General features: G+C 38.8%; 16 protein-coding genes, 1 long non-coding RNA gene and 1 pseudogene across 26 annotated transcripts; 7 read left to right on the forward strand and 11 right to left on the reverse strand.

Moving 5' to 3' along the window:
* Positions 1 to 11,515: 11,515 nt before the first annotated feature.
* Positions 11,516 to 16,613, reverse strand: bpgm (2,3-bisphosphoglycerate mutase). 2 transcript variants are annotated; one of them, XM_041796553.1, is made up of 3 exons: positions 16,517 to 16,613; positions 15,400 to 16,013; positions 11,516 to 14,984 (listed from the first exon to the last, which is right to left on the reverse strand). In XM_041796553.1, exons 2-3 carry the CDS (start codon positions 15,998 to 16,000, stop codon positions 14,809 to 14,811), a joined length of 777 nt encoding a protein of 258 aa, XP_041652487.1. In that variant the 5' UTR covers positions 16,001 to 16,013; positions 16,517 to 16,613; the 3' UTR covers positions 11,516 to 14,808. The 2 variants fall into 2 exon arrangements, with proteins under 2 accessions (XP_041652487.1, XP_041652488.1); XM_041796554.1 differs by lacking the exon at positions 16,517 to 16,613 and adding an exon at positions 16,120 to 16,135.
* Positions 16,614 to 18,477: 1,864 nt separating this feature from the next.
* LOC121514460 (troponin I, slow skeletal muscle-like) lies at positions 18,478 to 22,523 on the reverse strand. The gene is made up of 6 exons (XM_041794571.1): positions 22,513 to 22,523; positions 22,081 to 22,174; positions 21,842 to 21,973; positions 20,556 to 20,645; positions 20,238 to 20,411; positions 18,478 to 18,564 (listed from the first exon to the last, which is right to left on the reverse strand). Exons 1-6 carry the CDS (start codon positions 22,521 to 22,523, stop codon positions 18,478 to 18,480), a joined length of 588 nt encoding a protein of 195 aa, XP_041650505.1.
* Positions 22,524 to 24,093: 1,570 nt separating this feature from the next.
* On the reverse strand, positions 24,094 to 26,895 carry LOC121514461 (troponin I, slow skeletal muscle-like). Its single transcript, XM_041794572.1, has 7 exons — positions 26,885 to 26,895; positions 26,744 to 26,747; positions 26,570 to 26,611; positions 25,951 to 26,082; positions 25,733 to 25,822; positions 24,272 to 24,445; positions 24,094 to 24,183 (listed from the first exon to the last, which is right to left on the reverse strand). Exons 1-7 carry the CDS (start codon positions 26,893 to 26,895, stop codon positions 24,094 to 24,096), a joined length of 543 nt encoding a protein of 180 aa, XP_041650506.1.
* Positions 26,896 to 31,082: 4,187 nt separating this feature from the next.
* LOC121515664 (troponin I, cardiac muscle-like) lies at positions 31,083 to 32,855 on the reverse strand. The gene is given in 6 exon segments (XM_041796556.1): positions 31,083 to 31,267; positions 31,474 to 31,647; positions 31,861 to 31,950; positions 32,354 to 32,485; positions 32,579 to 32,620; positions 32,841 to 32,855. Coding segments are annotated over 6 exon segments (540 nt in total). The 3' UTR covers positions 31,083 to 31,180.
* A 3,434-nt stretch (positions 32,856 to 36,289) lies between these two features.
* LOC121515665 lies at positions 36,290 to 37,365 on the reverse strand (annotated as a pseudogene).
* A 6,436-nt stretch (positions 37,366 to 43,801) lies between these two features.
* Positions 43,802 to 50,532, forward strand: LOC121515661 (interleukin-17 receptor A). 2 transcript variants are annotated; one of them, XM_041796551.1, is made up of 11 exons: positions 43,802 to 43,915; positions 44,005 to 44,026; positions 44,529 to 44,672; positions 44,772 to 44,890; positions 44,972 to 45,092; positions 45,365 to 45,412; positions 47,470 to 47,627; positions 47,722 to 47,796; positions 47,906 to 47,975; positions 49,464 to 49,559; positions 49,640 to 50,532. In XM_041796551.1, exons 1-11 carry the CDS (start codon positions 43,817 to 43,819, stop codon positions 50,527 to 50,529), a joined length of 1,842 nt encoding a protein of 613 aa, XP_041652485.1. In that variant the 5' UTR covers positions 43,802 to 43,816; the 3' UTR covers positions 50,530 to 50,532. The 2 variants fall into 2 exon arrangements, with proteins under 2 accessions (XP_041652485.1, XP_041652486.1); XM_041796552.1 differs by lacking the exons at positions 43,802 to 43,915; positions 44,005 to 44,026 and having other exon boundaries at positions 44,597 to 44,665.
* A 2,435-nt stretch (positions 50,533 to 52,967) lies between these two features.
* On the forward strand, positions 52,968 to 65,596 carry zgc:136858 (uncharacterized protein LOC678543 homolog). 2 transcript variants are annotated; one of them, XM_041796209.1, is made up of 18 exons: positions 52,968 to 53,439; positions 53,534 to 53,648; positions 53,725 to 53,899; positions 55,223 to 55,334; positions 55,629 to 55,735; positions 56,310 to 56,436; positions 56,696 to 56,816; positions 56,912 to 56,997; positions 57,711 to 57,847; positions 57,928 to 57,987; positions 58,077 to 58,140; positions 58,219 to 58,313; positions 58,418 to 58,546; positions 64,253 to 64,367; positions 64,458 to 64,595; positions 64,708 to 64,874; positions 64,962 to 65,044; positions 65,244 to 65,596. In XM_041796209.1, exons 1-18 carry the CDS (start codon positions 53,361 to 53,363, stop codon positions 65,437 to 65,439), a joined length of 2,106 nt encoding a protein of 701 aa, XP_041652143.1. In that variant the 5' UTR covers positions 52,968 to 53,360; the 3' UTR covers positions 65,440 to 65,596. The 2 variants fall into 2 exon arrangements, with proteins under 2 accessions (XP_041652143.1, XP_041652144.1); XM_041796210.1 differs by lacking the exon at positions 57,928 to 57,987.
* A 1,597-nt stretch (positions 65,597 to 67,193) lies between these two features.
* Positions 67,194 to 82,914, forward strand: cnot4a (CCR4-NOT transcription complex, subunit 4a). 3 transcript variants are annotated; one of them, XM_041795681.1, is made up of 13 exons: positions 67,194 to 67,421; positions 70,799 to 71,021; positions 71,273 to 71,470; positions 71,743 to 71,829; positions 72,106 to 72,207; positions 72,421 to 72,546; positions 74,686 to 74,810; positions 75,499 to 75,705; positions 75,785 to 75,842; positions 75,949 to 76,204; positions 76,830 to 77,330; positions 77,580 to 77,813; positions 80,937 to 82,914. In XM_041795681.1, the coding sequence occupies exons 2-13, from the start codon at positions 70,848 to 70,850 to the stop codon at positions 81,263 to 81,265; spliced, it is 2,397 nt and encodes a 798-aa protein (XP_041651615.1). In that variant the 5' UTR covers positions 67,194 to 67,421; positions 70,799 to 70,847; the 3' UTR covers positions 81,266 to 82,914. The 3 variants fall into 3 exon arrangements, with proteins under 3 accessions (XP_041651615.1, XP_041651616.1, XP_041651617.1); XM_041795682.1 differs by having other exon boundaries at positions 70,847 to 71,021; XM_041795683.1 differs by lacking the exon at positions 67,194 to 67,421 and adding an exon at positions 67,435 to 67,562.
* A 19,685-nt stretch (positions 82,915 to 102,599) lies between these two features.
* On the reverse strand, positions 102,600 to 110,359 carry kcna1a (potassium voltage-gated channel, shaker-related subfamily, member 1a). Its single transcript, XM_041794692.1, has 2 exons — positions 109,818 to 110,359; positions 102,600 to 109,160 (listed from the first exon to the last, which is right to left on the reverse strand). Exon 2 carries the CDS (start codon positions 108,901 to 108,903, stop codon positions 107,428 to 107,430), a length of 1,476 nt encoding a protein of 491 aa, XP_041650626.1. The 5' UTR covers positions 108,904 to 109,160; positions 109,818 to 110,359; the 3' UTR covers positions 102,600 to 107,427.
* A 988-nt stretch (positions 110,360 to 111,347) lies between these two features.
* LOC121515592 lies at positions 111,348 to 125,527 on the reverse strand. Of its 2 annotated transcripts, none has more exons than XR_005992382.1 (4): positions 125,312 to 125,527; positions 120,551 to 120,620; positions 119,364 to 119,505; positions 111,348 to 112,025 (listed from the first exon to the last, which is right to left on the reverse strand). It is a non-coding gene; the product is annotated as an uncharacterized LOC121515592 (long non-coding RNA). The 2 variants fall into 2 exon arrangements; XR_005992380.1 differs by having other exon boundaries at positions 119,398 to 119,505; positions 125,312 to 125,523.
* On the reverse strand, positions 112,983 to 117,771 carry kcna6a (potassium voltage-gated channel, shaker-related, subfamily, member 6 a). The gene has a single exon (XM_041796420.1). The coding sequence runs from the start codon at positions 114,667 to 114,669 to the stop codon at positions 113,212 to 113,214; it is 1,458 nt and encodes a 485-aa protein (XP_041652354.1). The 5' UTR covers positions 114,670 to 117,771; the 3' UTR covers positions 112,983 to 113,211.
* A 19-nt stretch (positions 125,528 to 125,546) lies between the features above and the next one.
* Positions 125,547 to 184,575, forward strand: ldhbb (lactate dehydrogenase Bb). Of its 3 annotated transcripts, XM_041796422.1 has the most exons (11): positions 125,547 to 125,633; positions 125,993 to 126,099; positions 134,640 to 134,777; positions 160,753 to 160,933; positions 178,593 to 178,729; positions 181,270 to 181,387; positions 181,587 to 181,760; positions 181,834 to 182,007; positions 182,132 to 182,249; positions 183,425 to 183,548; positions 183,879 to 184,575. In XM_041796422.1, exons 5-11 carry the CDS (start codon positions 178,601 to 178,603, stop codon positions 184,044 to 184,046), a joined length of 1,005 nt encoding a protein of 334 aa, XP_041652356.1. In that variant the 5' UTR covers positions 125,547 to 125,633; positions 125,993 to 126,099; positions 134,640 to 134,777; positions 160,753 to 160,933; positions 178,593 to 178,600; the 3' UTR covers positions 184,047 to 184,575. The 3 variants fall into 3 exon arrangements, with proteins under 3 accessions (XP_041652356.1, XP_041652357.1, XP_041652358.1); XM_041796423.1 differs by lacking the exons at positions 134,640 to 134,777; positions 160,753 to 160,933; XM_041796424.1 differs by lacking the exons at positions 125,547 to 125,633; positions 125,993 to 126,099; positions 134,640 to 134,777; positions 160,753 to 160,933 and adding an exon at positions 176,655 to 176,722.
* On the reverse strand, positions 129,847 to 130,770 carry LOC121514464 (galanin receptor 2a). Its single transcript, XM_041794576.1, has one exon. It carries the CDS (start codon positions 130,768 to 130,770, stop codon positions 129,847 to 129,849), a length of 924 nt encoding a protein of 307 aa, XP_041650510.1.
* On the reverse strand, positions 133,633 to 136,024 carry pthlhb (parathyroid hormone-like hormone b). Its single transcript, XM_041796425.1, has 3 exons — positions 135,620 to 136,024; positions 135,329 to 135,447; positions 133,633 to 134,764 (listed from the first exon to the last, which is right to left on the reverse strand). The coding sequence occupies exons 2-3, from the start codon at positions 135,430 to 135,432 to the stop codon at positions 134,371 to 134,373; spliced, it is 498 nt and encodes a 165-aa protein (XP_041652359.1). The 5' UTR covers positions 135,433 to 135,447; positions 135,620 to 136,024; the 3' UTR covers positions 133,633 to 134,370.
* Positions 168,460 to 172,725, forward strand: tmpob (thymopoietin b). Its single transcript, XM_041796421.1, has 6 exons — positions 168,460 to 169,086; positions 169,210 to 169,327; positions 169,638 to 169,793; positions 169,981 to 170,090; positions 170,175 to 170,272; positions 170,706 to 172,725. Exons 1-6 carry the CDS (start codon positions 168,853 to 168,855, stop codon positions 171,088 to 171,090), a joined length of 1,101 nt encoding a protein of 366 aa, XP_041652355.1. The 5' UTR covers positions 168,460 to 168,852; the 3' UTR covers positions 171,091 to 172,725.
* A 5,119-nt stretch (positions 184,576 to 189,694) lies between the features above and the next one.
* golt1bb (golgi transport 1Bb) lies at positions 189,695 to 194,261 on the reverse strand. Its single transcript, XM_041795949.1, has 5 exons — positions 194,092 to 194,261; positions 193,288 to 193,379; positions 193,006 to 193,184; positions 192,827 to 192,908; positions 189,695 to 190,221 (listed from the first exon to the last, which is right to left on the reverse strand). Exons 1-5 carry the CDS (start codon positions 194,114 to 194,116, stop codon positions 190,183 to 190,185), a joined length of 417 nt encoding a protein of 138 aa, XP_041651883.1. The 5' UTR covers positions 194,117 to 194,261; the 3' UTR covers positions 189,695 to 190,182.
* A 1,376-nt stretch (positions 194,262 to 195,637) lies between these two features.
* Positions 195,638 to 206,957, forward strand: slc35b4 (solute carrier family 35 member B4). Its single transcript, XM_041794544.1, has 10 exons — positions 195,638 to 196,025; positions 197,465 to 197,578; positions 197,677 to 197,779; positions 197,880 to 197,929; positions 199,014 to 199,095; positions 199,328 to 199,388; positions 202,436 to 202,545; positions 202,667 to 202,742; positions 202,823 to 202,898; positions 205,168 to 206,957. The coding sequence occupies exons 1-10, from the start codon at positions 195,949 to 195,951 to the stop codon at positions 205,415 to 205,417; spliced, it is 999 nt and encodes a 332-aa protein (XP_041650478.1). The 5' UTR covers positions 195,638 to 195,948; the 3' UTR covers positions 205,418 to 206,957.
* A 2,035-nt stretch (positions 206,958 to 208,992) lies between these two features.
* chchd3b (coiled-coil-helix-coiled-coil-helix domain containing 3b) lies at positions 208,993 to 219,833 on the forward strand. Of its 2 annotated transcripts, XM_041795935.1 has the most exons (9): positions 208,993 to 209,199; positions 210,928 to 213,286; positions 213,365 to 213,479; positions 215,373 to 215,553; positions 215,671 to 215,685; positions 215,926 to 216,009; positions 216,489 to 216,559; positions 219,092 to 219,227; positions 219,313 to 219,833. In XM_041795935.1, the coding sequence occupies exons 1-9, from the start codon at positions 209,122 to 209,124 to the stop codon at positions 219,334 to 219,336; spliced, it is 3,063 nt and encodes a 1,020-aa protein (XP_041651869.1). In that variant the 5' UTR covers positions 208,993 to 209,121; the 3' UTR covers positions 219,337 to 219,833. The 2 variants fall into 2 exon arrangements, with proteins under 2 accessions (XP_041651869.1, XP_041651871.1); XM_041795937.1 differs by lacking the exon at positions 215,671 to 215,685.
* The last annotated feature ends 7,166 nt before the right edge of the window (positions 219,834 to 226,999 follow it).

Genomic DNA, 226,999 nt, shown 5'->3' on the forward strand with positions numbered 1-226,999 from the left:
TGACCCATTTTTGCTACTATTAACCCCTTTTAACCACTTTTTACACCAAATTTTCCCATTTTAACCCCATTTTACCATTTGATATGCCCATTTTTGCTAGTTTAACCAATTTCTGCCAGTATCTGCCTATATTTTCTTTCTCAGTTAACCAATTTTTTCCAAATTAATGCAATTTTAGCCACATTCAAACTTCTTTTTTTACCACTATTTATGCCCATTTTTGCCACTTTAACTCATTTTTGCCTTTTTTTGGGTCCCCGGTCTCTGGCACCTTTATTTTGGGGGTCGCAGGCTGAAAAGGTGGAGAACCCCTGCTTTAGATAAACATGAACCTGACAACTGATAACGTACACAAACAATACATTCTGTTCTTCTTGGACTTTCCAGTCTAATCCTTTTATCCAAATTTTTATAAAGGGGGGAGCTGGACTTGATTGAGGTTCTTGAACACGCTTCTTCAGTTCTAGGGAACTGAAGAAGTCTTTTGGAGGAGAGGTGAAAGGTCTTCAAGAGCCTCAATAAGTCCAGCTGCCCCCTTAATGAAGATTTGAATATCCCAGACCTGATTGAATTCATATTCATCTGGGAAAACCTCTCTTGCAAAATGTATGGGAAGTGCAGGACATTATCAAAAAAATCTCTGAAGCTGATTGGATGAATGTCCTGTCTGTCACATTCATTACAGCCATTCAGAGCAAGGAGATAAGATGAGGTAGAAAAGCAGCAGTCTACCAAAAACACAATGTTTAGCAAGAATCTGTGAGAAAAAACTGGCTCAGGGTGACATACAGCTACTGTTTTTCCCTGAATTATTTTTGCATACAATTCAGATTGATGAAGCTTGTTCAGTTTTAACTGGATAACGTCCTAAAAATCTTTGCTCAAACCAAACAGAATCTGTTCAACGTTTTTCATGTACAGCATTTAATAAAAACATGTCTTAGCAAGGTTAAAAAATGACTTTAGCTGGTTGTCATTATTTAAGTGTTCACTTATGCATCATGACCGCCATCACTGTCAACTGTACACGTCCTCACATGTAGTGCATTTATGTCCTGCCTGAGCAGTCTCAAGCAGTCAAACTAGAAGCATCACCCTTGATCATATGAGGTCATAGAGGGTCACTGCATTTCCATGCCTTTATTATAAGATCAACAACTTCACATCCTAAGAGGAGCCCACCAACAGTGAGAGTCTGACCAGAGAGAGATAAAACAGTTTACTTTTTACAATAGCGGACACCATATACAAAGTTAGAGCCATTCAGACTGGATCAGAAGAGGTTCTTTCCAAAACACCAACTGCTTGGTTAAAGACCATTAAAGGAGCTTTCCTGAAAAAGCTTAACAATACGGTACAAATTATTTCTCTGGAAGACAGAAAAGTGATTCTACAAAACCATTTGTGTTAGTTTTCGGTAAAAGGTTTGGAGAAGATTTGATTGCCAATGTTAAACCTCCTGGGACCCGAGTTGTTGCTTGGAATGCATTTGAAAATTCTTAAACATTTTAAAAGTATCCCATCAAAAGCACCCCAAAATTTCCAAAAATATTCTGCAAATGTTTCAGGGAAACTCTCTTGTAAAGACTTAACATTCTAATGAATTTTGCCCCCAAAATTCAATTTCAATTCCTGAACGTTTTAAAGCAAATTCCCCCCAAAATCCCCCAGAAATTACAAATGAATTCCCCATAACTGCATGGAAAATGAAGGACAAACAAATTCCACGAAATTTCTATGAGGATCTTTGAAATCTTCAAAGAACCCCCTACCCTCAAATCACTATGAAATTCCCCAAAAATTACAGATAATCGTCTAAATTTCCTTAAAAATTCCAAGGCAAGAAAATTTACCCCTAAAAAATCAAATCAAAATCCAATACATTTTCCAAATTTCTGTCAAAGTGCCTGAAAATTTCAAAGCAGATTCCCCCAAACATCTGACCAAGTTTTTCAAATTCCCATGCAAACAAAAAAGAAAAAAAATTAAAGGCAAATTTCCCCCAAAACGTTCAATGAATTTCTCTAAAGCATACAAACATATCCCCAACAATTCCATGAAAACTGGAAAATTACCAAGCAAATTTTAAGCAAATGACTTCAACTTCAAAGGACATTCAGGATAAAAATCTTAAAATGTCTAATAGTGAAAATTATTTATATGTTTTAGGAAAGCCACAGTGTAATGTTCCCATGAGTACATGCAGGGTCTCAGGAGGGTTTAAAGCACAATGATCAGATTGTCAGTTGATCAGCTCCTGGATCTGGATCAGACTAATGTTTCTCTGCAACTGTTGGATCGATTATCATGAAGTTGGGTACAGATTTTTACATTGTTTAGAGTGAATTAATCCTTACTATATTGAAAACAGCCCTGGCTTTTTATCTGTCAAAAATTGCACTGTTCCTGTTAAATATGTCAACATTTACAATGAGTGGTTCTCAGTTTGTCTAGCCTCAGTGAAATCAGGACCCACACGTGTCAGCCACTCAAATTTGTTTCATTTAAATTTGGACTTTAGATGGAACAAAACATCAATTAACAAAGACATAGGACCAAACAAAAATGTAAAAAAAAAACATTACAGAAGACCCGGGAGAGCATGCAAACATTTTATTTCACTCCATTTACTGCGACAAAATGTCAATTCAGGATGTTTTCTAGAGACCCAAATAAGTTTATCATCAGAAGGAACAGCTTTGTTTTCCCAAGATAAATGAGACAAGATCTAAAGAAAACAACCAGAATTTGCTCTAATGATGGCCAAATGGAGTAAAATAAAGCATATGGCTTTACTAAATGTCCGCTTCAGGGTCCCATATAATTTTTGCCACATTTGTTTGTCTGGAACTAATTTTACCCCCTGAAAACAGCCCTGACCCACTTTTGCATCCCAATCCACCAGTTGGGAACCACTGTACTACACTTAGTCAAATATTGCACAGTGTTATTCTCAAAGTGTTTCACAAGAGTAGATGATAAGATGGTAAATGGACTTGATCTTGAAAGGTGCTTTTGTAGTATTCTGACTATCCAGGGTGCTTTTTACACAAATACCCATTCACACCCATGTTATTGATGGCAAAGGCTGCTATGTCATGTGACTGTCAGTGTTCCTATTCCATCCATTCATAATCTCAGATTGCAGAAGTGAGAACAAAATAGGGTTTAGTGGACACATTGAGATGAGACTCAATCTACAAATCAGTTGCTGCCAGCAGAAAAACATGTACATACGTTATATTTATATTAATTCATACAATTTTGACTTTTATTTGTATTTCTTGTTCTTCTCTTATAAAAAGCATCCTCTAGGCCCTTGAGAGTCTCTATAAATCAAAGCAATTTTTATTCAGTGTTGATCTTTTCAAATTTATTTAACCATAAAAACATCTCATCAAGAGTGTCCTTGCCAAGACAAGAAAATTAAAGCCCAAGAAGCTGCAGAAAAAAAACCTTGTTCCAAAGAGCCCAACAACTTGATACAACTTTCAACGTATACACCGCTTTCCACATTATTAAGCAAATGACACTTTTGTCTTATTTTCCAAAATATTAATGCAAATGACAGTCAGAGAATTTTTCAAGTCATCAGCCATTAGAGCATAATTCAAATGTTTTTGAACAAACTTCATAATGATAACTGTTATTATTTAAAAAAAAAAAAACAAAAAAACAAAATGCACTTTTCCACATTATTAAGCGCGACAGAGTTTTAAAACATTTTTTTCGGTTGTAAAGAAAATGGTCATTTGTTGAATTTACAGCATTACGAGGTCATATTTACTGAAATCAAAAGCTATTTCAATCAAAAACATCTTAACAAGCAAAGTTACGTTAACATAAAGACCGCTTCTTTGATATCACCTTCACTATTCTTGCATCCATTGAACTTGTGAGTTTTTGGAGAGTTTCTGCATTAGTTTCTTTGCAGGATGCCAGAATAGCCTCTGTGAACAGCAGTTTTGATGTGAACCGCCTCCCACCCTCATAGATCTTTAGCTTGAGGATGCTCCAAAGGTTCTCAGTAGGGTTGAGGTCAGTGGAGGATGGGGGCCACACCATGAGTTTCTCTCCTTTTATGCCCATAGCAGCCAATGACACAGAGGGATTCTTTGCAGCATGAGATGGAGCATTGTCATGCTTGAAGATAATTTTGCTACAGAAGGCATTGCTCTTCTTTTTTTTTACCATGGCAGAAAGTGGTCAGTCAGAAACTCTATATACTATGCCGAGGTCATTTTCACACCTTCAGGGACCCTAAAGGGGCCTATCAGCTCTCTCCTCATGAATCTGGCCCAAAACATGACTCCGCCACCTCCTTGCTGACGTCACAGCCTTATTGGGACATGGTGGCCATCCACCAACCATCCACTACTCCTCCATCTGGACCACCCAGGGTTGCATGGCACGCATCAGTAAACAATACTGTTTGAAAATGAGCCTTCATGTATTTCTGGGCCCACTGCAACCGTTTCTGCTCGTGAGCATTGGATAGGGGTGGCTGAATAGTAGGTTTATGCACAACTGCAAGCCTCTGGAGAATCCTACACCTTGAGGTTGGTAGACTCCAGAGGCACCAACAGCTTCAAATACCTGTTTGCTAATTTATAATGGCATTTTAGCATCTGCTCTCTTAATCTGATGAATTTGTCTTTCAGAAACCTTCCTCATTATGCCTTTATCTGCCCAAATCCGTCTGTGCTCTGAATCAGCCACAAATTTCTTCACGGTTAATTTTTCGTGAAATATCTAATGTTTTCATTCTTGTCCAAGGCGTTACACTATTTGACACTTTTCGGCAACAGAGAGATCCTTTTTCTTTTCCCATATTGTTTGTGGCCTGCTAAATAATGTGGAAAGTGCATTTTGAGGTTTTTATTTTTTTTTAAATAACAGTTATCATTATGAAGTTTGTTCAAAAACATTTGAATTATGCTCTAATGGCTGATGACTTGAAAAATACTCTGACTGTCATTTGCATAAATGTTTTGAAAAAATAAGAGAAAAATGTCATTTGCTTTATAATGTGGAAAGCGGTGTAGTGTTAATCTTCTGGTAAATGTTCATACTGACGAAGGGTAAAAAGCTTAAGTTTACAAAAATGTATCACATTTGTTCCTCCCTAATTTGCTAGCATTAATTCACAAATTTAAAAGGTTGCTTTCAATCTTTGTCAGATGTAATGCTGTCACATCTGTTGAACATGATATGAACTGTTTTCCGTCTCTCCCTCACTGTGAGCTTCTCTTATATGAGTCCAATGAAGTCTTTAGATGCCAAAGTGTGGTCTGTTTCTGAGTCAGGAGCTGCAGCATTGTGGACTCTGTGGAGCTGCACACAGAGACCCACTGACCCACAGCTCACAGACGTGTCAGAGTCAGGATCCAGGCCTGTTTGAATTGGCCCGGATACAGCAGGGACATGTACTTCTGGATTTCACCTAACAGGTGATTTGTATGGATTATAAGACTGCTGCTGGTGTTGAATTATTCCCACTCATACACTGAAATAATTCAAACATAAAACAGTCCTTCTCAGATGGAATAATGTTTTTCTGGCATTTAAGAATATACTGAAATGTCTGACTGACATGAAAACCAGTCCTGAAAAGCTGCAAACCCTTATAATGCAAACGTTTCAGCATATTGTCCCCAAGCTCTCCCTTGTCAGCATCAGCAGGCCTCTTTAAATCTACATCTAATTGTCAACCTAAACAGCTTACCCATGTTTGACTGCTCCTAACACCATGCCAGACAGTGCTCGTAAATATTCATGATCAAGGTGTTTTTAACAAATTAGCTGTCACAAGAGAAGAAAGGCTGTAACAAGAAAACAATTCTGGCTTTCTTCTGACTGCATTTCATGAATTTGAAGTGTGAAGTAGAAAAACATCTCTGTGCATGTTACGTCAAATGTCAAGGTCCAACATTTAGATTTAACAGCTGTCTTCTATGCCTCAATAAGTTCATTTACACGCTGACACAGCTTTACAAGGCTTAGAAAACTGTAGTTGTAGTTTGTATGCAGTACAAAAGTTAAACCCTTCAACTAAAAGCCATGTAATTACTTCAGCTGTATTGTCATCTTTTGTATTTGTTCATGCTGGCATCATATGTGCATCTTCTGATTCTTTAATTAGTGTCTCAGTGATGGGGACAAAGAAACCCATATGAAGATTGTTTCTATGGCATATTTTCAAGCTCAGTTCAACCACAGGCCTCACCTTTTAATATGGAAATGTGCCCTGGTAAATTTCTTTCTTTTCTGATTTCAATCCATTATAATCTGTAGGTGTGACAAAATAGAAAACAGAAAAAAATGTTTACAGCTCCTGACAGAGTAACTATCTAGTCAGAATGATAATCAAGCAAACACTAAGGCTACATTCACACAGCAGTTAAAAGTGACCTAAATCTGATTTTTTTTGCTCACATGTGACTGTTATCTGATTTTTTTCTGAAATTGTGAACAGAGCAAGTCACATTGAATCTGACTTTTTCAAATCAGACTCAGGCCACTTTTGTATGTGGTTCTAAATCAGAATTGATCTTTTGGAAGTTGACTGCTGTGTGAACAGGCAAACAAAAAAATCAGATCTCAGAAAAGATCAGAATTTAGCATCAAGGCCTGCAGTGTGAACGCAGCCTAACTTTCATCTTCTTAAATAAACCACAATATCTATGGGTTGTTTGCAGTGGTGCAACCCTGATGATTTACAAATGTCAAATGAAGGCAGGTATTTGGGGGGCAGTTGTTGAGAATAAATGGGAGCAGAAGAAAGTTAGTACTTTAAAGCTCTAGATAGACCTGTATGCTGCAATTATCATCAGAAAACATCAACACACATTAATTACCATCCCTACACTTAACAAAAAAAGGGATTTTTTTTTTTTTTTTTTTTTGCATGCTTTAACGATATACCTGACATGAAGGTGATGAACATCACAAATTACTCCTGCAGACTACCTACTGTATGTCTAGCAAGATGACATGAGAGAAGAGTCTGGAGGAGTCTTTTACTGAGCTAAGAGGCTAGCTGTGTCCATTTAACATCAACAAACATCTTCGTTTCATCATAAACACGCAGCTGATGTTGAGACCGTTTTTGTGCTCAGGACTCTGAGCGTGAAAACACTGGACTGCACTTGTTTCATATAAAAATGAATGAAATCAATGAAAATAAGCGCTGCCAGCACCATAACTGGTGGTTGTGTACTCAGACCCTTTCTTGAACACATTTAGCTCGATTAAGGTTACATGAAAGGCTACTTATTTACTATACATCATTGATATTTGGCATTATTATCCTGATAAGTGAAGTTGATAAGGTAAGGTTGCTGTCATTGTTTTGCACTGAAAGCATCATTATTTAATAACCATAAAGGGAATATAAATGTAATGATAGACATTTACTCTGCATCTTAAAACCAGTCTCTCTCCCTCATCAAAAGATAAAGTTCTTACACACCCTGACAGAATAAACAGTTTCCTGTGAGGCATTCGCAATCAATCAAGAAGCAACTGCTGCTTACTCCACATGACCAAACATGGTCACATATGAAAAAGTCTCTGACCAGGATACAAATTCCTCACAGTGAACAAACCACAACAAAGTGTAGTGGTGCTCTTTTCTGCAGCTCATTAAAATGTTTGTGTGCGGTATGTTTGAGGAGGGATGTTATTTGTTTAGCAGCTGATAACCATAGTCTGGAGAAATGTTGGTTTGAAAGCATCTCATCCTCTCTATGCAGACTTAACAACAGCCTCAGGACACTCACACAGGCTCTTTAGCTCTTCAGCCCACATTTGTTTTGAGAAGCAATAGAAGTTATCCACCATTGACTGAGAGGTGTACCTTAAAAAGAGTAAACTGTTTCTTGCTTTCTGTATTTTGTCAATGAGAGTCAACAAGAGTCTAATTTAATTCATATTTAAAACTGTGATGCAGTTCCTCCTCGTCTGGACGGGGGGAACAGATGCAGCTACATGCACTCCCTGTTCTGCATCCCATCAGCTGAGATGGTAAACTCGGCCTCCTTTTAAGGAAGTACACAAGCTGTGTTAGTCGTAGTGTCCCAGCTTGGCAAAGTTAGGGCTGTGGACAGGGAGCATGGTTTACTCTAGGAAATACCTGCTGCTGTACAAAATGACAAACCAAGAATATCCTTCCCACTGTGATTCTGATTCACTACTTTTAGGAGAATGAATGGCTGATGGTTGTTGCTACTGTTATCCAAGCTGATTTTATGTTCGATATTTTCAGAGCCAAATATGAGCACTTTGACACTGAACCAATATAAATCATTAGCATTAATGTAGGAAAAGTTATTTTTCCTTTTATCTAAGTTGGCTTGGTAGCCGACATTACTTAGGACTCCATTAATATCAGACTCACTGATCCTGCAACATCTCAAGGGTCCAACCTGTACAAGTAGAGTAGAGGGCAGAGCAATTTTGAAACTATAAATGTGCCATGTTGGAGTGAATTAAACAAAAGCAGTTGAGTCTTTTATGTAACTGTTTCTAATTTGGCAAATATGATTTACAAAGTATTTTATGGTGACTTTTGAACTGGTATCTGTGCTTTTTGAGAAAGCTTACTTGATCTGGCTGCCTTTAGGGGGACATCCATGTTAAAAACAGATCATTTAGGTCTTTTTTTCTGATGGAAAAGTATCCTGTGTATTCAGAGATTACTAAGACATGAGGATGCTCTCTATATATAAACACACTTCTTGTCTCCAGAGAGAAAAGCGCTGGTGGTCATAAACTCACACTCCAGCGCCGTGTGGCCATAGCTTTTATCTTCAATACCATCTAAGGAATAGGAGTCTGGCTATGAATGTTCATCATGACAAGCAACTTTTTCCACAGCAAGACGCCTGCTCATTGTTTTAACGCCAGACATTAATGTCAGAGTTTAAAAATCACTGAGAGCAACAGTGCAGATTCAAGGAATGCACGTCTAAGGGAAATGTTATGCAGCAGCACACAAAGATTTGTGAGAAAAAACAAGTGAATAAGAAATGACAAGTTATTTTGGATTTTCCGTAAGAGCAATCAAGGCTCTTGATAGTATTTCATCCATGCAACTATTGAAAAGGACCCTGATTTCTGATCCCAAATGCAGGTTCAGGTTCCTTTACTTCTAGATGCGTTTGTTTTGCAGACAGCAAGATGATGAAATCCATTATGGCACATGCATTACAAAACACACGAAACAAAACAATAGGAAGACGTAAAACTTACAAAAATACTACATTATGAACTTAAAAAATAAAATCCCCCTTAATGGTGACAAAGGTGTTCAAAGTTATACCAATCAGGGCATATAGGAGAGGAAGTATCAACCAATAAAATCAATACAGAATCCAACATCAATACATACTTGAAAAAGGCCTGGGTGAAAACAGCTTTTGGACTTTAATACATAAATAATGTACTTACATAAGTGGAAAATGAGCTACTTTCATTTGGGGAATATACTTAACTAGATGATTTTTAAAAATTTACCTTTAAATTTAATTTCATGAGGTTTTTAAAGATGACTTACACCTACAAGAACTGACATTTATTGCAAGTTCATCAACACTGTATTCGCTATCTACCTAGTATATACAACACAGTTGTGCAAACAACTTTGGCCTTCAGTATGGGCATATACTCAATACATAATGTCTAAATATTTAGTATTAAACTGTTGCTTTGTCCAATGAAGTCCACTTTTGGAGCTTACCTGCTTTATAGAAAAGGGAGAGACATTTCTCCATCCACTCCAATCCTTTTTACATCCATAAGTTTTATTTATTGTATGCTCCAGCTTTAATCTGCTTTAGCTTTTTCCTTAATGTTTGTTTGATATTATGATTTGACAGTTGAAAGCATACAGTATATAACTGATGATTTTGTTTTTAGTTGCCTTGTGACTTTTTGGTTTTACTTGATAAAATCCAGTATAAAATGCATCCATGGAGGAGAAGAGGCAAGTCATGACTATATGACATATTCATCCATAAAAAAAGACAAATATTGCCATTTGATATTAGAGCATCTGTTCCCAATCTTAACCAGCTGGTTTAGTCTTGTTAGTGATCCTGGATCTTCACACGGCATGCCATAATGTCTGTAGGCCAGCACAACAAAGCAATTATGTCTTTCTTAAACTCATCTTCTAAAAATCTACAACAAATCATCCATAAAATAAAACTATTGATATACATCGCTGTTAACAGTTTTCTCTGCATGGAGTTATAAAATAGTATCAGGCATGATCAGGATCAAACTTACCAGGCTGATAGACCACAGTGACTTCTTACTGGAAATCATCAGAGGGAGACCAGCCAGAGGTTTATAAGCAGACTGTGCAGCCCCGCCTGCTCCAGCTGATGTTTTCACAGGAATGATCTCCATCTAAATTAAAAGGCAATTTAAATCCTGCAGTTTCAATGCAGTTTTGGCAATAATCAGTCTTTGGTAATACTTTGCTGTGTGATTTAATATTAGTTTGTAAAGAGGAAACTTAACTTGTCTGTGTTTTTGCTTTACTCTATTAATTGACACCTATTATTGGCTGTATGACACAGGCATGTTTTTTCTGAATCATGAACAAGAATTTCTCTCCTAATAGACCTTTTAAAGCTTTTTTTTCTAGCAAAAGCTTAAATGTACTCACTGTTATGAAGACAGGTTATTGTAACATAATTCGGTGCTGACACTGTACAGTGACACATATGCAAAAAGTATGTTAGGATCTTCTATAACCTCCCTGTCCTACATGTAGACCTATAATATATGTTGGTCATCAATGATATTTAGATTCTCATATATACTCAAAATGTTTGTATTACACTCATTTACTTTTTGTAGTCCTGTCCAAAGGAAACCTTTTGTTCAGCTTTCTTGTGTTTATTTTTGAGCTATATAACAGAATATTACTCCTTGAATGTGGGAAAATTACCCAGCATTAAAAATACCAAATGTTTGGCATGGTGTTAGCACATGTGGTCCATACATTGTACTTTACACCAAGATACACAGTACCTCCATGTATCTGGGAGTAAGACTCTGATCATTGTGTCCTTTTAAGAGCTTTTCCATCCAATCACAGGGTTTCTCCCTGGCTCAGCCTCATTGGTTTGGCAAAGTGACAGAAATGGTTGAGAAAAGAAGAACCACTCCTCTGGATCCGTCTGTGTCAGCCAAACACACTCAGTAGTTTATTGTTTCCAGTGGGCTAAAGGCGACCAGAATCTAAATTGCAGGCATGTCTTTACTTTCAAAACAGTTTTGTTGTTTGCTTTTGTAATTTATCCTCGTTGCTTCATAACAATATTTATATCTGTTTCATAGCAGGGTAACATCTCACATGCCTCCCTCTTACAAAACATTGCAATCTTAGTTTTAGAAAAAAAAAAAAGCTCAAACATCAAAAACAGTCATTTCTAAAAATTTTAATTCCTCTTTATTTCATCATGCACACTCAAAGGCTGTGAAGTGTAAACAGCAGGGAAGACATTAAATGAAGCAGTTTTTTACTATTGACTATATACAAATGTTTGTTTCTGCCTTCTCCCTGTTGACCTACAGACCAGTATACAAAATGACAGAGGCAGACAAGCAACAAAACAGTGAAAACAGGACACAATAATTAGACATATTATACCAAATACAGTCCAATAACTTATCTTACACAAAACTCAAGACAGTGCTTGTAGGAGGCATAATTTGCACAGAGTAGCTTGTAACATTTTCCTGCTTGTTACTGAAAATACAGAAGGATTAAAACTGCATGTTTGATAAAAATATAAATTTTACAATGCAAACCAATATAGGGCTTGTTTTTTAAAACTGAACTTAAAAATGTATCCAAAAATAACGTCATTGACCTTTCACAATTGGCGCATTCAATTTAAATAAAACCATACACTCAAAATATTCTCAAAAATGTGCAAAACAATTAGTTTTCATATTAGGTGGGCATATTTGCTTGCCACAGTGTAATAAATGCCACATTATTTTTTTTAAATGTGTTGTATATAACTGTGAAAAGACAATAGCTTTTCAATTTAAGTAAACTGAACAGGCCACTTTAAAGTGTAAATAAAAATAACGCTTACTAAAGTAGAGGGCTTTGCTGGTTTTGCATAATTACATCATTTTTGTGGCTCACATTTACTCGTTCTTGGAATGAACTTCCTTGCTATTAGTCTCTATGAGGTAAGATTTGTTAACTAAGTGTTTTATCTCTTAAATAATCCCATTAAAAAGATGCTTGAAGCTCTAATTAAAATAAAAAACTAAAAAGTAGATAAGCATGATGTTCATACTGAAGGCACAAGCACAAGGGAATACTCCAAAAGCTTATCAATGTAACAGAAAAGGTTTTTCAGCATTAGCACATTATTACGTTTCAGTAAAGGAGGAAATTTAATAAATAGCACATAAGGGTGACAGTACAGGCATAAAGTGGGAACAGTTAGCTTAAAGACCAGACACAAGCCAAACTCCTCCTCAGTGCTTACACATAAAACAGCTCACCACAGTGCTTAACATTTACAGTACATCTCTGAACTTTCTCCTACCCTGTCACACCAGTCTGACCAGTGGCATACACGTCATGGACTGTACATTAAGATGGACAGAGCAAAATCTGCCTGAGAGTGAAGCCAAAATAATTTGAAGGCCCCAAGAAAACAAAACAGTCACTGAGATTTTCCATAAATGTGAATGTCTGCTCAGAAATGACCCAAAAATCTTCCAGCTCTCTCAAAATTACATCACCAGATATGTGATTAGGGATGTGCACAATTAGCCATATGAACAGTTAAAGGAGGATCCCTCGGTCCCCACCAGTCAGTTAAACTATTAGTAATGGGTGATTTTGATAGGTTACGGCCCACAGTCCCAGTATGAATGTGCCGTCTAACAATGTGTCCTAACTACACGTAATGTGAGCGAGCATCAGCGACAAAACCAGCTTGATTACACTGATTCTTGTTGTAGTATCCTGGCAGCATGCAAGCAACACAGCACATTTCCACCCTGTCAGCCTGTTCTTACTTTCCACCTTGTCGCTTGCACTGATTTGGGCAAGGAAAAAGGAGTGTCAGGCAGGAACATTTCCTTGATATTCTTTCACTTTCCTCATTCTGCATAGCGTGTTCACTTTTTTACAAAGTAGACATAGCTGTGTATTACACATGTTTGAAATGTATTGTTCTTATTTAACTCAACGCTGAGGGAAAACTATTTGACTCAAAGCTGTCAACTGCTCATCAATAAAGAGTGCCTCATATCTGTTTCTCTGCTTTCAACAAAGAAGTGCTAGATGTCATATTTTTTACAAGCGAACCTGAAATTCATAGGAGAGGAAATTAAATATTTGATGGATCCAGTGTGGACAGGGAACATGCGACACAATGTCTTACCCTTGCATGCTGTTAGGACCTGGTGTTAAGTCTACCAGCAGTCTGCCACTATTTTGGTCAAGAATATGGTGATAAAGTTGGATCGCGTGGGCTGTGTCAGGTTATACTCACATTTAACTGAAGAATTGACACCTTGACAATATTCAGCAATATAACTTAATGCCACTGCGATGCCATCTTAACTACATTGTGTGCCATTTTGACTGTTTTCTGGGTGTTTTCTTGACTCTACGCCCTTAATTAATAAGATTAAATTGGCAAAGCATTTATGTGTTTGTGTGGGGCATTACTGAGTGCAGTTAGCCAGCTAAATGGCTTAAATTTGATAACAAATAAGCCAGCACAAGATTTATGTGTCGATTAAATTCCTTATGAGCCTTTTTAGAAAAACACAGGCCTGGAGATCCTGGTTAAATGTTTTTTTAACTGTGATGAAGCCTCCCACCACTAATAGTCACTGTAGCTTCAGTTAATGCTGCATCCTTCCTGCAAGAGCTGTCTTCTGGCACTTCACCAGAAGTAGACATGAGGACATGTTGAAGGAACAGTGCAGTATGACAGTGTTTTGAACTAGAAAATAGAAATGACGTTGTATGTAGGATGTTGAGTTGTATAACAACTCAACTGAAGTGATGAGTAATCACATTACCACACCGTACTCATCACAGCAGACTCAAGTCATATGCTGTCTGTCATAATGACCCTATGATGAATTTGACTATTTTCTGAGCATTTTCTAACTTTAGACGAGTCGCTAAAATGCAACTTAAATGTGCATTTAGCTGACTAGGGAAGCATCCTTACTTGCAACCTTTTCAATCACCTCACAACTGTCATGCTTCATATTGCGCAAAAGCACGTCCACATGTTAAACAAGATTGCTTACACCTGACCACATACCAGTGAATTATATTCATCACATATAGCTGAGCAAAATAATATCTCAATAATTAGATGCTAATGGATTAAAACTACGGCCAACAAATAAGTAGTAATATTCATTCATTTTAAATACCAACAAAAAGTAAGCCAAGCCGCCTACAGTCCTCTTCAGTATCCATCAAAACAATTGTAAGCTGTCAATATTTTAGAGACCCACCAAAATTTCACAAATTACCAACTGTGGGGTATTTTGGCTTCACCTTTGGACTAGCAATTGTTGCCCATATTTATATACAGCCAGTGCATTATACATACAGCAACTCCACTGTAAGACTTACAGTACACCTATCCTTTAAACCTTAGTAACAACAGTGTGTAGTTTTGATCTGTCAACAGTTAATTAGTTATTTGAGACTGTCAAGAGTTGTTACTGTACCTAATAAAATGTGGGAATCTGAGTAGAGCTCTTTTAAGTCTTATAGGCAGTTTAGTGCATTCAAGTTGATGGTTTGGCTTTTCCCTGGTCCTCCACCTTTTTAATTGCCGCCTGAATCTTTGCCTGGTCTCCCAAGAGCTGACGAGGTTTCACAGGCTTCAGGTTTTCATCCAATTCAAGCAGAACAGGTATACCAGTAGGTAAAGTCACGCTGGCAATATCTTCATCAGATATACCTATGAAAAATGACAACATTAATGTAAACACAACACAAGATATGCTAGCCACAAACGAGATCCATTACAGCCTTTCATTTTGCCTTTGTAAACATAAAAAAAACTTAGTCAGTTAAATTTATATGCCTTGAACTACATCATATTATGTAACAGTCAAGCGGCTGAGTGTCCTGTGGCACATTAAGCTTCCAAAGCTTATGAGTGAAGAAAGGTCAGCCAAATGTAACATTAACTGTCTGGCCTTTTTGCACAAGTTCGACCTGCCATTTCTGTAGCTGAAATATGTCCTTCCAATTCAGTGACTCTGATGACTGGAAACAGCTGAATTCACATGCATGCATTCATCACACAATGAATAACACTGTGTGTGAGAGAGGCTATTGTTTATGATAGCTCAGGTCAGATCAGTTCATACCTTCCAGGTGTTTCAGCAGAGCTCTACAGCTGTTTCCATGAGCAGAAATGAGCACAGTCTTGCCTTTCCTTATCTCTGGCACCACAGTGCTGTCCCAGTAAGGCAGCAGCCTGTCCAACACCTCCTTCAGGCTCTCTGCTCGGGGAAGGTTCTCTTTTGCTACATCACAAGTGTCGTATCTGCGGTCATTGTAGATTTCCAGGAAGTAAGGGTGGGATGCATCAATTGGAGGTGGAGTTATGTCATAACTCCGTCTCCACAACTTCACCTTTTCCTCTCCATGTTGTTGAGCCATCTCTGCCCGGTTCAAGCCAATCAGAGAACCATAATGGCGCTCGTTCAGTCTCCAGGATTTGACCACAGGGACCCACTCCTGACCCATAGCCTCCAGCACTAGCCATGCTGTTTGAATGGAGCGACTGAGTATGGAGGTGAATACTAAGTCGAACTTGAAGCCCTGCTCCTTCAGGAGTCTTCCACAGTCCTGGGCCTCCTTTACCCCAGCCTCACTCAGCTTTTGGTCGACCCAACTGCAGAAACGATTTTCCTTGTTCCAGTTTCCCTCCCCATGCCTCAGCAGAAAGAGTTTGTACTTGGACATCAGAAGGAGGAGCCTGCACACAAATATCAGAAAGTAGCAAAGATAAAAGAGTAATCAAGTTAGTGATAATGTAACTCAGAATAATGCATCAATTCCTTTAGAATACCTCCAATAGCTACCTAGCTTAAAATGTACAGCCACAAGTCTGAATATCTGATCTTAGCTCAGAAGCAAGCACTTGTTGGAGGCAGGGCCAGTAAAAGGTTAGAGGTTGTCTTAAAAGGTTGACACTGACAGGCTAAAGGCAGTTTGCTCCAGCAGTTATCCCTATTACCGACCAACATTGAAAGGCAGGTCACAAAACGTTAATAGCGGAGACATATCTATAAATTATTGATGGGATGCTACTGTTTAGCATTTTGGCAAGCCTAGAGGAATGAATGGACATGTTGCTAGATGACCATTACAAATTATAATGGGAGCGCTTATACGCTTTATCGGCGTATAAAGAATAACCCCAGGCATATGGAAACCTTGTCCAATGATGACAGTAACAATGTAAAAATGTCGTCTTACCCTTTGTCGGTTTAAAATCCGCTTTAAATGTAGCTAGTACAGCTGTAATTGTTGACAGTATTTGGCAGGCCATGTAGAGAACACTGTTCCCGTTCACGCTGAAGATTGACGTTCGTTGCTCCAATCAGAATGTCAGATATCACAAGTGGGCGGCACTTCTTGGGCGAACCTTATGCCCATATTAGGAGTGGTAGTAACAGCCGGGCACGTTCGCACTGGAGGGAAGAAGGAGGGGGAGTAACTGCCGTCTCTCATGCTGTCATGTATTGAGGTACAGTAGGCCAGCTAACAGTTTGTTGAATGGGGTCTGTTTAGGAAAATGTATGGTGTTTTATGAAAGAAGGACAGCAGTTTAAGCTAACTTTGTGTACAGGCAAAGGAAAAGGAGGGTTTGTCAAAGCTTTAATCCGCCCTAGTGTATGGCAACACAGTGAGGAGAATGTTAATATGGCTAGGTGAATGTTGCTTAATGTTCCTCGTCGTATCATAACTAAGTATTTCCTGCAGTTACTTTTTAGTTTTACTGGTTTAAAATGTTTAATTGAAATCGTGTTTTGTCCTTAAAACATTACTTTAACACATTTATTGGAACATCATTCACTTACACTCACATGTCTTTTAAAGGGTTATTTATGTGCGTAAATTCCCTTTAGATTAAGCTAATTTACTCTCTGGGTTAAAATCTTGATATTTTAGCTCAAAGTATTTCAATTCTTTGAGTGCTAATCTCATCCTTTAAAACCTATTTAACATTTTACCGTTGCCTTGAAAGATGTCATTCGTTAAAACCTGTTAATTATTCCACACTGCTCTCCCTTATGATATAACCTATTGTTGATAAACGCTATATTCACAATCACAGTAAGTGTACATTTAAAGCAATATTTTTTACACATATTATCTCAGTCTATGATTTTTGAGGGAAAAGTAATCAAGAAAAGAAAGAACTAGAAGGCTGTTTCTACTCTGCTTTCAGTAAAGTATAGATACCTAAAAAAATAATGTCCTATTAGCGATGCATAATCAAAGTTTAGCTAACATACTCAAAATATGTGATTATCTTCCCACGTTAATGTGATACATACATTTTTGAGCTGATGAAATTTCCTGTCTTTGTAATTCATAGAAGGTGTCAGTAGTAATTTAAGTCTTTTTAATAACCATATAAAGAAATGATTAGTCAGTTCTAGTAATTATGAACCATGATGCATGCATGTAGTGTATGCACCAGTGCTGTAAGGAAAGCTCCTATAATGCACTTAAAAACAGAGGACTTCTATACTCTGAGCATGCCACTTAGACTTTTTTTAATTGAGACACCACACAAAACTCTGGGTGTTATCATCATATAGTCCAACTTTATTTAAACATGTAGTATTTATTTAGGATGCTTAAATGTGACTCCATGAACAGTTAATCTGCAACATTAGCTGCCCCTGGAATGTGTTTACAATATTCAGTCTTCTCATCTGAGATGCAGTGTGTTTGAAATGAAATAAATACATGCTAATACATGGTTGGAAATAATGCTCTTGAAGACAGTCATTTCACAGTACAAACTGAATAGAGATTCATAATTCCCAACAATTATGCCAATCTTCATGCTCTTCCCTGTTTATTGTTGTGCATAGACAGTTATATTACATGTTATCTGGACAGCCAGTGCTTGTGTTGTGTTCATGAGCTCATATTCATACTTAAAATTACAAAAGCATTGCAGACCTTTAATTCCTTAAATACATTATACATCATACATTAAGTATAAAATATATGTATTATGTGAATTAACATTAAGTTGAACATGTTTGCTATTGACACTAACACGGAAGTGAAACATGAACTGTGCAGGACATCATCTTAACCTATGTTCATGTTCACTGTTGTAATAAAGTGAAGTTATTATTCCCTGGTTTCACCTGTTTTAGAGCACCAAGCAAATTCTTCAAAGATATTCTGTAATTTTACTGCCCGGCATCAAACAGCTTCTTCCTGCCCTCCATACCAGACATGGATTCCACGTTCTTACGCCAGTCAGTCACTTCCTCTTTCTGTTGGGTGGCAAAAAAAAGATTTTGAATCAGCTCAATCTGATTAAAACAGTTGTCAGCTGTGATAAACACTCAGATACTGTATAATGTTACTGATATTTTCTCTTCATTTCCGAAACATCCTCAGGTTGTATCCTTCACTTTGTAGTTCCTTAGAAAGCATTAAAGTTTACAGGTTTTAGATGACATTTTATTATCATTAATGAAGGGTCTACCTTTGTGTCTATCCAGTGCATTTGTTCTTGTAGCTTTCGCATTTGTGTTAACATCTGGGTTTTGCTCTTTTGTTAGGACTTAATTGGTAGATATCTGATACCATCCAGAAGGCAGTTGGGGGTCAAAATAAAGGTAAAGGAAAACCATTCATCTCTATTGTTCTTCATTTTTCTCTCTTCTCTTCCTTCATGAAAACAAGGGACTAGGGAGAGGTAGAGCCACAGTCTAATCTGGCAGTGATAGCCTCAACCAGACTTTTCTTTGTGTTTTTCCTCTTGTGTTGTCTTTGCTGTTTTTGGCCTTTACAGACCATGGGCTAAGGAAAGTAGTCTCAGCATTGTCACTACCTGAGGATTGCATGTACAGAACCTAGACCTGTTGAAGTTAGGCTGTGATCACCATGTGTTAGAATAGGTAAGATAAAGAGTGTCTGCATATTGATATGGTGGGCAGTGACAGCATGGAGGGGTTGGCGCTTGGATGTGGGAGCTCACTGTCCAGCCTTCCTGAGATGTTGTGGGACTAACTGGACATAACACTGGCGCTGGGAAGTTCTCAACTGATAGCCATGCTGATGTGCTGGCTTTTTGCTGCCTGCCAGTCTACAGGGTTGAGTTATAGGGGCCAGTAGTAAGGGCCAAAGTGTCAGAATGTTATCAACATGATATCACCATCAGCAGATATTAGCTTGAAAGGTGAATTATTGGTATCAACAGGTGTGAAAATTTCTGCTGATACTTTGGCTCCAAAAATCTGCCTATAACAGCTGTAAATATTGGCCAGACAAACACATAAATAAGTGGAGACCAACAGATGTACCTTAGCTGAAGTCTTTTTCTTTGTTCTTAATCATTCCTTTCACTTTATGGTGTGTTTTAAGGACTGGAATTTGTTAACTTGTTCATCCTCAAACTTTAAATTGTGTGTTTTAAGGACTGAATTATCAGGTCTGAGCTACATTTAAATATCGGTATCGACAACGATATTGTTACCTCCGCCAAGGAGGTTATGTGATAAGGTGGATTTGTCAGTTTGTTAGTTTGTTTGTTTGTTAGCAACATAACTCAAAAAGTTATGGATGGATTTTGATTAAATTTTCAGGAAATGTTGGAAATGGCATAAGGAAGAACTTATTAGATCTCCAAGTGCATTTCTAGTTATCAACTGAAATTTAGATTCTGTGGTACCCTTCTTTTACAGAGAACAGTCATTTTAATAAAAAATGTAGTTTATTAGAGGGATATTCCTGGAAATATAGCAATCTTTGAAAAATTGGCAGGTTTTTTGATAGTTTGTGACATGTTTAACTGCTGTTTTGGCTTATTATTGCATCTTGATTTAGATATTTAATTACCTTGATACTTTGTGGTCTTTCCTCAGAGATAGGAAAAAAAATACTGTCTCAATTTAAAATGAGACCACATGGATCAAAATTATTTCAAAGTCAGGAATCATACCTTCTCTTCCTCTTTCTTCACAGTCTTGAGGTTGGCCTTGAAGTCCACAGACTCCTTGACCTTAGCACCCAGCAGAGCCCCAAGCATGGCGTCAGCAGACACCCTCACCCTCCTCAGGTTTGGTCTCTTCATCTTACCCTTTAGCTCATAGATCTTCTGAGACAGGTCCTGTATCTGTTTGCAACACAAAAAATTGCCCTCATTGTATTTTCAAAACCCCAATTAGCTAAGACTGCATGAAGCGTGCTTCTTGTGCTTAAAATAAAATATATTCAACATGCTTTACCACACAAATAGTTGATTACAAAGATGACTTACCTCCTTGTCATTAATCACCACTTTAGCATTAATGTCATACCGCTCTTCATCAACCACGTCTATTTTCTGATGAAGCTCTTTGCAAAGATTCTGTGGACAAAAACCTAAGTGTATTAGATTTGTGTGATTACTTAAGCTGGTGGAACACATTTAACAAAGCAGGGTTATAAAGTCCTTCCAAAAGTATTAAAATGATAATGATAAGGAGAACAAGACGAGAAGAACAACAACATATGCAGCAGACGTTATAATATACAACCTTGAGCTGCTTTTCAACTTAAATGTCGAAATGTAAAACTGTAACTAGTCAGGACAACTAGATGGACATGCAAGAGACATAGCGATAGTATGACATGTGTGGGCTATAAATTTATTTATAAAACTCCCTGTTATTTAGATACATTCAAACAAGTCAATCTGTGTTGTTGTTAGTCCAAGCCATTTGTTTAAAGTGTAACTGTTTGCTCGTGGGGTCGGAGAGGGCAGGGCATCAGTCTCAAACATTGCTATTGGTGTGAAACATTGCTGTTGAGCTCTCAACGTTTTTTTGCACCAAATGCTGAATGACATTCCCCTTTTTGTATCTGAGCGGCAGAGCTTTAGCTGAAAGTTGCATAAAATCTGCTATTTTTCCAAGTAGCTCCAAGTGAATACTTGGTGTGTGGAATCACTAGTGGCCCCAGGATACAATATTATCTTGATACTTGGGTCACGATTCAATATTGTTGCGATTTTAAACATTTTGCAATAAAGTGAGTATTGCAATGACATATATTGCGATCTATAACATTTTTTCAACTGTTTAGCTGATTTAGCATCAGTTTTAACCTCATGTTTGTCGTATTTCCTGCAGTATTTAATTTTCATTTAGCGCTTCTTGCAAACCTCATGTGTCATGTCCATCTAATTTGTGTCCTGCTTGCATTCCTAATGTACTTCCCCTGGTGCTGCCATGTTTGTTGTACTAACTTTCTCCTGCTCTATGACTGTCACCTCTGCCGACCTCACTGGACAAACAATTTTCCAATCAATTGATTTTAATTTTCCATTGTCATATAATAATTAATAATAATTTTTAAAAATCAATACTTGATGGACGACACGATACGATGTATCACCAGACAAAATATCGCAATACTATGCTGTATCGATTTTTTCTCCTACCCCTAATCAATACTGTTTGAGTTTTATGGTAATGTCCTCTAGGCTAAGAGATAATTTAAGATGGCTATTATTAAACCTTTCCTTGATTGAACAAAAAATGAATAGTCCTTCAGTAAATATACCTGAAGATCCTGAAGAGATAGGCCTGACAGTTGAAGTGCAGGGACTCTCTCAGCAAGGATCCTCTCTCGCTCATCTTTTTTTATTTGCTTGTCCTTCTCCAGCATTGTCATGGCCTTCTTTAGCAGTTTGGTCTGATTTTATATACACAATAAAAGTCAATCAAAGAATGAATTGCACAAAGAGCTTAAAAAATGCATTTTTAAAGACAGGCTCACTCAGAGTTGTGCATATATAGTACCTTTAAGAACAGTCTGCGAGACGCAGATATTTTAGGCTTTGCTTTCTGGAAATAGAGACATACGTCATCGTAAACATAGTATGTACACAGCACTCTTTTTCATATGTCTGTATGAGCAGAGTTGTACATGTTCTTATTAAATCAACAGACACGCATGACAACATATACTGACTGAAACCTGATTTGAATTAATATCTAAACAAGTTACTTAGCTGGTCTTAACAAATGCATTACTCTCTGTAGATAGGGGAAAATGTATTGAAGACATTTTACTTATGACTTTAAAACCAACTTACCGGTGCTCTATCCAGTGGGAAGGTGATGTCCATCATTTAAGGAGAAAAAAGGAAAAGGTTGAATTTGTTCAGTTTCAGAAACTTAACATGAAGGTAATTTATGCTGTGATGACAGTAATGAGATTTTTGTACTCACCCTTCAGACATGTTTGCTGTTTTTTGTGTTCCCTGTTAAGATCTATGTCATCAAAAAAGATGAGTATGTTATTTTCACAGGAGAAGAGGTGATAGATGAGCTTGTTTGCTGAGTATAGAAAAAACTGAAAAGTAAACATTAGTTTAATCACTTGTGACACACCAAGATGTTCCAGTTCCATAGCAAAGCACACGAACATTGTATGACATTGTCTTAAGGTCAAACCGAATACTCTATAATAACCATCTAATCGTTTATCTCTGAATCGCAACCAAAATACTCAATATAGCTTGAAAAACACTAACCCAAACTGAAAAAATATAGATGGGTTTTCTTTTAAGTTTCATTTAACTATATTTTTAAGGTTTTAATTGTTATGATTAGAAAAAACGTTTTCATTCCAATCCATGACACTGAAATCAAGACACAGCAAAATGAGAAGTACTGAATATTGGTAGCAAAAAAGAAAGCATTTTTCAAGACATACTTAGAATTCCAACATCTATTTGCAATAAAGTGAGACAGTTTATCTCACCACGGGACACAAGAAATACATAAAAAGACTCATACATAAAGAGATTATTTTTAAAATCAACAGATTTTATGACCTGAAAAAGTCAAAAGTAAAAAAATACAACCATGCTTTTTTGTGTAGGTGTATTTTTACAACTTTTAGAAATAGCATTGCAAAATATTAAATCCCTATTAAATCTTTAGCTGTTTGTTTTTTTCATTTTCTTTTTTTGTAATATTTAAAAAAAAACTCCTTACCTTTTACAGTAGGTGACAAATACCCACAGGAGTCTTTTTGTGAGACGACAAGGGAAGAAAGAGGGTAGATATATAGATTCCAGCGCTCATGTGAGTGGCTTACTAAAATAGCCACTCTGTCCTCGCTGTGTCTCTCACATCCCATATGTATGAGGTGTGAAAGTTCTTACCAGGACTGTCCACCTTTGATGCTTTCTTAGTATCTCCATATCCATGTGAAGCAGAGGAGGGCTTAGTTTGAAGAAGCACTAAGTCCAGTGTTACAGCCTTAAATTAAAGTTTATCCCACTCAGAACAAAGGCAAACAGGAAAACACAGCCAAGGTTGTTTGTTTTTTTATTGGGAAAATGTCACAGGGTTCATGTTTGTATCATATAGGCTTTCTTTGATACCTTTAATAGCCAATACAGTTTTAATATCTGACCATTCAGACAGCTTATCACAGCAGAGAAACACTAGCAATAATCACACTTCACTCAGTAGTCCAACGTCTGATTATTCTGAGATGGTTTGATGAGTGATGCTGCCATCAAGAGGCTGCAGAGGAAAACTACCAAAACAGTCATTACATCTCCAAAACAGAGCAGTAAATAAGAGTAAACTGATCCTCAGCAAAGTAATTTTCACTCTTGAAAACAATTAATTGAGAACTTTCTAAATAAGGACCAAAGATACAGCATTATCCTTATTGTAATTGGTGTGTTGACTCATAAGAGATTTCACATGTTAACAAATCACTTCTGGAAAAGAGGGAAAGCTCTGTTAAATTTTCTTTAAGTGTATAGTTTTAGAATAAAAGTGAATGTTTCTTTAGTTGCCAGAGGCATCAAACAGCTTCTTCCGGCCCTCCATACCAGACATGGCTTCCACATTTTTACGCCAGTCAGTCACCTCCTCTTTCTGTGGAAAACATAAAAAGCATGTATGAATGAAAGAGTTCACAATCACAATCTTGTCTATAATTTCAGAGACCCTGAACCTAACTCACCTTCTCCTCTTCCTTCTTGACTGTCTTAAGGTTGGCCTTGAAGTCAATGGACTCCTTGTGTTTGGAGCCCAGCAGGACGCTCAGCATGGCTTCAGCTGAGATCTTCACTCTCTTCAAGGTTGGTTTCTTGAACTTACTCTGAATCTCAATGATCTTCAGATTCATGTTTTCAATCTGCTCAAAGAATCAGGTGTTAAGAGGGATTGTGTCTGGGCAGAATTAAACTCAGTACTCATGCAGAGGAAAGCTAAAATGATCCTCTTCTTTTTGCCCTCTAGTTACTTCACTTGTTGACATTCATTAATGAACAGAAGTATGTATATATGTATTACATCTACATTTAAATAATGCAAAACTAAATAAAGGAAGTTAATTCATTTTAACTCTTATTTAAAACTCTTAAAGGAATAGCATGTACATTTAAATGCAGAGGCTTCTTGGCAGAAAATGTTTTTCTTAACTACACAACACTTTGATTACCATACAGCTATCAGATCAACACAGATACAACATGAAAAATGTTTTGTATATCAAGCTTAACTTCAGTGAATAGTGGGACATTGTTTTGTACCTTATTTGCTTCTATTTTGTCTGTCTGCTAATGCTATGTTTCCCAATCATTTTTACTTGGAGCCCCCCAGGACCCAAGAGAGAAGAAAAAGTGACACATTGCTGTCAAAAATCAACAGATTTTAATTGTTTCACTGTTATAACCCTAAAAAAGGCCTATGCATGTTTTTCTTATCAAAAGACCTTTGTATAAAATACTTAATGACTGCTTTATCATGGTTTTAGTCAATATTTGCAATCTAATTTTGGCAGCCTCAGAGCAGACAAAGCCCCCACTTTGGCCCTACAGGTGGTTTATGATAAGTCATATGTTAAATTCCCAAAGAAAACACTTTGAGTGTTTTAAAATGATTAACTCTGTGGTAGATAATTGTTGGTTTTGTTTGCATTACACCACAAGATGGAGCCATACTTCATATCCCAGTAATTGTGCACCTTTATATATTCATTAGTAATCCAGCCATTACTTATATTATAAATGCAACAATAATCTCCTGACACTTGAAGATAGCAGTCATATCATATACTATCATGTTGAATATTGGTTAAGGCAAATTGAACCATGTTACTCATGACTTTATAAAATACTTACAGCAGGGTACTACAGGCCATAAGAGAGCATGTTGCGAGCACAAATTCTCCTATTTCTGACTGTTTTACTTTTAACAATGTAAAATAAATGGGTGATTGTTTGATAACACGGTTTGGTGCTATAACTAACGTCTATGTGATTCTCATATGTGTTGTTATTCTCACTTCTACCACTAGGAGGCAGCTTTTGATCTTTTATAGCTTTTCTGTCTCCTTGACTAGTTTTTTTTTATAAACACTGGAAACAACACTTGTCTAGACATGTTTTGTCTGAATTCTAGAGATTCTTGAGCAGCTTACCTCTGAGTCATTTTTGGACACTTTCAGACCAATGTCATAGCGCTCCTCATCGACTACATCGATCTTGTGGTGTAAGTCTTTGCAAAGATCCTGTAAAGCAGAGAAAGACACCCTCTTGTGGTATTCTGCACACTATGACTTCAATTAGGCGGAGTACTTATGACTATGACAAAAAATGTATAAACGTGTTTTTAAGAGATGATGAAAAATTAAGATACCATCAGGTCCTGCATTGACAGACCGGACATATTAAGAGGAGGAACTCTGTCGGCCAGAGCAACTTCTCTCTCCTTCTCCTTTTGCTCCTTCTCCTCCTGCAGCATCTGAGCAGCCACTGCCAACAGTCGAATCTGAAGAGACACTCAGAATAAGGAGGTGTATGATGTATTTTCCCATCTAAATTCTCAAAACCAGAGACAAAATCATGTAATCAAATATATTATTTATTCTTAAATATTCTAGCCTGGGCTATTTTTTACTTCAGTGGCCAGTCTATGAAAATTTCACTGAACAGGCATCAATATGAGATGGGCCTTCAATTATCTTTAAACAAAACCTGTGCACATTAAATGTAGGAATGCCTGTTTTCCACAGTGTTTTGTGGGTTGCTGCTTTACCTCTTTGGCTTTGAACCTTTTTCGGTACTGATTGCATAGGGGCCTTTAATTGAAACCTGCCTTTATTGGTCAAAATGTGCAGCACTAACAGGCTAGTAAAAACCCTGGTTTAAGCTGTGTGCTTAAAGTTCAAGCTAATCTTTTAAGTTATTGATATTTATTCTAGTTGTACTGCATATCAAAATCATTTGAAAAAAGTCTTAGATAACAAAAAACATACCTTCAACCCCAGTTTTCGAGAGGATGAGATCTTTGATTTCCTCTAAACACAACAAGAAAAAATAACTTTTTAGAGTCTGTATGACTTAAAATGTACATACATGATGTAATGGTGCTAAAGAGCATCTGAGGGATTTAACAAAGACTGATGTAAAGATGTAAGATAGATACTTACAGGTCTGTTGGAGCATAAACAGGAGGGAGAGAACACATCAATATTTTAACACAGAGATAAAGAACGCTTTTAAAACCAGTAAATATTTCACAGCAAGCTTTGAAACTGAGGTTAAAATAAACCAAAAGTGATAATACTCACGGCTCAGCCATTGCTCTGTTAAAATCTCGTACTAGAAAGATAATGGCAAAAGAATATGAAAAGTCTCTCAACAGGAATTAATCTTCTGTAATTTGAACCAACATATGATTGACTAAAAATTGACCTGAAACACCTGAAACACCTCTTTAAATGAGCTGCACACAGAAGTTTAATTATCTCTTTAACCCCTTTGGACAAATATTTCACCCGCTCAAAACATTCATTGGTCCGTGAATGCCAGGTGAACAAAGTTATTTACTGCTCACTGGTGCACTTTAAAGCACAGATGAGTACCTTTAAGTACCAGAGAAACATTCTGTTGTAAACAATATTGCAGTTTATTAGATTTGAATGTGTTTAATTGATTGGCATCATGGGTAACAAAAAATGTATGCATGAATATGGGTCATTTTATTATGAGGGGTGAATATGTCATTCATTTGAAACTTAGAGGAAAATTGACTAGAAATCAACAATTCTTATTCATGTTAAAGAAAAAAAGGCAGTAAACAAATTCACTTTGATGCATCCGTGTCACATGTAAAGAACTGCGTCTGTGTAAGTGTTAACATAACTGACAAGAGTCTCGGCATAGGTGACAGAAAAGGTGAATGGCGAGATAATCCACAGGCATGTAGGATGACAATACTCAAGTTGCTTTTCAAGTTAATCACAACAAAACTGAAATCAAACAACAAAGAAAGGCAAAGCACAGCTCTAAATAGCAGATCTTATAAACTCTAAATGTTATGAAAATGTTCAAGACTTCAAGCATGCCAAAAAGTCACTTCTTATTAACATAAGAGCATAAGTACCACACCATTTAATCACAACCAATGTACACAGATCTGTACCTTTTTGAAGCTGAACCACTCCCTGAGCTTCAACTCAAAACTGAAGAAAAGAGTGTGTGAGGGAGGCAGCAATCACCTTTCTGAGAGACTATGGAGAATAATCAGATTTATAGTATGTGTGCCAAATGTGAATGGCTCACTGAAATAGACTCCTACAGCTACTCTGCGCCTGCCAGCAGTGACATTTACTGTTGCGCATAGCATCGCACACAATATTCAGACAGGAAAGAGGGTAATAAAACCTTCATTTGTGGGTTCAAACATTCAGGTAACTTGTGTGGTTTCCTTAACACCTGTTGAGGGAAGTGACAGCGAGCATTTAAAGAGGTGGCCATATTAATGTTGGGTCAGTGCCACACATTCGCATTTGACAAGGGCCAGCTCATTGGAGCGCAGATAAAGTTGTCAAGGAGGCAAACAGTAGGAAGAAATCTGTACAGAGTGTCCGTATTAACTTGTTCTGCACCTTTATTTATAGAACAAACAGCACAGTCCACGTGTAAGTCTTTACCATCATAAGATGCCCATCAATAGGCATCTTTTAATCTCCCTAAGTGAGACTGAGAAGTCTTCAGCATGTGTTCTTTGTGCCAAAATAATCCCACAGATAATCTCACTGTGGTTTCAAAGTGAATCCTTAATCAGACTTTTCTGGCCTGTTGTTGCAGCTTTTAAAAAAGGATTTGCTGTGTCTATTGGCATCAGTGTTTCCAATTCATCACACCTAAGTGTTAGCAGTAGTGTGACTCTTAGAGCCCATTTTCCCATTACACTTGTATAGTAAAAGACTTTTGCAGCCTGATAACATGTCACATGACCACATTGGAGGTCAGAACAGAGCTCGGAGTAACTGTGGTTTTATTTAGGCGAGTAAAGGAAAAAGGACAGGTGCTTTTCAGTGCACGCTGGTTTGTAAACTGAGCCCTCAAGAGTTCAGTCTGCGTCATTGTTGTAACCGGGAGTCAAATGTTCGGTCCCTCAAAGGGCTGCGACTCATGCCCTCACGTAAAGAGAGGTAGGCGGCGGATGATTAAACGAGAATGGTAGCATGAAAACCTGGGGTCGGGTTATTTTTAAATCACTTCTTGTAGTTGTTTTGAAGCAGTTTCAAGGTATTTAGTGTTGTATCTTAACAAGCATCCATACTATATTTGCATTCATATGGTGCAATCATGCAAAACATAGCAGCATAATTAAATGCCGAATATTTAACAGATCTCTTTTTTTTTCTCATAATTTAATTTTGTAATAATAACAAATTGTAATCACTACATAGAAGGACCTAGATCATTCTTAAAGGCCATTTATTAGTATAATCCCTGATAAAAAACACTTGGGCTGCAAATGGATAACATACTGTCTGAACACCACTTTTGTTTTTGCACTTATAAGAAACACCAAGGTGAAAGCTTATGCTATCAGTGAACACAGAAAGATTGCATAACCTCAACATCACCACCACTATGCTTCCAGCTTGTCAAAGTGTGGCGTGACAACTTTTAATGTCCCTGCAAACCTCTGTAGTCTCATCCAGCCAACTGTTAGCAACTGCCATTTATAGGACACATAAGCTTCAGAATGTATGTAAGGCTATTAATGGAAGATTTTCTTTCCACTCTTTATGAATATATCAGCTTTTATAAAGTTTATGTTTGCCACAAAAATTCATGCATCCACTCAAAAGGCTGTTCAACAAAACAGCCACTGACTTTCAGGTTAAGAGAACCAAAAGAGTAAACTGATCACCATGTTTAGAGTGTGTGCACTTCACTTGTACTGTTTATTTGATTTATTTTAGTTATAACCAGTCTTTTGGACAACATCTTTTGTAACACAAATATGGGTATTCTAACTAAAATACAGAAATTACTGTACTCAAAAATTCCCCAAATATCTGACTCAGAATAAAAACTCAGAGATTGCCAAACAACACATTCTGAACACATTTCTATCTGGTTATATTCACAGATCTCTCAGACTTTATAATCCAGATTTGTCACACAAAAAACAAAGTTTGAAATTTTTTATACCTAAACTAACCTATGGCAGAACATCAGGAGGAGGTTTTGTGTATTTGTTCAAATAAACACAACAGTAATGCTTAGAAAAGTCAGCTAACTTCAACCTGTAAATCAGTTTAGCTGTAGCTGTAATATACAGATGACAGAATTATTATTTTTGATAAAGATATAACTAGTTTGGGAAAAACTTAAAGGACATTAAGGGGCTTAGAGGTCCGACATTATAAAAGGCCAATGGACAAACTAGCATGACAAGTAGAAACATTTTGTGATAACAATTGATTTACTCATTATATTCAGGTTCAAATTATTCATCCATTGGGTAGGCAAGTATTGGGCTAAAATGAAATATACCTAAATTCCACGGCCTTAGATGCCTTCAAATTGCCATATTTTGGCTGAGCAAACTTGTTTAAGATATTTGATTTTAAAAGAAAGTTAAAAAGCAGCAGACCCTACTGCAGCAATTTGGGTTTTTTTTTTCCTTAAAATCTTACACAATTTGCAGATAATCTGACTCATTTTTGCTGCAGAATTATTTCTTTTTTTTTTTTTTAATTAAGATTTGTTTTTGGGCCTTTTCATGCCTTTATTAGATAGAGGAAGAACAGTGGATAGACTCGGAAACAGGGAAAAGGAGAGAGAGTGGGGAGAGACATGCGGTAAAGGGCCACAGGCCGGACTCGAACCCTGGTCGCCTGCGTACATGGGTAGCGCCTTAAATCACTCAACCATCTGTGCACCCCAGAACTTTTTTTTTTTTGAAAAGTTAATTGACTTATTGTTCCATTGCAAATGATTGCTAGTGTTGCTAGTGTTGCTAATTAGCACTGCATGCTCTGGCTCTGTCTTGATGCTTTATTGGGCGTTTTATTGCAGCCTTGAACCTGCCACGTCTCTTATATTTGGATGTTTACTGTTCTTAATGGTACGCCTGCCTGATTTACAAAGATGATTTAACTACTTTGTGCTCAGCTGTTGCTGTTGACTGCCAAGTTCTGAACTGTCACCTCCCCTCTGGCTTAAAGTTGTGTCTATTATCCAGCTGGATAGTGAAGTGAATATACAAGAAAATTGCAGCATCAGTTTTGTTTGTTGATCAGAAGCATTTATTGTCATGACATAGAACAGTTTTTTTTCCAAATGTTTCAAGATTAAGACAGAAAATTGAGCTGTTTGGTTATGTTACGAATGTGTCATCAAGTTTAAAAATTAAGTTTTAAGTTATTTCACATTAAGGTATTCTGAGTGTCATCCCCATAAAAATGACACCAAGCTTTAACCAGTTTACACATGAAACACACATCTTCCTTACTTTTCAATCGACATAAGTTTAGGTCTGTTTAAAAGACAACACACTCACAAAAGCACTGCCGACTACCTATCCTGAGCAGGGATAATATCTATTTTTCCTACTAAGTCTACTGTCCAGCATCAAACAGCTTCTTCCTGCCCTCCATACCAGACATGGCCTCCACGTTTTTACGCCAGTCAGTCACCTCCTCTTTCTGTTCATAAGAAGAAGAAAACCATATTGGTACTGTACGTTAAACAAATAAATCCTAAAATATCACACAACAACCTCGTGTTCTTACCATAAATCAAACCTACCATATGTTTCAAACCAAGAACTCAAGCCAGCCTGACTTAACCTTGAAAACTATGAAGGTTTATATACTGCAGTTTCCTTTCTTGTCACATTAACAAGGCTTACCTTCTCCTCCTCTTTCTTCACAGTCTTGAGGTTGGCCTTGAAGTCCACAGACTCTTTGACCTTAGCACCCAACAGAGCTCCCAGCATGGCATCAGCAGAAATCTTCACCCTTTTAAGAGCGGGTCGCTTCATCTTACCCTTCAGCTCAAAGATCTTCTGGGACAGGTTTTCAATCTGCACAACACAAGTCAAGATATAAAACAAAGGTATAGTGCTGTGCACAGCCAGTGTAAAACAAAGCTAAAAAAAAAGAATAAATTCATTTAAAAAAACCCTTTACTAAGCCTTTATGTTCAATAAGTGTCACTGAGTATAAGATCTTCAGTGCTTCTTATTTCAGAGCATTCAGAAAGATTAATGAAGGGATAGAAAATAATTCCTATTTACCTCCACGTTATTTTTGTTCACTTTAGCATCAATGTCGTAGCGTTCTTCATCTACAACATCAATCTTATGGTGCAGTTCTTTGCAGAGAGCCTACAGACAGAGAATCATGTACTTTTTACTAAAAATGGTATCAGAGCCCTACTGTACAACTTCTGGCAGGTTAGGTTACAGTTTAATGTATTTTGATGCTGCTCTCATTATTAGTTGAACACCCATGAGCTTATACTCTTATCTCTACTGAGGTTATTGCTACCCATTATTTTGTATTGATTGTGCAAAATAATGGAACTTTTTCCTTGAATAAAAATAGCTAAAAGTACACAGAATAAAATGCTGACAACATAGCACCTCTCCATTAACACACCTTCTGCACATAAACATACAGTAAGAATGGCGTCTGTTGTATGCAGAACATAGAAGGGCTTACATATGAAGAATGTCAGTGATGATGTTTCATTGTAGTATGATGACTGATGAAGTGACCGGCACATACCTGAAGGTCCTGCAGTGATAAACCAGACAGCTGAAGTGGAGGGAGTCTCTCGTTCAAAGTAGTTTCTCGCTCCTTCTTCTTCTCCTCCTTCTCTTTTTCTAACATCATGCCTGCCATTTTCAGCAGCTTGGTCTGAGATCAATTAAAAAAAAATGGGAGGATTCATGTTGTGGCAAAGATTCACTTTTACATTGTGAGCTTCATTAAAAAAAAATAAGAGAATACCTTGAGAGCAAGTCTGCGAGATGCAGAGATCTTTGACTTTTTCTGCAAAAAAGGCAATAGACATAAAGATGTATTACCCATTGTCATACAAAAAACATAGAGAAAATGTTTTTTAATGTTTTTATCTGTTAAAGACTCACCCCTCTGTTGTGGACATTTGATAGGGGGAACGGGAAAAATGCAAATCAGTATGATTCAGACTGTAGCAGTAACTCTTGTTTTTATTGTTAAATAATATTACATATGAAAAGAAAATCAGAACTTACCCCTCAGACATGGTTGTTTTTGTCTGTAAATGAAACAATTTATTATGGAGTCAGACAAAATTAGCTGAATTAGTTGCAGAGCATCCATGTGGGAGACTATCTTAGCTTTTTTCCGGCAATGTTATTTTGAGTTGATTTCAATATTTATGTAACAAACCAAAAAATATCTTAGTATTCTGAAATAAACGCACTAGGTCATTTTGGAAGGCAGAAAACAAAGTTTATTGACCTCTTAGTGATTGGTCTAAGTCCCAGGAATCTGCACAGTGGCAGTTACATACCAGCATTGAGCCTTTAAATTAGCAACACTGCAACCCTGAGCACTATAAATAGTCTCAGTGATTTTCCCTTTTAATGCCAAAAAGGGTCAAACAAAATAAAAATGCAAATAAGCTTTTGTTAGAAAAAAAGGCAGAAAAAATACATTGAAGGTAAATATAAGTGACACATCCTTAAGATGAAAACAAGCTCCTATCAGTTTTTAATTGAGTTTTTAAAAGCATTTCTAGCCTTTTTAATGGAAAATGGCAAATCTAAACAATAGCCATCTTCACTGCTGTATAAGTGCATTTAAAATTCAAATTGATAAACTTTATAAATGTGCCTTTAATTTAAATAAAGTGGTTTCAAAACTGTATGAGGAGATGTAAATGTTTTGATTTAGCCTTTCCATATTTTTGCTGCATTGCACATTAACAGTAAAATTGCATAAATATGCTTTTATATCAGCCTAATAAGCCCCCCTGCTTATATTATTCAAGATAAAGGCTGCAAATTAGGTGTTGTGTCATCATGAGAAAAATCCACATACCTTTTTTATGTACCAGAAGAAAAACCTGTAGAGGTGAGCAGCGTCTGTCTTTAAATGACAGGTAGAAAACTCAAGTCAAATTTAACGTCTCCTCTTGTCTTCTGTGAGTGGACAACTAAAATAGCCCCCCTCTGCCCTGAGCCAGCAGACTGTGTATTGCTACACTTCTGCAAGGCTGCACAATGCCAGAGCTACCAGTATGGGTCTGTTACTTTACACTGGGAATAAAGGAGGTTGTGTAGCTTCACTTTTTGTGTGAATGTTTATTTTGACCGAATACTGAAAACATTGTTGTATATGAACAGATTTAAATAGAAGATTAAATCTTGAGATCTGAACAAACTAGAGAACTCAAACAGAAACATTGTCTTGGTTGTTTAATAATCAGCATCATGTGTAGTACAGGTAGTGTTACAGCGCCATCAACTGTATAATGCAATCACTGCACTTTTAAGCATGGACTCAAGGAGGCAAAAAGCATTCTCAACACAGTACTAATATGTAAAGGTGCTAGATAATCTATAATTTCTTTGAAGACATCCAAGTTGACAGTGGTAATTTTTTAAACAAGTTGAAATCAAATTGATAAAAGGATGTTTATTCATAATAATTTAAAAAGTGCATTCTTTGATCTTTTAGAAAGTGCCTGCTGTTGACGTCATTCTTTACAAAATCAGTTTTTCATCCATCCAAGAGTGAAAATCCTCTTGACTTCTGAAAGTAAGAATGACAAAGGGAATGAAACTGAAAGCTAAACCTCTATTTAGAAAATTTCAAATGCAAGACAGGTTTTAAACCTAATTATTTTGGTTAGTACTCAGGCTATTCAGAACAGGGTTACCAGGATCCTTAAAAAGTCTTGAAATCTCTTAAATTTGACTTTTGAAATTTAAGGCCATGAAAAGTCTAAAAATGTCTTAATTTGACCTGGGAGAGGTCTTAAAGGTTAGAAGGCACATTGTCTTCCTGCCATTCCTTTTCCAGCTATTATTTTCGATTTAAATCATTCTTTTTTGCACGTTTGTCCACATTACAGTTAACGTCATTTACAGCAGTGCTGCGTGTAAGTAGACTGTTTGTGTGTCAGACCCACCCCTCAGTGTGAGCGGGGGTCAGAGAGGAGCCTTCAGTGTCAGAGATATTAGCAAAATAATTTAAGAAAAGAATAGATATCTTCAAGCACACAGACAAGACTCAGTGTTATCAAAGGCTGCCCGAGAGAATAGCTGAGAATCATTGCTGTAGTGTGACAGCTGTACATTTTTTCCCTGCAAAAAGTGGCATTAACTTTTCTCAGTACAGGTCTTAAAAAGTCTTAAATTTGATGCTTAAAAATGTGTATCAGCACTGCAGGAAAGTCGTCGCTCACACTGGAGGAATTTCGACAGTTTTTCTCTCTAGTGAGTTTTTGTAGTGCCTAGCAGACTCATTTACTTTATAACAACAGAGGTCGTGGTTTTCTTTTTAGCAACAGAAATAACCTCATTAAATCTTAATGATCTTACTTTGGTAGGATTTTTTTTTCCCTTAAACCTGTGTACTGTAACCCAAGTTTCACAATGTCTTTTAGCCAAACTTGATAAGCTTGTGTCAGCCAGTGACGAATTTCCATGTGTGGTACTGAACCATTTAAACCGAATCCCCTTCAGCTTTAGTATTACTTTTCAAAACAGCTAGCCATTCAAGAATAAACCTTGTGCTGTTTTTCTCTATTTCCTTAAGAAGTGAAAGTGCAAACTCCACATTTACATCCACAGTCATTTTAGAATAATCCCATATCCCATTAAGATTGTTGTAAGTTGTTGCAGGTCAGTACCACTGTCTTCCATGGAATAAGAAGGAGTACACTATTAGGTGATTATATGTTTTTTGTATCTCAATGAAAACAATCTGAAAGCTGGTTAAGGAATATCTCAGTCAGAGCTACATCAACTACCTGCTTTACAAACCAAATAAATTTGTATTTTTAACTACTAAAATTTCTTGTCGCCCTTAAACGAGGCTGTGGAGTTGGCTACCACTTAGACAAGGCAGAGCTATTTTCAATGTTGAAAGGGCTACAAAAGTCAATGCCGTCACCAGAATGGATTTTCCCGTGTTCATCCAAGTTACAAGTTAATGATTTAGGATGACGATGGATCAAAACTACCAGAACAACAAGTTCCTTGTCAGTATTTTTAAATTCTGTTTTCTTCTCTGAGTGCTAATGTGAACAGTCAATGTGAAGAGAAACTAATTAACTAAAATGCAACTGTCTTTATACACATTTTTCATATGTTTTATGGATGAATGACTATAAAGCCACCCTAAAGGATCCAGTTACTGTGGTTTTTGATACTGTAATGCTTTTTCAAGCACATATACATATTTAGATTGTTAATTGGTAGTTTAGAACAAGCCCTCTTACTTTGATTTTATCCATATTCTTGCTTACATTTTTCCAGTTTTGCAATTTTGCTTACAGTATTTCTATATTCCAATTGTCAAGCATTAAAACCTAATCTTGGTCTGTTTTATGATAAGTATTGTATTGCTATCACAAATCCACATTTGGTTTAGTTGAAATGAACAAAACCAGGTATAAAGGCACTAAAGGGAAGATGATGCATTGCCTTGTTTCAAACAAGCACCTTCTTATTGTCCAGCATTAAACAGCTTCTTCCTGCCCTCCATACCAGACATGGCCTCTACGTTCTTACGCCAGTCAGTCACTTCTTCCCTCTGCAAAACAGAAACACAATTTCAGTCTTTTTTTTTTTAAGCATTTTCCAAAGTTGAGGCAATCGTTCTTGCCAAAAGTTTACCTTTTCGTCCTCCTTTTTCACTGTCTTTAGGTTGGCCTTGAAATCGGCCTTCATGAGTTTGGACGTGTCTGTGCAGGCGCCCAGCATGTCCTCTGTAGTTTTCTTCACCCTCCTCAGGCTTGGCCTCTTCACCCCCTTCAGCTCAATGATCTTCTGATTCAGCATCAGGATCTGTGACACAAATATTACAGCAGCTGTAACACTGATCAGTGAGTCCATTATGTAAACTACATTTTCGAAACTCCTGGCCAAGTTTTACAATACCTCTTTTTCATTTCTCTCTACTTTAACCTCCATATCATAACGCGCTTCATCCACAACATCAATCTTATGATGTAGGTCTTTGCAAAGATCCTGTAAAGAAACCAAAACTTGAAGATAACCTGAAGTAATACCAAAGGACTGAGTCAGCATGATGTGGTGTTTCAGTACCTGGAGCTCCTGGACTGAGAGGCCTGACAGCTTCAGCGGAGGGTAAGACTCATTCACGACTCTTTCTTTCTCCTGTTTCTTCTCCTCACTTTCAGCCACAAGCAGAGATGCTGCCTTCTTCAGCAGCTTGGACTGAAAGATTTTAAGGCGCTAATGAGCATAGCTATCAAGCAGATTTCTCTTAAATGCTAATTATAGACCCACCTTCAAATGCAGCCGGCGTGTTGCTGAATATTTTTGCTTCCTCTGTTAGAAAGATAAAATACTTTAAAGATAGTCCTTATCACAGTCTATTTAAGGCTCACTTTGAATAGTTGTTTCATGGCCAAAAAAGACTTATTTTGACTCACCGGTCTTCATCAACACACAAGGGGAGAAAAGCAAACAAGAGGGAAATATATATTAACTATTCAATATGTAAGTAGCATGTGAAAATGGTCTCTCCATAGAGGCAGATACTCACCCCTCAGACATGTCTGCAGCTTATGGTACCTATGGAGCAGAAAAAAAGAGCTTTTTGGCTTTTTGAGTTGCATTTTATGGGTTTTTATAATGTACTCGGTTGTTTTAAACACAATGCATTCAACAACTTTTCAGTCTTATTAGTGTTTTTAACTTTAAAAATACTTAAGCGATCCATTTGAGTTAATGATTTAGTAATTAATGTGGTACAATTGTCCTCAAGGGGCTTTTAGATACATTTTATTATCCTTCGAGGACCAGAGTGTTACAAAAGGCTGATCAAGAGCCTGTTTCATAGCTATATTTAGTCACATTGCCTTCATGCTCTGCTCTGTCCCAGCAGCTGCTGCAGGCTTGATGATGCCAGAGAAAGCCAAACCGCAGATTTGACAGCCAAGAAAGGGAACATTACCAAACCTGTAGAGACTGTTATAGTGATTTTTTGTAACTGTTCCAAACTCCACAACTCTGTTTATTTCTATCGTTTAAAGAGGCAGATTAATCTATCTAATCCTCATGGCTTAAGTTCCACATTTCAGCAAAAGTGAAAAAACTAAGCAATCACTTCTATCTGTTCCATTTGACTTTTTTCTTCTTTGATTTGCTTCACAGCTATCTATTTCTCATATTTTATCATTTTAGCCATAGACAAATTAGTGAAGAAATAGTGGTAGTGGTATTTAAACATGCCAGTGCTCCTGACACAACAGTATAACATATCCCATTTAAATGAAGACAGCCTGACAGGGTGCGAAGTCAAGGTAAACAAGCAAAGTAGCAGACAATTTTAGGTAGCCTGCAGCCTTGCCCCTTCTTCTGAGGGGGTTGCCAGTTCATACGAGGGAGCAATCATCACTTATCACAGCAGCTTTTCGGCCGCAGCGACAGGTCGAGCGTGCTGTTACCCAGCACCGATACTCTGGCAGGCTTTTTAATCCTCAGGTTACATTTCTTCACTTAGAGGATCAAGAGATCATGAAGAAGTCAACCCCGGAGAGCCACGTTCGACGAGCTAGTTGAAGACCTTGACAAAAGTAACGGCATAGCAAAGATTCCCTCATATAAATACCAGCCGTGTCAGGGGCATGCTGATATGCAGTCTTCAGTACTTCCTACAATAAAACCGGACTTAACTTTATCCAGACAAACTGTAGAGATGGGCATTCAGACACCTGGGCTGCTTTCCCAATTATCTGCCTTATTGAGTTGAAGACCCAGCTCCAATGCCTAAAATAAATTTGATTGACTTTTATTTGGCTTTGATTAATAGCATATGTTGATTATTTAATATGAATCTTACCTTGCAGGTGAGAGGAAGTCAATGAGGGCAGAAACAGTGGGGAGTCAGGAAAAGAAAAAGCACTATATGGTTATTAGTGAAAGATTTATGTATTCAAAGTCTCATGTGAATGGCTAACTAAAATAGACCTCTTGTCCACCTGACAATTCCTGCATCACAATGCTACCCGTTTTGATTTGCCCTCAACCCATGACCCATTTGTTTCATGTGATAGCATTGCACAAGGGTGCACTTCACTCATACCTCACCTAAGTGACAGCTGATTGTTCCTCTCTGCAGATATCAGCTGCACTGAGCTGCTTTGCTTTCTAACTTTGTGAGCTGGCAGCAGAGTTTTAAATCAGATTTTTAGCTATCTGAATTTATTCTAAAGTCTAAATTCTGCACACTAACATGCTCATGGTGAGGAAAACAATTGGGGAAATTCACTTTTTGTGTAAGTGTTAAAAAGTACAGATATGGCTGTTGTGATTCTTGTGTTCTCAGACATGAACAGGATAAGGGCGATAGATAAATGAAACACTGAAGTCTATAGGATTTATCCTCTGAGGGACAAGAATGTCTTGTTATGTCATAGGATTTTCATGTGGTAGTTGTTGAGATGTTTCACCCTGTAGACACAGACTGGCATTTATCCCACTTTCCAAGCCCAGGGTAGTCTCACTAGATGGCTGTTCAACATGAGTGGTTCTGCTTGAGGTTTCTGCCTGCTAAAAGGATGTTTTTACTTGCCACTGTTGCATTGTGAAATTTTGTCAAGTGCTTTCCTAAATAGTAAATGTTAAATGGACTTCAGCTTTTGTTATACTTTCTTTTCGTATGACTTCTCAAAATGTTTTTACACTGCAGGCCACACTCACCCATTCACACTGGTTCACACACTGAGGGCAGAGGCTGCTGGGTAAAGGGCTATCAGTATGAGCTTATCCTTTTCATACATATTGGCAGACCAACAACACAGCCGTGTGAGCAATTTGGAGTTTGTCTTGCCAAAGAGCATTTAAAGATGTGACGGCAGGAGCTCTACATATACAGGTACATCTCAAAAAATTAGAATATCATGAAAAAGTTCAATATTTTTTGTCACTCTTTTCTGAAAGTGAAACCCATATATTATATAGACTTGTTACACATAGAGTGAAATATTTCAAGCTTTTATTTGTTGAAATGTTGATGATTATGGCTTACAGATAAGAAAACCCAAAATTCAGTGTTTCAAAAAATTAAAATATTACATACAATCAATAAAAAAAGGATATTTTAAACAGAAATGTCAGTTTTCTGGAAAGTCTGTTCATTTCTATGCCTTCAGTACTCGGTTGGGCCTCCTTTTGCATGAATTACTGCATCAGTGCAGTGGCATGGAGGCGATCAGCCTGTGGCACTGCTCAGGTGTAATGGAAGCCCAGGTTGCTTTGATAGCAGCCTTCAGGTCATCTGCATTGTTGGGTCTGGTGTCTCTCATCTTCCTCTTGACAGTAACCCATAGATTCTCTATGGGGTTCAGGTCAGGCCAGTTTGCTGGCCAATCAAGCACAGTAACACCATGGTCATTGAACCAGCTTTTGGTACCTTTGGCAGTGTGGGCAGGTGCCAAGTCCTGGTGGAAAATGAAATCAGCATCTCCATAAAGCTTGTCAGCAGAAGGAAGCATAAAGTGCTCTAAAATGTCCTGGTAGATGGCTGCATTGACTGTGGACTTCAGGAAACACAGTGGACCAACACCAGCAGATGCCATGGCAGCCCAAATCATCACTGACTGTGGAAACTTCACACTGGACTTAAAGCAATGAAGATTCTGTGCCTCCACTCTTCCTCCAGACTCTGGAACCTTGAAGAGAGGAGGCACAGACAAAAACATTAACCATTATTTAATAAGTGAATAACAATTATAATAATCTTAATAACAAAAATTAGTGCAGCCAATAAAAATAGTAACTCGAAAAAATGGTAACTCGTAGCTAAGCTCACTACATTTCACAAGTGGCTTTCCCAACACTTTGCATTGCATAGAATTGCATTATGCCATACCATTCCAGGTTCAGTTGTACTGAATCACATAAGAGCAGATTTTATCACGTTGTGTAATGTTGTTTTGGAAAGAAAGACTTAATTTTACCTTAACTTGTTAATCAAGGACAAAACATATAAACTAAATGTTAAGAATGTTTTCTTCAAGGGTTCCTGGACAGGTTAATTTTAGGCATTAAAAACAAAAAGAGAACATGCAAACAAGTGAAAATAAAAGCATGCAGCACCATTTAAAGAAAATATGAAAAAAAAAATGTAAGGACAGCACATGCAAAAATGTTACAAGCGTTCAACTTTCTGTTATCAGCTAGACAGCATGGGACAGCTTTTAAATAGATTGTTTTTATACACAAAATAAGCAATATTATGTGTTTTAATTTCTCATAAATCATCTATAATTAGAGCTTAATCTCCCTGCTTTTTAAATGTAACAGAATAATAATATTTGTAATTCTGGAGGCGCTGCCATGGCTTCTGACTCCTGATATGTGGAGGCACAGCTCTCATACAAAGGAGAGATCAAACGCAACCTCTACAGTCTATTCTGGTCAGATTTCTGTGGCACATGACTGTCTGACTGTCTGTGTGCGTCTCTTGGTGTTATGTAAAGTGACACCATAGAGCTCGATGTCCAGTAGAAGACACAGTAAAGCTGAGACAAAGCGACAGGAATTAACACATAACAGCAGTCACATTTTTGTCCTATAGTGTATAATCTCTAGTAAACAAATAGGTTTTATACTCATAATCCTGGGCTAAGGGCTGGCATTATGTTTTAATCTGCTGATAAAATGTGTGTATATCTGTGTGTATCTAGTTGCCTCGGTGATTTGTGTGGTCAGGCTTGGTGTTAACCTCTGGACTTGTGAGGCACTTATTTTAAAATGATAACGTCCACCTCACAGCAGGTCTAACTTTGTATTTTTTTCTGTGTAATGAAGCCAAAAAATCCCTAGAATTTTAATAAAAGAGTCTAATAAAGTGATCAATTATTAGATACTGATACATAACAGGTCATGACACATTAATAATGTAGATAATATCGTAACATGCTCCTTCTAAACAACCCATTAAAGCCACGACAATTCTTTGGACAACAGTAGGTGTGGAACAGGTGAGTAGTCTACTACAGATGAGGAATTTCTAAAAAAGAATTGCCTCTGTGAGAGACTAAATAGATCTAAAAAACTGATGCAGTGGTATACCCAGGCAATAATGAGAAAATAGATTCTCAACCATATACACTATATGGATAGAAGTATTTGGCCAGACCTGTTAATTGTTGAATTCAAGCTGTTTCAATCAGACCTATTGTCTCAGGTGTATAAAATCTCACCTAGCCATACAGTCTCCATTTGCAAATATTTGTGATACAAAATGGGTCAGACAAGCTCAGTGATTTCATATGTGATACTGTGATGGATGCCACCTTTGCTATAAGGCGGTTCATGAAATTTCATCCCTGCTGGATATTCCATAATCAACTGTAAGAGATATTATTGGAGAGTGGAAGTGTTTACAACAGCAACTCAGCCACAAAGTAGAAGACCATGTAAAATCACAGAGTAGGGTCAACGACTGCTTATGCACGTGCAAAAAAGTTGCCAACGCTCTGGTTATTACATAGCTGAAGTTCTGAACTTCCACTGGCATTAATATAAGCAAAAAAGCTTCATGAATTTCTGTGGCTGAGCAGCTTCATGCAAGCCCCACATCACCACACTTGTCTGTTTGACAGTCTGATGGATGAGTCTGGGTTTGGTGGATGCTGGGACAATGTTAACCTGCTTGACTGCATTGGGCCAACTGTGAAGTTTGGGGAAGGAGGAATAATGGTGTGGGGTTGTTTTTCAGGGTTTGGGCTAGACCTCTTATCTCCAGTGAAGGGCAATCTTAATGCTTCATCATACCAAGGCATTTTGGGCAATGTAATGCTTCCGAAATAGTGGCAACAGTTTGGGGAATGCCCTTCTCTATTCCAACATGACTGTGCATCAGTGCACAAAGACATGGTTTGTTGAGTTCAACGTGGGAGAACCACACAGATCCCTGACATCAGCTCCATTGAGCACCTTTGTTATCTGGAACAGAAACTGTGAGCCAGGCCTTCACATCCAACATCAGTGCCTGAGCTCATAAATGCTCTACAGAATGAATAGGCAAAAAATCCTCACAGAAAAACTCCTAAATGTTGTGTAAAGCCTTCCAATTAAAGTGAGGGCTGTTAAAAAGGGGCAGCTCCACACTAAAGTGCGTAAATGTATTTGAGTCCAATGTCATTGTAGTTCCTGTTTGTGTAATGGTCAGGTGGCTGAAAACTTTTGTCCATATAGTGTATTTAAATTGTTCTAGATCTGCATAAATCCCTCATTTATTATATTGTAGATGTTTATAGTGTGTATATGCTTTATTTGAAGTCACTGTTATCACCATATCCACTTTTTAGGTGTATTTAATATCTAATGTTTATTTGTTCTTTGTCCAGCTTTCATATTTACAGTACATATGTAGTAGCAGTGGTCATACTTTTCTCATATTGACTTCCAGGATAACAAATCTCTCATCATGTTTACTTGTGGCTTATCGATTCATTTTTTTGTGAAATTTAGCTCAAGCATGATTTGTTTTGTGAGTACAAGAAAGTGAAAAATTAACTGAAAAACCTTTCTCCAGCCTTTAACTTGCAACTGAAAAAATTAATAAGGAAATTTACTTCTTGGAAACTTGGCCACTGCTGCCCTCTAGTGGCTATTAAGTGTCCTGATACATCATTTTGTGTTTGGTTTTTAAAATAAAGTGGACCTTTGTCCTTTGAAATTAAAAAGACTGAATTTTAATTTCTGTAAAAATCTGCAGGTTCAGTGAGCAGTACCTTTCAGCCTGTGCAAAGAAAATGGAAAGTACCTACCACATCAGACATGAAACAAAGCGTCCTTCCTTTGTTCTCAGATGACTGAGCCTGATAAACATGAAGCACGTCAGTGGTGTAAATAATGTCACACAGAGCCTTCTCTGTGTGTTTTAGCAAACTGTTCTACGACATTTTTCTACACAGAGTTGATTATTTTTCTGCTTTTTAATCACCTTTTTCATTTTAAAGCTTTTTCATTTGTGTTTAAGAGTCACACCAGAATGATCTGTGTTTCCTTTTTGATCTTGTGTTTAGCAAGAGGACTCGCAGGGTTGTCTTCTCTCAGGACTTTGAACAAGCGTCTGGACTGCAATCAACTGGTGAGGCTTTATTTGTGAAAAATTGATAAGGAAGTAATCTTTCAATGTTAAAAAAGTAAATATAAAATAGCTTGCTTGCTCCTTTTCAGGGTCTTGATAACTGTAAAATTGGTAAGTACATTCTTTTTTTATGCCAGTAGAACAATTTGTGTACAGGTAACATATATGACAGCACAACACATGAACAAAACACACAATCAACATAAAACATCCATAGGGCAATTACATGTGGTAAGTCATAAAGCTGTAATCAAAACCGCAATACAGATGATAAATGTGACTAGATAATATAATTAAAGAATAAATATTTAAGTCCCAGGATCAAGAGCATAATGAATACACTGTAAGCAATGATTAGAAAAATGTTTAAAAGACGTTATAAAAAGTAAATCAGCCATATTTGAGTCTGATAGATGAGATCACAAAGGTCAGCATGGCTCTATCAGTGATCTATATAATCTTCGCTGCTGACTTTTAATATCAAACATTACTGTAAGCATGCTGCTGGAATTTTTTTCAGGGAAGGGCCATTTTCATCTGAGATTTAACTGAGTTATTTCAGACACATATTATAATATATATACACAATGTCATGTTGTTCCCTAAATGTCAGAAAGCTGCTCAGAGAAGCCCATAACCGCACCCAGAGAAGAAGCTCCTGTCGGCCCAGTCTGGGATTCTGTTCATGTGGGAGTCTGGATGGATGATCATGAGCCTGTTTCTGTTGTGAATGTGACCTGGAAACTAAAGGTAGACGGTAAGGTCTGCTGCTCTGTAAGCCCACAAAGAAGAGCACATTGTTAAAATAATTAGATAAAAATGTCATATAAAATTATGCACTGTCTTATAATCACAGGGGGTTTGTACAAACTTCAAGGATCAGTGATAAGTATAAGAGATGAAACTACAAATCAAAGTCTGTGTGTGCAGTTTTCCTTTATGATCAACCAGGTACAGAATCCAAACTACAAGAGGGTGAGACTGTATTTATTGTTTACCTTTTTTATTATAAATGTTAATCATTTTAGACAGCTGACACTTTGTTCTCTTTATTAGTGGAAATTTTCATTGGATGGAGTTGTCGTTGAGCCAGGGCACACATATACGGTGTCAATTTTAAATTTGCCTGAACCTGAAAATGGAGACTACAGAATTAAAGAGCAGTTTACCATCCCAGGTACTGTATTTAAATGTAGCTACAGTTATACCTTATCACATCAAATGTTTCATTATTTCATATATCATTAAAACAAATGGCATAAGCAGTATTAGAACATTTTTGCTATGTCTCTCAAACTTTCAGATGTGTGAACTAAATACCTTTTGCATCCCAGAGTTTCTTTCTCTTGGTATTTAGTCAGTCACGTGTCACTTATCATAAGCTTCTTCTGCAGACAATACTAATCAATATCTTACTTCTTCACTTACCAATATCTCTGTTATGAGCAGGATGTGGTGACAGGAGGATCATGAAATCTCTGCTGTGTCTGCAAAATGGTAATTCACTCTGTTTTAGTCATTTGAAAATCAATGCAGGTCCTTACATTTAAAAATTGTTCTTTGTCTTCACACTGATGAAGCTGTGAGGAAGAGCTTTCAGAGTTAGGTTACAGGAAAGCCACATGAAAAACTAACAGGACTGTGTGTAGCTGAAGAGACACAATTTATATACTCAGCTGCATGATGTGTTACTTACTGCTCTCTTTATAGACAAGCAGATAGTTCAATGAATTCTTTTATTTGCAACATATCTCTGTTCTAAATGATTTCATATGATTCAAGCCTGTATCTACTATGCTGTGAGATAATATTTGCCTGCTTCCTGATTTCTTTTTCTTTCTTTTTATGCATTTTTGTCACACTTAAATGCTTCAAATCATCAGACTAATTTTAATATTTGACAAGGATAACCAGAGTAAATATAAAATTGCAGTTTTTAAGATGAGGATTTCATTGATTAAGTGACAAAAGTCATCCAAACCTACCTGGCCCTATGAAGAAAGGTAATGCCCCCTCAAACTAATAACTGGTTGTGCCACTCTTGATAGCAACAACTGCAAGCAAGCGTTTGTGATAACTGCTAATGGGTCTTATCCATCACTGTGGAAGAATTCTCTTCTTCTGCAGAATTGCTTCATTTCAGGCACGCTGGAGGGTTTTTATGCATTAGCCTTTTGAAGGTCAAGCCACATCAGATTTAAGTCCAGACTTTGACTGAGCCACTCAAAAACCTTCATTTTTTTGGCCATCCAGAGGTAGACTTGCTGGTGTTTTTCAGATCACTGTCCTGCTGCATTACCCAAGGGGGCTTGAGCTTGAGGTTGCGAACTGATGGTTGGATATTCTTCTTTCCTGGCAGAGACCAGAATTCACGGTTCCATCAATAACAGCAAATCATCCAGGTTCTTAAGCAGCAAAGCAGCCCCCCTCATCACACTGCTACCACCATGTTTGACTAATAGTATGATGTGCTTTTTATGAAACCTTGTGTTATTCTTATGTCATATTTAAAGGGACAGAAGAAGTTCAAATTTAGTCTTGTCAGTCCACAGAATATTTCCCAAAAAGTCTAGGGCATCATCAAGATGTTTTTTTGGCAAATGTGAGACAAGCCTTTGTGTTCTTTTTGTTCAGCAGTGGTTTTGGCCTTGGAACTCTCCCATGGATGCCATTTTTTTCTGATTGCTGAATCATAAACATTGACCTTAACTGAGTCAAGTGAGGCCTGCAGGTCTTTAGATGTTGTTCTGGGTTCTTCTGTGACCTCCTGGATGAGTCGTTGAAGTGCTCTTGGTAGGTTGGCCTATCCTAGGAAGGTTCACCACTGTTCCAAGTTTTCCCCACTTAAGGATAATGGCTCTCACCGTGGTTCACTGGAGTCCGAAAGCCTTAGAAATTGCTCTGTAACCCTTTGTACACGTGAATGACCTTGTCTCTCATCTGTTCTTGAATTTCTTTAAATCGTGGCATGATGTGTTGCTTTTTGAGATATTTTAGGCGACTTCACTTCAGACAGGTTCTATTTAAGCAATTTCTTGATTCAACAGGTCTGGCAGTAAACAGGCCAAGGTGTGGCTAGTGAAATTTAACTCAGCTTTCCAAAGAATGTGGTTAATCACAGTTAATTCAGGATTTAACAAGCAGGCTAATGACTTTTTCACATAAATAAATGAAATAATCATTAAAAAACTGCATTTTGTATTTACTCAGGCTATATTTGTCTTAAATTAAAAGTGTTTATCATCTGAAAAATTAAAGTATGACAAAGTTGCACAATAAAAGAAATCAGGGAGAGGGCAAATTTTTTCACTGCATATATATGAAAGTAGTGGTATGTGTTTTTATTTGTAGCTAAATATCAAGATACAACATAATTGTTAATAATTTGTATATTATTTTGTTTGTATTATTTTGCTTTGGGGACAACAGTTACTATCATGTAGGCCTATAAAGCATCTTGAACCTTGAGCTTCATTCTGTTAACCTCACAAGTTTTATTCTAAGACTTCATGTTACACCTACAGAATAAAATCTGCATTTTTTTATTACTCCAGGTAGTCTCTGGGATCCCCACATGGAAACTGATGTGACTTTTGACAAGAAAAATAAAAAGTTATATATCGCTGTTAGCTTTGTGGTGGCACAATATTCAGAGAATTACCAAGTCTCCATCCAGAGTCAAGGTTTCTTTTACTCCAAGAATATCTCAAAGGTAAATGTTTCAAATCTATCTATCTCTGTCTCTCAATAAGTTCCCTTTTCACCACAGAATGTAATTTCTCTCTGTCATTTCTTCTGTTTAATAGGAAAACAGATCATTGATAAGTGAGAAATTTGTATTTAGTTTATGGGAGCTCTCACAATGTGAAATGTGGCTGACAGTGAGTTCAGTTTTATTCTACTTTAGTGTCCCATCTCTTATAGTCTATATAGTTATTGCTCTTTTAGAGATATAATACCACAGTGTCACCTTTTTCTGCTTGTCTGTAGATTCAGCCATTTTTCATTCAATGCAAAAGCGACTGTCTGCGAGTGGAGAATACACTGAATTACTGCCTGTGTAAGTATCATTAATACAGTTTGGTAGATTTTAACTTGATGTAGAGAATTACAATGTTAAGGCTTGTTATCAGTGGACACAGACCAAATTAACTCTGGATAACACAACCAAGCAGAGAGGCAGTGAAAAGTTTGATGTTAGTAGTATGCTGTAAGGCTAAGTAGCTAATTCCAGTATTAATCTTAAAATAGTTTGTAGGCTAAGCTAACACAGAGACAACTGACATAACCAGCAAAAGCTAATCTTTTCTATCCAATAAGATCTACCATGCCCTTAGTTTTTCTGGTTTTTGCAAAGGTGCTTGAACCTGCTGCTCAATTAAATGATGCAATATTTTAGCCCTTGACCTAGCAGATGTCCCATATTCCCTAATGAAAACATGCTTTTGAGCAAATTAGTAGTGCTTATATTGAGGCCTCTTTTGCCGTGTTTTTACTTTTGTCAGGGGTATTTGAAGTCTCTGAGTTTTTAGTGATAAACTTGCCTCAGCGTCAGCTTGAAAAAAGTGAGTGACCATATTGTGGTAAACATACCCTGATTCATAAAAAAAGATGATGATACATTTAAAAAATATATATTATTTCACAGATTGTTCTATATAGTATTTGGCCGCTTCCTGATTATTACTTGGTGAGTATTTGTCATACTTAAATGTTTCAGATCATTAAACAAATTTTAGAATTTGACAAGGAAAACTTCAATCCATTAAATCATAAATCAGCTCTGACTAACCACATTCTTTGGAAAGCTGAGTTCAGTTTCATTAGCCACACCCAAACTTGATTACTGACAGACCTGTTGAATCAAAAAATCACTTAAATAGAACTTCTTCGACAAAGCTAAGAAGGCTGAAAGATCTCAAAAAGCAACATGTCATTCGGCCATCAAATCAAGAACAGATGAGAGACAAAGTCATTGATGTCTGTCAGTCTTGAAAGGGTCACAAAGCCATTTCTAAGACTTTGGCACTCCAGCGAACCATGGTGAGAGCCATTATCCACAAATAGAGAAAATTTGTAACTGTGCTGAACCTTCCCAGGAGAACCCAGAACAACATCTAGGTTTTGGAATGGCCTCATCAAAGTCTGGACTTAAATCCCATTTAGATGTTTTGGAATGACCTTAAACAGACTGATCATGCCCAAAATCCTTCCAGTGTGGCTGAATTAAATAATTATGCAAAGAAGAGTGCAAAGTTAATAATAAATCATCATTTAAAACTACATTTTGTATTTAATCACGTTATCTATGTCTAATTTTAAAACTTGTTTGATGCCTGAAACATTTATGTGCGAACAGTATGCAGAAATGTAAGAAATCTGAAAGTGGAGTAATACTTTTTCACAGCGATGTAAATTACATCACAGTCATCTAATAAGGGATGGGTCTTAACCACCAGGTTATGATTCACTTTTTTAAGGGTATATGTTTTTCACTTTGCTGTATTCAAGTGTTCAGTTAATTGGTTTTTGTTCTTGTTGATTATAGATTATTCACAACGGGACTCATTTGTAAAAGTTGCTGTTGGGCTGTTTCTCGTTGGGGTATTTCTTGCATCTTTTGCGTTCAGAACATCTCCTAAAGGTTTGAGCTCCCTATAGTCTCTCTTAATAGAACAGAAATTCCAGTTGAAATGATTGTAATCAATACACATCTTCTACCAGAGCCTGCGAACACATCTTTGTCTGCTGATGAAGAACAACAACAGGATTCAAAATTACAGGAGAGAAAAAGAGTCCTCATAATCTACTCTCCAGACCATCCCTTATACAAAAACATTGTTCTCAAACTTTGTGCCTTCCTGATGAGCAAATGTGGCACTGAAGTGTTCCTGGATCTACTGGACTATACCAGACTGGGAGTGTTGGGAAGCATCCAGTGGCTGGAATGGCACAGACAACAAATAGAAAAATCTTCAGATAAGATACTCATCCTGTGCTCGAAGGGAGTTCAGGCCAAATGGAAAGCCATGTGTGGAGACAAAAAGGTGTTTCTGAGAGAGGACGCACGCTCACCTGTAGGTGACATGCTCAGTCCAGCCCTCAGCCTCTTGATCCCACATTTCATCCGATCTGCATCGTATGAAAAATACATTGTGGCTTACTTTGAAGACATTTCTTCTGAGGAGGATGTTCCTTCACCTTTCCGCATCATGATACGCTACAAGCTAATGAAACAGTTTGAGGAGGTTTTGTTCAGGATCCTAGATGCTGAGAAGCACAAACCAGGCAGAGTGAATTACATTGAAGGAATCTCAGAGGGCGAGCACCACAACTGTCCCTCAGGCAGGGACCTGCAGGATGCCGTAGATGCTTTTCAGGCCTACCAGCTGCAGCATCCACACTGGTTTGAAGATGAGTTACTGGAAAGTTCAGAGCTGGAGGTGGAGGAGAGTTCAGCTGAGATCTGTGAGGATGCACAAACAACCACAGCACTCATTACAAGTTATGATTCTGACTCAACCAAAGTCTTCAGTCTGTTGAACTCACAGGAAAGACCAGAACTCAGTAAAAATGAAGAGTGCCAGCTGAGGTCAGACCTGAGAGCAGTTTGATTTGATAGCACCTATGTGTTGAGACATTCAACTCTTTTATACTTGTGAACCAAAGGCTTTCCTTTTTTTTGCTTCTTTCTTGTTTTTATCCATACTTTTGAAATGTTTTTCTTTTCCTTTAAATCTGATTACTACTTTATGCTTATCATTTAATAATAGTGCACATGTCCAGCCCAAAGAGCCCTTCATTCTGGAGATAAAACCAAAATGTTTAGATCCTCCCCTATTGATCTTAGAATTGAAATACACTCTTAACTCGGATTCTTCCAACCTAGATTCTTCTGTGATGAATGGTTATTATCATGTTATTTTGTCTTTTCTGAGAATTACAGCTTTGAATATTTTTGATAAGAAAAACAGTGGATGAAATATCAAGCTTGACAGCCCTTACAAGTGCAATTACTGGTAGTGTTATTACCTGTGTAAGCAGAGAGGAGAAACGGTGGTAACAGAGATAATGCTACAAAAAACTAAAGCCTGGCACTGAAAGGTTTTTTCAATTTTAACTGCTTTTGAAAATGTGAAAGACCCCAAGACAAATTAAGAGAGACAACTAACTCTTAAAACTTGAAATCTTGTGCGATTGAACACGATTTACAAGTAAAGAAGCTAAAAATGGCTAACTTTAAGCTACCTGGTACAACCACTGTGGCAGCAATTTTGGTCCAGCTCCTTGCTTTGTCACTTTGATTGTGCTATGTCTTATATCACACATAAACCCATGTTGTGGCCGCATATCAGCAAGTTGGTTCCCCTATTCCTGATGCCCATCTGACTTTATGTTTCGTGTTTACTGTTGTTACAATGGCTGTGTTTGTTGTGCTTCCTCCTTTGGTCAATTTGTTGTCTAACTGTCTTCCTCTCATCAGTGTTTCCCCCCTAACAACAGGTTTTCTGATCATAGATATTGACGAATGTTTACGGTCTCAATTTGAAGTGGCTCTGGTCATCTTCCTAGTTGATCAGAGAGGGGAAAGTCACTCTTAGCACATCTCATACCTCAGAAAAATCTATTAAACTAATTGTTAGAACCATTCAAAATCACACCTTTGCTGACTTTGGTTGGAATAAGTTCCAAAAAGCTGAATGGTTGTCTCATAGTGTGCCTTGCTTAACACAAAAGTCACTAGACTTTTCATAAACACAAATTCCTGCAGGATCTTTGACATTTTATCACAAAGTTAAATATTTGCTTCCATCAGCAGAAGGGCTGTTGTGTCAGCTCCTTGCTTCCCTTAGCCACCTCTCTTCTATGTATGCTTTGGCTCCAAATTGCATCACCAGCTTAGTGCCCACTGGGGGTTATTTTGGCTTCATTTTTGTACAGCAAAAAATTGGAGAGATGCTCTTCATACTGATAACTGGTCAGGAGTAAAAGTCTGTAGAACATGTTGAACTTGACTGAGTTGGATTTGCTCCTGCAAAGATCTCCACTGTTTGACAACATTGTTTAAAGTAGTCCTAGTAGTCATAAATTTATTTAAAAAATCATAGAAAAGGGAGGAACAGGAGGATGAATGGATATGGAACCCATACTAGAGCATGATGTGGTTGTGGCAAACACACCAGTGTCACTTCTTCACAAAAACTGCAGAAATGTATTGTAAAAGGATACAATTTAATTTCTGGTGTGGCATTTTTTCATTCGTGTTTACATCCTTACTTTCACTGAGAAGATTACTCCATGGTTTAGGTCACTGAGGTCTGTGGTTGATGCTTTTGGGCTGTGTAAACAGAGCTGGTGTCAAAGTTCAGCCCCCTGAGCAAAGTTTCAAGCATTTTTGTTGCCGAGGAGAAGGTAAGCACCAAACCCTGTTTGTGGTAAACTGATTTTATTCATATTTACTTAAATTAAAGCATGTTATAAGTACTTCTTAGGATAGATATGAACATTAATGGTCAGTATTCTTTAACAGGGTAGAGCAGTGTTTTGCAGAAGTTGGTTAATGTTGATAACTCATCTAAAATGATGCAGTCTTTACAGGAGTTTAGTAGTAATTCAGGGGTTTACTGGAGTGTCTCTGATCCACTCACAGTAATTGATAAGGTAAAATACAGATCTTGAATGACTTAAAAGGCTGCTGTTTGCAATTGATTTAAACCATTTTGTTTTTAGATTTTGTCTCAGGTAAGTCACTCACTTAAGCCAGCAAACTTGAGGGCATGAATTCAGTGAAGTAGGGAAAAAGACAACAATCAGCTGAGGAATGTGGCTGTCAGATTCTGAGAGTGGCCCCAATAAAGGGGGAGGGTGGTGGGAACAAACTGGAGAACTGGAGCAAAGACCATCCTCACAATGACCATGCTGGACGCATGCCCTGCAGTGACTGAAACACACTGCAGGGTGTAATGCAACTAGAGAGCTGTTTTGGTTTAATTTAAAGAAGAGAAGGTAATGTGCATCATTGTTTAATTAATGTGGCTTCATTTGCTTTAACAATGCTTACAGAAAGAGGATTTATATGGGAGGAGGGTTAAATTCAGTGTATAGGGCTGTAGTTTTTAAATACACGATGAGAAGGTGTTTATTTTGATAAGAAATTAACCAAATTTGATGTAGATTTGAATTTCATTCATTGCCCATGCCCACTTTGCTATCAAAACCTGAAAAACTGTTATTTAAACATCCATAACAATAAAAATTCCCATCTGAGATCAGTGCCAGTTGTTTGCCTGAGGAGAAGGAAGAGAAGCAGTGGAGGAGAGTAAATAGCTCCTGGTAAATCAGCCTGCAAACAGGGCAACAGTCTGCATTTGGTGCATCAGAAAACACCGTTTTCACTCTGAATTTTGATTTTCTCTCCTAGGATTTCCTTCAAAATCTGAAGAGAATGAGACTGCTGAGGAGAGCTTCAGCACTTCTCCTGAGAAGAGGAATTGCCCTTTATCAGACCAGATTGTGCCAGAATGGTAGATATCCTTTTATCTTCAGCATTTAAACACATGAAATGCACACAACTCATGACAAATTTAAAGTTGAAACAAAGCTGTCTTCCCCTTGCAGACAGTCTCTTTAGAGTTCATCCGTCTGTATCGCAGGCTCTGGCAGAAAACAAACCTGTAGTCGCACTGGAGAGCACCATCATCACACATGGGATGCCTTATCCACACAACCTGAGGTACTTCTTCAAGTTTTCATTGAACTGTAAATGTGCTGCTCAGAGCTTCTAAATCATTAATGCTTTATTAATATAGCACAGCAAGGGAGGTGGAGGCCATTGTGAGAGCTGAGGGAGCCACTCCAGCTACAGTTGGAGTGATCAATGGAGAGGTTTATGTTGGCCTGTCACCGGAGGAGCTCAACCACCTCGCCCACTGTGAGAGCCCCCTGAAAGTGTCCCGGCGTGATCTGCCCTATGTCATCAGCAAGGTGAGACCACAATATAGTCCACTCCAAATGTGGAGGAAATTTTCAAGTCCTGTTGTAAAAGTACAAACCCAATTTCAAAAAGGTTGGGACGCTGTGTAAAATTAAATAATAAGATTGCAATCTTTGAAACCCATATTATACACAATAGAACACAAACAACATATCAAATGTTTTTTTTTTTTTTTTTTTTTTTTACAATTTTATGAAGAATATTAGCTCACTTTGAACTGATGTCAGCAATGTGTCTCAAAAAAGTAAGGACAGGGCCATGTTTACCATTGTGTAGCATTCCCTCATCTCAACAATCTGCAAACATCTGGGAAGTGAGGAGAAAAGTTGTTAGAGTTTTGGGAGAGGAATGTTATCTCATTCTTGTCTGATGTAGGATTCTAGCTGCTGGGTCTTCTTTACCTGATATTTCCTTATTATGATACACCAATACACACATCTGGATTGCAGGCGTGCAAGTTCTGCAACTCTTCTACTGTGAAGCCATGCTGTTATGATGGATGCAAGATGAGGTTTAGCACTGTCTTGCTGAAATATGCAAGGCCTTCCCTGAAACAGAAGCTGTCTGGATGGGGAAAAAGTTTTTCTAAAATCTCTGTATACTTTTCAGCATATATTTAACTACTTTGTGCAGTGCTGCAAACAATTGTTGCTCCAAACAACAAAACTGATGACAAATATGGGAATACTGGATATAGAAATATGTAAGAGGAAAAGCAAATCTTTCCACTGGCTGCCAGTTCAAATGTCTGAATAATTTTTCAACTTATAATTTGAACAATGTAAACTGTGCATACATTGATACTTCCATTTATAACAAGCACAGTATTTTTAAGTATTACGTTTGCTTTTGATGAAAAAAAAAGACCTTGGTAAAGTTACTACAAATATGACTTGACTTGCCAAGGACATCATTTCTTGTAGAAGAGACTAAGTTAGAATTTAATGAAAAGGAAAGAAACAGATCGGCCCTGCGATTGACTGGCGACCAGTCCAGGGCGTACCCCGCCTCTCACCCAATGACAGCTGGGATAGGCTCCAGCCCCCTTGTGACCTTCAACTGGATAAGGGGTTTAAAAAATGGATGGATGGAAAAAGAAAACAGAGAAGTGACAGAATAGTTTTATATGTACCTATTGAAAGTCTATGATTTGCACCACTGACCCCCTCAAACCAACTATAATTATGATCTTATAATGATTTTTGATTGAAAACCATGATAGAATCTAATCCTCTTAGAAATCTGTAACTGAGGTTAAAGCTGGCATTTTGTATTTTGTTCTGTTTTTCTTATTTTTTAAACATTTTTCTCAGGGTCTCTCTGGGGGAACGACAGTGTCAGCCACCATGATCGCAGCACATCGAGCTGGGATCCCTGTGTTTGTGACAGGGGGCATCGGAGGAGTTCACAGAGACGGCGAGAACAGTAAGAAGACCAGACATGAAATGCTTTTTATACATACCAAAACTGGTAGCAGTTTATATCTTTATATTTTTATATCTTCAATTTATATATTTGAGCTTTGTTGTGACTCCCGTACACAATAATAGTGAATTAAACGGTCTCTCCCTCAAAGGTGGAAAGGGCACCAAAACTGTCAGAGAAGTCAGTTTTTATCTTTATTTTGTTGGAAATTGTAATTTAAGATATGCTATTTGCAAACTGTAACAGAGAGTTCAATATGTGAAGACTAAAACTGATTGTTGTTTATTCCTGCAGGTCTAGACATCAGTGCAGATCTTACAGAGCTCGGCCGGACTCCCATTGCAGTCGTCTCTGCTGGAGTCAAATCTATCCTGGACATTGGTCGCACCCTGGAGTTCCTTGTAAGAATATTTGCACATTTTTAAAGAAGTACTGTCACTGAACAATGTTACATCTGGCACGATGGCACTTAGGGAAGGATAGGGCTGGAGCAATGGTATCAATGTTAGTAGTTTTAAAAGCTTGTTAAGTATGTTTTTTATAATTGTTTTTGGCAACAAATAAATGAATTAAAAAGTCAAATATAGTGTTATTTTTTAGAAGTAGATGTTTCAGGACACACATAAAGTAAGGAAGGCTTTACATCAAAAAAGGAAAGAACAGAACTGTGAAGTAAGATGGGCCTAATTTCTACACTTTATTTTGTCTGTGTATTAGACTGATGTGATTTCCCTTTATATAAAACCATGTGACTACAAGTAAAAATAAACATTTGTTATATAGATGAAGGTAGATTACTAAAAGAAGGTTAATAAAAGAAAGTAGATTACTAGGCTGAGTCAGTATGACTACAATCTGTTAAAGAAGCAGATGTTTAAATCGGTTGAGTGTTGGTTTAGTTCCTGTATTAAATATGTGATATACTGTATATGTTGTATTGTTATCAACAAAATCTTTTTTGTCATCATTTCCTAGGAGACACAGGGGGTTTGTGTGGCCACCTACGGAGCATCTAAGAATTTCCCCGCCTTCTTCTCTCCACAAAGTGGGTTCATTTCACCGTACCAGGTCTGCAACCCCAAGGAAGCTGCCAAACTTATCGGTACATCAGCATTTTTACATCCTTAACAATGACATTTGTCTTGACCTTAAAGACATGCAGGTTGCAAAATTGAGCTTAATTTTAAAGAACTATGCATAGTAGCACTTTACAACAACAACACCATTTATCCAAAGTGCTTTACAGTGCAGAAATAGGAAAAATGAAGCAGAAGAAGGTAACATACTGAAGAGATTCAAATAAAATACTGTCTCTATTATGATTTATGACAGCAACTAATGGCTGTGTTTTTTCTTTACAGAGAGCACTCTGTCTCTGGGTCTGCAGAGCAGTGTCCTGATCGCGGTGCCAGTCCCAGAGGAGCATGCAGCAGTAGGCAAGGAGATAGAGGAAGCCATACAGACTGCAGTGACAGAAGCTGGGTACTGAAAGTTTCTGTGGGCTGTAATCTTGGTGAATTGATTAGACTGCTGATCTCAGCTGAAAAAAATCTTTTCTTGCTCTGTTTTTGGTTCAGAGCTAAAGGTATAACAGGAAGAGATGTGACGCCATTCATTCTTCAGAAGGTCAATGAGATGACTAAAGGAAAGTCCCTGCAGGCCAGTATCCTTCAGAAAACCTGAATTAGACAGTTTACATGCGTAGTTCAGGCAAGCTATGGTTAAAGATGGATTGAACCATTTAACTGGAATATTGTTCTTGTCCCAGTATACATGCACAGTGGATAAATTGATTTGTTGACAGGAGTATGGAACAAGTTAGCAATCAGCAAACTGGTTGTATGTTGAACAGCAAAAGCACTATACATTTTATACATAATCTTTGTTTTACTTTTCATACATAATGTGACGCTTGATATCCATTTGCATATGGTAGTATTCGGCAGACACTTTGCACTTACACTGTTAGATTTCCAGGTCATAATCAGAGACAGATGGTGGAGTATGTTCAAAATTCTTTGACCAGTCTTGCCTGACTAGTGAGGAGATGTGCAAGAGAAATCCTCTCCAGCAGCATTTCTTGGTGTGTTTGTCTAAATTTGAAATTTCAATTTAAAATGATTGCAGTTAAATGAACATGCTTACATACATTTTTAAGGCCCATTTCAGTTTGACTAACACAGTTAATTGACTTTTATACTTCTGCATGTAAACATACTGAGTCCAACTGAAACCATAGATTTGATTGTAATGAATGGTTGGATAACAAAGATGGCACGAAGAAGATTGTTGTTCAGCATAAGCAGATGCATGTTTCAGTGCAGCAGCTTCTGACAGTTCATTAAAACTGAATTTTCCTTGACCTGCTGTGCTCAGACATCGCTCTCATTCATAACAATGCCAAAGTTGGAAGTCAGATTGCCTGTGCGCTGTCAAAACACTCAAATGAGAGACGGACAAGAGGTGACACTCATCATCATGAGAAGCACTCCTCTGACTCAGAATCAGATATTGTGAGTATAAACACATCTGAAGGACTCATCTATTAATGTTTTTTTGATGACAAAAGTCTAAAATACTGTTTTTTTCACAGGTTGTGATTGGAGGCATAAATGTGGATTTTATTGCAAAAGGAAAAAACAAAAAACTTGTTGTATGTTTAATTAAAACACATTTTTCCTCAGTACTCATCATAATGTTAGACCGTATTACACAAGATACAAACTAGTCTGTCTTTTTCAGTTTGGACAGACAAACCCAGGAAGTGTGTGTCAGTCATTCGGTGGTGTAGGAAGGAACATTGCAGGTTGGCTTATATCTGATTATGTTCATGCACATCAAATCTGATTGTCTCACACTCACAGTTTTGTTTGTTTTTTTCAAGACTCCATGAGTCGACTCGGCTGCAGACCGTTGCTTATCTCAGCTACTGGAGCAGATTCACACAGTGATGCTGTGTTTAACCACTGTAAACATATGGTATGAAAACATGAGCGATGTAGTCACTAAGTACATTTATATTCCCTTCTTATAAACAGAAAAAATGTTCAGTTCTTAACTGTTTTTCTTTTTTTCTCTGTAAGAACACAAGTGGTGTGGCGAGGCTAAAGGAGCAAAGCACAGCCACGTACTGTGTAGTCATTTCTGAGAGTGGAGAACTGAGTCTTGGACTGGGAGACATGGATATTCATGAGACAATCACAGAGGAGTTTGTAAGTTATACTGACCAATGTATTCATTAGTTTTTATGCAGGGCTAAACACTAGCCCAGGATTTGTGTTCAAGTCCCATATGAATTATGTAAAAGTAAAAACTGAATATTAAATCATATGAGGCTCATATTGAGATTCATAGACTATACTTACTTTTTTGTACTTTATATAAAGTAGACACAGTACTCCAGTTCAGTGATTTTCAAACATTTTTTCCCGAAGGCACACATAAGGTTAAGCTAAAATCTAAGGCACACCATCTTTATAGCCATGCGAAATCACCTCTCTAATTTTTCTTACAGTATGTTTAGTTGATGTAGAGTTGTAATAATAATGCGTGGCAGTTCAAATTCACAACAATACACCATTTGGGAACAAGTGAGTCTCAGAAATACATGGTAAAATTAAAATTTTTACAGCGAACATTTCAGCCATATCAGCCCTATTACCAGTTGTTGATTTAAGCCATCTGCTGTAGCAAATTCAAAATTTTTTGTACCTTTAATTGGTCATTTTTACACCAAATCATCCAAAAAGGGGCATTTGAAACAAAGGTACCGTAAGAAAATTCCTGAAATACTACTGAAAATTTAAGTTTTCTAAGAGGTTGCCCAATTTCTTCGATAGCCATTTAGTCATAATAATCCCACATGGTTGTGCATGGTGGTATTCCCATGGCACACCTGGACTTGCCTCAAGACACACCAGTGTGCCTCACCACACTATTTAAGAACCACTGCTCTAGTTCAGTGGTTTCAAGAGTGGGTGTCAGGACCCCCCAAGGGGTGAGACAGTGAAGGAAGGGTCCAAGATGCTTTCCAAAAACGTATCAATTTTAAGTAATATTTTGACAAACGAAGGAAAACAACCCGAGGGCCCACTGAGAGGTGAGGTGGAAGAAGGGCCAAAACAGATGGATTTCTTGGTAATGATTGGAACGGAAACGGAAAAAGATTCGAAGATCATAAGACGATGCAGGCGTGGGTGGGAGAAGATGACCACGTTAAGAGGGTTACGGATCCACCAGGGAAAGAAGAGGTGCAAAGCAGGTGGCCAGCAGCAACATTGGAACGCAACGGCAGGTCAGACAAGAGGAACCCAAAGCCAGGTCACTAACCACAGTGCTGAGGGATCCAGCGTTGCTGAGGGAAGGGAGGCGGAGGACACAAGAGGGCCCCCGGTGGAAACCAATGCCTCTGAGAGTGGGACAGATGAACACACACCCAGAACACAGACTAACATCACCAACCATGAGCCAGGCCAGAGAACAGAGAGGAAAGAACCTGGGCGAAGGAAGCCGATCAAATGGCCCAAAGCTAAGGAGGTGGAAGTTTGGCAGCAGCTAGACAGAGACCTCAGTCTCATTCTGCAGCATTCACTGTGGGGCCTGGTAGAGACCAAGCTCAACTGCATTGGAGACATCCTGTACGAGGAGTGCAGAAGCAAGTTTGGAGTGATGGCTGAAAAGCGGAGACCTGGCCCAAATTAGAAGTGGAGGAGGGAGAGAGAAAAAGAGCAGCTGGTGAAGAGGTGCCGCCAGCTCCGTAAGCAGTGGAGGAAGGCAAGCAAAGAGGAGAGACAGGGCCTGAAGCTACTGTGGAGGGAGGTGAAGACCAGCCTTGCCAGCCTGTGGAGGGCAGAGCGCATTTGCAAACGCAGGAGGCGGAAGGAGAAAGAGAGGAGCGACTTCTTCAGAAATCCCTTCAAGCATGCGAAGCAGCTGCTGGAAGAAAAGAGAAGTGGGATAGCAAAATCAGAGCTAGAAAACTACATCAGGGATCAATACAGTGACCCAGCAAAGTCTACTCCACTGGGATCACCAGGTTATGTTCCTCGCCCAGCTCCCCCAGCCTCCCAGTTCAACGCTGCTCTTCTCCAACTCAGTGAAGTTGCAGATATCATCCGGAAAGCAAGAGCATCCTCTGCCCCAGGCCCCAATGGGATCCCATACAAGCTCTACAAGAACTGCCCAGGGGTGCTGAAACACCTTTGGAACATCCTGAGAGCAGCTTGGAAGAACTTAGTCATCCCCTCAGAGTGGCAAAGGGCTGTCACAGTCCTCATCCCAAAGGAGCCGAATTCCAGTATTATCAGCCAGTTTAGAGTATTGCTCTCCTGAATGTTGAGGGGAAGAGTTTCCTCTCCGTCCTGGCCAAGAGGCTGACCACCTACCTGTTAAGCAATGGATACATTGACACCAGCTGCCAAAAAGCAGGCATGCCAGGCTTCCCAGGGTGTGTGGAACACTCAGCAGTAATATGGGAGCAGATCCAGAGGGCGAAAAGAGAAAGAGGCGATCTGCATGTCGTGTGGCTGGACCTAGCCAACGCATATAGGTCTGTCCCCCACCAGCTCATCGAGTTTGCATTGGACTTTTTCTACATCTCTGTTTGCATCAGAGCCCTGGTAGCCAGTTACTTTAAAGACCTCCAGATGTGCTGCACCCACCAGGACTTCATAACTGGCTGGCAACAGCTGGACATAGGCATTGCCATGAGATGCTCGATCTCTCCCATCCTGTTTGTTGCAGCCTTTGAGATCATCCTCATAGGGGCAAGGAAGATGGTCAGAGGAGTGAGGTTACCATCTGGCCAAAGGCTGCCGCCAGTGAGAGGCTACATGGACAACATCACCACCATTCTCCAGACAGCAGCATGCACAACAAGAGTGTTGAAGAGGATTGACGAGCTCATGGGATGGGCGAAGATGAAGATCAAACCCTCCAAATCGCGCAGTCTGTCCATCAGGAAAGGGGTCAGAAGCGACCAGACCATCTTTGTCGCAGGAGGTGAAGAGATCCCATTACTTGCAAGTCAACCTGTCTGCAGCCTTGGCTAAACCTACACAGCTGAGCTCTCTGACAGACAGATGGGGGACACATTGAGGAAGCAGCTTGCAGATGGCCTAGCCAGGATCAACAAAAGCCAGCTCCCCGGCAAGTACAAAGTATGGTGTTACCAGGCTGTACTGTACCAACGGGTGATGTAGCCTCTGAAAATGATCGAGATCCCCTCCTCAGTGGTGAGAAAGATGGACAGGCTAGCAAACTTGTTCATCAGGAAGTGGCTGGGGCTACCGAGATGCCTCTCAGAAGTAGGTCTCTTCGGCAGAAACAAACTACAGCTACCACTGCAATCCACCAGCTTGGGCTTCAAGCAGGAGAAGGCCCAGAGGGTGCTGGAGTTGAGGGAATCCACTGACCAGCTGGTGAGAGCAGCTGACACCCAAACAAGATTGGGAAGGAAGTGGAATGCCCAGGAAGAGGCCGACATGGCAATCAGTAGGCTGAAGCACCGCAAGGTAATCAGCAGAGTCCAGGAGGGGGGCAAGCAGGTCTTGGGAGGGGCGCGACACCCCTGTTCTGGTCAAAGGCCTCCAAGAGAGAGCAGAAAGCCATGGTGGTGGCTGAAGTGGCAAGAAGCAAACAGGAATGCCTCAACATCAAGGCGGTATCTCACAGCCAGCAAGTAGGTTGGACAACGTTGGAAGGAGTCACGGACAGGCCCCTGTCATGGTCTGATCTGTGGAGGATCCTCCAAGCCAAGCTCAGCTTCCTGCTCAGGTTAACATATGACACCCTACCTTGTTCTCGAAACCTCCACCAATGGTTTGGTGTTGAAGAAACCTGCCCCCTTTGCAATACCACCAATGCAAGCCTTCAGTACATCCTGTCAGGCTGCAAGACAGCTCTGTTCCAAGGCCGCTACAGGTGGCGACACGATCTCATACTGAAAAAACTGGCAGAGGTGGCCGAGTCCTGCAGACAGGAGGCCAACTGCAGACCTCCTGCCCCAGCGAGACAGCCCATGCAGTTTACGAGGGCTGGAGACAACATCAAACCCCCCCGCCAGAGAGTCGCAGTGAGAATCCTCTCATCCGGCAGCCAGTGGACCATGAGGGTCGACCTCGGAAAACAACTCCATTTTCCGAGGGAGATCACAGAAACATTGCTCTGGCCAGACCTGGTACTGTGGTCCGAAACTCACAAAACTGTCCTGCTTGTGGAGCTCGCTGTCCCATGGGAGGAGGGGCTGGAGGCTGCCCATTAGCGAAAGCTCTCCAAGTACGCGGACCTGGTGGCAGAGTGCAGGGAGGCTGGCTGGAGAACCATCATATGCCCCGTCGAAGTGGGGTGTAGGGGCTTTGTAGGTTCCTCAACTGTTCAACTCCTCCGCGACTTGGGATGCAGTGGAGTGGAGCTTTGCAAAGCCATCAAAGAACTGACAGAAGAGGTGGAAAGAGGCAGTTTCTGGCTGTGGCTAAGAAGGAAGCATAGGAGTTGGGAGCCAAATAACACCTAGGGCATCAGCAGGGGGTGACAGGGAAATACCCCTGCCATTGCTCCACCTCCGTGAGATGTACTGGGGTTAAAGGAGCAAAACATCAATGACCAGAGGTCCCCAGCTGATGACCCTTTTCGGCCCATAGATGTTTACACCTGCACAAGGCACTGGTGGAGGTGCATCAGGCAGCAATGCCGAGCAGGCAGATCATCAGCCTGTTTCACTTAAAATTAATTAATGACCATTATCTTAAAAATATATGCATAAAATGTGTCCAGTTTAAACCAAAACCACAATTATTAAGGAAGATTAATGCTGGTGTAAAAGTAACATGTAAAAATATTCTTAAAATGTAAATTTGCACTTGATTTTTTTTTTGTAATATTGTATATGGAAACCAACTCCAGGGACAGGGACCCTAAACCAAACAGTTTAGGGCTGCATGGTGGTAAATTGGTTAGCACTGTTGCCTCACAGCAAGAAGGTCCCCAGTTCGCTTTCCAGTCAGGGCTTTTCTGCGCAGGTTTGCATGTTCTCCTCGTGTATGTGTGGGCTCTCTTCGGGTACTCCGGCTTCCTCCCACCATCAAAAACATGCTCATTTGGTTAATTGGTGACTCTAAAATTGGCCGTTGGTGTGACTGTGCCTGGTTGTCTGTATGTCAGCTGACCAGTCCAGGGTGTACCCTGCCTCTGGCCCAATGACAGCTGGAATAGGCTCCAGCCGGTATTAAAAATGGATGGATGCTCTAGTTTGCATACTGAAGCAATGGGGGGAACTTTTAAACCTGCATTCCTTCAAATGACCACCAGGGGCAAATTTATTGGTTGTGATTGTTTAGAACAAGGTTCTCAACTGATGGACCAGGACCCAAACCTGGGTAGGGAGGATGTTTCCAGTGGGTCACAAATGTGTGTCAGGGAAGACATATGGAAAAAAGTGCAAGTACAGAAGACGTATGTGGCTATACAATCAATTGTATTTTATACGTTGTCCTGTGATTAAGTAGATTTGTGTGAAAATTCTGCCTATACATTCTGTTTTTTTAAACAAGGCTGTTTTTCGAAGATAACAAGGAAAATTCAATAAATATCCAAATGTTCATGCTTTCTCAGCAATATGGAGTAAAATAAGATGTATTAATGCATCTTGGTTTTGTCCAGTCTCTTTGTTCAAGCATGTTTTTTTCTATTTGCAATCCAAACTGCAACATTTTTCCTCAGATACATTTGAGAAGTTGAAAATTCTAAAAAATGTGGGTCACAATTTCTCTTCTGGAAGATGTGGTGGGTACTGATTCTTCATCTGTTTAACAAAGCTTTAAAATTGTCACTGCATATCCTTAGAGTCATCCTATTACCCCTTGTTTTTAGATGTATTTAATCAATTTCTTTATTCTACTCTTGGAAATCTGTTTTCCCAGGTGTCACAGTTTGAAGAGCAGTTTTCTTCAGCCACACTTGTTTGTCTGGATGGAAATATTCCTGTCTCTACCATCAACTACGTTTGCTCCATCGCTGCTAAATACAACATCAATAGTAAGCACAAGGAGACGCTTGTTACATGATCTAAATGATGAACAAGAGCTCTCATTGATTTTAACACAAAACAATGAATGTGTGTCACAGTTTGGTTTGAGCCCACAGATTCAGAAAAGGCTTGTAAGCCTTTCCTTTCAGACGCCTGGAAGTCTCTGTCGTATACATCCCCAAATCTGGCAGAGCTCGTCACCATGAACAGAACACTAGGCCTCCCTACACCTGAAGGTAAACTTTAATTCTTATGGCCCAGTGAAAGCCATAACAGTCCAAGTTCTTGTGAAAAATACAGATAGTTTGATTGGTGCTGATAATGTAATTCTATATCATGGGGTGGCAGTCATGCCAAGCTGTCCTGATGAGGTGCTACGTGTCGCTGTGGCTCTCTCACGCCCCCTCCTGGAGCACCTGCACTGTCTTGTGGTGACTCTGGGGGCAAATGGGGTGTTGCTGTGTGGAGAACATGAAGCAGGCTCAGTCAATCTGCAGCCAAGAAAACAGAATAAGGTAAAAAAAAAAAAGTTGTCTTTTTTTAATGATAAAACTCAATTTTATTGAAGCTTAAGCGATTATGTTTTCTGCATGTGTTTGCAGAGGAAGCACCTCTGTGCTCTTCACTATCCAGCACTGACGGTGACAGAAGAGGAGACAGTGAATGTGTCAGGAGCTGGGGACAGGTGCTGAAAATTTGCTTCACTTGCTTTGTCACCAATAATCTTTTCTTATTTTCTCTGCTTCACTTTCACCCTCTTTTTATTTCCCATGACCTGTTTCTCCAACTGCTCCTGTCACACATTCTCTATATACTAAAGCTAAAAATCTTAGGACACTACAAAAACAAACTCTCAGCTTAAGTGTTCCCCTCTGTGTTTCCAGTCTTGCAGGTGCAATAATGGCCGGGATCTTAAAGCATCAAGACACAGACAGCTGTGTTCGGACAGGTCTCCTAGCTGCACGGCTGTCCCTTTTGTCACCGCACCCCATCGCTCCCACACTAACTTCAGGCTCTGTGGATCCCAACAAAATCCACACTCACTCCTGGCCAAAACCCACCTTCATGTGGATAGATTAAAAAATGTTTTAGTGATAAAATGTAAGACTGGATCCTTTTAGTATATTTTACATTTTTTTCCACTAAATGTTTTTTTTAAATTCTGAAATCTGCATGTAATTTAGGGATGGAGGAGCTGAATGACTTTGTCAAACATTAAAAGCATAAAAGAGCTAACTTGACTGGTAGAAATTTATCTGAACTTTCTCTATTTTCCCCTAACTGGGCTTGAGTTAAAATAAACAATCTTTGCAAATAAATTGTGAAAAACAATAGCAAGGTTATGTGTTGTTTTAACTATACAAACTGGTAGAGGAAGCCTTCAGGTCAAGTAGAATAATCAGTTGAATGTAAGCCAACAATGTTCCTGCAAAATTTATAATTTCAGATTTCATAGTGCTTGAGATGATCATTTCTGATGCACTCAGCTGGAATATAATTTTGCAGCTAGTCCAAGAGGAGGTAATTTAACTCTCTCACATTCTGAAGTGGATTTTATTAGGTATAAGCATATACTGTATGTATGTGTGTGTGGGTGTGTGTGGGTGTGTGTGTATACAGTGCTTAACAAATTTATTAGACCAACTGTCATATTTGTCTCAGAGACCATCCAGCATCATGAAGTGCTTTAATGCAGACTCTTTCATTTACAGTGAGCTCTCCACGTTTTACCATTTTGAACAGGAATGGGGAATTTCAAACTGAATTCACCTTTTTATACCCAAATTTGAGCCAGCTCACTGGGCTTCTCTGAGAAGTCAGAAATGAATCAAGCATAACATTCAACCACTAAAACTCATTTTTCTGTTCAGGAATGCAAGTCAGTAACTATAATTTGACATATTAATCAAATAATAATGTGCTCTACTATCTTTTCAGTTTTTTTGTAAATCTGTAAATTTTTAAATTTCATGGATAACAATAATAATGGTATTTTAGCATTAAAAAGTATCATTTGGGTTAAAGAGCTTCTACAGATTGGTGTATAAACCATTGCATAAAAATGTTTTTGGTAATTACCAATGCTGTTAATTTAGGGCAGCTGTGGCATAAACCTTACTTTGGGTGGTGGTCTAATAAGTTTGTTAATCACTGTATATATTATCTTTATATATATATATATATATATATATATATATAAAATACAAGACTATTGTACTCAAGCAAAGGTACAGTTGCTTTAGTTAAAATTCACTAAAGTAGAAGTAAAATTACTGACCAATTAATCTACTCAAGTAAAATTTAAAAAATACTTCATTTCCAGTTTACTGAAAGGACAGAGAGCTACTGATGAGTAGTCCAGTAAAATATGATATTCCTTTTTGGCGATAACAACATGAAGCATGATAATAACGTGACGCAAGAGCAACATGATGCATTATTCAGAACATTAAGACCAAATTTAAAATAGCTGCCAAAATAAACAATTCATTCCACTCCTGCATTTTAGATGATGACACTTTCTATGATAACACTGTCTTTGTATATAAGATTCGTTAACAAATTAAAAAAAAGACATTTTAAACTCTCAATATAGCTATTTATAGAAAACAAGTATAGCATTTGCTTTGTGACTGATAAGCATTTAAGGGGCATAGTGCTTTTTGTATTTGTATATACTTTAGTCAAAGCACAAATACTTCATTCACTTCTTGTGTCTCCCTTTGTCGCCTCTGCGATTATATCACCAAAGACCTTCAATTCCCACAAAGCATCGCTCCGTTTGCGCAGACTCAGTGGAATTCAACACTTACCCCATTCCCTCCTCCCTACTTTAATGCTAGCTAAGATGGTGGTTAGAGCGTAAATTGTCTCTACAATACCAAGAAAAGAAAGGGGCAAAACATCTTTACAGCCTTTTAATCAAAACAGAACATCACATCTACGGTTATCTTATATGACCGTTTATAGAAATTTTGACATTTCAGATATATTGGCTCGCAGTCCCCGCCCAATTTGGTGTGACTCCCTTGGAGTGGAATCCTAAGCTAAATACGGACAGGGTAAGTAACGCTAACGTTAGCCAAGGAGCTAGATAGGCTAGCCAGCTTTTACTGTCCCTGATAATATAAAGGACAGCTTTATCTGTAACGACTCAAAAGCTGAAACTGGAGTGTCATCAAGCTCTTTAGATCACAGTCCGGGTAATATTGATGTCATAAGAGCAATGTCAGTTGTTTACAGTGTCAAAAACTTGCCTGTAGTTCACCGTTAGCCTGCGTAGGCCGCGTCGTAAGCTTGGCTCCAGATGCCCGTACGTTATGATGATAATGTAGCATGCTAGCTACGCCTATGCTAGCGGTTAGCAAAAACCAAGCTGTCAGATAATATGTAGGCGAAATTTAACGTTTTTGTGTTCGCATTTATGAATATTTTAAGTCAATATCAGGTTGATATTCTTGCCTTTGTGTTTCAGTTCTATGATATGACTTAATATTTTTCCTGCTTACTTGTTAATAGGTAGACCGGCTTCTTTTACCAATTCGCGGCTAATGTTAGCATAGCCTAACGTTAGTCAAATAACATCTGTCATATTGTACAGTCCAGAAGAGCAGCTAAAGTTACCAACCTGGCTAACCAGCTTAATATTCTGGCTTTATGTGCGATTGTACTCATCAGCTAATATCTGCAGACGAAGCCTTTAAACATGATATTTATGTACGTGTGAATTTAGCAGCCAAATGCTGCCAAGTATTTGTAATGTTGGCATTTTTCTGTCGTCGTTAACCCAGTGTTACCCTGCCGGGTTTTTACCAATCTGGGTTTGTCATTGAGTTTGCCTGCTGGCAGCAGTGTTGTCATATAAAAACAGACTGCTTTTACTGCTTACATCTGACGTTTCATTTGAAATAACGCAGTTAATTGCGCTGCCCTCGATCATCTATCATGACGTGTGTAGTCCTGTCAACACTGAGAGATACGACAACATCCGCATTACCACCTGAAAATGATGACAGCTACATTATGCGTGATTTCCTTAGAAATACAGCCAGTGGCCTCAGCTGCTTTACCCATTAACCACTACCAGCTAATTAAGGTAGACTAAAACTGAGACTTCTGACATTCATGAAGGTTATTATCTTTGTTTATTGTTGAAAATGTTTCAGAGAGGCATCGATCCTTCTTATCACGTTTTCATGCTTTAGATTATTATTACTTACTACTCATTTTTAGATCCAAAGATGTCATAATCAGATTTGTTTTTAAAGAAAGGCAGTCAATAGTTCTTAGTTGTTTAGTTTGCCATAACCAGGGATGTGAAAGCCTGTTGGAATGAGGGATGCTTAATATTATGTGCATGATATCGATATCAACAGATGTGAAAGTTTCTGCAGGTATTGAGAAGCAATAATTTGGCTTTAAAAAATCTACCTCTGTCAGCTGTCAGTATTGGCTGTATGGAGAAATAAGCATGCAGAGTTTTAGACTAATCTTAGAACTATGTCAGCTGAAGTCTTTTCTATTTTCATTGTCATTTCTTACACTTTAATGTGTGCGTTTTGGCCTGAAATTTGTTAATTTGTTCATCCTCAAACTTTAAATTGTATGTTTTAAGGAATGAAGTTGTAGGTGTGAACTACATTTAGATATCTGTATTGATGAGGTATCGGCTACAATTTATTTGTAAATATTGGCGTATCAGATATTGGCAAAAATCCAGTATTTTGCTGCGTGCATCCCTACTGAAAACTGAGACTTTAACATTCATGAAGGTTGTAGTCTTTTTGTCTATTGTTGCAAATGTTACAGAGATGCATCAGTCCTTCTTACCTTCTTATGCTTTAGTATGACACTTATTACAGAATTTTAGAGACCAAGATGACATAATCAGATGTGTTTTTTAAAGACAAAGACAGTCAATAGTTCTTAGGTGTTTGGTTTGCCATAACCAGGTATATAAAAGCCTGTTGGAACTAGGGATACACGATATTATCTGCATGATATCTGTCTTGGCAGATAGGGACATTTCAGATATTTACAAACAATACTTTGGCTTTAAAATTCTACCTGTATCAGCAGTATATATTGGCTATTCAAGCAAATTAGTCTGTGGAGTTTTAGGCTAAATAGACAAACCTACCTCACTTGAAGTCCATTTTGTTCTTCTTCATCAGCCCTTACACTTGAAAGTGTGTTTTAAAGACTGACATTTCCTCAAAATTTAAATTATGTCTTTTAAGGACTAAAGTTTCAGGTCTAAACTAAATTTGAATATCTATTGATAATGGTATCTGCTAAAATTATTTTGTCAATATTGTCATATCGGATATAGCAAAGTCCAATATCGTGCATCCCTTCTTAAAACTGAGACCTTTGACATTTAGGTACGTTATAATATCTGTTGACTGACTGTCAAACATGTTACAGGGAGGCAACAATATTTGTTATGCTTTGATGCTTTGGTATGACTACTAATTTTAAGAGCCCAAGCTGTCATAAACTTAATCGGATATGTTTTTAAAAACAAAGACAGTCAGTAATTTGTAGGTGTTTGGTTTGCTGTAACCAGGAATATAAAAGCCTGTTGGAAATAGGGATGCACTATACTATTGACATTATATCATTATTGGCAGATATAAGCTTTAAGAGTGAATTTTCAGTGTTGGCAGGTACGAACATTTCTGCATATTTTTGACTTTAAAAATCTGCTTGTATCAACTGCAAATATTGGCCGTACAAACTATACTAACAGGCCTACATCAGCTGCATATCTGATATCAACAAAAATCTAATACCGTGCTTCCCTAGTTGAAACAAATACATATATAAAACTTTATAACACCTTTTTTATGACCCAGGCCATGAAACACTCTTGACAGTGCATGCTGATTTATCCTGTTTATTTAGTTATTCTCTCAGCTGTTAAATGTACTGAGAAGCCTCTGTTTAATGTTACATCAATGGATAAACATTAGAAAACATTTCTGCAGACAGCATAATACAAGTCCCTTGTGTCCTAAATTACAGCCTCAGACTGATAAATAGATGGATTGATAGATGCTTTTATTTCATTGCATTTATGCATTTTATATACAGTAAAATTTAACTTTAAGCTTAAGTTCCAAAAAGCACAACAAAGTTACATTTCACTTCATAAAAGAGCTTGACGCTAACAATAAAGGGATGCTGGATAAAGGCAGACAGACTGCATTTGGACCTCATAAACTTAGTATTTTCTGAGGGTAATGTTTCTTTGTTCTCTAAGAGGTAAATTTGCATGAAAGACATGTGACCTTGGTGGTCATTAAGTCAGTATTTGATGCTACATCCTTCTGTGAAGGTTTAGTCTATTTAATTAGTGAAAACAGTTTGTTCAGTTGACGTTATTTTCAGTCATCTCCTCAGAGCTCTTATACTTAGACTTGGTATGTTTTTTTAGCCCTGTGCTCTGTGACCAGCTTCACCACTTACCCTCACCGCGCTATAGGATGTCCCACAGCCCTGAAATGAAGGACGACCCCATGGAGTGCCCTCTGTGCATGGAACCGCTGGAGATCGACGACGTCAACTTCTTCCCCTGCACCTGCGGCTATCAGATCTGCCGCTTCTGTTGGCACCGCATCCGCACAGACGAGAACGGCCTCTGCCCCGCCTGCAGAAAGGTGAGGAGATGGTCCTGGAGGAACTCATCAATAGTTGTAAAAGAGGAGTTCTTTATAAGTCAGTAGAGAAGATGATTATAAGGCTCCAGCACTGATCCAGCCTATATGTACACTTCTGATCCTTTTTCTTAAGTAGGTTGCTTGGTTTAAATGGTCCCAGATACCTGATATACTTTAATTTAAGGGAGTGTTGTATTTACATCCTGGAATACTTAGATTGGTAAAACTTAGGTGTTTGTGTTTCTGTGTAGCCGTACCCAGAGGACCCTGCTGTGTACAAGCCGCTGTCACAGGAGGAGATTCAGAGGATAAAAAACGAGAAGAAGCAGAAACAGAATGAGAAGAAGCAGAAGGTGACAGAAAACCGCAAGCACCTGGCCAGTGTCCGAGTGGTCCAGAGAAACCTGGTGTTTGTGGTGGGGCTCTCACAGCGACTCGCTGACCCAGAGGTAAGTTAAAGTCTAAAGAGCTTGTGTCTTGTTGTTTTAGTTAGATACTGATGGGGCTAGCTGATCTATCAATGCTGATACATGCAGATACAGTGAAAATGCTTCAATAGAGAGTGGTTTCAATGCATATTTTAAGGTCTCTTAGTCAAAACTCCCACAGAAGCTTAAAGCGTAAAACCTCAGTATGAAAGAGTTCAGAAGACACCCACAACTGTGTGATAGGTCAAAAATGAATCTATATTTTTTCTGTGTTTGTGCGTGTGTACCTGCAGGTCCTAAAACGACCCGAGTATTTTGGGAGGTTTGGGAAAATCCATAAAGTGGTCATCAACAATAGCACATCTTACGCCGGTTCACAGGTGAGATGGTCTATAAGGTGATAAGTTTACAGGATGAACATTAGCAGAACATAGTGAGTTTGAATTCCTTAATAGAAGAACCTTTACCTGATTTATTGACAGTTTATTGTTCTTTAAGACTTTTACCTGTAAGTATTACTGAAGGGTGTTTGGCATGTATTCAATCATGGAAATAATAGTTCATCACAATGTTAAAAAGCCATTGTAAACAGAATTATATAGCCACAGTAGAGCTGTTTGACTTGTATGTTTACTTTTAACTTTCTATTTTCTCAGGGGCCTAGTGCCAGCGCTTATGTCACTTACATCCGCTCTGAAGATGCCCTAAGAGCAATACAGTGTGTGAACAATGTGGTTGTTGATGGCAGAACACTGAAGGTGTGACATTTACAAAAACTATTCAGCTCATCATTTTTTTATTGTATTTTTCGTGCTGCTCTTTGTTAATTACTTTAATTGGCATAAACCCACGTGATCAGTTTGTCTATAAAAAATTAATTTGTATAAGAACTTGTGTGTTAGATATAAATGACTTGGAAATCTGGTGATTAAAAAGTCTTTAACTCTTCTTTTTGTGTTAATTTGTTTCAGGCTTCTCTAGGCACAACAAAATACTGCAGTTACTTCCTTAAAAGTATGCAGTGTCCCAAACCTGATTGTATGTATCTACACGAGCTGGGGGATGAAGCAGCTAGCTTTACTAAAGAGGAGATGCAGGTAAACACTACTTTAAATTGTATTTTTAATTTGTATGCAAATTATCTGCATATTTTTTTAAATAAAAAAACAGTTGTTAATTTACATTTTTGATCATGAAATACATCAATTATGAGTGTATATTTTGATAACAATAAATAGATATGAAAGTAATGACATTATAAATTTGATTAATGTGAAAATATTAGTAAGAAATCTTGTAAGATCAAGTTAATTGGTTGTCAGCTAACTAGAGGTATACCTAAAAAAATGAAAATATCATGAAAAAGTTCAATATTTTTTGTCACTCTTTTTAGAAAGTGAAACCCATATATCATATAGACTCATTACACATAGAGTGAAATATTTCAAGCCTTTATTTCTTGAAATGTTGATGATTATGACTTACAGATTAATGAGAACCCAAAATTCAGTGTCTCAGAAAAATTAGAATATTGTGAAAAAGTTCAATATTGGAAAGTCATGGTGTCGTACCCTAATTAGCTAATTAATTCAAAACACCTGCAAAGGTTTCCTGAGCCTTTAAGTGGTCTCTCAGTCTAGGTCAGTAGGCTACACAATCATGGGAAAGACTGCAGACTTGACAGATGTCTAGAAGACAGTCATTGACACCCTCTACTAGGAGGGTAAGCCACAAAAGATCATTGCTAAAGAAGCCGGTTGTTCACAGAGTGCTGTATCCAAGCATATTCATAGAAAGCTGAGTGGAAGGAAACAGTGTTGTAGGAAAAGGTGCAGCAGCATAAGGGATAACTGCAGCCTTGAGAGGATTGTCAAGCAAAATCCATTCAAGAATTTGAGGGAGCTTCACAAGGAGTGCACTGAGGCTGGAGTCAGCGCATCAAGAGTCACTACGCACAGACGAATCCTAGACATGGTCTACTAATGTGGCATTCCTGGTGTCAAACCACTCCTGAACCAGAGCCAACATCAGAAGCATGTTACTTGGGCTGTGGAGAAAAAGAACTGGACTGTTGCTCAGTGGTCCAAAGTCCTCTTTTCAGATGAAAGTAAATTTTGCAGGTCATTTGGAAATCAAGGTTCCAGAGTCTGGAGGAAGAGTGGAGAGGCACAAAATCCATGTTGCTTGAAGTCCAGTGTGAAGTTTCCACAGTCAGTGATGGTTTGGGCTGTCATGGCATCTGCTGGTGTTGGTCCACTGTGTTTCCTGAAGTCCACAGTCAATGCAGCTATCTACCAGGACATTTTAGAGCACTTTATGCTTCCTTCTGCTGACAAGCTTTATGGAGATGCTGATTTCATTTTCCAGCAGGACTTGGCACCTGCCCACACTGCCAAAGGTACCAAAAGCTGCTTCAGTGACCATGGTGTTACTGTGCTTGATTGGCCAGCAAACTGGCCTGACCTGAACCCTATAGGGAATCTATGGGGTATTGTCAAGAGGAAGATGAGAGACACCAGACCCAACAATGCAGATGACCCGAAGGCCGCTATCAAAGCAACCTGGGCTTCCATTACACCTGAGCAGTTCTGCAGGCTGATCGCCTCCATGCCATGCCGTATTGATGCAGTAATTCATGTAAAAGGAGGCCCAACCAAGTATTGAGTGCATAGAATAAACATACTTTTCAGAAGCCTGACATGTCTGTTTAAAGTATCCTTTTTCTTGATCTCACGTAATATTCTTATTTTCTGAGACACTGAATTTTGGGTTTTCATTATCTGTAAGCCATAATCATCAACATTTCCAGAAATAAAAGCTTGAAATATTTCACTCTATGTGTAATGAGTCTATATGATATATGGGTTTCACTTTCTGAAATGAGTGACACAAAATATTGAACTTTTTCATGATATTCTAATTTTTTGAGATGCACCTATATAGATTTGGTCAAGTTTAAGAAATAATTGTTGGTACAGTTTACATAAGAAAGCTAGATGATTACCAAAGATTTATGGAGAAAGCGTGGAACCCAATTCTTCCCAGTCCTTTCTGTATATTTAAATGTAATCATCATTAACTGGCAATCTTCATTATGATTTTGTGTTGTGAGATATTTAAACATACAGTTCAATGAAAAATGTTGTTTTTCTTCCTTAAATATTGAAATCAATCTTGTTCTTGCAATGTGAGCAAATGAAAGGATAGAAGTTGACTCATTTTGTTTTTTTCTTTAGGCGGGTAAACATCAAGAGTATGAGCAGAAACTCCTCCAAGACCTCTATAAAATAAACCCTAGCTTTCTACAACCTCCAGCATGTGGGACAGACAAGTCAAAGAGTAAACCCAACTCCACACAGAGGTTAGTTCACTTTGTGATTTTTATACCATGTTTACACAACACTTTCATCCAAAACTGGTCAATGTTTGTTGTTCTTTGGCTGTTCATTTACACGAAAACTTTATTGGTTTTTGGTGCATGAAAATAGAAAGTTTTGAACACAGGTTTGAGAGTGCAAGCTTTAAAACAGCCTCTGTTTTTATTACAATGTAAATTGACAATATAGAGTTCACTTTGATAATTGGGACTTTTCATACTTGCACATCATGGTTCCCATCAACAGCCGTACATGGGTAGGTGGACCAAAGCAACAATGGCGGGTTGTTGAGTTCTGCTTTTCCATTAATGCAGATTTACTCTTTGTAGTTTAAGCTAGCTGAAGTAGCAACCAATTCTCATTATCTGTCAATACAAATATTTATGGATTAGTCATTTTTATACTTCTATGCCTCATTTTTCTGAAGACAAACGCATATACACGCCAACTACTGGCATGATATGTGTATAAGAGCTTTTAAGCTGTTTTTGCGGATCCATGTGCACAGCTCTTGTTTGCAATACTTTGTTGTCTAAATGCTGAATATTTTGCGACTTTATAGGAAAACCTCTTCTGTTTTTGTTGGATCGTCGTCGTGTAAATGTGTTTTTATTTCAACAGTGTGATTTTTAATGTTGTGCTAAGCTTGATTTTCCTCCTACTCTGTGTCAGATCCAACAGTAGCAATGGTAAAGATGGGTGGCCGACACTGTCAGGACACAACAAACTGGCCAACGGGCTTTCAGAGGACCGCAAGTCTCCCCCGTTGTTAGACTATCTAGACCAAGAAGTTATTGCTTCAGAAGGGCTAGAAACAGAGCTGGGTCCTGGTCAGCGCACTGCCCTGTCCCCTTTCTCCTCTAACTGTGACAGTAACAGGTAATATAGACCACTCCTCAGTAAAAGTATCTCTGAGTATTAAGTATTTTTTTATTCATCCAAGCTTGCCTCCCTGCAGTCCCAGCGACAAACCTCCAGAGTCTATCGGAATGGTAAATGGCGAGACTTTACAACAGGTACAAAAGACGTTATTCCCTTGTTTTATCTTTCTGACATATAAATGAAGGTTTTTAGGTCTGAGAAACACAATTGTACAAGTTTTCTTCCTTCCCTTTCATTCAGGTACCCACCAGTGACTCCCCCTCCCCTCCCCCGGGTCTAACCAAGCCCAGCCTGGTGGTGCCCATCAGCGTGTCAGACCTCACAGCTCGTTCACCCTTCGAGGGCGCGGCAGCAGAGTCCCAGTCACTCTTTTCAGATAACAGTAACTTCAGACATCCTAACCCCCTCCCCGCCGGCCTTCCCCCTTTCCCAAGCTCCCCACGTGGCAGTTCTGATTGGCCTATGACCCCTGAACCACAGAGCCTCTTCACATCAGGTACCACAGACGTCTTATTTCCAGTTTTCTACAGTTTTTCTTTTATAGTTTCTCATAAATTGGGTACTGAATTGTAAAAAGGATGAAAATAACAAAGTGTCTCAAATATTTTTTAACACTGATATTGATTAATTTAGACAAACGGCCCCACATGTTTTTTAGGGACCAAATAGTTTTACTGTGTGTTTTTTTTTTTTTTTTTTTTAAGTTTTTTTTGTTTTGTTTTTTGTGTGTATGCATCTTTTCTGAATGGTGCTCTTCAGTGGCAGAGCAAGATCTCTGTGTAAACCTTTGAATCTTTCTTTGGAATAACTGATTTCAGAGAGGTGGATTGTTTTATTTAAATCAGTAATTTTATCATTATTTGTCTGACAAAGTTACAAATGCAAAGTGCCTCAAAGGGAAACAAAAGTAAATGATAAATAAAGATCTGGTGGTGCTTACATCTGCAATTGTTTAAAAGTTAAAAGGACAATACAATTTTAATCCCTTGAATACAGAAAGTCTAAAGTATTGAACAACTGCTTTAATATTAAAGAGTGTATAGAAGGGATTACAGGTTTCTCTCATGAAGAAATCTAACATGTAGGCTGTTGTCAGTAACCTGTCTGTCTTCTCCTCTCAGACACAATACCAGTGTCTTCTTCAACAGACTGGCAGGCGGCCTTCGGCTTTGGCTCGTCCACCAAACAGCAGGACGACGATCTGGGCTTCGATCCCTTCGACGTCACTCGTAAAGCATTGGCTGACCTCATAGAGAAGGAGCTGTCAGTGCAGGATCAGAACCCATCGTCCCCTGGGCCCTTCCCTCAGGGGCCCAACCACGGTCCTGGCCTGCCCCTCCCCAACCCCAACCCTGGCGCCTCCCACCATTTCCCCAGTGGCCTGCCACGACTCCCCCAGCTCCACCACAGAACCATCTACAGCTCCTTCAGTTTCCCCGGCAGTCAGAACAGCCAGGCCAGTCAGCAGCAGCCCGCCGCCAGACACCCCTGGATGGGCGTCCCAACACGAAATAACCTCACACACTTGAACCACTCAGCCACTGCTGCCTCACACAGTAATTTCCTGGACCTGAATCTGCCCCCTCAGCACAACACAGGGCTGGGAGGGATCCCCATCTCAGGTACCAGACAGCCGGGTCACTGCGGCACCTCTCTATGTCCTGTGGGAGCGCTGCATGTTAAAAAGAGATTAGATGCGTTACATTATGCCATTTAATACCTCAACATGTGTACAATGTTAGATAGCATTGTGATTCCTGTTCAGATAAGTGTTTATTGACCCCCATAGAGGAAGTGATGCAGTTCTTTATCCAGCCACTAGTCTGTGCTCATAATGAACTGAAGGATGTGTTTCCTCTCCTCTCCTGCAGAAAACAGCGGCTCTATAGAAGGCTTAAATGTGAAAGAGTGGCAGGATGGCCTCAGAGCTCTCCTCCCAAACATCAATATCAACTTCGGAGGCCTCCCAAACTCTTCTTCCTCTTCATCCTCCTCATCTTCCAACAGTGTTAACCACATTGGGGGGCCGGCGGGGCCAGCAGGTATCTCACACAGCCTGAGCTGGGACGGCACAGCCAGTTGGATGGATCCTGCCATCATCACAGGTACAACGTGAATGCATTGATCCATCTGTGAGCGTAATAATAGACAGAAATAAGTCATTTAATATTCAGTGCTTGCTCCAGTGACTTTTTAACACCAACATCAGGATGAGGCTGCTGTTAGCATTTTTCTGTGGGAATAAGTTGAAACTTCATCTGTCCTGAAGGAAATTGTGGTGCACAGCTCTTTAGCATTACAGTACAGAAACACACAAAAGAGGAGTAAATACAAGTGCAATACAAAAACAGAATGTACTGTAAAATGGATAGATGTTAACTAATGATAACAGTGCCTGAAAAGGAATAAATGAAGGCTTGATAACATCAGTTACAGGGTAAAGCCAGAACAACTTTAATAGCATTGTTATCAGTGGTATTGAAATCTGATCTACTGACCTATAACCACAAATCTGATGCTTATTGTTTCTAGTTGATGCTTGTTTAATAAAAACTTCACACTGTTAGTATTAGTTAATACTTAACTTATCATCTATAAAATATTTGTCAATTATGAACACAGCTGTTAAAGCTTTATTTATTCATTAGTATCCATAAATCTTAATCCCTTTATATAGTAGTGCTTATAAATGACACAAAAATATATTCATAGTGCCTCATTGATGATGAGTTAACTAATACTGTTTTTAGTAATGCATGGATCACACATTTATGACGTTTTATATATAAACAGCATAAATCTTTAAGAATGCTTTATGAATGATAAGTTAATCATTTTCTGCATCTTTGCTGATTATTAATAATATGGAGTTAAAGTAATCCACAAAGCCTAATTTTTAGTTGCCATAATAGTTTTTGATGTAATTTTTATTTAGAAATGGTGTCAGATCTATATTAATATTTAAGGTTCTGCACACAAAGTATTTTCAAATGTCACTTGAGCCTTAAAAGAAATTCTGAATATATTTCTTATTTTTATTAAGAATGCACAATGTTATCAACAGGATATTGGTATCAGCAGATATTGAAATATCTGCCAGTATTATCAACTGATATATATCGACTGGAAAAGTTACCTGTTTTTGGCAGAACCAGCAGATCTATGTCAGCTGAGGTATCTTTATTTGTTGATCTTCATTCCTTAAACCAGTTTTTCCCGTAGAGTAGAGGGTCCTACCAGTGGACCCCAGAGATACTATAGGCAATAATGTAGTCATTTACAACAACTAAAAATCATAGAAATAAAACAAACTTTTTTTGAAAGGCATATAAAAAATAAAATACTTGATTACATGAACTTACTTTAAGGAACAGAATAACAAAGCACAGCCGGAAGATCAAACTCATGTCACCTTTTTTTATCATTATTTTGTCTGATGTTTACAACTGGTGTCACAGTTTAACTGGTGTTGGATTAAGTGGTGGCACTCCATTAAACATACTGTGCTGCTGTCTTTACGATTCCAAGAATTTATCAGTGTCTATGGTGACATTAATGCTACTTGGGCAGAGTTTGCTGTGCCAGAACGTACGTTTACAGTGATAAATATTAGAAAAGTACATTTAAGTGACTTTACAGATGCCTGATAAAAACAAAATAAATGGCAGTGGCTCATTAATTGTACCCCAGACACTTTCTGAGTAAAGCTAATGTTTCCGAAAGCCAAGCATTTGCACTGAAATCCTCTGTTTATAAAACAAAAATAGCTATGATGAATAAAAAGAAGTTGTTTGAGTTTCATGCTGTGGTTTTACTAGGTTTTGGTGGACCCCAAAAGATTTTCAGGTCTCAGATTAGGCCTCAGCATACTAAAGTTTGGGAAAGGCTGCCTTAAACTTTAAAAGTGTGATCTAAGGGCTGGGGTGGGAGAAAAAAAACAATACAGCATAGCATCGTGATCTTTTGTCTGGTGATATATTGTATCGTTTTGTCCACCAAGTATCGTTTTTTTTTTCAAATTAATTGCTAATATGAACTGAAGTCTATGATAATGGGAAAAAAATAAATTGTTTGGACAATTGTTTGTCCAGTGAGGTCGGTGGAAATACGACAAACATGAAGGCAAGACTAATGCTAAATCAGCTAAACAGTTGAAAAAAATGTATAGATCGCAATATATCGCAATACTCATTGTATTGCAAAATGTTTAAAATCACAATGCTATCGAATCGTGAGCCAAGTATCGTGATAATATCGTATCGTGGGGCCACTAGTGATTCCCACCCCTACTGAGGGCTGATGTTTAAGGTCTAAACTACATTTATATCTCTGTATCAATATTGGCTAAAATAAATATTAAAAACCTTTGCAAAAATCCAGTCTCATCGACATGACAAAGCAAAGAGTTTTTCATTAAGGAAGAATTATGAAACTGATGGAGGAGTAATGGTATTTTTGTAATATAGAAGCATAACATTTCACATTTAGAGTTTCAGAAGTTGGAGTAGTAAATGTTTGATGTCTTTTTTTTAAGAGGGCAGTTGTAGAAGTGAGTTTATCTGATTATTCTGGCTGCAAGCTGGGGCTAGCTGTTTTGATTGAATTACAAGGAGAGTAAAGTTGAGCTGAGAAGGAGTGCAGAAGTAGACAGATAGTTTTTTTGTTTGTTTGTTTTGGGCTTCATTCTGGACTCAGAATGAGCCCTCTGCACCCTCTGGTATGCTGAAACATGTTGCTGATATTTTAGGGCGATAAATGATTTACACCAATCTATCTGTTATAGATATCTGCAGAAATGTTTATATATGCCAATACTGATATTTAACCCTTTAAGTTATTACCTATCAGGCCAATAATAGCATCCTTAATGTTTGTTTGTCTCTGTGTTTTTATTAAAAAGTTTCTAAAAGCTCTTCATTTCTTTATCAGAATTAGAGTCAAGTATATATTTTTTTAAATATTCAAGGAATTGTCTTGGTGCATTTAGTAAAGAAAAAAAAACCAAAGAATATAAAAGTAGAAAGCTGCTGTTCGAGGACTTAAAAAAACTAATAAAAACATAAAGCAATATAATGTGTACAATAAGAGCAACGGCTGCAGGAGTTCAAGTTCAAATATTTACCTTCAGGTATTTATTCAAAGATGTTTGTGTGATAAACAGGCAGTGTTAGCTTATTTTTCTCATCACTCATATTCTCTGTGGCCTGTCCCTGTCCCCGCCCCCTCAGGTATCCCAGCCTCGGCAGGAAGCAGTTTAGACTGTCTCCAGGACGACAACCCCCCACACTGGCTTAAGTCCCTGCAGGCGCTCACAGAGATGGATGGCCCAGCCGGCTCAGCAGTGCCCACTCCCCAGCCCCTTCACAGCGGCCTCCTCGACGCCCACCTCCCCCTCCATCACAGAGCCGCCGGCGGCTGGGCTCCCTACCTGCCCCCTCCCACAGCCAACCCCGCCAGCCAGTTCCACTCCCCTCCACCCGGCTTCCAGACCGCCTTCAGACCCCCGGGACAGCCCGCCACAGAGCTGCTACAGAGTGCCGCTGTGGACCGCCACTGAACACAGACTACAGCAGACACCCACCCATTCCCCCACTACCACTTTATTCCCACTCATCCTGTACCCCCTCCCCCCCAATGCAATACACACCAATCTGCAGAGTATGAAAAATTATTAACAAAGTAACAAACATGCTTTCTTTTTTCTCTTCCTCCTTCCTTTTGTCTACTCTGAAGGCCTGTTTGTTTTTGTTTTTGTTTGTGGCACACAAGTTCTCATCATTATCACCCTTTGTCTGCTACCATCACCACTCCTTCCATCCAGTTCTGGGCACAAGGGGATAAGTCATCTAGCTCACTGTCATCAGAAGAGCACGACAAATGGGAAAGCACTGAGCGCCCAGTGGTGACACAAGAGTTTACGCCACAAACTGGCGAAGAAACAAATACGGCTTAAGTGAGGTCTATTTTAAACGTAACTAATGATTAAGCATGAACAACATTTGTGTTTTTTGAAAGTTGAAGTCACGATTAGTTTTTTCAGAGGAATGAAGCAAGCTGTGAATCTGCTGTTGAAGCTTTGCCCCAAAGACCCTCATCCTCCCCACTTAAACAGGAGACTGTGAAACGGTTAACCCTTACAGCCGAATCATGAATCAGGCAAGGTGAGACGGAGAGAGAAAGAGAAAAGGGGTTGGCATTTAGCTTTTCTTTTCTGAGAGTGGTTTTTAAAACAGAAGTGGAGAAAAAGGAGCTGAGATTTAGTTCGCGGAGAGAGAATGCAGATGACACATTGGGGAGTTGAGGGCACAGGCTATGCATGGGCTCCCTGTTAGGTAGGGACACAGATGGCCTGCTTGAGAGGCCACTTGGCCCATATTCCCTGTAGTGGAGCACGGCGTCCTGCTGGAGGGAAGATTTTGCTGAACCTCTGTATCAGAGGATAGAGCACTGCCTAACCGCAGGGAGCCAGGGCTTTGGGAGATCGTGGCACACATCCTGAGCACTAGGGTTAGACTCTTACTCACAGTGCCACTGTGTGGTACCTACAGTAGCTAGCCCTAACATGGACAGCCACCAAGGAGATATGACAATGACTAGCTGGATGAGGAAACGTCAAAAATACTAATGAGGGTAGCAACAGGGTTAACAGGTCCCTTTGTTCGACCCACGAGGGCTTAAATGAGGCCTTAAAACGGACAGACGAGAGAAAGGAACTCGAGTGATTGGAGGAGTTTAGCGTCGATAATTGCTGATAAATATGCAATAATGTATGTGACTTCGGCAACCGTATGTGAGCGTGTGTCACAGGGGAAAGTGCTGGGAGACAAACCAAGTGCTGTAGTTGTGAATTATATAGCTCTCAGCCTTTGAGGATTTGAGACCGACCTCTCCGACCACCGCCTTTTTTTCTTTTTTGAAGTCTTAATTCTGATCTGTGTTCGCTCTCTCTCTCTTTCTTCCTCCCTTGCCCCCCTCCCATCCTCCCCACAGAACCCAACCCACCCACCTCCTGCTGTTCCCTATTTAACAGTATTCACAAAAATGAACAAACTCATCCAGGAGAAACCAACACAGAGTCATTCAATGGGTTTTAACGTGATGTTGCGAGAAAAAAAAGAAAACAAAACAAAATTGAGGCGCTTTAAAGGAAGTGAACTGTCCTCTGCAGGTCTGGAAAAATGAACCTTAAATAAAACTGAAAACTTAGAGCTGCTGTTTGTCTGCTGTTGTGATTCAAACGTGCACGTATAAATATTTAAACCCTGAAGTACTTGCCAACATACTGCACACAACTTACTCTGGGAAGGTCATTTTAGATCACTCATTGGTGTTATTCCACTGTCCTCCACTAGAGGGCAGATCACTCTGTGAGTGATGAGGCTCTGCAGTCAAACTTCAGTCAAGCACGAACACAAGCTTACACAGAATTTCTTATATTAGAAGCTCTTAATTGATCAAACCTGACTTTGATAAGAATACTAATGTTCGGGGGGTTGTTTGTCTTTAGTGTAGTTTCACTGCCAGGATCAGAGCAGACTTTCATTTTGTAACTGCACACTGTCAGACAATGCAGCAGTGTACCCGCAGCAGAGATTTATTTTTGTCCTGTAGGACTTCTGAGAGACATGAGGAAGAGCACAGTCCATACTCAAACAAAGACTTTATGTTTCTGTGTTTAGATATCTGAATCAGACGTCCTCTGCTGCCCTCTGATATACTATAAATGTAACTCAGAACAGTCTCAAACACTGATCTTATAGCTAACACTGATGTTTGATGTTGTGCCTAGAGCCCAGACCAAAGTCTGGCCTGGTTTGGGCTTTTCATTTACTTGATAAATTATGACGTTAGGGGCTTTCACGTCAAAGGGTTTAGAAGGACTTTCATATTCTCTGCTGTCATGGAGTCAGAGAGTAAGCTGTGACCTACAAGTTAAGCCCTGTTATCAGTCTTAGCCTGTGTTACATTTAGCCAAATTTGCTTGATTAGTCTTCATAGAATTAGTTTTTATGAGGCTTTACTCCACAGAGATCACAGACACTTATAACTGGATTAATTTAAAACTTAAAGAACACAAAACTGATGATTGGCAGGCCAATTCTGCATTTATCAGGGGCCTGTAGGATTTTACTGTAGTGTTGGATCAAAAAACAGAGATAACACACAAAGAAGCTCCTGTTAAAGGATTTATTTGCAGATGTTTTTGTGAGTCACCATCGTAAACTTACACAATTATACATGTGTGCAATCACAGCTGAAGTCCATTTTCTAATTAGGTTTTTAAATATAGAAGTATACAGTATTGTATATTTCTTTTATTGGTACCTAATTAGAAAACAGTTATCTCAGCTGTTTGAGTTTTCTTATGTTGCAGCCTGATGCTTCAGTGGAAATTTTTTTTTTTTTTTTTTTAATTCCCATTAATCTACACTAATTACCCTAAAGTGAAAACACAATTTAAGAATCTTTTGCAGACTTATTAAAAAAAAACTCCTGAAATATCATGTTGATCAAAGTTTCATTTGATAAAACACTTGAAATTTAGCTGAGGTGCCCCTCATTTCTCTGGATCTTTGCTAAGGTGTTACTACACCTTGTGTTCTGCCCTGAGGAGAGGTTTCCTTCTAGCCACGCTGCCATAAAGCCCAGATCAGTGGAGGGCAGAAATGGTGGTTGTCCTACTGGAGTTTTGTCCCATCTCCACACAGGATCCCTGGAGCTTAGAATGACCATGGGGTTCTTAGTCACCTCTGTCACTACTGCCCTTCTCCCCCGATCACTGAAGTTTGGACAGGCAACCAGGCCTCGGAAGAGTCCTGGTGCTTGAAGAAGAGCCCTTGGAAGGAGTTGCTCCTTCACGCCAGAAGGATCATGTTAAGGTGGTTCGAGCATTTGATGAGGTTGACTCCTGGACACATCCCTGTAGAGGTCTTCCTGGCGTGTGACCATGTCCAACTGGGACTAGACCCCTGGGAACACTTAAGAATCCCCCAGGAAGAGCTGGTAAAGTTGGTTGGTGAGAGGGATGTCTGAGTTGGCTTGCTTAGCCTGCTGCCTCCCATGACCTAACCCTGGATAAACATAAGAAAATAGATGAATGGATGGTAAATTTATTGAAAAGCAATGTCTTCAGGTCACTTAAAATACTGTAAATTCACAGCTCTACCATTTTTCTAAAACACTTAATGTTTTATTTTATTTAACCTTTCTTTCACCAGAATTATTCCCCTTATTGACACATCTTTTACAAAGGAGTCCTTCCCAAGATGGGCATCAAACAGACTAACCCTGGTGTTACAATCATCCAAATGGATTAAATGCTTAGTTTAGGATGACGCTGTAGTTCAGATAAGACGATGGAGTAAAATCATTAAAAACACTTTAAAGGGATATTTCGGTATTTTTAAGTTGAGGTACACAGCAGTAATAGTGGTATTAGCCTCCAGTGATTTCAGTGAGCATTGCTTCTTTATGAATGACTCAGAGGCTATACAGTGAAATCGATGGGCATGGGCATAGCACAGGGGGGGAAAAAGGGCACTGATTAACCAGGCCCACAGTTGGGAAGGGCTCTGAGAACCCTGCAATGAAAAGTGTGTTTTTATTTATTTTTTCTTAGTAATTAGTGTCGGGCTGCACGGTGGCGCAGGGGATAGCGCTGTTGCCTCACAGCAACCACTTCCCAGTCAGGGCCTTTCTGTGCAGAGTTTGCATGTTCTCCCCGTCCATGCGTGGGTTCTCACTGGGTACTCCGGCCTCCTCCCACCACCAAAAAATGCTCATTAGGTTCATTGAAGACTTTAAATTGGCCGTAGGTGTGAATGTGAGCATGCCTGGTTGTCTGTCTCTGTATGTCAGCCCTGCAACCAGTCCAGGGTGTACCCCACCTCTCGCCCAATTACGGCTGGGACCCAGAACAAGATAAGCTGTATAGAAAATGGATGGACGGATAGTAATACGTGTCATTATTGAATCAAAAGGGACTAAAAAAAAAACAGTCAACAGACTGAAATTTATATCAAATAGAGTAACTGGGGGGCCCCTTCTCCTTCCTCAAAAATGTCCAAATGGTCTAGTCCAGAAACAGACGGCCCTGGGCGGCTGCAGCAGCCCCCTCTGCTTTCAGGCTCCAGGTGCTGAGGAGGCAACTGGCAGAGGAAGGTGAGTGTGTGAAGAACGCAGGCAGGCAGCAGATTCAGAGGCAGTGACAATGAGTCAGCAGCAGCACAGAGGGAGGGAGCTCTGCTGAGTGTTCCCACACCAACACACACTCGCTCAGACGCTGCGCTCAAACATAATGGACGGATCTTTGTGATGATGCATACTCCAGAATAGCATCTGCTTATTTTCAGACAATAACTCCAAAGTGTTCAGAGCTCGAGTGTAAAAAGGCTGGAGTAGGGTTTATTTAAGAGCACGACGGACTGAAATACAAGCTGCTTTGATGCCTTCACAAATGATTACTGATTAGGCTGCTTTGCAGGAGCTGAATATCCTCATCATTAAAACTTATTACTATAAGAGGAAGGTGAGGATGGATGTTCAAACACAAGGGACAAATTGCAGCTCTTATGAATAACCACCTTTTAATCTAAGATATAGCAGCAAAAGTGGTACAGAGATTGTACTTTTACAATATTAGGATGATTCCGTGTCTCCATAGTGTACCTTATGTGTGCTGAGTGTTTGCAAATAAATGTTGACAAACAGTATTCAGTATGGTCAGGTGTTCCATCAGGACAAGCAGGAAAAAAAGGCCTGATTTTTCACTCTCTCCTTTCCACAGAGCCATCCTCTGCGGGGGCTCAATCTGTTAAACTGCTGAAATCTCGCTTTCCTTGAGGACTGCAGATATGAGGGCATGTGGAGAGGGCACAGCAGCTGCAGTGGCTGCTGTTGAGAGGAAGCTGCCTACACACAGAGGTACAGGAGGATTATACAGACCATATAGAGAGACATATGAGCAAGAAGAACACCTGAGGGAAGGAGACAAAAATACTACAAGTGATGTGACTGTCAGTGAGATTTGAAAACAAGATTTGTCAGATGCTGATTTTGCACCTGGATGTAAGGGCTGTGTTAAAGAAGTCTGTAAAGATTCCTTTAACAGAGAAATTGAAAATACTGCAGCAAAAGGACACAAAGGAAATCCAGAGATGCAGGCTTGATTTTTAACAGTGGCTGCATGCAAATTACTAGCTTAGGGAGGGGGATGAAATTTCTTTTGAACCTGTTTCACTTAAAAAATCCTGAGATGCAGCAGTGTCTGTATCACAATAAATTAACATTTAGATTACAGATAATACTGGTTAGCCCCCTTGATGACATGCAGGTGTTGAAGGTGTGATATTGGAACCTCTGCTGAATAATATTTATGGTAATATCTGGTGTATAACGTTCCTGTAAGATGCTGGTTTTTTAAACACACAGGGATGATAGAGCAGGGAATGATGTGGGAGCAGTTGGACTTCAACCCAGACTCCGCCACACTGGGACGTCACTAGGATTGAAAGACAGGGGAGGCTTAGCCCTGATAATGCAAACAGCAACATTTTTTAATCACACCTTAAAAAAGCTTAATAAATGTATTACTAGTTCTAGAGCATTTATCAGGACCTTTTCTTGGCTCACTCACTTTTCTTTCCCTGCTTTCTTTGGAGGACTCTGCACTTCCTTCTCTGAGCCTTTACGAAGTCTTCCTTTTTTATCAGTCCAAGTGAGTTTATGAGTTGGTATTTAAAAGTCTATATGTTCGGAAGTTTTTCAGGAAAATATGTTGGAAAACATATCCATTAATGCATTTAGTAAAATTGAAAAAAAAAAAAAATCAATGTTTACATGTATATCTCTATCAATCTGACTGAGGTTTTCTTGATGTCAGACGGCTCTTTCTTGAGACCTGATGGTTTTTAGATCAGACACCTGAGTCTGAGACCTGGGAATGTCCTAAAATGGACACCATACACACCGGAGTGGAAAGCTCAGAGTCTGCCGATTCAGATGACATTCAAACCATGTTTTTACACCGTATTAACACAAAGAAATTGATCAAAACAATTTGGAAACCCTCTGAAAACACACAGTTTATCAATCCCAGAGGATTAAAATATATATGTATATATAATTTTTACTGTAATTAATATGTGTTTTTGGGGGGCTGAAGAACATTTTAGGTGGGCTTCTGTTTTCAGAGATGGCTTCAGCCCCTTTAAAAGGCTTAACACATACAGATTATGCTGCTGCACACGGGGCACAACCTAACCGCCAGGTCATCTGCATGCCAAGATGCCCCATTTATTCCTACTTTTTGTTTGGCACTAATTTTCAAGGAGGACAGTGGATGGAGACAGAAACCAGGGAAAGAGAGTAGGGAAGACACATGAGAAAGTAGCCACATGCTTTAAGGACAACCGCCTCTGCACTTTGGGCAAAACCACTAGCAGCCCATACCTGTTTTTTTTTTTTTTTGGTAAAATGTTGGCTGCACTCTATTTATCAGTCCAGCAACTATTCCAGTATAAAAAGCAGACGTGCGCTGTCATGGTCGCAAGTAAAGCCCATCAATTTTATCCATTGTTTTTAACCTGCACTACTGAAATTCAACCACATTCATTGTGCACTGCAAGCAGCTGCTTTGCATAGAAAAGCATGCTGGGATACAAAGTGAAGCAGACCAGGCCGATGGTACCACTGTTTAACAGCTTTTCTCCCTCATCAGGTCAAAAGCATACATGTAAAGAAAAAAGTTTTCCACTGATAAGTTATCCACTTTTGAGGTGTGCTAGTTTGGATAGGCAGGACTTCATTATTAATTAATCATTAACTTCATAACAAAAGTTTGTCTTTGATCACTTTTTCATACAGGCTATCCTCCAGGATCACTCTATGGCTTGCCTGAAACTCTGATTATCACGACTTTAAACTGAACTCTGCCACAAAGCAATGAAAATGTTTGTTGTGGCTTACGGCAGAAGCACAGAGATCCCCTGACCTGTCAGGCTCCCTGCCCTCACCCTGACTGGTCGGTTTGGTTTGTGAGAGGATGTGCAATTTATGCAACTATTTTCTTTCATTTCCCCAAACTGACAGGGCACATCCATCTTGTGGTTAAATGTCAAACTTGCAGGACAGTTATGATGGTCAGTGATGTATTTACACACGCACAAACATATGCAGGCCCTGGTGTGGCTGCCTGTATGGGAAACCTGTAGGGACGACTCTCAGCAGAAAGCACTCTCTCCATTTGTCAGCCTTTGACAGCCTCTCCCGCTGGAGGAGCTGCCTGCACTACAAAAAAAATCACCATTAGTACCAGTAAGAAGACTACAGCTTTAAGAGTTGGTTGGTTAATTAATAAGATTGTCAAGCTATTTTTTAATTCGGAAAACCACTTAAATTCCATTTCCCCGTACCTACAGTCTGAGCATCATTGCCTTTATGTCATTGTTTATTAAAAATCAGTCCTGAGCTATTTGTATATGCTAAGGCATCCACTAGAGCTCATGGGCATTGTGATGGACTTTTTTAGTGTTTAAGATACCAATCTATCTATTCTCAAAATCTATTTTTAGATTTATCCATAGATTTTGAGAAATATGGCACCAATAAAGAAGAATGGAAAAAAGCAGAATTTTTAAATCTATGGTCTCTGACTCTCAAAATGCATCAACGTTTTTCACTGTGTGGGCCCATTTTGTCTTTTCATATGTACAGTCTGAGAATAAGCTTTCATTTCTCAATATGTTGGATATTTTTTATAGTGTGCACAACTCCAGACTGACCCACACAAGCCTTTACTGTAAATTCCACCAGCAGTCGGTTAATGTGTCCTGGACAGGAAAACTGACATGCTGCTCCATCATCGTACCATATGTAATGGCTCTGCTGTATAGAGTCCACATGTAGAGCAACATAGAAAGTGTTTTGTTTTCGTCTTTTGAGAAGAAATGACTGCAGCTCATCAACCAGTAAAAACTAAACTTAGTATGCGACAAAAGTAAGAGGTTAAGATCTGTTTCAACAGCCTCTTCTGAAGCGTTTTGAGAGAAATCTTGCTGCTCTGGGCTAGAAGGACAGGGATGATAGTAGATGTGATCTCTTAGTCACACTGGGTATTTTACTGTGTTCACATTCATTAATGCCCCTCGTGTTAGATTCAAGACCTATGTAGATATTTTCTGAAAGCTCCTAGTGACAATTTTGACAAGTTTACTTTGTGCTTTTCAAAAATGGCTGAGACAAAGGTGGTTCTTTTTGGTGTATGGTGAGTCAATAAATTGTAAGATGGAGTCTATGTAGATATATCATACTTTGACAAAGCCCTACGCAAATGGACATCTTATTTTACTCCATCACACCAGGTGATTTCCATTTTTCCCTAAGACCTCGACTAAATCATGTTGATGCCCTCAGATAACACTGGCTTTCTTATCATGAGTGATTTAGCCAAACAGTTACTAAAATTCACTCATTATTCCACAAAAACATGCATGTATGCCGTTTGGGGGCTAACATTATGCCAGATAAGCCAAAATTCACGTGCTACACCATACTGTCCATTCCCCAACAAATCACAATTTTAGCTACAGGTCATCAAGATGGCTACCTCAAATTTTGGATCTATGTAGCCAGTCATTTTTCTTTTCTCTACACTATTTTCCATGCTATAAAAACTAGTTAATATCCTCCACTTAAAGACAACTATTAAAAACAGCATTTAAGAAATATATTTCCCACTAATGGCCAGATATGTACGTCTATTTTATTTTCACATCCGTATGGTTAATATTAGCATAGCTATTTTTTTTTTTTTTCTGTTGCTTGTTTTTATGTTACTTTGATAATGCTTTATTTTAGTGGGCCCTATTTAACAAGTAATTTTGTAGTAATAAGTGTAATTAGTAATTTTTCAAGACAGGGGTGGTTATCCCTTTGTAACAAGATGGCATTGTACCAAGTAATAAGTAATATTTAGGAAGTCTTTATCCAGTTATAATGCATTAATTATGAAGTATTTTCTTTTAGTATAGTGGCAAATCTCTGGTAATTAAGTAGTTTTTTACCCTTACCTTCATAGAATTGTGGCATTCTTTGGTAATTACATGGTATTTAACCCTAACCCTCTAATCCTGACCCTAAACCTTGTAATACTGCAGCAATTCTCCGGTAATTAGGTGGCATTTCTTAAAGAAAATCTTAAGAAATCAAATAGCTGCTTGAAATTCCCAGGCAATTTCTTTGAATTGAATCATTTTCAAGTATCTTTTAGGGTTAGGATTGGGGGGTTTGGTTAAGAGTTACTGCCTAAATATCAGAGAACCACCACAATATTAAAAGGAATTATTTGGTAATCAATAAATCATTACTAGGTAAATAATTCAATTATATTTTGAGTTATTACTTGGCAAAATGCAAACTTATCTCAAGGTAATTACCTCCTATTCTTGTGAAATCACTAGATCATTACACTTATTATTGTGAAATAACTAGGTAACTCAGGGCCACTAAAATAAAGTGTTACTGTTACTTCTCCCTTGAAAAACTGGAGAATAGTTTTTTTCCTCTGCCATCATAAGCCATGCTCCCTCTTGATTTTGACTGCTCAGTGACAGAGAAGTGACATTGAAGTGTAGCCCTGTTCCAAACGTTGTACTGTAAATGTTGGTATGCATTGGTTTTTTAAAAAGATCCCTGCAAAAAATGGGTGTGGACAAGGCTTTAAGTTATGTTGATGGCTATAACATGTCTGGCATACAACCATGACAGTGATATAAATGTCCTTATACAACTCTTCATCAGAAAATTCAATCTTTAGAATGTCTATTTCATTTTCTCCTTTTCCTACCAGTGACCTTGAAGGTGTTAACGTCCAAAACAGCCTTTTAAGCATTACACTGACCTAACGTTGTTCAGGTTTTGTTTATCTCATCATTACTCTGCCTAATGGTTTCCTTTGTGGTCTTGTATTGGCCAGCCTCTTTGTCCGCTGTGCAGTGATGAAACTGAAGCAGCAAGGTCACAGCGTTGGTTCCGTTGATGTAAAGTTTTGAATTTTCTCCCCCAGACAAGCTCGCTGACACTGCACACCAAGCAGGAGGAGCATGAAAACTGAGATCCACATTGCCTGATAGCACAAGGACATTTCCAGGAGCAATGATGATGTATTGTACCACAGCTGGATGGACTGATAGAAAGAAATCCATTTTAACAAGTAAAGAAATGACTCAGATATTAAGTTTTAACAAAAAGCTACTGAACGGGTAAGATAGTAACGTTTTACCTTTCTATTGCATCACCACATTAGCTCAGGCTAAAATATTTTAACAGCTGTAAGAGGATTTTTGTCCGCATTTTATACCTTCATTTTAAGGCTGTTTTGACATTGAATTTTTCTTCCCAATACAAATTCCCTTACAAGTAAAAGTACTTCCCACACTTTGATTTGAGTTTGACACACACACACACAGTATAAACATGGACTATAAACATGGGTTTCTGAAGAGGCAAAGCCCAACAGTGTCAGTCCTCATACTAAAAATGTTGTCTCAAACAAACTCAGTTAACATAGAGACAGGCAAAAATGTAGAGGTGAGGCAGACCTTAAGCCTCCTCACTAACGGCTACAGTTAGCTGTCCTGTGAGTCAAATCAGCCCTCCCTTAATTTTGCAAATTTATGCACCACTCTCAGCCTTACTATCATCTGAACAGGAGAGCTACACCCCCCCTACCCCACCATACAGTGTGCTCTAATAAATATATGAGCTATTGATACCAAATTGGCTATTTGTCTTCTGCTGATATCAGCATTTAAACATGGATCCTGAAGAGGAATCCCTGGAAGAGCAGCCAGTCCAAGTGGATATGTCTACATATCCATATTCATTTGTATGTCTATAAAGTATATACATATTTCTGTCAAACAGATGTTGGCTCCTCTGGGATGTGGTATGATTATGTCATACACTATATCAACAAAAGTATTTAGGTGCCTGACCATGACACAAACGGGGACTGTAATGACACTGTATTCAAATGCATGTACTCTAATATGGAGTTGCCCCCCTGCTGCAGCTTTAACAGCCTCCACTTTACTTGGAAGGCTTTCTACAAGATTTTGGAGTGTTTCTGTGGGAACTAATGCCCATTCATTCTGTAGAGCATCTATGAGTTCAGGCGCTGATGTTGAACAAGAAGACCTGGCTCGCAATTTCTGTTCCAGTTCATCCCAAAGGTGCTCAGTGGGGTTGAGGCCAGCGCTCTGTATGGGCCAGTCAAGTTTTTGAACACCAAACTCACCAAAACTTGTCTTTATAGGCCTTGCTTTGTGCACTGGGGAACAGTCATGTAGGAATAGAAAAGGGCCTTCCTCAAACTGTTCCCACAAAGTTGGAAGCATAGCATTGTCCAAAATATTTCGGTATGCTGATGCCTCACGATTGCTCTTCACTGGAGATAGGAGGTCTAACCCAAACCCTGAAAAACAGGCCCAAACCAGTATCCCTCCTCCACCAAACTTTACAGTCAGCCATGTGCAGTCAGGCAGGTGATACTCTCCCAGCATCAATCAAATCGAGACACACCCCCATCTGACACCCCAAACAGAGAAGTAGTATTCATCACTCCACTGCTCTACATTCCAGTGTCAGTATGCTTTACACCACTCCATCCGACACTTGGCATCTGACTTGGTGATGTGAAGCTTGCATGCCGCTTCTCAGCTATTCCATGAAGCTCCTACCCCACAGCTTACATAAATGCCAGTGGAAGTTCGGAATTCTCCAGCCATGGACTCAGCAGTGTTGGCGACTTTTACACACCATGCTCCTTAGTTGCCGTTGACCCCACTCTGTGATTTTACGTGGTCTTCTGCTTTGCAGCATAGTTGCTGTGGTTCCTAAATGCTTCCATTTTCCAATAATACTACAGACTGTTGACTGTGGAATATCCATCAGGGATGATGGATTCCCTCTTACAACCAAAGTCAGCAAAGGCCTGAATATCTGATGGTTCTATCTTGCCAGATTTTCCTGTGCTCCAATTTGAAATCATAAATATCAAACATGTTCAGTATTTATGATTAAAAACACTGTACTGTTGTGTGGGTGGGGGGCACGGAGAACTGCTGAGCGCACGCTCTGAGGAAGCACAACAAAAAGCTAAGGCAATGACAAACATGAAGCATAAAGTTAGATCAGTGTCAGAAATGGAGGACCAACTTGTTTGATTTGTATAAAAACAAGTTTTTATACAACATTTCCTGTCAAACGTACCACAATTGAACTGACAAGGGAGGATATTGGACGGAAATTTCTACTGAAATGAATGCAATGGGTAGCTACATATAGCTTTTTTACTCTAAAGTTGAATTTGACCGTGCAAGATTTAAATGTTTCAGATTCTGGTTGTTGGTGAATTAATCAGCATGTTTTTATATGAAACCATCTTTAGCCCCAGCACCATGTGGGGAGAGAGGGTCAACTTTGTCCACACAGGGACACTGTTTTTAGAGCAAGCCTCAACATTAGATTGAAAAACATCAAAAGGAAACATAGTCTATTGAACTGGTATTGTCATTTATCAATACTAGATAGTGCATTTTTGGCAGTATCAGTGTTAATTAGTAGTTTCGGCATGGGAACAACTGTAATAGCACTGTCAATAGCTTGTTAGCATATCAGATGGTGGACAGACATATTTATGGTTGTTTATAGTCCATGTCCTCCAACTCCTAGAGCACAGAGTGATGGCAGACATTACATTTCATAATGTGTAAGGGTGTCTGTGTCAATGCAAATTGGATAGATCAGTGGATAATTAATGATGAACTCATTCCTCATCCTTCCAGGACTACCTCCACTTGATTGTTTCATTTCTTCCATATCACTACAGTGATGTAGGGCTGTCAGTGGCCCGAGGTAAAGAGGTACATTTAACTGGCCTGAGTTTCACAGAGACCATTTGTGGACTTCCACAAGGACGAGGAAATTATGGACGTGCCCTTAATTATTAAACAAGTGTGTCAGCAGCCCAGCCTGATGGAGGTAATGCAAAGAGGAAGTGGGCCAGAGAGAGGGCCTCGGGGATCGGGGGGAGAGGAGAGGCTGGTGGGCTTGGACCTGGGGGTGGGGTGGTGTTAGGCCCAAGGGCTTTGGCTCAAGCATGGGAGATCCAATAATGCTGTCCAAGCTATTTTGCACATTGTTAACATTGAGGGCCCACTGTAGAGGAGGCTGTTAGGGGAGGACTACTGTGCACTGGCTTTACAGAGATTTGGTTTTACACAGCAATACAGCTAACACCAGAGGACAGTGGAGATTTGATACAGAGAAATCATACGATACTGTGCATGCACAGCTGAATGGGCCGCAATGAAAAGGCCCTTGCAAAACTTTTCAGATGTCGTCAACAGGAATGGCATGGCATTTTTGTACAAGGGATATGGGATGAGTGTCTGCCTTCAAAGCAATCGATCGGGGAATATCAAGTGAGCCAGAGGCCTGACTCAGGCAAATCGGCTATCCTCTGTGTGTGTGAGAGAGAAACAGAGGACTGAGGCAGTGAGAGGTTGAGCACCTATGGCCACAGAGCATTTGAATGCAGGCATTGCTGTAAGCACTAATTACGTGATAAGAACACACATTCCCAACAGCTGACTGTGAACTTTTCATTCAAGGAGACGTGTCCAAGCAGTGGCAAGATTATGGAAGAAGGACAGGGGGCTTAAATTCGATAAAGGCCTATGGCATCACTGACAGACAGCACCTCAATTAGTCCAACATGCTGATCAGGGATTAGCAAGACAGCAGCTTACACCACAGTTTCAATTACATGCTTCTCATTTGCATGTGGAGGCTGACCTTTAGGTGCATGTGATGACCTGGAACCCTTTAGTGTACCATGTCAAAATTTAGCATTTTTGTTATTTACTATTCTTCTGTGGCATAGGATTAAATTCACCTACAGAAAATGGAACCAACTGTACCATTTCATAATTTTGGCCCAAACATGTAGCATCTTTACATTAAACACTGGCACGACAGTGTGTTTTACTTGGTCATGCATTAACCTTCTGCAGCTAATCCTTGGCAATCAAGATCTCCTTTTAATCACCTTGTGTTGAGCTTTCAGGTGCCAGAGTATACTACAGGTTCCAGTGTGGTAACCTGGCTCCTCTCCAACCTTTGAATCTGGTGAATTTTGCAGATGGTATTTCAGTGATATTTATAGTTTTGAGACTAGGTCAGTCTTGAGTATTAAAATTGATGGGATGTTCCTTAGTAACTTACTTGTATTTGAACTTGTATTGACCATGAGTTTTGTTTTATCAGCATTTTAGACTAAATTAAGTTTTTGCAGACAAGACTGAAAAACACTTAAAGCTGATTAAAAACTCAAAGGCCTGTAAAATTTATAAACAACAGAAAAATAATAATAATGGTGTAATCTGCTTAAAATAATATGAGGCATTTGACAATTTATCACACAGATTTTTGACATAAAAAGAGAATAAAATAGGTCCTAAAACTGAATCTTGAGGCACGCCTTTTTGACCTCCAGAAAAGAAGGGACGGATCCAATTATCCAAACACATTGCCAATCAAATAGTTGGCACCATGATGCTGCTTGGGTTGTCATGCCATTGTGATGAAGCACATTTATCAGTAAACTGTGGTCTACAGTGTCAGAAACCTTAGATAAATTAATAAAAAGTGCTACACATTAGGCATTGTAATTGCCTAATCTATGAATGACTAGTCGACTTTGAGCATCACACAGCAGTAAAGTCAACTAGTCCAGCCCCTACTGTATAGGCACAATTGCCAGTAGCAGCTAACGTTTTTTGGTCAGTGGTCAGCCTTATATGGAAATAAAACTGTAAAATAATGTTACATGTTTTAGTTTTAAGAGTTAAGAAGAAAGAAAAATTCCCTCATCATGTCACAGAGAGGCTGGAATTTGATGATTAGAAAAATATGAAAAATCACAAATTGTATCCTTTAAACCTCACTGGTCTGTAGCAGCCAGTTTAAATTCACCCTCTGCAGTTGGGTTTTGTAACGGTTGTCATGTGACTAAAGGCGTGCCTCTGTTTCACCTCAGGAACTGGTGTTAGGATGACCAAGGGTTTTTTCCATAAGTTCCAAAATATTCCTTCCCAAGCCCTTTCCTCTACACTTTTAGTAGATCTTGATGAGGAATGTCACACAATGAGTGAAAGATGTGAAAATGAGGATTGAGAAAGAGAAACTCTGTGATAATGGACTTTGACTGCACTTACACTAAGATGGATGTGATATGGTTTTACTGTAAAAAAACTATAGTTTTCAGAGGAAGGACTACAAAATGCTCATCAGTCTTTTGTTTTCCATGTTGTTAAATGCAGTAAATGAACGTGAAAATGTCAGCGATAAATATGAGCTCATTACGGTGTTAAAATGTCTTCAGGATGAGAGATTTTAGCCACTGTGACATACTGATGGACTGAAACACCTGGAATGTTGCTTATCTCTTTATCTTAACTTTCTCCTTAAGCATGCTGCAATTTGATGAATATTTTTTAATTTCCTGCTTTTACTGTGTTTATGTAATAAGCAACAAGTAACAAGACAGTTGTCTTGTTTTACTCTCTTGTGATCATTCTTGCTTTATTATTTCCTTGTTTTTAAGATGTTAATTTATAATAGTATACACTGGGTCTGTCTGACTTTCAGCTTTCATGTGTCAAGCACTTTGAACTGAGAATAAATGACTTTAAAAAGACCATTATAGATAAATATTTTCTTTGGGCCATTCCTCATCCTTCTCTTTTTCGATCTAAAGGATACAGAAGTTCAACTGTATAAAAAAGGATTGTTGTGTCCTTTTAAATTAAGTTGAGACAAAGACTTGTGGGTCGTCTTTTCTTCGCTCTGTTGTATTCTATGCTAAAGGAGATAATAAAGGTAGCAATAAATCTCCTTTCCTTATAATTCAGAGAATTTAAATAACTTTTCTTATGGCTGACACTCAAATACTTCCAGGTCCGTTCACTTGTTAGGAACCAAAAAGGACTGTTCAGTGGACCACAAAAGTTAATTTGAGACTTTTTCCAACATGGTGACTGCCAGTGATGTGCTTCAAAAGTTAGCTTAAAAACAAATGAGTAATGTCACTGAGACTATATCCATATTGATACAATCTGAGTTGCTATTGTCTTCAGATGCAGTTTTGACTAAGCTTTCTTTATTTAAGGACAGAAATACTGAGAGAGGCCAACATTCTTAGAGTTGTGAGAAACCACAGCAGAAGTATTAGCTCTCCCTAACTTTAATTTTTCATGTGACACTTTAGGGATTTGTTTTGTTGTTATTAATATAATGATTCTTTTTAGTTGCAGCTTTGATGAACGCATGCCCACCAGAAACTGTTATGGAGACAGAAAAAGATATCAAAAGATAAATAACAACTCGAGAGAGAAAACTATTAATAGCAGGTGAGAGATCTTGTTCTATGACTCTGCTCCTCTTCTGCATGATGCTTCATGCAATAGCAGTCCAGTGAAGCACTAAGGAGAGGGAGAGACAGAGAGACAAAGACAGAGAGAGAGTATGTGTTAGCAAGAGGAGTGGGACCGGCGCCAGCTCACCCCACCCTTACTGCTGCCTGCAGAGCGAGGAGTGCTGCATTTCCTGAGGGCAGTGCAGAGGACAAGGAAGAGGAGGCTCACTTCTGTCGAGGTCACCATACAGCCAACACGGAGCAGGGTTGCAGACATGGAGAGCCTGCGGCGGACATAGATACTGAGAGGAACAGAGACGGAGAGAGAGAGAGATGGACAGATAGATAGAGAGAGGGACAGAGGAGTAGCATTATTCAGTGTGAGGCCTCTGCTGTCTAATGTTCTCCTCAAATCCTCACCTTCCCACCATTGGAGGACAGATGTGAGAATGAATCATTTTCTCACACAGAAAATGCTTCTTCTTCCTCTTCTTCCTCACTGTCCTTTGACCCAGCTATGGATGTTAGTTTGATCATTTTAGTGTTACTACACTTAATTTGCTTTACTTTATTATAAAAAAAAAAGCCTTTTCATTTTAAGTTGCAAATCTTAACTGTTGTTGGAAAAAATATACATTTTCAAAGTGTACTTTGAAAGGTTTAATTGATTATAAATAGTTTTAAAAATAGTTGGATATTTTTCCTGGCCACTGTTTTAGTTTACACATGTTGGATTTATGTCGAGACTGTTTAACTCAGCGGTTCTCAAACTGGTTGACCTCAGGGCCCACCACTACCATCTTGAGAAATCGTGAAACAAACTTCTTAAAGGTTTAAACTAGGGCTGTCAACATTAATCATGATTAATTAAGGTCCACAATCAATGCATTATTTAAAAAAAAAAAAAACCTGAATTAATTGCATGATTTTCTTTGTCTCTTTCAGCACACTTTGGTTAAGTCATGTCAGTGTCTCCCAAACAGGAAGTCAGTTTACCTGTAGCCACAAAAACCGCTGTATATACAAATTAGTGGAATTTTTAAATGTGATAAAAAGGGTGTGATTAATTACAGAAATTCTGAAATTAATCACAATTTAACTAGTTTAAATCATTCATATGAATTTAAAAATGCAGCTGGAATAAAACCTAGCTGAACAAAGAGACAGGACAAAACCAACATTTTTAAAAACTGCATATTATCATCTTGCTGTAATAGTGTAAATGTAGGTTCTTTTAAGATCTTTACGAAATTTACTCAATATCCTGGGGAAAAAAAAGCTTTGTCATCAGAGTAAAAAGCAATAAGTCAAATTCAAGAGCACAGCTAAACTTTACCTCCTATCAAGAGAAAGCAGAGAGAAACACAAAGCACAGACATGTCTGCTCAGTGCCTCTGTACGTCATAGACTTTATGCCACAATTGTTTTACAGGAATGTGTGAAAGGGATGTATAATATTTTTCCAATATTGGATAAGCTGATATTTCTTAAATTATTTTATGCATTTAAACACAAAGTCTCCCCTGTGCTAGAATTAACCAGTTTTGAAATGAATTCTCCCAATTAAACAGCAGGTTTGCAGGTTCCCTCTGACAGAAAAGATTTAATTCTTCTCAACTGGAAAAAAAAAGTAAATAAGCTGTAGTTCACACCTAAAACTTCAGTCCTTAAAATATGAGGATGATAAAGAGAAAACAAACTTCAGGTGAAGTATTCCCATTGATTCTTCTTTAAAATGCACACATTTTTGTTAGGGCTGTCAAGATTAATCACGATTAACTACGGTGAACAATTTGTGGACTAATTCTTTTTAATCCCAGGCTTTACTGGGGCTTTCTATAAACTTTGGTTAAGTCAGGTCAGTGTCTCCCTGCAGCCACAGTGATGTAAAACAAGTCCATCACTGTTCCTTCATGTCTCTCTTCCCTTTAAAAAAAACTCTAGGACAGCTCAGTGGACAGGTCAAAGGTCATCTGAACCATTTTTATCAAACATTTACCTTTCTACTTTTCACTTGTTTCTCTACAATCCATAAAAAGTTCCTTTTTCTTGTGGTAAAGTTCATATTAAATTCTTCAATCTACCTATGAAAGGCTGTCTGTATCGAAACTGGTAGTCAGTTACCCTTAGTTTAAGACAGTAGAAAAACCCAAAATGACACAAGAACAATTTTAAATGCTAAATAATGGCATTTTAAAATGCTCTACAAAGGGAGCGATTAATCATGATTAACTAGCAGAATCCTGAGATTAATCATAATTAAAATGTTAAGCTTTTGACAGCCCTAATTTAAACATAACGTTTTGTCAGGAGTCCTTCTTGTACTAGGATTAGCCTGTTACTGAAAGTGATTCTCCTGATTAAACAGCAGGTTGGCAGGGTGGTTCCTGTGACCAAAAGAAGAAAAAATTATTGAAGGAAAAAAAAATTCTTTTAAAGTGGAAAAAATTAACAAGCTGTAGTTCATATTTAAAACTTCAGTCCTTAAAAGACACTTTAACGTTGAAGGAATTAAGATAATAAAGGGAAAACAAACTTCAGCTTAAGTAGTTCCATTGACTCTGCTTTAAACTGCACATATTTATTTCAATCACTCATTCCCACCCATTTTTCCTGCCAATATCAGCTGTAAATATCACGCAAAAATTTTCACTCTTGCAGATTCAGATATCCTGATTCATGGTCCATTGAAAACAGCTCTGCAACTCATTTTTGGTTCCTGACCCACTGGCTGAGAATCACTGGTCTGAATCATTGGTTCTTAACTGGTGGGTTGGAACCCAAAAGTTGGTCATGGAGTGGTTTTCAGTGTATCACAAGTGTGGGAAAAAATGTGGCATAAATCCATGATGCCTGTTAAGTTTAGATGTGATGTAGTCACTCACTGTCTGGGTGGGTTTTAGACATTATAGTGCCTGGGCTAATCTGGAGCTTCTCACACAGAATGTTGTTATGACCTATGCAAACTATCTGTAACCCTTACTAAATTCTGTACCAAAATAATGAAAAGACGTTGGATAAAAAAAAAAAGTCCATGATGTTTGGAAACCCCGAGTGGATGTGCAACACTTTATATCATTTAACTCAATTTTGCCAGGATATTGGTTACATTTTGGTTGTTTTCTCAAGATTATGACTTATTTTTCTCATTTTCTTAGGATACCAAAGCTGGTTTTCCCATAGTAATGTGTTGATTTCTCTAGAACTCTTGAAAATAATGAAAATTTTTGATATCACAGAGAACAGAGTTAAAAGATTCAAACTGCAAAATTTGGGAGGTTTAGAATTTGAGTGGCTGAAAACTTTTTTTGATATTATGGTAACGGGTCCTGGCATAAGAGTGGTTTAAAACCACCCATCTAAATAATATGAAGAGTTTAGTTCTTTATAAATAAGATAGCATGGGATAAAAACATTGTGCAATCAAGGGTAAGTTCAATCTATTTAAAAAAGTGTTGTGCAGTAAAAAGAAGTAACAGATAATCAAAACTCTAATTTATGTTAAACTCATATAAATTGAAAATAACTTGGTATTTTGTTTATCTAACTTAAATTAATTCAAATTGAGTTTTCATGATCTATTTCTTTTTTGAGGCAACCAATAATCTCTGTTTATCGGGGCTTAGTGTACTACTGTAGTTCAGCACTGAGAATCCTTCAGGGTTTGGCATTATATAAATAAAACCTCAATAATAAATAGCCATTAAGGATTAACTTCTAGAATAAATTAGTTAAAATTTTCTTTTCCAGCTATTTTAATCAATTTTAAAGCAAAAATCTAAAGTTGTTGATGTCTGCAGGATAAGAATGTGTAAGTTTAGACAGTTGACTAAAACAAGCATTTTGAAGGTATCTTTGAAAATCATGATAACATTTTACAGGTAATACTGCCATAACTTTATAACTCCACTCATGTCAAAAGCAATAGCTCATAATCAATGTCTCAAAGTGTTTGAATCATGCATCTGTGTGAATAGGACAGACAGAGAGTGAGAAAGGTGGAGGAGAGCTCTTCAGGCCCCAGAGGTGTGTAACAACGTGCAGGGAATGACAAAGGTAAGCGTGCCTCTCCTGGGACAAGAGGATTAGTGTGGAACCATTACCTTAGCCCCGTGAATCACTGCTAATGGCTTTGGTGAGAGGGTGCCGTAGAACAGACGCACAGACACATTTAGATTGAGACCTGGAGCTCTGTAACGATGCATACTGCAGCACATTTCTCCTGTTAGCGCAGTGCAGAAAGAGCCATGACAAGTTAGCATACAAGATGGTTTTATGTTTGTAGCTTATTCGTGCAGATAAACACCCCCATCCCGAGGCAAAATGAGCAAACACCAGCAGATCCTTAAAAATTTATTGAAGATAATGTAAGGTGAAATCATAAGTGATAAGAAAAAAATAAATAACCCTTGCATAGATCACAGACCATGCCTTTGTCATCCTCTGACAAACTGAAAACATTGTAGCATAATCCTTGGTGAACACAACATGACAATGACAGCTGGATTATGTAACACAATCAGAGTTTGGTTTGTTTTTGGATGAAAAGAAGAGCAGAAGAGTTCAACGGTCCTTTTGCACTTTGCTGCAAAATCTTCCCTACTAGCATTAAACGTGCATTCTTGACAGAGAAGACAAACTCGTAGACATCGCACTCCTAACACAAACAAGATTTTCTCATCTTTGGTGAGGAGGAACACAACCTCCTGACCTTTAATCCTGTTCAGAGCCTCCTCAGCAGGCAGAAAGCAGTCCAATCTCAAGACCAGTAGCAGACAAGAATGCCTTAAAACGGATGTGGTGCAGAGGAGGGTGTGTGGCACAGGCCCTGCTTAGACATGATGGGCATGGTTCCAACAACACAGTATCACTACAGTCTAGACTGAGATAAAAACAGACACAATGTCACTTGAAAGAGCATTTCAGTACTAGAAGAGAGATAAAGTTTGAGAAACTTAGCCCTTGATGTCCTCACTGACACTCAGAGACTAGCGAGCACAACCTCGATCACCAAACACGGTCTTTGTGATGAGGTTAGCGCCAAGATGTGTTTAATAGCAGAGGACATGACAACTTCTGAACAGGGCCCTACAGGAAGCTTTGGTACAGATGAAAGCAAGGGTTTATTTTTTTAATGATGCAACTGTTTTATAGTTGATCCACAGTTTGAAAGGCAAAACTCATGCAGTCGTCCATCGACCATGCAGTTTTTTGCGATTAGTAGGTTTCTGTAGAGATACATTATAGCAGTAAGGTTCAGCAGTGGTGAGATATGAACATGGTGTTTGAATGAATCTTGTATTTTGTTTCTTGAAACCAAAAAGACAAACAACGTTTGTTTTTTAAATAGTACACTTCTTGTTCATATCATTTAGTGTATAGCGATTGATCATAATACAGTAGTTTCATTATCATGGCTTGCCAGAGGAATATATTGTCATTGACATTCCGGTATATGGCATGTTCTTCCTAAATGTGCCACCAAAAAAGAAAAAGAAAACAAAGACACACATTAAGATAGTTTCATAGGTAATTGCAGTATACAGTGGTTACTTTTCTCTACCTTATTGTAGCTAAATTGCATTTTGTTCTCATGACATTTCAATTTTTTTTTAAATAGTTTGATTAGGTTAATGTTGTCATTTTTAGTTCTTCTTTCTTGTGTTAAATTGCAGAAGCCTAATAACTAACAGTAAGCTAAACAAATGAATATGTTAACATTTTAGGCACCTTCTCTGACTTGCTCTCACACAACTGATCAGTCCAGTGAACTGAAGATAGATCCTCTCTAAGTGCATTATGGGCTGTTCCTTTGGGACTGCCTTATGGTTCGACTGAACCCTTTGCAGCCTTTGTTCCTAACTGCAAAACAACTCCAGTCCGACCAGTGTGTTTAATGGGGACTGATGCTATAACAACGCCGACATTTGGACTTTTCCTGGGTGTCTCTCAATACAATACCAGCTGCTGCATTTGACCATACAAAATCCCAGCACAGAGGATCATAAACAGCCCTGTTGCGAGTTGTCCGTCAAGTGATCGCAGTTTCTCTGACATTCAAAATAGATTTGTTTTCCCATTTTATTTTTTTTTTTATTACAAAAAAGCATCTAAGAAACAGGTTATCTGTTATTCTATTGCTGTTAAGAATGCATGTCTCTTCAGGATAATTGAATGCATAGCACCATCCATACATGTCCCCACAGCAAGACTAGCAACAGCACTGCTAACATGAAGGGTATCATTAACATTTCTTCATCCAACTCTCTGCTGTTCCCTGCAGGACATGTTACACACATCTACTGTCAAGCATCAGTTTTATGAGAAACTTGTGACAAAAGCTATTTTTTCTTGATAGCTGCATTTAAGAGACTACTATAATTTCCTTGTTTTATCCTATATGTAGTAATATGATGCAGGGTACTGGGTAATATTGGCATCCTTCTGTATGAGAAACCCTATACAAATTGAAAATCCCTGACACAAATATGTACCTTTTTTGCGCTCGTAAGTTACTGACATCTCGCAAGGCTCATACGTTTTTACCTAACCAGAGTCAGACACTCTTCAGCAGTACAGTACAAAGATCGGTTTCAAATAATAGCAGAACCCTAAACTAACCAACCAGCCACCATTAACAAAACAGGAACAAGCGTTAAAGAATGGAAAAAGTCAAGTAACAAAGGCTAACACGTGATGGTAACAAGACAACGGTCGTCCTGTACTAGCAACACAGAGGATAGCCATTACTGTAACAGAAAGACGATGATATTTAAGCAGCACTGCAGTGAGGCTTTTTTGAAACTAAACCCTGACAGAAGAGTGCTAAAATAAAAAAAAGTGTACAGTACAGTACAGTACAAAGTCTTACTATTATTGTGTTGAATGTAGATGGATGTACAGTAGCTTGAGATTTTTCAAGTAACCATTAAAATGCGTCCAAATCTTTCTGCAGTAAGCCTCTCTAGAACTGTATGCTCAGAAACAATGCACTATTGTGAAAAAATAAATCTCATAAACAAAGAGAAACCTTTCAAGCAAAAGAAAAACACTTGTGCAAAAAGACGGGCAGCACTTAGCTGTGCATCATAATGCCCATGGATTTCAGGATGACATGGTTCAAAACTATGACAAATATCTCTACTGTCTTATACACATGTATGTGTAAGTGTTGAGACACATTCAGGTGCGTTTCTGTGACACAACAATAACTCAAATACCATTGTTTCAAAGAAACTCAACATAGAAAACAGTCAATCTCATCCTGTTAGGAGAGTCAAACAATCTCTACAATGAATATACTGATTGTGCGTAGCTTTAAGTGAAAGAAAGGAGTGGGATTGTGATATACTATATGCCCTAAGTGCTTGTGTAAAGGCTATGCTTTGGGACTCTCACATTCAATGTTGCATGACTGCAGTTTACACTTAAGGTTCCATTTTGCATTATGGTATTGGAAGCCCTGCATTGAAGCTTGCAGCTCTGCAGCAAGTTTGCAATGACCTCACTGAGGTAGAGACCCTGAAAGGATGCACTGTGCACAAACCAAAAAAAAAAAATCTACCATAAGTAAACTATACTTTAAACCTACGGATATTCCCTTTTGAATTGGATTGGTAAACATGCAGAGTACAATACATTGCTGCTTAAGGGCATATTTAAGTGCGTGACAGCATGAAAACTGGGTTGTGCATAACTGCCATGGATCTTTTTTTTTTTTTTTGACCACAGTAACCTGCTGTTCAAGCTCGCTCACCCTGGCATCTTATACATTAATACCAACAGTATATCAACACGAGAAAAGAGGGTAAACCAGCTCTTCTCAACCTCACAAATCCCACTGTACAACAGAGGCACTTTCGCTGGTCCTGTTGGTGGAGGGGATAAAGGCACTAGCAACTAATGTCAGAATAATTCTTTGTAATGTGAAGTGAAATTTAGTATTGATCCTTTTTAGTGGATTCCAAACCAATACATACTAAATTTTTGTTGTGGAAATGGAAGCATGACTAATGATATGTTAACTGTTCCTGTTCAAAGAAGGTCCATGCACTGCTCCTATTGACTTAGTACTGTAATTTCTGCTTATTATGAATATATGTATTTTGATAATATTTATTCAGTTTCTTTGACTACTTTTAAATTAGAAACTCTGCATCCTCAAGTTGGGTTTGGATATATTTCATCACAATTCAGAAAAATCAAGAATTTGATTTCCTTAGTTTCCCTGACAATAGGGCACCGCAGAGTGCCTGAATTGCAACAAGCTGTATAATCATGTCATGCATTAAATAGACCAGGATACAAAAGTACCTTAGTCGATAGACCATAATGCAGGATACTTTTTCATGCTATGATCTCATTTATGTACTGTTCCCTTAAGATTTAACATTCAATTTCTATACTTCTAAATGATTAGCATTTCAAATTAAAAACTCATCCAGTGCACTCAGAATGAAAACTGATGAGAAAGGGGGATGGAGGCAAGTATATAAAAGAACATCCTTTCCATTGTGTGAGATATGTTTCATGCATGCGGATATCAAAATGGAAAGTCTCTAATCATGCTCATGTGAAGCTCACTTTATCATTGTGCTGTGTTGCGTCTAAAGGGCATGGCATTGAATCACTTGGTGATATCACAATTACAGCATCTGCCGGAAAACAGCAGCATTGTGGATGTCTGTGAAGCGTGTAGATCACCATCTGTTTACATCCAAACAAGAGAGATCAGTCTTCCTCCTATAAGGTGCTTTGCTGAATAGTAGATCCTTCATAGGGAGCCAGGAGAGAGGAGGGGGGAGGGGGGCAGGGGTCACCTAACTTCTTGGCGCTTATCACTTGGCTGCAGATGCTTGCATCTCTCTGCAGACTTTTCTGGTGCATTGTGCAACTTGCTGAAATGTTATCTGTACTCCATGCATAAGATTTTAATTATCACACACTGTCCTTTGATAAGACAGTATGTACTCTGTGTCCTCCAGGGAGTTGAGTATACGTGTAATAATTAATGTTCTCTTTTTGATGTAACTATATATTTGTAGGATCATAGGAATTAATTACTCTATCTACCTGTCATATACTCTAAGAGCTTAGTTTTTATCAATCCTTCCTATATAGCTGAGCATATTTGTAGGCCTAATGCCATAGAGTGTTTTGGAGAGGTAAATGAAGCATTCCTAACTGATGGTCTACTCCATATATGACAGTCCCAATGAGATTCCAAAGTTCCTAACTAGTGTCTAAACATCTGTAAGCAGCTTGCTTTTATTTACACAGTTTTGGTTGGCTATAGTGCAATTTCCAGTTCTGAGGTTTGCCTCCCTAAAGTTGTCGATGCTATTGTTTATGTCTCCATCGATCTCCATGTACTCTGACTTGCTGACGGTGGATGAACTACGGCGACTGGAGTTGGTTTCAGATGGGATGTTGGGAATGCTGACGTTGAGCAGCTGGGCCTGCTCTTCTCCCTCGGTTTCCCTGTGGTAGAAGTAGTTGAAGTTGGACACAATAACAGGCACTGGGAGAGCAATTGTCAACACTCCGGCGATGGCGCACAAAGATCCTACAATCTTGCCTCCTATAGTGATTGGTACCATGTCCCCATAGCCCACAGTTGTCATAGACACAACAGCCCACCAAAACGCATCTGGGATGCTGCCAAAGAAGGAATCTGGCTCCTCTGCCTCAGCAAAGAAGACAGCACTAGAGAACAAGATGACTCCAATGAACAGAAAGAAGATCAGCAATCCAAGCTCTCGCATGCTGGCCTTGAGGGTCTGTCCCAAAATTTGCAGTCCTTTGGAGTGTCGTGACAGCTTGAAGATCCTAAACACTCTGACCAGACGGATCACCCTGAGAATGGCCAGAGATGTTGCCTGCTCCCCCACTCCCTCGGTGTCTTGGTCTTCAGCCAGCTCAGTACCAAGTGTAATGAAGTACGGGATGATAGCCACGATGTCAATCATGTTCATCATGTTCTTGAAGAAGGCTGGCTTGCTTGGACATGCAAGAAAGCGAACTATCAACTCAAAGGAGAACCAGATAATACAGAGTGTCTCAATGACGAAGAAGGGGTCAGTGAGGATATTTGGCTTGTAATAATATGTAGAATTCCCAACTGAAATCATGCGGCCTGCTGGGTCCTCTTTTAGCTGGGGTAAAGTCTCTAAACAAAATATGACTATTGAAATCAGGATCACCATCACAGACACTATGGCGATCCCTCTTGCAGTGCTTGAACTTTCTGGGTGCTCAAAGAGCAGCCAAATCTGACGCTGGAACTCTTTCTCAGGCAGAGGACGCTCTTCCTCCCTGATGAAACCCTCATCCTCACGAAACTTCTCCATGGCCTCCACTCCCAGCTCATAAAATTTGATTTCTTCAGAGAACATATCCAAAGGGACATTCACTGGTCTTCGCAGACGGCCCCCAGACTGATAGTAATAGAGGATGGCGTCAAAACTGGGACGATTTCTGTCAAAAAAGTACTCATTTCTCAAGGGGTCAAAGTACCGCATTCGTTTTTTGGGGTTGCCCAGCAACGTCTCAGGGAACTGGGAGAGAGTTTTCAACTGTGTCTCAAACCGGAGACCAGCTATGTTAATGACCACCCTTTCGCAACATTCGTGGTCGTTGTGGTCTGGGGGGTAGGTGTCCTGAGGGTGGCCGGGGACAGCCGAGGTCTCGTCCATGTTATCTCCTGCAACCACGGTCATTTTGGGAGGAGGAGGAGGTAGTGATGGAAGAGGAAGAGGAGCTTTGTTGGGATGTTGGTTAGTCTGACTAAGCAGGCATTCAGGTTGAGGGAAATTTTCCTCTCCTCAGCTTCCCACACCCCTTAAATTGTTGGAGACGTCCCCAGATTTGAGGGGGGCTGACTGGCTGCTTTGCCTCAGTGCGGCTCCACTGCGGTTCTCGCTGACTTGACCATTGCTGCTCTCCGATGCATCTGCTGCTGTTGTTACTGCTGCCTCTGTCACCCAGAGAGGGAACGGGGGAGAGAGAGATAGAGAGAAGGAGAGAGAGAGAGAGAGGAGAGGAATAGAGAGACAGAGAGGAGGAAATAATGGGATCAAACAGCCAAGAAATCTGATGGCTCAGCATTTTCAGCATCTTATTTATTTATTTACTTTCCTCAGCCTTCAGTTAGTTCAGCTATCCAACACATGAAGGTAAAAACTAACACACCAAGAGGAGATTTCTGTAACATTTCTTCACTGTAGACATTTAAAATAATTTTAGTGCTCAATGTAAGTCTTTTAGTACTACATGGACCTCCTACATACCACACAAATTCCTTTAGTTATTTTTTAGTATCTCACTAATACTCGTGATATTTCTGTGCAGATGTTTACCTCACGTTTAACATACAAATGCGTGGTTCTGTGTCTTAAAGGTGCATGGCAGTGAGCCATCCTACTGCACTGTAACCAGCCTGAGTTATGATGTGACGCATAGCAGTTGATACTGATCCCAAATCATGTTTCTACATGCACATCGCCTATGGGCCTACTGCGGGGAAAACATGCTAAATTCATCTGCGCAATACAAAGGTAGTGTAATCACTGTCCACAGCTGCTACTCATTAAAGTATGACCGAAATGTACAAGTCAGCATTTTCGAGGCTTACCGTGAGTTACTCCTGTAGGTCTCGAATGAGTCTTATCCTCGAGTAAATTCATCCAACAGCAGGGCATCAGAGAGTGTCATGAGGCAACTTTACATTGCAAACAAAAACGAAAAAACAAGGAGCAGAACTGCCTAGAGCCCTGCAGAGCTCATCGCCATTCTCACTGAAGTGCCCTCACATCTAAACATCTTCAGGCACGATTGGATAAAGCAGGACCAAAAGCACCAGAGTGTATTGAGGAAGCCTGAGATGGAAAAGCTTCAGCTCCGGAAGGTTGCTCGCGTGGCGGCACGGTGGTGTGAGCAGCTTACAGTAAACTGCAGGAGAAAATCTTGCGCTGCAATTCAGGAGGGGGATACAGTAAGGGGCAATAAGCGAGCTCTTGGCATTTCAAGACATCACTGCATCAGCAGGAATCTGCTGCTTTTCTGCGAGTAGACGAGATGACGCGCAGAGAGGGTTAGCAGCGCGGCTCGGAAAGCAGAATAATTGTCTAAAAAAATGGATATTTCAGAGACAGTCAGGTGCAGCAGCGAGGTCCAAATGTTTTCTCCACAATGTCAAGCAAGTTTTGCTGTGTATTTTACATGCAAGTGCAGCGAAGGTAGGGGGAAAGAGAGAGTAGGAGGGGGGTGGGGTGGAGAAGGAGGAGGAGGAGTTGGAGGGTTTCGACGCAATGCAGACCGGCTCTACTAAAGCACGCCGCCAGAACTTCTCCATACACCACGAAAACAAGAGCGCTCGTGTGCCAGCACTGGCGCAATCACACTGCAAAGAAGGACAGTGGGTTACAAGAACTCCAGATCCACCATTTAAGATGTCCGTCATTTAGAAAACGACTATCAACTAATCATCTCTTTTACTCCATCGTTAGTATGTGAGGGTTAAACTGGCGTTTGCTGAAAGTGACAAAGACAGACTTCATCTCTATGAGCCTTTTAAAAACAAATTTGATTCATCATCTGCAGAATTTTGATGGTGTGATATCACAATTGTCACCAGCCTGGCTGTGAAGGATCGAATCAGTGGGAGCTTGCATCCAAGATGCACCCTTTTCACATCCAATATCTGCTGATTTATTCTAACCAAGTTATAATACGATTAGAGACCACACCAAGTGCTTTATATGACTGCAGGAGCAAAGCATACAGTGACAAATACAGGGATTTCTGGCATTAAAAAAAAACTCTGCAGAGGACGGAGGATCAGATTCAGCACCAAGGACAGCGCAGGTGACTGATTTGCCTAAAAATATATTTCAAAAAAAGTACAAACCATATAACTAATCTGCACATTGTGATATAGAAACATAACAAATAGGAAAATAAAACATTATTTATCTATCAGGCTAGTTTCAGTGAGAGCCTATGTAGGTGTTTGTGTGTCTCTGGGCCCAGGAGAGGAGCTGTTACACTCAAACAACTAGCCTTTGAGTTTCTAAACACACACACAACACAAAACCTTAAGATCCTAATTTGTTAAAACGAGCCTCCAGCCAAAAAAAAAAAAAAAAAAATCCCACCACATTTATCACTTTGACATTTTATTAAGTTAATTGGTTTTGTGGCAGGACAACCCAATATGTTTGTGGGCCTTTTTCCATCATTCAGCACCAAAAGAGAAAGAGGAGATGGAACTAATTAATGAGCGGATTTATACACAACTTACTTAAACGGGTTACTCTCTGACTGATCAGTGGTTTACTGAGAGTGAAAACTAGCAAGTGGTATTTTTTTTTTCTTATTCATAAATTATTTATTTAAAAAATTAAGTTAAGTTCACATACATGTTTAAATTAGAAAAATAAATATTTTATTACATTTAAAATTCACAATGACTTCTTGTCATGCAGACATTGCATCACAATGTTCAAGGCTATATTACAGCGAGCTGCAAGTGAACAACACAAAGTTGCCATTCCCAGTTTGCATTTTAAGCTGCATAAGAAAAGTCAGATGAACATTAAGGCAGAGGCTTTTATATAAAGGAAGCGTGGTCGTTTAAATAAAGCCTGCACATAAGAATGTTGTTTTTTCTACTGATGATGCACACAATCTCCCTCAAGACATCTTTCCCATCGTTCAGTCTCTGTGAGCTACAACACTTGCATGAATATCCGTGGGAAAAGGATGTAGAAGAAGGGAATCCCAAAGTTGAATTTTGGAGCAAATCTCATGGAGACACAAGCTTCACTTACTCGTCTGCCTCCTGCAAGTAAGCAGAGAACAAAACTCACTATGGTTACATGAGAGTGTCAGAGAGAGAAAGCTTCTGCTGTTAACCATCGCAAGCATCCGGATCAGAGAGTATGATCACAGGAGCTTCTGCCTAAACCAGCCATGGCCAGCTGCTAAAGTGCAGAAACTCAAGCTTCAGGTATTCATTGTGCACGGGCAGTCTTGTTGTCTGCAGTGGTATTTATCATCCACAGGATGGCGCTAAGCGCTCACTTATTCTGACTATGATGATCTGGATCATATGAGAGCATATCATGATATCCAAAGAAAAATAAAGCAGCTATGTTCCCTTAAGGCAGCAGTCATGTTACATAAGAATCTACATTAAATGTAGGGCGTTATAGTTTGAAATAAGCATTAATTACACAAAGCTGACCTCGTTATCCCAAAAATACAAACTCTTTAACCTACTCTACATAGATAAACAAGCCAAGAGGGCGTCAATGAAGGCGATTTGCAAAGTCATTTAAAGTAGTGCTTAACTGTGCCTCGTGCTCAGCAGGTGCCAAGAAACCAGAATAACAGCGACCTGTCTTCACAGTGCAACAGCCAAAGGGCTGTACAAGCCTCCAGTCTGACTAACTCTGTGACACAGAGATGGATGGGTCATGTATCTGTGTCTGTCTTTGGCTGGGTCTCACGCGTCATGTGCGCTTTGACGCACGGTTTACCTGTCCCCTGACTTTGAAAACAGGCTACACCGTGTCTTTTCTGGTGACATTAAGATTATAACACATCTCAGTTGTTTTCCTTTGGTTACTGCAGTTTTTATTCCTAGTTTGAAAGGTCTGGTATCATATGACTCAGGACTGCCTGTGGTATTCTAAATACTCCGTGGGTTTTACTGCGTCAGTCCCAGGGTTCCAAAATGTTTTAAAAAGCTCTGTTGCATAATCGTTCAAGGCACAGTTCCACACTTATCTTTTTTTCCTGCCTAAGTCCCTACATGACAGAGTAAAGAGGTTTCAGCTGAGGAATGATCTTTCTATTGTTGTAAATTAAACTTAAGGACACCTGTCATCTGTATGTTTATCCCAGTGTGCAAGCTTGGAAAGGAATGCGTAAAATAACTACAGCACCCGACGTGGAAGAACCTGACTTGTTTACCCACTCAGAGGAAACTCACCAGAACTAAAACTTTCTCCAGACGGTGGGTTTCATACATCAGTCAGTTTCCCTGTGTAAATCTCCTGTGGATTTATGTTTGGATAAGTCAAAGTCTCCAAGTCGTCGCTCCCCTGGTAGGATTCAGTTCTAGAGAGCGACGGGCTGCTTTGGTTTGAGTCGCGCTCACCAAAGGTGAGCTGAAGCTGCTGCTGCACCTGCTCCGGTGGCTGTCCACACGTCACGTGGACGTACGTAATATTCTCCTCCTCCTCGTTCTCTCTGTGGTAGAAATAATTGAAATTTGATACAATCACAGGGACAGGTAGAGCTATGGTAAGCACTCCGGCGATAGCGCACAAAGATCCAACGAATTTCCCCCCCATGGTGGAGGGACACATGTCTCCATATCCGACAGTGGTCATCGTCACCACAGCCCACCAGAAGGCATCAGGAATACTTGAAAATCCAGACTCGGGGTCCTCTGCTTCCGCGAAATAAACCGAACTGGAGAATAAAACAACTCCAATAATCAGGAAGAAAATGAGCAGTCCAAGCTCCCGGAGGCTTGCGTGAAGGGTTTGACCTAGGATCTGGAGCCCCTTGGAGTGTCTGGAAAGTTTAAAAATCCTGAAAACTCGGACCAGACGGATGACCCTCAGGATGGCCAAAGACGCCGCCTGCTGACTGCTCCCCTGATGCTCTGCCAGATCAAGGCCCAATGTGATAAAATATGGAGCTATGGCCACAACATCGATCAGGTTCATGATGTTTTTGAAGAAAGCTGCTTTACTGGGACAGGAGAGAAATCTCATGGTGAATTCAAAGGAGAACCACACAATGCAAAGGGTCTCCACCATGAAAAAGGGATCCGTGAACGGACTGGGCTCTTGGCCTTGTGCACTCCCATTGGCGGGATTGTCTAGAACTACAGACACTTCTCTAAACTCAGGTAAAGTCTCCAAGCAAAATATAATAATGGATATTAAAATGACCATAACTGAAACAATTGCAATTATCCGCGCAGGTCCTGAACTCTCAGGATATTCAAACAGGAGCCAAAACTGGCGCTGAAACTCATTACTGGGCAATGGGCGCTCCTCTTCCCTCGCCAGACCTTCATCATCTCGGAAAAGCTCTATAACCTCTTCATCCAGTTCGTAAAACTTTATTTCCTCCAGGAAAATATCCACTGGAACGCTAACGGGCCTCCGTAGCCGCCCTCCTGACTGGTAATAATAGAGGATGGCGTCAAAGCTCGGCCTGTTTCTGTCAAAGAAGTATTCATTTCTCAACGGATCAAAGAATCGGATCCTTTTTCGCGGATCTCCTAAAAGCGTAGTGGGGAACCTTGAGAGGGTCTTTAACTGCGTCTCAAAGCGCAGCCCTGAGATGTTGATGACCACCCTCTCGCTGCACTCCTGGTCCGCTGCTTCCAAGTCAGCAGCATCTTGCAACAAAGGAGTAACGACCACAGTCTCGCCTTGGTTCTCAGGGGACACCACAGTCATCTTTTTTACCCCTCCTAGGGTAAATCCTTCACTCACCTCCTCGGTGCTTTCCTCTTACCCTTTTGCCCGTGCGTCCTCCCAACTCTCTTTCTCATGCAGCCGCCCAGGACACAGGAAAATAAGTCCCACTGTTGTTGATTTGCCAGTATCCAGAATCCGTTGTTGATTTACAGCGTCCTTTTTATCAGATTAGAGCCTCTGAACTGACAACTTTCAATGGTGCACACAGATCTCCACTTGCATGCGCTATACCGATGGCTATGGCTATCATATTCACACCATTTTAAACTCCAAAGCCCTCCCCAAGTTGGAAGACCAGATGACACTTGCTGCTGCTGCTGTCCCTCTCACACTCAGCCACTTCACCACAGCAGTGCAGTGATTTCAGAGTAAACTTGGAGCTCCTCAAATGTCATTTTCCCAGCATTTATATTTTTTAAGAATTCTGTATCAAAGTCCTCGGGCTTGTTTTGTTGAGAGCAAGTTTCCTAGATCAACAGTCTGCTCAGAAATGGAGTCTCTCTACTTGCAGGTCCCTCATTCATGAAATCATGGGGCTATTCTTGTCACAAGGGGAACCTCCAGGACCCAGCCCCATGTCTACTTTGGGTCACTGCCCACAGTTTAAGAAACAGGGAGTAAAGAGCAAGGTGAATAAATAGACCCCAGCTTGTTAAGTGTATAGTGAGTTTATTTTTTTCTGCAGCTACATATTAAATTGGTCTTGAAATAAATAAGACGAAATAGCCTGGATGCTTTGAAGCACAGAGCCTCGTATAACCATGGGGCCATCCTGGACCAAGCCAGTGGAAACTGCTGGCTTGACTGACATTTGAGTAGCCAGAGTGTCTTCAGGGAGCAACAGCCAAAATAACAGTCACCGTTCGGAGCACTTAAAGGGCTCAATTGTACAAGTTGGAACATGGGGACCCCCAGAAGACAAGCGACCCAGCCTTTGGGGTCACTGAGATATGGAGTTGTAAAAAACACAGCTGCAATTACTTCAGGTCTAATTAGTTAGTCCTTATCAGTCCATGCGAGTTCTTTACAGAAAGGATTAAACTTTATTTTCAATCCAACACCAGCTCAAGGTCTGCTTTCTTACACATAATTAAATTATTCTGCAAATTCCTGTGGACAGAGAAAAATGTGGCCTGAGGGAAGTTAAAAGCACAGTGCAGCATTGTGAGCTATTTATAGGCCCTGTTTCCCACCTTTAATGCCTGCACAGACCTTAATCACTTATGTCAGTCACTGTAGATACAGGGGCAGAACAATAATAGCACAGGGGTGCTAATCGGTGTCGCTAAAACCAACCTGGACAGTTTGGATTATTACATTGGTGTGGTTTATATTTGGAGGGTATAACATGCCACCCCAAACTTTTATGTCAGGGTTTTTTTCTTTCTCTAATGCAGTCAGGTTAACAAGCATGGCTTCTCAGAGGGGCACCATTTTTTTTTGCCTTTCCACTGCTGGACAAAGGGTTGGATTTCAGAATCAGATGTCAGTGTCAGGACACCATGCCGCCTGCTGCTAATGTGTTAGCATATAGCATTCATAAAATGACTGTCTGGGTCAAGCCAAGGTGTCAGGCCTTGACCATATCCAAGGCAACAAACAATAACAAACAAGCTGAGGAATGAACACGTGACTTTTATTTATGGGTCAGGGGGGAAAAAAGAAGAAATCTAAGCTTAGCTCAATATGCCGACATCTCTTGTAGCCTTCCTATGTCACATTTGTTTACAATTTATAAAAATTAAATTGTTGAGTTTGGTTCTCACCTTGATTAAATGATATATCTTAACACATTACTTCATGCAGTTTTTGATAATCAAATAGCAAAATGCCTCCATGTGTTTGTCTTCTGTATAGAGCCGCTTTTTTTATGTCGACAGAGATTATTGTAAGTGCTGAGGCTACTTAACGACTGCATGTAATAAGACGTAACCTGGGAAAGCAGCTACATGCCATAAAGCCTGCAGGGTGCATGAATGCTGACAGCAAGGAACCTCTCATCATTATTAATGGCTCGACCTAAAAATGCAGGAGAATCCCATGGTAACCTGATCCTGTGGATTCACTCAAACCAAAAAAATCTCTGCTTTTCTTTTTCTAGAACTAAAAAAACAACAGTTAAAAAAAAAACAGTGATCTCACAACTACATTGTCAATATTTAATGATCGAGCTGTTATGAAATTGAACATGATACAATCATTGTAACAGAAGAATTGATAATTATGATGGAATTTAAATTTAAAAAAACAAGGAACAATTCTAAAATCCTACGTAACACAACTCATTTCTGTGTTTTGATTTTCACTACATTTTGTAAAGTTTGCTTTTGTCAAGTATGCACAGAATGAGTTTCCTTCCTAACCCATCGCAGACGTGAGGTAATCACAGTAGCAACTTGTGTCAGTGACTCCCCTTGGCTTTCCTCCTCTCAGACCCCAGGCCAAGTATTTACAAAGTGTGTGTGTGTATTCCACTAAGTGTGTATCTGAAGCTGCTGTTAGTACGAATGGTGAATGAACACATGTGCATATCATGTTTGTGTATGTGAGAGAGAGTGTGTTATAAATTGAAAGAGGAGTTTTTAGAAGGTCAGCCATGCTAGTCAACAGCTCCTTCGGATCACATCGTTCTAGTTCCAACTACTCTGCTGGAAATGAATTAGGAGGGCATTTGACCCACTCTGACGTATGCTCTGTAAGGATGGCGATGACAGCGTCTCAGACACTGGAATGAGTCTATAAAGGTAGAGCCTAAATTGGGGAAGCCTCTGATTCATACTTCTTAGCCTACAAAAGCAGACCTTTTTTTAACAAATAATCATTTTAAATAACACACAATCTTAAGCGAAAAATTAGGACTGTGATGAGAAGATGCTGAATAAGTGCTTTATAATGCTCATGCTAAACATCTTCCATGCAGCCAGGTAAAGGACTAATAACACCTAAAATACCATTAGATAACTTTTTTTTTTCTTCAGCCATGGGTTTTACTGTTTATCATCTTATTTTATAAACCTAAAGTTGTAAGAAGCACACTGTGAGCATCTGTATTTGTTTGTTGTTATAGTGATGACAACATTGATTTTTTTTCCCAATGAGATAAAATGCTACAAGAGTAATCATAAATTTGAATGGTGACCATATCAGTTTCTGGTTATTTATATGCATTCATAGAACTTATATATATATATATATATATATATATATATATATATATATTATTTATATGCATTATATGCATTCATAGAACTTTATATATATATATATATATATATAAATAAAGGAACAAAAAGGATCATTTAGATCAGTGATGTCCAGATGAAGATTAGGCTTATGAAAAATACAACAATGGCTACATTTATGTGCCTTTTTGCATGAAACAGTGGAAGCTTTTTAAAAAATACTGTCTGAATAAAAACATCATAAAATCACCTAAATGTGGATGTTAACTGGAAGGGAGAATCCCTTTCAAGATATTCAATGAAGATTCAGATGTAACAAGTAAAAAAAAAAAAAAAAAACAAGTTTCTTTGAAAGCTTTTTTTTACCACGAGGATCACCTGCATTGAAATGATGCATATTTGATATATCATGGTTCACTAAACATGGATATTTTGGAGAATGTTTACACATACTGCCAAGGAAGGCAGTATGTGTAAATAGATTTTAGTTATCCCTAGCTTAACCTGGGCAAAACTTGGTTGAACAATATCTAAAAATAATGATAAATAATGCTGGTGGCTTCAATGCACTTTTCATGACTTTATTACTAATGTAACTCTACTACCAGATTGATGCTACATAGCAAATAACATGCGGCTGAAAATGTTTTAAAAAGAAAAACACACAAAGTCTTTATAGTTCCATTTTAAGTCAAATCTAGTTATGTTTAAACCAGGATACCTCAGCCTGGTCATAAACATGTTTACAGATATTTGTATTTTTACAGAAACAAAAACTATGAAGTACGAGGGTCTTTTTTTCATTCATAAGTTGCTAAATAAATCATAAGATTTAATACATTTCCTATTTAACATTTACTTCTCATAACCTCACCATTCACTGGATAAGGACCTCTCTCATTTTTAAAGTTTTGTGGAACTTTTACTTTAATGCTGCAATCACTTGTAAAAAATCATTTAACCCATAGCAGTACTTCTATACAGTTTGATGTCCATTGACATGTAAAATACTGTAACCATAGCTGTTGGGTCCACATTGCTCTTCCTAAATATTTATTTTCTGTTGTCGATGAAGGGGAATGTGACAGTAAACAAACCTTAAATTTCACTACTTAAAGTTATGTTGTCTAGGAATCGTATGCTTTGCAGCATGCATTAGAGCCTTCACTCACCAGCCAGTGTATGTGGCTGAGATGTGAGGAGCATGTGCAGCTGCATCTAATTAATAGTGTGAAAGTTTTTGCCTAATAGACCCTAAGCTGTGTTTATGCCGTCCCCATTACCCGCTGTGAGAGTGAGGGGAGCACACAGCCTCACCCTGAAGTGTCTGAACACAGGGCTTCCACTCTAGAAAGTGGACACCCTACTCAAGCTCCTTGCCAGTTCCTAGGTTCTGATAGCCACCAATTTTAGCCTGCTGTCATCTGAAGTTGATGTCCATGTTTTTGCTGATAGGTAACGAGGCATGCAGCAAGACATGAAACTGGATACCTCAGATCCGGAGGGCAGGGTCCTTTGGAATTACCTCTGAATGTCCAGTCCCACGCCTACCTCGGATTATCATTTCACTCCTTGATCAAGCCTTTCCCTTTTTTAGTAGACAGTGTCGTCCAAAATCCATGCCGGGGGGCATCTGCAGGGGGATCAGTTCACAGCAGAACGGCACATGGCTTATTAATCAAGAGTAACTTCAAAGGTCCCTAACTTTTCCTGGTACCTTTATGTTTATATGATTCTACTCCTAGATTTGACACTATTGGCATTTGGTTGTAGACCCACAACAAGCCTGTGTGAGTTCCTCTTGACTTTTACCAGTTAATGTGGGTGTAAATCCTCTGCATTCTTTGTGTGATGAGTCTTAACCAAAATACTTTCAAATAATACTTTATGATACACAGGGATAAGGATATAAATAGTATCTTTACCAGAGATGAATGAACAAAAATAACAACAATATAAACGATATGAATCAGTCCAATCAAAGTGTAATCAGCAAAGGGCAGTCAATAAAAATGAACTAAAACCATAAACATCTTTATGGTAAAGAACGAGTAGGAGATATTTCCAAGAGGAAAATTTGTCACCGTTAATAACAAAAGATCTGAACACTTGATCTTATTTACTTCAATCCCCATAAGACCATATTTGGTGCAGCCCCCATCAAGGTGATTAATTTGTCAAAATTTAAATTCTCATAACTACGATATTAGACAAAATAATTAAAAAATATGTGTTTGCCTATTTTAGGAGCCACATTTGTATGTGTCATTGTTTCTCATGTCTGTAAAATGTTGTGTACATTTACATATTTTGGAGACTAGAGGATGAAGGTAAGTTGTGTAGGTTAACTGGCCAGGTGGTAAGGTCCGTTGTCGATAGGTCAAAGGTAAACATAAGTTTGTGGTCATAGGTGGAATGGTGTGGGAACATGCAGCTCTTTTCAAAACACAAATGTTAGCAATGAAATTGGTAAAACAAGGAGCAGTTGAAGATCTGTAACCATCAGAGTAACGCTTCATGATCTTGCAATAAACAGAAACAACCAAAGTGGTTTAATTTTAGACCTGTTTAACTTTCAAGACTGTCTTAAACACATGCAAGGGACTAAAAGTTTGAACGTGGTGATATTAGATAGTCAGTTCACCCATATTGTGCTGTCTTAATATGAGTATACTAACCTTACTCAGCCTTAACTCCAAACCCACCAGCAGTCACAGTGCAATGGGTATGCCACACAGGGAAAAAAACCTATCGAGACAAAAAACAACCATGTTACATTAGTGACTGCACAAGCTAAATAGGGCTGAAAAGCTGCTGATATTTTTATGCCATTACTGTAACACACAGCAACTGCTCCTCTACACATGGATCTAACAAATTTCCTTACACTGCTATATGTTCTAAGTGATTATTTTCTTGGCAGTCGGCTTAAGAGTCTACTGCCAAATCATCAAAAAAGCATGCGTACTGAACAAATGGACTCAAGAATAATTTAAAGTGAGTGTAGGTTTTCCTTTTCATGATTATTTTCTTTATACTTATAACCATATTTACACTGGCACTTACAAGGCCTCACTTGTTCAGAAGCTCTGAGGTTTTCTTAGTGTTAACTCAAAACATTTTCCTACTTTGCACTTCACCTGCCATCATGCCAGTGCATGTTAAAATGAGCTCTAAAATATAAACAGACTGCCAAACTGTGATATTAGGTCAGACTGGGGATGCAGACCATTTGGGCTTTAAGGTGTTTGTGATGTGTTTGATGGGATTTGTCAATCCATTTCTTATATGTACCTTCTCTTATAAAGAATATTATTACAGCTATTATAACTTTCCCATGATCAAACCAAGGGATTTTCAAAGTACAGGAAGAGAGTTTCACCCATGTTTTTCCCTAAGGAGGGAAGTATGAAAGTTTTTACTGTTTTTTGTTGTTCACTGCAGCTATGAGGGCCCTGCGATTAACTGGTGACCAGTGCAGTGTGTACCCTGCCTCTCATCCAATGACAGCTGGGATGGGCTCCAGCCCCCCTGTAGCCCTTATCCCTGAACGGGATAAGGGCTACAGAAAATGGATGGAAGACTGTAGCTATAAGGGGATTTTTCATCCACAGTGTTGTGTTTCTTGAATGTATATTACCTAAAAATTTACACGAAAGTGTAACTGATAAGAAGGGTTTTGTTATCCATCCACTGGTTAAATGGAGCCCTGTAAATGAAGAATATTAGAGTTACATTTGTCAGTCAAACATATCTTTGAATGAATGAATGTTTTCCAGTTAAATGTTAACAAAACAGGCGCCAAACAAGTTATTTTTTGAAAAGAATTTGTCAATCAGTAAACATAAAAGGAACAAGCTAAAACAGTGTCATCCTTGCAGCCTTTTATTTTGACCCCATCATAGTTTTAGTGAAGACAAAAAAATAAGGCAGAAGTTACTGCAATGTACAGTGCATTCAAAAAGTATTCAGACCCCCTTTACTTTTTTCAATTTTGTAATGTTGCAGCCTGATGCTACAGTCAAAAAATAAGTTCTACTGTCATTCATCTAGACTCAGTATCCATAAGGACAAAGTGGAAAAATAATTTAAATATTTTTGCAAATGTATTCAAAACAAAAAAAAAACTAAAATATCACAATGATTGAAGTATCCAGACCCTTTGCAAAAGCCCTTTAAATTTAGCTCAGGTTCCTCCCTTTTCTCTTTATCTTTGCTGAGATGTTTCTACACTTTGATTGGAGTCCACCTGTTTTAAATTAAATTGATTGGACATGATTTGGAAAGGCACACATCTCTCAATAGAAGGCCTTACAGCTGAAAGTGTATATCTGAGCAAAAATCAAGCCATGAGGTCAAACAAACTGCCTGCAGAGCTCCGAGACAGGATTGCTGCAAGGCACAGAAGGTTCCCAAGAGGACAGCAGCCTCCGTAATTATCAACTGGAAGAAGTTTGGCACAACCAGGACTCTTCCAACAACTGGTCACCCCGTCAAACTGTGCAATCAGGGAGAAGAGTCCATTGATCTGGGCTTTATGGCAGAGGGGCTAGATGGAAGCCTCTCCTCAGTGCAAAATACTTTATATGAAAGCCTACTTGGAGTTTGCAACAAAGGACCTGAAGGATTCTCAGACTGTGAGAAACAAGATTCTCTGGTCTAATGAAACCAAGGTTGAACTGTTTGGCCTCAATTCTAAACATTATGTCTGCAGGATATCGGCCATCACCTCATCAACTACCCAATATCATCCCCACAACATCATGCATGCTGTGGGGGGAAGAGTCCTGGTTGAGCCAAACTTCTTCCATTTGAGAATTTTGGAGGCCACTGTGCTCTTTGGAACCTTCAGCAGCAGAATTTTGTTGTATCCTTCCCCGGATCTTTGCCTGGCAGCAATCCTGTCTCTGAGCTCTGCAGGCAGCTCCTTTGACCTCAGGGCTTGACTTTTACTCTGGTGTGCATTGAGAGGTCTGTGCCTTTCCATATCATGTCCGATCAATCTAATTTAACACAGGTGGACTCCAACCAAAGTTCAGAAATATCTCAGCTTAGATCAAGAGAAATGGGGCACACCTGAGCTTAATTTCAAGTATTTTGTAAAGGGTCTGTACTTTTATCATTGTGATATATTTCTGTTTTTTATATCTAAATAAATTTCCTTTTTTAAATTTAGTTTTCTCTTTGTCATTATGGAGTATTGAGTGTATATGAATGAGAATAAAAATTATTTTTCATGGAAAATTGGAAAAAAGTGAAGGGGGTCTGAATTTTATCTTAATCCACTGCTCGAGGTGAGCACAATTGGAGACTGTGAGAAGAACAACAATGCAACCATTTGAGATCACAACCCAGAGTGCATTGCACAATATATAATAGGCACTTATGTTAATCTCATAAGGACAGTATGTCTCAAAACAAAGAGGTTCTCATTTAATATATGTTAAGTGCATTACTCCTCCACATTAATTAGCATTATTATAGTCATGAGTTCCATAAGCTCCATACATTCTACAAAGCAAAGAAGTATAAGTTCTATGAATATTTGAAAATGTAGCACAACGTATTAAATATGACACTGGCAACTTGTCAGCTGAGACTCTCACCACTGTAAGATTTAACTACTTCAAATGAAGCACAATTTAGCTTTCCCTTAGATCCATATAAAGAATTTATACACATGCTACTGCCTGTATAGTAGATGCTGTATTTTCAGCTTTCACCAGAGCTGTAATTGAATCCAGCTCAAAAAGCAACCCACTGCCATGGAACCTTAGAGACTCCTATAAATAAACAGGCAACACTCCTTCAACACTTGCCTATATGGCACATGGAATGATTAGCTCATGGCAAGAGCTCTCTGATCTTACAGTGTGTAGCCACAACTATTTTCTGTCCGCTATGTGCATTGCTTAACTTGTGGAGTGTGTCAAGAATGTGGTCTCTTAGGAATTCATAGAAAATGTTGTTAGCCTATACTGTACATTGACCTGACATACATTTGCTAATGAATGCTGCCGTAAATGGGTTATTCGTTAAGAAAACACATTCATGAAATATACAAAAATATTAATTATTATGCTGTGTAAATGTTTATATGAGTATTAGTAACAGCTTCGCCAGTGTGATCCTGGTAGTTGGTGTAAATCCTTAAAGGCAGAGGCTAATACTTGATGGTATTTACCTCCTGAAGTTTTGCATGAACATATGAGAACATTGTTACATTTGGCTTCCCTTAAACATTATAATACATTATGCTGTTTAAAGACAATTGTCCAGACTTTCCATAAAACTTCATGTAATTTGCTTGAAATTTCTGGGGAACTCACTTTGAAATTTTCAGTTATTTTCTTGAAATTTTTTGGGAGTATGTTTATTTTAGAGGGTTTGATTATATATTGTTTTTTTGTTTGTTTGTTTTGTTTGTTGTGTTTTTTGAGTGAGGGACAGGATGCTTGAAATTTAAATGGTATCCTTATGGAAATTTGGGGATTTTCTTCTTGTATTTTGGGGGGAAATTTGATTGAAAATTTGAGTGGGGAAGTTCCTTCGAAGTTTTCCTGACTTTTTACTGGACACCACTTTGATGTTTGGGAGAATTCCTTTTAAAAAAAATTAATAAATTTCCATGGATTTATCTTTTTTTTTTCCTTTTTTTTTTTTTTTACATTTTGGGGAATTTGATGAGAAATTCAGGATGGAATTTATTTTGAACTTTTCGTGAATTTGCTTGAAGATTTTTTGCTGAAAATTTTAGGTAGATCTGCCTTTCTGCTTTTTCAGAAAGGTTTACTGCAAGTTTTGGAGAATATCTGAGGACATTTCGGGGTTATTTTAAAGGATTTTAAAATTGTTTCATAACTTTCAAAGGGAGTATCTTGGACATTTTAGGGAATTTGGGGGATTTTTTTTTTTTTTTTTTTTTTGGAACAATCACAATTCATTTTTAAGCCAATTTTCCACGACATCCAGAACTATTAGCTGAAATTTAGTTAGTACTTGGCCTTAAGTTCTCGTTGTCCATCACTAGAAAAAATACCTCCCAGAAGTAATGGAATACTTTTCTATCTGTGTTGTACAGTAAGATATGCCTATATATTTCTCATATTAACACTTTTTGGGTGAAAACAACCTTATGTTCAAAGACAAGGCTTGGGTTTTATACTTATTAAGGACCACTTATCCCAAATAAGAAGAGGAAACAAAATGAGTTCCAAACAAAACCTCGGGAAGTTATAATGAAGCCAAAAGATTTTAAAGAACAACAACTGACCACTGGGAGGCAGACAAGGTACTCAGTACAATGGCTAGCTGTGCTCAGCTAACAAGCACAAAATCTTACTTAGTTGAAGTTTTAGCTAATAGTGAGCAACTCTATCACTCACTTCGGTTATTTTAGCTGACCGACACTTGATAAATCCCGCATAGTATTAACTGACCTTTTGCCCTGGAGTCGTTTCCACCAACTCCTAGGAAGTTTTGGTGCCAGCTATGCTCGTCTTTCTTCAGTGGTATTTCTCTTTATGTAGCAGTTTAAGGGTTCATTCTGTGGAAATCCAGTGAGACATCCAGGTTTTTATACGCTGAAAACGATGCCAGCCCGGAGTCCAGCTCAAATTGAGGGTACTGCGTCAACTGTAATCACCCCGAGGCTAATCATAGAAACGCCAGGTGGAGGTGGCCTCTCTTGATTAACGGGCGACTTCGTTCCCCCGAAATACCATAGAAATACCTTTTGTTCCTGTAAAGTAATTCGCGAAGGTATGTATTGTGTCTTTCCACTCACTCCACACCATTAGAGGTGAAATTGCAGCATTAATTTTTCAAAAGTGCCAGTTAGTTAGTTTCCTAACCTGTTTTTGTAGGACTTTAAAATCGGCGTTATGCTGGCAGTGAAGATAGAGTTTTAAGGAAAACTGCAACAGTGTCTGACTGTCTAAAATAAGATAAAATATAGCAGATGAAAAGGACAAATTTGGATTACTAGAGGATTTAATGTCCAGTTATTTCTTGGACACAGTGCTACCATGCTGTGCTATGTAGAGCAGATATTCTCTGAGACTGGTAAGTGAGTCCTTTCCAGTTGTACTTTTCTAATATTTGCTGCACTTTTCTTTAAGAGCCATTATCTACAAATGGAGTAAACTTGGAACAACCTTCCCAGGAGTGGGAGAGTCTCATCCAGGAGGTCACACAAGAACTGCAGGCCTCACTTGATTCAGTTAAGGTAGTATTCATGATTTGGTAGTAAGGGTGAGAGACAGGGTGCAAAAATGACATCAATGGGAAAGTTTCAAGGTGAAAACCACTGCTGACCACAAAGATCACAAAGTCTCATCTCACATTTGCCAAAAGCCATCTTGATGATCCAAAAGACTTTTGGTAAAGTTTCTGTGGAGTGGTGAATCAAAAGTTAAACTTTTGGAAGGCGTGTGTCCTGTTACATCTGGTGTGAATTTAACACAGCCTTTCAGGCAAACATAGTGGTTTTAGTACGATGGTCTGGGGCTGCTTTGCTACTTTATAACCTGGATGACTGATGGGACCTTGAATTCTGCTCTCTACCAGAAAAATCCTGAAGGCAAATATTTGTCGATCAGTTTGTGCCCTAAAGCTCAAGCATACTTGGGTTATGCAGCAGGACAATGATCTGATACACACAAGCGAGTGAACCTCTGAATGGCTTAGAGGGGAAAAGGGAGGCTTTGGAGTGGCCTAGAGTTAAATCCAATTGAGATGCTGTGGCTTGAGCTTAAACAGGCTAATCATGCTCAAATACACTCCACTGTGGATTAAATAAAAAAAAAATCAGCAAAGAAGAATGGGTGAAATTCCTCCACAGTGATGTGAAAGTCTTATTGCCAGTCATCCCAAATGCTTGCTTGCAGTTGTTGGTTCCAAAGCTAGCACGACCAGTTTCAGACGGGGCAATACTTTTTCACATATGGCAAGAAATTTTTGAGTGTCTCTTTCCCAAAATGAAATCATCATTTAAATCTAGAGAGGAGGCATATACTTTTTCACAGCACTGTGTGTACAATCCCCACCATCTAGTTGTCTAAACAGCAATTACAGCTGTATTTAAGTCCACTTTCTTCCCTATAAGCTTTATTTTGTTGTCTGACTTACTGTTGTTGTTCAAATAAGATGTATATTTCATACTAAAAAACATAGGTGCACTCTTTCAACAGTTCTGCATTTACAGTGTACATTTCAGTGTAAGCAGAAAAACAAAGGAGACTCCTTAAACTTGTATTTTTGCCTATCACCATGGGTATTTTCACATTATCTATGCTTGTAGGAATGGAAAATTGCATCTAGAAATACATATTTTCAATATCAGTGTCTCTGCAGTATTTTCAGTTTTCATTGTACACACTGACTATTGGTTTATTTGTAAACTAAAACTCCAAAGTCAATTTTTTTTGTATTTAAACATTTAATGCAAACAAAATGCACAACAATAACAATAATAATAATAATAATAATAATAAACAATTATGATAGAAGTAGTAGACAAAATGCCTGCTGTTTGGCTGTCTGCAAACAAAGTGGTATAGTATCTGAACATTAGGTGTTGAATATAATCCAGAAATATACATAAGACTAAGGAATTCAATCTTGCTCACTAAATTATAAATAATGATGAATTGCAAGAATGTATTGGAATTGTCATCTTAAGTTTGGATCTCCTTTATTTTGTGGATGTAAATGACCAGGGCATGGAGTGACAGCGTAATTGAATTTCATTCTGGCAGCGGCTCTAGTGTAGATGTTCTGGAAAAAGGCCCTGCGACCATTATAGAAATTGTTTTAATTGTGTGCTTTGCTGAGTTTTCTCAACTTGTATTGATGGCAAACACTGATGTAATATCTACTTAATTAAACACTTGAAGAAAAGATGCAGATTTGAGGAAATAAAGATGTGCAGTCCCAAGATTTAGAGTACTGTACACTTAAATGCAGATTTGAGGATATTATGCCCCAAGAACAGACAATAGAGATTAGTCCACTTTACAGAACACTTCACGTGAAATGTAACATGCAGTGCAAAACTGAAATCCATCACATTGGATTAAATGGAATCTATATTCATCAAAAGTATTCCTATTTGTTACCTTATTATGAATAAAGTGAGAATTGAGCAATATTTAATCAGACACACATCAAAATGGTTTTGTTTGAAACTATAAAGATCCTGATGGATTTTTTGTGAGAAGCAGGAAATATTTTATCTTAAATACAGCATTTAGTGGAGGGAGACATATATAACACAAAGAGAAAAGGTCAGAATAAATGAGCTATGATCAGTTAGGGATGGAAACTGTAATCATATCAGTCATACCTGAGCTCTGTTACAGACTTGGCCACTAGCCCTTTTATGAATCGGCTGAATAAGTTACTGTTTTTAAAATAAAAGCAAAGATTGTATATTACCTTTATTTAAGCATAAGATATTTTAGAAAATAATAGAATATTACTTTATTGATGCAGATGCAGGTTTGCCTTTCAGGTATGGATATTGTATGGTTTCTAACTGGTTAGCAGAGGTGAAAGAGGATTTTATGAGAAAATTTAAGAGTTGATAGACATTTTTAAAGCTCGGGGTGTCCTTGTGATCTTTTCATAATCTAATTAGTGCTCTACCGCTGACTGATGAAGCTAAAGATTCCAGAGAAATCCCTGCTGAATGTTCTTTAGTGTCTGAGCACGTGTTCTTTGTTGCTTACCGTATCTGACATTGATGGTCAACAGATGACGGTCTGTACGAGTCAGGCCAGCTGCCTTTGCTGTACGCTAAAGAGAAGGCCAAAAGTCAGGGGGCAAGCTGACAGAGGGAGGGGCAGGTTGTCTCCAATTACTGTGGTGGCCGCCAGTGCTCAGCCAGACTTGTTACTCTCTTTCCACATCTCTTTGCTTTCTGTATAACTACAACACCTGCCGCATAAGTAATTTTCTTGTGTGAGAAGAACTGCACATGTAGTTTGAAAAAAAGTACAGAGTCGCCTGGTTTAACCAAAGTACAGCCCAGAGAAGGTAAAACTATTAAGGAGAAACATATGTGACCAGAATTGCAACTATGTTTTAACCAGTAATCTGCATTCGATATTAGGAATTCATTGCTCTGCCAGGCACCAGATTTTGTCGCCCTAGCTGTAAAAACGTCATTTTGATGGCTCAATTAAATTGTATGAAGCGGAGATGCTGCAGCTCGCCCAATGTTGTTTCCTGCTGAGCTGAAATACTTGTGTATCACATATATCAACTACCATCCTCCTCAAAAGTAGCATCACTTACTGAATGATTGCTCATTGGAAAGTTTCTTTGTGCTGTAAGCATACGAGGGTTTATTCTAGTTTGTCTTTTTTAGATAAGCAGATTAAGATAGTTCTAGTTTCTTTGACTTTAAAGATACTGATTAAAAACAAACATAGAATTATTATTTTCTGTAATTACTGCACCAATGGCAAAACGTATTGTCCTCTTTTATTAGTATTGTTGCAGTGATCCAGTGAATTATCTCTGCTGTGGTGGCATCAAATGGTCCTGACACTACTGAAAAATATGATCATGAAAGAGTTCCTTTTATTTATCTTCACTTTAGTTTCCTTGTGCTTAATGCGTTATGACAGTTCACAGAATAATGGCTTATATTTCCTTAAATTCTTTTCAGGCTTATGATACACTTTATAACACTCCTTGAAGTTGGATCATATGAAATCATGACTAAAATGGTTGTCATTTTACTGGAGGAAATTGGTGATTCGGTGTTATGTTTGAAGGGATAATGTCACTGCAAAGCAAGCATTTAAGAAACAGAGACCTTTTCTTAGTCTCAGTGTTTTATTTGAACATTTATACTCCAAGTATGGAAATAAATCAGAAAATGTCTTGTCATTGCTATCAAAAGTAGTTGATTTCTATAAATAGCATGTATTAAAAAAAAGTTGATGCTTGAACAAGAAAGCTGTATTTAAAAGCTGTCTGTGGTGACGCTGATGACCTGCGGCTGCACTCTGTTCCTATTGCAGCTGAAGAGCCAGGCTGCCCTCGTGTGGCGGTAGCGCTTTGACAGCAGCACATACAGCACAGGGTTGATGCTTGGATGCAGGTACTGTAGCATAGTACAGACAAAGTAAAACATCTCCCAAGCCTGTCCGTGACGATACAGTCCCAAGTACACGCACAGCTCCAGCACATAACCAGGCAACCAGCACACTGAGAAAGTAGCAGCAGCCAAAAACACCATGACAGAGGCTCGACGAGTGTTCCTTGCACTGGACACAGACATGACTGGACTCTTGTGGAGAAAGAGAGCCAGGCGGACGTAGTTGAAAGCAATTACAAGCATTGGGATAAAATAGAAGAGCACAAACTGACTGAGGACCACTTGGTAGTGATGGTCATGAATGGTTGGGAGGCAAAAGGTGAAGTTTGCTAGGCTCGGGCTGAGGCTGTCTTTGTTGGCAAACATACGCAGAGGCAGGCTGATGAAGAAGCTGAGGGCCCAGACCAGGACAAACATGAGGATGACCAGGTCCATGGTGGGTGGCTGGTATGGGTTGGTGATGATCATGGCACGGGTCATGGACACAGCACACAGAGAGTAGGTGCTGGCTGCCAGGCTAAAGGCCAGCAGGAACTGGTAGACCTTGCAGGAGGTGTCACCCAGGGGCCAAGAGTGAGTAACAGCAGAGTGTAAAGTAAAGGGGATGAGCAGGAGAGTGAGGAAGTCAGCCAGAGTCATGCTGAGAAGTAGGATGTCGAGACGGTTCTTGCGCAGAGTGTTGTATTTGGCGAACAGCGAAAATACAAGCAGGTTGGCGCAGAGCCCGATGCCCAAAATCACTCCACAAGTACAGGCAAAGATCAGCCCATAGGTGTTGGGGACGGCCATGTTACCAGTGACTCGATATCACCTATAAAATAAAAGGAATGTTAGTTTTTCATCCTATAGTTAGGAATGAGTCTGTTGAAAAGCATTAACCAAGAACTTTCTTAAAAATCCTAATAGTATGGAAAGTTTCAAGCAAAATATTTCAATTATTGTTGGTAAATACCTTTAGGCAAGGCTGCCTGTAAGTGGGGATAAAGGGGAGAGCTTTCTGGGGCCCAGCCAAATGGAGGCCCTTTAAGGTCAGGAAAATCATGTTCAAATCTAAAGTTAAGCAGGGATAACCATTTTCTCTTTTTTCCTGAATATTTTATGAAGCAACAAATATTTTTTTCATTTTAATGCTCCAGTGTGCGCCTTCAAAATCTAAAGCCCCTTTTTAACAACAGAGTTAAAATGGGTGAAAAGAGGCAAAAAAAATTGACTTTAGTGGCATAAATGCCACAAAGGTGGTGAAATGGGATTAAAATGTAGCAAAAATGGAAAAACAGGGGCAGGAAATAGGCAGAAAGTGGCAACAAAAGGGAAAAGGGAGGTGGAATAGGATTTAAAGTGGCCAAAGGGGGGCAACAATGGGTTAACAGAGGCAAAAATTGGCAGAAAGTGGCACAAATTGATTGAAAGTTGCAAAAAAAGCTAGAAAAGGGTGGGGGGTACAAGTGGCACAAATTGCTTTAAAGTGGCTAAAGAAGATGCGAAAAAAAGCAAATTTCAATTAAACTGCACAAATGGGCATTAAAAATGGTAAAAAGAGATAAACAGTGGTAACGATAGTGGCAAAAATGGGTTTAAAGTGGCAATAACAGGCAGTAAAGGTGGTGAAACATGATTAAAAAGTAGCAAAAATGGGTTAATAATGCCAAAGTGTGTTTAGAAGTAGCAAGAATGGGTTAACAGTTGCAATGATAGGTAAAAAGTGGCAAAAATGTGCAGAGAAGTGTGCAAAATTGATGACAAGTGGCACCAAGACTAGCATCAATGCTAATGATCAAACACACATAGATTGGCATCATCAGTTAATCACACCTGGGGGGAGGGCCTGTTCTTTGAGGTTATCAGCGGCCCCGTCTATCCTGTGGGCAGGTCTTTCTTTAGGTGTCGATTCTTTGAAATATAAAAAACTGAGTTTGTATCGTTGTGATTTTTGATGTCAGCACTGATCTCAAATTAAACATTAAAGGTTTTTTTTTGTTCAGACATCTTGGCACAGACAAAATTATTTTAAGTAAGAAAATATCTGTTGATTTGAAAATTAATAATTATTTGTGGTAATAGTTGTTTGTTGTAGTCCTGTTTTTGTCGTTCTGGTGAAGTTTATTATATCAAGACAACAAAACCCTTTTTCTAGCTAGGTCAAAATGCATCAGTTCCTATAATTTAAAAAAGTTTTTGTGGACCAATAATAATGATAATATTTGTTAAAAACATACTTATTAAAACAGATCAGACTAAAAGCGCTTTCACAAAGTTACAGCAATATAGTAACCTGTTAGTATACACAGTGTATTTAGGTGTACACTGTATTTAACATTTTAAAAGCATCTTTATGCTGTTGTAATTTTTACTTATTGTGCAAGTAGCTTCAACAGTTGTTTCTCTTATCTGACGTTAAATGTTTAAATTTTACTGTTACAATAGTTCATCATTTTCACATACTTACCATCATTTTTCCTCAAAGCAGTTTCCACAGACTTCTGTTAGTTGGTGAACAATCCTCAGAGTTTAAACTAGAAAATGTACTACTGTCCATCTTGCTGAACTGGACAGATGATGGGAGAGGTGGCAGACTCTCAGGACTCATTACTAAGTGTGATTGCTGAATGTGGAGAGAAGAAAGACAAACATCACTTTGGTCAAATTGATTCTGGTTGACTAGGTTTAAAGAGAAACGGTCACAGAGCAGCTGTTGAGAAAAAAGGGACACTAAACATGCCTGTTGTGGGATATTTATTGAAAAATATGTATGCATCTTAACGCATTCACTTTTAGCAGCAGCTACATTTGGCATTAGTTTGAATTCATGATCTAAATAGTCAACATCAGTCTTTGGGACTCTTTTAAGAGTCTGTGTTGTACTGAACTTGTCTGACCTGTTATTGTCATTTTAGCAAAACTGGCAATTGTGTTTTTGGATTTCACTCAAATGAAATGAACTATACATTCCTTTTTTTTTTTTTTTTAAGATTGGCACTCTGCTGAACATGAGTCATTGATTACTCTTACTGTTCGTCTTCTTCTCTGGAGATATAAATGTCTCTGTCCATTGTTTGATTGATTTCTTTGTTGTAAGCTGCAGGCTCCTGACGGCGGCTTTATATGGCTTTCCACAGCATTTATGACTCTGTGTCAGCTAATGGCCTACGGTGTACACTGCTGCTCTTAGCGCAGGATATAGCTGATGCTGATGCATTTGCTTACTCTTCCATTATCCGTGATTGTGCCATGCAGTCAGCGGCTGTTAAAAATGCCACATGTTCTCAAGTGGGACATTAACAGCTTTGTTGTGTTTCTTCTGTGCCAAGACTTAAAAATAATCAATGTTTTTGTGTGTTTGAAGCTTATTGCCTCAATCATGAATTTTAGAAAGGCTCCTTGACCCAAATTTTGCTCTTTTTTCTCACTGCAAAAACAAAAAGTAGAGGTTGTAAACTAAAAATAGATGACCATGTTGGAGCCAATTATCAGCTTATCAATTTCTTTTGCTATGGTATTTACTACGGTTTCTATGTTCTGCCTTTTTATCACAAATAAGTTACACATTTGAGCCATGTATTATCAAAAACAAAGACACAATGAATTAAAGAAAAGCTAACGGCTACACTTTAATATTTGATTAACTGGAAAACATTTACAATAGGCCCTCAGTGCAAATGAAGAACATTAAATGAGTCTGACAGCCCCTGAATCAGACTCGATCTATCTAAATTATCTGTGATGTCAAATGGTAGCTGTGGGTTTGAACAAGCATTCCAATAATTTACCAGACGGAAAGAAAAGCAGGACCATCAAAAAGAGACATCAAATTAAAACAACTCAACCACATAAGAACATGAACATGATATAACTAAAGTGCATCATGGAATTTAGTCAGCAGCACTGCAATACATTCACAAAATAAATACACACTTTTGAAGTGAAATAAATTATCGCAGAACAGTCCAGATAGATGTACTCAGTCAAGATCTTGTATGTTACTCAGTCCAAGATTTTCAACACATATGGAGCCTACCAAACTAGACCCCGTTTCTTCCAAGATTCATGATAACAGTTTATTCTGGCAATAAATAAAACCTCCACTCATCTGCCTGTGCACTCAACAGCTGCAGACAACATTTGGCATTGCTCTGGTGTAAATCTGGGATATGGAGGCCTAAAGATTTCCAGATGAATATGGAGCAGAGAGGATGTCATGACAAAACTCAGGAAGAATGAAACTGAAAATACAGAGCACACTATTATTATACAAGCACAGTCCCAGGTAATTAATATGAATCAGTCATGTGTCGAGTGTCTTAGATCCCGGTGTAGTTGCAACTATGTCAGAGTCTTAGTGCAGTACCAGATAAACATAATTTAAAGTCTCTTTGACTCGTACTGCGTCCTTCAAGACTCCTCAGTTGTAGCTGAGCGCGTCCGCCTCCGCTTCTTGTTCTCACTCTCTCTGCGTCGGCCTAACCTTGCCTTCTTTTTTCTCTTCGTGGCCACTTTGAGTGGCTGGTCCTTATAAGCCAGAGCCTTGTTGGTCTCCTGGGGCAGGTTAGAGCTGTCTCTGTCCAGCCTGAACCTGTCAGGGAGGTTTTTAGTGGCTCCTGGGGGCTTTTCAGGCAGGGCATTCCCACTAAAGGTTTGACTCTGGGTTCTGCTCTGCACAGGTGGAGCCCGCTCATCTGCTGTGTGCACTTCCTCTAACAGCTCATGCAGCCACATGCGACGCTTGAATTCCTGTAAGGAGCGCCCCTTGTCATGCATCAGCTGGGCGTGGCTCACTGACCTCCTCCTTGAATACAAAGGTATATAAATTGAGTTAGATTGATAAGAAATGTCATATAACATCAGAAAAGCAACCTTAGATTGACAAGGAGAGCTCTTAAGTGTTCAGTTGTTCTGGCCATTAGAATTTCTTAACAATCTGACAATTATTTAAAAAGATGAGAATGAAACATTGCTCTTCCCACATCTTTAGAAGTTAAAAAAAGACCTGTTTTGGGATTTTGTGGTACACCTTTGTTGAGTTTATATGTTGTACACTTTTAGAAGTGTTGCCATCTGAAGTCAAAGTCAGGCAGAAGAAATCTCTGTACAGTAGGTGGCAGCATAAACAAGTTTATGAGCACTGACACTTTTCTGAGCTCAGAGTTGGAACAGAGAAAGCCTCCTGTATCATAATTTTATCTGTTCAGGTAGGCATTTGTTTAGTTTTCTAATTCTGAATAACTGGATTCTTACAAAATTCAGATACACTACATGTATTTGTCAACTACTTGGTCAGTTTTAAATTGCTAAATTGCATAATATTAATCACATTCAGATGATCATCAAAATTAATCTGAAAATAACTTACATTCTGCCATTAAGTACTTCAACTGGTTTTCCATCAAGAGTCACAGGAGAGCACAGCAAGAACACAGCCAGACTCCACTGATGAATCAGGACTATAGAGCACATCCTTAAGCCTAAGATCTGAAGAACACCAAAAATAGGTTAAGACTGCCATAGTGCACTGTAGAGAGTAGGTTGTCAGTAGCAGTCTAGATAGCTTAAAACATGACAGTTCAAGCATGCCTGATATCTCTTATGCAGCATTACTTGGTTTAATAAAACAGTTTATTGAATAAAAAAAGCTTTGACTTACACGGCCACAATTGTAACTGTTTTTTATCCACAAAAATGCCAGTCTGTGGGCTTTAGAGAGATGTTCTTGGAGCAAAAAAAAAAAAATGAATAAAGAAAATTACTTTGTCTTGGTCATTGTGGCCAGTTGGAAACTTGTGTCCAGCTCCATTGGTGTAAAGGCAGCTGGGGGAAATCCCCTGTCAGTCTGCTCCATTCATTTGCCTCCCAACAGTGAGTGTTGAGCTATTTATTTCTCCCCGGCGTCCCAATTAAAAGACAGATAAAGATGGAAAGAGCAGCAGCAGCGGCCCATCAGCTGCAGCCTCTGCTCAGTCTTGCTGTAATCTCATGGAGAGCAATGGTGAAGCATCTTCTCTTGTGGCCTTAGCCGGAGAGCTGAGAGGGTTTTCAGTCCAGCACTGTGAGCCAGTCCGTCTGAGAGCAGCACAGAGAGAAACTCAAACTCCTCTCTCTTGTTGAAGATGCAGTCACTACCTTAGTCCCTACCCAGTAAGTCTAGTCCTAATACACTCCCCAACCTTCCCATCTCCCCCTCTCTCCCTCCCCTCAACCCCTTCACACACACCTGCTGTGACAAGGAGGTGGTGCCCACACAACATCCAAACCACACACAAAAAAAAGGAGTGTACATAACCTGGGCATGGACAAAATTCATTCTATTTCAAATGATTTAGCTTTTCTTTCTAAGTAGATTTAATCATAAATAGGTAAGAAATGACAGGTGTGTACCAGTGGGTTACAAAGCAAAGTGTATATGGGGAGAGGCAGGGTTACTCCAAAATAAACAGCCATGCCTAACCACTTTCCCAGGGGAGAATGACCATAACCTCAGAGAAACCCAACCCACAGCCTCTCACTGCAGACCATTCAACTCACCTCCACTCTGCCTCTGCAAACCAGCTCACCACCAAATGGTTACAGTGGGCTCTGAGGCATCTCTCAAATTCAGCTAATAAAAGGCAGTGGAGAGTATTGCTTTCAATCAGGCATATACAACACAAAGTTTATAGTTTATATGCAGGAAATGGAAACCCTCTTACGCATGAAGCTACTTGAGTAAATTTACTACAAAAGAAAGGAACAAAAAAGACGTTATATAAATATACGGTTCTGGTGTAAGAGAGCTTACAATGCTTTATGGTTATTATTGCTGTCTCCCTGCAAATTATATTTTCTCTACATTTGATGTTTTTTAACATATATGTTTTTAAGTTTTTAAAAAACAATTTGCAAGAAATATAAAACCAAACAGGTCATTTTTAGTCACCAGCTACATTAGCTGTGTTATGAGTCTTTGCATTCTGCTTTCAGCAAAGTATACTAAACTATCTATGGCATATATATGTGAAAATGGGCAATCCAAGTAAATACATTGCACTGGAATTGCACTACTTTTGCGATAACTTTGACCCTTTTGACATGATAGTGCACCAGATGAAATGTGAAAAGTTTGCTGTAGTGTTAATATCCATCCTGATGGGGAAAGCACATAACCTGACACACCACATAGACAGCTTCATATACCCATCGCACAGGATATATTTCCCATTCATCTTGGAAAGCTCCAATCCAAAGCATTTGGGAAGGGCAGGACTTTTCAAAAAATTCATGGAAGATGATTGGACAAACATTGTGTCCATCACATTAGTGATGGCCCAATCAGAGCAACAAGACAAAATGTGGCGTATAAAAAAAGCATATATGCAGCTCTGGTTGTAACCTAAGCTCAACAAGCAGACACTGCCGTAGTAAATGAATGGTGGAGCTTGTTAGTGGACAAAACGAGAGTCAGTGCCAGCTGGTAGAAGTGCAAAAAAACATCTTAGCCAAGAGAAACTTTCAGTGTGGCTTTTTGCTGTTTTAATTTAGGAAATGTGGTCCATTCTGATGAAACTGCTGCTATACTATAGTTACATCCCAGCTAATTGCTACATCATCATCAACAATTGTAGATACTGGCTTGCTGTCCAACTAACCCCTATCGCAGATTGGAAAAGGCGAGCTCAACTCAACAGAATGAAGAATATTGATGCTGGCTCAAAACCACTAGTAAACAAAAATCAACCGAACTATCACAGACTCATGCTGAATGAAGCAGGTAGAGGGAAGAATGAACACATCTTTTCTGTCATGAAAAGTTTTCAGTACTGTGCTTTGTTTTTAATTGAATAAAAAAATGTGGTCCTGTTCAGCTAAAACTGCCGTTATACTATAGATAGATCCAAGCTAGATGCTACAGCGATGGCAGCCATTGCAATCAGCTAATTAAACCCAGCCGGTAGCTATCCTCTTGTTCTTCTCCAGTGAAGCTGATTGGTCTGGTCCATTTTCAGACCTGGCACAATCTTTTAAGATAGGAGCTTTGCAAGATAGATTTACCTGATGACAGACATGGAGTCTGGATAGTACATCTGCTTTGCAAGGCTAAAAATTACATGGACAAGGACTTTATCTTTAGTATTTAGAAGTTGCTGATTGTTGCCAATCACCTGCATGATGAATGAAGAAATGATGAGAGAGGACAGAGAAAGTAGAATTGACCATTAGATTGTAACCATACAACATGAAATATCAACATTTTACAACCTTTTTTGATCAGGTAGTTTTACCCACCTGCCATTTGTAAAAAAAACTTACTTACCAAATGGAAAATGAATCCACGTTTGGCACTTGGCTGTTATTTTCAGACCCTGAACTGAATATATCCTCCTAGCACATGGACTCAAAATTAGGGATGCGGTTTAAGGGTTAAATTAATTTATCAAAATTAGCTGCCGCAAGATTTGCGAGTTGGTTAAACTTATAAACCTATAATTTTTTAATAAACATTGGCTTAAAATCCCGGTCTATAATGCTCTTTTAAACTGTAATGAACCTCCTGCCACTAGAAGCCGCTGCAGTTACGCGCTGCCTCCCTGTCTGAGCTTTACCCCAGAACTTTACTGAACGTAAATATGAGAAGCTTCGCAATTAGCTTGCATCAGGAACAGCTGGGTACGATTGTTTTTAAGTAAGAAATGGAAACAAAGTGTTATGTAGGCTGTAGAAGGTTGAACTCACGTATAACTACTCAACCAAAGAGGCCACATAACAAAGCATGATATTAATCTGCAAAGACAAATTAAGGCTGGTGGAGCTAGCTGCTAATGTTAGCCACGCTGTACAGAGTATATCAGGCTCACATCACACCTGCTAACACATTGACCCCGTGATGAATTTGTTTTCTAAGTTAATTGAGCGTTTAGCCAAATGGGGCAATAGATGCCAAGGAAGATCCCTACTCACAAGTACACACACACAGTGTCAGTTCAGAGAAATAAATGATGTATGGAAGCTGGTTATCAGCAAAACCAAAAGTACCACAGTTCACAACCACAACAGACATGCTACCAAACAGTTCGATATAATATAAAAACAGGTGTCGTCCTATGTCCTTAACATTATTGCAGCTGACTAATCCTTCCCTTTATCTGAGTATCTCACATTCTGCAGGAGAAGTTTTCTGTCCACAGCATTCATGTCTGGTACACTACAAAAATGTTAGTATCTGTTCAGGTCTGTGTAGTGTTAAGGTAATCAAAATAACTCACATGTGAATGCACATTGGTATGTCTCTTATCACCAGTAAGAGAGTCCCTCAGTTGTTGTTTCAGTCAGCCTTGTTTGGGTGCAGGTTGTTCTTAACACAGTTTAATGTTCCTGTCATTCAAGAGTGGTTAATCACCCATCAGTTTAAAGATAACATTACAGCCTGTCCTTACACAGAAAGTGCACTTGTATACAAATTCTGCCTCTGTACAAAGTACCATTGCAATCTTTCATAGAGCACTTTGTAGTAAAGTTAGATGAGAACAATAATGGTGGCTACCTTAACAACATACACCCTTGGCTTCAACTGCTGTTGTAGGAAAAAAAGACTAAAATCCTCCTGCATCTTTATATGAGATCAGACTTCTTTGAGTGAGATCCAACAGCAGCATCTGGTGGTTTAATATATTATAGTGCGGTCTATCACTGCCTGTCAGTCTGTCTCTTTTAATTGATCATTGCTGAAGTAGACCAAAATTGTTGGTCATTTTTTTCTCCAATTCATACAAAATGGCAGATAAAAGTCAAAGCAAAATATCAGGATTCCTCGATCCAGGCAGAAGGCCAACCTCACCGTCTGCATCTAACATTCTTTCTTTCCATGTATTGATCAAGAGAAACTTAACATTGCAAAGCAGATGGGTTTGCCAGATTCCATGTCTGTAATCAGGCACATCCATCTTGCAAAGCTACAGACTACATTTGTGCCACACCCAAAAACATTTTGGACCAATTAATAGTAGCTACATGCGGGGTTTACATGTACTAGAAGCAGATATCAATGGCTGCCACAGCTGTAGCAATAAGCTTGGATGTAGCTTTAGTGTAGCAAGTTTTACCAGAACTGGTCCACATTTATTGAAATATGAAATAAAGAGCAAAGAATTGCTCTGAAAGCTAAACGAAAGGCAGAACAATGCAAAAAGTGTTTTTGCTCTTCTGCCGGTCTATTTCAGTATGATTTTTCAATAATTACAGGTGGGTATATTGTACATCAGCCAGTATCTACAATGGCTGCTGATGGAGTGATTAGCTCGTCATGAATGTGACGGACAGAACATTCGTCCAGTCACCTTCTGAGAATTTCTGGAAAAGTCCTGCCCTTCCCAAACACTTTGTATGGGAGCTTTCCCAGATGACTGTGAAATATGTAGAGTACATATGTAGGAGGAGTATGGAAGCACATCTTGCTCTCAAACCTCTGGATACTTTTAAGCATTCTCCGATGAGAAGTCCTGAGGGCCGGACTATTTAGACCAGGATTGTAAAAGTCAATCCCAGATTTTGAATTTAGGCCATACCTAAGAGTCTAACAAGTTCAACATTTAAACATAAACTGTCAGAACCATTTTCACCATTTGTAAAATATAAAAAAATATAAATAACACTGATAATAAATCATTCTGAGATTTTTAAAAAAGTAAATTGATAAGTTTAAAGGCTCAAAGTCTGAGATAAAAAGTCAAACTTTGAAGTTCAAAAGGTCAAAACATGAAATTTAATAGCAAAATACTGTTTTTTAAAAGGCAAATAAATGAGATATAGTCAACATCACAAGTTTAAAAGGTAAAAATATGACTTAGAATTTTGAATTGTGAATCTTGAGGGTCAAAACATGAAAAGTCAAAATCATAAGTTTAAGTCAGAACCGTGAGATGCAAAATTGAAAATACTAAATTACAAAATGAATTTCATTTCCCACTTTCCTGACTTTCTATCTAACTTCTTTTACTCTTTACTTTTTCAGATTTTTTTTAATATAACAAGGATATTTTAAATCATCAAGGTAAAGTTTACATGTTTATACTGGAGGAAATCTGTAGACCTCATACTGGTGGGCCAGTTATAATAGAAAGCCTTGAGTTTGACACCTGTGCTGTATGGCTTCTTTGCAGCTTTGTCTTGCAAAGATGAAGCGACTTGCTTATTTTAGCATGCTGTCCCAACTATGCCTTTACAGAGCTGCTTTCATGGCCGTAGACTCTTGTATGGCTGAGGGAGGACTCCTCTTATTTTTAAGGATTAGTTTGTGAAATTGAATGGAGGGTGGTTTAGAAGAATACAGTCCATTCAAAATCTTGAGTCATTTATGTGGTTAATGTACCTACTTGCACCGTTTTACTGGGTGGAATAACTTGCATTTCTCCTCATGAATAAAACCCATAAATTATTTCTGCGAGCAGTGATGATTAGTAGAATCACTTAAGGCTAGACTGCAGACCGGTTGGTGGTAAATAACTTAATAGAGGGCTCAGTATTTTACAAGCACTCATGATCCAATTCAGCAAGGGGTCCAGAAGGGGTTTTGGGCTGGGACAAATATATGGCAGACCCCCCCTGCTGTCCTGAGAACTCAGCTTTCTTCTGTTTCCAGCAAGTCTGCCCCAAACGTCCAACACTTTAACATTTGGTAGGGAAAAAAATACCTCATTCTATTCCTTTCTGCTAAGGCTTTACCTGCAAAAAATGAAAAAAAAAGAAAAAATCCCATTTCCTGGCAGACAGCAGCGCATGGAATAGGAGCCAGGAAAGCTGCTTTTGATTCATGCTAAATTGCACTCTCAACACTGAACAGTATGCCTGTCCGTTTTTCATCCTTTTCACACTGCACCTACTTCACGTTCACACATATGGAACACACACAAACACCCACCCTGGTTTCAAAAATTCTAGCTGTACTGTTCCAAACATCCAGCTCATACACACTTCCAGAGAAACACCCTCATTTCATAAATTCAGAGTTCAGCATCTATTTTTAGTTGTGTTGTACCCATTCCCTCTATTGACCCACCCTATTATGTCATCAATCCTGGCTTAAGTTACAGAAACAGTTCCTGCTTTTGTTTTGAAGGTACATTCAGTCGCTACGCACTTTTCATGCACATTACAAGTCTGTAAGGGCCAGGGCTAATTCCCGCGCAAGGAACACTCAGGATCTGTCAGCATTCACTATTATTTTAATACTGTTTTACAGCACCCCTCCCCTTTTACTCCCTCCCAGCTTTAAATGAAATTTGAACAAAACAGCAAAGTGAAAGGTGAAGACGTGGACATTCAAACATCAGATTCCTGTCGAATAAAACTATTATTGCAGTTTAGTCAAACAGGACATTCAACAGACCCATATAACACCTCAAAGTCATGTATAACCGTATTTTTAGCAACAGAGGAGCACATTGTAGAGGATAATGGGCCCCTTATGATCCCTAGAGCTGTAATATTTGTTCCCATGAGAACTGACTTGTTTTGTTTGAGTTGTATTGCAGGTTATTGGAACCATTTTCATCTTATCACTCGCGTATCATAATTGTTGTCTCTTGATTTCTCTGCTTTTCCTGGTAGAGCTATCAACTGCACTCCTGCCCTATAAATAAGAACCAAGGAGGATTTTTGTATCCTTTGATTTTTGCGCTATGTATTTTAGACGATATGGTCTAAAATACATAGCACTGTATTTTTACTTTTATTTTTTTATTTTTACCTTTTGCGGTAATAGTATCATATCACAATATCACAATATTAAACAAGATAAAGCAATTTAAAGCATATCTAAGTGCACGCACTTAGAAACTGAAGAAGAGAGCCTGAATGACTCATAATAGAGAGAAAAAGACACAGAGAGGCTGTCATTTGTCCACAAGAGTCACTGCAGACAGGAACTGCTTTGATTAATGACTTAAATTCCCAAAAGCACAGGGACTTATTTTTCATAGAATGATATTTTTTTATTTTTTGCTCCAAAGGTTTGTGCAAAAAAAAAACCCTAGGTCATTAATATTTACTGTGTACAAGAGATAAAAATCTTTGAGTTTTAATGTCCATTTAGTTTTAACATTTGTCTTGGTAGTTGCATTTTTTTAATTCAAGTGACATTGCTTCAGCACACATATTGTTAAAGTCCAGGTTGTCCTGAAAAAAGGATGTTTAGAGCTTGACAGCTATCAGGCTGTTAAATGCTGAGAGGTGAACAGAATCTGATTGGTGTGTCTTACTTCTTAATGCATCCTTGACATTGTATTTATTTTACTTATTGTATTTATTGCTGATCCTGTGGATCTGTTGGCACTGACACGTGAATGTGGTTGTTTATATGCTGCGGTGAATGTTTTGGATTTGTTTGTTTTTGACTGTTTAGATTGTTTCAATAAGGCAGGGTAAACTGTAAACTGAATTGCCCTTTGGGGATTAATAAAGTTGTCTGAATCTGAATCTGAATCTGACTGTGCACCACAGGGTTGCTATTTTGCTTTTAATATAATTTTATATTCTAATAAATTATCTAATAATTTTGACTTGTACTGAAAATTGAATCCAAATTGTTCTGTGAAATGGAGTGATAGTTTTTAAATGTGATTTTCATATTTAATAAGAAAAATGTACAAAAATGAAGAAAAGAGGAGTTTTGTAGACTATTTAAAAATGCTCCTGGATGATTGCATGATATGTAACACAAAACGTCTCTGCTGCAGAAAAAGTTTTAAGCTGCTATTTTGACACAAATTTCAGGTTGAAGAAATATTGCACCTCCTGTGATTTGAAAATTGCAGCAAGCCATATTGGGATTTAATCTAATTTTTGATTAATTGCCCAGCCCTACTTCTACTACTACATACCTCATACAAATCAACTTAAAAGATATTGAAATATCCCTTTAAAACTGGTTTGATCCCTACCACTACTGTGGTTGAAATTCACTGAAATATTATTTCTCACTTAAAACCATGTCCACAGCATTTTTTCAGTATTTTATGATATGCATTTAAATTTATAGGCTTTGAGTTGTTGATTTTCAACAGAAAAAGCAGACTTTTACAGTTTGAAGCACAATGCACAAAGAACAGTTTAGTTGTGATGTGAGAAAAAGGTCAGACTTCCACACTTTTAAGAGGCATGAATCCTGAGCATTACCTTATTCCTGTTTTGGGCTACCCAAACATGCCCTCCTCCATCATGCATTTACTTCATCTGAAAGTAGCAGCAAGATTTGTCTGTTTCTGTTTTTGCTGCTTGATATATGATAATCCTCCTCAGGTAGCGCTCTTGGGCCAAGTTCTTATTTACAGCTCCTTTTTTATGTTATTCATAAATGTCAAGCTCTTGGAGACAGTGAATCCGGGAGGTCTTACTAGGACAAAAGCATGTTGTCCCGGCTCAGTCTGGAGCACAGGTACATTGAATCATTATTTTTCAGACAGGAAATATCTGCCACTGGACATTTTGCCTGTAAAATGTATTTTTAAGATGAAATGATTCCTAGCTGGCACAGCTCTACTCTCATCTGAAATTGAGTTTTTAATACTCATCTATTCAGTGTTAAACTTGTTTCTTGTGAAAACCTTTAATGTTGTTCATCTTGCAATTAAGCTGTGTGTTTGATGCCCAAGATGTGATTCCAAGTGATTCAAAAAGCAGAAAAACAAGTCGGAGTCTTTGACCTGGCCTTGTGAGGTGCCCACCTTATTAGCATTTCTCTCTTGGCAGATGTTTGTGTGCGGTGTCTGAATGTGGTTGAACTCTCTGCAGTGGCCCTGTGCTCCGGGCTCTGGGGAAAAGAGAAAGGGGGGCTCCTTTCTCCTTACACCCCCACTCCCAAACCCCTAACCGCAAACTGCCCCATATCTAATGCCCCTCCTTTCACTCTCCTGAACTCAGAGGCAGACCCCAGGCCAACTGGACACAGCCTGAAACCCCACACAGTCTCTACACAGCCTCCTGCCCCTGACCTATCACCCAAAACATTATCATAAACTTCTGCACCGCTGCCAAGCAACACACAGAGCAGAGCTGACAGTTAGTCTCTGCACTGCTCTTCCATGTAAAGATATCTTTGTCTGAGTGAAGAAAGCAGAGCTGGTGGAAAGTGGTGGTTTCTTTTGGTTATTATGGCATTTAACACGCAACATAAAAACCCACTGTGGTGTTTTATGTTTTGTGGCTTGTGGTGATGCTGTGGCATTGCCTGTGGAACAGACTTTGCCCGCTGCACCACTACTGTGCAGTATTTGAGGCTGATGAAAAATTGTGTCTGCCAGTGTGAAAACCCTTTCAAACATGCCACAAGTCTGCGTGCTTCACGTCTTTTACACACCTGACAAATCGTGCCATTTCATATTGCCTCAGCCTCTGCAAAAATAGAAGAATCAATAGAGGTCTGATTGAGAAGACCACACACACATGGTGTTACGGTAATAACGGGCTGAGTCTGTTTGTTTGCATAAGTGAAGAGCAGGCTCAAATCGTTAATGAGTGCTTTGCGTCCAGCGTGCAACCACAGCTAAGCCAGTGGGTCAACAAGGTTGGCCAGACTAACCGCTCTGTGTGTGTGTGTCTGAGAGAGAGACTGTGTGTACATGTTTCTAAATGCCCTTGAAAGCAAAAACTAAAGAAATTGCAGAAGCTGGAAAAAAATATATCAGTTTGTCACACTATCCTTGTGTTGATTTGCTCTTACATCATATTATAGCACTCAGAGTAATGCTTCTATATTTAACATCATTCTATATTTACTTGTGCTCCCACACGCACATACAGTCCTGTTTATAAAAAAATAGTACGGGACATTTCAGTGACTAAACACTCAAAAAAGCTTCTCTTGAAATTTCCAAATCGTTATAACGCATGGTGTGAGCCAAGTGCACTTCACCAACTCAAAGCTGATCCATTTACTGTAAATGAGCTTGTCTCTGTTGGTTTCCTGACCAATTACTGTTCAGTGAACTTTGGGCCCTGTATTTATTTATCCATAGGTTATTTTAAATGGCTTGCACTCAATGCAGAGCCCTTGTTGAGCAGTCTTGTCCTCCCAGCCTTCTCTGGGACATGCTAGCAGAGCTTGGCAGACAGGCGCGGATGCTGAAGGCAGCCTCTGGACAGCTTTATCCTGCACCGAGCAAGGCCACCCGCTTCGTGCTCACCAGGGCACAGTGACTGGCACGGCAATCCCCGCCTGGCCTCACCTTTCTGTTTTCTGCTTCTCCAAGAGAACTTGAGAACACTGTACACTTTCTGAAGCTGTGTGACCATGAGAGTATATCAAGGGCAGCCAGAAAATAGAAAACTTACTTAGATGATAAAGAAAAAATGGCTCAAAGAAGCTCTCAAAGTGAGATAGTTAAATTTTACACATATCAGAAATTAAAAGTACAGAGTATATGTAGTCATGATCTTAAAGGCTCAAGATTGGAGCTGGTACAATTTTGCAGTTAATACATAAGCTAGAGCTGGGCAGTATGATTCACAGTATTACAAAATTGAGGATCAATGCAACCCCACATCCACTTCCCAATTTCTAACAAACCAGCTGCTTCTGAAAACACATTGTTTCCTGATGTGGCTGTTCACAATTGAACATTTAAAGTACACAACACTTGGGAACATTAATTGTAAAAAAAACCTATCATAAACTAGAAAAGCATTCGGAGAGCGCAGACCTCCGCCATTAGCCCTGTCTCCCAATAGTAAAGAATCCTTTAAAAAATTCCTCGATCAGTTCTTCCTTATGCCATTTCTGACATTTCCTGAAAATTTCATCAAAATCCATCCACAACTTTTTGAGTTATGTTGCTAACAAACAAAGTAACAAACCCAATCACATAACCTCCTTGGCAGAGGTAACAATATCTTTATCACTGAATTAACTAAACTAAGCAGAGGTGGTGTCAAGTGCACGTATTTCAGTTTACACAGTACGTATTACAGTACAGCTACAGTATTTACATCTGCTTCTTTAAACACAATCAGAGCCACAACCTGTTTTCGGCCCACTTAAAACAAGTGGGTCATCAGAATACACCTTTAACATTTTAACAGTTGAGCTACGCTGGGACAACAACACCAACCCTGTCCGGGACTTGAACATAGCCTGCTTTAGCTATGTACAAGCCCCGGGCAAACTGACAGAGAACGTTAAGTGAGCTTTTGTAATAATAACTTGGAACTGGATTTGGACAACAAAGAAATTTAAGATCACCTGTCTTAAATGGTTTTTATGATTTTGGTCTTCTGTGACTGTTTTATTTAAGAGACTGAAGGAATCTTGGTAGAAAAAGAGTGAGGGAATGATAAACCCAAAAAGAACAAGGTTAGGAGTCAAAACAGTAGCTTGCTTTAAGGACTGCGGGCTGTACGTGAGCCGCACAAACTGAATGCAAGGCAAACTGACAGCATGACAGATTTTTTTTGTTTTTCTGCTACAATGTAGGATGGTTAGATAAGATAAACATACCATGCACATGTTGGGTCATTGTACTCTTAAATCTAAAATAAATTTAGTGCTATTTTAATGTAGCTCAGTGGGTTACATAGCTGACTTTAGTATGGGAGGTGGATGGTTTGAATCCCAGTTGAGGCATGATCAATATCCAGTTTGGGCCTTGAGCAGTCTACCTGTCAGATTTACTTTGGCTTTGATAAAAAAGGTCTGCTAAATAACATTGTAATAAAGAGCAGCATTCGTTGTTGGACTAACTAGTGTTAAATGGGGAAGAAATTGTCATGTTGAATTAGTAGGGTCTGAATTTATGGTTTTGTTACGCAGAATTCTCTTTTTGAAGAAACAGCAAAATTCCAATATTCAAAGATAGGATTAGTCACTATATTACAAGTATCTTATATTCTCCTCCAGGGGGCACATCTTTTGTTATTGTAGAATTTACAATACACAGAAGGACAAAACATCAAATAAGAGGAGCGTTACTGATTGTTTTTCATGAAAGGCAATTAAAGACAGCTGCATTTAAAAACTGACTTAACAGGACTAAGAACTATGTGCGCTGTTGTTGCATTTAAATTTGTTGAACAGATACAGCCTTAGATTGTTTTTTGTTTAAAAGTACTTACTTCTAAGAACTGGAGTTATGATACCAGCATTTTGAATTTTGATATAGTTCTTGTAAAAAAAATGTTGATTCCTGTTTTAATGCTACACAAATGATTTACTGGACACCCAAAACTGGTTAATCTAGTTTTTTTTCTAACCTACACATCAGAAATGGCCATGGAACACAACATATAAGGCATATTATTTAATGCATTAAACAATAAAGATAAATAAAATTTCCAAAATATGATGTCTACCCCAAATGATTCAAGTCTGATCATTAACAATCAGTGGACTTGTTTTGCTCTCTGTCTATAATTTCGGTTTACAGTTGTCTGTGTTTTGTGCACAGATGTGAAGCTGCCGAATGTCTACAATTCAGAATGGAAGAAAACCTTTTAAGGACCAGGAGACATCACTCACAAATCCTTCTTCTTATTATTTTTTGTGCAAGTGTTGGTGTGTCTCCAAGCTTTTCGTATTGCAGCCACCGTAAAACAATCAGAAAATTATGTCTTTTCTCTCTCTCACCGTTCTGTTGCCCACAGAGGCAGGGCTGGATGGAAGGAACTGTGTGCCGTCACCTGCAGAAGGTCTGATGGTAAAATAAGTTGTAGAATTCTACATTGTACCATACACACTGAGCTATGGGTAGGCTCATTAACATGTACACAAAATCCAGTTCAAACATCAAACTCTGCCAGCGGAGCTGAGGAAACTACAGCATGTTTATGATGGCATTGTAATGAATTTGGAATGGTGGTGTTTAAACACTGACCGCAGTCCCACATTTATGGATCTGGCCTGTGAAATGGTTTGCATGTTCCTTGTAAATCTTTACGAGGGTTGGTTTTAGAGGTTTTCTGGTCATGCGTTGACCTTTGGTTGATGAAACTTGGTCTGTGCTTCTGTATTTTTCAGAGTGGTTAACAGAGAAATAGATATCCCCTCACTGAGCAAAAAAAACGGTCCTCTTAACTTTATATATTGAAAACATGTGCTTGGTTTTGATGATGCTAATGTTAAAATGTGTTAATTCACTAATGAACGCTGAGTCCATTAGACATTTGATTACATAGTGTGGGCAGGAGATAAATCAACACTGAGCGTAATTTAAACATGGGTGCTGGCCAGGCAGCTTGTTTTCTGTCTCACTGTGGTTTTCCAACGGTCTAAATCCATGAAGCACATTTGCTCACAACAGCCAACAAATTTCTCCAATCTACATCCCCTTGTAAAGCAAAGGAAGGAAGGCAGACCTGTTTGTTTTGTGCGCCTACGGTCTGACATCCCTCTAAAATAAGGCCTGGCTTTCATTGCCTTTCCTCTGCATGACCTAAATGGAATTAACTTTTCAAAGTTTTGTTTTGTACGAGTTGTAAATAAAACAGCACTGATTCAAACCCAGATCTCCCTTTCTGTCAGGTGGGGTTTGGCTTGTGTGGGTGGTTTTGGAAATACTGAGGCCGCTGGGAATGTTTGTATTACACAGTCCCAAAGGAGAGGTGAGCTTTGTGGTGCAGATGGATTACAGGAGGGAAAGGGCTGTTATAGACCTTTAAAGTTCAGTGTTAATGGGGGGAGTGAAGTGGCTGTGTAGGTGTGATGTGTTCATTTCACAGGTCACTGGCATTTCTGTACATGATGATGAAGAGACAGGGGACACCCACGTCAGTCCAGTTATTAATGCACAGAGCCAGGCTAATGAGTTCCTACAGATCCAGTCTCTATATTTAGTTTAAATTAGGGATGCACAATATTATCTGCCTGATATCGGTATCAGTAGATATTAGCTAAAAAGGGCAAACATTGGAATCAGCAGATATCAAAATTTCTGCTGATATTTACATCTGATATTTTGGCCATGAATATCAGCATATTGACTGTAAAATTTGGCGATATATACTAATAAATTAGTGGAGTTTCAGGCTGGACCTACAGACCTTTGTTAGTTAAGATTTTTCTTTATTCATCCTCATTCTTTAAATTTTTAAGTGTGTTTCAAGAAAAAAGCTTCAAACTTAAATTGTGTTAAAAGGACTGAATTTTTAGTTATTTAAAACATTTAAATATCAGTATTAGCTAAATTGAATCTGTAAATATCGACATATTAGATATCAGCAAAAATCCAATATTGTGCATCCCTTGTTTGAATCTATTTTAAATTCCTATTTTAAGATTTATTTGGGGGATTTTATAGCTTTTAAGACAGTGGATGGAGTTAAAAACAGGGATGAGAGAGTGGGGAATGATGTGTAAACATTTTACTACTTTTTATATTAGTTAATGCAGGTTGAAAGTATTTTGTAGGGATGAACAGATGCATCTTTTTGACAATGTTTTTTTTGACAAACATCAGCAATCAGCAAGTTATGTGGCTGTAAGCAGTAGGGCTGCAACAATTAACTGATTAAATTGATGATAATAATTAAAAGTGTTTGGCAACAAATGTATTTATCAGCTTGTTGTGTCGCATAGTTTTGGCATCACTTGGCATGATGCAGAGTGTTTACCTCACAAATGATAAATTGTATTTTAACTTGGATTAGTACTTCTCTTATAACAATACGACAACAGAAAATATGGGGAGAATCTTTCATCAACAACCGTTTACCATGGTGGGGACATGCTGGCAATCTGAAAATATATCTTTACAAGACGTGACAGGATCAAAACAAAAGTGGTGGGCTATCAGACATTTATAATCCATATTTCCCCAACTGCTTGTCTTACATGTCTGCCAAAATTTAAGCATATCAGTAGACTGTTATCATCAGTATGATCTTTTACTTCTTACATGAGTGGGGAGGATGGTAAAGCAAAAAACTCACCTCTTTAACAGATTGTAAAGTATATAATTATTATTTTTGTTTGTTTGTTCTGAGGCCTGTTAAAGTTATTTATTTTAACAGCTCTCGGATGAATATTCAGTTTTGTGATAAAGGGATAGGAGGATTTTTTTTTTTTTTTTTAAGAATCAGATTGATCGATTTATTGGAAAAACTATAAACCCAGCGTCTAACCACTGGATCTTGTTATCATTGAAATGAACAGTTGTGCGTTTCAGATGTTTCTTGTGTCCTAACAATTCATTGCTTGCATTAAAAACACCTAACAGCTTATCTAGAGAGGAGATTTGCTGTTGGGCAGAAGATGTGACCTGTTGGACAAACTCTGGTCTGTTTTTATGGTCAAACATGAGAAAAATTTTGGCACTGTGGGAGTGTTACACCAAAGGAAGTAATGAATAAACATCAGCTTTGGTATTGGCCATTGGCTAAACAGTTATTCCAAATATCAGTATTAGCATTGGCCCTGAATTTTACAATTGTACATCTCTATTATTTTGATAAAATAGAGGTCAGAAAAGATTAGCCATTAAAGGGGCATAAACAGTACAAGATGTTGACGGATTTATTTTAACACCTCCACAGCTGTAGATATCTGTTCCCAATCAGAACTTTACGTGTAAGGGCACACCAGCTCTCTTTCTAAGGTAATGAACCACAGCTACAGCAGTCCAGTAGTGTTTGGATGTGAGTATGAGTGTGAGTGTGCGTGTGGGCGGGCATGCCTGAGGTTGCTGAGCCTCGGCCTTCTCTTCAACATTAATAAGGACTTCCTTCCTACCAGACAGAGTCAAACACCTGATCACTTACCAAGGAGGACATGCCCACGCATCCCTCAGAGCTGGCAGCCTTCAGCTGCTAATAAGGATCGGCCTGTGTTCTTTAGCTGCCCATCAATCAAACTGTTCTCATGCCGGACATCCATACACAAATCATGTATTTTCTACGTACTCCACCCCTTAAGAGTGAGAGTGTATTTGTGTGAAGTTTAGTGTAGGATATCATGGGTGGCATCTATGTCCAGGGAGACAGATTGAGAATCTCCTATGTACACACTACACTTTAAAAATTACAAGTTTTTCTCCAACGCCAATAAAGTTTGGCTTCTTTTTAAAAATGTCCAGCCAAGGTACACCAGGTGAAATGTGCATTTTCATGAAGTGCATAACCTCTTATTTTTCCTCTTTAAATATCAGGTTTGAAATGGTTTTCTGTAATTGAATTTGAGTGGCTCGTCTTAAATGAATCAAGAACACGACAACAGAGCCTTCAGCCAAGATGCTGTCAAAGCTGGCTAAGGCAATGGGCAAGTTTCTGAACAGTGTAAGAGTTTAAACTGTGATCACAATTAAATGATTTCCATTTTATATTATATAGGATACGTGGTATCAGTGGCACTTATGCCATCTTTAGAGGCTGAGGTGGCACACACTGTGAATTATTACTGCTCTGTGAGGAAAATATCCGAACATTTTAGCCTTGAAAACAGTCACCAATGGGGATATCTGTGATCTTTGATTGCTTCGCTGCAACAGCACCTTTTAATTCAAAAAAGCCAGAGAAAGTGTTCAGTTGTTTACATTAACTAAATTCTACACCACTAGAATCATTACCACCCTAGTAATGATATTGCACAGTGCATACAGGATTACTTTACGGATTGTCATGATTTTTTCTGCAGAATTGTTTCATTATTCATATGCTGTCTTCATATCTCTCACTATGTTGCTGCTTAAGTACGCAGAGCTGTGTTATCCAGTTTGTGCTCAGCACGACACAAAAAGCCTTCGTATTAGATCAAACCTCGCTGTCCTTCACTGCATCAACCAGGGAGTTTATCAGAGAGAAGCTCAGCATGAATAAATGAGTCAGTATCATCTGGCCTTCATGTTCTGTTCAAAACAAAACAACGGGTATAAAAAATGCATGCAGTAATGTGTTGTGCAGGTTTAGTCGTGACATAATTGTTGAAAAGGATGCATAACGAGTGCATTAACTGAAATACTAAGGAAGTATTATATTAATCCTTCTCTTGAAACTGGATTATTATAGAAACTAGATTATTTTTTGGAAATAATTTAGCAGTCCCCTGTCAGCCCCACTTTTTCAGAGAAAAAAAAGTGTAAGCTGGTGTACATTGTCTGCTAAATATTGAAATGTAATGTAAATATTGCATGGACATAAATTCCATCCATCCTCTTCTGCTTATCCACGGTGGCAGCAAGCCAGTCAAGTCAACCCAGACATCTCTCTCTCTCCAGCAACGTTTTCCAGTTCTTCCTGAAGGATTCCAAGACATTCTTAGACCAGAAGAGATATATAATCCCTCCAGTGAGTCCTGGGTCTACCCTGGGGTCTTATCCCAGTTGGGCACACCCAGAAGACCTCCACAGGATGGTGTTCAGGAGGCATCCTAATCAGATGAACCACCTTAACTCACCCTTTTTAATGCTTAAGAGCAACAGCTCTACTTCAAGCTCCTTCAGGGTGTCTGAGCTCCTCACCCTGTTCCTAAGGCTAAGCCACCCTCCTAAGGAATCTCATATTGACCGTGTAAACTTGTGATCTCATTCTTTTGGTCATTACCCAGAGTTCATGACCATAGATGAGGGTTGAATCAAAGATCCACCTATTTAGAGCTTTACCTTCTGGCTCAGTTCCCTCTTCACCATAACGGTCTGGTACAATGTCTGCAATACTGCCAACACTGCACCAATACGCCTGTCAATCTCACAATCCATTCTACCCTAACACATGAACAAGACCCCAAGATACTTGAACTCCTTCACGACAGCCAAGGACTCACTCCCCTCCCAGAGAAAGACATCCACTGTTTTCCGGCAAAGAACTATGGCCTCGGATTGGAGATGCTGATCCTCATCCTGACTGCTTTGCACTCAGCTACAAACCGCTCCAGTGCCTGCTGAAAGCCCCTGGCAGAAGAAACCAACATCTGCAAAAAGCAGAGATGATATTCTTAGATGCCCAAACCAGAAACCTTCCTCCCCCAACTGTGTCTCGAGATCCTTTTCATAAGAATCACGAACAGAATCAGTGATGAGGGACAGCCCTGGCAGAAACCAACCTGCACTGGGAACACGTCTGGCTTTGTGCTTAGGTTGTGAACACAGCTCTCACTTTGGCTATAGAGGGACCTGTGGCCCCAGGACTGCATATTCCCACATAACCCAATAACTGGTAACCTTGCAAAGCAGATGGAATCACCCATTTTGGTGTTTCTCACTGGCAAATCCATCTTGCAAAGCTCCCATCTGAACTGTTTGGGTCCGGTTAGAAAGTGACAGGACCAATCAGCATCAAGGGCCAGTACTTTCGGGCACGTCAGAGTAGTGACGTAAGCAAGCAGCGTAAGTTTTATCAGAACTTGACGACATTTCTTCGTTAAAAGAGGAACTGAGAAACACATCATTGAGCCGTTTTCTTTTCAAAAACAACAAAAGTCGTGTACTGACATATCTACATTTGCAATGGTTCGGGTTATGTAGTTCTTTATGGAGTTTAGCCTAGTCGGTAGGGGCGCAGGCACAGCTTGTCAGAGGCTACATCATGTGTTTTGTTGCTCTGATTGGCCCATAAAGATGTGACAGACAGAGCATTCACCCAATCCCCTCTGAGTGTTTTTTCAAAGGGGAATATGGTTTCATAAAGACTTTGTATTTTTATAGAAAGTAACATATCTGACCTGGACTTTTTAATAGCAGTGGAGAAGTGAAATGTGTCACACAGTTTGTGTGGACTGCAGTTCAGATAAAGCAAAACATATAAAGTGTACTAGAGTAAAACATTATTATTTGCCCCACATATGGTCTCCTCGATTTTCAGGCTCTTGTCCCAAAACTCAGAAATACTAGCAAAGACAAACAGAACAAATCTTTATCAAGCTGTATTTCCATAATGCAGCACCTTTTGAATCTCCCTCTGTGTGGCTTTTCCACAGTACAAGTCTTGAACAAATTCAAGCTGCTATTCTACAGAGCTAAGGTTCTCAGCTCTGTTTGATTAGGGCAACATACAGGAGGTCCACTGCCACGCTGTTTTCTTTACCTGGGCCCATAACTCTTAAAAACACACAAACACTTGGGTTGTAAATGACCTGTTCATCACACAGTGACAGGAGAGGTGATTCTGGACTCTTGGTGGGCCAGGTGTGCAGATCAGGACAGCTGTGTCGTGCCAAGACCTGTTGGCATGGCGACGCAGGACCATGGAAAGTTCTGGAATCTGTCGCTGCTGGCAGGGCTGAGCTCCTGAACGGGACTGGTGTTGGCTTTGCCTCCAGCTGTTTCTTTACAGACATGCTGAACGCCAGCAACAGCCAGGGGCCAAGATCAGCCCAGCGAGTCTGGCCACACACAGCCCACTTACACACACGCACACACGTATTCACAAACATATACCCCCACAGTTATACAAGCATACAAACAAACACTAGTATTTTCTTCAGTAAGTTGGTCTGAAATGCTTCAAAACTACACAGATTTTTCCTTTTTATCTTACTAATGACACGTTTACATGCATTTTACATAGACAATCTATTCAGTCACTAAATGTGGAGTTTTTATGCCTGTTGATATTACTTTTTAAAATATTGTCTCTTTTTAAAAGCTGTTCAAGTTTTAGACCTTTTGTTTGCAATCTTGGCTGCCATTTTTTTTTTTTTTTTTTTTTTTTGCTTTGCCTCTTTGCCTCTCTTGCTTTTTGTTAAATGTTCAAGTGGTTCTTTTTGCCCCGATATTATTTATCTCTTGTCTGTCTTACTGTTGAACCCATAGAGTTTTGGAGCTAAGTGCTGTGCTTGCTGTAAGAATCTAACCTTACGCAATTCATATGGAGAACAAAACACTTCTTTGTGTGCTGCTGTCAGTAATAAACACATTATTGGCTTTAGATTATCCTTTAAACACGCCAATCAGCTGCACATCACTGAAGCCTTTCTCACAAATATTTTACAGATGTTACCTTTTATTTTTAAAAATATACAAATCATACCCTACAGGTTAAACTAATTGTGATGTGACAATGTAATACACAGTACTGGAATGTTCCCCTTTTCTAAGTACTATTGGTAGTGCTTAAAACCTTTGATTTGGGAGCCTTTGAAGGTGGTGTCAGTGAATAATCACCCTGTTGAAATGGCCCCACCACAGAAAAATAAACTTGCCATCTTTTGTTTTTCTTGTGCGGTCGATGGTAATTCATTGAGTAAAGAGGAATGGGAGGGAATTCTTTGAGGCTTTTGTTTGCTAATTCATTACGTTCCCAAGACTGGGGAAAGTGGCTGCGGAAATTAAAATTTATTGAAATCTATTTCAGTGGTAAAGTTGGCTGTGTTTTTTGGAGAGTCGACCCCTTTTTAAACTCACACAGTGAGTTTTGGTCAATGAGGAGGGGAACTACTTTTGTGGTAATGCTTTGAGGAAGGAATGTGTAGGTTTGTGGTTGGTGGAAAACCTGCAGTTTGAGGAACTGGTCTTATAGCAACGTATAGGCTGATCAGCAGTCTTTCATGTTTTAAATGAAAATAATGGGATTTTTATTCTGCATGTAGGTTGCCAAAGAAGGTGGCCAGCTGTGCATCACACTGACCACCATTCTGAAAAAAGCACAGCTGCACAAAAAGTGCTGCTCTAATAGCATTAATGATACAGATAAAAGACTTTTTTTATTTTCCATTTTAATTAGTGTAATATTACAGCAATTAATGAAGAATTTACTGGTTAAGAAAGAAAGTTTAACATTTTCTATCTTGGGCTGGGCATACACATGGTTGTACTGTACAACTGAATTGTTTATGATGCACAACCAAAGCTTACCAGGTTTGTGCTCTCACTGTACGGTCTGATTGTTGTGTACAGCTTGAGTGCTCACACAGTATAAGTTGAATCAGAATGAAACACTGGCAGTCACTCATAGAGTTTCCTTTGAAAACTCCCACAGACAGAGGTTGAAGTCAGACATGTGTAGGCTGTTTCAGTTGTCTCATACATACACCTCAAATACAGTAACCAAAAATGCTCTTTCCCCCTATCTCCCTCACACACATACTCACCCAGCTTTACCAATGATCAAAAGCTAACTTGCAAGCAAATATTCCCTGATATCTGGATACAACAGCTAATTCCTGCCAACTTGTCTCCTATTCATACGTTTTGTAATAGGAAGAGCAGACACGTACACCTTCTGTTTGGTGCTTTCAGACACTTTCTGCAGGTACAAACAGGAAAAAGCCATGAAGTTGCATCAGCCTGTGGCTCTGTTCTCACTGTATTAGTGTGCAGGGTTAGAAAATCACTACTTACATTAACTCATGTTACTTTAATTGAGTAGCTTTTTGTGTACTTGTACCTTTTTGAGTAGTTTTTAAAGCCATAAAATTTACTTTCACTCAGTTTTACTTTTGGGCAAGTGTTGTATTTCAGTACATGTGAAATCAGTGCACCAGTAAAAAGCTGCTGAGTAAAAAGCTAGTAGATTAATTGACAGAAAGAGATCCAAGCCTTCCATCAGCTACAGTGGCAATAAAAAGTGTTCATCCCCTCCGATGTTTTACCCTGTTATTGATTTTATAAATCAGTCATGGTCAATATGATTTGACTTTTTTGACAAAAAAAATCTTCAATGTCAGAGTGAAAACCAATTTCTTCAAAGAAATGTCAATTAAATAAAAACATATATAATGTATAATAATAGACTGCATAAAGATTCACCCCTTCAGTGATTAGTTGATGGACCTTTTAGGGCAATCACGGCACTGAGTCTGTGTGGATATGTTTCAATCAGGCTTGCACATTTGGACACTGCAATTTTACTCCACTCTTCTTTGCAAAACTAATTTTGCACAAGGATCAGGCGTGAATAGCACTTTTCAATACCAGCCACCAATTCTCTGTTGGATTAAGTCCTGGGCTTTGACTCGGCCATTCCAGAGTAGGGTTGGGAATCACAGGGTACCTCACGTTAGATAGGATACACGCTATATGGTCTATGATACCGATACTATCACGATACAGCAATAATCGATATATTGCAAGAAAACTGTATAAAGATACATCACAAAATATGTCTTACTAGAGAATACAAAATAGCTGAAGATCGGTCAAGTGTAGGATTTCTCAATTTATTCACTGCAATTTAGTGTCATTTTCACAGAATTTGACACAGACTGAGCTGAAATACTGAACATAAAGTGCATAAAGTCTGAGCACATACATATGTTTATTATACACATATACAGTATACACAGTATATAAACTTCGCACAAAAAGTAAGGAAATTTGTTTGGCAGATTATTTCTTTGTCATAACAATGCTTCTTGGCAATAAATCTTACACCATTGGAAAGCCTGTCTATTACCCTTTTAAATGGTGCCACATTTGTAAGGAACATGCATGTGTGGGATGAGCAGCAGAGCTGAGTATGTGGGTTGCGCCCATGAAAAATTTGCCAAATCTTCTCTTCTGGGCTCGTACACTTTGCAAAACAAATAATAAAGTAAAAGATGCCTGGGGTAAAGTAGCAGTGGAGCTATCACATATTTTGTGCCAGCTTGGTGCGTTCCAACTTCATTATTATCCATACATTCAGCCCTGTGCATGCAATTACAGCAGAGTCCACTGCTGGTCAGTTCTATTAGGTTGAATGCATTAATACTTAATAAAGATTTTCCCTGAATAATTGAATGATTAATGTCAACCAGCAGGTTTAAGGTGTTTAAAGTCTCTCTTAAAGCTCCCCCTATCTTCTTGCTGCTTTTTTCCCTGCTGAGATGAAGTATTATCTGACTGAAACACTTCTTCTTGCTGTCTTTTGCAGAGCACAGAGTGGGTGGATATGCTTAGCAGCAGTCATAACAGGCATTTTTCAAAATGAGCTTCTTCTGATGACAAGTTTGAACATATTGAATGCCCGACAGTGTTTTCCTGTCCAAGTCTGAGATGATGATTTCCAACAAAGACTTTGCTCTCCGACTCTACAGAGGGTGGAAATAGAAAAAAAATTAAGCCCAGCAACTTTCAACAGCTTCAGCAATAAACACATTTCCATTTTCCGTCTACATTTGATGTTGTAGGTACATCTTTTCTCTCCACATCCATGGTTACGGCCAGCATTCAACCAACCTGCCCATATGGTCTTATGTTGACACCCAAGGTTGCCATCTTGTAGGTTAGAAAAAGTAAGCGCTATAGAGAAGTGACAACAGTTTTCCATCCTAGTTTACCTCCTTGCACCACACTGAGTCTGACAAGCTGCTGAAAAATAGGTCCGGTCACATTTCAGCCCTCAGCCTCCAAAGAATGTGCAAGGGCTGTGTGTAACCCTGTGGCATGTTTGGTCTGGCTCTTCATAATCTCATGTAGTCCCATTGAAGATTGAGGGCATGCACACCAAAGGCAAGTGCCCAGGGCGTTCCTACTTTGGACCAGAATTAACACCAAAACCAAATAGAAGGACTGTAATCAGCCCCTCCCCCAGTATGAACACCAAGGTTTTTTCCTCCAGGGTGGTGATGGGTTTGTTTGGCTTTGTTTAACCTCTTTGACTTAAGAAGCCACTGCCAATGACACCAATAACTTCAAAACTCAAATTGGACTCTTCTCATCATATCAGATTATGAACTTCTCAAGCTATTTTTGTCTTATGGTTTGATTGTTTAACTCAGGAAATTTGACAGAACCATTTTCAAATAAAATCCAGAAGGGCTGGCTAAATTTGGTGCAGACAAAGAGTTCAGTTACACAGAACTAAATAGTTTCCCAACAGACCTGCATGTGAACTTAAAGATAACATGGACATTTCACCCCTTAAATCTGCACTGCAATTCAATATCACCACCCATGGAATTGTTACACCTCTTGCACTGCAGGGTTTCCTTCTACAGTTGCACCTGTGCTAAATTTGCAGGAAAACTTGTATCCTAACCTGAAAGAGAAGAGCTTGTCAGTTAAACTAGAAGCCGATATCAGATCAATCAAACCACCCAGTAGGCGCTCTCCTTGTGAATTAAAATTAAAATTGATATCCCCAGCAAGGCCAATATTTTTGGTTCAGCCACTAAATGTCGGCGATTTATCATTCAAACATCCCAGGGTTTTGTGTAGGTACTTTTGGACCTCAGGTTCAGTGGGTTTGATGCTCAGCCAGGGACAATATCGAATTCATGCCAAGAGTCCAAGCTGTGAACGCTTGTCTGGGAGTTACCGTAAATCCTTCTGCTTGCACCACTAAGAAGCTCAGAAAGCCACAGCCCTGCTATTTGCCACCCCTGTGGTCCTAACAGGTAGCCACTGAGGCTCCCCAAAAGATGATCTGTGCATATAGAGGAGTAATGCAAGAACAGCTCAGTGGATAAAGGCCTACCTGTTGCCTCTTATTTTCCTCAAAGGATAATGCCTTTGGCTGTCACTTTTCCTCTGTGTTGATTAATTGGGCACTTTATTGGATGTGATCCTGATGATTAATGGTATATTATACTGGAGAGGTTGCCCTCTGATAAAAACATACAGAATCTAGATATTTCCTGGCTGAACCTGATAGTTCTGGCTGCCATTCCATTACATATAAAACTTTTGAGAGTAATAGCCATAATTTATTCCACTCAATGAACTGTTTACACTCTTTCTTCTTAGATTATATTGTTTATGACTGTGCTAATACCCAATATGCTTCATCCTGAACTTAAAAAGAACTAAGAACTGAGTGAATATGAAATTATTTGATTTACATTTTAAATGCAAAGACTAAAAAGTCCATTTTTCTCAACTCTTCCCACCTCTCATCAAAGCATAAAAACAAGGAATTAACCAAATGTTCGTAAACATGATAAGGTTCTTAATATAGACTGCTTTTTCCAAACAGAGAATGGTCCTGAGGCTGAAGTCCAACTTTGGCCCCGCCAGAAGTTCCCATTAGGGTTCTGGGATCACACATCAAGGTCTGTCGCTGGCCCTCGACCCCTGCTGAGGCCTCTGTGATGGGGAGGAGTCCAGATTGAGTGGGCCAGAGGAGACAACACACCGTAGCTGTGTGCAACTGCACAGTGAGTCCTTTCGCTAGTTGCCATGCTGTTGCTGACCGCAGGATCGCAGTGTTTACTTAAGAGCCGGTGCATAAGAGAAAGGTGGACCACCGGCAGTCACCACCCGCCGGGCCCTAGGCAGGACCTGGGGCTCATCTTTGTTGAAAATGGCTCTGGAACCTGCCGCCTCCCACCGGGCAAGCCTATATTTAGCAACAAACTGAAAAACCTCTTCATTCTTAAAAAGATGTTTAATTTTCCATTGAGAAGGGGGTTCAGAGGAGGACGGGTGGTGATGCTGAACTCCTGTGGTCTGAGAGGTTCTTCTTTTTAACCTGGATTCACCTGTACAAGATACTTATGTTCACAGCCAAGGATTTAAATAGGCTCCGTCCAAAAGACAGCCAAGTCAAATCTGGTAAATTTAGAAGACTAGTCCTGAATCATTGTTGACTCCATGATAATTGGTATATTGCAAAGTAATGCAATGCAATGCAATCCAGAAATGAATGACTAAACTGGTGGGGCATGTTTCATTACTCCATCTTATCAGGATGACATCTCGGTATTTTATGGCTTTCCTTTTTTGCTTCATTTATCTAAGAAATAGCTACATGTTTTCCTCCTAATGAAGGGGCAAATGCTGACTCGCTCTTTTTCTGTTTGCATGCTGCTCTACTCTTCCCACTTCTCAATGTCTCATTGAACTGGGGAGGAGGGCAAATCCAAGACAGGACATGCGTATTACATGTTTTCATTTGCTCTCATATATGCCTGAATAGTCAAACAATCCCTCTTTTCATGCCCACGGTTTCATTCAGTGGGTGGCGAGAGCACCACTATGATTAAGGATGAGGGAGCTGGGTGATTTTTTCCAAGGTGAGCACCTCATGGGAGATGACTGCTCGCTGCCATTAGTCTAAGTGCTGGAGTGTCAGTTAACCCGACACTGGCAGCAGGAATACTTAATGCCAGATGGAGGGAGCTGTCCTTGAAGTCGTAACAAGAAGGCACACAGAAACAAGTCTTTATTCAGTGTGAGCGAACACAGAAAAAATTGATAACTTAGCAAGGTTACCACAAAGTGTATGTTAAATCCCACATAGGAAAGGGAGGGATAAAGTAGATTGAAGGGGGTGAGAGGGGCAAAAGTCCAAAGTGGATAAAACACAGTTAAGATGTTGCTGACTGTAATTTTTGATTGCGTTGAGAACACGCAGGAATATAAAACAAAGCAGCGGTTGTCACGCTTACAGGTCCAGCTGCTTAAGAGGTGTCAAATTATTGTACCTCAGCTGGATACATCGGCGCTGGAAGCCAGGGGGTGAGAAAAGAGCCAAACCCAGCAGAATTTGGCACATTTGTCCTTCACCGCTGGCACGGATGAGCCACGCTGTGAGGCTTCAGAGCATCGATAGGCCCCCGGCGTTTAACTACCCAAAACTATGAGCTGCTACAAGAGCCCAACCATTAAGACTACCTCCTGGAAGGACAGTAAACATGACGACAAGTGCTTTTTCCACATGGTGCAGCTCCTGGTCCACAGATCAAATAGTTCTGATGTGGGTCCAGCTAAAGGGGAGTCCATTCAGGGAGCCAGGCGGTGTGAGGCCTCAAGGTTTCAGTTTTCAAGATTGAATAAATAAGATCATATCAGCAGAAGTACCAGGTTTTTGAGGAATGTGTCCTGGCTGCAGTAGAAATAGAGCTGAGAGCTATTACTTAAAATAACTTGACACGAGAAGGACCAGTAAGGAAATTACAAACACAGTTATGTCGGTCTCTTGAAGCACCTCACACAAAGGTCCCCAAAGACTGCTCTTGTTGTCAGCTTTTATTGCATCTACTCCTTTTTTCACTGCTAATTGAAAATTAAGCTTCAGTGCTGCCAACAATTGCACTAAAATGCTGAATACACTGAGCTGATGGCTTGTTCTTTGATCTAGCACTTTTGCCCTCAGAATGCTGTGGAGTATATGTTGATTGGCTGCTGCTTACTCTTTTGATACAGTTAATGCTGATGCTCCTTAATGATCACTATCTGTTTAGATTAATGGTCTGTAAGTTTGGAACCCAAGCCACCAGGAAAGTACGGAAACTGTATGAGGACATTGCATATCACATCTGTAACATCACCGGTGGTCTCTGGGAAGCGTTTGGCTCTTTCAGTACTGGTCTGGTACCAGCATTAAGCCATGTGGCATGAAAAACTGAGCCAGGGCAGGTCTGTTGTGTTTCAGCCAAGTTAAGCACGGAAATATTTCTTTCCTGTTCACTAAAAAATTTGGCAGTCACCTGTGTGAGGTCGCCTTCTGTCTGAGTCACGAGCCACTGGACATTCAGTGTCTGACAAGTAAAATAAAGACTAACCTGGCAGAGATGGGGACTTGTCACACAGATAACATGAAACTTGACTTGGACTCAACCCCAAAAGACTAGAGACTTGACTCTGACTTGAGATTTTAGACCAGTGCCAAATCATTAACTTATTTTGTATTACTGACACATCAATTTGAACTAGATGTAAAACCAAATGAAAATGACTGTTAAGCAATGTTTTTTGTGGAGAAACATCTAGGCAGATTTTAAAATTGGAAATGGAGATTCCACATGGACACCTGGTAAGAAAATTATATTACTGGTCTTGTTTTTGAAAGTCACACCAAGCAACATTTTGGTAAAAGAACAAAGTTGCACCAAATGACTTGTTAATAGTGTTTCCTATTTTTTCAGATAAAAATTACAGAAATATATCCCAATTATCAACTATTTTATATTATTAACATCATTTGCAATTTTTTACACCAGACTTTGGTGCCACCCGGGATCACAGTTTGTTCAGATTGAGCCAGAAATTTAAGTAGTCCCAGGAAGCAGATAATCAGCTCAAGTGCTTCTTGTGCATGCCTAGTTTTTGCTTGGTAAAAGGCATTACAAACCCCAAAAAGATGACTGATAGGGACTTGTTCCTGTCTTGAAAGAGGATGCGCAACATGAAAAGCACACAGTGGCTACTAGTGGCAGAAGGCTTCATTGCAGTTTAAAAGAGCATTTGACCTGGATTTCAGGTCTGTATTTATAAAACATGATGAGCAATTAGTTTAACTGACTCTCAAATCTTGGGATGGCTAAGTTGATATACCAATTTCACCATTGACCGGATAACTGCATCCCTACAGCCTCTGGGAATGTATGTGCTTTTTTTGTTTTGGCTTTTGCAATTGTACTAATCAACATCACTCAATATTCCGTAATCCTGGCAGGTGGGCTGCATGTATTGACAGAAAAAAGTTGCAAAAAAATGTATTGATGTCTTGCCTTCCCAATCAACAATTGTTGATGAGTGGGAAACACTAAAGTAATATTGCTATGTGTTTGGATTCACCTTTTTCATTCTACATAGTCATGTGGTTTATAATGTAATGAAGGTTCATTATGTCCAGGACCGTGTAGGACATATTGGACAAATGGCAGTGATCCCCTGGAGCAGAGACTTTCAGTGGCTCTAACATATCAAACGCGTCTTTCTGTTTTTTATGTCCGCATTTCAATTTGAGATGATAGATGGCCTATACTGTTTTCTCAAAATGATCCAACATAGCGTCCTATGGGTGCCTCTCTGAAGACCTAGCAGAAGGTCTTGACTCACAACTTGAAAGTTCAAACAGAGTTGTGTTTGCCTGAAGTTCAGTGAGGACATGAGTAAGAGTGTGTCTGTACACGGCCAAAAAAAACGGGACACTCCTGAATCATAACAATAATGCAAATAAAGGAGTACTTAAGATACAAACAGGCAGGTGGCCAAACGGGCATCAACGAGAGCCAGAGAGGAGTCTCATTTTTCCTTCTGACAGAAATGTCTACAACTTAACATGTCCGTAAAGTACAGTTTGGATTGTCAACAGATGAAAAAATACACTGGGAGCACTACAAGATGGCTGTCTCAAGGCCAGGACACACAAATCTCAGCTCCTGTGAAATATGCTGCTACAGCTGCCGGCATCCTAACCTCCTCTTTACACAGGAAACTGCCCAGGACTTGATCTTAATTAGTTTGGCACCGAGAAATAACATCCTTGAGGATTAGGGACTGTTGTGATAGATTAGTGGAGGAAAACTGGCCTTTCTTTTTTCATTTACTATGGTACAAGAAGGTTCTAGTAAAGTAAAAACGTCAAACATGATTTTAAATATCTATATACCATACCCTATACAGCTTACTAAACTTGAATCTTGACCAAGCAAGAAATGCTGATGAGTAAACCCATGGGTGATAGCTGTGTGATGAAAAGTTTTGCAGAGATTTGATAACTTTGATTAATGCCACAAGTTTCTGTTTTGATGCGTCAGTTAAATTTGATCAGACCTTCTTTGGGTGGTAAAGATGGACTTCTCCTTTGCTACTTCTGTGGTCTGCTCAATTTGACTGTTGAAACTTTCAAAATCCAAGGTAAACTCTGTTGATGAGTTTTTCTAGAAAGCCAGGTTAGAACATGGATGTTTTAGTTTGTTTTAACTGCAGATCTGCTGTCTTTGCCAGATCCATGCAATGTTCAATAACTAAGAAGTCAGAGGTTTTATTTTCCTTTTTTTTTTTTATTCCTTCTCCTGCCACTTGTTCCACTTGTTTTCTAGACACATTTTATAACCATCTGTCAAGAAAGGTTGTCAATTATAGAGACTAGTCAACATTGGTTGGAGCAATTCTATGTCAAGTGAACAAATTCTGAAATTCTGAATGTTGACGATTAAAGACCAGGCTTTGATCATTTTTCAGAGGCCATGACTGTTATGCTTAAAGAGGCACTCTCTATGATTCTTGGCCCGGGCCTTATTTTCTGTATAAATTACATACAAAGAAAGCTTAAGAGGTGTTTCTCAAGGGCTCTCTTTTTTGCCTTCACTCCACTGGCAAATGCACTTTGGAAAAGCTGAACTATACTTCAAGTGCTGTATTTTAATGTGGTCTGGCGCTGAGGCAGGGATCAATTGCTTGGTTTCTACACAACATCCATAAAAGCCCAAAGGAAACAGGTCTGAGGGACAAGTGGGGAGCCACACAGTGCCACCTCAAACCACTGTCCTCCTGGCAGGAGGGGGGCCTCACCAAAGTGTTGAGACATGCCCAAAGACTGCAGATAGGCAAATGGTCAAACACTGCCATGTCTGTGTGCAAAGCTAGGGCTAAAACTTGAAGTTACATTTAGCATCATTTTTTCAATTTGTTATTAGAAACAATTAACACTTTGAACTAGTAACACAGAAATCAATGCTGTACATCTCTGAATTTCTGTCCGCATCTCATATTAGTTTGGAAATTTGATGTGACAAAATTAGTTCCTTTTAGTGATCTGGATCATTTTGTTTAGCTCAGCAAGAAGCACAAGCTATGTTACCATTTTGGCTTCACAAAATCAACCAAGTTTAGCATTTTGACTTGTGACTGATATGTATGCATTTATTTTACCAAAATCATACTTTAATTTTTTCAATTAATGAACATCTCATATAATTATTATTCAGGAATATCCTGTCTCCCTGTAACATCCTGTGGGCTGGATGGGCTCCTTTGGTGGAGTGATGTGGTGAAAATATCCCTTTACTCTGTCTATCAAACAACAACAAAATAAAAAATTGTATTTAAATAAAAAGAAACTGGCTCTCAAATGGAATCCAGCTTCCGTTGTTTAAATAAAAGAGCCTAAATTACTGTAATTGAGTAGTTTTTTTTCTGGGGTACTTGTACTTTTTTGAGTACATTGTTAAATCAGTACTTTTATTTCTACTTCAGTAAGTTTTAACCAGGGTAGCATTACCTTTATTTGAGTACAGTAGATAGTGTAAGTTATTTGACAGTGTTGATCCACAAGTGGTAGCTCAACTTTCTAAAGAGTCAATTGATGTAAGCTCCACTCACTGCAAGTACAGATCTAGAGGTAAGTGTGTGAGTTGAGCACCTATCATGCTCTTGGGCATAGTGTTTAATGTGTTGAGTTGTTTTTGGATGCTGACTGTTGTGCAGTAGTACCTGCTGGGGTTCTTTTGCTCATGTTTCTGTTGGGTTATTGTTTTTGATTTGAGACACATTTGCACCATGAGTGAAGTTTCCATTGAAAAACCTGTGACACTGAGTGGTCCTTAAGGTCTCAAAGTGCATATTCTTCATTAGTATGCACTGCCTTGTTATGCAGTTGACTCTCTACTTTGTTCTTGCCAGAGGAGACCCACCTTGCCAAATAATTTTAAGAGTTACAGCAGCTCTGTCACGTTGTCAAATACTAACACTTTCAAAAGTGTAGTTGGACTATATCTAGTGTGGACCAATGTAGACACTTTGAAGTGTTACATTTACCCCTATGTGAGTTTGATTAACACAGTGTTTTTTTTTCCTGTGTATTTTTATTTACTACAGATGTGTGACTTTACATGGTCAACCTTGTTGGAAACAAGTAAAATATGATCCTTCTGTTCTTGCCAATAAGGAAAGATCATATTTTACTGTACAGCCCTTCAGTATCTACTCAATACTTAAATTAACTTAACTTTAAATAACATGTTCTAGTTTTTATTGTGTAGATTTATACATCAATACTTTTACCTGAATAAAAGTTAACCAGAGAAACTGTACTTTAACTTGAGTACAATAGGTGTATTTGTCCACCTCTGCTTGTTTTGTTCTAAACTGCCTATCATCCCAATATAGAGAAACAGAATTATACACTGTGATGTTCTGTTTTCTGTTGTGCCCCCTGACTCAGAACTTTACTTGCTACAGAAAACAGCATGTCTCTCAGATCTTGTGGTCATATTAATCCAGCTTTTCAATATCAAGATTCAAAATTTAGTGTTCCTCAACTGTAAAAGCCAAACCAGCACAAGTCACAAACTTGGGAATTAATCTAATTCATTTGTTTGTTCCCCTTAGTGGTCTGAGCGCGTTGCCATTCGTCACTTTAATGCATCTTTTGTATTTGTTTTAATCTTACACAGACCTGTATTATTTCTATGCTTTATGTTCGGGATTCATGTCGAGCAGATCAGCACTTAACACAAGACCAGCCCATGTTGCTTTTGAATAGTGTGGACCATGCTGCCCTCTTCTGTTACATGGGCAGACATGTTATAAAAGGTTTCACTTACGGTCATGTTATGTAATATGAAAACCAGTGGTCTAACCATGGATATAATTACATGTATTTGCCCGCAGAAGTCACGTATAGTGCAACACACGTACAAGACATCGAATCTGCCTTTGTAATAACGCGAGTAATAAGCCAGTGCCATTACACCGCCATTGTTATAGCTGTGATCATCCAATGCGATAAAGTCGAATCATTCAGACGCTTTTCTCTATTTGTGTAGAAAAAGGGTCGACGACGCAAATGTGTACATATAGGTTTGGAATTATTGTCGAGTTGGTTTGAGAAAAACCGTTATGTCAAACACACAGCGTCGGCCTGCGGTTTCTTTGTGGCGGCGGCTCGTGAGCGTTCCATTCTTAGCGAGCCAATCAGAGTGAAGCTTACTTGGTTCTTCTGTCCAATAGCCAGCCAACTTGTTCTTGGGCCCTGTTGCGACCGCGGACAGACAGAAGCAAGTGGACCGGTTGAAGCTAAGCTAGTTCAGTCAGATTTTAGTCCGTAAAAATAGAGTTTTGCATTGGTTCTGTAAACGGCAAGTGCACGTGTGTATTTTAGAAAAATCAGGGCTACGCGTGAGTATTTGCATTGTTTGGCTAACGCTTAAAACGGAGAATTTATTTTGGAAAATCGCTTCTGTTCTGCTAGCTGATTTGGCGGTAGGCGCCAGTACTGTTTGACAACAGCGCTATTCGGTCACGTTCCCGTTGTTGTTGTTAGTAGCTGCTAGGTGAATGTGCTAATTTCTCTTTGGTGTGAGGAAAGAAAACAAAGATCACGATAAACAAAATACACTGAAACATGGCAGAATTTCTCGAAGATCCGTCGATTCTTACGAAAGATAAGCTAAAGAATGAGCTTACAGCCAACAATGTGCCACTTCCCAGTGGAGAACATAAAAAAGAAGTCTATGTGCAGCTGTATTTGAAAAACTTAACCATCCTTAACAACAAGAAAAGTCCGCCTACAGACACTTTCTCCAGTGATGAAGAGTTACCTGCCCCCGTTGTTACCAACAAGAGTCGATCTGGAAGAGTAAGTTTATTTTCTCCTCCGTTAGATTGATTTTTATTAAATATGATCTTACTAATGGTTTGAGAAAGATGAGACAGGAGCTCATTATACCGTGGTTAAAAAAAAAATTTAATCTTTCTACAGAAAGCCACCAAAAAGACAGACAAGCCGCGCTCAGAGGAAGTGGAGGTGGCAGATCTCTCTGATGAAGAACTAAAGCAACAGCTGGCAAAGCATGGAGTGGACTCTGGACCTATTGTTGGTGGGTATACCATATGGCTGTGACTTAGTGTGATAACATATTATTAATAGAGGTCTTTCTCTGTTGACATTATCTCAGAGCCATTGAGAATGAGGGTTATTCCTCAATGATGATGTTAAGCATCAAAACTTAATATTTGCATGTTTAAAATGTGTATTTGTGTTTATACAAATTTCTTTTTTTAGCTCTTACTTGGTGTAGGGTTGTATTTCTCTACATGTGTCCATATAATCTTGACTAAACACTGACTAAGCTTCTAGCATGCATTGGCCCATGTCAGTCATACATGTTATGCTGTCTCCTCCATTAGCCTCCACCCGCAAATTGTATGAGAAAAAGCTGCAGAAGCTTTTGGACCAGCCTCCAGCTGAACCTGAAGCTCCTACAGACGTCACAGCTCTCCCAAAGGCAGACAGTAACCAGAATGGCAACACCAATTCTGATCAGTATAGTGACAAGGAAGATGGTGAGTTCGAACCACTTTACCTGAGGTTCTTTTTTAAGTTTAACATGACAAATAACATTATGTAATTATTTTCAAATATATTTTCTGTAAAATGTCATTCAGGAAATCAGTTAAATGTACTGGGTGTTAAACACCTCTAAAAAAAAGTTGGAGAAACTCTGTTGTTTACAATGGGTTTGGTCCTCAGAAGAGATTGCCGCCCCTGAACCAGAGCCGGTTCCTGTGGTAGAGAAGCCTGTGAGGAGCAGAGGGAAAGCCCCAGTTACTGTCAGAACAAGCAGCAGACGACAAGCCAAGGTAAGGAACGCTTTGACATTCTAACATTTTGATATAAGTGTAGAGTTGAACTTCTTTAAGCATTTCATGTTATTTCACAAACAGGTGGTAGAGGAAGTTGTCACTGAAGAAACCCCGAAGAAAAACGAGAGTGTTGTTGAAGATATCCTTGCCAATGAAATAAGCACACCAACAGGAATCAGGTAAGAATGATTGAATAATGAGTAATGGGCTTCAAAGTTAAATTCTGTCTGTGTGGAAAACTGCTTTGAATTTTGACATAAAACATTCTTGACCCTAAAAAGGTATGTGTTTTTAGAATTTAAAATCAGAGAATTCTGACTAACCTTTTTCAAGAGCTTTCAACATTTCAAATCCCTACTTTGCTGCGGTAGCTTTACAACCTGTACTAAAGACAGTCTTCAATCAGAGATTGGGGGCTCCTGACAGAAGCTCCTACAGAGTTGGTCTTTGACTTTAAATGTGAAACTTTTCTTTGTAAAATCTGCACAATTTCAATTTGTTAAGAAAGCAGTTAATATTGCTTTGAAATTGATAATACAGTATACCCAGTTGGTGTTGTATGTGTGCTTACTCCTAGTCTAGTATGTAAATTTTGTTTTATTGTCCCATTAGTGCGACCTGCAGGCGTCCCATCCGAGGTGCAGCTGGTCGACCGCTAAAACCAAGTGATTACTGGCTGGATGAGTCACGTGTGCAGCGTACTGTCCTCAAAGAGAGTCGTTCGTACTCAGAGTCTTTCTCAAAAGTAGGCAGTACTGCCTCTTCAAGCAAAGCCCCAGTCCGAAGAGGTTTCCTGTCTTTGCTGCTGAAGCTCCTGCTCCTTGTTGTGGTGTGTGGTTCTCTCTATTTTGCTTATCAGAGTCTGGATGCAGATCAAATCAACACCCTCAAAGGCCTCTGTGACAGCATCATCGTACCCCTTCAAGGCCTTGTGAACGATGCAGCCACCTATCTAGGCATCAGCAGCAGTCCTGCCACAGAGGGCCCCGGCAAGTAAAGTCCTCGGCGGTCTTTAGCCATGCCTACCCACCCCACCTCCCTCAGCCTGCCACAGCACACCACAACTCAAGCAGTAAACTTGGCTCACTTTCTGCTTTTTATCGGCGTGGTCGGACAAAGTACACAGATTTAATTGGAACGATAAACTTTCTCCTCTCTGGGCTCCAGCTTCTCTCCTGCCCCAGGAGGAAACAGTAGATTCTGGATTACACAGTTTTGTGGCGGTCGAAAGAGACTTCTTAATGTTGATTTTAATCTGTGCATTGTTTGTGTCTTTGTGTGTATTTAACCCATGTTTATAGAAACAAATGCAGACAGGGAGGCCAGTTTACCCATGCATGGTTGTAGTTTATGAAGGTCATCATGTAGTTTCTATCTCTATGTGCCAGGTGTTTTTCTGACGGTGAAGTGCCTGGACGGTGTTAGCACGTAGTGCCCTCCCATTTTCAAGCATAAGGAAGTGCTTCTACTAATATCAGAATGTCCACGCGTCTTTTTCTGTTTGCATTTCAACATTTGCTCTGTAGCTTTAGATTTAGTTTGAGTGAATCATTATTTCACTGGTGCTCAGGTCCATTCAGTTCAAATTTTCTGATGTGGTCAGAGCTGGGAGGAGACACATCGTGTAATCAGGTCTCATCACTGTATGAGGAAAAACAGCCTTTACTCAGTTTGAGGTGTAAAAAAATTTCTTTAGAGGCTGATCACCGCTAAACTCATTATGGGCCAAAACATGGCTGAATGGTGACTAAAGTGGTTACTACACGTGCATCACTCTGTATTTTAGTCATGGTTTTGTCAATGGGTTAAGGATGAAAATTTACTGTACTTTAGGGTTGTTTTTTAGACTCAGCAATTTAAAAACTACATTTTAAATTTAAAAGAGAAACAGATTAAAATTATGTATTATTTGTTCAAAAAGTCACTCCATGAGCAAACTGAATTTAAGCGCTCATTTTTTAATTTTCCAGCTCTGCCAGTGTGCCCATTTTAGTTTACATGCTTTGATTTTTGTTGCTCTGTTGTGCTTTTTTTTGTTTTTCATTAGTTTTGGATCCTTCAGTCCTTTGTGCAGGATTGGTTGATGCAGTGCACCCACATAGCCCACCTCACTATTAGCATGTGTCCAGACGTGGCAGATCTATAAAGAACTTACAGGTTCAGATTTGGCAATTTCATCATAAGTGAATTGAATTTTTTTTGTTTTTTTTCTTTCTTTACAAAAAAATATACTTTGAACTTCTTCTGCCTGTGCAAATAACCATAATTTAGACACTGTAAGTTACTATGAAAGGGGTCTTTCACACAGAGTGAGACATTAGTATTCACAGAAGGTAATATGGGGGTTGGGAAGATTGCTGGGACTTTTTGTTTCTATTTTGATATTTTTCTAAAGTGGCGTGTTCAACTTTTTATAGCACATTTTACTGTTGCATTTGAAAGCAATATGTGTGACATGCAAATGATACTGTATCTTAATCTGAACATTACTGACTTAATTCAAGTGATTTATCATCAGGCAGCTCCCCCACAATGGACAAAAATGACAGGGGTTATGTGGGTAATGATTTTTAATCTGTTTATTTATGATAATGTAGGCAGTGTATCATAAAATAAACTTTGTTGTGCCAGATGTTTTTTCTTTGTCTTGTGTAGAAATTTCTAGTCATCTCTCAAGGCCATCACTAAGAAATATTGGGACAAAAAGTAAAAGGGGGAAAATGGTGCACAAAATGTGTTTTTAAATGAAGGTATAATAAAACAAAAAATCTCTGTTTAGTTAAGCAGTTTCAGCTTGCAGTGAAGGAGAAGTCTGGTGTGAAAGCAACTGACAAACTAGTTTAAGTGTGTGATCAAAATCAACCACTATGGAGCGGGACTAAGGTGAGAATGTAAATATCGAGTAGCATGTCAAAAAAACAGTCGAGTACATTTCTTAACCAAATGAAGCTAGTTTAGACTGTTATGACCAAAAGACTAACTCAGTATTCCAGCACAACACTGAATTTGAACAGCTGCACTGTGATATTAACTCCCGACACCTAGAGTTTAGACCAAGGGTGTCAGACTCAATCACAACAGGGGCCGCATTCTGGATTTAGGTCTAACCTGAGAGCCTAACAGGGTCAATATCTAACCATAACTGTCAACCTCATTTTTAACAATAATAAAATATGAAAAAACAGCACTGATGATATGTGGATTCAACAAAAGTAAAAATGATAAGTTTAAAGGCTCCAATCTGAGATAAAAATTCTAACTTAGTTCAAAAGATCGGAACACGATATTAAAAAAACGAAAAATAATGTTTTTAAAGAGCAAATATAGTTGAAAGTTGAAATCATAAGTTTAAAAGGTCAAAATATGACAAATTTAAAATTGTGAGTCTGGTAGGTCAAAGTATGGGATTAAAAAGCCAAAATCAGGAGTTGAAAACGGCAAAATATAAGCTAGAATTCAAAATGATGACTTAATAAGTTAAAAATATGACTTAAATTTAAAATCGGGAGTTTCAAGGGTCAAATTATGAGAAAAAAGTAAAAATTATATATTTAAAATCTCAAAAAATGAGAGAAAAAGTGAAATCATGAGTTTAAAAGTCAAAATATGGCTTAGAATTTTAAATTGGGAATCTAAAAAATAAAAATGTGATATATAAAGTCCAAATTATGAGTTGAAAAGGTCAAAGTATGAAATTAAAAGTCAAAATCAATCAGTTTGAATCATAATCTTGAGATGCTAAATTAAAAATATGAAATAAACAAATTAATTTCTTTCCTCGCTTTCTTGCCTTTTTATGAAATCTTTCTTACACTTTGCTTTTTCAGCTTTTTTGGCTTAACAACTTATACTGGAGAAAATCTGCAGACTTCATACTGTGGGGCCAGTTATAATATAAATAGCTTATATGATCTTGCGGGCAGGATATAATCGTTCCACGGGCCGGATTTGACCCCCGGGCCTTGGGTTTGACACCCCTAGTTTAGACAAACTGAATATTGGTTAGCTGTTAGCCAGTATTTTTAACGTTTGAATACAAGTAGGCGTTAATGCTAACGCTAGCTTGTTAGCCTGTTGGAAAACGCGATAAAGATGCTTCCTTAGCAAAGTTACTATTTTTGAATTCTGGGCGCTCCATATATCTCCCTCCCCTCCGTCATACCGTTATACCGTAAGAATAGGATACCTCCTTACCGGGACAGTTTCTGTTTATCCTGACGTGACGGAGGTTGAAGCAGCAGCATCCCAGTCTCCTTCAGAAGACGTCAGACGAAGCTCCGGCTGTTGAGACCAGTACACAGGTAAACACACACCCCGTGAAGCTTGTGTTCATAGGCAGAATTGACTTGCAAATGTCCAAATTTCCTTGCTTTTGCACATGGGAAACATTTTTTCGTCGACACAGTGTCGTCTGTTGTAATAACTATCCATCCAACACATTACTGTCTTCCAGGATTGTAAAATTAATGCACATTTCTGAATCTGTATTGTAACTCCTGAATATGCATTTTCACACAAACAGACAACTACTGTATTTTCTATCCAGGACAGTGCTTGAAATCCCACTGAGGCAAAACAAACCTGAAGTCATACCTAACCATTGACTAAAATCTAAATTATTATTCCCCCAAATAAAAATGTCCATATTTCCCAAGTGCTGTTAAACAGAGCAAATAAAAAATTAAAACAGCTTTAATCCTTATCTTACCTTCTGGTTTCCATACAGTATAAAAGCTTAGTGAAGGTTTGAGCCGTCACTGAAGAAAGTATCTTGACAAAAACGAGAAATCAGAGAAATCAAGAGAAAGATCTCAAAGACTCTGGAAAGAGAACTAGTGAGAAATGTGTCTACAAGACCTCAGAGCAGCTGCCAAGACACTAGTGAACGGCTTAGCGAAGTCCGGATCGGTAGTCTCAAAGAAGACCATCACGAGAACTCTGCACAAAAATGGACTTCGAGATAGTAGACCAAGAAAAACTCCACTTCTGCAGAAGAGACACCTTCAAGCTAGACCGAAGTGTGCTAAGGAGGAAGATTACGCCATGCATACAGGAAGCATGTCCTTTGGTCAGATGAGATCAAACTAGACCTCTTTGGCCACAGAGACGTGCCAGAGAAAACAAACAAATGCAGGCTGTTAAACAGCAAAAAGGAGACACAAATGACTATTAGCATCAGGGGGCTAATAATTTTGACCCTTGTAGCTTTTGGTTTTTGTGAAATAATTTTTTTTGTTCTGTGTCCAAAATAAAGTAATGTAATCATCCAAAAAAAAAAAGATTTTTGGAAAAGCAGTGAATAATTTCTTTGCCCTGTTTAACAGCACTTTGGAAATACTTAAGACAAAAAACACATTTTCATATGAGGGCAGATAATTTCGTCCTCATCTGTAAAAACTTATTTAAAAGCCAATTTTGGATACAAAGATCCTCCACTTAGTAAAATTTAAGCAATGAGTTTATAAACTTTATTTTCCAATGTATTTATTTACTATTTTACAGTGTTTAACTGTCCATCAGAGCTCGTAGTCAGATGTCTATCTTGGTGCTCATCCTGTCGTCTTCCCCTGCAGTGTTTATGTACCGAGGATGTGCCTCCACCTGCTGTCTCAGAAGTGTCTGTGCTTGTGTTTTAAGAATTGCAGCTCAGCAGTGCCCTCAAGATGCTCAGACCCATGACTAAGTAAGTTTTAACCAGACAGCTCTGCTGCAGATCTTAAAAACGAATCCAGGTGTTTGAATAGTACTCGGCATATATGTTTAGTATGCCCAAGTTGGTGGGGCATTTTTGAAGAAGTTTTAGGTTTTCCTTAAAGATGCTGGTAAGAAAAAGTGTAACAAAACCCTGATGTCTGTCCGTTGCAGACCAGCATTCACTTTTTGTTTGGAAGAATATAAATTTGGAAGCCTTTGGTGTACATGTTTTCTTCTTTGTCAGAAGGAGGCAATCTTTTATTTCTGTCCCCATAGTCAGTTCCTCTACACCTGGCAAATTCAAGTAGCCGTACGAACAAGTTTGCAGTAAGAAATGGATCTATACTTAAAGAATGCAATACATGTGCAGACTAAACTAGAAGGTTTTGCCAGTATTTTCTTTGTTGGTTAGCACCAGGGCTTTAACTTACAATAATGTTTAGTTTTAAGATACTAAAATGGTAAAATTTTGCTGGAAAAAAATTACAGAATTACCCATCTAAATGGTTAATACATTTTATAAAACTTCTATTATGATTGCATAATTAAAAGGTATTTTCTAAAATCTGTCAACTAACAAATCTTTACAGCTCTCCATTACATAAAAGACTAGTAAAATGAAATAGGATTTTTGTCACAAATATTTTCCAAAAAGGGTATCCAAAATGATTCTTTATCTATATTATTTAACAGGAAGTGAGTGCTGCCAAATGGAAACGTTGTACCAGCTGACTATGATGACCCTAGAAGTGCCACACTTGGACTTTGAAGGGATGGAGAGGCTTAGTCAATTAAACCCAGTCGACTCAGCTCGAGAGAACAGCAGGGAGAGGAGCAGGCACACCGCACAGCACAACAAGAGAGAGTCTTACTATTGTGTGGGAGAAAGGACAAGAAACTTCTGTTTCAGAGTCACTGGACTATCAAGGCAGGAGGTGAACAGACATGAATTTCAATGTTATGTGAAAGTTTGGATAGCTTAGCAGGACGCATATATGTTGAGACAGCATCTTTAGCCTGATGTACACTCGTCTGTTTATAATTGATTTTGCTTTATGCTTTTGATTAGCAAGTAACTATTGTTATAATTTATTTTGGCTCCTCGTGATTGTTGAGCCTCTCTTTGCAGAGTTGCAAACGAATTGCATCTTAGTCATAAATTACCTTAGCGTAATTGGTAAAAAGCTACAGTGTTTCATAGCAGATTCCAGTTACCCTGTTTTATTGTACAGATGAAGAAGTTATGAACTTGAGCTAAATCCATGAAATAAAAATCTGAAGCTTTTTATTAGGGGCTTTTGTAGCTCATCAGTTATATTCCAGATTGGATGAAGGATATTGAAACTTCTCATTAGAGCTGTCATATTTTGTACACATTGCAGTCTCTAGTAGGATTGTATTCATATAGATTTTTTTATTTGTGGATTTATTAGATGTTTTATTATTGCAGTGAATGTGTGATCTACTGTCTGTGTTCAAGTTCAAGGTTGACCTTACTTCTCAGTCTCGTACAAACATTCAAATCTCTGATGAAAACTTGAATCTGTGATCATTTTAGTGTTTTTATTTTATGACCTTGCAGTCTAAGTCTCTTCATTCTCTGCTTGTGCTTAGATGTTTTGAGTGCATGGTGCTTTGTCTTGTTAATCCAGTTGCTCTCTGAGCTAATGAATGGAAAGTGGCCTGATTCATTGTCAATGGGACTGTAATCTCTTGCAAAGATGATTGTTTTCCCTCAGGTTTTCAATAATGTTTCTATATTTACCAGGTCACAGACATCCTGTATTATATAATTTTATAAACACACTTTTAAGTTATGCAGTAATTGGTTTCTTAAACAGTCATAGAGACAGTACTGTGCCTCATATAAGTCCATGTCTGCAGAACAAAGTGAGAACAATTTAAAAATTTGACACATGCTGGAAATCAGGAGTAGCATCTTGATCATGCATAATTCTTTTCTGAGCATCATTATTAAATAGTTGCAATATTATAGCTCTGGTATGGGATAGTGCATCATACTGCACTTGAAATAAATACTTGTTCAACTGTGTTTGATAGAAGTAATCTGATAGTGCTCTGTAGATATATCCTATTAGATCGAAGGTTAATGTTTATCGGTAGTTCAGCAGCAGCAGATGGAGGCAGCGTTAAGGGATTACAGTAACTCCTTTAACAGTCTGCAGTCAGTCAAGTTCGGCATCCGATTATAGTACTCCGTCCTCAATTTTGGGAAAGGGGAGGAGGGAGAGGAGAGGGAGCTCTGAGCAGCTAACAGCTCCCCAGTCTGGCCCTGAGTCACATGTGCTCTGTGCTACCGCTTTAGACCGGTACCTGCCTCGGCTGTGGAGGTGTTGTGGATGCAGGGTGCAGCTCTGGGAAAACACAGCTTAGGTGTCCCTAGAGATTGCCATGCTGATTACATGTTGGTATTTATACCTCACAGCACGGAGCGTCGCCGAACAATGCAAGTATTACTGCTGTTTTTGTGTCTAGCTGCGTGTCTTTTCAAGGTGATCTTCAATAGGGCTGAAATTAGTCAGTGCATTGCCTCTTGTCATGAATTAAAATGTCAGAAAAGTCATGCTTCCATTAGTGCTGCTTAGAAAAATGTCGCCTTAATTTACTCCCCCACACTCAGACTATAACATGCTACATTCTGGATGCATTATTGATGAAGTCTGAGCACGCAGGCTGCTCTCTGGTTGCAGGACTGATTCCCTGAGTCGTGTCAGTATGTTGTGCTTGTCACCTGTCTACAGTCAAGCTGCCTCCTCACTTTTCTCCTCTTTTTACTCTCCTCAGCTCTTAAAATGGCCTCAATCCTGCATAAACTAATGACTCCACTGTTCAGTGGCCCTCCCGAACCCCCAAGGAACAAAGTGACAGTGGTGGGAGTGGGCCAGGTTGGCATGGCTTGTGCTGTCAGCATCCTGCTCAGGGTAAGAGAGAGCTGCTCTGCTCAGATTATCGCCTTGCCTGCTGCTGTCACAGAATGGGGTAATACCAACACTCTGGTAGAGTGACACAGGATTACTGATTGATGGTGTCGAAACTGACTTTCATCCCATCACTGTATGTGTTAAGATGGTGATAGGGAGAGAAAAAACGTATTTGACGTCAAGGAAACACCCACATAGAGATTATAACAGACCAGTGCAGCCTGGCTTTTCTTCTGAAGCTGAAGTTTGGCCGCTGTCTAGTTGTACAATAATTTTAGTGCTCTGAGATTCACTCCACTGCGAGGAAATCCTTTTAATTTATTTCAAACAATTGAACCATTATATTGTCCACAAAATAGGCCAGTAGCCTGCTCATTTAGAAGCTCCATGAGTGAAGGAATAGATTAAGCTTGTTTTTTTTTGTTTTCTTGTTGGCAGATGGGAAGAGTTTTTGTAACCTTGGCATGTTTCACATGCTAAGTTCCTGCAGTCTTCATCAGAAGTGTCACGTGATGTTGCTGTGATGCGTCTAATTAGCTGATCTTGTCTGCGCTTTCACAGTCCACATCATGGTTATTCTGCCAGAGTGTAACAAGTGCCACCCATGGATCAGGTAAGCCATCCAGATTCAGAAACAGGTCCATAGGACTATGAACTGGAATGAATATGTTGCTCCACACCTTGGTTGCTGTCCTCAAGATGTTGCCAGACAGCGGGGGGCTTGGTTGCCTTGTCAATCAAGACAGGACGACCAAACCTGTATAAGATCAGCTGATTAGACACGCCACAGCAACGTCACATAACTCTTCTGATGTAGACTGCAGGAATTTAGCAGTTGAAACATTTCAGTATGCCAGAAAACATGTCTGTCAGTAAAAAAACATGGAATAAAATTAGTAGTAGTAAAATTGTTTGTGAAGATGGTATGAACTGGTATTTTTGTTTGTTTAGACATACTGTTTTTGCATTGAATAGATTCTAGGTCATTTGTGAGACTCCCAAAAATTTGCAATCCTACCATCAGTTATCCTAATTTCAGCCATAAGGCTTTTTTTCCTCCTTGTAATTGTCCTCTTGTGTGTGTAGAGCACACACAGAGCTTCACCAAATGCACTGTGATGAGACGTCATGCTTTAAGTTAAAGTCAGAGCTACATGATGTAATTATTAGACAACTTTTGTTCTTAGGCAAATATTAACCTATCATCAATATATTATTATCAGCATTGTCTGTGTCTATCATAGTAACACAGCTGAGCTGATGAATACAATAGAGGCAGACAGTATGAGAGTTCTGTATCATAGTGAGACTATTATTACGTAGCGAGAGTGCTCCAACAGCCTGTTTATTAAGGCAGGATTGTAATCAGCACAATGACGTTATTGATATGAATGCCCAGTATTATCAGCATGATATTTGTATCAGCAGACACCTACTTAGAAATACAGTACAGATATAAAAATTTTGGAAGTATTTCCAATGGATACATCTGCTGTAACTATAAGCCATATGTGCAAATAATTTGTGGGGGTTGAAGCAAGACTAACCGAGCTCTATAAGCTGCAGTCGTTTCCTTTGCTCATCCTCATTCTTTAGATTTTAAAGTGTGTTCTAAAGACTGAAGTTTCTTCCTTTCTTAACCCTTAAACTATTAAATGTGAAGAGTGAAGAGTGAAGTTTTAGGTCTGTGGCACATTCAAGATTTATTAAGGAGGCTGAAACAGAAATCGCAGCATTACTGTTTTTCACAGTAAAGAAATTACACAAAGAAATGATCCAATCTTAAATAATCAGAATCAAAACAGCATTGTTGAAAAGTAAAATTATTCCATCTCAAAGTAAGAATACAAAAAATTCTTAAACATAATAAACAAGGAAATGCTCCAATATGAACAGGTGAGTTGTTCCAGTCGACAGCAGCTTTAAACTTAAAAGCTTTTTGTCACTGGTTTTTCTTATATAACAGGCAGAAAAATAAGTCTGAGTAGAGTTCTTAATATGAGTATCTGAGGTAAGGGGCATAATTTGTTGTAAAATAATAATAAACTGCAAGATATGGCAAATTTTTCATGGGCACAACCCACATACTCAGCTCAGCTGCTCATCCCACAAATCCATGTTTCTTACTAATGTTGCACCATTTAAAAGGGAAATTCCAGTGGTATAAGATTTATTGCCAAGAAGCATTGTTAGAACAAAAAAATAATCTACCAAACACAAATATCCTTACTTTTGTGCCAAGTTTTGTTTAAGCCATCTCTTAAAGAAAGCAGCGTAATGTGCAACATAGACTTGTTTGTTTACATTGGCACAAATTCAAAACAGGCCATAAGAAAGGCTTACCAGTGAATGTCACCACAAAATAGCTTTACAACAATAATCTGTGAATTTGTACACATTTAAATCAAATTCAGTAATTGCTCTTTAATACGGCATAGTTATTGTTGCTGATGCCACAAGTGTCTAAGTAGATTTGTTTGCTGATTGTGCAAACTGTGAGAGGAAGCAGTGTTGATCTAGACTGACCTGATTCTGTGCAGGAGCTGGCTGATGAACTGGCCCTGGTAGATGTAATGGAGGACAAGCTGAAAGGAGAGATGATGGACCTGCAGCACGGGAGCCTCTTCCTCAAAACCCCCAAAATAGTGGCAGACAAAGGCAAGTTTATGCCTCAGTTCTCAGTGCAGCTTCCTTACAAGCAGCTTTTTACCACTTATTTATCATAAAAGTAGTCTTGGTTCTTAGCTAAAATTTAAACCTGTAACTGTGTAAAGACACCTTGGTTTGCATTCAGGTCTGTAAGGAAGGGCACGGCTCTTGTTCTCTTTACAAATCAACTTGTCCTCTTTTCTCTCAGACTACTCTGTGACAAAAAATTCCCGTATTGTGGTGGTGACCGCTGGGGTCCGTCAGCAGGAGGGAGAGAGCAGACTGAACCTCGTCCAGAGGAATGTCAACATTTTCAAACATATCATCCCTCAGATTGTTCGATACAGTCCTGACTGCATTATCGTTGTGGTTTCAAACCCAGGTACTCTAGACACATTCTTTGTTTTCTCTCTTCAAAACAATGCGTACGCTCTAATAACATCACTTTTCAACAGTCGATGTGCTGACATATGTGACCTGGAAGCTCAGCGGCCTACCTAAGCATCGCGTCATTGGCAGCGGCACCAACTTGGACTCAGCACGCTTTCGCTTCCTGATGGCTGATAAACTGGGAATCCATGCTAGCAGCTTCAACGGTTGGATTCTGGGAGAACATGGAGACACCAGCGGTGAGGATGTACTAAGCATCTGAGCTGTCTGAATAGCAGCATGTTACTGAAAGATAGTTTGCAGGCTGAAAGTCTGATGTGAAAAATAAGTGGGAGAAGGTTGATGGTTTTAAAATGTGTTTAGTGCCTGTGTGGAGTGGAACAAACGTGGCTGGAGTCAACCTGCAGACGTTAAATCCAGACATCGGCACTGACATTGATGAAGAGAACTGGAAGGAAACCCACAAGATGGTGGTGGACAGGTAAGCTGGAGTTTTCACTGGCTACTTCTGGACTGTTTTCTTATAAGTACAATGTTTTTAAGTCATTAATATCATTTAATAACACTAAATGCAAAATATGAATTGGGCTGACTTGATTTTTATAAAGATATATCTATGGGCTTTTCATGCATTTATTTTTAAAGAGGAGGACAATAAATAGAGTCAGAAATATGGGTGAGAGAGTGGCGGTGAGACATGCAGGGAAAAGGCTGGACTTGAACCTGGGCTGCCAGCATACATGGGGGGGTGATCAAAGTGCAAGGCAAGGGGTCATCAACTACAACATGGGCCAGCTTTTTCAGATAATTCAGATAATGTGCCGAGGAAAAAGTATGTTGGTGTGTTTTGGGTATCCTTTCTAAAGCTATTGAAACAACCTATTAAAGACACTATCATCGTATCACTCGCTTTGGGACATGTTTGACTTGTTATTCCCCTATCACATCAAGTGATTCACATATGTAGAGGCTTGATTATTATGACATGCACCATATTGGTCATCATAAGCAAGCAACTGCAGAAAATTATTATAAAGAGGAAAAGCTTCATTTTTAATGGTATTTTTGGGGCTTTTTTGATTTATTAAGATGGCATATTAGCTGAAGAGAGACAGGAAACATGGGGACCGTGAGTGGGGGGAAGACATGCACTAAACAGTGCCGAGACTGCGACAAGTGCATTTAGGAGTATAGCCTCAGTATCTGGACACCCACTCTACCCACTGCGCTAAACCAATGCCAAAAAAGCTTCAATTTTAAAATGAGACATCACAACTCAATCAATGAATCTATTGACATACCATACCAACTTCTGTCTTTCCCTCTCTTCACTTTTCTCTATCACACATGCTCACAATGGTTATGGCAGTTTTCACCATTTTATGATCTATGTAGACCTAACAGCTTTCTGAAATAATCAATTAACTGATCTGAAATGAAAGTTGATCACTTTTTGCAGAGCTGATTGTTAGTACTAGACTAACATGTTACTTTCAGCACAGTTTTTTTGTGGGTGTCATTGTGATTGATTTTTGCAGCAGTCCTCAGAGGCAATCTGTTCATGTTTCATCTGCTTTATTATCAATAAAATCAACCTAATCTCTTACAGTCTGGAGAGAGGAGTGTGTTTCTCACACCGTATTTTTTGCCTCTTAGTGCCTACGAGGTGATCAAACTGAAGGGTTATACCAACTGGGCCATTGGCCTGAGTGTAGCTGACCTAACAGAGAGCCTCATGAAGAACCTGAACAGGATTCATCCTGTTTCCACCATGGTGCAGGTACTGGCTGCTTAACGAGTCGCATCTATTTTCAACTGCATCTATGAATCAAGATTTTACACATCCAGTTTTTAACGTAAATTAACAGTGCATTGCTCTTCCAAAGCTATGCTAACATCATATGAAAAACATTGTTGCTGATTATTTATTGGGAAAATACCAGCAAAGATATTTCAATGTTAATTTAGTGTACATTTTCACTTTCATATTCAGGATCATATAAAAGAAAAGAAAATAATTGGCTTACAATTGCAATAATTGGCTCTTTCAGCTGGCACTTGTCTATGTTTTTGAGTTGTTTGTTACAGTAAGCTTGTCCCTCCTGTACAGGGCATGTATGGAATTACTGACGAGGTGTATCTGAGTCTGCCCTGTGTGCTGAATGGGGGAGGTGTGGCCAGCGTGGTCAACATGACCCTGACAGACGAGGAGGTGGCTCAGCTGCAGGCCAGTGCCAACACGCTGTGGGACATCCAGAAGGACCTGCAGGATGTCTAACGGGACAACAGGGGGTGCTGTAGCTGCACCTTCCTAACTGCTTCTCATTCACAGTATTAACTCTCTGCAGTCACCGAACACCAGACAGCTCCACCTCCCACACCTTTAACCCACCACACTCAAGATTTACAGGCGTTTAGTAGGATGTAATCCCACCAGATTTAGCTGTAGGTGTCAGTTTGTACAGAGAACCTGTGTGACATCAACTGGGTGAAATGCTGCTTGACTCATTAGTCCTTAAGTGTGATGCAGCATGGGTCACATACATGTGTTTCTCTGATGTGTTATAAGGACAGTTTGTTTGTCCTTGAATAGAGCAATGCACTGTTATTCACCAGTAAAACAACCCTAAAGGAGAAATGTATGTGTTTTTTCTGTCCATTTAAATTTTGAACTGAAACCATAAAACCAGAGAAAATTGAAATCATTTGTGTCTGAATGATATCCTGCTGAACTTTAACTCAAGTTTTTTTAATTACATATCTCATTTAATGAGTCTATTTTGTTAAATTGTGAAGAAAATATAACACTAACTAGTGGGAGACTTAAACAATTAAAATCCCTCGGCTTTTATAGAACATCAGTATTTGACATTTTATGTCCTTAAAGAGGGGTTAATAAAAGCACTCAGTTTCCACAAAGTCTATCTGCGCAGTGTTTGTGCCACGTTCTCCCTTCCTAATTAGTCTTAGGGTTTCCGCCACACATGCTGTGGTCAATCTGGCACATGCTAGAAGCCCTGCTCTGCTCAAGATTTGTGTTGAGTCTATTTCCAGCAGAACTTGCATCATGAATGTGTCAATTAGCACAGAGTAGATCAACCTAAACACGTGGGAACACACAAAGCATCTGGTCATTTTAAAAATAAAACACAAGGCACAGTGTGCAGATCTTTAATCTCATCACCATATCAACGTTACATCAAAGCAGAGCAGGAAGCAAATGAACAAATGCTTTTCTCTCCATTCCTGTGTAAACTTGGGATCTTGTGATCCATCTGCTTTCAGCTGAGCTGAGCTGCAAAATGGGCCTAGTGGGCAAGGGTGTGTGCTGTGCAAAACTATAACGCAAACAGGCGATAGATATGGAAAATGTTCAATATTCACAACAGTTGGTTATTCATCTAAAACATTGCACATCTCAATTAAATGAATGACATATAAGGCCTTTGTCTTCTCCTAATGACATGCAGATGGTTTACTTTAGAAATCTGATGTCACGCCCTTTATTTAGAATTTAGATATCTTGGCATTGGTTAATTGGGTTTGGTCTAATATGTTTTACATTATATGAGGGAATATGGGTCTAAAAATAATCTGTAAGAAGGAAAAGAGATTACATTTCAGGATTAAAACTTGTACAGTGCATGTCAGTGGTGACTCTAATCTGACCCTGCCATGCCCAGGCTGCCATTTCCGATTAAACTCAGTGTCTCCTCTCAGTGACCTTACAGCAGACAGTGTGATGATGGATAAGTGAATGGTGTTAATCACTGTGTGGTGTGAATGACTTAATTGTTGCCCCAAGCCAATTTAGACCCCTGTGTTTTTATGAATGGAAAAAGTTATATGAGTGTAAAAGGAAATCCCTCTACATTAACTTGATAAGCTAATTAAGGCCTTTTACATGTGAACATTCAAGTGCAGGAAGTATAGCTCAGGCTTTGACAAAGAAAGCTCAAAGATGAGGAAAAGGAATTTAATTTTTATAGTATATTAAATTGCAATCAAAGTCAAACATCTGCAACATTAAAACGAGGCATTGCAACAATTAAACAAAGATGTCTACGTCTGATGTAACTTCACAACACCTTCAAATTCAGCTCCAGTGCATCTGAGTTAACTTCTTGATTTCCTCCACCTGAAGAAAAAACATGGTTTTAAAAGTGTTATAATGGCAGGCAGAGAAATGGTTATATTTTAAGGGGTTTACCTCCTTCCACAGCTTGGTGCAGAAGATCCTGAAGAAACGATGACAAAGACGATCCAGGTTCATCTCTCTCCTGGTTGTAAGTTACTAAAGAGATGGCGAGAGTAAGCAAGAAACTGCACAATCAGGAGAAACAAAATTATGCACAGTTTTCCTCACAAACTTTCCTGAACTGTATAATTAAGAGTGAAATTAAAACAAGAGTGATGACTATTTATGATGACAAATAGTAAAGAGATCAGAATTCTGGGATGCAAGGTGGAGAAACATTTCTTTTTTTTTGCTTATTAATAATGAAGCGGTTAGTTCTACTTGTAGTTTATCATTAATGTAAGTTGTTAAAACATTAATAAGCAACCAATTTCGCAGTGAAATCACCTTCGTTTTGAGGAATCAGAGTTATTCTAAAAGCTCACAGGCCTTCATCTTAAAACATGGAATAATCTGCAATAACATATCTGAAAGTCTGAGATTGACTTTTTATAATTATTCAAGTCTGTGGTTCTAATATAAGGAGAAAAAAAAAAATACACCAACATCACTACCAACCAGAGTCTCAATCATCAGGATTATAAACTTAACGCAAAAACTAAGGGCGTTTGTGTTTGGTACATTATTTCTTTGTTGTAGCAATGCTTCTTTGCAATAACTCTTATACCGTTGGAAAACTTGTATTTTTACCTTTTAAATGGTGCCACATGTGTAAGGAACATGCATTTGTGGGATGAGCACCAGAGCTGAGTATGTGGGTTGCACCCATAAAAAATTTGCCAAATCTTCGCCATTCCCCAACAGCTTATTTTGCTGTTGCTATTGACTCTTGTTTTGAGCTTCTGTTACATAGGCATGTGTTCAGCAATGAGTCCAGATTCTACCTATGGCAGTTGGATCATAAGGTCAAGGTGTGGAGGAGAAGTAGAAAATGCTATTGTGATTGTTGCCCCAATAGAGAAACATCTTTTGGTGACGGCAGTGTGATTGTGGAAAAATGAGGCTTGTCATCATTGAAGGCAGTCTCAGTGCAGAGGGATATCAAAATGAGATCCTGCAACCAGTGGCAATCCCATATCTCCATAGTCTGAGACTGAACTCTATCCTCCAAGATGCTGAAGCTGTTTGGCATAGGCAGAGAAGATTTGGCAAATTTTTCATTGGCACAACCCACATAATCAGCTCTGCTGCTCATCCCACAAATGCATGCTTCTTACAAATGTGGCACCATTTAAAGGGGGAAATAAACAGGTTTTCCAACGGTACAAGATTTATTGCCAAGAAGCTTTGCTACAGCAAAGAAATAATCTACCAAACACAAATATCCTTACTTTTCTGCTAAGTTGAGTTAACCTTACAACCCTGTATGAGCTGCAGAGTATTACAAACTTCACTCACCAAAATGTACAGTCTCTCCCTCCTTTCTAGTGGTGCGCCCCAACATTGAGCGGTGACCCTCTGTGAGTGATGAACATCCAGAATTGATTAATCTATTTATCAGGACAGCTCATTAAGAATATGTGAAAATTCTTGCAAATGTTCTGCACAGATCTTACGCGCTCCTTTCAGGTACAGGATGGCCTGAGGGGTCCAGTTTCTCCGCTGAGAGGCCATTTAAAAGTTTTTGTTATAACAACAGTCAGGATTGTATCACTGAAGGCATTTGTCTGATTTAATATAAAAGGGAGGAAAAAAATGATCAACCATAACCCACCTGTGGTGCACTCCAACACTGGTTAACCAATGTTAACACAAGCACCGTAAAAAGGAGAGACATTGTTGACCTCTGTAACGACATGTAGTGTAAAGATAATACTTTAACAGCTAGTAATAGAATATGAGGATAGATGCAACACAAAACCTGCCTCCACTCATTAAAGCACAATATAATTGAGTTGTAAAGAGAGGGACATTATTGAGAAGCTATTGCTTCTCATGTTGAGACAAGTTTCTATTTGTTGTCAAAAGATTTTTACTTCTTTCTTTCCGGATTTACATCTCAGAAGGAAGGAAGGAAAAAATGTTTCAATCAAATTGAAAGAAATGAAATACCTTACTATATAATATTAAGTGCTAAATGGGGTCAAGTAAAGTGACTGAATGTATAGAGCTATTATATTCTTATAAGCATTCCTACTAAAGCAAAAACTAATAAAATTGAGGAATAAAAGGTTTGAATATCTTACCGTTAGTTGTTTTAGTAATGCTCTGCCGGCTGCTGCTTGTGTTCAAATGTTATCTGGGTGATCCGTCTTCAGTCACTCGCATTAAAAAAAGAAAAAACAGCAAACCATCTCATCATAAACCCTCTCATGAAGCTGACAGGGAGCTTCTTTAAGTCTCGTGTTGCATTTAAGTTGATCGTTGTGACAGGTGTTGTTAAACCTGTCACTGCTCATTAATCAGAAATACGTGTAAAAGAAACGTCAAGGCAGAGTCACCACGCGATGACGACAGTAGGGAGATTTTATGAATGAAGCCGATGTGGTGACAGCAGCGTGGTTGTGTTGTAGGTGTATACACGAGCAAGCTGAAGAATTTAAAAAAACACTAAAGCGAGAAGATATGTATGGTTTCCCTTAACAGCTGTGACATGAGAACAACTTATTAAGCGTACTTCTGAGGATAGAGACCATACTCGTAAAGTTTGCTATGAGGCGTTTAATTGTTTACTTGGTTGGCTACGCGCCAGTGGTGGGGGAGACATGCTGGACATAACAGCACCTCTAACCAGTCCTGCCCAGAGGATGTGCCCTCTGCTGTTGTGATTTATTGATTCGTGCTGGATTAGCATTGGTGCTAAGGTGTGCCAAGCTACTAAAGCTGATATATTAAAACTATTTATGCATGCATGCTGCTTTTTACCACTTTTTCTGAACATTTTTGCCACTTCTTCGTGCCACTCTTAGCCAATTTGGAAAACGTTTGCCACTTTTAACCAATTATTGCCACTACTCCCACTAATATTTGCTGCTTTTAACCCATTTTCCACCACTTCCTTTTACCACTCTGAGTCAAGTTTAACCATTTTTGACACTTTTGATCCATTTTTGCTACTTCTTTTTGCCAATCTGGACCAAGGTAGACCATTTTTTTGCCACTTTTGACCCTTTTTTGCACATTTTTGACACAGTATCACACCTTTTTGCCCATCTTTACCACATTTTACCGATGATTTTTTTGCCAGTTTTTGCAACATTTTTGCTACTTTTTCCATAATTTTTTGCCACTTAAAGCTCATATTTGCCACAGTTTTGCAACTATTAACCTAGTTTTGCCACTTCTCCCATGCATTTTTGCAACTATTAACCCTCTTTTTGCCAAATTTTCAACACATTTTTCCAACATCTTTGTCCCTTTTTCCACACATTTATGAGTGGGGGCCTCTTATGCCTCATGAGTGGCCTTGCCTCCAACATAAATCATTTATCATATCATATCACCAATAACTAAATAAATAAAGCAATTGTTTATTCAATATTAAAATTACAACTGAGTTTCAAGCACAGTTGGAAATTCAATCGATTACCTGTTAATGAGGGAGAAGAATCCAAGATGTTACTTTTCATGTTACTTCTTCACTGAAATATTAAATATTTAGCACACTCAGATTCCCTGTGTAAAATACAGTGTGTCCCCTGAAGCAATGGGACGTTGTAGTATGTAATCCAATGCATTTCTACTATAATGACAGTGGGTATTAAAATGTCCACAGCAACAACAAAATCTATAAAAGGACGCACTTTATTTCAAGAAAGCACTTAGAAAAATTACAGTAAACTTCTCAGTAATGAGGCTCTTAATCATTTTCCACAACAGTTCAGTTATCTTTCTTAAAGTAGTATTTATCATAACAATATTTATTCTTTAATGTAAAAAATTTCAGTAACATCTCATCAAGAAAGTAAATGTTCAGGCACATGGTCTAGAGGAGTGGATGCTGTGAGGAGCATGATGAGAAAAACCAGTGGTCCTAACGTATCTGTCCATAAATATCAGACTGGAATGATACAAAATGGGAGACCTGCTTCCAGCTCTTAAAATAACTTTAAAATCTCTTGGTCACAAATATCATATTGTCAGTCAAACATCCAGAGATGAGCAAAAAAAAGCTTGGGTTCACAGTTCTGGAGTGGTAATGATGAACAAAATATACAGTCACTGGTAGAAACCGATGAACACTGAAAGTCTCCTCCAACAGGAAAAAAGCCCAGTGTCATACCATTGTGTTGCTCTCGCCAATTTTATCCACCAGCTGAAAGAGAATAAGAAAGCAAACAAGAGTTAATTTTTACTGCCTGTAAAAGTCCGCTCCGAAGCTATGTGAGATAGTGTAAGTGTATTCAAAAAGTATTCGGACGACCTTCCCTTTTTACAATTTTATGTTGCACCCTGATGCTACAGTTGAAAGAAATCCTTTTTTATTCTCATCAATCTACATTTAAAAAGAAGAATGTCAGAAAATCCCCCAATCTAGGTGTGCGAAGCTTGTCACGTCATATTAAAAATAAGGACTTGAGGCTGTGATTGCTGGCAAAGGTGCTTTAACTAAGTTATGAGTTAGGGGTCTGAATAGTCATGTCAATGCGATATTTCAGTTTATTTTTAAGAAATTTGCAACATTTTCTAAAATTCTGTTTTCACTTGGTCATAACGGGGTATTGAGTGTAGATTAATGAGAGAAAAAATAATTTAAACAATTGTAGCATCAGGCTGCAACAAAACAAAACTGAAAAAAGTGAAGGGGGTCTGAATACTTTTACGAATGAACTGTAAGTGAATGTAGCCTCAGGGTTAAAGAGAAGAGGTTAAAGTATGTTATAATAAACTGGGAAGAGTAAGAGGCCAACATACTCCTAGCAAACTTGACTTTAGAGTCTAGCTTTCAGGGTTTAACATAACAGTATGAAATACACACACGCTATCTTGCCTATTCAAATTTTAATAATTTAGATAATATGTTGATGCTGAGTCACAGTGAAAGGACAAGACAGACGTGCACTGTTTTACTCAAAAGCTCAATACGTGGGATTAGCTTATAGTAAGTTTGACACATCTGCATGTGTGTTTGAGTTTGTCTATGACCAATATTCATCATTTTTAAGCCTGTGAAAGTTCATGATTAAAGCTTTAGACTGAACATCTCCAGAATCAGACTCCCACAGAGAGGGAGTATAGGCACAATGTGTCCTGTCATATCAGCTAAACTGCCATTCTTTCTAATTGCCAGTAGGGGGAGACTTCACTGGTCACAAGAGGATATTTGATTTATGGAGGTCTGTGAGAATATTAGTCTACTTCTTTATAATTTATTACCTCAGTTGACACATTTTAAATGAGTTTATGGTCTCAGTCATTAAATATGTATCTTCTAAAGTACAGTATAACAGAAGAAAATCCAACTGATCTTTCCCAGTTTCCTTACACCCTGTCAGTACATTTAAATTAATTTGCCACAAGTAACAAAACAGTTCCTCACATTTCTATCTGTAGACTTTTAATGCTGAAATATAAAATATTATAAAGAAGAAGACAAAACATGACTCTCTGGTCTGCAAGAACTACCTGTGTAGTATTTTTTCTCCTGAGGTTCAATAAATCCATAAATACTGAGCAGATTTTGAGAAGGAATAAAGAGATCACTCAGTAACACATGATATCTCAAGCCGAAACTTTTCCCTGGAGAGCCAGTCAGCTTTTTATATGAATGGCCACGGCACAGAACTCCACATTCACCAGAGATCTTCATTAAGAAGGTTACTATCTGATGAACTGATCCTGGACAATGACAGGCTTTATACGCAGACCAAAGTCACACACAGACCGCAGACTCTAAGGCTTTTCTTTATAGGTGAGACGACAGAGTGAAGACAGTTCTCATGTTTTAGTAAAAGCCTTTCTATCAGCAGTTTTTAAGAAAAAAAAAAAGGCTAACAACAGAACCGAAACCTATATTCCTCCAGAGCTTTGGAGGCAAATGGAGTTTATTTCTCACTCTGGATCTACTGAAAGCTCGGTTTAAAAAGAGTTAGAAAAGTTTTGTGTAATTTTTGAAGGGACTGGTAAACATTTTCTGGAATGTAATTAAACATTTATATTTTCTTACGTATCCCTAAGACACTGGCTTAAGTTTATGCAAGAGAAGTGACTTAGATAGACTTCAAACTGTCTTCGTATCAGTATTTTCTGAATCACTTTTATTTACTTATATTCATGCCAGTATTTCCATAAGAATATACTTTAATACAGCTACAAAGAGGAGGCTGTTTAGAAAGTTTGACCTGCTGATGTGTCTCACTTCTTGATTGAGAATTTTAAAACTAAACTTGGGCTGCAAGCAGCACTGAACAGGTCTTCGCACCTTCACACATTTCAAGGTTTGAGTACAGATGCAAAAAAGGCTCCTGCAGAGATATCTTTAACAAAAACAGAGCTGTCACATTACTATGAATTCTTGTTTTTAAATACATCATGGAGTGATAACATATGGTTTAAATGATATAATAGTTTGTGCTTTTTTTATATAATTGTGCAACAATTTCCTCTTTCCAGGTTTTTAAATCAGAGTATTTTAGCTGTCTTTGTATTACATCAAATAAACCAAATAGTAATTTAAGACAATCTGGTAATCATGAAAGACTTATGGTGGCATCATTACCTGTTGTACAGAATTTTTAAAGATTATTTTGGGGCATTTTGCCTTTATTTTGGCAGGACAGCTGAAAAGAGACAGGAAATATGGGGACATTTTTCATGACAAACTGACTTTCTCAAGTAACTGTAACTGCATCTGATTGTTTTAGGGTACTTGCATTTGTGTTTATTAATTAGTTATCCGTTGACTGTCCTGGTAAACTTACTGTACTGATTCCTGGTAAGCTGAGCAGAGACCCAAGCACAGGAACTCGTCTGATGAAGCCCACGGCCACTGGGAAGAATCCTCTGTAAATAAAAAAAACAAAGGGTATAGCAAAACGTTGACATTATTTCAGGTTGACAAATCTAGTATTCTTCATCACTTAATGGCTTCATTGCTAACCTAAATAAGAGAAAGAAACCATAGATCTCTAGAACAACCCCGATGATCGGCCAGCCGATTAGAACCACGAAAACTCCTCCCAAAAAGAAGCTGGTGGCTTTAAATTTGTGTCTCTGGAAGAAGAACCTGAACGTTCGCTCCAGGCCAATGACGAATGACAGGCCTGACACAAACAGAATCTGCACAGAAAAACAAAGACATGAACACCAGTGAGAGATATTCTCATGTCAAATGAGGAATACGTTAGAATGAGACAAGTAGTAGTATTAATAATCAACTCACGTTTCCAATGGCGAGGAGAGCTTTATCAAAAAACAGCATCATCCCAAAGAAGAGGAAAAAAACACCAAACCCTGTCAGACCCATCCCAATCTCTGCAGGATTTAAGACATGAAAAAAGGTTAATATAATTCATGTTAACATAACACGTCAGAAACAGCGGCTGCCAATGCTGACAGGGAACTACAAGGCTTAATGTAAAAAAAAGTTAACTTTAGCACTTTAAGGGGTTTCATGGAAGAATGTATTTAAAAAGAAAGATTACATTGTTAAATATAACTACCTAATACGAGAAAACATCAGTTAAATCATTTTTGTTTAGAGCACATGTTTTGGAAAACAAATTAATGTTCAATGCAAATCTCCGTTATATATATTATATATTTAATTTTCTACAACCTTAAACGAGATGTCTTTGGGTAAACCTAAAGTACTTACTAGATCTCCAGACTGCTTTCCAATAGTTTTAAATGTAACGAAGTAAATTTATTTAAATATTGTTTGCTCTTACTTGTGCTCTGTCATAACTATTTTGATGTATAAATCACACTTGTTTTTTTAAATATAGGTGATGCATATGTAGTAATGGTTTAGTAAACTGGGTAATAATATATTTATTTTTTAAACCCTAATAAAGGAATGCTGTTAGACAAAATTAAATGATTTCTTCATTTTAAAAAGCTAAGTGACGTAAGATGTTCTCAGCCAATTGCATTAAAGCTGCTAACGTTTCATTTAGCTAAACCGGATTTTACATTGGTCTATTACAAAGGCAAAGAACAACTGAGTTGTTCAAACAGCTCTTACTTTGTGAATCCGTGAGGGAAATCATTTCGGCAGCAGCTGGAGGATTCTCCAAATCACACAAAACGACACAAGACCTGCTGCTCCGGCTGTTGTTAGCGTTAGCTGATGCTACAGTAGCGGTGGAGACGACAGCGGAGGAAGCGGTTTTGTCACGCCGCCACGTCCTACGGAGTTACGGCACGTATTCTGCCAAAGATCGTCTATTCGTGCAGATGTTTTATCACATTTCGGCTACCAAATGCTTTTATTACAACAAACTGAGTTACCTGGTCAATCCTTACTTAATTAATCTTTTCAGTTATATGAATAACTACTTGTGTACGCCCTGTATTAAAAACGTTGGATTTGTTTTTTAACCTCGGTGGACTTACTCTTCACCCGTTTATACAAACAGACTTATATGAGCAGTTACAAAGACGACTATACCTTAACTTCAATAAATTTAGAAATGTATATCGTTGTCTGAAAACACTCATCAGAAAGTTTAAGTTTTTCATTCAGAGTATGAGTACAAGTACTTAAGCGATTTGCATTTGTAAAAGTATTCTGAAAAAATTAATATAGTCGAAGTTCTCATTTTACACCAGGGGTGGGCCTCAAGCTGTCCACCGCTCTTTAGGGTCCCTCAAGTCCATTTTAGATTTTAAAATGTAAACACGAGGGAAAACTGACAAAAATGGGAAATTTTACAAACGTATAATTTATAACTTTTAACTACTCTGTTCATTGCACTGACGAAGAAGCTTGAATGAGCTTTTAGTTGGCTGAAATAAGCATCTGACTTTACAAATGTGACTGTTTGTATTTGTGTTAGTTAATATTCATTCATGTCGTGGTTATTCAAAGCTTGATCTAAAGGGAGCAACTGGTCTTCCTTGTTGTTATCTTAGTTAAGTCAAGTTGCCCCCTTTGGACCAAGATTTGAAGTAAATGTTGGTGGGATGAATTAGCTGCAAACTGTATTTTTTTCTTCATTGTGTTGAATTGTTACTAGTTGTAATTGTATCATGTAGAGTAGCCTACAAGTCTTAACACTATGCCCCTTATGGCGTTAGAATAAAATCAATGTGGGCCTTTTCGTGACCAAAGTTGCCCTTTCCTGTCCTATACAATGGCTCCTTATAAGTTTTAGAAAGATATACTTGTGTGTTTTTGTTGTCTGTTATCACCAGTAAATACTAATACTTGTTTCACTCTGGAAATGAAATGGATAACACAAAACATTAAATGTAAACCTTTGAATACCTACATAAGACACTGTCCATAACTGTTTATGAAGACAAAAACATATACTGAAATTATCATGTCCTTACTATAAGTAATATGGATGTATTAAACGTTAAATCTGGCAAAAGTTTCTTATTTGTGGGACTCCAAAGATGTCTAACAGAGTGAGACATCTTCTCATTCTTTTACAGAAGCGATCTTGGCAGACGCGTTCTAAAAATTTTGTGCTTCATGAGCGCGCAGAAAATGCGCCACACACTCGAAACATCCTTGCGGTCGACTCATTAAATTCGGTATGCTCCATATTGAATCACTGATAAGAACAATAATGATAATAAATATGCAATACATATTTTAACAACTTGCGCACGGGTATAAGTCGTAAACATTAGTTTCCGGACACATAATTTTCGTGCATTGTAGCGAGAAGAAACCACAACTCCCATGAGCCCTTGCGATAAGGAAAAGCGCAATCTCGTATTCAGACGTGTTCAACTGAAGCCGGAGTTTGTGGACGCAGAAAGACCTAATTGAAAACATAAGCCGTTGTTAACTGCAAAAATGCTCCGTTTAGAAACCTGTTTAATGAAGTGACGCTGTTTACAGAGTTTAACTCAGCAGTGAAGCAACATGGGGACAGCTTTTGCAATTTGTCTCGTTTTTATCGGATGCTGTAGTAACGTGGTGTCTCTGGAGCTGCTTGTAAGGTCAGTGCCAAACTTAGACTGTTTAAACTCGTGTCCACTTGCTTAAAGTTTTAACAGCTGAAGGTTATTTGCTTTGATTTTCTTATAATGCCAACCATCTGTTTACGTATGACGTTTAGTTACTGTGGAGTCACAATAGTACACAGTCAAAGTTGTTATCGAGGCGGTAATGAACCTCCATACTTGCCCAATTTTCTATTACTCATGTGTTAGTTAAGATGGCTTGTAGAGCGCATAAAAACAGTACGAGCTCACCAAAGTGATCCAAGGCCCACCAGGTCACATGTGTGATATTTTGATATATGCGTAATAAGAAGAGTTTAATTTTAATGAATGAATGGCTGCTGTCGACCAATCACACAACATGAAAATTTCATTCTGTAGCCGGACAAAATCAGTCCTTTGTGGTACTTTCTAAAAGCATGCAGACACACCGCAATTATAAAAACTGCAGAAGTAGCCTACAGAAATCAATCAGTGCCTGAAATAATAGATTTTGCTCTTCGTCCCCTTTTTTAAATGCGTTATGCCAATTGGTACTTTGACCCTATCTCCTGCTCAGTTATTTAATGCTACCGTTTTTCCCTTCATGTAGGGACTTCACTTTTCAATTACTTTACTTCCCCGACCACTTGCTATGATTAGAAAACGTTTTTTGAAGCAATAATATTATCTAGAATGATTTGTGCAGTGAGGGACATTAAAACTGTTTTGGTAGTACTGGCCCCAGGCTTGATAACTTTGGCAATATTTGGCCCCCTAGAATAAACTAATTGGCTAACCATGCCATATGTCCATTGAAAGACCTGCCAATTTTGGGGATTTTAACTCTGTATTTGTGTTCAAAATGGCTTGAAATGAGTGCATTTTGCTGCCTTGAAGCCTTTCCAATGAGTAACATCCCATTTAAAAGAGACAAAACTTAAACCAGAATATGTTTCACTTACAGTGTCGTAAAAATACTTGCCCCTTCTTTGATTCCTGACTTTTTTGCATATTTATCACACTTAAATGTTTTGGATCATCAAACCAATTTTTATATTTCACAAAGACAACCCAAGTAAAGAGAAAATGCAGTGTTTGAATGATTATTTAATTTTTTAAGGGGGGAAAAATATCCAAACCTATCTTAAAGGAGGCAAATACTTTTTCATGGCACTGTAGTTGAATCACTTTAAACTACACTACTAAATATTTCAACTAAATCTGCTGCCTTAGTAGCACCAGAGTGTAAGTAACATTTCTCTAATCTGTCTACTTTTACACTGTCTACTTTTACACTGTCTATGTATAAGATTTTATATGGTATTAACATTGTAGTCAGTGTTTTGCAGTTGCATCATTTAAATGTAACATCTTTATGTTCTTTGATAATCATTCAGTGAAATGTTGTGATTTCTTGTCTGCTTTGAGTCTCATCTGTTGTTCTGTTCCTAAAGAGAGTTTCCAGGATGTGGAAACATCGTCACCTTCGCTCAGTTTTTGTTCATCGCGATAGAAGGTTTCATTTTTGAAACCAACTTTGGGAGGAAGAAACCAGCGATCCCCATTAGGTAAAATGAGGGGTTTGATGATGGAATTTGAACTTTTTGCCGCAGAAAAGTTCTCAAACAGAAACTCAGTGGTTTCTCTGTCTCTCTTTCTTTTTCAGTAACTATGTGATCATGGTGACCATGTTCTTCACCATCAGTGTGATCAACAACTATGCCCTCAACTTCAACATCGCCATGCCCTTACACATGATCTTCAGATCAGTAAGAACTAATATTTACTAACTACTTTTTAAACTTGTCTGTCCATCACCTTCTCTTCAGTCTGACCTTTTGAGTTCAAGCTGCTGTTGTGTCTTTGCAGGGGTCACTTATAGCCAACATGATCCTAGGAATCATCATCCTAAAGAAAAGGTAAACCTTCGCTCTCGGACAACAACAAACAGCCTCTAACAAACAATATGCCTAGATATATACTTAAAATTTAAGATAAACTTGTAGTGTTATGATGAAAACATCTGCAAGGGAACAAGGCTGAGTTTGATAAGAAGAACACTGTCAGACTTTTCTAACTATGTAAAATTCAGATAACAAGAATTAAGTTAGATTTGATTTAAACTCTCAGTGTAATTTCAGTTCCTTTCTGAGTGAAATAATTTTTTGACAGCATTGATTCACCAGTGTTAGTTCAACTCTGTAAAGAGTGATCTAAGCTCCCCACTGCAGTTTCAAATCCGGATGATGTGTGTGTGTAGTTTCCCATCATGCTCATGGGGAGAGTGTTTAGTTGTGTTTTATACATGTTTAGTTGTGTTTGGAGGTTGCCTGTTGTACAGTCATCCCTGGCAGCCTCTTTTGCTCACGTTTCTGGTGGTTTGTGGTTGTTTTTGATGTGAAACATATTTGCACCTTTAGTGAAGTTGTCCGCTGAGTTAGATTTCACATCTGTGACTTAGGGTATTCCTTAAAGACGCATAGAGTATTTTCTTCATCAGTATGCATTGCCTTACTATGAGGTTGACACTCTGCTTTGTTCTTGTCAGAGGAGACCCACCTTTCGATAGATTTTCGAGAGTTACTGTGACTCTGTCAAACCATAAAATAATTCTCCCAAAAGTTTAGTTTAACTATGTGTAGTGTGGACCAACAAAGGGACTTTAACGTATTGCATTTAACTCTGTATGAGTTTGATCAGCACTGTTGATTTTTATGTATATTTTACATAATATAAATGAGTGACTTTACCTAGGAGATCTATTCTCTTGTTGTTGAGAATAAGAAAATCGTATTTTATTGTACAGTTTCTCAGTAGCTACTCAGTAATTAAAGTAAACTTCTAATGAAATACTTTTTACTTACATTAGAGTAGATTGATAGACCAAAACTTTAACTTTATCCAGAGTAACTGTACTTTTACTTGAGTACAATAGCTGTGCCCTTTCTGCAGCTGTTTCCCATTCTAACCAGTTATGTTCTACCCTCTCTCTCTCTTTTATAGGTACTCAGCGAGTAAATATCTGTCTATAGCTTTAGTTTCAGCTGGTATCTTCATCTGCACCATCATGTCTGCCAAACAAGTGGTAAGTTGTCTGCAGAACATGCAGCTCTATAATGCAATCAAACAATTCTTAAAATAAATATGTTGTTTTAGTAAAACTCTTGTACCTTGGCATACTGAAAGAATGATAGCTGGCAGCATACTTAGTAGGCCCTCTTTGTTTTACTGCTTGCTTACGTATACATTTGTGTTGCTATTTTCTTGTGTAACCTGTAATATTTATTTTTTAATACATTTTGTTTATTTTTCTGCAGAATGTGTCTAATGAGGGATCAGAGGAGCAGGGCCTTTACGCCCTCATGCACTGGCTAACAGGTAAATTTTGTTAAGTTGGCATATCTGTTCCAATAGGGCAACTTATGCTGATTATTTTCCTCATGTTTACTGTTTTATCATTGACTTATTTACTACTATAATTATATTTTTCTGAGCCATGCTAATTTCGTCGACAACCTTTTTTCCATGACAAAAACTAGACTAAGACAAAAAAAAGATCTGTGATGAATAAAACTGACAAAAAGTAAGTTTAGTTTTCGTCAAGATGATTAAAACTAGACTAAAATGTAATGTAGTTTTTGTTGGACATTCAAAATCCATGTTGTTTCTCCACTGTGGGTAGATCTCTCAAAAAACAATGCAGCTGTAGCTATTCTGCCTCTCAGCTGTAGAAAGCTGGGACCCCAGGTTTGCCAGAGTGCAGAGAACACACTAGCATGGACTAAAAGTAAAGACTAAAATGTGAGGACTTTTTATATGGACTAAAACTGTTTTGAGTTTTTCGTCGATTAAAACTAAAAGGGATAGAAATGACTCAAATGTGACTAAAATTAAAAATAGCTGCCAAAATTGACACTGTTTCTGACGCTAATACTTTTAGTAAACTCACTTTTGTCTGACTCCTCACTTAACGTGTGTACTGTTTTTTTAAATCTGTTTATCATCTTTATATAATGTAGTAAGTGTCATTATGTTTTTCTCCTGCCTTTTCCGTGGTTTACCCATGACCCTATACCTGCTCATCTGTGCACTACTGAAGTTTTCAGTAAATGCCTTAATGGAAAAAAGAGAGAAAAAAATCACTTGGTATGCAATTGAATGAAAAAAGAAATACTTCAGAAAAGCTCAGCTTAATCTTGAGTAAAGTATCTACACTCAGTGATCACCTTATTAGGTGGTCATACCTAGGATCAGGACATTTATGTCACATAAAGATTTCGAAAAAAGTCATCCATGACGTGAAATCCTCCTGACCCAACCACTGCACTTCTCTATAATCAGGCTTCTACACTCCATTTGCATTTTGTTTAAAATGCTGCTGCACAACTTCTTTGCATATGTAAAAAAGGGATCACATTACACCTGTATTAGTGTCCTTACACTGGCTGTCAGTTCAGTATTGAATACTATCCAGAATCCTCCTCTTTGTTTTTAAAGCCCTTTATTTTCTCACTCCAAGCTGTATCACTGAACTCTTAACACCATACAGTACAGCTAGGCCCCACAGATAATCACATTAAAGGGATATTTCAGGATTTTTGAAGTTGGGTCGTATGGGGTACTTGGCATGGGTTTGCATTTTCCACACCTACACCACCAGGTAACTTGGGATCTCTCCTGCGCAAAACTTTCAAATGAAATTTCTCTGCCCTCTCTTCCAGCGCACTGACTCTCCCTCTATATAATTTCTTTGGTGTACTTCGGATCATACAAATATCCTCTTGTATCCACAGTAAACGGCACATCATCACAACTGGAGTCAAAATTTCTCTTTATTATCTTTGTTTTAGCTTGGTGTGGTGTTATTATCCCTGTAGAAGCCTGCAGACCCACACAGCTGATCAGAGGATATCAGGAGACAAAATACAGAAAGCTGCATCATACATTAGTGCCTGACACACAGGTTTTTTTGGGAGAAATGAAGAGTTTTATATGTTTTCAACACAGCGTACAGGTGAGCCAACATATTTTCTTGGCTCATTTTTATGTAAAACTTGTTAAACTACGTGGACAAAACGTTCCCATCTATAGCCACTATGCCCCAGATCTCTCTGAGCTCGTAATAATCACAGGATCAACTTTTACAGAAATCACTGAAGGCTAATGCCACGACTATAGCCAAGTACCTTATACGACCCAACTTCAAAAATCCCGAAATTTCCCTTTAAGGACTTGTAACAATCTCCCCGACAACATCAAAAACTTTCTGGTGACTGGGCTTCCTCCATAGCCGCTCGAACACTGTGGAACAACCTGCCGTCAGATATACGATCAGCTGATTCCCTCGAATACTTAGAAAGATACTGAAAGAACCCCTTTAATTCTTATATATCCAATTCTTGTATATCCATTTAAACACATATCAGTACTTTTGGGCACACACTATTTATTTGTCTGTGTTTCAGATAATCTGCCCATGTCATATTGCTTTAATCAGTGTTTTTATATGCTCTGTTTTTCTTTGTATAGCTCTTCATTACTGACTGCTTTGAAAGCACTTTATAAATACACTTGTGTGTGTCTCAGATGGTTTTAGTATAAAGACACCCTTTGTCTGGAAGGTCCAATCACTGGTTAATCAGTATTCCTGGCTACCATTACACCATGAAGACAAAGGAACACTTCCAAGCAACTCAGGAGACTAGTGACAGAGGCCATCTGTACAAACTGAGCAACAAGCAGACAAGTGAAAGAGGCCACCAAGACACCTATGACTACTCTGAAGGGGTTACAAGCTTCAGCAGCTGAGATGGGAGACTCTGCATACAACAACTGTTACCCAGATTCTTCACCAGTCAAAGCTTTATGGGAGAGTGGCAAAGAGAAAATCCCCGTTGAAGAAAACTCATTAAATCTCCGCTAGACTTCACCAAAAGGCTTTTAAGAGACTACATGGTCAGGTAGAAGAAAGTTCTTTGGTCTGATGAGATCAAAATTGTTCTTTCTGGCCATCAGACAAGACGCTATGTTTGGCAGACACCAAACACACCTTCCCAACTGTGAAGCACGTTGGTGGCAGCATTATGCTGTTGGGATGCTTCTCAGCAGCCAGTCCTGGAAGGCTTGTAAAGGTAAAGAGTAAAATGAAGGTGGCTGAAAGTTTAAAAAAAAAAAAAGAAAAACACAGAGGACAATCATGTTCAGTCTGCAAGTGAACTAAATCTTGGGAGAAGATTTATTTTCTAGCAAGACAATTACCTGAACAGGTGTACCTAATAAAGTGACCATGAGTGTAGTATACTTCTCCCACGGTTACCTTCTTTAAGAATGCTTGACAATGCAGGCAGAGTTTAAGGCAACAACATTAGCAACAAAAACCTTCAGTAAACAGGTTTTTCTTGTTTTTGATGTTCTCTGTCCATCAGGTATCGCCATGTTAACCTTTGCTCTGCTGATGTCAGCGAGGATGGGAATTTTCCAGGAAATGTTGTACAAACAGTATGGAAAACACTCCAAAGAGGCCCTCTTCTATAATGTGAGTTTCCTCTCTGCTACTACAGGCAGAAAAGATCCAAAGAGCTGCAGAGAACTACATAAATATTATACACATATGTACATAGTGATTGATAATGCTTGTTTCACCTCTGTGTTTACAGCACTGCCTGCCTCTGCCAGGCTTCCTGCTGCTCTCAACAAACATCTACAACCACGCTGTCTACTTCAGTCAGAGCAGTGAGTCATATCACTTCATTCACAGGAACTTTCACTGTATCTCTCTCTCAAATGTTCAAACAAGTATTCTTTGTTTTCAGCTCCTGTGGTTGTTCCTGTGGTTGGACTGTCGGCGCCGATATTATGGGTCTACCTGTTGATCAATGTCATCACACAGTATCCTTCTGAAAACATGTTTCCTGCTTATGTTGATTTGCTTTTATTACAATGATGCCCAAGAGGAAGAAGAAAAGTAATTTTCTAAGTTTCTTAGCATTGTCCAAAATGTCTTGGTATGCTGAAGCATTAAGATTGGCCTTCACTGGAGATAAGGGGCCTACCCCAAACCCTGAAAAACAGCCCCATACCAATATCCCTCCTCCACCAACTTGACAGTTTTGCATGATACAGTCACATGGGTAGCGTTCTCCCCATCTCCCCCAGATTCACCCATCTGACTGCAAAAAAGAGGCGTGATTTATCACTCCACAGGAAACGTTTTCACTGCTCCACAGTCTAGTGTTGGTGTGCTTTACACCACTTGGTGATGCGAGGCTTGCATGCAGCTGCTCGCCCATGGAACCCATTCCATGAAGCCTCCGCTGCACAGGTTTTGTCCTTACATTAATGCCAGTGGAAGTTTGTAACCCTTTAGCTATGGAATCAGCAGAACATTGGTGATTTTTAAGCATCACGTGCCTAGCTGTCACTGACCCACTCTGTGATTGTACATCGTCTACCACTTAAAGGCAGAGTTTCTGTTGTTCCTAAATGCTTCCACTTTCTAATAATATCACTTACATTTGACTGTGGAATATCCAACAGGGATTAAATTTCATAAACTGTCTTATTGCAAAGATGGCATCCATCACAGTACCACGCTTAAAGTCACTGAACTCTTTAGAATGACACATTTTGCATAAAAAATGTTTGCAAATGGAGACTGCATGGCTAGGCACTTGATTTTATACACCTGTGGCAACAGGTCTGATTGAAATACCTGTATTCAATAATCAGCAGGTGTGGCCAAACACTTTTGTCCATATAGGTTACCTAGTAATTAGGAGTGATGGACCCTTACAGCAATGGCTCTTGTTTACTTGTCTCTTTAATGGCATATTTTAAAGGGCAAATATTACGCAAAAATCACTTTTTCAGGCTTTTCTAACACAAATATTGCACCAGAAAAATGACAGACAGAACGTTCATCCAATCACACTCCAAGTTTTTTTCAAAGCCTCTGCCCTTTCCCAAACACTTAGTATTGAAGGTTTTCCAGATGGATGTGTGAAACAAATCCATCTGGCGTGTCAGTTTATGAAAATCCTGTACTGGAGTGTTTTTTCTGCAACAAACTTCACCGGCATGTTTTGGGGACCTCTGAGACCAATATAAACTTGTCTTAAAAGGCTAAAATATGTCCCCTTTAAGAATTTTAAACTCATTATTTGGGTGAAGTCATTGAACTTCTGCATTTAAAAAAATGTAAGGGATGGATGATGTGCTGAATATTGTCACTGATTTAGTCCCTAAGAGCAAGACTTAAACACTGGCAATATCCAGTATCCATGGATGTGATATTGCATTTTTACAGCAGTAATACAAGCAGACTTTTTTCAACTCCATCAACTCTGTTTATTCCCCAGTTTAACTGAAATTGATTTTAAGATGAAGCTAGTGAAAGAGGAGTATACTATGTGATCTGAGGAGATTCATCATATAGTGAGAAGTCCCAGTGAGGTTGTTTTCCCATATTGTCACTCGTCAAAAAAAAAAGAATTAGCTGTTGTATAATAGATAATTATCTACAAAACCTCAGTAGTCTATCTTGAAGGTCATGAAGGATGAAGTAGATTAAAGCATGAAGCCCTATTCACACATTCTCAAAACTCCTGAGTTTCCTGAGATGACCTATGTGAGCTGCACGTGTGAACATAAACAGTTGAATTTTAACTTCGACTTTGACCAGAAGTTCCCCCTTGTATTTCCCCCTCCCCCACTTATCCCCTGCCTGACAGGAAAACTGTGAGGGACAGGGGAGAACAAGCAAGTCGGGAAAAGTTTCTGGGTCAGTATGTGGAAAAAGGGCTGAAGTTAATAATCGTTTCCTGAAATCATGAAGTTCTTCCTTAAAGCTAAAGATTGCTGAGTTTAATGCCGTTTTCAGACCTGAATAACAAATAATCTAAGAGAACTTTATTATCTTTTTATGAGGACTATACACTTAAAAAATAGTACCTTTCTGTTCAAACAACCGCAGAAAAGAAGAGCTTTTTATCATACTTGTCAAAAAGTATTTATATTTCAGCCATCTGTTGTTTTAATAACCCTATCTTTTTTGCATACACACCTATAAAAGAGACAAATGGCTTACAAATAGTTCTATTGAAGTGCAGTTTTTATTTCATGTCTTCTCATTGTTGCAGACTTTAACCAGTTTTTTCAGGTATGTTTGCATCCGCGGTGTGTTCATTCTGACCACTGAGTGTGCCTCGCTCACCGTCACTCTGGTGGTGACGTTGAGAAAGTTCCTCAGCCTCATCTTCTCCATCCTTTACTTCCAAAACCCCTTCACTGTCTGGCACTGGGTGGGTACGGCCGTGGTGTTCCTGGGCACTCTGCTGTACACGGAGGTGTGGAGCAGCATTCAGTCTGCTCTGCATGGACCAGACGTCAAAGAGAAGAAAGCAGCGTGAAGAAAAAGAAGAAAGGACTTGTGAAAAAACAACCACAGTACTGGACTTTGAGATTGTTTCTGCTCGACTATCCTGCAGTCACTTTACAGCTTTGTCATTTAGTTTTCATATTCAAAGCAGTAAACCTCTATTACATGATACTCTAGTTTAAAGAAGATAGCTTTTTCAATAAATCCATAAAAGACCAAAAACCAACAAAGTCTTAATCTGTATCTAAATACCTGTTTTTGCTGTTTCACTCAGCGTAGAGCACATTTATTCCACACTGATCATTCACTTACCAGTACTTTTAGATACAAGGGAGGATAAAGACTACTTTACCATTTTGTATCCTCCTCTCAGCACTAAGGAGGGAATTTTACTGTATATCAAAGCAGGCCCCCCCCCCCCCCATGACAAGCTTTTCTTTTAAAAGCTCTGTAAGCTTGCTTTGTGCCATTTTCAGCATTAAAAAGTACAGTTAGTAATGAGCTGGTGAACATTATGGAGCCTTCATCATCTGAAGTTGTTTTGCTCAGGAGTCCAAAAAAAAGAGAATATTTGGCTTTGAATCATCTAATGACCACAAACACAACCTATAACAGGATAAAAATAAACTTAAAGTTTAATAAAATTTAGTGGTGCAACATTTCTTTAATAGAAAGAAAAAAAAATCAAGCAACTATTTTTGTAATTGATTAATTCTTATTGGTAATTTTTGAAGCAATTTCTGAAAATGTAGTGTTTAATATTTTGCAAACGGGAGAATTTACCTTTTTGGTACTTCATTACAAATCAAAGACCTTTTTTTGACCATTGGTTGGACATAAAAGTTGGATGTTGTCAGCTTAAAAATTGTGATGCACTTGTTTCAAAGTTTTTAGATCTTGTTGTTTCATTCATCAGCAGATTTCCACTTATCAAACAGGAACTTTATGCCTGATTATGTTTGTGTAACCCCTTCCACTGCCCAGAAGTTGCCAAAAAAAAAATAATTCAGGTTAAAAAAAATCACCAAAAGGATTTAAAATTTCATTAAACTGTTGAAAAATCTAGTTCTAAATATAAAAGTATTAAAAAGCATTTATGGAAACTTTGGGTGGGTTCACCCTTGTTGCACTGATTATGTTTACAACTGACTTACTCAAAATCAACATTATGCTTGTTTCATGCTCAGGCTATATGCTTACTGATCACAACAGTGTTTCTTTTGGAATACAAAACATAAATGATTTGGTTTATAATTAAGAAATATGCATATTATGGCACACCTGTTTTCCTTTTGTACCTCATTAGCAATCAAAGATACAAAATCATGGTGCAACTTTGTTTCGTCTGTGATGTTGAAATATTTATTTCCTTAGTTTGACAGCTAGTTCACTCTACAAGAACGCTGATGTTCACGAGTAGGATTACACTGAACACATCCATGTAATGTTGAATAGAGACTTAATGTTTAAGGAAACGGTTTAGGATTATTTATGACCATCTTGTCTTTGCTGTTTGTTTTCTTATGTAACAGAATGTCAGTTAAACTGTTCAATAAAAATCTACACTCCTCGCTCAGTGACATCAAAATATAATATTCATCGTAATCAATTTAGTATTGCACACATAGTTCTTGAGTATTTACATTTTCTGCAGCTTAACACTTTACATTATCTAAAGAAAGTGATAAAATGAAACTCTTTACAATATTTCATAGCCTAGCATTTCTTTTGAAGATTAAGATCATTGCAACAACATGTAAATAACTATTAACAGTTTCATGAAATACATTTTTGTAGATTGAGTCACGTTTTTGGCTGTAATGTTAATGTGGCATACACAATAATGCATCTATACTTTATACATTGTGTCATTTATTATAAAAATGGTCCCTCTGCTTTTTATTTTATTATTATTATTTATTATTTTTTTTTTTATTTATTTTGGTCAATTGAAGCATATTTAGGTACTTTTTTTTCTGTGTCTCAGTGTCATGTTGACATTTACAGAACTTAAACATAAATACACTGACTTAAAAACATTTTTGTTAGTATCATTTGGGCATTTGTGATATTTTTATAACCTTTTTTATATCTTTTAATAATGTATCTAAATTTTATTCTGAATACCTGGCTAAATATTTTTAATGAGACTTATCTGGTAAAATAAAGGGGATAATGGAAATAAATTAATGTAAAAGGTTTGTGAAAATACTTAAGCTACCAAGAGGGCCACATTAATATTATTCTTAGTGCCAAAGGACCAATTGAATTTCCCTCAGGATGAATAAAGTATCTTTTTCTATCCATCTATCTGTAACGAATTGTTGGATGTTCTGAATTTAATCACAGTGATTACCCCACTGCAGAATCTGTATTTGGTAGATTAATTCTTTACTCTTTATTCCTTTTGGGAATACATCTTATACTCTTGAAAGGCCTGTTTATTACCCTCTTAAGTGGTGCCACATTTGTGAGGAACATGCATTTGTGGGATGAGCAGCAGAGATGAAGATGTGGGTTACGCCCATAAAAAAGTTGCCAAATCTTTGCTGCCAGTGCCAAACAGCTTATTCTGCTGTTGCTATTGCCTCTTGTTTTGAGCTTCTGGTACCCCCAGGTGCTGCCAATCATGCCATGGGCCCTGCTATTGTGATCAGCAGGTGTCTGCTCCAAGAATCAGCATGCCATGTTTGGCTGATCTGGATAGAGCCTGTGGGATAGCCCAACTTTAAGCTGGTGTTCCTCAAAATCATTATTTGGGGTTGTCAGAGACATGAAGTGGGCATACCAAGAAGACAATACCCCATGAAGGCCTCATAGGGCTGCCAGGAGGCCTGCCATGACTACTTTTCACCGTCAGACCAGTTTGCTCTGGTGTTGGTGAGGTGTGCACTGAAACATGAACAAGAGGAGGAATGTTATGTTGTTATCCCAAAAGTGCCTGTGTCTTACAAAATGTGGCACCATTTAAAAAGGGAAATAAACAGGCTTTCTAACTGTTTATGGTTAATTTTTTAATTCTTTGTATATTTTTTACCAATTCATTTGGTGATGCATATAAAAACATTTTCAGAAACAACTGCAGCCAGTTATATCTGCTTACTTCTTGCAAAGAACCAAACATAATCCAATGACCATTGATTATGGGAGACATTTTTTCATGTTTTGATGGCAAATTTGATCATTTTTTCTTCATATTTATAATTTATTAGGATTTGAAATTTACTTAGCTGCACAAGGTGAGGGGCAGGGCTTCATATGGTCTCCGGATTACCACTTGCCCACCTCTGATTTCGACGAGCAAATAAGATAAAATAGTAACTCACTTTGATGTAACGTTTTAAAGAGGTATGAAAGGGGAATTTAATGCAATAGTCAAAGTAAGCTTTACATTTCAGCACAGATAGATTAGTAGTAACGTGTCTAAGCTACAAAAAGTTCAAATGTGCTAACCCAAGCTAATGAATAGTTTTATTAGTTTGGTTTGTTATTTGAGAAGGGACACAATGTTCCTTCATGTTTTATTGTCTTGAAGGCAGTCGACCAATCAGAGGAAGCCTTGCTCATTTTTATCCAATAGCAGCAGCTGTTGTTGGCACATAGCGGTGGGAGTGGCAGATATTTGTAGCAGCACGAGTTGATTTCAGTGAGCAGAATTAAATCCAGGGCGCGTGGATTAAAACATCTGCAGTAAAGTCGTAGACAGCTGCTGGTGGTGGAGCTGCAGGTGTGAGGATGGGGGGAAACAGCCAGAGTCACTTCTCTCTCGAGGAGAGTGAAGGTGGAGGAGTAACGTTTGTGAAGGGCATACGGGTGAGTGGAAGCTCCGAGAGAGAATGAATTATAAAAGAAAAGTTTACAAGGGAAATATAAGTGTGCAAAGTTACTGTGAGGACGCTTCAGTTTCTTCTTCTGTGGACAAGAGCGCTGATTTATCATCTGCTGACATGGTGGATGTTTTATTTATTGCACTGGGTCTTTAGTATGCAGAGAAATGTCTCCACCCCTGGTTTGTATTCACCCTACACAAAGTCAGGTATATACTCCCTAATGAGCCAGATTAATAAAGAAATACAATGGCAATGGACTAAGGCATGAAAATATCAAATAAAAATCCTACCTTGATTATTTTAGCTGGATGGATACACGGTTTACAAATAGCAAAATGTCACTAAACCAGACTTAGAAGCTCTGATATGATTAAAATAAAATAAATATCAACACTGATTGCAAGCCAGTCTATTTGAAATGTGTTGTCTAAATTGGAAATGATCATTTTATTAATTTAAGTATCTTTATTAGCAGTATCATGGTTTTGATATCTGTGTGAAACCACAGCAATAAAAAAATATTTTATGGACATTCAGTATTGTTCAATCTCTCCTTATTTTATTGTGAAAAAATGCAGAGAACTCCCACACTCCCAGAGGCAAATTAAAGAGGTCATGGGCCCCAAGGCTATTTTTGTTGTGGGGCCCACCTTCCCCATCATGCTTTACCCAGTAAAGATATCTTTGTTTCTTGAATATTTGTAAGATATAAGTGCATCCTTGAAAAATTAGAATAACATGCAAAAGTTATTTTTCTTTACCAGTCATTTAATTCAAGAAGTGAAACTTAATATATTCTAGATTCATTTAGTTTAAAGTGATATTTTTCATGTTTTTTTGTTTTTTTTTTATTTTAATCTTGATGTTTACAGCTCACAAAAATACACAAGCAAAGAACTGGAGTGTTGCTCAGTGGTCCAAAGTCCTGTTTTCATATAAAAGTAAATTTTGAATTTCATTTGGAAATCAAGGTCCCAGAGTCTGGAGAAAGGTTAGGGAGGCACCTAGGTGCTTTTAGTCCAGTGTAAAGTTTCCACAGTCAGTGATTGTTTGGGATGCCGTGTCATCCGGTGCTATTGGTCTACTGTGTTTTATCAAGTCCAGAGTCAACACTGTCAGCCATCTACCAGGAGCTTTTAGAGCACTTCATGCTTCCATCTGTAAGCTTCCATCTGACAAGCTCTATGGCAGTAATCGTCAACTGGCAGCCCGGGGGCCACATCAGGCCCGCCACAGCTTTCCATCCGACCCCCAGAAGATTTTCATAATCAGAAAATGTGTAGATGAAAAAAATATGGTGTGGTATTTAGAGTGAGTTATTTCAAAAGATCCAAATAAGCTTTAAATGATGTCTTAATGATTGATCCCTTTTACAGAAACCCACCCATCAGCCATTATTAGTGAATATGATGAATGATAAAGACATACTCAAGAATTCGTTCTTGGTAAAGGGGCTATTTTCTATGTCAACTTTCCACTTAAGGCACTTTGAGAGTTGAATATATTCTGCCAGAGAACCACCACAATAGACTGGTTTCTCGACTGTTTCAAATAATTTGAAATAATTTGATTTACTTTAAAATCTCAATATATTACCCAGCCCTAACACAGGGGGAGCCAAAACCAGTACAGGAGAAATCCTAACTGGAGCTGTATTTTTTCAGACAAGCACAGGTGGTGCTCATGACCTGTATATCTTTTCTCTTCTCAGCTGTCGGACAGAGTTATCAACAGGATGAAGCAGCCAGTAAAGGTTTCCTCCTGTCCTCACCTACAAAATCAAACTCCTCCTCCTCCACCACCTGTAGAAGAAACATCCACCCCAGCCCCCGCCCCCTCTGTTGAAGACCTGCTCCCGCTTCTGACACCCCCAACTCCGTTCATTGCTGCTCCTACTCCTCAGGAAGCCCCAGTTGCACCTCCACCTGTAAAACTCGTCCCTCCTCCACGTGTCAAGTTTCACTCCATTCCCCCACCTCCGCCTATAGAGCTGGAAACCCAGCCTCTACCTATGGAGCTGGAGGCCCCACCTCCACCTGCACCTGTTTCAGAACCTCCTCCATCTCTGACTATCCCACAAGTAGAAGCACCTGTGGAGCCTCCACCTTCTCCACCCTCTGTTGAATCCATCATTCCACCTCTTGTTGAAACAGAAACACCACCTGCACCAACCATAAACGAACCAATAGTTGAACCTGTCATTCTTCCTCGACCTGTGGAGTCATCTCCTGTGGCTTTAACTCCACCTGAACCTTTAGCTCCATCTCTGCCCTCTGAGATTGTAAAAGAAGTGGCTGCACCTGCTGCTGAGCCAGTTGCAGCTCCCTCTGTTGAACCAGTCACATTGCCTTCAGCTGTAGAGCCCCCACCAGCCATGGCAGCTCCACCAGAAACTCCAACTGTCCTGGAACAACCCACTGTAGCTTCCTCTGTTGAACCTATAGTCCCACCTCCACTTGTAGAGCCCCTGCCAGCTGCAGCAGCTCCACCTGAACTTCCAACTGTTCTCGAAACACCCATTGTAGCTTCTCCTGGTGAGCCTGTCATCCTTTCTCCACCTGTAGAGCCCTTACCGACTGCTGCAGCTCCAGCAGAGCCTGCAACTGTTCCTGAACCAACTGTTGTAGCTCCAACTGTTGAACCTGTTGTCCTACCGCCACCTGTAGAGCCCTTACCGGTTGTTGCAGCTCCACCTGAACCTTCAACTGTCCTGGAACCGACTGTTGTAGCTCCCTCTGTTGAGCCGGTCACCCTAGCCCCACCTGTAGAGCCCTTACCAGCTGCTCAACCTCCAGCTGTTCTAGAACCACCTGTTGTAGCTCCTACTGTTGAACCTGTTGTCCTATCGACACCTTTAGAGCCCTTGCCAGTCATTGCAGCTCCACCTGAACCTTCAGCTGTTCTGGAACCACCTGTTGTAGCTCCCTCTGTTGAGCCGGTCACCCTAGTTCCACCTGTAGAGCCTTTACCAGTCATTGCAGCTCCATCTGAACCCCCAACTATTCTTGAACCACCTGTTGTAGCTTCCCCTACCGAACCCGTTACCCTAGCTCCACCTGTAGACTCCCTACCAGCTGCTGAACCCCCAACTATTCTTGAACCACCTGTTGTAGCTTCCCCTATCGAACCTGTCACCCTAGCTCCACCCGTAGACTCCCTACCAGCTGCTGAACCTCCAACTGTTCTGGACCCACCTGTTGTAGTTTCCTCTATTGAACCCGTCACCCTAGCTCCACCTGTGGAGGCCCTACCTGCTGCTGAACTTCAAACTGTTCTGGAACCCCCTGTTGTAGCTCCTTCTGTTGACCCTGCTGTCCTTCCTCCACCTGTAGAACCCCTATCGGTCCCTCTTACACCACCAGAACCTCAAGTTCCCGCTCTTCCGACTGAGCCTACATCCCCATCTGTGACTGAACCACCTGCTGTAGCTCCTTCTGTTGAGGCTGTGGTCATGCCTCCACTTGTGGAGTCCCTCCCTGTCACTGTTACTCCCCCCGAACCAGCCCCATCCCTGCCCCCTGAAATTATCACTCCAACACCTCCACCTGTCACTGAAGCTGCTGTCGCTCCCTCTGTCACACCTCTTGAACCTGTTGTCCCGTTGACACTACCAGTAAATACAATCCAACCTCCACTGGCTGTTGAATCTGTTCCAGTGGAACCAACAACCCCACCCTCCCCTGTTGAAACAGCCCCAGTTGAAGCTTTAGTTTTACTTCTACCTGAGGAGGCCAGCCTTATGGAGCCCATAGTGCCACTTATTCCACTTGAAGAGGCTCCTCCAGCTGCGGAGGCACTACCTCCATGTGAGCTGCTCCCACCTCCACCTACTACAGAAGTGGTGGCAGTGGCACCCCCTGAACCAGAGCTCACTCCTCCTCCCTGTCACTCTACGGAGCTTGCTGTTGTTCCTGCTGGTACTCCTCTCAGTGAACCCTCCTTAGAGCTTTTAGCATCACCTCCACCTGAACCAGCTCCATCTGCTAAGGAACCCACCGTGACCCCATCTCTGCCGCCTGCCATTGAGGATGAACCACCTGTTGCGGATTCAGTGCCTCCACCTGCACCAGGTAAACGTATCACCATGGTTGTCACAAAATTTAGAAATAAAAATGTGTTTTTTAAAAACTTGTTGTGTTTGGGTTTAGCTTTGTCCACATCTCCTGAAGAGGTGGAGAAGGAGCTGAGGCAGAAGATCAAAGAAGAGATGCAGAGGAGTCTGGCTGAGGAGATCAGCCTGAGGAGGTTGGAGCTGCAGCAACAGTAAGAATGAATTTTTGTGAATGTTTTTGTAGGTATCACTATATGTGTTTGCATCCAAGGCCGCCCATAATGGGGAATGAAGGAGAAAGCTTTGGGGGCCTGTGGAGGTTAAGAAAATCACAGTCCATTGTAAAGTTAATTTGTGATAAGCATGTGGAAACAATGTGGATGGGCACATCGAACTAAACCATTAGGAAAGTAATGTCAAACTTCAAAGCTAAGCCATGATGTGCACAAATGTCATGATACCAGAGAAAAAAGTAGAAGGAACTGAGACAATTTCAAAGGAAAAATTTTAAATAATTGCAAAAGAAAGGCAAAATCTGGCAAAAATGCTTGTTTAATTTAACCTTTATCCACTTAGTCCTTTGTTATATAGGATGTTTGTTTAAGATATAATTCTCTTTAATGTAATGCTCCTTTGTGTTACTCATTTTGTTCTGTAAAGCTAGAGAAAAACCTGGTAGTAGAATTTCTTAACAGATTGATACAGTTTTGTCAAACATTATCCTGTTAAAGTTATAAGTTAAACCACCTTTTTATGCTTGTTTTTTTTTTTATCGTTGGCAAAACCACAGAAAATCGCGGGAGAAATTATTTCCTGCTCTGAAAATGAAGTCTTTTTTTTTTTTTTTTTTTTGAGTTTCTTAAAGGTTACATAATATGCAGAATACACTTTTTTTAGGCTTTTCTAGCAAAAATATGTGCCCCTGGCCCTCCCCACTTGGAAGAAAGTTCCGCCCTCCTCTCCTGATCCTCCTCTCAGCTGGGAAGGGTCTAGCTGCAGCCGCTACAAACCACGCTCTGTACAAAACACGCCCCCTACAAAACTCGCCCCATTGATCCATACAATAAATTAATTCTAACCCTAACCAGTGGAATTTAAAATGCTAAACCTAACCCCAGGAAGCTTATTAATTAAGATATACACCTACCCCAATGAGCTACCCCTAAATCTAACCAGTGGAAATTAAAATGCTAAAGCTAACCTAACCTAAAGCTAATTAAGGCCTATCTAAACTAATCTAAGTTAACCTTACACTAAGCAAATAGCACAAGTGGGCGCACAAGTGGCTGCAGTTGGGTATTATTGTCTCAGCTGGCAGCTGGGCCACATCCATTTCCTGAGAGGGGCGGAGTTAGGGGCGGAGTCATACAGCTCAGTTACATTTAAAGCCATAGACACAGAAACAGCTCTTTCTGAGCAGGGGTGAAACAGAGGTTTTTTTAGACATGCAAAAATACAACACTGTAGTGTTTTTTCAGCAACAAACTTCACAAGCATGTTTTGGGGACCTCTGAGACCGATATAAACTTGTCTTAAAAGGGTAAAATATGCAATCTTTAATTTTGTCATGCAGTATATTTGCATGCAATTTGAAAAGGTAAAATTACTGTGTTAGTCTGACCAAAACTGGGCTTTAAATAAAATGCATTCAATTGCATAAGTCTGACTAATCCTACTAAATTTAATTTCTCAAAAATCAGACTAACAGACCTAGGTACTTTGGCTTGAAGTAGATATATTCTTGCCTCCATATGCCTCGATGAAACCAGAAAAGACTAGACGCTCTGTACATACTTTGCTGTCTCCACACCAGGCTTTGCCCTGGAAGATGATAAACGTAAAAGCTAAGCTTTGCAGAAGCTGCACCGTTATATCACTATAAGCTAGAAGGATAGTATGCATCACATTTGTAACATAAGTGGAGTTGTTTATGTATTCATCATTCATCATACAGCTGGTTAGCTGGTCCTAATTGAACTCTAACCATAGCTTGACTTCACTGCACATGTGAACGTACTGATTGGCTGTAATGAAATCTTTGAATGATGCATGGCAGTGCATGCATTATAATTTTAAAAATGATATCTGTGTGTTAATGTGTGAAGGCTGGAGGAGATGAGGGTCCAGGCTGCTTTGGAGGCCAGAGCAGCAGCTCAGGCTCAGGTGGAGGAGCAGGTGAAGAAGACACTGGAGGCGGAGAAGCCATCATACATGGGGAACCTGACGGAGGCCATCATGAAGGAGCGAATGAAGACAGAGGACCAGAGGCTCATGGTGCAGCTTTATGTAAGAATGACAAACACTCATGATCTGTCCATGTGTGAGGATCTCTCTTTAAACACCAAACTCTTCACTCCTCTTGATGTTTCTCTGTTTTCTTTCCTTGCTCTCGTCTTGTTTCAGTGGATGGAGGTGAAGGTAAGATGGGAGAGTTATTATATGCATGACTCACTTTTTCACCTTCCTCCTGCTCTAATCGCGATGAAAAAAGCTGCTGCACGGCCGTGTGTTACCAGGAATAAATAAGAACATGAGTAATTTTAGGAAATTTGGCAGCACGGTGTAGAAGATATTGAAAAATAACATATAGCACTGGCATGAATAATGCTGGGATCAAGAGTGAGATGATGAAAATATAAGCTTTTTAAACCCACACAGGCTCATCAGCTGGAGGAGAGGGAGAAAGCTTTGAGGAAACGAGACGCTCTTTACAAGGAACACGTCGCAAAACTTGAGGCAAAGGTGAGAAATAGGTTCAAAGGAAGAAATACTTATATTTTCCCTAATAGTAGCAACGAAACTCGATAGCCAATACTGCCTAAAAGTAACAAAGTATTTTGACTCCCATTCCAAAAAAGCTTGGACACATAATATGAATAAAACAGAATGTAATTAGTCCCAAACGCTGAAACCCCATGATTAAGTTAAAAATTGCGCAAAAAAATTAAAATATTGAAGCCGAGATGTTTGGCCCATTTTTTGAGTTTTGTGTAAAATGATGTCACTTTTGGCATTTTTCCTCTGTTTTTTTTGTGGAGTTCCAATGCATATAAATGAAATAAACATGTGTCTACCAAAAACGTTTGTAATTGCAACAACTTCTGGGAGAAATTGTGTATTTTCTGGAAAAAGTCCAGGGGTTTCAATAATTCCGTCCATGACTACATCTTAAATGCAGGTAACAGATTGTCATATTACTATTGAGTTTATTTGTTTTGCAGTGCTCTGAGTTTTACAAAGTGACTGCTGAGAGCTTCCAGAAGGGCAAAGAAGAGACGCACAACCGTTTCAAGTAAGTCAGGAATTTCCATGTGTGCATGAGTACGTTTTAAATACTCAATAACTGTGTAAATGTAAGTGTTGGAGGGTTTAAAATAAAAAGTGCAAGGAGTTGAGGGTTCAATAAGAGGGGGGTTGAAACTCTACATAAACATACAGAAGACTTACAGTAGGCTGAGTGCCTATACAAGCCTTACCCCCACACGTAGCCCCACACCTATGTTTAGCACATTCATGTCAGAGGGTAGGGTGTCTTGATTCTTGTTGTGTTGGAGGGGTAGGGTGAGGTGCTGGAGGTATATTTCCCTTCAAGCAGAGGTTTCTAGAGAGGCAAACTCACAACCAAGTTTCACAGGAAATCTCCTAGAATGCATAGTGAATAATTGTCAAGTAATGGTTTAATTATTGCACTATTAATTAAATGACCGCTCTTATATGATCTATTTTAACCAAGTTTCTACATGACCTTAGATATTACCAACAGTTTTCAAAACCAGAGAAATTCTTAATTGTTTTAGTTACAATGGGACGTCACTCTCTCTGGTGGCTGTCATGACAGACTCAACTTGTTTGTCCCTGCCAAGAAAACTCTGGATCTTCTGTGAGGAACGGGTCCTTCCCTCATTCCCAGAATGCTTTGCAAGCAGCTCTCAGCAGTAACCAGGAAGGCCACTATTAACAGTATTTCTCTCTAATTATGTGAATTGCATCCATAAACCAAAATGTAGGTCTTTTGTTTTGTGAATGCATCATATGGAGTGCCGTTTTTGTTGAAGAGAGTTCTCAGTTAAAACATAGATGTAAATAGTAGAGTAGGTGGAGCTGAGCAGTGTAGCTCTCTACCAGTCATCTTTTGGTGTTATTTAGATTAAGTGCCTCTTGGGAGTAGGATTTACAAACTGTGCGTTTAATTTAATATTTCGGTGTGATATTGTTGATTTTACTTCAAGCAGTCATCTAAAAGATTTCCTCCAGAAAAAACGTGCAGTAGTGTTGTTGCATCTGTTTACATAAAAGCCATTGACAACCACTGATGATTCATCAGGAACTTGTATTGAATTTAACCCTTCAAATGCCAGTTTAAGTGCAACGCACTGACATTTATAATAAAAAAGACAAAGAACTCGATATTTTTTTATCCTACATTCAAATTGGATTTCCTTGAAGAGGATTAACACTTTTTTCCAATATATTTTTATTGAGTTTCTTGAATGTACATCGACAACAATCAAAAACATGATAGTGAAAATGAAATAGTACATCTATTTTGTAGTCTGAAGACAAATTAAATGGAAACATATTAAATATGGGCAGAACATGCCATAACACCGTAAGTAAACCCTTAACTAAAAAAAGGCAAACAAAAACACATACAAAAATTTAAAAAGAAATAAAGGAAATAAATAAGGACAAAAAAGGGATTGACACAATCTTTATACGACAATGAAGAGCAACAACTTTGACTTTGCTTTTTTTTTATTTTAATTTTTTAAAACTTTTGCACTCAGGGTGTTTGTGGCCACAAATGGACACTCATGAATAGCAATAAAATAAACTATACATTAACAAAAATATTTCAACCTTTTTTATACATTTTTTTAATCAATATCAGACCTGATCATAAGTGTCATTTTTGTACGGTTTTTTTAGGAATTTAACCCTTTCAGTGCCAGTTAAGTGTGAAACTCTTATGTTTGTAATGTAAAAACAACACATAAAAAATGGTCTATTTTTCTTAAAGGGGGATTATCAGAGCCTTGAATATGCTGATAAAGAGCAACAGCTTTGATTTTTATGCACTTTTTTAATTTTAAGAATTTAATAAATTGTTGCACTCAGATTGTTTGTGGCCAGAAATGGATACCCTTTTTTGCATACATTTCTGATTCAACATAAGACCTGATCATAAATACCAAATATAGATTTTATTAAACCCTTTCAATTCCAGTTTACATGCAAAAAAAAGATATTTATGTAAAATAAATAATAAAGTTTTTTTTTCAATACTACATGCAAACTAAATTTTCTCAAACAGGATTATCACAGCCTTGAATTTGTTCATAATGAGCAGGACAGGTGATGAACAGGAAAATAATGCAAATTTGAAATAGGGACCCCTGAATGAAAGCCTAACATCATAGATGCATGTTTTTTACTGTAATTGCTGGAGGAACCAAAATTGTGGTTGTAATGGGTTTCAGTGAATCTTTTTTGGTCAAAAACATGCTAAGTGTATACAAAAATTTTACAGAGCTGTATGTTCTGATATTAAAATTTCAAAATTTTATTTTAAAAAATGATCCTGAAAAATGCTGTTGTTAGTGTTAACACAGTCAAAATAATCAAAAAAGCAACAAAATGTTTTATATACCTTCTATGGTTTAATAATATTTATGATGCATTCTAAGTTGCTCTTTGAATGAATTTTACTCTATAAATAAATTTGCCCTGCCTGTGTGCTAACACATGTTTTCTAGGACGAAACAAGTGGACTATGGTATTGGCTACCATATCATCAGTGGTTCATACTTTCATGTTTCCTCAGGCGTTTTAATATCCAGCCAGTGTGTGCAGACCTGCAGAGTCAGATTTTAAAATGCTACAGGGAGAACACAGGAAAGACTCTGTCCTGCTCCAGCATCGCCTCAGCCTACATGCAGTGTGTGGACAACGCTAAGAAGGTACAACTCATTGTTCATCTAACGATTTCTCTGTTTGATCTTTGTTTAGTGGTATTCAAACCCATTTCTCTCGTCTGTCTGTCAGAATAAATTGAGCCCTGGAGGTTAATGTGGACCACTGGTCGAGGACGTTTGAACGCTTTTCTTCACTTCAGGAAAATCAGCTGCAGCCTTTACTGGAAGAAGACATGCCACGTACACTCACAGGTTATGGTGTCACAAACATTCGAAGCTTTGTCGTTTGCTTTAGTGCCATGCTTGTTACCTCTCCAGTTCTTGGGAATCACTTTTTAACCAAATGTGCCACAACACTCACAGATGGAGCACTACATTTCAGGAGCTTGTGTTAGTCATGAATGCAAAATGTAAGAAAGGTGCAGAAGAGTTGGGTTTGCTGGTTGAATCAAAGTAAGGCATTTTATATATGATATATATATAATGAGTTAATCATCATGTATGTGTGCCTTAAAGTTGAGAAATTTACAGTCTGATTGCAAATGCATGCAAGAACACAATGAAGGAGTTTGAAGAATCACCTGTGTTTTAGGTTGCTCTGTACATAAGTTATATCAGGGATTTTTCTGGTGCATGCAAATAAAGATATAAAAATAATCAAATCTGTCTTTATGGTTATTGCTCAAACTACATAATGGGTGTTAGAGAGGTACAACTAAAATGTCTGACGCACAGTTGAGGATGCCGTGCATAAATATATTTAGTAGTTAATCTTTTTTTAATTGAAAGCATCAAATTAGCTGAACTTGAGCCTCACCTTTGCTACAAAATTTACTGTTAGCATTTCTGTGTGTTTTGTTATTGTTTATTTTATTATTAAAAGAATGAATGGGCAGAAAATTACAATATGACCTGAAATCTATGGCTGAACTTTGGAATTATTTTAATTCAGTCATCCTGCCATTAACCCTACCTTTGCTAAGAAATACCAGATTTTGTAAAATATATACAGTTAAATACTAGTGACAGTGGTGGTTTAAGTTTGGGGTTAAAGTAGCTTAACCCAAACTACTAGACAACTGAAAGAAAACTGTTTAACTCAGTATGAAAAATAGACCAAAAAAACAAAGCAAACTGGAATTTTATTTTTCCTTTAATAGGGAATATGCAGTTGCAGAATACTTAAGCGCTGTGACGGATCCACGGTTGAGGAAGTGTTTGACTTTACACAGACCCAGTGAGCACAACCTTGCCATCTAGAGAGAGGATGCCATGGACAACACTGCGTCCAAGAAAGAAGACAGACTGTGCACCCACTGCAGCCAACAGGAGGTGGAAACAGAGCTGTACTTTCTAACCATCTGTCCTTTATACACGGACATCAGAGCCAAGTTATTTTCATTTTTCTCCAGCAAACAAAAAGAATCCACCAGTGTGGAAAATGAAGAGAAGCCTTTGTATCTGCTGGGTGAAGTGCAGCATTTTTTTTACCATAATTTTATAGTTAAGCCCAGCATTTTTACACATATACCAATTACAACCATCAGATTTCATGTTTTCAGTCTTAGAGGATCACAAACAATGGAGTCAGTTTCCATTTTGTGGGTTGGCAGATACTCAGGATACTCAAAAGCATGTGTGAAAACATTAAGATGTGGGTTTTTTCCTGATGTGTTGCCTGTAAATAAGAATACTCTGATGCAGTGCTTCCCAAAGTGCGTGCTATAGATAGGCTGCAAGAGGTCATAACCAAATACAATAACTAAAAATCACAGAAATGTGAATTAAATCACATTTCATAAAAGACTTATTTCATTCTTAATATTAATATAATTATTTTATTTTATGAATTATTTTATTCTCAGAAGTAACAAAACACAGCCAGAAGTTTAAACTCATGCCACCTTTTATCGTTTATTTTCTCTAATGTATACAACCAGTGTCATGGTTTAAATGGTGTTGGATAAACTGGTGACACCCCATTAAACATTGTACTACGCGGCTCGCTTCTCAATTTTAAGAATTCATCAGTGTTTTTGAAGACATTAATGCTACTTGGGAAGAATCTGCTGAGCCAAAATGATTTTTCCAGAGAAAAATATTAGAAAAGAAAATTCAAGTCTTTTCATATGCCTATTAGCTACGGTGGCTCTTTGTATTGTGCTTTTATGACCACCCTCCTGTGTCTGAAAGCTGATCATTTACATTTAAATTCCCTGATTGTGAAACAAAATTATGGTAAATAAAATGTAAATACTGACCCCAGAAGAAGATTTTTAGGTCTCAAATTGGGCTGCAGCGTAGTAAAGTTGGATAAAAGCTGGATTAAATGACCTACCTCAATTACATTTCTTTTCTTATCATTAGAACAGCATGAAATCATATTAGAGGACTGTTTTTGCCCTCTGATGGATGTGATCACAGAGGTTCAGTTGCTCTTATTTAGCTGTAGTTACAACATAAACACTGCATGTTTAGCATATATGATTCTAGTAATATACAGTTAATGAAGTGAAACAGATTAGTTTAATACTCAGGAAATTACTAACGAGAGTACCTCTAAAGAGAGAGCCCATTTGTATTTATTTTTTCTCTTGCTTTCATTTTTCCCTCTTTGCCCTGTTCTCTTTCTTTCTCTATTTTCACTTTGATTCCTTTTATTTGTTAAAGACTGTATAAATATGGCAACATGAATAAAATTAAGAGATTAAAACTGATAGAGTATAGTTTAAAAGCCACAAATGAAGAAATAAAAAGAAAACCAATAAATAAAACAAATCATTACCGACAGTTTCCCGAATACTCAGAGCTTAACATGAAACAAGACTGCCTGACTCACACTAAACGACCACTAGAGGGCACTCCACCTGTTAGAGCAGACCACTGTGCCTAAGTTTCCCTTTTTTATTTCTGATTCATTAAAGATGAATCAGAAAGAAAGAGATTTAGTTATTTAGTCATTGTTCTTCTACACAAGCTTTTAAATTTGTGTTGGTGGAAGCCAAATAAAGTGTAATTTTGGTATTTGGACTTTATTGTGGAAAAACAGGCACAGAAATTAATTCAAATGCAGGAATACTTAGAATACAGGATAGCTGCTTTATAAGGGGTTTATTGTTGGATTCTGGGGTGGTTTTTGTTCTTTGGTGGCCTGTGACACCCATGGGGCCCTGTGGGGCCCTTTCTTGTTTAGCTAAAATCATAGTAAGCAAAACATTTTGATGCATCCCCTTTCAGGTAAAACAGCAAAGGAACTACATGACAGACCAAAATACCCAACAATAACTTCCCATCAGCTCTTTAAAGATCAACATGACTCAAATTCACCATAATTACATACTTTAACGCAGTGATACTCAATTCTTGAGCCACATGTGGCTCTTTTGTGATGATCTGTGGCTCTTTTATGTCTTTATTTTAAACATTTTTGCCCAGAAAAACTTAAAAAAAAAAAAAAAAGTAAACTTTGACCTCAGAAATTATCCATTGCAAGCTACATTAATCAGTTTGTTTCTCACTCTTGAGCAGCTGGCTTTAATTGTCCACATTTATTTTTTATGTTTATATTTCCATTTCTTTTTTCCTTTTTTGCAAATTTTAACCATTTTTTTTCTATTTAACCCTAATTTTTCCACTTCTTTTTTTTCTAACTTTTCAACCATTTTTTTACCACTTTATCCTATTTTGGCCCCTTTTTTAACTCATTTTTGCCTCTTTGATCCTGCATTTTGCTATTTGCATTCTTTTCCCCCTTTTTTCCCATTTTTTTGCCACTTCTTATCCATTTAAACTATCTTTGCCATTGAATGCCACTTTTTTCCCTATTTTGCCACTCTTGCTGCTTTTTGCCCGTTTTAGTCACTTTTCACTCATTCTTTGCAATGTTTTTACCAATTTTTGACTTTTTTTGCCCCCTCATTTTATTGTTATCCATTTTTGTCCCTTTTTCTTCCCATTTTTGCCATTTTTTACCCAGTTTTTGAAATTTTATGCAATGTTTGCCCCTTTCACCCTTTTTTGCCACTTCTTTTCCCCTTTTTGACAATATTTTGCCACTTTTTCTATTTCCATTTCAACACTTTTTTGCAACTTTTCACCATTAGATTGTGGCTCTTGCAAATGTATTTTTCAACAATTTGGCTCTTTGGTTGAGCAGGGTTGAGTAACACTGCCTAACGTGTCTCTAGGCTAGGTCTAATTTCTAAAATTTTGAAATTTATGTGTAATTTCTATTCTCCTACCAAAAAAAAAAAAAACATACATTTTTATTAACTTTATACCATTATATCATAGAGAAACATGTCCATGGGGATCTAAATAACTATAATTTGCTCGATATGAAGACTGTCTTTTTTTATTTGAGGCTCTTGGACCTTACTGTTGGGGTCAGGGGTCCTCATAGGAACTGTTTTTGCATAACAAAATATATCATATTGCTATTTTATTCACTCATAGCCCCTCATTTGTATTTTAAAAATACACATTTTGATCACAAAATGTAATATATGACCTTATACCTCGTATTTGATCCACAACTTTAGTGACTATGAGAGGCTCCTTGGAGCACAAGGCCATGTAGCAGATGAATGAAGACGTTATTTCTATAAAGAAATAACCTGTTTTATATGATTCAAAAAAAGGAACTTAAGCTTTAAAATATATGAAGCTTGCTGTGGAAATGTAGAGAAGCACTAGTATTATACTGGTACCATGTTTCAAATAAAAAGAGCACATTTTGAAAAGAGATTTATCTCTGTTTAAGTCTGTGGAGATAAAAATTGTCCAATCTTGTGTCTTCTGCTTCAGTGCAGCTAAATCAAGACTTGCGTGTCCCTTAACATGTGAGTGTTTGTTTCATCTAATTTTAGGCACTGCATGTTCTGCGCCATATGAAGAGGAAGTGGGTGTTTGCATGCTTGTGTCGGTGCAGACATGCAGAGTGATATCTTTGTTTCCTGACATTAACATGCAATTGATTTAAGGAGAAGTCGACTTGACCGATTCATTTGCCTTTCTTTCAATGTATTTCTTTTGCAGCTCCAAGCCTCATTCAGCTTCATGAACATGAAAAGTCATGAAGAAACAGAACAGGAGTGAAGTTTTAGTCCACAGTTCTTTCATTAGCCACAAAGGAAGCAGTGGTCAAACCCCCTGCTGTTCATGTGTGGCTTTTTGTGTTTGTACACAAACACAGCGCTGTGTGTTCAACATTATGTAATTGCCTTAAAGTACCCTCATGGCTTCTCAGAAAATTGTCCAACAGTACATGAACCTTTGTTTTTGTGTATTTGATCTGTTTTTACTATCTTACGAAGCACAAACACTAAAAAACATAAACAGGCAGACATGGCCCTGTGTAGACTTGGTTTCCCGGCTTTGTGAGAGTTCAGCATTGTGGTTCTGGGTGTGTGCATGTTGTCTTTCATTTCCTCACTAGCAGATTTGATTATTAGCCATAGTGTCATAACTATCAAAGGTAAACCTACGAAGAAATATCTGAGTGTTAAATGATGATTTGTGCTCATGTAAAAGACACAATTTCAATAAAATCAACCTTCTTTGAAGAAATAAAAAGATTAATTCCTGATTGTGGGCAAAAGAACTACACTACCAACGTTCCTATGTTGTCACTGTGATGCCTCTGGTCTGTGGAATCATGAACACTTTAGGTCTTTAGATGTTACTCTGGGACCACTACACACTACTGGGAAGGTTCACCACTGTTCTGAATTTCTCCCTTTGTGGGTAATGGCTCTCACTGTGGTTCACTGGAGTCCCAAAGCCTTAGAAATGAGACAGACAGAGAAAATGAATCAGACAGACAGAATGGAATGAACCAGAAGGTCAGACAGAATGGTGGGAGTCAGACAGACAGAATGGAATTAGTCAGTCAGACACAATGGAATATGTCAATCAGATAGAATGGCATGGGCCAGACAGAATCAAATTAGTCAGATGACAAAATGGAATTAACCAAACAGTCAGACTGAATGGATTGAGTCAGTCAGACACTATGGAATGAGCCTGAAAGTCAGACAGAATGGAGTGAGCTTGACAGACACTATGGAATGAACCAGTTAGACAGGATGGAATAAGCCAGACAGTCAGACAAAAAGAAATGACAGACAGCCGGAATAGTATGAGTGGGACAGAAAAGAATAAGTTAGAGAGACAAACTGGAATTAGCCAGACAGAATGGAATGCATCAGTCAGACAGAATGGAATGGGTCAGGCAGACAGAATGAAATGGGTCGGGCAGACGGAATGGAATGGGTCAGGTGGACATTCGGAATGGAATGTCTACGTCTGTCATACAGAATGGAATAACTCAGACAGTCAGACAAAAAGAAATGAATCAGGCAGACGGAATGGAATGGGTCAGGCGGACAGTTGGAATGGAATGTCTACATCAGTCGGACAGAATGGAATGAATCAGGCAGACGGAATGGAATGGGTCAGGCGGACATTCGGAATGGAATGTCTGTCAGACAGAATGGAATAACTCAGACAGTCAGACAAAAAGAAATGAATCAGGCAGACAGAATGGAATGTGTCAGGCGGACATTCGGAATGGAATGTCTACGTCAGTCTGACAGAATGGAATTAATCAGGCAGATGGAATGGAATGGGTCAAGCGGACATTCGGATTGGAATGTCTCCATCAGTCGGACAGAATGGAATTAATCAGGCAGACGGAACGGAATAGGGCAGTCAGACAGTCATAATCGAATAACTCAGACAGTTGGAAAGAATGGACTGAATCAGGCAGACAGAATGGAATTGGTCAGGCGGACAGTCGGAATGGAATGTCTACATCAGTCAGACAGAATGGAATTAATCAGGCAGACGGAATGGAATGGGTCAGATGGACATTCAGAATGAAATGTCTCAACTGTCAGACAGATTGGAATAACTCAGACAGTCAGACAAAAAGAAATGAATCAGACAGACAGAATGGAACGTGCTCAGTCAGACAGTTGGAATATAATAACTCAGACAGTCGGCCAGAATGGAATGAATCAGGCAGGACAATGGGTCAGTCGGACAGAACGGAATGGGTCAGTCAGACAGTCGGAATGGAATAACTCAGAAAGTCAGCAAAATGGAATGAATCAGGCCAACAGAATTGGATTGGGTCAGTCAGACAGAATGGAATGAATCAGGCAGACGTAATAGAATAGATCAGTCAGAATGGAATGGTTCAGTTAGACAGGATGGACAGGCAAAGTCAGACATTTGGAATGGAATAATTCAGACAGTAGAACAGAAGGGAATGAATTAGGTAGACGGAATGGAATGTTCAGTTAGACAGAATGGAGTGGTTCAGTTAGACAGAATGGAATAGGTCATGCAGACGGAATGGAATGGGTCAGGCAGACGGAACGGAATGGGTCAGGCATGCGGAATGGAATGGGTCAGGCAGACAGAATGGACTGGGTCAGGCAGACAGAATGGAATGGGTCAGGCAGACAGAACGGAATGGGTCAGGCAGACAGAACGGAATGGGTCAGGCAGACAGAATGGAATGCATCAGTCAGATGGAATGGAATGGGTCAGGCAGACAGAATGGAATGGGTCAGGCAGACGGAATGGAATGGGTCAGGCAGACGGAATGGAATGGGTCAGGCAGACAGAATGGAATGCATCAGTCAGACAGAATGGACAGGCAGAGTCAGACATTTGGAATGGAATAACTCAGACAGTCAGACAGAATGGAATGAATTAGGCAGACAGAGTGGGTCAATCAGACAGAATGGTTTTGTATCCCCTTTTTAGACCGACAGGTTTCAATTTATGACAGCTTTGCACCTATGCTC

Source organism: Cheilinus undulatus, linkage group 9 (assembly GCF_018320785.1).
Source record: "Cheilinus undulatus linkage group 9, ASM1832078v1, whole genome shotgun sequence".
Classification (NCBI taxonomy): Eukaryota; Metazoa; Chordata; class Actinopteri; order Labriformes; family Labridae; genus Cheilinus; species Cheilinus undulatus.

Coding starts and splice junctions, on each gene's coding strand:
- bpgm (XM_041796553.1), bottom strand. CDS start 16,000: ATGTCCAAGTACAAACTCTTTCTGCTGAGGCATGGGGAGGGAAACTGG. Junction 14,985..15,399: donor TCTGCTGAAACACCTGGAAG/GTATGAACTGAT, acceptor CATTTTTCATAG/GTATATCTGATGAAGATATT.
- LOC121514460 (XM_041794571.1), bottom strand. Junction 21,974..22,080: donor CTCGCAGACTGTTCTTAAAG/GTACTATATATG, acceptor ATATAAAATCAG/ACCAAACTGCTAAAGAAGGC. Junction 20,412..20,555: donor TGGTGATTAATGACAAGGAG/GTAAGTCATCTT, acceptor TGTTGCAAACAG/ATACAGGACCTGTCTCAGAA.
- LOC121514461 (XM_041794572.1), bottom strand. Junction 26,083..26,569: donor CTCGAAAACTGGGGTTGAAG/GTATGTTTTTTG, acceptor GTGTCTCTTCAG/ATTCGACTGTTGGCAGTGGC. Junction 24,446..25,732: donor TGTCCAAAAATGACTCAGAG/GTAAGCTGCTCA, acceptor TTCTTTGAGCAG/ATTGAAAACATGAATCTGAA.
- LOC121515661 (XM_041796551.1), top strand. CDS start 43,817: ATGATCTGTGTTTCCTTTTTGATCTTGTGTTTAGCAAGAGGACTCGCA. Junction 43,916..44,004: donor GTCTGGACTGCAATCAACTG/GTGAGGCTTTAT, acceptor GCTCCTTTTCAG/GGTCTTGATAACTGTAAAAT. Junction 47,628..47,721: donor ACTCCAAGAATATCTCAAAG/GTAAATGTTTCA, acceptor TCTGTTTAATAG/GAAAACAGATCATTGATAAG.
- zgc:136858 (XM_041796209.1), top strand. CDS start 53,361: ATGAGACTGCTGAGGAGAGCTTCAGCACTTCTCCTGAGAAGAGGAATT. Junction 56,437..56,695: donor GGAAGCTGCCAAACTTATCG/GTACATCAGCAT, acceptor TTTTCTTTACAG/AGAGCACTCTGTCTCTGGGT. Junction 58,141..58,218: donor TGTAGGAAGGAACATTGCAG/GTTGGCTTATAT, acceptor GTTTTTTTCAAG/ACTCCATGAGTCGACTCGGC.
- cnot4a (XM_041795681.1), top strand. CDS start 70,848: ATGTCCCACAGCCCTGAAATGAAGGACGACCCCATGGAGTGCCCTCTG. Junction 72,208..72,420: donor TTGATGGCAGAACACTGAAG/GTGTGACATTTA, acceptor AATTTGTTTCAG/GCTTCTCTAGGCACAACAAA. Junction 77,331..77,579: donor GGGAGGGATCCCCATCTCAG/GTACCAGACAGC, acceptor CCTCTCCTGCAG/AAAACAGCGGCTCTATAGAA.
- kcna1a (XM_041794692.1), bottom strand. CDS start 108,903: ATGACCGTGGTTGCAGGAGATAACATGGACGAGACCTCGGCTGTCCCC.
- kcna6a (XM_041796420.1), bottom strand. CDS start 114,669: ATGACTGTGGTGTCCCCTGAGAACCAAGGCGAGACTGTGGTCGTTACT.
- LOC121514464 (XM_041794576.1), bottom strand. CDS start 130,770: ATGGCCGTCCCCAACACCTATGGGCTGATCTTTGCCTGTACTTGTGGA.
- pthlhb (XM_041796425.1), bottom strand. CDS start 135,432: ATGTGCTCTATAGTCCTGATTCATCAGTGGAGTCTGGCTGTGTTCTTG. Junction 134,765..135,328: donor GAAGTACTTAATGGCAGAAT/GTAAGTTATTTT, acceptor TTTGTATTCAAG/GAGGAGGTCAGTGAGCCACG.
- tmpob (XM_041796421.1), top strand. CDS start 168,853: ATGGCAGAATTTCTCGAAGATCCGTCGATTCTTACGAAAGATAAGCTA. Junction 169,328..169,637: donor GGACTCTGGACCTATTGTTG/GTGGGTATACCA, acceptor CTCCTCCATTAG/CCTCCACCCGCAAATTGTAT. Junction 169,794..169,980: donor GTATAGTGACAAGGAAGATG/GTGAGTTCGAAC, acceptor TTTGGTCCTCAG/AAGAGATTGCCGCCCCTGAA.
- ldhbb (XM_041796422.1), top strand. CDS start 178,601: ATGGCCTCAATCCTGCATAAACTAATGACTCCACTGTTCAGTGGCCCT. Junction 182,250..183,424: donor CACAAGATGGTGGTGGACAG/GTAAGCTGGAGT, acceptor TTTGCCTCTTAG/TGCCTACGAGGTGATCAAAC. Junction 183,549..183,878: donor CTGTTTCCACCATGGTGCAG/GTACTGGCTGCT, acceptor CCTCCTGTACAG/GGCATGTATGGAATTACTGA.
- golt1bb (XM_041795949.1), bottom strand. CDS start 194,116: ATGATTTCCCTCACGGATTCACAAA. Junction 193,380..194,091: donor TTCCCTCACGGATTCACAAA/GTAAGAGCTGTT, acceptor TAAATCCTGCAG/AGATTGGGATGGGTCTGACA. Junction 192,909..193,005: donor GGTTTCTTTCTCTTATTTAG/GTTAGCAATGAA, acceptor TTTTATTTACAG/AGGATTCTTCCCAGTGGCCG.
- slc35b4 (XM_041794544.1), top strand. CDS start 195,949: ATGGGGACAGCTTTTGCAATTTGTCTCGTTTTTATCGGATGCTGTAGT. Junction 197,780..197,879: donor TACACATGATCTTCAGATCA/GTAAGAACTAAT, acceptor GTGTCTTTGCAG/GGGTCACTTATAGCCAACAT. Junction 199,389..202,435: donor CCTCATGCACTGGCTAACAG/GTAAATTTTGTT, acceptor TCTGTCCATCAG/GTATCGCCATGTTAACCTTT.
- chchd3b (XM_041795935.1), top strand. CDS start 209,122: ATGGGGGGAAACAGCCAGAGTCACTTCTCTCTCGAGGAGAGTGAAGGT. Junction 216,010..216,488: donor TCGCAAAACTTGAGGCAAAG/GTGAGAAATAGG, acceptor TTTGTTTTGCAG/TGCTCTGAGTTTTACAAAGT. Junction 216,560..219,091: donor GAGACGCACAACCGTTTCAA/GTAAGTCAGGAA, acceptor ATGTTTCCTCAG/GCGTTTTAATATCCAGCCAG.